The sequence below is a fragment of the Vanellus vanellus genome (assembly GCF_965231255.1).
Source record: "Vanellus vanellus genome assembly, chromosome: 1".
Lineage (NCBI taxonomy): Eukaryota > Metazoa > Chordata > Aves > Charadriiformes > Charadriidae > Vanellus > Vanellus vanellus.
The window spans coordinates 158,968,802-159,257,159 of NC_138905.1; positions in this window are offsets into that span (position 1 = coordinate 158,968,802).

Sequence of the window (288,358 nt, forward strand, 5' to 3'; positions counted from 1 at the left end):
ATGGAAAGAATGCCAGCTTCTTTTGGTATGAGTACAAGAAATGTATGGAGACTCTGAGACTACCAAATCATTTCTCATGGAGAGCAGGTAACAGCTGCTGGTTCCCTTTGGTCACTACTGCTCTGGTCTGGATTTACCTTGGCAGCACAGGCACGACAAACTCATATCCCATTATTAGCAATATGTTCAGACAGCACTTCCCTTACTCTTGTTTTCATTTTCAGATGTAGCTTGTGAAATTTACTCTGTCTGCTTTTCAGATGAGCATCACAGGAGACTCATGCCAATCTGCAGAAGATTTTCCTCCAGCAATCTAAATTTGAGCCCATGGCAGACTCTGCAGGCAGTTTTGCTGGCAGCATCAGAGATACTTCTGTGTTTGCCACTTAATTAACTGTTGGCGGACCATCTGGGCAGCTTAGTCTTTATGCATGTCATTTTCTTTGGTTCACCTTGGAGTCTGTATAAACAAGGCACATTCATTTCTCTGAAGAAATTAATAGTATAAGTATCCTTTGTGACCAATGTATAAGCAGTATTATGAAGGTCATATTGTACCAGAAAGATATTGCTTTAGCCAGTTTGCATGCTTAGACACTAAGAAGGAGGGTGAGATTGGATAAAATTGATTTTACCACTTTTTTGCCCAATGTCCTGTTCAGTACCTACACAATTGTTTATCTTATTTCTCAGGAAGAAATCTGCATTACTGTATTCCATTGATTAATTTTTTATTATAGGATTTAAGAAGACAGGGAAAGCCCAAAAGATAGTTTTAAAAAGGAAGAGAAGAAAAAAGTTTGGATTAATTACGTTTCATGATATAAACACACATGACTCTGCAAAAACTCCATTGTAACAAGCGTATAATAAAAGTTGTCATACCAAATTTTATTTCCTATAGTAACTTTTCCAAAGTAGAATTGAATATTATATTTGAGCTTCTTAAAATATACTGAAGCAGAGACTGTTTATAGCTTTGTTTTCAAAAAGTCTAACCTCTAATTTAGGGTTCCAAGTTTTGAAGGTATTAACAATAAATTTCTGATTTCAGTGGTAAGTAATATCTACAAGTAAATCAAATGAGAAGTGTGGAATTAAACTCCTGTGGAAAAACAAAACAAAACAAAACAACCAACCCAAAACCAAACCACACCAATTCAAACCAAAAACAAAACCAGAAACAAACCCCAAAACCTGAGGGATGAAATGATGACCCTACTGAGGTTAGTAGAAATATTGCCAGTGGAACTGAGATTTCACATCATCAACGTAAAGTCAGGTAGTTATTAAAGGGAGGAGTTCAAAATACGTATCTAAGCTATTGCAGTCACTCCAAAGAAACAAAACTCTGAAACAATTGCAGTTCAGGTTAGTTCTAGCATTTGTCCATTGTTCCACACTCACAAGACAAAATTACCTGTTAAATGTATGTTGAGTGCTACCAAGTTTTAAGATTATGATGCCTCATGAAGTCAGTTTTAAAAGATTATTTATTTTATAAAAATAAGAAATCTGTCTTAGATGGTGACAAATTTGCCACTCACAACTGAGAGACCTATGATATAGAGGATTTTTTTTTTTTCTTTTTAAGTATAATATTCTTGCCGGAGTGGATTTTCTTTATATTTAAGATATAAATCATCTAGGTAGTAAAAAGTACTGTAAAATACTATTTGGAACATATATATAATTCATTTCTCAACAAAAACACTATCTAACCTGTGGACTCACTGTAGAAAGGGACTGGAGCACTTCATATATGAGGAAAGGCTGAGAGACCTGGGACTGTTCAGCTTGGAGAAGAGAAGGATCGGGGGGATCTTATTAATACATATAAATACCAGAAAGGAGGGTGCAGAAAGGATTGAGTCAGTGGTGCTCAAGAGGCAGTGGGCACAAATTGAAGCACAGGAGGTTCCCTGTGAACATCAGGAAACACTTTTTTACTGTAAGAGTGACTGAACACTAGAACAAGTTTCCCAGGGAAGTTGTGGAGTCTCCCTCCTTAGAGAGATTAAAATCCGTCTAGACATGGTCCTAGGTAACTGGCTCTATGTAGTCCTTCTTGAGCAGGGGGACTGGACAAGACGACCTCCACAGGTTCTGTCCAACCTCAACCATTCTGTGATTCTGTGAAAGACTAGAAAAGTCAAGACTTCTCTTTTATGTACTTCTACAAACATTTTTTTTCTCCACAGAGCTGGGGTCAGTTGTAACATTGTGTGGCCTTTGTAATGCATGTTCCTTCAAAAAGGTATACGGGACAATAATTCACCTCTGTCTTTTTATTCTGGATAAATCTATTTTCATATTTTGTCTTTTTGTTTGTTTGTTTGTTTGTTATTAGTTGGTGTTATTTGCTTGTTTGTTTCTGCTTTTTGGGTTGTTTTCTTTTTTGCTAATTGCAGGTCAGAAGTGATTCAAATGTCTCCACATTCGCCAGTGTTCTTTCACATCTGCAAGCAGGTGTTTGGCAGTACCAGCTCTCATTTCAAATCACTTCTTAGACATATTGAAATCTGAATGCCACATATCTCTTAGCAAGTCTAGGAATATTTTTAAAATAATTTCCATTACAGTAAGAACACAGTTCATGACCAGTACTGTAGCATCTGCAGATAGTGGATGGTTTGTGCACATTTCTTCAAAGACATATAAAAATTTATCTTTTTATTGTTAAGTGCTGAGAAAGTAGCTGAGGAGGATGGTAGGATGTATATATTTCAAAATATATGCTTCAAGAGACATAAACAGGAGTTTAGCTCAGGAGAAGAAGCTTGGAAGTAAACTTCATGGATATGAATCTTCCTGTGTACCTTTTGAATAGAAAATTTGTTCTTTAATTCCTTTGCATTGGCATTTTTTCTCTCTTTTTCTGAAGAATGCTCGTTAAAAATAGAAAAACAGATATAAGTATATGGACTGGAATCAAAAGAGAACTAAGGAGTCTAAATTAGAATTTAGGACAAAATTCTTAGTACAAGAAACCATGCTTAAATTTTTAAATTCTTTCTAAAATTACTCAAATTCTTGTGGGTTATTTAAGTGAAGACACTTAAGTTTTCCTAAGTGTCCATACAAAAAATACTAAGCCCATAACAAAACCAATCAAGGAAACAATGGAGAACATAAGCTTTAAGAAAATATAAAATTTTGCAGAATCAGGACAGTTAATTAAAAATATTCTGATGTTCTAAGGTGTTTGTGACATTTGTAATATGTTTTTACATTGTTTGAAATGGATGTTAATTTTTAATAACTTTCCCTTTTATCCATTGACCTCTTTGAAGTTAATTTGAACTATTTTTAGCATTTGTAGCTTTCAGTGAATTCAATGGAACTTGCTATGCTGACCATCCTTAAAGGGATCTAAATCAGAAGGAAAAGAAGCCAGAGATAATCTGACAAGACATCTACACCTTGCTCCAGCACTATGTTCCAGAAGCAACTGGAAGACAAGTCCACTCCTCTGACATATAAAGTTGCTATTTGAATTAACTGTGTTCATCATTTAGTTTAGAATCAATAAATGGTATTTGATTCATGATCAGAGATGATTGATTTAATTTAAGATGGTCAGAGGGCTGGAGCACCTCTCCTATGAAGACAAGCTGAGAGATTTGGGCTTGTTCAGCCTGGAGAAGAGAAGACTCTGGGAACACCTTAGAGTGCTATTCCAGTATCTGAAGGATGCTTACAAGAAGGCTGGAGAGGACTTTTGACAAGGGCATGTAATAATAGGACAAGGGGTAATGGCTTCAAACTGGAAGAAGGTAGATTTAAAATAGGTATTAGGAAAAAAAATTCATAATGAGTGTGGTGAGACACTGGAACAGGTTACTGAGAAAAGTTGTAGAGGCCCCATCCCTGGAGGTGTTCAAGGCCAGGCTAGATGGGGCTTTGAGCAACCTGGTCTAGTGGGAGGTGTCCCTGCCCGTGGCAGGGGGATTGGAACTAGATGACCTTTAAGGTCCCTTCCAACCTAAACCATTCTATGATTCTATGATTCTATGATTCTATGAATTTTGTTTTGTTTTATTAACCTCATACTGGTTGTAGCATTGCTCTGCATTGCAATTGCACTGCAGTAATGAACAAGTGGTTGAACATAGTCTTTTTACTTTTTGTTGTTTTCCATAATCCATTTCAGGTGATGCCATTGTGTTTCATACTTCTATTTTTGCCTTTAAGAGATCCTACAGTAGTTCTGAGCTGTTTTCCAGTGATCACCAATGCACACCTTTTTATCTTCACAATATTACAAAGCCAGACATTAATTTTAAAAGTCTTCAGCTCAACTCATCTTTGCTGCTTTTTCTTATTATTGTTTATTATTTGTATTAATATTGTTCCTGGAAACATGTTAACACAGGTGTAAGATTTTATAGCTCAAGCTTTAACTAATCTACAGGCTGCAACCGAGTTATGAGGAGAAAAAGAGAACTTAGTATTTTGAAAACAGAAGTGATGGATGAGCCATAAAAATGTTGTCATTCAGAAGTGCATTAACAATACAGAGTGCCATCTGATCTTTCTGAATGTTTTAAGGTGTGCAAATTTAATCCTGGATTCTGAAATTGGATCCTCACAAACAAACTCCACCTACAGGACATTTTGGAGCTTCCATTAACAAAGTGCCAGTCTGCAGAACAGGAGGCCTTCCCTTTGCAAAGGTCATATTGCAGAACCAGGACAGTTCATTAGGAGCTTTCAGAGACATGTTCAAGCCATTTCAGATCCTGCTAGAGCAAGAAATACACACATACACACCTCCAGCACCCCTTCCCCCAACTAAAAAAGAAACAACAACAACAAAACACCCACCATGGTTTCTTTTAGTTATTTGAGATTTTGGGGGTATTGGAATACAATAAATACTGGATATGAAGACAGAGTACTTGGATCCAAAAAAGGTGTACAAGTATCTGAAATGTAGTTTCTTGGAGAATCAAGGTCCTTGGTTCTCATATGCAGTTCTGAAAATGTCTTCCAGCCCCTGGACAGCTGGAGCTGAAACCTCTTCCCTCTCCCTTATCCATAGTCATTGAAGAGTTCAGTAAGAGTTCAGCAGAGTTCTGGGAGCTTATTTGTTGGCCTGGGTACTTGTTGCTGTGACAAGAATTTTTGTTTTTCCTTAGTATCCTGGAGGAGGAGAAAGAGGAGAAGACAATTTCCTGAAAACATATTTCATTGGATATTGCTTTCTCTTTACCGTTCTTATAAGGTTATGAATGTTATGAGCAATAAACTGGGATTGGCAAGTAATTACTTCTTCATGGGTACCATTTGCATTTCATGCATGCTGGTGGGTAGGTGGCAATTACCCCAGAAACTTCACTAAATGTGCATTTTTTTTTTCCTTATTTTAGGCAGTTATATGGCATGCCTTGAAGATTTCATGCTCTTTTCATTAAAAAATGAATGGTATATATCTCTGTTTATTGAAGACAACTATTTTTTCCTCATGGACAATGGAAATTCCAGGGGTGACTAGATTCAGAAGTAACTAGACTGAGAACTAACTCAGATATAAGAAGGTTAAGGATACATAGGTAAATTAGGTAAGAGGAATCTGGACCTCTGGAAGCAATCTGTTTAAAAGCAAAAGTGAAATATAAAATATGACTTTTCTGCTGCTGGGTTACTAATTTGTAAGTTAATCTTTTTGTCTCTCTCTCTCTCTCTTTTTTTTTTCTTTTAATAAAAAATACAAATATTGAAAAAAAAAACTATAAAAAAACCCCCAAAGTTTTAACTGTATCTTTATTGTGATTGCTCCCTTCATATAGCACTTGCTATTTTGTATCAGTCAACTTTAAACTATGTGATGAACGTTCATACTTCTAAAGTAGATTCAGTATCAGTTGCACTGTTTAAAATTAGACATGTAGCAAGAAATAATACAGAACCCTGGCTTTTTGTTTTGTTTTGATTGGGATTTTCCGGCATCGAGTTCTCTAAGTATATTTGATCTTGCCCTTACAGAATTGCTGGCTGTTTTTCAGATGTTTTATTTTAATGGAAGGTTAACTCAGTGAAAAATAAAAGGCTCAACTCAGCAGAAAATTCTACTTGAATGAACAAATTCATTTTCTATGCATATCATATTAGCTTACTATAGACTTTATAACCTAAATTCTTTCAAAAATATAAATGAACTAGAGGCTTCAAGTTGAGGCAAGGATTTAAACCTTCGTAACAACTGTAGATGTAAAACCTGCATTTAAATAAGAGCATAATTAAATTCTGATGCACAAAAATTATCACAATAATAATAGAAGTATAAAGTGAGGAGTGTAATATACACTTGTATGATACATTTGCATAGTAAATGAGATGGATTTCAGAGTGATATTGCTAAGGAAGAGTCATGAAAAGCTTTTTACCTAACTCATCAATGCAATACATTTTTGTTTTTAAACAGGGAGACAAACGTAACACTAAAGTGTGATTGTTTTATTTTTTTTAATTTTTTTTTTTTACGTAAGACATAATTTGATGTTACAGAGCTATGTTAAACTGTACATATTGCCTGCTTCACTTGGAGCAAAATCCCATTTTATCTGTGCAGAACCAAATGTGTTCTTAAAAAGGAAAGATCTCTGAAACTTTCTACATAAGTGCCCGCAGGTCAAGCCAAGCCAACAGGACCCAACGACATGGGCTGCTAGCAGTCATGGGAACTAGTTGTTTATCTAATAATTTTTCTCAGTTGTAAGAAGTGTTTTATTTTTGTTTTTCTCTTTGATGCATTAAAGAGAGACAGAAACATAATAATTTCAGTGTAGTATCTCTAGCTGTCCGATTTTTACACTCAGACTTAACTCCATGTTTGCTCACAAAAAACTTTGCTTTACTTATTTCAGTTTCCAGAAAACAATACACCTGCATGCATAAAAGGGCACATGTTAGAACTGAAAGAGCCACACCACTGGAAAACACATTCATTACTGTTTTTCCTAGACAGAAGTGAAATGGCTTTTTCTCCAAAGCCTGGTGTTCCAACAACCTAGGAACTCTCATTTTCCCCTCCCTTCACAATAAATAGTTTAATATAGCACTTTCAGACTTGCTTGAATTCTGTTCAAATGGATTGAACTAATGCTTTTCTGTCTGCAGAGCTATATTCCTGTGTAGGGAAAAGTTACAATTGCAAATATAATAAACAATGACTTGAATAAAAGTTCTTTTGCACCGTGTATGAATTTATTTGCATGCCTCCATTGGGCATTATTTTTTAATGAATAGGATTTAACTTAAACAAAATCCAGAATATTCATTTTGTAGAGCAAATCTATACATTAGATCTACTTAAACATAACATTTATAATAATGATAATAATAAACCTATACTGAATCCTATGGTAGAACTCTTTGCCCACCATTTATTGCAGAAGTTCCCTCCCTCCACAGAGTTTCTTCTGAACCTACTGTGCTTGTATTTGTACAAGCACATTGTATTTGTGCATGGTGTTTGGATTGTAGTGTTTGGTTGTGGCGTAACAAAATATTGGTTATACTGTTTTCCTTTTGTGTTGCTGTTGAAGTGATGGAACACAATGGAAGTGGAATTGAGAAACACATAAAGTCAATCTGACTTTAAATCCTGAAATACTATATTTATTCTGGTAATCCTTAGACAGCAGGTAGTTGCCAACTTACCCACTGTATCATAAATAAATTCTTTGAAATAAATTTCTCTCAGTGGTGTTTCAAATGTCTTTCCTGTCTCAAACAGTAACTCAGTTGTTTGTTTTACAGTTAGTTCCTACTAGACTTCGTTTAGTTTAAGAGTAGTTAGAATACTCTCATTTGGCTTTTGTGTTTGAAGAAAACAAAGAATAGTTGAGGTGATGACTGAATAAATTAATTTCTTGTTCCAATTGATTGAAATTATATTGGATTGGCATATAGCATGAGTCTTTCTTTACACAATGTCTTTGAAAAGGAAAAAAAAAAATCTAGAATTTACTTTTTGGTTTAAGTTAGAATTTTTGTCATTTGTAAGCATGCTTACTTGACTCCACAAAGATAAAATCTGAAAAGCAGGTTTAGGGATGATTGATACACATCTCAGTCCCTGAGAGATATCAATAAAGAACAGATTTAGCACAGCACTAAGTTTGTGAATTGCTATCTCTGTGTAGACATCACCAAAATATATTTTTAATACCCCACTATGGAAATCTTTTCCCAGCACCCACCTAAACCTGGAAATGCTGCAAATTCTGACATTACTCATGTTTTATATCACACTCCACAACTTCCTGTGTTTCTCTGAGACTGTTCAGACCATCCAGTCTCAAAATAGCTGAGTTCTCTAATGGTAAATACATGATCTCACAGAGACCCCCCAAATTAATATTATTCTGCTAATAGTAGTCCAATTCAGTGCCTACTCTAAGTGCACATCTAAGAAGTTGAGGTCTTCAGAGAAGCCAGCTACAGCTAGTTTCTTTTAACTTACATCAGTAGAAAGAGATGGCGCCCAACCTAAATGAGGGTAATAGAGCACTTTGCCTGGGCATTGCAAGCCATTGGTAAATTTGTTTCTGTATTCTGACTTTGTTTAAAGATAGTATTATTTATCAGGCTATAAGTTGATATAATGAGAAGCTTTAGTCATTTCCTTTCTTAAATGTAGATCTTCTGCTGATCTGTAAGTGGGCTGTTGTAAACACCACTTGGGAATTTGCTTGCTTCAGGGGTATGACTGCAAACACAAAGGAAAGAGAACACCTGTATCTCTTACATTTGTTTTCCATTAAAAATTACATTTTCATAACCGTGAAAAGCAGTAAAAAAATTCACATTTAGAAAAAAAAAACAACAGACTTCTTTCCTTTATACTTCCCTCCCTATCTAATGGGCTCCTTAATTATCCTTAAGAGCATTTCCTGTGGCATATTTGCAGTGTTGATACTTTTCATTCTGGGTTATCTCTGGTTTTGTGTTGACCATAGGCTGGGATTATTTAAGAGTTTACTAAAAAATAGAATTAAACTTCATTGCTAAATATCAAAAGCATTACTGGCAGATGATTAATAAAAAAGACTTCATGTTTACTGGCATCTAGAATATTGATAATGTTATATAGGAAGGTATCATAAGTATTATATGAGAAGTAAGCAATCAAATGTTTAAAATTGATTGAATAATTCAGAATATTGAGAATGGATTACAAAGCCTCTCATCACAAGGGTTATTGTTTTAAATATGTCCAGGTCAATAAGAAACAGACATTATTGCCATATAAGAGTTTTTTTTTTTTTCCTTGTTCCTTAGTCACCAGGTCTGGATTTTTGGACTTAGAAGGAAAAATTCCATTGGCATCAAAGTTTCGGGACCTTCTAATTTTCACTGTGCTTTGAGGATAGAAAATGGTTTCCTAAAGTGAATATGTTTACACAAGGGTAGCGGTGGATCTGTTAAAGGTGAAAAACCTCACTCTTGCCACATGTAAAGGTAACAAGAATCTCACTCTGATATATATTTCATTTTATTTGATGATCAGATTTATTTTTTAAAAACAATCTGCTGAGTGGAATAGAAAGTTAAATTATTGCTTCACATTCATTTTTATTTCAGAGAAAATTAAATAATACCTCAACTAAAATAAATTTTTAATGGAGTCCTTTGAGAAACCACCCAAGCAACTCCATCATTTTCCAAGTTTTAAATAGCAGATAACATCTGGGTGTTCTCCTCAATTAAAAATCAGGCAATATTCATAAAGGTGATAAAGGTTCTCTACATTAGTTGCCTCTTCAAAAGCAAAAAAGAATTGTTTTCTGATATTTCATGTCCCAGAAATGTTTACTATAGTAAATTCAAATTTAGCACAAAGTTGTATTATGCATACCAGAACTAACTTTTTACTCTGGCTTTTCCATGTCTTCTCCCTTCATTTCCCTTCTTTCCCTGTCTTCCTTCCACCAGCAAACTCCCCAGACACAAGGCATGAGGTTATTTTGTAGGCAATGAGGCTGCATATTTAATATTTTTTTCTAAAACAATTGTGCAGAAAGTTAACAAAATGCTCATGACAGTCAAAGATTTTGATACTATTTATTAGGGAATATTCAAGTTCACAGAACGTTGCCAGAGTTACAGACAATACTTTCAAACTGACAGATTAAAAGTAGAAGAAGCCCCTCCATTATTTCAACAGCTTTCATTTGAAATATTATTCAGTTGCTCACATACACAGCAGGAAATAAAGAAGGGAAAACAGGCTTTCAAAAACAAATATTAAAACTAAATGTCTGTAGACTTACAGCAGATAACAAACAAACAAAAAATATTAATGACCTTTGATATAATTTACTAAACTATGACACAGCTGGAAACACTGAAGGAAAAACCCATAAGCAAACCTTTCAGTAAATACAAATTCTACTTAGCAGGGAACAAAAAAGGAATGCTCTGAAAACCCATTAAGACTCACAGTATGAAATGGTACAAAAATTAAGAGACAACATAATACAGTAGTCTAAAATCAGCATGTAATATGGGAAATTAATATAGATCACATCAGCTGAATTTCCTTTCTAATGGGAAATTAAATTCCATAAATACTATCTGAAATACTCAATGTACATAAATATTTTGATCTTAAGGTAGAAATCTTACAAAAATATATATCTAAGAACATCAGAGTTGTTTTTTTCTTCTGAAACTGCAGGTTTTGTTGGGGATAATTTTGAGCTCCCATGTAAATTTCAGTTCATTTCAATAGACATTTGACATAATTGGACAGCATGTTCAAATTATGACAATTCCTTAAGAAAATTATAATTTGTTCTGGAAAATATTTACAGGAAGGAACAAGAAGTTGGGCAATTGAATCCAAAGTTGGTTTTGAAATAAGGAAGCTTGTGACACCTACTTTTAATTCTAATAATTCTAACCTTAATTTTGTACTTATGTTCTTAAGTATTTTCCTATGTAATTCTAAATCTTGCAAAGTGTGTGCTCATATATGTCTAGACAGAACTTCAGCGGAAAAGAATACAAGTACAAAAGTAATCTGGTTCTGCGTTTTCTATCTCTCAGTGGATTCATAATGTAACAGAAATCTTTAAACTTTTCTTCAGCTCACCATATGCAAGATACATCTGTGTCGCACCACAGAGACTAGCACAGAGCTAGTCAAGTTAGTTTAGATATCAGAAGCAATGTAGCCATATTAATTCTGGGATTAATGTGCTGCATTTAATTGTGAAACGGGTATCTATAGCCTTCGGTTATTGCTTTTAGGGCCCCATAGATAGGCCAGACCTGGGGTTCAGCCTAGAGAAGGAAGAAAATGCAGCCTGAGAAATACTTTCCAACATTTGAAATTAAGGTAGTTGTTCCGGATTTATTCCCAAGATTTCTTGAGCAGAACTCTGTTTCCATGCAATGTGAGCACAGTAAATTCAGTGCCAGAATACACCAGACCAGCTGCCCAGCATACATTGTAGTCAGTATGTGCATTCGCTGTGGCTATTAGTCCAGGATACTTGGACATTCAGCAGCTTGCTGGTACTGACCTGAAAACACATCCGGAAACCCTGCTGAAATGCCTGAAAGTATTTTTTATCTTTGCAGTGTTAGACAGTACATACACTCACCAGTTGAGCTGGTGACAAGTAATACCTTATACATGAAAATACTGAAATGACAAGATTAAAACAATGAAAGTTGCAAAGGAATTGGCATACAGTAGGCAGGGATTTTATTTCTTTTTTTCTGCCATTGATTTTTACACTGAGCAGAGAGAGAAAGAAGAGCTTTCTTAAAATTGTTCCTAAAGCAAGAAAGAGTAAATAGAAGGATAAATTAAATAAAATTACCCTGAAAGACCTCTGGTGCTAAAAAAAATGATTACTTGCAAAAAAAGCCCCATCACAAACCAGAGTCTTTTCTTGTCAAATGGGAGATTAATTCAAAGACACAACCGGGAGAGGCAGAGGAGGACTGTAAATGCTAGATTAAATAAAGGGTTTAGACACCGAAAGATTACACAGTGCAATATTGAACTTCTGGGCACTCTCATAGGAGTAGAAAAGCACGAGTAATAAGCTTCCTACTCAGGACATAGGAAAAGTCAGAATGCCAGACCTTCAAAAACAAACTTGAATACACTAGTCCCAGTTGGTCATAGGTTTCTGTCAGGACATAAATCCCAACTCACTGTTATTTACTCCAGACTGGTGACTACTTGTGAGTAACCTTCTTCCACATAGTAGCTATACTTTTTATAGAAATGTTGGGACTAGAGCTCATTCTTCAAAAACATCATTGCAGACCAATGAAAGTTTAAAATGAGAAATAAAAGCAAACTTGGACATAGGTTGAAACCCATGGCACACACTTATGTATTCAGACAAAATGCATTCTGAAGAAGAAAAATAAAATGTATTTAGGGAAAAATTATGTTTTATGGTTAATTTCTTATATAACTTCAAATAAAACTTCAAAATAAAAACTCCTCTAAAGTTAAACACAGCAGACGAACAGAAGACTTCTTCGTATCTGTGGACATTTGAGAGGACATTATGAAGATTTGAATACTTTCACTCCAGCAAAACACTGAAAGCAGAAATCTCTGCTTTCTGGATCGCACAGAAGTTGTGCAATGGTCTTACTGTCTCTTCTGCTTCAGCAATACAATAATATCAAAATAAACAGCAAGCTCTCTTCAGTTCTTGTTGAAACAGTTCAAGGCACCAGACCTCCACAGAAAATTCTGGGTATGAGGTCATGGCCAGATGAACTTGCCTACAAGCCTGGACTACGGATGTATTTTTGGCAACATCAAAGTTATACAAACTGCAGGCTACTTCTAAAATGCCCAAGTCCACTTTCCCTATGTTTAGCCTTTTGGTCCCTTTTGCTAGCAGAGGTATGGCTCAACTCCGACTGGTTGATCAATTTAGCTCTCACATAAAACCTTACCATCTTACCACACCACTGTACTTTACATTTCCGATCACATAGTCCATGGTATATTCAGTTCATGCGTTTTCACATTGCCCTTCCGAGTGATTTTCTAATCAAAATTTTATGATACTGCACTGAGTCTGAAGTCACAGCATCACAGCTGATCAATCTGTTTTACCTGCCAAGCAGAGATTTCACAGCATCATGAGCACTGGTTTTTAAGCATAATCTATAATGCAAAAACAATACAGACTTTTGGCGCTTGTTTTCTTTTCTAGTACTCCTTAGGATTCCCAAATAAATCTTTAAGTGTTCCACTTGCTTTGAATGATGCTTTCAAATGCATATACATATATATATGTGTGTGTGTCTATTCATGTATATTTGTATCTCTAAGTCTATATAAATTTATATATGTGAATGTGTGTATATACATATATACACTCACACATTCTTATTCATGGCGTGGATTTTTACTTTCAGCTTTGCCTCTGATAGAGACAGACTATTAGCATAAATTGGCATAGCTGAGCTAAAATCAGAAGAAATAATGGGCTTATGACAGCTGAAGAGCTGGCCTTACATTCAGATTTTGAAGGAGTCATTCATATTAATCCTTTCCGTAAAAGGCAAAATAAACCACTGAAGAAATTTTTATGTTCGCTTGGTGTCATTAAAAACTGTGAGAGTAAGTACATTCGCTCATGACACTACCTGTGTCACTGCAATTGTGGTTAAGGGGTTTTAAGACCCCAGACAAGCCTTGGTCTCCCCCTTTCAGAGGGTCTCAGTGGAAACAGTCGGTCACTCACTGGAACTGTATTGGAATCAGACAGCACAAATCTTTGCGACACATTACTGAAGACTTTCTCTCAAACTTATGTTGTGCTCTAGATTCTGCTCCTGTTTACAATCTTTCAATCAATTTCTGTTCCAAGCAAGTTTGAATTACTGCTGGCTGAATTATGAAAGATAAATTAAGAATACTTCATTCAAATCAGTGAATCATTCTACATGGACAAATTGTTTCCATATTCTGTGTGCAGTGTGGATAGAAAAAAAAAAATTTAATTCCTTTGAAAGACATCAGGATTGAGAAACAATTTAGAGAACATTTGACCAAAATACCTTTTGTAAATATGCTATTATAAAATGTATCTAATTCGGTAATAGAATCCAAATACATTTCATTCTGTGAGGCTCATCTGTTGCTTCTATCAATGTCAAACAATTTCCACTAGTTCTTCATTGCTTATTTTATATCAATTTATGATTCTTCCATCATAATTGATTTTTCCTCTTAATATTAGTTCCATTATGTTATTATAAATACCTTCTTCCTTCCTTTCCCCCGGTCTTTAAAAAAAAATAAAGGAAAGATTTTCTCTTTAGAAGAATTCTCAACTTTTTGATAACTACCTAAAAGATCATTAGTAAAGATTTTTTTTTTTTACCTTTAATAATCAATAGTCTACTCTTTTGATTTTACTGACAGGTATGTTTTACAATGCCTTGTCACTTTTTCTGCCATCAGTTTATAGATATAAGTTCTCAATCAGAAATAAAATGTGTTAATTCTTAGGAGTGCTAAAGGAGGAAGAGGGATAAGTGCCACAAAATATAAACAATGAGATATGGAGACACAGTTGAATTCTGACTTTTTCTAGATTTCTGTTAGATATAACAGCAAACTTCTATTTAGATAGCTTTTAGTCTCTTAATTGCATTTTCAGTACCATCAGGAGTTTAATATCTGGAGGTCAGGTGATAGAAAGGCAGGGGCTGTGATTGTTCTGATTTTCTGTCATCCCGTAGTTTTGCTTTCTGTTACATTCTTAGTATTTATTTCACTCTTTTTTCTCTCCCCCGCTAGAGAAATTGTATCCTGAAAAGTTATCCCACTGTTGAGGCAGAAAGAAATGAGTGAAAAATTACGTACTCAACATTTTTACCCTTTTCATTTTGACTCATTACCTCTTTTAATTCCACTGAAATCGCTGTCCTGAAATATAGTCCTTCTACATCAATTCTTGAGGCCATTCCTCCTATGTGATCCTTCAATAGTTAAAGCTGTTACCTGCTATTTATTGTGAACACTCAGTTCTTTACACATTTAGATAAGTGAAAATGTGTAGATATATGTCTATGTGTCTGATCTTTATTTTTTTCTTTCTTTTTTTTTTTATGGGAAAAGATCACTTTCTTTATGACTAATTTTAAAAACTTTTGTATTTAGTAAGCAAATATTTATGCTAAGGCTTCTATGTATATGTAATGTATTTAATCATTAAAGCCCAATCCACAGAATTTCCACCACCATATGTATAATTTTTATTATAATTGGCTACTCATAAATATTTCTGATAGCTTTTCCTCTTTTCTACCCTCCTCCGCAGGCTTTTAAAATCTGTACCAATTATTGAGCTTATTTTGTTATGTTATTTGGGTTTTCCCAAATTTCCTACAGGACAATCACTTTTCACTGTAGTCTTAAAGACAATCAGAATTTAAGAATTTAATTTTTTATCTTGAAAATAAGGGAAGATATTACACAGAGTTCTTGTTATTTGTTTAGTTTTACAGTTAAGAAAAGTAAGGGAACAATTTGCTATAAATTATTTTGCTATTAATAAGAAAATGAAGGGGAAAAATGTTTAAATAATGATTCAAGTAATATAATAATTCAAATTATGTAGGAAAAGATAAAGGTGGTTCTTTAGTAAAATTCTACAATTTTGTTTATAAGTCTTCCTGACATGAAAACTTAAGTGGAAGAGTAAGAAACTGATGACTATTACAAAAAGAAAATCAACACAATCTTCAATGTAACCTATTAAATCATTGTTGACCCAAAGGACAGATCATACTGATGGCAAAGGAGATGAACCAGTACTTGGCTACATCTCCTAATGTTAATTCCTAAAAGCAATAAACCCACTCAGCTATATTTTGGGGGATAATTATTTTTATTTGTCTGTTTTTTAAAGTTTTTGAACAGATGTATCTGAAATAAAATTATTTCCTAGATGTGCATTTAAGCTCAGCTTGAATCATGCCTTGGTCAAGTGAGGGAAAAGTCTGATTACTTTCTGTGCAATTTATTGCAGTACCTTAGAAGAGTTACGGAGATTGAGTCAAAGCCTTTACAAGCTACTAAGAATTAAGGAAAGGGGAAAAATTAAAAAGGGATCATATTAAGAACCTTGATTCAAGTAGCATGTGTTTTAACTCTGTGGATAACAAAGGAAAAAAAAGGTGGTTTTAGCAGTATTACCAAATGCATATTTCTCTGCTGAATTAGACAGAACTGTACTGACTTGCATCAGCTAATCGGTACATAATTTCTTTTGCCACACTCTATGTACTTTAGGGTAGACCTGTTTGATCTGTGAATTGCTTGCTTTGTAGCTAAGGTAGTTAGCTTTGACACTAAATTTGTAGCGAGTGACTGGAGGCATTACTTGTTCCTTTCAGCTCGTCTATTTGCTGTCAGGTGGATAAAGACACTAGGCCTAGAAATAAAAGACTGGTCAGCAAAGGTTCTCAAAAAGAGAATGACAAAAAGAGGTGTGTCTTGTTTTGTTTCGGTTTTGGGGTAGGGTGTCAGGGTTTGGGCTGTGGGTTTTGTTTCTTTGTTTGTTTCTTTTAATAAGGGCATCCACTGTATGTGTTTGTTTCTGATCTGAGTGCTTGATTTTTACATCTGTTAAAATGAGTGACAAAATTCCCACCGACTCTCTGGAACAGGCAGCCCAGAGAGGTTGTGGAGTCTCCTTTTCTGGAGATATTCAAGACCCGCCTGGATGCATTGCTGTCCAGCCTGCTGTAGGTGACCCTGCTCTGGCAGGGGGGTTGGACTAGATGATCTCCGAAGGTCCCTTCCAACCCCGACCATTCTGTGATTCTGTGATCTAGTCCTAAGAGAAACCAATCGCAGCTCAATGGAATTTATATAGACCACTGTGTATATATGTGTGAGCTTCTTTATAATCCTCTCTTTTACAGGATGTAATTTGCAGTAAATAAATAACATTTTGTTCTAAAGAAGCTTTTCAGTGCATCCCTTTGACTGACTGTTGTCACAAGCCTTTTGAGAAAAAAAGGTGTAGAGTTAAACCACATGGGTCAACCGATTTTAATGTACTTGTGTATGAGTACAGGGAGCTGCAGATGAGTAACAGCTGTATTGGCGTACGATATCTGTTAGGGAGGAAAGAAGATTTGTCAAGAAGAGACATTAAAGGGAGATGAAAAGGGTATTAAAAATTAGGCTTTTGTCTAGAACTGTGGCTTTAAAGGCCATTTTTGAAAGATACAGTTTCAGCATTACGAAAAGCAGCAGCGGCAATGGCATTACATTTTTGCCCGGCAACTGAATTGCAAGTAAAGCTGTATGGGAACAGGTGTACACAAGCGATACTAACCGTGTGTCCACTGGAAAAAGCAGTAACAGCGCAAAAGTTCAGATTGTAATGCAAAAGACCCAAGTTTTATTTCTTCGTCCCCGGTGATAACCTGCTCCAGATGCCGTGCAGCAAGTGTCTGGGAGCGACTGTCATTCACAAGAATTGCCAGAGTTATTTGCTTCAGCTCAGGAGATTAACATCTTCCTCTACTACAAGACTCTTTTGGAAGCCTCTTAATGGAAATAAGAGTGGCAAAGGCTAATCCTAAAACTAGGTTTAATCTCAGCTGTCTTTACCTGCCTGTGGTATATCTCCATGCCATATGGAGGATATTCGGGTTATCTAAACCTCTCTCTGCGGAAGGAGAGAAAGGTAACACTAAAATTGTCCTCTGGAAGTCCCTACAGGCTCCAGGCCCAAATTATGCTGGAAATGGCAGAATGGAGAATACCTGAAGCACTAGAAAAAGCAAAAGTTTATTAAAAAAAAAAAAGAAAAAAAAAAAAGAGGTTTAAAAATATTAACTATCCCACAGTTTCAGTGGGATCTACCAGGAATCAGACAGTATTTGCACAAGTGCAAACAGTTAGAGGTCTGTTGGGCAATATGGGGATAAGAAATACAGAGTGACAGAGGTCACTGAACAGGCATGATCTTTATTAAACAGAGCAATTCAGGCTGGAGATTTTCAGCCAGAGTTCATTGTATGATCTTTTGAGCACAAACTTTCCTGTGCAAGTAAGATTGCTGTTTTCCAGAGATTAAAGTGCTCACTTAAGAGCTGGTTTCATTTGTGTAAAGAGCTGGGAAATTTTGAATGTGTATTTCTTTGCCTGAGTCTGTCTCCTATGCCTTTCTCCTCAGACTCCTCCAACTCACACTGATGTTTCACCTTGCTTTGGAGGACTGAGAAAGGCATTTTCCTGGCACTCTTCTCAGAAAACTGAAAGGATGAAAGACAATGGACAAAGGACAGGGCAAAGGACAAAGAAATTTTCTTTTAGGTATGTGGAAAAAAATCCACAGTGACAGTGGTCAAGCAGTGGAATAAGTTGCAAACAGCTCACTCAGAGAGGCTGTGTCTTTGAAGAAATTAAATATTTGACTGGACAAGGCCCTGAATAATATTATTTAACTCTGAGGTATGCCTTCCTTTCAGTCAGCACTGCTACCAGGTGATGTCCAGAGGTCCCTACCAACCCAAAATATTCTCTAATTCTAAAACTAACAGATCACATCTGTTGAAGAGGATTGTTCAACTTTTCAACAAGTATACTTGATACACAAACATCCTTGAATATTTCTTATTATAAAATTGTAGAAGGAAATAAAAAGGAAGTATTGAGGATGAGAGCATGAAAAACCTAGGGCAAAACAAACTACACTGGTTTAAGTTGGAATTTCTTGTTTTATTTTCTTTTTATTTTCAGTCTCCTTGGATGTTAGTATTCTGTAAAGTAATTATCTTCACCAGTTTATCTGTCCCAGTTGTTTTGCTTCTATTGGACTGTACCTTTTAAACCTTTATAAAAAACTTGCTGTTAAAAAAGTCCTCCTTGGCAGATTAATTCTCATAGTATTCTGTACACATAAGTTGCATGTACTGTCTAATGAACTTCCTAGGTCTTTATAGCTTTTAAAAAATCATCATCGTGTTTAAGATTTAATATTTTCCCCTCGCTACCCAGAATGGTGTTGCTCTGGCAAATGGGGATTACAGTGCAGTAGTATCAGATGTTTTCTGCAGACTCCTGCCTCCATCAGACATGTGTTTTAAATAAAAGTTACCGTAGGTCCCACACCATATCTATTTTCTTTTCCTTAATTCTGTTGTAATAGTTATTCTATCCAAATTTTATCTCCCAGCAATAAATGTAAAACTTAATTTAAGCTATACCAATTAGGTCTGGGTTTGTGATTTTATCTCCTAGTTACACATTTAATAGTTGATTTAAGCTACACAAATTGCTTTAGATCCCGGAGAAAGAGGGGGTGTGATCCTGATAAATCATACCGGGTTTCAGATGAAGTGCAAATGTGCTTGGTTAGGAGTTGCTGTTCCTCAGGTTCCCTATGGTTTTCTTTACACTAGTAATTGAGCAAATTATGGGTCCAGTCCTATAAACCCTCAGCACATGGAACTTCTGTTTCCAATAGAAGCTCCAGTTGCAACGGGCTTGCTCCTAATCCTGGGGCCAGCCAAAACCGAGAGGTCACCAGGGGGGAGGAGAGGCAACACACAGCAGCTCTGTCCCAGGAACAGACTGAAGAGAGTGGCCACTCTTTCACAGCTTATTTTTTACCCTTTTCTCCTTGCCTTGGTGAGGGAGAAGAACGGAGAGTAAATAATTTTGCTCCACCTTACTCTCCTCGTTGTGTTGTCTTGTTCCCCCAGGTAATACCTGGATGGCCTTGACTCGATCTTCTGCTGGCTTCTGTGTCAGAGGATTAGTAGCATTTCCACTCCTGACTGCAATCACAACACGAACAGGGAAATCCCAGGGGTTTGAAGAAAAGTACCTTTTAGCAGGACTGAGTCATGTTTCTGAAACAGCTCTGAAGAAATCCACTTTGGAAATGAAGTCTGGGTGTCTAGTAGGTAGGACAGTACCTCAGATTGTCTGCATGCTTCGCCCTTCATGCCACCTTATTGTCTGCTGACGAACCTATTTGTCACACTGAGGGATCATTTCAGCTCCAGTCTGTGAGATACTTTTCTAGACTAAGCTACAGCTTATCCCTTCATTCACATACATTTTTTTTAGAATCACATTTTTCCACAAATGAGCACAGATAGTACAAAGGATTCCAGCCATTCCCAGTTAACTCAGTTATCCAGCTTGGGATTTTTGTAAATATATAGGGGAGTCCAAATAAGGCCATTTTAACTGGGATGCCAAAATCACACGCCAAAAGTGATCTTAAGGCACCTGTGTACTCTGATACTAAAACTGGATTAAACAGTTGCAAGATGGTCATATTAGGTGGTCATCTCTTAAGTACCTCCATAGTGCAGAACTAGAGGAAGAGTTTGTACTCTGAGAATCCATCAACTCACAGGTTCCGGTCATCTGCTGACAGAGTTGGCATAGGGAAAGAAAAGAATTTTCGCAGGAAGGATTCTAAGATGGAAGTCTACAAACTGCACTCAAAGGAAAATTCTACTGAGAAAGATTTCCCAGAATTGGTTCTGGAAGGTCTGAGGACTTCTTTAAGGAGTTAATTGGAAAAGACCCTGGAGAACTAGCTGACAAACAGTTTCTATTTAAAATGAAATGCTGCTTTGAAAGTAAGTCTCATAAAACCCCAAGATACAGGTACTGAGCCAATTCAGAAAAAGGATTTTTAAAAGTATAAAAATTACCAGACTTTCTCTCTCTCAGTTTTTATCTCAAACTGAAAATCAAATAACTTAAAAAAAAAACAAACAAACAAACAGCAAACTGAAAAATCAGGTCCCAAGGTCCCACAGCCAAATGAAATCAAGAAAACTCCAAGCTGCATTCTTACTCATAAACTTTAACCTGCATGCTCATTTGTGGGTGCATATGGCATTACTTATAATTTTTGTATTTCTCCCTTGAACCTATGCCAGTTAAGGTGGGCTCACTTTATGTAAAACAGCTCATTGGACATAGTCCTTCTGTATGCACACTGATCTTTTTAATGATCAGGTTTAATGATACCGTCTAAGGTAGAGGTGGCCTTTCTCAAATTCTGCAGATGTCTATAAATGTTGGTAATCAGTATTTCACAGTTAAATTATAGCTAAGTGCCTCCTTGTGAAACTTGATGATTTCACTGAATTTTCTTCTATAAAATCTATATTTAATAGTATAGTTTCATTGAATGACATGATAACCAATATCTTCAAAATAACCAGGGCGTTCACAACCTGTTAATAATATATTTTAAGAAATAGTACAGTTGGATGTAAATGATAAACCTTTTCAGCAACTACTATCATTTGCTTTCCCCTTCTTCCTACACTGAATCCATGATGCACTTCTGAGCACTGCATATATATATATTTTTTTTTCTTTTTTTTCTCCCAGGAGGTATGACTTTGCAGTAATGACCCACTCTGCTACTACTCAGAAACCTCTTGGAAGTTCTAGTGCCAAATATGTGAACAGGAATGCCACCGTGATCAGAAATCTGCAGACCGAGCAGCTAATTTTGAGACTATTGGTCCTTTCTCTCTATAGTTTGCATATGGCTGCAGATAGATAGACCAGGATTTACAAGAGTGGCTATGCTAATGTCTTTCTTTTACTTTGAAAACATTTCCCCTCAATATTTCTGGTAAAGTAGAAGAGAGCTGGAGAAGAATCACTTTTGTCTATTTTGAGATGTAAAGTTTAGTCTCATGTCACAAATAAATACTAAAACAGATGGCTATTTTATCACAGGACTATATATATTTCTGTATAGACACACACACACCAAACACACAAGATTGATAAGAGAATATTTCTAATTTTAAATACTTAAACTGTGAATTCTAAAGAAGCTTGGACCTATTGCAGTAACTGAAACCCCTTATTTATCCCTTAGCTCCCTTTAATCTGGGAAAAGCATGGAATGAAAACACAAGAGAGAGATATATTGGACCAAAATGTACAAGGGGGCATTAGCAGTGAGGATTTACAGCTTATATTTGCTTTTGTAAGGAGTGTACCCTATCATTTTTTAAAGAAAGAAAGTTTTCTGTTTCATTAAATTGTACAAAAATGCTGTCTGTTCTTGCATCCTTGAAATCAATAGAATTTTCCATCTCTATTACCAAGAACAAATTCCAGCTAAAGTGAGTATTCACCTGGATATTTACTGATCTGAACCCGGTAGAAACTTATGATGTGCAGAATATCACCTTATCCTTTTTCTGGAACTGTGCCTACATATGGTAATAACCTCACTGAAATAGGTAAAAACTGGGCAGAAAAAATCACTTCAGAAAGAAAATTTTCTGTATTCTGCCTGGACTATTAAAGGCTTAAGAACTCATCACCAAGCAGATTCTTATTTTGACTGCTGTTCTATAAATAGAAACAGAAAATGAAAATTCAGTTCACTAGTTAACTTGGGGATTTTTTATGTATGATGCTGAACAGTCTGATGAATGGACAGGCCCAGCAGGAGATTAGATACATGACCAACAAATCTTGCAGAAGCAGCCAAGAGAACTAAGCAAACAAGGCAGAGACGAGAAAGGCCAAAGAAGCAAAAAGATTATGTTGGGATATCAGAGAGACTTAATGAGAGCATTTAAAATTAAACCAAAATAAATAACTGTAAGACATTATGAGAATGCAAAAGTGTTCTTACATAGCTATTGGGTAAAAAAATGCATGAACAATTTTGAATGCATTCAATTATTTTACTTAAGAAACTATTTAAGAAGTTCAATTATTTCACTTTTAAAAATAGTCCACCACAGCCTAAGCCAAAACATGAAATATAGGCTCACTTATTTTCGAATTACAGAAAAAGCTTACTTGTGGTGACATGATCTATGCCAACTCATGATTTATGAGATAATTTATAAAACCCCATATTTCAGCATAAGACAGCATTCTTTACTAGATGATAATGAACTAAATAAGGAAGTAAATACAGTGTATTTAAGCATTGCGAATTATCAGGGAGGAGGCAAAGGGAAAGGACAAGAAGAAGGCACTCATAAGATTTTATGAAACATTTTTTTTCACTGATTCTTGCAACTTTATATCCAGCACAATTAAAGAACCCCAATGTTTTTCTGTAAAGCAATGATGCAATATGACACTTGGATTGCATTCTGTCCTATTTCATTGAGCTTCCTCTCAAAACTTCTTGCAAAAAGTGAGAGCTTGATATTATAAGAAGCATATATCCTTGTAAGGGAGTGTAGGTAAGAATAAACATACTGTATTGGTTCTAAGGCTGAAGAAGACAGTCATTTCAAATGAATATGGGGGCTGCTGACCTGATACCTAGTTTTATCCCAACATTTAATTTCTTTCTGTTAATTAATTTCCATTAGCAAACTTTACTCAATGAATTTTTGAAAGTGTCTTTATGCAACACACTATTTCAGATAATTGGCACCCCAACAGGCTGCTAACACTTTCTGTAATAAACGCTATATAGGTAAATAAGATGCAAGATTTCATAACTGCCAGAAGCCAGTGATTTTACAAATATTTGCATGTATGATTAGAGGAAAATGATTACTTACTGAACTGTCCATTTTATAAATCTATCAAGCTGATGACAATTCAGCTTTCGAGCCATTATTATTATTACTTTTAAAATATGCTTAAATTCCAAATTTTTAAAAAAATTTGAGCTTAGATTTTTGCCATAATGTTCCTTTTCAGTTCAAAAATCTCCTTTCTTTAGGAGAGAACTTTTATGTTCTTGTATAATGGCATGGGATACAAATGATCTAAAAGCCTCATCTTTGACTGATTTTATTTCACTTTGAATGAGGCAGAACAATCTTAAACAAAGTACCTCCTGAGCTAACTTGTATCTCATACCTGGCCCTCTGTGACTGTGAAGGGATGAAGAGGCCAGATTTAGATGCCTAATTCTTAGCAGATAGATCCCCTAGTTGTCTCTTTTTTCCTCATCTTCTGAATGCAGATGTGTGAAAATTTGTGTTTCTGTTTATAGACATTCTTAGTAACAGTTTTTATACAGTCTGCCTCAGAGCTTGGGAGACAGGCAGACAATCACGGAGAGACCAGTCCTCTGGTTTATTATGCATTCAGGGGGGTGAAAGATGGAATTTATGCCTAAAAATATTCTCATAAGGCAGCAGTATTCAACATTAGCCCCATGATTATTTGTGCAGAAGCTAAAAGAAAATGTATATATCACTCATACTACTTTGTTAGACAAACTGAATTAAAGTAGGTCTCTGACCACCTTTATGGACAATGACCGTTACTGAGTATCTTAGAAACTCAGAGAAATGTGTATGTTTATCAGCTGTGGGAAATGAGTAGGAAGAAAGTATGAATATATTCCAAATTTACAAACTAGTGCAAGGTTCATCCCCTCTTACATTTTTAAAGGCTTCAGTTTGTAAAGAAAACATCTATAACACCCTTTAGCACCTCTCACTTGGTGATCCACGATCAAAATTAGAAATAGCTTTGCAAAGTACAAATCATTCCAGACAAACATGAATACGTTGCTTTGATAAAGTGACAAAACCAGTTGACGAGGGGAATGAAGTAGATGTGATATATCTAGCTTTTATTAAAGCATTTGATATAGTGTCAAATGAAATTTTACTCACAGAATTAATTCAAATTGGCATGGATATGAACACTGTCACACAGAATGAAAACTTGCTGAAGGACTGCAAAGAGTGCACTGATAAATGGCAATATATTCAGCTGAATTTACAGCATGTAAATGAAATTCGGAGATAATACTAAATTCATTTGGGAGGTGTTACGAAAGCCTCCAAGGAAAAAGAAATAGTACAGAAAGAGACTGAGAATTAGTAATATGCACATAAAATATCAAAATGTTTCTCAGTTCCATAAATTTTAAGACCAGCAGGAACTATAATGATCATCTAGTCTGACCTCCTGCATAACACAGACCATAGAATTTTAACAAGTGATTTCTATATAACTTTAGGATGAGCAAGGCCCTCTATTTGAGAAATAAATCTATTCTCAATTTTAAAACTTCACATTTTAGAGAATTTATCATTACCCTAGGTACATTGTTTCAATGGCTAATTATCTTTACCATTACTAAAAAAAAATTGCACCTAGTATGAGATTTGGAACAGAGAAGTTGCAACTGAATACATTTGAGAATATATAACCTATAGCAAGGGTATTAAATAAAAAGGAAATCTTGCAAAACACTAAAATGAAAAAGCCCTTGGGATACTGAATAGCAACTTCAATTGGAATTTGGCCTTTCCAGTGGCCACAGTGAATCGTGACAAGGGCATTTTGAGCTGCAGAGATAATAAGTCATAGACCAAATGTACGATCTCATTTGTGATGTATAGTTTTGTTGCAGTCACTGTTTGAATTCAAATTTAAGTACTTTGGAACCACCTTCCTCTACATTGCTATTGTAGATTGTGCTTTGAAAGCAACATCTCTCTCACCCCCACTTAATTCTCTTTGGTTTGCATACACAACCGGGTTGCTTTCACATAGCTCTGGACAGAAAGGTTGATTCAAAATCAAGGGGTTTAGGTCTGCATATCCAGTGTAATTCTGAAATTGTGCCTTAGAACAAATCCACTGTGAACATCAGGTGCTCGACATCAATGGTTTTGCTGTACAGGTTAATTTCTGTTGTGCTACTCCACCAGCTAATGCAGACATGGTTGCAGAAATACTGACTCTCGGCCAGATTTCCAAGAAAAAATAAGTTTAGGGATTAAGCAGTGATCCATTCACTCGAGCATTATACACATAATTAGCTTTTCAGCTTGTAAAAGGCAGGATATTGCCATGTGAAGCCTTTGGAGGCCACATACACCAACAATAGAGCAAAAAATTACTTCAAGTGTTATCAGAGACATAAGACAGTGAGAATGAAAGTTCAGGAGGCATATTTTGTTTGAACATCTGTATAAACTTTCTGACAATGTGGTGTGATTGTATTGTCAAAATGACCGCTAAAAAGTGTGGAGGCCAAAACGTGTAAGGCACTTAAAACTCATCTGGACAAAGACATTGTAGGAAGCAATAATTCAGTGTCACAGAAACAGAGTGAATTACTAATTAGAAGGGTTTTTTCTCTACTATGGTTCCTTTGAGTACACAGGTTCATAATTAAATATTCATCTGTTTCAACAGTGGGTGATAGGAAACTGATAAAAGAAAAAAGGAATGAAGAGAAATTCAAGTTATAGTAAAAGTAAAGAAGTCTAAAGCATCCGTGATTGCCTTTTAGTTTTGAATATTCCCAAGACCTTCCACTCCCTGCCCTTACCCTGCTTTTCCCCTCCAAAAAGTTCTTAGGCCAGAATTCAGAGCAGTTGTACTAATATACATCAGCTCAAACCTGTGTACTACCATACATCAGCACTGTCCTGTGTACTACTGTTGCTGTCATGCAGGACGTCAAGAGATTTTTTCAGAATAGCAGACAAATGCATCTGAAAATGCGTACAGGTCAGCTGTGCTGACTGATCTGCAGTAGGAGCCTGATGCGTATCATAGGTCAGTTGTGAACCACTTTCCATGATTGCATAACTACCTTACTTAACATCATTAGCTTTTCTGTCCCCAGGGCCTGGAAACATGAGCTACTTGTTTGGTTGGTTATTCCCGTGCCAAATTATATGTCATAGGAGAAAGAAAGTGCTGGTAGTATGAGCAACCAGCTAATAGCATTGCCCAGGTTCTTTACAGACATCTGGAGACTTATAACAATAAACTCCATCTGTTCTGCTCAGATACTACTTTACACAGTGATCAAGGACACTAATTGCAGCTAATAGCTAAATAATCAGTGTGGACACTAAATCTTGGCATAGACTCCAGATACACTGATTATGTCATATTTAGAACTAGATTTTAAAACTAGGTGAAGATCATGGAAACAAGGAAGAACTGATGTATTGCTAGAGTTGCCCAGAGAAGTTATTGAGGCTCCATCCCTGGAGGTGTTTAAGGCCAGGCTGGATGTGGCCTTGGGCATCCTGGTCTAGTGGGAGGTGTCCCTGCCTATGCAGGGGGGTTGGAACTCAATGATCTTCAAGCTCCTTACCGACCTAAACCATTCTATGATTCTATGATATCTAAGAGGAGACAATATTTGTTAGAACTAACACAAAGACAGAGATATCTTTATTAACAGTTAGGTAGCATGAAAGAATAAAAGAATTTGTTCTAAAAAGTGAAACAGTAGTTTATTGCCTCAGAAAATAAAAGACTGATCTGTTGCCCGTGTCTTAATACCTAACTGTTGCCACAAAGAAATCTGTTCTTACTGGATTAAATGCTTTGCAAGGTGAGCAAGAATACCCACCTTCAGCACTTCTCACATGAGGTCAGGTTATATTTGATTTACTTTTTGAGATTAACTTTGACGGCATAAAATATTAAGCTCTACTTAAAAAAACCTCTTAAAACAAAACAAAACAAAACAAAAAAAAAACAAACCAGAGCAATTTAGTGAAATAGTACATTCATCAAGTAAAGGAAATTGTCTATCTTTGGTATAGCTTTTTTCAACATACCTTTTCAACAGCTTTTTCTTACTCAGGCTGTTGCTTTTACAGGTGAGACCAACGAGTCTTCTTCAACTCTCAAAGATCGTTGGTCCTTAAGATTAGCAGTAACAGTGAATGAGTCATGTTCCCTACTGATTGTTGTGCTGTTCCTCAGAGAGAATAAATGTTTCCACCCCTTCATAGTTCTGGGGAGTCAGGTCGAAGAAAACTGGTAGCAAAACTTGTTTTGGTGGATAAGTGAAAGACGTACCTCCATAAACTGCAAAACTGAAGTATAAACAAAAGGGTACTTTTTACAGAAATTAGCTTCCAAACTCAAAAAAGAAAAAAATTAAATAAAAAAAAAAAAAAGACAAGTATGGAACTCAGTCTCTTCCTAAAAATGATCATCCAAGAGGATTGTTATTTTAGAGGAAAGATATTTGAAAGAGAAAATAAAAAAACAACAAAAAGCATTTAGAAAAAACAGTACCATCAATGAGCAAAAGCAGGGTTATGCAGTAGCAAGAGATCAAAGCTTTCTGACACTTAAGTGTTGTGCTGGCTTTGTCTGGGATAGAGTTAACTTTCTTCATAGTAGCTAGGATGGGGCTTGGTTTTGGATTTGTGCTGAAAACAGTGTTGATAATACAGACATATTTTAGTTATTGCTGAGCAGTGCTTGCACAGTGTCGAGGCCTTTTCTGCTTCTCGTGTCACCCCACCAGTGATCAGGCTGAGCGTGCACCAGAAGTTGGGAGGAGACACAGCTGGGGCATCTGATCTCAACTGACCAAAGGAATATTCCATACCATATGTTGTTGTGCTCAGCAATAAAATCTGGGGGAAGAAGAATGAAGGGGGGAATGTCCCGAGTTATAGAGTTTGTCTTCCCAAGTAACTATTATGCATGATGGAGCCCTGCTTCCTGGAGATGGCTGAACACCTGCCTGCCCATGGGAAGTAGTGAATTAATTCCTTGTTTTGCTTTGCTTGCGTGTGCGGCTTTTGCTCTACCTATTAAACTGTCTTTATCTCAAGCCAAAAGTTTTCTCGCTTTTACTCTTCCAATTCTCTCCCCATCCCACTGCTGGGGAGCGAGAGAGTGGCTGTGTGGGGCTTAGTTGCCGGCTGGGATTAAATCACGACAAATGTGCAACCAGAATAAAAAAAAAATTAAGCTTGCAAGTGAAGAATTAAGTCAGAAGCCAATTTTACGCAAAATGGGCAGTACTGGAAAGAAAAGGAGCTCTCTAAATTACAATAGTTTTTCTCGGAACTCTGACCTCTTACGGAATTCCTGGCAACTGGAGGACTTGAAAGGGATTCCTCCACAGAGCTTGAATCAAAGCAAAAATACTAAGCAGAAATATAAAGCAAAAATCAGAGATAATTCAGAATTTGCAATAAGCTCATAACTGTGATAGTTAATCCTGTCAAGAAGATTTTGACTCATCCTTACAGTTTTGGTCAACCTTTGCAAAGAAAATGCAATGAGACACAACTCACTTCCTGATGGTTTTATCCTGTAAATTAGCAGGAGAATACAACGTAAAGCAGGTGCTTTTTTTATAAGTCACTACCCATTGAGTTCCAAGGGTTTATGTTTAGAAGGACACAAGAAAAAGGTACGAAAAAGACCCGAACTCCATCAGGAGAACATGTGAGCTTAGGCACTGGAGTTTTACTACTGAGGATCCCAGCTCAAATTTCTGTCTGAGTTATGGAACACAGGAATAGGTGCAGACCTCACTGCACCTTGTGGTTGCTGTGGATTAACCCTATTTGGGCTCCTAACTACCACACACCCCCTTCTCCCACTCCTCACCAAAGGGATGGGGGAGAGAATCAAAAAGTTAAAAGTGAGAAAACTTGTGAGTTGAGATAAAGGCAGTTTAATAGGTAAAGCAAAAGTTGTGCCTGTAAACAAATAAAAAATAAAGAATTAATTCAGTACTTCCCGTCAGCAGGCAGATGTTTAACCATCTCCAGGAAGGCAGGGCTCCATCACGCGTAACAGCTACCTGGGAAGGCAAACGGCATAACTCAAATGTCCTCCCCTTTGTTTCTTCGTCCCCCAGCTTTTATTGCTGAGCACAACATAACGTGTGAGAAACCCCTCGGTCAGCTGAGGTCAGCTGTCCCGGCTGTGTGCCCTCCCAGCATCTTGTGCATCCACAGGCTTGTTGCTGGTGGGGCAGCGTGAGAAGCAGAAAAGGCCTTGATGCTGTGCAAGCACTGCTCTGCAATAGCTAAACAGTTACCGACACTGTTTTCATCACAAATCTGAAGCATAACCCCATACCAGCTACTATGAAGAAAGTTAACTCTATCCCAGCCGAAACCAGTACAGTGGTTCAATTTATTTAGATTTAGGAGGAACTAAAACACACTTAAACCTCTTTTTTACTTCAGTCTTGTTACTGCTCTTCAGCTGTTACTTAGGCTCAATAAATACCTGGACATGTACTAAACTGGATATCTACTAAATTAATTTGTGTAGGATCAGCCAGAAGTTTTCTAGCACATGTCTACAACTGTTCATTATAGGTTCACCACAAGACAATAGAATATCAAACATGGCAAGTAAATGTGAGCATTTTGAGTCTTCATTGTAATAAATTATTTCCTGCCTAATTCTTCCCCTTCTGCCCTCGGGCTGACTGAAAGTCACCTATTCAAATATCATCAACAAGGGGAATAAACCGAAGTGAAATGCTAAGGAGTTGCTGGTATGCAGTAATACATGCTGTAGTGATAGTAGAAGCAAAAAAGCCCGAACTGAATTAAGTGTTAAAAATTTACCATTCTTTCCAAAATGCTAAAAAAAAAAAAAAAATCATATTTTTCACCAGCTGATGGAACAATTTCAAACAATAGAAAGTCTGGGTGGGACTCACCTCATTTTACCTTATTTTAGACATCTGGCCAACTTAGGCTTCCCTTTCAAACAGCTGAAAGAAGTACACATTTCCAAGGCATATTTTATCTAATGCTAAAGCAGAAGTTCAAAACCTGATGTAAACTGCTCCTTGAAAGTGCCTGTTTATTACACAGCCTGTAAAAGGAAATGAGCTTATTTAGAGAGATTTGCATTTTGTTGAATGAACTTTCACTTTCACAACAACTAGATCAATGCAAAAATGTCACAAACCAGACACCCTTTTTTTTTTTTTTGTGATGTTCAATAAGTAAATAACCAAAATTTTGGGAGAATAAAATTATTTTTTTAATCATTGCTTCTTGTGTTCAAATTCTGCAACAGCTGTGGGAATTTCTATAGCTCTAAGCTAAGAAACCTAGATCAAAGAATAGGAACCCTGGTGAGGCTTTCTTTGGATAATATTATTTATGTTTCCATTTGATCTAATACGTATTTATATTCTTACTGAAACAAGCTATTACCCTTTAAAATGTTGATAATGCATGTAAACAAACAAGAACAATTAAGGAAAAATTACGGAGTATATAATTTTATGTTGTTACCTACAATAGCTCCTGTCATTTTTTATCATAATCAGAGATATTAATGGTAACGTTAAATCTTTTATTATATGTCTGTATTTTCTTTATATTTGAAATACTAATAATTTATAGGATTTTGCAATATCAGTTGATAGAGTCTGTTACATGCTTGTCCTGATCCAAAGGTTCCTTACGGAAAATTCTCATCTAAGAAAATCTTTAACTAAGGTATTAAATGAAAATAAGTTAATGTTTTATACTATGGGGAGTTTTTTGTGAGTGTATATTTTACTTCAGATGTGATACTTTAAAGGTGATGTATGCATGAGATATGTTGCAGGCTTGCAATATTTTTACTTTTTTTCTTTATTTCTGAAACTCACAGTTCAGAAATATTGTAAACTTCCAGGATACATCTTAGCTGACATTAATATGAACAGCTACCACTCTCTAGGTAGAGTGTGCTGAAGATTGTGGACCTCTTCTTAAAATAATAAGCAAAAGTATTTGCTTTTAAGACAGTGTCTGAGTATGTTTTTCTATCACACTCTTTAAGAAAATTAAATATACCTTGGTGATACCATGTTAACTTCCTCTACCTATGTGTTATGTACAAAAGGCTCTTAAAAGGACATCAACTGCAATAATGGAATATCTAAGGTTTGAGTTTTTTTTTTCTTGTTTTACCTAAAAGGAATGTTTTTAAAGGATTTAATCTATTTATTACCTTCACAAATTGAAACGATATAGTTTAGAAAAGGGAATGGAAACTGACATAATTTAAAATAATTTTTAAAATGAAAATAACTCAAGGTATCAGTGTGTATATTAATTGAGAAGCAAGACATAAATATCTTATTTGTACCATTCTAATTTGCAGATATCTATACATGTATTTTCAAAAGTTTTAATGAAGCTGTAGGTGTCTTTGTACTGATCATTAAATTTGTGCCTTGCTACCAAATGAATTAATGACCAGTTCACAGTAATGGTACTGAAATAGAAAGTTACAATAAGGGATTAGAGAAGGGTACGCAGTTTTTTATTAGCGTCTGCACTTTGTTCCTCAGATTTGTCATCTTTCATGTTTGAATTTCAATATGATACATACCGTTCTGTTGGGATTCTCCCACTGGGCTACCCAAATATTCATTAATGCATTAGTATAAGTTTTTTTTCATCCTTGTATAATGATGTCAATCGTTATACTATTAGGTACTAGCCATGTTAAATGTCAACCACTTAATGGCTTTCATATCATGAAGACAAGTATCTTTAACAAGAAATTTAGTAGGACTTTTGGGGACAAATGTGAGTCTGCTAGGTTTGTCTATACATTTGGCTTCTCATAGAACAAATAAGTTGCTCAAGAGTAATGATTTTTTCCTCCTACTTAAAAGCCCTGATAGAAAGTAGCCTCTCCTGCTGCTATATTTTCCTTTCCTGTGGTCTGCATTTGACCTGACTTCATATTCAGAAGACATTGCCTCAAAGGGATGGGTGTCCTAAGGGAAAAATTCAATTTACCATTAACTGACATCTGTCAAAAATTAGATGAGAATTTATAAGAAACATTTTAAACTCCCCAAATTACTTTCTGTACACTTCATATCTTTAAGGCAAACCAAAGCATGCCTTGGGCAATCCCTGCTTCCTTTTCTCCCAGAGTTCCTTTCTCAAGTCTCCTGAAAAGTTGTGCTTAGTTTCTACAAGTGCGATTCAACATAGAGCAGCTGTTTCATTCGAAACAATCAAGGACATAAACTTGTTCAGTGAAGTAAAGAATATTATCTGAAGAGTTATAAAAGTTCACATAACCCTACTCCTCTGCTACTAAGCTACATGCTTTCACATCAGTCAGTTCTCCCTTTTATGCAGCCAAATTTATTAGCACCGTCAGGTTAGGTGGAAAGAAACCCAGTGAGGCTGAAGGGGTAGAATATAGACAGCAGTTATTTAAATGCTGATCTGTAGTTGATGAATTACAAACTGCAGCAACTGTGAAAGGATTCAACATGGCCCAGACCACAGTGAAGATGAATTAATCAAAATTAAAATAGTGATGCAAGCACACAGGATATCACTGAGACTCAGCTGAGATACAGTTACTTGTTAAACTATGGTGACTTGACCATGACTCTGACCTTACACTCTTGTCAGTAAAGTGCCATGATTTTCTTGACAAAAAGAAGTGTTTAGTGTTGGGTGTTTTTTTTTTTTAATATTTTGCAACAATTTTATATCAAAAAGGAAAGATATTTAATTTTAGTCCATTCCTTACCCATGGAACTTAGATCCTCAAAATAAACTAAGTTTCATGTTCAGATTCTTAATGAAGCTCTTTGAGTTGCTTTGTTGCTTTTTGCTTTTTTGCTTGTGAAAATTGATACGTATATAATGGAGTCAAAGAATAATAAGAGAATATTTGAAATCCAATGTTCAAAACAGGATATTTTTTGCATAATAAAAATTATTGATATTTTAAATTCAATATTTATAGTCTCTAAATTTATTCTGTGCTGCAAATAGCTAGAGAAGAGATAATCTGATGGTTTAGACCTTAATATAAGTTATTTCTGTTCTGCCAAAGCCATCTTTTGACAATTTCTCTAATTCACTCAGGCCAAGGAAATAAAAGCCTTTTTGTGCTTAACTAGGTATTCAAAGTCCAAGTTCTGTGTGCAATGCATGGGGAGAGTTTGGCACATACAAATATTGGTCAGAAGAGCAAAAGTAATGTGCATGGGGGATGCATAAGCTTAGCAAAAGCACAAAATATAAAGGCATGTTTGAAATCCTATTTTTTTCCCCTGTGATTAACCGCAAATTGCAATCCTGAGTGACATGGCCCTGGGAGACTTGGATCACAGCTATAAACCAATAATTACCTTGGGTGTAGACTTTTAACTTATTCATTCTATTCATAATGAGTGTTTCCAGCTATATTTAACAAGACATCACTTTGGGCTGGGTGATATCAAGCTGATGTTGCCACATAGATATCAGAAAGGAATAAAGCTGCAGTGACCTAGGGGAAGAACCAGTTGTACCAACATGGAAAAAAAAATGACATTCATGGATCAAGGAGAGGAAGTAATCTGGTATGTGATTCCATAACTGAGTACCATGGACCCCCAGACCTCCAAAGCCTGTGTTGAACTACCACGGAGATCAACACAGCAACTTTGTTGTGAGCAAGAGTTGAAAAGCAAAGCTTCCATCACTCACATGAGCTCCTTCATGATATGGAGTCAAGCTGCTTCGTGCTCGTTACTTTTTGTAACCCCCACGAATCCTGGATTCCTTCTGGTACAGTGGGACATATCTCCAAAAGATGGGAGGATGGATGTTGAATGATGGGGAGATGCTGAACAATGATATCCCTCTTCCATGTCTGTTGACCTCAGGGGGAGCTGAGAATGCTCTGGTACCATCAAGTTGGGGGGACCAAATGATTAGGTTGCAAAAAAGATAGATCGTAGTTGCTCCTTTGCAAGGACACTGTACACTGAAATCTAGTCTTATATGTTGTATGTGCTCTCCCATATGTATAATTAAATTTGCCATCTTCCCTCACAGACCTAAAAGTAATTTTGAAAAACTGCTTGATCCACAGGTTTTGAGTGGTACACCTTTACTAATAATACCGCATTCTGAAAATTATATGGGGGTGCTACATCTAAGTAATTCAAAACAACTAAAGTGAAAAACAGTGCAATTTATTTTTATATCGCCTCCTTTAAATGTTACATTAAAGAATGATTTATAAAAAGACACTAAAAAATAAGGATCGTCATTCTTTGCAGATTTAATTTAGGATTTTTTATTTTAACTTTCTCATTAAATTAATTACATACTAATTAATCATTGTAATGAAAAAAAAAAAGAGAGAGAGAGAAAAGATTTCTATTAGTTGATTTTTTCCTGCATTCTGAAGCTCACATTAATACAACAATCCAAAGAGAACAATTCTAACTAGTTTAATGAATAATCTGAAAGGGAATGATTTATCTACGTGAACCACACACATAGCTAAAACTCCTCCTGTGTCAGATTTTAAACTTACATTGTCTTTGCTTTGTTCTTTAGGCACACACACACACACTCAAATATTTTCACACAATAAAAAGAAAGTTACAAGACAGCTCCTTGGAGAGTTGGTCATTGTATGCTCTAGTGGATTAAGAATACTCAATTCCCAGTTCTTTGGAGAAGTATTTCTCAACCTAGGAGTGTAGCCTCCTGGGGAGTAGTGCAAGCAAACCCCTTAAAAAAAAAAAGATCTTTCTCTTCTTTTCACTTTGTTTTCAGTTGAAACTCAGCAAAGGCTAAATCATAAAGGCTCACCGTGAGAAGAAAATGATGAAGCAAACAAGGAAAAAAAATAAACTAAAGCAAAATGATAGGCAGAGCTGGCTATCTTGTGCCTTGTAATTTGTAATATCAAACTGTGTTTTGAGTTTATTTTGCCACATCACCTTCTATTGAAGCACAGGGACTGATTGCTAATTTCCTCTACTAATTTCCTCTAGTTAACTAAATAAGTTTAAAGTGCCCTATTGTAAAATCAAAAAGGTGTGTATCTTTGGCATTATGTTATTTGTTATCTATTTAAACATAAAGGTGTATTTATTTTTCAAAAATAAATATGACATCAACCAAGCACAGAATTAAGCCCTGCTGATTCCTACTTTAGCTGATAGTTTGTATTCACTTAAAAATTCCATTTGAACAAACTTCTTCCACTTTGTATAGCCTATCAGTAGGTTCATGCCTAAAAGACTGCAATTGAACAGAGCAGAAAATGACACTATGGAGGTCTTCCCGTGTTTAGGTTAAAAGTTTACTGAATGATTCAAAGTCAAGCTTTCAGAACACTGTGATGTGGAGATTCACTACATGATTGTATTATTATTATTTTCCCTCATGGAGCAACACGGCTTTCCACATAAACCACACATTTTTTGATCTTGTTTGTGAAAACATGCATACCACTAGTCCCGGAAGATACATTAAAAACCAGGAAAATATATATTAACTGCAGTAACAAATATTGAACAAACAGACAATACAAAGATACCTTATTATTCATGAATATTCTTTACACTCAATAATACTCACGGTGTAGGGATGGTATATGCTTACACTAGAGAATGAAGAGGCGAACAGCAACCTTAACAAGAAATGTTTTGTGCCAAATGTATAGCCATCTACATGAAAGGGTAAAAAAAAAAAATATATAAACAATTAATATTCAGAGAGGCACCTGACAGTCCATAAAAGTGCAATGTATTTAACTCTTCTCTACTTAACAACATAGTCTGGCTTCCTGGATGAAAACTCTAAATTAAGAGACCCGTTATCACCAATGATTCTTCTCCTATTCTATGTACTACAGTTACATTGTCTGTAATAGACTTCTGGTTTATCACAATAGTTTTGGAAGGACTGGGTTTCAAAGACATTTTGCTAATCACCTTTAAGATATTTTTTATGTGAACGTTCATTGTTTTCATTTTCATCTTTACCACATTTTCATTAAAGCGGGTAAGAACAGCTACAAACGCAGCCCACCTACAGTCCTCTGTGCAGCCCTCTGAAAATCTGGTGGAAATACATTCCAAAATCTGCAAATGTCAGTCAAATAAAAGATATAACTAGCCTTGATTACTGCTTGTGCAGAATTAATTTCTTTTTCTTCCTGAATAGTCCCTGTATTTATATACACTTATTCATGGTTTGTCTAGTGAGAAAACATCTAAAAATAATAAACCCCAGAAATTCTGATGGTTTCCTTATTAGTTTTGTGCATTTATATTCATATACATGCTTGTTCTGAAGTCATGATCTTGGAAACAAAATTTTTATGACCTAAAGGAGACAGAAGTTTATTGTAACACTTTGTCTGACCATATTGCAATAGGTGTAAATGCTACTCTAAATTTTCATTTAAAAAAAATGGTTCTAGTCACATTTGTATCCAAACACTTACACTAGGATATGCTGAACCTTTGATTTCCCTCAGAGTTAGCACACTAAAAATCATATTGAAAATTTTTTTAAAAACTAACTGTAATAATTTATTCACGTTTCCTCTTCCTTTTTTTAAAAAAAAAAAAAAAAAAAGAATAAAGTCTCGCAGGTGGGGGATGTATGGTCAGAAACAGGAAATTGCTTTCTTGGTGACCTGCTCTAGGAAGATATAATGCCTCACAGGTATCCTTAAAATTATAGTCTGACAGATTAATAGGCAAGTTTTTAAGTGGGTAATAGATGGTTTTAGGCAGAGGCTACTGAGTGAACTTAAACGAAAGCTGGTTGTGTGTAGGAAGAGAGGGGGTAGATAACAATTTCTTATAACTTGAGACTGGTAGTACTTTTTGTACAGAAAATATCAGAAGAATATGATGCACTTGGAAGAAATGCAAAGGATATTAAATTTACATGAAAGACTACAAGACTCTCCAGTTGGATACTGGCAGAAATGTCACTGGTAACCCATATGCCATCCACTGGGAACTTTCCCTTGAGGAAAACAAAGACCTTAATGTATTTAATGATATTGGGCTGTGATAGAATGTAGCTATGGAAAACAAAATGGATTCAAAACTGTATTTCCCATACAGCAGGAAAATATTGGTGCTATTAGACAAGATATTCATAATACCTGATCTGGAAGGTTGTGCATAGGTGATCAGGCATCTTAAGACAAGACTTACTCCAGCTTTGACAGAAAGGCAGGTTAGGAGCATGATCAGGAGCGTGGTCACAGCAACTATCATGAAATACTGTCAAGTAATAGGCATTTTATGCAGAACTGTATAAAGACAGGAAATCATTTGCCTAACTGTTTGCTGGATCTTGGAGTATTTAGATGCAACTGATTAAGTATTTGGATCAGTAGTGCAGGTCATAACAAAAATCTATGCTTCTACATGTATAATCAGAAAAAGAAGAAGAAATAAACTTCCATGAATAATTCCATGTACCAATTCCACATGTGTGTTTCAAGAAGGATGAAATTAATGTGCTGTTTAAGCTAAATAAAAAGTTGCCTAAAGTTTGTAATGTTAAATTCCCATTCAGCTGGACCATCTTTGACCATTTATTTTAGGTATCTTTGTATAAATTGTTTTGGCAGACAGGCATGTGTTTTTCCATTCCTTTTACCTAATTTTTTTAAATTATATTTCTTTGGCTTCCAGCCTTATTGAGCTGTTCATTTTTTTTCTCTAGTCTTTGTACTTTTATGAATAGAATCAATATATTTCTCTTTTTTCCATGTCACTGTCCTCAACTTTCAATCTAGACCTCTCTTTCAGACTCTATTTCTTTAAATTTTCTGTATTTTTGCCTGTACTTGATCTGTATTTTATCTTTTTTGTCTGTATTTCCTTGCTCTGCATCTTTGTTAACTTCATTATATTTTTTGCCAGGTCAATAGCTGGTTCAGCTTCTATGGTTGCCCTCCCTGTATTACAGATCTCATAGAAAGCGAACTGTATTTCTGTTCCAAGCATTCTTGTATTTTCCCATGGCTTCCACAGCAGGCTTGTGCCCAAATTTGTGCCTGCAGAGATACATGCACTTAAAAATAAGCAAACAAATGTCTTCCGTTAGATATATGACAGCTCAATTAACAGGCAATTATTCAGATTGTACTTTATTTTTATTCTTAGAAGGAATCAACATCACAATGAAACTGCGTATCACCCTTCAAGTAAACACAGACTGTCTGCCAAATCTGCCTTACATAAAGATAATGCCTAGAACTCCATCTATCATTTTTCAAATTTCAATCGTTTTAGTATTTGCATTAATAAAAGTGGCTGCTTTTGTGAAGGCTTAGTTTCAGTTTTGAGTTCTTTTCATGAAACTCTTCAAGCTTTTAAACAGGCTGGACTCAAAATTCTCTCTGGAAAAACTAAGATGCTTCCTGTGTTCAGGAACAATATTCTGCCGTAGGCAATGCCTCCCAGTGCTTTTTGTTTTATTTTGCTGACTTTCTTTTTGCGGTTGTTTTTATTTACACAGGAGTGAAAATCCTCTTTGACGGGGTGAGTTCTCAATGATTACCATAAAATTCACCGACAAACAAACCTGAGAAATGCAGTCTCTTCCTGCAAGGAGCTTAGGATGCCTAAGAGAAAGATGGGTCTTAAAGGTGATTACCCTTCTGGCCACAGAATCACAAAATATAAACATTCACCTCCCACCATACCGAGGCCCCATAATTGAGCAAAAATGGGAAAATAATATTTAGAGGCTGCTTGTAAATGATAGTGCAAGCAGGAGTGGATTTTTGTGCAAATGATGAAGAAAACAGTTATGTGCCTGTAGCTGCATGCTCTAAACCCATTCCTGGTTTGGAAAAGTCTGATTCTGTTTCTTGTTTGCTGGCATAAATGGGCTCTATTGTATTTCAATCCAGTCTTGAAATATATTTGGTGGAAAGATAATCTTTAAGTAAATTTTGGTCATAAATGCAAGCACTGATCTGCTTCTGATCTGCAGTAACACAACAAGGGAATTATTCAACTAGATACCTTCCTGCTTCTGTGATAGCTTTGCAACTTCCCAACAAAAAATGCATGTTTAAGTCCACAAATTAATGCATCTGGTCTTATTCATAGCCTTTAAATGATTGAGAGAATGGCTTATAACACTATTACTAGCATTTTTCTATTTTATTACTGGGCATTGTAGGATCTTTGTGACTTTCACCTCAGTTGACAGATTACAGGCACTCTCTGAGAATTTTAATGTCTACTTATTTATTTATTTTATTTCTATCACTACAAAAAAAGACTTATTCCAGAGAATAACTTTATTTATTTAGTCCTGCACTTTTCAGACTCGTGTCATTGGAATACTTCTATGTTGTGTGTCCTTGAGTACATGTCAAATTCAGCATGTGGACAATATGGTGTGTAAGAGCTGTAAGTGCACATGACAAAACTCATGATCATAATATTTTTTTTATCTTAAAAAGACTTGATTCTTGGAAGCTGATGGGAGATTCCCTGTACAGTGTCTGGTTTAAAGTTATCAGTCTCCTTAAAATGTCTTGTTCTGTCAGATCGAAAAAAAACTTATATTGAAGTTACTTATTATATTAGTCAGTTGGAAAAGTACAAGAAAATCCCAAATAAAACTTGGCATATGGTGAGGAAATCATCTTCTGAGAAGTTACTGACTTATCTACAGTTCAGAATGACGAACTGGTTTTTGACCCCTCCACTAATGCCAACAGAATTGGTGCAGTAGCCTCTGACTAGCACTGAAATTTCTTAATTACCTCCATGACTTTGAGTTATTATGAGGAAAAGCATGGCTTGCCCCAACATACTGTATTCCTTTCTTGTATGCAGCCTAGTTCTGTGTTGTGCCAGTTTAATGAGATATAGCTCAGAGTCCTGATATTATGTACACAACTATATGATGGTGAACTCAGAACTTTAATCTCAGAAATCCTTCTGCGTACATTTAAAAAGGAATAAGAATATAACAGTAGAATCTTCTGAAAGGTTCATTTAAAAGACAGATCAGTAGCTCTCTCACATAGTGTTTTGTCACTGGAAGACAAGCTGTGGTAGAGGTTAATTTTGCAACCCGAAAAGGTGCAGGCTGCATATTAAAATCTCACAGGAGGACCTGCATTTTGCATAGAATTTCAATATATTTTGCTCTTGCCTTTCCCATGCTATAACCATCAGTCTGATGCCAGTATGCTTCCAATTAGCTGGTATTTCAAATATATACTCATAAACCTAGAGATCTAAATGGTCTTTTAGGTGGTTTCCAGGGAGGTTATAGCCTCCAAGGTGTTAAGAAAATTTACAACTGTGGCCTCAACAAAGACAGAATGGAAGAAATGAAAAGCTGAGGGTAAGGGTGAGGCAGCAATGAGAATAGAAAAAATACAAAAAGAAGAAAAAAACTTACAGGAAAGTAGAAAAGAAGAACCAGGTAGAAATTCTCAAAAAGCAAAAGGCTACTTAGACTATAGGAACAGAAAAACATGCAATAAGCAGATGGTGGGAATGAAGTGAGAACTGGGGCAACAAAAGAAAACTCTAAAAGCGAGAGTGGGAAGGAAAAATTGTGCGAGGCAAAGTGGTGAGCAACAGGAGAGAAATAGGTTAAGGGTAAAGATTTGGTATTCCAGAAGAGGACACTGAGAGAGTAAAAATGAAATTAAAAAAAGTCTTCTGGGAATTGAGCCCAATTTCCAGAGAGGTGTTTAATGAGGACTGTCTGCTTAGATCTTCCTAAGTATTTTTGAAAATCACCTCCATACTATTTCATTCGTGTTTTGGAATAACTAAATCTTTCTCATATTTAATTGGTAAATGGTTTCTAATGCTAACTATGGCATTTTAATTTCCTCTCAAATATATCATATTTTGTCAGCCCTCTAATGGGATACATTTACCACATCAACCCCATACAAGGAAGGCAAAGCTAGTGATGGTAGAAATTTTCCAATGCCTTCCTGTCAAATTAAATCCTGTAATTTGAATAGTAATATTGGGGGGAAAACAGAAGCAAAAGCATACCTCACCACAGACCAAGCCACTTTGCCAGTAATAGAGTAGAGCACTTTAAAGACTTCAAATATACTATATCTAAATGACACAGTCTGTGGGAGCCGTGCCTGTGGACTTTTTAGGAGTAAATTGTGTTCAATTTATGGTTTCCAAAAGAGACGATGAAGACTACTGTTTTGACAAGGCTTTGTGACCCCTTAACAACAGCTGTCCATATAGTGCTCAGACGCCACTGAGTTCCTAACTTAAAAATAAAGTCCTGAGACCACTTTGTGAAGGCTGAGCTCATTAGCTTGCCTCAAAAGGAATCAGTATTGAATTTCTGAAAGCATTTCATCTTAATCCATTTACAGCTCAAGGTAGACTCTCCCTACCATTGGCTGAAAACTATAGAGATAAGTATTATTTGTTAAACATCAGTCTAGTGCATGATTAATCCCCCTGACTTGGGTGGAAGTCATCCCTGAAGTGGGATTCAATTAAAATCATGAAAGTGTCAAGACGCTTTTCTACACTTGTTTGAGTAACTTCCACATCAGTAAGAGAACGATAACTTTAAATCCGTTGCAATCTGGTATTCTTTTTCTTCATACAAAGGAGAACAGTTTCATGTTCAGAGAGAACACAAGCAAGAAAATTCCTGAACCTGTTACTTCTGGGAGCTGAGCACTGAGATAGATGGTGGTAAACTGCCTCAGTCTTTCACTGCATAATGTAAAATGCACGTCATCTAATTATTCTCCAGCCTAGTGATTAAGGAATTATCTAAAGCTGCTGCAGATGTGAGTTTGAATCTCCTCAGGCTCGAGAGAGAACTGAACATTGGCCTCCCACTTTTTTAGTAATTACCATGTCATTCTAAAAGTACACTTCCCACACCACCTACATCCCTCCCTACATTCTCCCCGCCCCTCCAATCTACCGTGTTTCTCATTGACGTCTAGCTTTACAGGACTTCTCCAGCTCAAGAACATGAAGTAGCTCCTAAACAGATCTTCAAATCTTTGAAGAAAGAGTGCTTTAGGATACCCTTGTTACTAGCATTTCCTAAGTGGCCCTCCCCCAGTGCTACATTCCTTGAACCATCCTTTGCCAGCAACTCCTTCTCTAAATGCACCATATTGCTGGATGGAATTAATCTAGATAGCTCTGCATCCCACTTTTAAAGGGGTGCCTGTCTGCATCCATCCTTTACCACTCAGTTTCCCTTCATTCCCACTGTTCTGATTCCAGACTCAGAGGCCTGATTCTTGCCCTCTCCAATGAATAAGAAACTGTCTCAGCAAAGTAAACTTCACTGCCAGAGCCTGACCCTTAACAATTAGGTGGTGCACCTGTATGTGCGAGAACAAAGTTCCTTTTGTAAACCTAGGATTCATGGCTGAAAGGATTCGGGATCAGAAACAATACTTCCTGCAAACACAAACTTTCACACAATTGAAATACTGGTAGTTTTATGCAATTGTCTGTGTAATTCTCCAAAATCCAGGTTTCTCTTATGGTCATAATTATACCCTATGTATTTATTTCAGTAACTTCTAATTGCTTTTTACTTAAATTCTGTCTCCTATGCTCTCCAGCACTGAAAATAATATTTCTCCATTGCCTCTTCAGTCCTGTCCATGTTCACTATCTCTTTCTCTATACATTTATCCTTAGGTTCTTCTTTTCCCTTTTCCCATCCCCCCCGATTTGGTATTGACATTTCAGTCCCTTTCCAGGAATGCATCGCCTTTGGCTACTCTTCTAAGTCTCTGCTCATCTTCCCCTGGAGAAAAGGAGTAGGATAGGGCTTAAGCTAAATAGCTGGCAGGAAAAGGAGTATAGATACTGCATATCTTTCTGTTAGCTGATGACTGGAGAGAAAAAGCCAGAGATATCTGCTGAGAGGTGTATAGGCAGAAAGAACATCTGCTCAACAGCTTGACACTAAGCTTGTGAATAGATTTTCTTTGCAGACTTCTTAGGGTATGCAAGGAAACAAGGGAATCAGTTGAAAGGCAAACTTCTGTCTGTCACACATCATATGGATGGGTATAGGAAATCTACTGCCAGGTATTAGCCCTTTTTCATCATCTCTAGAAAGTTTTTGGAAAAGATGTTGGTTTATGGGATTAGGCTTCAGCTTCACTTCTTAAGGAACATTTAAATCAGAAAACTGTAAGCAAAAATAAAGTCTCCTTTTTCCTAACAAAACATTTAACAGGGTATGTGCACCATGTTTATTGAATCTGTGTTACTGACATGTCATACCACTTCTGTGTCAAAACACAAAAGAATCTCTCTTAACTTAAGCAGAGCTATGTCACCAGTTTTTGTCTGGGCAACGAATATCACTTTTTTCTGGCCTTATATATTCAAACTGACCCAAAGGCATTTCAACAGCAGTTCCAGCTTAGAAAGACTTTAACCTTTCTGGTCAGTAAGTCAACTATTCTGACAGAGTTCACTGATGTTTTGTGTAAGATCTTCCACAACTATTGACTAAAAACCTGATATTTTTTGAGCTTTTATGCAAAACTATCCAGAAAACAAAGCAAAAATCCTACCACAAAGTAACAATGTGATCGTTCTTTCTTTCATTTGATTTTAGGAAGATAAAAATATACAAAACTGTCATCCCGAATAACGACAGGAAAAACTTCAGTTTTTTTATCTTTCCCTTAAGTGTTGTCTGATTCTCTGAGTTTGTTGCAGATATCAACCTTGCTAATGCCTATCTCCTCTGCTACTTGCATAATTTAGCTTGATATACTTTGACTCCTCCCACATAGTTTAAAGACAATCCATTAGACTACTATAGGAGCCTGTAGGTAGCCTAAGAAAGCTACAAAACTCTGTCTGCTTTGGTTTTTTTTTTTTTTCTTTGCCACTGTGCATAACTATAAAAGTATTTTTTCCTCATTTTCTGAATATTAAGTTCAGTGTTCCTCTCCCTTGATATAAACAAAATATTTTTTCCCTTTCACAATTATATGCATCAACTTTAGTCTATCTGCAAGCATAAATGTTTTAAGACGACTACAAAAATTAAGTGAAAATTAAAGATCAGCCTTGTGACAGAAAGACTTGATGATGACAATCACATGCTCAAACCTACATCTGTATGCTCAAAACTATCTCTGTAACGCCCATGATGCTTTTCTGATTCTTTCCTCACCATAACGCATAAAGTGAATGTTTTTTTCCACATTATAAAAATCATTCCCTGTCTATTTAGTCTGAATTCCTGTTCTCAGCTTTCAATGAATATGCCATGTGATTTGTGTTTAAAAACAAATAAACAGAGAAAGCTCTTAAACTTAGGGAAAAACCTGCCTTTGTCCTCTGTAGCCATGAAAGTGAAGGATTTACATACTAAAATGTCTTAATGTGCTCAAACCATGCAAATTCTTAAAAAACATTGCCCAGGAATAGAAGATTTGTAAATTGTTTGTATTGCAATAGGAAAGTATAACATCTGCACCTGAAATCAACCTTTGTCCGAGCATAAGAAATCAGAAATACTTTTCTAAAACCAGAAATAACTCTCTTTCCTTTAAGCAGCTTTTAGACAGCTGAATTTTTCGTCCTTTTCTTGTTTTCCCCCATCTCTTTCTCCTTCCCTTAAAAAGTCAATGTCTAGATTTTGGGCATGTCATTATTTTTTTCCTAAGCTTTTCACCTCACTATACCCATCTTCTGTCACTTATTAATTTAAATTCTTACACCATGATTTATATAAGAAATGTAATAAATAATATTAATGTATAATAATTACCATATATATATAAACATATATACTTTGGATTTTCACAACATCAGAACATGTTAAACGACAACATACATTAGTCTCCATTGCTTGAGAACACAGATTCAAATAACATGCAATGTTAAAAAATGATCTATGAACGCTGAATAGTGATCTGCTATAAAATAATTATATGTGTTGATTCTTTTTGAGTCAAACATTAGCTTAAACTTTCATTCAAAGAAGCTTTTTGCACCTGCTGCTGGAAAGGTGATTATACGCTACTAATGTCCTGCAGGAGAAACATTTCTCAGCTACCCTGGCCACAAGCTCATTGGGTTCATATGACAGCAACAGTCTGAGTTTGCTCAGCCTGCACTGTTCCAGGATTAGACAAGAGGAACTTCAAATTCAAACAGGTTAAAAACACTGAACTCGGAGAGAAATGTGGTGGATGGAAGGTAACTATCCTTACAGCACAAAGGAACCGTGCTTTAAAATGTCAGTGGGTTAGTCTGAGAGTTTGTGCAAGGTGAAGCAATTGAGAAGTGTACGTAGCGATCATGGTATCAGGTATGCTGGTGGACACAGGCAGTTCAGTGAGAAGACACATTGTGAAAAGCAATAGGACAATAATGGAAGCAAATTTTGTATGTTAAAAACTTCATCAACTTGCTTTGAAAGCATACCCTGCCTCATATGGACTTCAAGGAGTTGGACTAAGTCTGATGCATTCTTATTAAAAAAAAAACATAACAGAATAAACCTATGCAAAAATTATGAAACAGGGAAACCTAAAAAAACCCATAATCTGACTAAATATTTCTTTTTTTTTTTTTTTTTCTTGGTTCAGAAAGATGCTCAGTTTGGAGACAGAACAAAACACGTTAAAAAGAACGTGCAAGAAGAAATAGCAATTCTCATTTTTATTCTATACATAAGAGCAGTGGTGTTTTTATGCAAACTATAAACATAATGAGACTGTAAGAATCAGAATTATATTTATAGTCCTGGCTGTGTCTGAGATACACAAGCAATACTTGCTGTATGGCACTTTTAGAAAATGTCGTTTCATTTAATCATGCAAAAAATACTGCTGATGGAAAAGTCACAAAGAAATAAACCAGTCTTTCTCTTTCCTGTTTGGTTGAAAGGAACCATACTTTTGAGTGGCTTTTGAGAAGAATTAGTACATGCTTTTGTTTGCTGTCCTGTACGGGCTTCCTTCAGCCCACCTGACACGGTGATTTCTGCTAGAATTACATGGGTGCTGGACGCGAAGGGCTGAAACTGGCTGCGCCTTTACCCCAGAGAGTTTCCCAGAGCTCTGTCAGCAACCTACATTCAGCCACATCCTAAGAAATTGCGTGCTTTCATTAGGAAAGTGGTGTCAGTGTAGCAGCCAAACACTGTGCCAATTCGTTGCATACACCTTCCCTCCAATAGGCATTTTTTGGACCCCCCCTCAATACAGCTCCAAGAATGGATGAAAACTGTAAATGTTCATTCGGAATGGAATACAGTTATGTGATTATACAACACAGTGATGTGCCTCCTTCCACAATACTAGTTATTTGACCCTGATCACCTCTCCTGAAATGGTATTACAGAACTTCAGGGTGTTCAGAGAAGAGTGAAAAGAATGATGAGGAAATGCGGGAAAAATCACACATCAAGAAAGACAGAAAAGTCTCAGGGTGTTTTTCGAGCTGGAGAATGTGTAAGTCAAATAAAGTAATTCTTATCAATTACAGTGGGATTATAAACTGTTTCAATCAGGGACTGTTTTTTCATTCTAAGCACCTGTCATTGGGTTTCCTGACAATTTGCTCATAATAGCAACAAACAATATACAGAAGGCAGAACTGTATATTCCATTTTCCTGTCTGTAAACACTTTGGAAGCTTAATAAGAAATTAACAAAGAACTATGAATTAAAAAATGTCAAAAGATGGTAGCTCTTATTCTATCTGTAGAACACGTTGTCATATCGTGTTTTTAAAGTCAAATAGTTAACTAGACAACTGGACATTTTTAAGAACAGTAGCAGTTAAGTGTATAACTGTTGTACTGTTAAAAGCTTCCAAACGGGAAACTTGACATCTCCTTTCATGGTTAGTTGTCATTTTAATTAGTAAGAACTCTGGTTGGACCTATAAAGAAGGGAAGGATATTGAGGGGTGTATCCATCTGTTACGGAATTCTTGTACTTTCTCCCATGTTAGTACTGAAGAAGTCAAAGTATGCAATAAAATGAACTATGCATTTGAATGAAATTTCGAGATTTATTCAACCAGCAGAAATATACATGGCAGAAACACTCTTGCTCTTACTATTTCTTAGGAGAAAATAGTCAGTAACACAGGATTTTTCAACCAATTCAGTAGGAAAACACACCTAGACGTTAAGAAGTATGTCTAAATGTTAATTTGTCAATATCTTTAAATATTTTAACATTAAACCCATATAATTTCTCTCACTGGAGGTGTTTTAAGAACAATAATAATTTCTAGGCAATCAGAGTGTTACTGGTGAATGTCTTACTTCTTAATATGTATGCAAATTACTATTCCACCTCTACACACCTACTGTTCAAGGTTGACCTTTACCCTCTTATGAATTCCATTGAGATCTCATAATTTTTTGATTGGTATTTGATTTGTTAAGGAAGTAGCTAATCTTCTGCCCTAGATGTGAGTTTTCTTTTTTTCTTTTTTTTTTCTCCTTTTCAAGTTTGTATCTCTCTTTGCCAGACTTATAATTATCTTGTTTTGTGTCTACTAAAATATTTACTTATCGAACATAAAACCAGAGATTAAACATAAAAATACTGTCATTCTTTTCACATGGATTTTTCAGTATCTTAACCTCTCTGAATTTTTGGGTGGTTTTTCCCATTGAAAAAAAAAAAATAAAGTTGCAACTTAAGTTGACTGTTGGACAGTGTATGCTATAGCCAGAACGTAGAAAAGAACCTTTCTCTGTGGATACCTTAATTTATTTTTCGTAAGATTTAAGTAGGTAGTAATGCAAATGTACTCTTCTTTCTTCCCTTTTTTACTTGAACAGATCACTTTTAATAAGAAAGCAACTTCAGAAAGCAGGAAAACAATTCATTAAGATTTGCAATATCAGTATTTATTTTTTAAGAACAAGAATTAAGAGGTTTTTTTTTAATTTTTAGTTTCCAATTTATATTTAAGATTTCTGTATATGTTAATTATATATTGTTGACATATACTATCTTTAAAATGCATTGGTGTTTGTTAGAATTACAGTGTTGGGCTGTCTTTAATCATCCTTTTACTGTGTAAGACTTTTTTCTTTGACAGCTTCTGGCAACAGAGACAAAAAACCCCAACCCAGTAACAGATATAGAGACATGAAAGGGTTTTTTAGGGATCCATGCAATTAATTTTCATCAAAGATTTGCTCAAACTAGCTTCATAGGTCATGAAAAGAGGAATGACCAAGTAGGAAGTGATTCTCAGACTGGCAGGAAATAACCATATCCTACAATCTGATAGCACACACTAAGCTCTAAAATCCCTAGCTCTGCAATCCATGACAACTGTTAGCAGTGATAACAGTTGTGAGTATTTTTAAGAAATGGAAATTTTATTTTTTTTTTTAGGCATATTTAAAAACAGGTGAATAATGGGAAAAGTCTTTTGGGAAAGGAAGAGTAAGTGACCTCCAACTAAAATTATGGTAAGTTGCCATTTGTTTTGCTTTCCCCTAGGGCAAAGAGGAATTAAAGAGAAAAACAAGCAGGTGGTGTTTCTGTTTGTACTAAAAGATAGGTTAAATGTGATTTTGAATACAGTCATTCTAGTGTGCAATCATAAGGAATACCTGCACATCAATTTATCCTATTGATTACATTAGAATCAAAAATCATCTCACTTTGTGGATGGCCTGGGGCATTCACTTTATCATGCTGTAACGAGGTCTATAGTGCAGATTGAAATGAACCACTAGTTCAGTAATAATCTGTAAAATGAAGCTAAAATGGCACAACAGGCACAGCTGTCTGAGATTAATCAGTAAGTATTCTTTACCTACTCTTAAAACTATGAACTACTTTTGATCAACCATTCTGTAGCAGCATGCATTTAACTCAACTGGCTTAAACCATGCTGTTATGTTCAGTCAGCACAATATTCCCAGTCTAAATTGTCACATCTTCTTTTGTACGTTTTAGAGTCATTCCTTAAGTCACATTTTTAAATTCAAGTCAATAAGCACACCAAATAACCAAATGTGTGTGCCTGTGTGCTAGTGATAATGATTAAACATTAACTTCTTTTACCTGTGTATTACCAAAGGGACAAGAAAATAAGAAGAAAAATATATACTTGTTGCCAGTTTCCTACTCTCTCTTTCAGCAGAGACAGGAACAACTCTGGCAAATTCTGTATCACAACTGCATCTGGATACAAGCAGCACAGGGGAGAATTTTGTTTACTAATCAAAATCTTTGCTGTAAGTATTCTGATGAACACCTGTAGTAACACATTCTGTCTTTTCTGCAGAAAATCAGCAGAATGCTCAGGAAAACAGAGGCCGCAGGGTTTGTTGTTTTTTTTTTGTTAAGAAAAAGAACTCTCCACAGCATCAGAGTTTCATAGACCCGTCTAGTTTGTTGCTCCAAATGAACATGCCAGTTGAGAGTATTCATCTTTTCTTGCCTTCAACTCCTAGAATACCTTTGTATCTTTACAATCACCACCTCAAAACCCCATAGTCTGAGGCATTATATGTTCTCTTTCAATGCCTCATATGAAGATCATATTTACAAAATTTACATGCTCCTAGGGATGCAATAGGCTTTTTCCAATGTGATCTGTATTTGAGACATATCATCTTCCCTATCCAATCCTCGGGAAGTCTGCTTTTTAAAATAAGGGAAGACATGGAGCTTTAGTTTTTAAATTACCTCCAGTAGTTCCTGGAAAAATTATTATTGTATCAGCCTTTAGCCCATCAAAGCACCTAAACATGTGTTCAATGCATATGACATAGCCATTCAAGTCAAGCCTATCCTATGCTCACAGAAAAATGTCAACAGTTGAAAATAATCCCGAAGGTTTTAACTGTGATGTAGCTTTATTGTATTGTGTTATTTCAGCCTTAGTTGCTCAGTGCACAAAAGTTTTCTATCCTTTTAAAGAAATGGCTTCCTTCCTCAAAACCTCAAAAGCTTATTGCTGTTTAATATTCACCAGTTTCTCCATTGAATATTGCTGATAGAGCATGTCAGTGTCTGATGATGAGAAAAAAAAAAACAAACACAAAACCACAGGCTTTTCTTCCATCTTTCCAGCTCTGTCTGTGGTTGACACAGACATAACAGTTATAGACAATTAAGAATTCATAATGGACTGCTTCATGTATGATTAGTATTTGCATTGTGAGATTTGTAATATATGGGCATAGGCTTTAAAGGACAGTAAGAAAACTGTACAATTTAATGCTGAATACGAGCCAGCAGTGTGCCCAGGTGGCCAAAAAGGTCAATGGCATCCTAGCCTGTATCATGAATAGTGTGGCGAGCAGGACTAGGGAAGTGATCATCCCCCTGTACTCGGCACTGGTGAGGCCTCACCTCAAATGCTGTGTTCAGTTTTGGGCCCCTCACGACAAGAAGGACATTGAGGTGTTGGAGCGTGTTCAGAGAAGGGCTACAAAGCTGGTGAGGGGTCTGGAGGACAAATCTTATGAGGAACGACTGAGGAAACTGGGGATGTTCAGCCTGGAGAAGAGGAGGCTGAGGGGAGACCTTATCACTCTCTACAACTACCTGAAAGGAGGTTGTAGAGAGGTGGGGGGGCTGACGTCTTCTCCCTGGTGATAAGTGATAGGAGGAGAGGAAATGGGTTTACGTTATGTCAGGGGAGGTTTAGATTGGATATTAGGAAACATTTTTTCATTGAAAGGGTTATTAAACATTGGAATAGGCTGCCCAGGGAGGGGATGGATTCACCATCCCTGGAGGTGTTTAAAAAAAGGGTAGACGTGGTACTTGGGGACATGGTTTAGAAGTGGTTTCGTCAGAGTAGGTTAAGGTTGGACTTGATGATCTTAAAGGTCCCTTCCAACCTCAGCAATTCTATGATTCTATGATTCTAATTGCAAAGTTAGAAGCTTGGAAGTTAATAAAGTACAGTCATTTAGAAACTTTTGTATTCTGTATTGTGCAGAAGTTATTTTATGAGACCGCTTTCTAAGAAGTGCCATTCCTAATAATAACAACAGAACTTAGTGTTAATGCTTATAGTGGCATTTGCAAGAAAGAACAAAGATGAGTAATCACATAAAGGTAATAGTAATTGATGGCTTTTATGATTGCAAATGAATGTACTTTATTATCTGTAGACAAAGACTTGAAAAAACTGAATTGGCAAAGCAAGAAATGTAAATGTAAAGTACCACTCCATAGGTGTCCTTTGGTATTTTTCAGTTCCTGTCTTAGACTTGAGTCAGTTTGGTGAACATTTTGATTTTTGTTAATTCATAAAGGACAAAAAAATAAAATGCCCTCCATGTAACAACATCACATACATTCAGTCTTTTGTTGCCTTACTCCTCACTCCATTGTCACAATGACAAATAAGTAGATGTTTTAAATGAGAGTAGGACATACACAACTGCCAAAAATCACAGTCATTTTACCTGCGTGCTCTCATATATTAGAATCATGGCTAACTGTGATATGTCTATCACTTGTTTTTCTGGACAAAATATATTTTTCTGGTCAATCTGTCTCCAGAAATATCCTTTTTTAAAAAGGAAGTGAAGAATATCTTCAGTATCTGTATTTCTTGAAATACAGAATTCTTTTGCCAACCTTTATTTTTATGAATTATGTTAACACAGTGAGGGAGTGTCAGTACTACTGTGATAAATAAAAGAGCCAGAGAACAAACACAAGCCTAAAATCCTTGCCTCACACCACTTAGCTGTTGCTTTACTCCCTGGCCAATTTGGGTTGCTCAAAATATGCTTTCCAAGACAATATTTGGGTATGGTTCACTCCAGATCTGTTCACAATGGTATTGTAGCAATTGTGGGTTTGTTCCCTCTTCCAAGTCCTCTAAAACTAATCCCAGCAATCTGTGTTTCTTCAGAAGCCTCCTCATATCCTCACAACAAACCCTTGTTTCATGCATTAAAAAACAATGATTTATAATACAGCTGTCACATTATGTTGCATTCCTTGAACAGAAAAAAAACCACACACAAAATAAAAGTCATGTTTCGGGGATGCTACATGGAGTCAGAGAAGCTTCAGGGCCAAATGGTTTGTAACATGGATGCAGCAAGTCAGATCCGAGAAAGATTATTCTTAAGTACTGTGGACGTGAACCCCTCTGCGGTCTCTGGCCTGAAGGGCATGATTACTTAGAAACTCATGCAAAGCCAGTTTTCTCAAAATCATGCACAGTGCATATTATCCTTAAAATATTTTTTCAGTAAGAAACAAATAAATGACAGGTTTTAAAAAAGGCATTTGTAATGGTTAATGGAAAACAGGGAAAATTAGTGTCCCAGTGTGGCAGGATGGGATGAAGCCTCACTGCTGGCTTCGGTTTCTTTTGGACCCCTTTCTGTGCAGCAAAGCCAGAAAGGCTGTTATAATCTACTCACTGTCACCAAAATTACCAGTCTTTTCTAAAGTAATAATAGTTACTTGATAATAACTCTTATTGTAGAGATACAGGAACGTCATTAGAGGATAGATTACTTTCCAGCATCTGCAACTCTTATTTATCACAATTTTATAAGGGAAGAGTCTTGAACTTCAATTAAAATGATAATATTAAGCAAATAATATATTAGAGTATGTATTTTTGAGCTTTGTTTTCATTACTTATTTTAAATTTTTCTACATGTGTGACAGCTCCATATTTGAAACGGACACATGGACAGTAATCCCACCATTCTTGCTTTGGATATGTTATTGGCTCTTTTCCCACTAAGCTAGAGTTTGGTACTTGAGACATACATCTGGTGTGTTTGCACAGCGCTTAGCAGAAGTAGAACAATACACATGTTTTCTTCAAACACTGTTCATTTAGGAAGCAGGCCCAGAAGACATGATATAGTAGCTTTTGTCCTGCACCGTAAAATCCCACCAAAATATAGTGTTCCATGATTTGGCCAATCATTCTGTGTCAAACTATTATTATTTAGTCATAACGATAGTGACAGCGGCAGTCATCCATTTGTTCCCCCAAGGCCATGGTTATAGTTCTCATATCTATTGGGATTACCCGTTGTCGTGGTTTGGTCTCAGCCAGCAACAGAGAACCACGCAGCCACTCGCACGACTCCCACAGCCGTGGGAAAAATCAGCAGAAAAGGGCAAAACTCGTGGGTTGAAATATTATAATTTAGCAGAACAGACAAAGGGAAAAAGAAAGAAAAGAAAGAAAGAAAAACAATAACACCGGTAAAGGAATACAAGAACGCGATTACAGTACCGCCGCGAAGCGCACCGACCGGACCCGCACCGCCACGACCCACCCCCGAGTGGCGACTGACTCCCCCGCCCCGGCTAGCTCCTTTTATAGCGGGGCATGGGTCACGTGGTATGGAATACGTGCCTCCCCTGCCGGCTCCTTGGAAATTAACCCCATCCTTGCCGGAACCAGGACACCTGTGAATGAAGAACATAGAACATCAGTGGTGCCGTATTCATCCTAACGCACAGACTGAAGGGGGAACTGAGGCACGTTCTACCGTTAACAAAGGGATCCACCATCTACAGATAGTCCTTCCGTTTGATAAAGACTTTATAGTCAATAGAAAAGTTGTTTGAAAGCCTCCCTGTCAGATTGAATTTATTTTCTTCTGGCAGCCTTTAAAAGTCACTTTCCACTGACTATAGAAGAACTTAATATATTTAGTGTGACCAGTGCATTAGGCACATAAAATTTAGATGACAGTTAGATGTCTAGATGCAGTAGACTAGGCCCTAATTCTGTTTTAATCAAGAAGTCCTGGGAAATCCTTCATCTAAATCATGGCTGAATATCTACATATATTTATTAATTCCCATGGGAGTTTTGTTTTTCCATTCGTAAGTTGTTTTTCAGAAGATAGCAGTTCTATATTGCATATCTATATACAAAATTCGCACATCAATATAATTTTAAATGGTAAACTAACATGAATGCAAATTAAATCTTAATACAGTGAGAACATCTTCACAGTAAAAAAGTTAAAAATACAGAAAATGTTTTTAAATTTCTGCTTTGAAATCTGTTAAAAACAAGTTTTATTGCATTTGTTGTCTATCGGGAAATTTGAATATAATCTTGCCAAATGTTCCAGCTATTAAAACATGTTATTCAGTCTATGATTTATTCCTTATTTGTTTTAAAGGAGCAGATTCATATAGTTTGCACAAACGAATCTAATATACATATAAAAAAGGAAATACACAATGACTAGTTCTAAAGCCATATGACTGTTAACGTTTGCTGCTATTCCAAAAGAGTTGACATAAGTGCTATCTGTGCTTTTTATTATGGTAATAACTAACAGTTTGTGAGGCTTACAGCACCTTCCCCAGTACCAGATATCATGTCTCTACAGTCTGATGTTTGCATAAGTACACTTGGTTTTGGCTGTGAAAGAAGCAGTGGGCAAAAGAATTCTCTGCAAAACCCTCAGATGTGTCTATTCATCATGGTGTTTAGGTGTAGTCATCTCTATGGAGCAGTCTGACCAACAGAAAGACTAAGGGTAAGAAAAGGACAAGTGTGTTCTACGAAATAAAATGGAAAGTCAGCATTATAGAATCATAGACTCGTCTAGGTTGGAAAAGAACTTTAAGATCTTAGAATCCAACCGTTAACCAAACACTGCCAAGTCCACCACTAAACCATGTCCCTAAGCAACATGTCTACAGGTCTTTTAAATACTTCCAGGGATGGTGATTCAACCACTTCCCTGGGCGGCCTGTTCTAATCCTTGATAACCCTTTTGGGTTGTCCTATCACTTGTTACTTGGGAGAGGAGACCCACATCTACCTCACTACGACCTCCTTTCAGCTAGTTGCAGAGAGTGAGAAGGCCTCCCCTGGGCATTTTTTTCTCCAGACTAAACAACTCCAGTTCACTCAGCCACTTCTCATATGAATTGTTCTATAGCCCCTTCACCAGCTTCATTGCCCTTCTCTGGACACACTTCAGTACCTCAATGTCTTTCTTGTAGTGAGGGGCCCAAAACTGAACACAGTATTCGAGGTGGGGCCTCACCAGGGCTGAGTACAGGGGGACAATCACTTCCCTAGTCCTGCTGACCACACTGTTTCTGACAATAAACCAGGATGTTGTTGGCCTTATTGGCCATCTGGGCACACTTCTGGCTCATAATCAGCCGGCTGTTGACCAACACCCGCCTTTTCCGCCAGGCAGCTTTCTGCCAGTCTTCCCCAAGCCTGTAGCGCTGCATGGGGTGTTTGTGACCCAAGTGCAGGACCTGGCACTTGGCCTTGTTGAATGTCACACCATTCGCCTCAGCCCATCAATCCAACCTGTCCAGATCCTTCTATAGAGACTTCCTACCCTCAAGCAGATTGACACTCTCACCCAACTTGGTGTCCTCTGCAAACTTACTGAGGATGCACTCGATCCCTCGTCCAGATCATTGATAAAGATATTAAACAGAACAGGCCCCAACACTGAGCCCTGGGGAACACCACTTGTGACCGGCTGCCAACTGGATTTAACTCCATTCACCTGGGGCTCTTTGGTCCCAGCCATCCAGTCAGTTTTTTATCCAGCAAAGCATATGCCCATCCAAGCTGTGATCAGCCTGTTTCTCCTGGAGAATGCTGTGGGAAAATGTGTCAAAGGCTTTACTAAAGTCCAGGCAAAGAGCATCCACAGCTTTTCCCTCATCCACTTAGCAGGTCTCCTTGTCATAGGAGGAGATCAAGTTAGTCAAGCAGGACTGGCTTTTCATAAGCCTATGCTGACTGGGCCTGATCACCTGCTTTTCCTTATGTGCTGCGTGTTGGCATTCAAGATGATCCATAACGTTCCTCAGCACCGAGGTCAGACTGACAGGCCTGTAGATCCTCCTTCCAGCCCTTCTTGTCAACGAATGTCATATTTGCTAACTTTCAGTCAGATGGGACCTCCCTGATTAGCCAGGACTGCTGATAAATCATGGAAAGTGGCTTGGTGAGCACTTCCACCAGCTCCCTCAGTACACTGAATGGATCCCATCCTGCCCCACAGACCTGTGTGTGTCGAAGTGGTGTAGCATGTCACTAACCGCTTCTCCTTGGATTATGGGGGTTTCATTCTGCTCCATATCCCTGTCTTCCAGCTCTGGGGGATGAGTACCCTGAGAACAATTGGTCTTACTGCTAAAGACTGAGGCAAAGAAGGCATTAAGTACCTCAGCCTTTTCCTCATCCTTTGTTACTGTTTCCCCCCATGTCCAATAAAAGAGGGAGATTCTTCTTATTCCTGTTTTTGTTGCTAATGCATTTATAGAAACATTTTTTATTGTCTTTTGCAGCAGTAGCCAGATTAAGTTCTAGTTGGGCTTTGGCCTCCCTGCATAACCTCAAGACATCCTTGCGTTACTCCTGAGTTGCCTGCCCCTTCTTCCAAGGCTCATAAACTCTTTTTTTTTCCTAAGTTCCAGCCAAAAATTTCTGTTCAGCCAGGCCAGTCTTCTTCCCTCCAGCTCGTCTTTTGGCACATGGTGACAGCCTGCTCCTGCGCATTTAAGAATTCCTTCCTGAAGAATGTCCAGCCTTCCTGGACTCCTTTGCCCTTCAGGCCTGCCTCCCAAGGGGCTCTATCAGCCAGGCTCCTAAACAGGCCAAAGTCTGCCCTCTAGAAGTTTAAGGTAGCAGCTCTGCTGACACCCCTTCTTACTTCTCCAAGAATTGAAAAATTTATCATTTTGTGATCACTATACCCAAGACGGCCTCCAATAATCGCATCACCCACAAATCCTTCTCTGTTCACAAACAAGAGGTCCAGTGGGCACCTTTCCTAGGTGTCTCCCTCATCAGCTGTGTCAGGAAGTTCTCTTCCACAGTCCTAGACTGTGTCCTCCCTACTGTATTGTATTTCTAGCAGACATCTGGTAAGTTGAAGTCCCTGTCAAGAGCAAAGGCTAGCTATTTTGAGACTTGTCCCAGCTGCTTGTAGAATACTTCCTCTGCCTCTTCATCCTGGTTGGGTGGTCTATAACAGACTCCCACTGTATCTGCCTTGCTGGCCTTCCCCTTGATTCTTACCCATACATTCTCAATCCTATAGTCACCATCATCAAGCTCTAAATAGTCAAAACGCTCCCTAACATACAGGGCCACACCACTGCCTCTCTTCTCTTAGCTGTCCCTTCTGAAGAGTTTGTAGCCATCCATCGCAACACTCCAGTTGTGCGAGTCATCCCACCTTGTTTCCATGATGGCAACTATATCATAGTTTTCCTGCTGCACAGTGGCTTCCAGCTCCTCCTGTTTGTTGCCCATGTTGTGCACATTAGTGTAGATGCACTTCAGTTGGGCTATTTATCCTGCCATATTTTTGGAGGAGAAGCTCTATTTCCTATGTGATCATTCTCAAGCGTTTCTGTGGTTCCTAAAACATCAATAACCCTTGCGTCTTTGCTGTCACATGGCTCTCCATCCCCTACCTCCACTGAGGAGGACCAACGGACCTCACTAGCACACCATCCCTCAAACATTGGTGTGCCACCCCCAGACTTATCTCTAGCGAGCCTGGTTTTACCCCTTTTCCATTTCAAATTGAGTTTAAAGCTCTTTCAATAAGCCCTGCTAACTCCTGTGCAAAGAGCCTTGTTAGGTAGCATATCAACTGTTACTTTGTGTTTATTTACTATTTAAAGTATATTACCACTTGTTATGTTTTTTTTTTTTTTTTTTTTTAGGTGGAATGGCTTAGCAGGCAAGGGGAAGCTTGAACATTTCCCTTTCCCTGGCTGTTACATTCATGTTTGTGGAAACTTTCTGAATGGAGGGATGGATGGCATATTCTCTATCAGAGACCATGGATATGATCCTTTGAGGAAGCATCAGGGCATGTGGTGGGGCAGCAAACCTTGGGACATATAGCAAGCAGTCAACCTGTAGCTAGACTAGAAAACAGCAAGGAGCAAGTAGAGAGCAAGGCCTCTTAGGTGAGAGAAATAAAGAAGCTTTCCTAGGGATGGAGATAGAAATGTGCAGATTTTTTTAGAACTCTGGAAGCCATAAAAATTTCCAAGAGTGATACTTTTTCAGACCTTGGTTTGAATCTTTCTCACATGGCTTATCTGAACACTTTTCTACTAAAGTGTGAATAAAAGTGTGTCTAATAATCTATGAAAGGGTCGGGGTTGGGTTTGGTTTTGGGGTGTGTTTTTTTTTTTTTTATATGTAAATTAGAAGCAGTTTAATCTTTAGCAAAATGGGTTAACAGAGTTACAAAAATGAGGAAATGTAACAAAACATGTTATCAAGACAATGCTTGCCTTTCAAAACGTTCCTTACTGCTACATAGAAATTTCTTCTGTATGGTAGTTTTTGCTTGTTTATGTAGGGGAAATGACTCCATTTTACTCCATGCCACCCTACATACTCTTCCTCAGAACAGACTTCCTTGGACACCGTCTCCCACTTTCAACCTGAAATAATTACATAATCCTGGCATGCAAATGAAACCTTGAAATAGTTTCTTCTAAATAAGTGACTTTTCTCTTTAACCTAAAATGGGAGATAATTCAGACACAGGTATCCTGAAGTGTGAAGGACTCCTTGTATTCCATGTTCTCTACTACTGCATTATAATACTTCTGGACCAAGTTATTGTATTTTGGAAATGCTATAAGGTGGGGTTTTTTTCCACCAATTATCACAGTATTTTGGCCTGAAATTCAGACTTGTGTTACAATTTTTTTTCAGTCTTTCTTGCTAATGCATTAACTTTCTAGTTTATAACAGTTGTTTCGAAATCATGTATCAAAGGAAACATTAACTCTACAAACATCTTAATATCTCCATATTTGACAGTTTACCACAACTTTTCACTGGGCTAAATATGGTACATTAAATCAATAGATGAAATGCATTGAGGAATGAGGTGGTTGGACAGAGTAACAACATACCACATGGTATTAGGTCTAGGAACTCAACCACACCTCTCAGTAAGTGTTTTACTGAGCACAGCAAAAATGCATAATGCAAAAATGACTCTGCCCTAAGAATAAAACTTAAATATTGTGAGCATGTAGGGTGTTGAAGACAGACGTCTTGGATATGAGAAGACAAAGTTTGTTTAGGGCAGGAATCTGTCTGGACTCTAATTAAGCTCTCTCGGAGGTCATAGGTGGGTGGAGGAGGAGCAGGAGAGAGAGACTGAGAGGGAGAGATGCGTTCAGAATTTGAGTCTGCACCGGTGTCTTAAATACCTACTTTGAGAGGCTCCTCCTATTGCCTTCATTGATGGGAGGCAGAGCCCAGACAGACAGCTGAGTCTTGAAGCCTAAAGTTTCAACAGTTGAATTTAGGCAAGTAGCTAAAGAAATACAGCCACTTCTACCACAGTGGGAGTGGGTAACACATAAGCAGTTTCACTCTGCAGAGTAAATAAATATTTGTAAATGTCCACAAATGTGATGCCAACAGTGAAACTATTTTAAAACCACAGGAATGTTGAAGACATCTTTATCCTCCCTCCTTCTAGAGCACTGAGAAACCTCATTACAGGTTATGTGATCTCTTCTTCAAAGCTTTGGGCCTCACCCCTTTGCTTCAAAATTGAAACAAAACACTTATTAAATATTTAAGACAGCTGAAAAATCTAAGTCTGTGTGTGCTGCAATTTTTTTTTGGCTACGTTAACAATGTATAGTGTTGTCATATGATGCAGGGAAAAGCCCGAGCAAAGAAAATGAACTAAAAAAAAATAAATGAGGTCTTAAATCAAAGACATTTTAGTCTTCTTTAGTTATTTAGTAATTTCAGCCATACCAAAGAAAAAAAAATGTGGTGCTTTGGAAAGGATCTTGGAAAATATACAATTACTCTATGTCATGCACCATTTACTTAGGTATAGATCATTAACATTTCTCTGCTTTGTTCTGCTTACATTCAAAGGATTTTCTATTCTAACTACTCAGGCAATTAAGGTCCATAATTGTAATGTGTCTATTTTTTCTTTACTTAACTTTTTTATTATAAAAATGTCTACTGGGAGTTATATTTCACGTAAGTTACATATTTAGAGACCATCTGTTGTGAAAACATTTCCTGCGGGGAGAATTTATCAACGTCTGACTTCAGCTGCATTTATCTTCTGTTATTTAGTAAAATGATATAATACAGAATTTTAACTGCATCAACTTATATTGATCAAATTGTGTGTTCTGATAAAGATGAACTCTCTTAATACTGATTTCAAGATTGTTATATAGAGTGGCAATTCCTGTCCTTTCCAGAGTAAGAGAAATTCATACCATGAGCAAAACTTGAGGTGTTCTACTGTTTTCCACTGAAGTATGTTCCCCTGTATAATTAAAAATCCCAACAAAACCCCAACAAACAGTCTTAATTATATTTGGAATGTACATTTACAAAGTAGCAAAGTACTGTTTCATTTAAATAACTTCCAACATTTCAGAGATGAAAATGGACACGAGGCACTGATATTAATTCTTATGTAAAGCTTACCCGGATCCCCTTACTTTTCCAAATCCAGTAACACTGGAAAAAATTTGGCTGTATAATCATTACAATAGATCTGTAATTCATAATGCAGGAATATAATATTCTAATGAAATTTTTTCTTTACTAATGTTTATCGGAGGAAAGAACTTTCACTTCATATAACGTATTTTCTCTATGAATACTTTTTTGTAAATAACAATAGCCATAGCAATAATAATAACAACCTTGTGTAAAAGTATAGTAAAATATCTATCAACAAACAAAAGTTCTTCTCTCAAAAGTCTAGTAAATCTGAAAGAATCACAGATACAGAAAGGTACAAATAATGTGTGAAAGAAAGATTTGGTTTAGAAACAAGTGATTTTTTTTTTTTTTTTTTCACTTGAATAATGTGTTTTCATGTACTGTTTGGATGTTTACTGAACTTTACATCCTATAAGTGTTTGCCTCCCTTATCTAGTGAATAGAGAGAAGGAGGTAATGTTGCAGAACTTGAGAGGAAGATGTTATCTACCAGAATTTAGAAATCTAACACTGGACTGAATTCCTAATTCACCTGTCTCTGACTGACTTGTCACTTACATTGTTAGGACTGGTTCAATAAACAGTGAAACACTGTATTAATTTTAAATAACCTTACCTTGAGAGAATTTGCTCTCTTTAGATCAAATAAAAGATAAGATAGCCTCACATTATAAATATAGCTGACAATGTTTTTTTTGAGATGAAAAAGTGTTATTAATTTTATATGTAAATAATGAATAGAGAAAGTAATTGATGTACACATAAATTCACAAGGAAACAGACACTCCTAAGTTGTTTTCAGGGCTTTGGCCCAGATGATGTTTTCTATGAATTTAATTAGGTGGTTCTACACGCACTAGTGTTCTCTGAAATTTATTTTGGTCTTTTGTCTGTTTGTTTGTTTATTTTAGGATTATCAGGGATTTTTCTTCTTCCAACATGTTTATTTCATTAATAATCTATTTTAATGTCAATTGAAAAAAATATATTTTAGGTTAGGCATGGAAAAGACATGAAAATGAAAAAAGGCCCCAAATCAAGAGGAAAGAAAGATCATCACAGAAGTTGAACTTAAAACTTGTATGTATGGGGCAGGTATCAGGGAATAAAATGTATGCCTTGTTGCTTTGCAGTATCAATTTCTAATAAAATGCTTTTAGCCCCACCCCCAACCCGTATGGTTTTTTTCACTGTTACTACTTTTTTTCTTTTTTATTTTTTTATTGAAGTGTTTGGTCTTTTATTCTTGTAACTAAAGGGGAAAACAAGAACATATAATTGCTTTTAAACTATTTGTTATTTTATACTTCTCAGTCATGTCATCTGGTATTCATCTCTCCTTTAAACTTAGTGGCCAAGTTTTCAGCTGCTGTAAATTGCACAATACTAATAAAATCAAAGACACTACACCAGTTTTAATCAGCTGTTCATCTGGTTTCAGAGTTCTGTTATTTTTTAATGTCTCCTTACAGTAATACAGTAAAATAACTGAAGTTTTTTACTGTCTTTCTCTTAATATTGTACTTGTTTTTCTTATGTTAAGGAGAAGCTATCCTTCTGGCTTACGTAATTACATGATATTTTCAGTATTTTAATTTATTTATTTCAGAATAATCTACCACTTGCTTTCTTTTATTGACAGCCAGTGGGCATTGAACAGATGTTTCCCCTGAGCTTTTTAAAATTACACTTATTTGCTATTTCACTTTTTCTAGGATGGCTACACTTTATTTAGAATCCACCAGTTTGTGCAAGTTCAAATTGTCCCTTATGTTGTACATTAGCTTGCATTTCTCCACAGTAATTTTAATTTGATTTCACTGCCCAGTTACCATGTATTATGTCAACTTCTGAAGCACCTCATAATCTTCTGAAGACTGAAAACAGTGTTGGCATCCAAATATTTAGCTCACCTCATGCTCTGGATTTCCGCTCAAAAAATGTGTATTATGTTAATACCAACCTTAGTACCAAAAATAACTTGGAACTTTTGTAGGTCTACTTCCAACCTAAATCTACATTAATTGTTGTGCATTTGTTTTGTGGTTTTGTGTTTTTGTTTTTGGGTTGTTTTTTTTTTTTTCCTTTTCACTGCTTTTTTACTTCATTTAAATTTTTTCAACTCAGTGACAGGACTTATCCTTCACTAGTTCTGCTTTTTCCTCTTATCATCCATGGATCAATAACTCACAGGTTTTTATTGCAAGTACACATCAGATATCTTGCAATTATTTTGTTGATCACTTCTGCTTTTAGCACTTTAAAGTGCATTATATTATATGCCTTGCATACTTTAATTCAGAAGTGATGGCTTGTGAGTCACAGTCTCATTTATTTGCGTAAATTAGATTCTTGACTGAATAACGACTTTTGTGAAAGTCTAACATGAATAGGCTAATATAACAGTTAAAAGTCAAAAGTTAGTGCTTAACATGGATTCATCTAAAACTAGGCATTTAGTGGCCGTGAATTCCATTTTTGGAGTAAGGTGCCTAGAAACACGGTGTGATTCTGAATCATGTCACAGCCCTTTTGTAGGCTTGAACCCTGAATTTTCTGCCTGTACATTCCTCATCTGTAAAATGTAAAGTTGCAAATATATGAACATTACAGCCTGTGAAGTGTCCAGTTCCATGTTGATATGATCCTGTAGAAGCAGGCCAGAGGACAGCTAGTAGGATAATCAGGTGTAGAAAGAACAGTAAATGAAGAAAGAATGAAGAAAGTTTGAATATCCTAAGGGGGGTGGGGGTGGGGGAATAATATATATATATTCAATACCTAAGAATTAGCAGTACAGAAGAGGGAAGTAACTAATTATCCATGTCTGTGATGGTGTGAATTTAAATTTCAGCGTGAAAAGAAAGTTTCATAGATGGGAGAACGGTAGCACCTTTTAGGAGGTAGATTGCTTGGTATGGTACTAAAATTTCCAGTAGTGGATGTCTTTAAGAATAGGTTGCATAAATAGCTCTCAAAAGTGATCCTGAAAATAGTGGGCTTGCAGTTAACCATGTATTTTTCAATATTCAGAATCTGACTTATGCTTCTTCATTTTCATAGAATCGTAGAATCATAAAATTGCCTGGGTTGGAAGGGACCTTTAAAATTATTGAGTACAACCATCAACGTAACACTGCCAAAACCACCACTAAACCATGTCCCTAAGCACCACACCTACATGTCTTTTAAATGCCTCCAGGGATGGTGACTCCACCACTTCCCTGGGCAGCCTGTTCCAATGTTTAACAACCCTTTCTGTGAAGGGCTTTTTCCTAATATCCAATCTAAACCTACCATGGCATAACTTGAGGTCGTTTCCTCTCATCCTATCACTTGTTACTAGCGAGAAGAGGTCTCCTACAGGTAGTTGTAGAGAGCGATAAGGTCTCCCCTGAGACCTTATTTTCCTTGCTCGAGGGAGAACGAAGTTCAGACCAATTCCACAATACAAATCCTTGCAAATTCTGGATTTTCCATTTCCAAAAAGCCTTCCTTGTCTCTTATAGCTGAGGTAATAATCACAAGAATATGAAAGGGAGATATAATTATATTACCCTCTCCTCTCCTCTCCTCTCCTCGCCTCGCCTCGCCTCGCCTCTCCTTCTTTTTCCTCTTTTTTTTTTTTTTCTTTTTTTAATATGCTATTACTTCTTTTCTTCTTTTCCCTGCAGTTTGCATGCATTTCTGTTGTGGTTTCCCCCATTTCTCTCAGCTTATTATTTTTATTATATTTTAGTTGAGTTTAGTTTAGTTTGGTTCATTTTTTCCCCGAAGTGTCAACTTTGCTGAGAGGTGAAGAAAATCTGTGTAGGGATACCTCCATGCCCCTGTGATGATCTGTATTGACTAGGCAGATCTATGTTGGTTTGAGAACTAAACATCCAGGCTGCAGAACGCAATTGTCCTTGCTATATTATTATGGAATTGTCAACCATTTGCAAGTAAGTAAGTGTTCTTATTTGTGTGCTGCATGTGCATGGAAAACAAGTGGAACTAGTACTTTTTATTTTTAACTGACCAGAATTTAGGATAGTGCCTTCACTTATTAGAGGAGAATTCAGGAACAAATAGTTCCAATCAGCTCAGATGAGTTATATGTGAGCTACTTGAAGGTATTTTGAGGAGTGTCCCACCTGGTCTAGTGGAAGGTGTCCCTGCCCATGGCAGGGCAGTTGGAAATAGATGATTTTTAAGGTCCCTTCCAACTTAAAACATTCTATAATTCTATAATTTTATGATTCTATGATCTTCCCAAATGTTTGTTTAGCTAGCTGAGCCGTTAGTCTTCGTTGCACTCTGTAGTTACAAGCCTAGTAAGAAGAAGTAAAGGAATATATTTTTGATTAAAAGTATTCTTGTACATTAGAAGAAAAATATTCGGAAAATAGACATATGAAGAACACAAAGGCAAAACAAACAAACAAGCAAGCAAGAAACACTCCATTATCTGCTTTTTGCTTATATACTGTTTTTGTTTCCCAATTTAAGGCCTATTGTATTTAAGGTGTCAAGATTACTTCCAATAAAAGACTTTGACATCTGAATAAGAGTCACTCCGATACTTATCTTCTAGGCATCTGGCCCTGTATTTTATCCCATATTATATGCTAAATTCAGATGTCTGATTTAGAAGCCAAATCAACTTAGTGTGCCTTCATAATCGTTACAAAGATATATAATTTTAATTGGTTATTTAAATTTTGAGAAGACTGAATGATCTTCTTGTCCCTTTCCTTTGATTATTAGGAACTCATCTGAGTCACCTTGGAGAAAATAGTTCAAAACTGCACCAGGGGAGGTTTAGATTGGACATTTCTTTACCAAGAGGGTGGTTAAACACTGAACAGGCTTCCTAGATGGTTGATGCCCTAAGACTGTCAGTGTTTAAGAGACATTTGGACAATGCCCTTAACAACATGCTTTAACTTTTGGTCAGCCCTGAAGTGGTCAGGCAGTTGAACTGGATGATCATTGTAGGTCCCTTCTAACTGAAATATTCTATTCTATTCTACTCTACTCCACTCCACTCTAGTCTATTCTAGTCTAGTCTAATCTAATCTTTCTATAAATACTTTTATAAGCTTAAGAAACCAAATTTGGTTCTGTTAAAACACTGTGAGATCACTTATCAAACACTATAAGACCAGCCAAAATTGTGTACCATGGAAAATTACCGTTGATTTGGAAAATTTCAGTCATTTGATTCCTAATTTGTTTTGATATTAGAGGGAGAATCTGGTTCATTGCCTGTATCCAGAGTTCCATTTAGCATTGATTTGTAATACAGTGCAACAGACAAAGCAAAAATATCCCATGAAACAAACTGGCTATCCTTTCTCCCTTCATCTGCTGTAGGAATAACCCAGCCTCACTGTTATACTGGCTTTCTTTATCAACGGGGAGGCTGCAGCCGGGCAAGATTCTGGCAAATAGAGCTACTTTTTCCCTCTTTCAACTTGAGCGTGTTACCTCTATGAAAAAAAGGAGAAGAAGAGAGACAACAATCAAACAAAGTTGCCTTGTACAGGGAGAAGGTATTATATTCAGCCTGACCTTGACCTACAACTCTTGACATCAGCTCTGGAAAATGCGTCCGTTTTCTTCCCTGGTTTGTTCAAGTGGTGAAGCCTTACTACTACTGTAAAGGCATACTTTACATACGCACACAAACACAAGTGCACTTATTTCTATGAAGTCAGAGACAACAAAGCTGTCTTTGTATCTAGCAAATATAATTCTTTCCTCCTTGCATAATTGCTTAGATGTTTTTGTTTGAAATTCTATTCACATTGACACTTCATGTATGTGTGAAACTGGTTTGAATGATGTCTACATTCATTAGTTTTTCCACAGTAACTATTTCCCTTACAAGGTACATGATCCCAGAGCAAAGAAAAGTTAACAATTTAAAACTCTGAGGGTGTCTTTGTTGGGACCAGTATAATTTTTTAATTCACATTCCTTTCACTTACTTGGTTCCTATAATCCCTGAAGAGAACAGAGTCAAACTTTGTGTTTTAATTAGGATTTTCAGTATTTATGGCCTGGAGCAATGAAAGAAAAAAGAAATTCTAAGGTTGTTGTGGGAAAAAGGAGTGGGCCAGGTTTGTATTCTTGTGACTGTAATTTACATTTTCTAAGAACAGATGTCAAAATCGAAAATGGTTCTATGATTCACAGACCAATATGACTAAAAGTAACCAAGAGGATTTTGCATGAAATATCGGTAAGAAACACCTATCAAAGATAGTGAATTTAGGCAAGGAAGGCCATTCTGTGAAAACGAGAATAGATTGGAACTATAGCAATGATGATAATAACTAAAGTTCAAGAATAAAAATTCAACGAATTAGTATGGTGCTTTTATAAACACAGTTGTTACGGAGGCATTGCATTGGTACCAAGGGCTGTAGAATTTAATAGGGTCAGTTGAGAAGCTGATCTTGTGCCAGGCTTACAAGAAGCTTACAAGAATTTAAAACCTGGTATCACTACAAATGTGCACAGATTCACTACAGTACTAAAATATCGAAAAAGTACATCTTTGCCCTTGATTGCTTCACAATAGAGTTTTATTAATCTGTCAGCTGTAAAGCATTCAGAAACGCCAGATGAATGAAGCATAATTATTCAAGTTTTGCTTAATTATGCAGCTTCCTGCTCCGTCCTTGTGGACACCTGATTTGTTTGACTGTTTCTTGATGAATGCTTGACAGTCACTGTAGGCCAAACTGCATAAGCGGATCAGGATAATCACTATTAGTTATTTCTCAGTGAACAACATGCAAATCTGGTATAGCTCTATGGTAGTTTAAAGCAAGTAACCCATTTCCAGCAAAAAAAAACCAAACATCACAACTCTTTCTCTTTTTAGTGAAACTTTGTGCACTAAAACTGTTCACAAACAAACCAAAAAAACCCCACAATTTAATAAAAATGAAGCTGCAAAGAGTAAGTATTTAAAGAAGAGGAGGAAAAAAACAGCTTAAAAAATCCCAGTAAAACTGTATCAAAGATCTAAAGGAAAAAAATTATTAAAAAAAATCTCACCATCAATTCCCCCAGAATGAAGTCTTGTTCTTTTCTGAGAGAAGGAGAGAAAAGAGAGAGGTCTGGTTTAGTGGAGAAGTTATGACAACCGACAACCCTTTTTGCTGTTTTTAATAAATTTACTTTAACAAATAAAGAGGTAAAACTATCTGACATTACCCAGTAAAAAAAAAAAAAAAAGGAAAAAAAAGGAAGAAAAATAAGAAAAAAAAGAGGATAAACATTGTGCAAATGGATTTTTGTTTAGTAGCTCTGTTGCAGGCTCTATTTGCTAGCTGCTCTAGATGCTCTGTAAGAATGTGGGACGATTAATGCAGAAAATATGTATGAGGGGAGAATCAAAATTTAAAGGTACCAGTGAGAAGTAGCAATCAAACACCTACCCACCTTGGGTTTTGGTGCTAATTGGATATTTAACTACTAACCATATCTTTGAAAACTCACAGTTTATTAAAAGACACTGTAAAACAAGCAAATATAATTAATGGTTGGAAAGGGAAAAAAAGAATAAGAAAAAAATAATGAGAAAAGCATCTCGCCCTGGATCAGCTATATGCGTAGATTAATAGTTCAATATTTTATGAAGAGTTTATTCTTCCTTAGTAGAAAAGCAGGTGTCAAGGTAGTAATGATTAGGTGGTTGGCTGTTTATGTAATTTAAGGGGAGATGGAATTTAACAAAAGACATGAAGAAGGACTGTCTTTTGAAGCTGCTTTTTGATGATGCGATGTTTTAAAACTAATGAATAGTTTAAGCTGAGATAAGTGTGAATGAAACCCAATGTGCGGTCCACTAGAAAAAAAGATTAGAGAAATAAAAATCATTTAGCCATACTGTAATTGATGGACACTAACAATTTATTTAAAATAAGCATTTATTCCAACCCCTCTTCATTTCCTGAAGTACAGACAAATTTTTCATTTTCCATATTCAATTCAGAAAAATGTCAATTTAGCAAAAATGAACTCCAGTTTGGAGGAAGTGTAACAGGGAAAAGTATCCATAGAGATACTAACAGATGCAAAACTGATTCAAAGCTGAAATTTAATGACTGTGCCTCACTTTTCATACATGTATCTGTATTTGTAGGCTTCTCAATGCCCTGTAGCTCAGTCTCAGAAATCTTTAAGTGTTCGATATTGCGCATATGTGGAAAAAAACCCAAAATGAAACCCAACAACAATAACCAACTAACCAAACAAAAAAGTCTCTATCTTCTACTGAATAAGTCTGACATTGAATACTATTCCAGAACGGCAGTTTCTGAAAGCTTTATTAGCACATAAAGGAACTTTGAGAGTGTCAATATAAAGTTTGCCTTATTTATGTCTTTTGACTCCAATTTGTCTACAGTAACGGCCAGCAAAACATGAGAGTATAAAATTAATTTTGTCCTTCCACCATTCATCATTAATTGTACCCAAACGAGATTTGGCAATTGTTCTTCAAATTTTTCTTAAAATTTGTGGACGAAATTTTTGGAAGATATCCTGAGAACTGACTTGAATCAGTAAGAGTGTAATAAGGAAAAGCATTGGTTTTCTAATTCATTCTTGCTTCTGGGACAAGATAAGCACAAAGCAAAGGAAGGCAACAGTTTCAGTATCCAGCATATAAGTGAGGGAGAATTGCTGACTGCCACAGAGAACAAGATCCCCATAAAACTGCTGGAATACAATAGGACAAAGTGTAAACCTTTCTCAATGTTTTCACCGTGTGTACGCATTTACGGCTTTCCACAGATGCTTGTGTGCACACTCACAAGCGTGCACACACACAAATGTCCACACATTTACGTGTTCCTCGTTTGCTAAAAAAACACAGTCATAAAATGTAGCGTGGCTGGTTTTACCATTCAAGTACATGGACACATTTTTCACAATAAAAAGGCAAAATCTAACTTCCTGCTAATAATCATTCTTATTTATGGAAATAGGGATAAAAAGGAGACATATTAAAAAAAAAATGTGGAAAACTTACTCTGTCAAAAAGTAATGAAGACAATTAGTCATCTTTCCTGCTCTTAGGTTGCTTCATCTTCTCTCATCTTTTGGTCAGATGAGCTATATTTAAGAGAAGAATATTTTTTTTTACTGTGAAAATCAATATCAACCGTCTTCACACTGATTGCTGGAAAAATAGTCACAAAATTTCTCTATGTTTTATTAATAATTTTGGTTCAAGGCACAGTATGTCACTATAACGTTTGGCAAAAAACATGATACCTAGATGTGGTTTAGTTTCACCAACTAAAAGGAAGAAACTTTAGTTGGATTTACTTAAGTTTATATATTTGTCTAAGAGGAAGTGAATATAAAAAGTCCTTCTACTAATATCTACTTTAGAATCATAGAATCACTGACTGGTTTGGGTTGGAAGTGATCTCTAAAGTCATCTAGTCCAGCCCCTCATCCATGCACAGGGACATCTTTCACTAGACCAGGTTTCTCAAAGCCACATCCAACCTGGCCTTGAACACTTCCAGGGATGGGGCATCCACAGCTTCTCTGGGCAACCTGTTCTGGTGACTCATCATGTGCATCATAACAAAATTTCTTCCTCATATCCAATCTAACCCTACTCTCTTTCAGTTTAAAACTGTTTCCCCTTGTCCTGTCACTACAGGCCTTGGTAAAAAGTCTCTTTCTGTCTTTCTTATAAGCCCTCTTTAAGTATTGAAAGGCTGCAATAAAGTCTCCGTGCAGCCTTCTCTTCTCCAGGCCGAACAACCCCAACTCTCTCAGTCTTTCTTCATAGGAGAGGTGCTTCAGCCCTCTGAGCATTTTCGTGGCCCTCCTCTGGGAGGCCACTCCAACAGGTTCATGTCTTTTTTGTACTGGGGGCTCCAGACCTGGACACAATATTTCCGGTGAGATCTCACGAGAATGGATTAGAGAACAGTACATGGTAGAAATTTCAAACTCACTCACATAATATAATTCACCACCCGTCATGCATCTCCATGTCTTCTGCCTAATGATAACCTGCTAGTAGTCAGACTACTTTTGTTGTCTGCTAAATCCGTGTGGAAATGTTTGCCTACTTTTGACGCCTTGATTGGAAGGAAATCATAAACACATGCTAAACTACCTTGCTGAACAAAGTCAGAGGAACTACATGCTGGGAAAGTTTTTATAGATCAGATTTTCATTTATCTCTTTACTTTTGACATTAAGTCCTACTTTTGAAATAGCTGCTATATGAAATTTCATTTATTTTACAAATGCAGTAAAGGTAGTTGTGATGATAGAAAATGTAAATTCTCTCCTTTTATGCATGATGTGCACAATATTTTCCTGAGTTTATATCAGGGAAAGCACACATTTAAAATGGTATATGGCAGGATGAAAATTACCAGTCTTTAAGAGCACCAGTTGCATGATAAATAGACAGTTTGTGTTATTTTTATAGTAAATAACATGAAATAACATATAAATAGCTTTTGTTGTTGTCGTTGCTCATAAACAGGTCATCTATAAAGCAAAATAAGAAAAAAAAAAGAAAATATGATAGCACTATGCTTTCTTGAGACCAAATAAATCTGATAAAAGTTCACCTTGTATTTTCATACTCTACCACTTTACAGAATCCATTAAAGAAAAGGCACCATATAGTCCAATTCCTTACCTTGCTTTGAAGTTTTTCCTTTGGTAACCTCACCAACAGTTAGGTATTTTTGGTGTTCAAACCTCACAAAGAAAAGATTCCTGGCCCTTTTAGGCAGTTGTTCTTATGCATTTTCTGAGGGTGCCTTTGATAGTCAAAAATTGTATTGATTGATTATATTTTTACCTTTCAATACTGTTAATTCAATTACTTTCTCATCACTCTGGTTTTCAATTAGTTGTCATAAAATACCATACTTTGCAGAAATGGACTACAAGTACAGCTTAATATTAAGTGTAGTGTTCAACATGGAAATTTATTGTTAACTATATGAAATTAAGAAAAAATCTCACTATGCTTCAGTTGTGTTTCTTTAATCTGGAGGTGAAAATATGCTTTTAAAAATTCTTATATATCCCACTGATAGAAATTCCCATTTAAACACACTGTAGGCATACACTGTAGTTATCTGTAGTAATGGGTTTTTTTTTAATATGCCTACATGCAAGAATTTAGAAATCCATATAATGAATGTGAGGAATTTCACAACTCAGGCTAATACAGGTATCAAGATACTTGTAAAAAAATGTTCAATTGTTAATAACAGCATTATTTATGAATTTGCATGTACTGTTGAATTTTGTCTTAGATACTATAGAAAAAATAGGAAAAAATATATGTTTAAGAAATATTTTACATCACAGACTGAAAAATAAAATAAATTATACAAAATCCTACTGTCAGAGGCATGAGTTTATTTAGGCACGAGAAATAATTGTTAGGAGAAGGACAGTAAATTCAGATAACTGAATGAAGAAAGATTTCTAATTATACTGGTTGATTGCTTCGCAAAGATCAGGACATAAAAGGATTCATTAACAAATCTCAGAATCACAGCTGTCCCATTTCTAGGCCTAGTAGGAAATGTAGCCAAACTGTAGAACTCAGCAGCAAAAGGATGTAAAATAAGAAGACATCAAGATCAAGACAAAAATTTTCAGTGTGTGCTAGGTCCCAGTATACAAGGTTTATAGGGAATTATGAATTTCCGTAGTAGATGTGAGGTACAGGTGAACTAAGTTTTCAGGAGCTAACTAAGGTTTATCGGTTTCCCTTAGGTAGACCAGGAGGCATCCAGTCTACTAAGGGATACATTAACAATACATAAATCTTGGTCTTCTTTATTGACTATTGGGAAGCTCTGCAAATAGAAAAGTTTTCGCCCACCATATAGCTTTTTATTTTTCTGTAGACAGTTAGCTAAAACAGTAGGAAAGGAAAGTTAACACCTCCTTGAACTTTTCCTTCATGTTTATTAAGCTATTACACTTATGAGACACTTAAGAATGAACTCTCTAGAGGGAGACAGGGACTGTTTTCTGTCTGGAAAAGTCAATGCCTACATATGTTTAGATAGTGACTGCTGATCTACAAGAAAAGGAAATGTGAATTAAGATTATATATTAAGATACATCTTGGCATCATATGTGTTGTTCAACTTTTTAAAGTTTCAGCCACAGTTTGATGAATTTAACTGTGTGTTTCCAACGCAGCACAAACTTGAGTTAGCTCTATATTTAGCCATACTGTGCTTGATGGAATTTTTCCCTCCACTTTATGCAACATTTCACAATAATTTCATGCTCTGTGGGGAAGCGAAGGAAACAGGAGAAAAGAACGCATCTCGCATTTTTGCATGGCTTTAAAAGCAGGATGTAGATTACTGCACGTGACTTACAGTTTGAAATAAAATCATCCTGCAAAGGTTTTACAAGTGTCAGACTTACCAATGCTTGGGTTTTTTTAGTATTAAGTATCTTTGCGATTTTGTAAGATGGGAAAGGGGAATTACTGAGCTACATTATGTCAAAAGAAGGGAGGAAAGCAAACAGGCAGAAGTAAGGAAGGAAAGGGAGGAAGAGGGAAGGCAGGATGGAAAAGAAAATGGAAGGGAAGAAGGAAATAGGCCAATTGTTGCATATATTGAAGCACATAACATTTAGATTTTAAAAACGTGAAAACTTTCCAGCTAAATCTCTTCCTGTAAGCAATCTGGCCTTCTTGGCTAAAAATAAAGATCCTGCTGCCATAATAACATATTGCTCTTGATTAAAAATGCTCATTAAATAGAATTAAAATTCTTACTAGTGGCTAAAATTATTCCCTAAAAAGAAATTATGGGCCAGAACTAATAGAAAAATTATACAGCCTAAAAATGGTTTAGGATAAAGGTTTATTCAGATAAACTATTTACTTATTTTAGTCCATAAATACTTCTAATATGGTAAAACCAGTGTCAATGTGAATTCCAGATGTTCAAAAGGGTATTTTCTAATCTGCCTGTTTAAGAACTATGTCATAGCTGAACATTTTGAATAACCTTATTCCATCCTTTCCACTTTCTTTCTGTCATGTTTATTCATCATTGCGTTATTCATCACTGGGGAAATTAAGTTTGAAGAGTGGAGCGAAAGAGCAGGACAGAAGAATTGCAACTGTTTCCTTGTGAGAACACCTGAATTCTTCTAGCACAGATTTCATTTATTACACAGTTATCACTAACTTATCAAGATTCATCCTTTTAAAGAAAAATCCAAAAGAAGGTCAGCCTCACGGAATGACCTGCTGGGGCTGTGCAGAGGTACTTTATCCTCCTACGCTTCTGGAAATCTGCAAGATATAAGGTTAAGTCTCTTTTCTCTTCCACAGATTGAGATAAGTTCTTTCAGCTCATTCTCTGTGACTAAACAGGAGGACCTTGTTTAAAAGTGCTCCTATATTTTCTTATTCCTTCAATAATCGTTGAAATAATTATTTTCCTTTAGTGATCAGTGAAAATTGTCTCCCTCTGTTATACTGTTTCTGCACAATTACATGCCATCACTTATCTTTGTCCCAAGCAGGGCAAATAGAAAATTAATTATCTATAAACACATTATAAATGTGTGCTGTAAAGAGCATTTGTAGGCAAACTGTCACTTAGCTCTGTCTCCTATTGATTCTAAACATCACTAATGGACTGATTCCTTTTGGACAAGGGTAGCTCTGGGACTGGGATTAATATAGTGGCTGTAGAGTGAGTTGCAGAAAATTTGCCATTAATGATATGAACATCTACAAAACCAGACAAAAATGTCATCTCTCTCTCACAGTATACCAGTCCGTAATGATATTTTACCTCTAAAATATAACACTTTTACATCCATAATGTAAGACTGGATAGATTAATAAAGCAATAATTTAATCCAGGTAATCTTCCAATATTTATAATACATTTATGATTCAGGATTTTCCAGGCAGCTGATTAAAGGATTATTAACAAAAATATTAAAGTTTATTAACAGCACCTTAGTACTGATAAATAGTTTCCAGACTAAAGATCTATAAGAAATCAATATACTTAAACTTTAATATGTGGTAAGCATCACCTCTGTAAAATGTGTTGATTCTTTTTCTCATATGGCAAGCAGAATAAAGAAATTAAAGCTAAAAAGAAAAATGTGTGCGCCAGACTAGGATAATACCAAAATATGCCTATGCTGAGAAGGATGGGAGGAAATACAACACAGATGGCACTGATTTAACAAATACAGGACCTCATTCAGTGCCTATTAAGTTAGCAGAAAAAAAAAAATCAATTATCCGCACAAGCTCCAAACTGTTTCCACAGACAGGTATAGATCCATCTGAGCTCCTCTCATATAGCAATCAGGTGTCTGGCATGGCGTAGGGGTTGTTCTCGTGGCGCTGGATTCCTGTGCCTGGCTGAGAGGTCCAGCCTCCCAGAAAGGAGACCAGAGAGGCTCTTGTTCATGAGTTTCAGCCTTGTGTATTTCAGTTTAGAACTTACAGCACTGCTGCTCCTTAAGTTCCTAATGACTGTGCAGGTACCGCCAGAAATAATTCCCTAGTTAATGCAATTTAAAATACTGAATTAGTGAGGCAAAGCACTGGAGGGGTAAAGGTACAGTACATGAGACTAGCACATTTCAAAGAGCAAATATAAATCCTGTTAACACCTATAACTCTGTGGGCACTGTTATAACACGTATAACTGTTAAAATTGTGAATAAAAGTACTACTTGCTAGAAAAGCGGCTTGGTATTATTGGAAATCTATTAACTAGTAATATAACATATAAAATATCTATTTGTTACCCAAACAAAATGTCTGCAGAAGAAAACAATACTGCAGCATATTGGCCTCCAGCTGCTACATAAAAGATTGGGATGGATTCAACAGAAAACAGATATGGAAGCAGATATCATTATTTTTCTACAGTAACTACTTCTTAAAGCTATTATTTTTACTGAATTATTCCTATGGGTCCATTTTTGGACTTTGGTTCTTGTGTATATAAACCTGTGAAGACTATAGACTGGCATCACTTTGACTAGTACTAACCAGAAAATATAAATCTGTTTATCTCCTGAATCGTGCATACTCAGGAGGTCCAATGGATCTGAGATTTAGAGACAGATACCCTGCACTAATGCATTAGCATGTGCCTCAGAGTCCAAAAACACAAGATTCCTTTTGCATGGAAATTGATCTTCATTTGGGCTAGCCTGTGGTGCCCAAGAACTATGTTTGTAAATCCAAACTATTCACTCTACCCTTTCTTTAGGATATCAGAAGTACAAGAACCTAGGAAGGGGATTCATCAGGCCCGAGAAGTCCATTTTGGGTTGAATTGCCTTTTAGAAGTATTTCTTATTAAGCCTAGAGTGCTTAGGTAATCTAACTCTTAAACACCTTAAGACACAGCAAATAAACTTCCAAGCAGAGTAGTTCTTGGTAGTAGCACGCAGTGGTTAGACATATGCATATAGCTAAATATTGTTGCGTTACCTATAGGTCAGAGGTGTAACATCAGCCAGAATATCAACCTATGTGCAAATTAAATTAAAACTCTGTGCCTTAAAGTTGTGCCTAGGCCATGATGTTTGTGTCTGATATGTTGGCGTCTAAACCTTAACATTCAATTTGAACATGTTGAATGTTGAAATTTGACAGAAAAAGCCAGCTACAAATACAGTTAATTTTTGAAAAAAGAGGACATGTATGCATAAAAATAGTGGGGTTTGGTTTAAGTTGTTTTCTAAAATTTTTATTTTTTCACTTGAGGAGTAGATCCATACTGAGGGAGTATATCCATTTTGGAAGCAGTAAGATAAACGCTAAGTGCCTTAGAGACAAAAGTTAGAGCTGGTTTTCTTTTCATCAGGTCAGAACATGGATCTGAGTTTTCTTACTTCACTCAGCCTGCATCTCCCTTGGCCACTGCATGAGTAACACATAAAAGTGGAAGTATAAGAAGGGCCTATCAACAGTTTCTATGGTCATTTAAGGACATATTTGGAAGAGAAAATCCTTTAGCTTTAACCCTTTTTGCTGATTTCTTTTGTATAATATTATTTTGCTTTCAATCAATTATCTTTTGGCTTCAGAGTTCCTAATTTGTACTGTCATGGCCCTGGTGTCTTCTACTCCAGTGTTCAGACACGTTTTCTGTTTTCTCAGTCGTTTCAGTTGCTACACTTGGAGAAAACTATAAAAATATGAAATATTTTTTTTTTTTTTGGAAGTACCAGTTCAAATCCTCGAACTGACTCATCATAAGAACAGGCAATTCATAGACTTACCACAAGAAACATGCGGCAGGCATCGACGAGATTGTAACAACACTGATTTAGACTTGTGCTGTCATGGAATTGCAGCCTCAGTTATATTTTTCCTCAAAACATCCTGTAAATATTTTTTTGCTTGCAAAACATAAAACATAATGAACATCTAGTATACCAGTTAGGCAAGATATATTTGGATGTAATTCTCCATGGACTAAGCGTGTTGTCATGTTTGTTTCAATTTTCTTTTAAACTTGAAACTGGTGGTATTCTCCTCGATTCTACAGAGGATGGGGAAAGGCTCTGGTAGGAATCTTGGGATCCTGCAAGTTAACAATTTACTGTAAGGCTGGTGCCACATCCATGTTTTATCTTTCATGTCCATGATTCCCTCACTGACAAATGACCCAATAGGAGACAGATGTTGGTAAAATTCAGCGAGTCCTGGGCCACTATGATGGTCAGAGCTGGAGAAGTTGCCCCGTGAGTAGAGGCTGGGGGAGCAAGGCTTTCTCAGCCTGGGTCAGAGAGAGCTTCAGGGGCAGCTCACAGCCACCTTCCCATACCTATAAGGAGGTTACTGAGAAAAGAGAGCCAATATTTTTAATACATTTCACAACAGCGGAGTGAGGAATAGTGATCATCAATTGAAAGAACAGAGTGAGCTTCTGACTGGATTCAAGTGGTGCGAGGAATCCCTGTGAAAATAATGAAACTAATTTTGTTACATTAGTTTCTCACATTTTGTGGTTTGCTGGTCTTCTTGTGTGCAAAGAACAGCATATTTTCATGTTCCTTAAAATGCAATAATCAATTGTATGCAATATAGAGAATACCTCTTACAGTACTAGATCTCTAACAGCATCATAGACTTTTGAGGAAACTGAGAAACATTGATCTGAAAAGTTGTTTCTTCCCCTCTTCATACACTCTTACATAAATATTTACAATAAGGAAATCACAGATTATTTGTTTGTTTGTTTGTTTTTTTAGAATCATAGAATCATCAAGGTTGGATGGGACTTTGAAGGTCATTGGTCCAACCATCAACTTAACACTGCCAAAACCACCACTGAACCATGTCCCTAAGCACCACATCTACACATCTTTTAAATACCTTCAGGTATGACGATTCAACCACTTCCCTGGGCAGCCTCTTCGAATTCTTGACAGCCCTTTCTGTGAAGAATTTTTTCCTAATATCCAAACTAAACCTCCTCTGGTGCAACTTGAGGCCATTTTCTCTTGCCCTGTTACTTAGGAGAAGAGACTGACCCCCACCTCTCTATAGGTACTTGTAGAGAGTGACAAGGTCTCCCCTGAGCCTCCTTTTCTCCAGACTAAACAACTTCAGTTCACTCAGCTTCTCCTCATAAGACTTGCTCTCCAGATCCCTCACCAGCTTCGTTGCTCTTTGTGGTAAATGGTGTCCAAGACTTTACTAAGGTCCAGGTAAACGACATCCACAGCCTTTCCCTCATCCACTTATCAGGTCTCTTTGTCATAGAAGGAGATCAGGTTAGTCAAGCAGGACCTGCCTTTCATGAGCCCATGTTCATTGGGCCTGATCACCTGGTTTTCCTGCATGTGCCCCGTAATAGCACTCAGGATGATCTGTTCCATATGTTTTAAATCATATTTTAATCTAATATGAATTTAAATATATTCCCCTTATCATAACAGAAAAAAAAATAGTCAGGAGAAAAATACATTTTATTTTTAATAATGCCTATAAGTCTGAAAATATTATACAATGCATGAATATCAGCCTGCTATAAAACTTAAGAAAAGCTGTTGAGCAGAAATTAGCCTTTAACTAAAATTTAAAGGCCTATAGAAAACACTCTGTTATAGGCCTATAGAAAACATCTTGAACAGAAAAAGTAGCTTTTGTTCCATAATTGGAACTCATAAAGTTTTTCCTGCTAGATCTTATTAACCTATACATGCAATACACAACAATGCACAGTATGTTTTAGACACTTTAGTCTTTGTAAGATCTTGCAATTATAATCTTCAAAACATGTGAAGGTATTTTTTAATGTTAATTAAGGGTCATAGAGTATTGTTGCCTACATAGTGTTACAAAGCTGGTGGACTGTAACATTTTGCTGGAGCTTTAGTTTGCACTCTATTAACTATACCTCAATGGCTTGCTTATCTCCTTTGTTTAGCAGGTCATTTGACACCCAATAAATTTATGTTATGAAATAAAATACATAAAACTATGTGCATTTACAATACAGCAGTCTTTTTTCTGAGTCTCTTTGTCTCTTTGTCTCACCATATGTGCATGAAGGAGGAGAAAAACAGTGTATTAATGTAGACCACAAGGTACTACTAATAATGAACATTTCTCAGATAGCTGAGATGGACTAAATTCCCCCTGAAATACAGCTTCTGTTATCAATATTATTTACAGTAGTATCTCCACAGGTTTGTGTGGCCCTCTGGAATACAAAAGGCTTTAAACCTTATAATAGAGGTTGTGTATTCTTTCCTTTTTTTTTCTTTTTTTTTTTTGTTGTTTTTTTGTTTGTTTGTTTTGCAAAACCTTTCAAGAAAAGAACTAAATAAAGTAGGCAGAAATTAAGTTCAGATTTATCATTTTTCTTCATTCTGTGCCATCATTTCCACATAGGTAAAACAGGTATGAAGTGGCAGCACATCGGAGTGGTGTTTGGCTGGGACAACAGCTAACACAGTCCTGGATTTCCAGTTTCCTACTTCTCCCCCTGAAGTTCACAAAAGTCATCTGAATGTCAGATTATGAGTCACTATTTAGCTGAAGTAAGTGTTTGTAAGGTTCCCAGCAGCAGCAAGAAGTGTCAGACCTTTTCATAAATATTGAATAACAATTCAAAATTGCAATAAGATAAGTTTTAAATCAGCCCCTACTTATTTCGAGGAGATTTATTAAGCAAGTAAGCATCAGATGCAAACCCATGATGCCCTTCTATAAGACATCCTTGCAGAACCTCGCAAGGTAGTTTTCCTAGAATTGGATAGAAAAGGAATCACATGGCAGTTGCCATCCTGGGTATGACCAGTGTATTTAAAATGCTATTACCCCTGTGTGTGGTCAGAAGCTAGAATGAACTGCCAAAACTTTAACAAAAGTTACAAACCGCTTGCCTTTAATGTACTCAAACTGTGGGCTCACATTCCTTAGATCTAACTGTAGTTATTTATCTGATATTCTTAAATCAGAAGTCTCTCTAACAGGCAGTACTTCAGTTTACAAGTTATCTATCACTTTCCAGTGGCTGTAGAGGAAATTTAGGGGGACTGAGCTCCTAATTTGGAGGCCTATGTTAAGGCGTAGCCCAGGATATACAGGGTCTCATGTTTCCATATGGCACCTCAGAATGACTAATGCAAATGTTTCCAAGTCAACATTTATAAAGGTAGAGTGCCGGGAGCACCTACAACTGGGACACCGTAGTCCCCTATACCTCTTGTTAGGAAGTTCCACATTTAGATGTGATTTCTTTGCTTCAGTGTTGTTACTAGAAATGACCACAGAAAATATTTTTTTTTTCCTGTTGGCCACAGTAAAATACTGACTGCAATTTGTTTCTTTATCTGATCACATATAATTGTTACAGCAATTTGCTGTATTTTTCTCTGTACAGTTAAGCTTGAAGCACAGAAGCTGACTTAAATTTGGATTTCAGGGCACATGGCATGTCAGAAGCATGGGCTGGAGACGTACACAGTGCAATGTCCCCAGTACTCACCCATTAGATCAAAAAATGTGATTATATGGTCTCTTAAACTAATAGTTAATCTGTTGTAGTTCTAAAATAAAAAAAAATATTGGCATTAGTAAACAACACAAAATAGCAAATCAATAACAAATGTATCTTATTTGCTAGCATAAGATATTTTACATGCTTGGTTTTACATTTTTCATTGCCCTATCCCATAGAAGACCATTTATACTCTTCAACACTTGACAAATGTCATTCTGTAATGCACAGTTATTCCACAGACTCTAAGATTGGTAAGGAATGTGACTCCTGAGACACTTTTCTGCTATGTCATTTTGTCATTTATAATAATCCTTCAAAAATTATTCAGGATTTTTTGTTGTTGTTGGAAAGAAGAGGTGATATTTAGTAATTCTTTTATCTACAAACTTCAGAATGTCTTATTGCTTTGGATTCTAAACCTGACAACCTGACTTATGGCCTGGTTTCATTCCAGTTTATGGTCAGCTTTAAGCATTTAGCTGAAGTTACCAATGGATGATCTAGCTGCTAAAAAAATTCTGTGAGGTTACTCAAAATGTCCCATAAGAGAAACTTAGATCTTGGCTGCTCTCAATTGCTTTTAGAGACATTTCTAGGAATATAAGGCTTCCTAATTCAGTGTGCCAGTGTAGAGCCACAAGTGAGTGAGTATGAATCCAGGCCATTGCTCTCTCTGTACTTATGTGTTGTCTCTATAAATAAAATATGAAAAATTTGGGGGTGAATAATAAAAAAAAAGGTTTATCATTGCTTATTCTATACTTGACCACAAAAAAAAAAAAAAATGAGAAAAAAGAATTTCTGTAGATAATGGGATGACAACTGAATATCCACTGGAGATGGTTATTTTCAGCATCATTATCTGCATTTACACTGCAATCAAAAACATCCGGTGTTTGGAATGATAACAAACACAAAAGAGAAAAACTTATCCTGTGTATCCAAAATAAATAGCAATCAATTTTTTTCCGCCAAAGGTTGCAATTTATTCTTAAAACATCAAGAGCTCTCAGACTCAGTGATGTCAGGTTTTCCTTCCTAGAACTGAGCACCAGCCCAGCCCTGAGCTTTTCCTAATAATTTCTGAACACACTCATGTTTTGATAACATGGGGCAGATGGCACAAAGGGAATTGGGTTTAGATGTCTTGTCATGTCTTTATTCCTTTTTAATCCAGACATGTATATGATGCTTGCCATGATCATTGTTATATGTCTTATTCGTTTGGAATATCTAGGCATGTTTACACTTGCAGTTTCAAAGTAGTATTTACATCTCTACAGACTCTATAGTATCGTTTCGCACCTGTATGAGGAAATAAATCACATAAGTCAAAATCTCTTGGAGAAAATTCATCAGATAAGAGAAACTGATTTTCTTACAGAAGATTTCTTTATTAAAAGCAATCCACCTGAATGCTTTTCACATATATGAGACAGTTATCTGTCCCTAAATGGTATGATTGCTTATTTGCTAGGTAATTCTGTTCTGAGACTTTGTTCTGTAAGCAAAGACATATTAAAAGGTCTTCACATCTCCAAAGTAGTTTCAAGTACTTTTGGAGCTCTTGTAAATCAAATTGATAAAATCCAAACAATAAAGAAGAAAATGAATAAAAGTTTTAAATGTTTGGCTTAAAGCCAAAATTACCATTAAAGTTGTAGATATCACCACTACATAGATAGCAATAAAAAAAAAAATTGTGTAAATCGATAGAAATGTCTATATAATCTTATTTAAGAAAATTATTTTCAGCAACTTGCAGCACTATGAACCCAGTTGTACTGTGCTTTCCCTTTTGAAAAACATTGGTACAAGGGAATTAAAGTTTTAAAGAAACAGGCATACATAAAGTTAAATGCGGCTCTTATAACTATTTTTGTTCAGTGGATTTCATACACGTTAGAAAAATGGCTTCCATCTATTATATCTGTTACTCAGGGGAAATTATCCCTCATTCTTCATTGAATAAAAGCTTCTCCTTCTAACCACATCATTTTAATGATATTAGTGTAGTTTTTCAGAAATAAAATACATGGCATGTAATCAGACTTCATTTTCTTCACTTGAATAACCCTTGTGTTGTCAAGGAAATATTATAGCACCACACTGTCATTCCTACCATGATACAATTTGAGCCCACATAACAAATATTTTTCAAATATATGCATTTAACTTAGTATTAAAGAGTCATGTCATACATGCATACCACTTAGAAGCAATTTCAATTACAGCTACTTTATCAACTAGGCAAAGTTTTTATGAAAGGTAGTTTCATAGGAGTTCTTGCTTTTTTCATACATTAAATGTCTTGAGATTTCAAAATAAATAAAAAGTCTTCAAAATTAATCTATGAATGTTTTTTAAATGAGCTACTGGTTCTTGTGTTTTTTTATTCTTGGTTATGTAACACGTGAGGGGTGTGGAGTGGTGAAAGGGGGAATGGATAAGATGTAGCTAATCCCCCTGACTATTGGCTGCTACAATTACTATAACACACAAAAATCCCCATCTGCAAGACCAGAAAAGGTGTACTATGGAGGAGGCAGTTTTTGTCATTCTGATATAATATTTTATTTGGGATTCACCCGCGAGTGCTGAGAGAGCTGGCAGATGTTATTGCTAGACCACTCTCCATTGTCTTTGAAAGGTCATGGAGAACATGAGAGGTGCCTGAGGACTGGAGGAAGGCTGACATCACTCCGATCTTCAAAAAAGGCAAGAAGGAAGACCCAAGGAACTACAGACCGGTTAGTCTCACCTCTGTCCCTGGGAAGGTGATGGAGCAACTCATTCTGGATGTCATCTCCAAACACATTGAGGAACAGGAAGTTATTGGAAGTGGTCAACATGGATTTACCAAGGGTAAATCATGCTTGACCAATCTGATAGCTTTCTATGATGTTATAACTGGTTGGCTGGATGAGAGGAGAGTCGTAGATGTCATCTACCTTGACTTTAGCAAGGCTTTTGACACTGTCTCCCATAACATCCTCATTAGGAAGCTGAGGAAGTATGGGCTAGATGAGGTGACAGCGAGATGGATTGAGAGTTGGCTGCATGACAGAACTCAGAGGGCTGTGATCAGCGGCACAGAGTCTAGTTGGAGGCCTGTAACCAGTGGTGTCCCCCAGGGGTCAATACTTGGTCCAATTTTGTTCAATATATTCATTAATGACCTGGATGAGGGGACAGAGGGTATCCTCAGCAAGTTTGCTGATGATACCAAACTGGGTGGGGTGGCTGACACCCCAGAGGGCCGTGCTGCCATCCAGCGTGACCTGGACAGGCTGGAGAGCTGGGCAGAGAAGAACCTAATGAGGTTCAATAAAAGCAGGTGCAAGGTCCTGCACCTGGGGAGGAAGAATGATAGGCACCAGTATAGGTTAGGGATGGACCTGCTGGGAAGTAGTTCTGAGGAGAAAGATCTGGGGGTCGTGGTAGACAGTAAATTATCCATGGCCCAGCAATGTGCCTTTGTTGCCAAAAAGGCCAATGGAATCCTGGGCTGCATAGGGAAGAGTGTGGCCAGTAGGTCGAGGGAGGTCATTCTTCCCCTCTACTCTGCACTGGTGAGACCACAACTGGAATACTGTGTCCAGTTCTGGGCTCCCCAGTTCAAGAGGGACAGGGAACTGCTGGAGCGAGTCCAGCGAATGGCAACTAAGATGATTAAGGGCTTGGAGCATCTGCCTTATGAGGAAAGGCTGAGAGAGATGGGACTCTTTAGCCTGGAGAAGAGAAGGCTGAGGGGAGACCTTATTAATAGTTACAAGTATCTCAAGGGTGGGCTGAAGGAGGATGGAGCCAGGCTCTTTTCAGTGCTTCCCAGTGACAGGGAGAGGGGCAATGGGCATAAGTTAGAACACAGGAAGTTCCGTTCAAATACACAGAAAAACTTCTTTACGGTGAGGGTGACAGAGCACTGGCACAGGCTGCCCAGCGAGGTTGTGGAGTCCCCTTCTCTGGAGATTTCCAAGACCCGCCTGGATGCAGTCCTGAGTAATGTGCTCTAGGCAATCCTGCTCTGGCAGGGGAGTTGGACCAGATGATCTCTAGAGGTCCCTTCCAACTCTGAAACTCCGTGTTTCCACTATTCCATGAAACTGGGATTGGTTAATTTGTTCAGATGCTATTGTTTCTGTTCCTATTCCTCAAAGGGTGAAAGAAATAAAAGGTTGAGGTCTACTTGGTAATTCTCTTGGATTTTGTTCCTTGCCGTGATTTTTTACTCTCCTTTTTCTTGTGAAGAAAGCACATGGAAAATGCTGGGTATGTGGGAACCAACTAAAAATAAATACCATTTTTTAAAGAGAAGTCCCCATAGTGAATATTATTAAGAAGATTCCCAATATAATAAAATAATTCACATACTAATAAACACACTTTTTGTACAGCATATATGTGTTGAAAAAAAAGAGCTGGCATATTTTGATAAAAGTGGCTTGTATGAAAGTAGCACTTTGTGCTGTGGTTGTGTCCAAAAAGACAGGCTAAATTTTAACATTTTTTTTCCTACTTTGTATTTGGCAGTGTTCATTTTTATTATGCTGCATCTATGTTTTTCACTTAAACATGACATACACTGCAAATTAAAATTACCCAACGAGGAAGATGCATTTTTTTCCATGTGTGATGTACAGCAAAGAGAAGCATCATTTAGAAATGTATCAATTCCTCTCATGTGTTACAGCCACTGCTGAAAAACTGCATAGAACTGTTTGTTTCATAATTTGATTAGGAAAATAGGAAAGGCAAAAAAGGTGCATAAGAAAGGAGCAGATTACAGTTCTGCATCATCCACAAGAGAAGAATGTAGAGAGGAACAGCCCATCCCACATAAAGCAGGACTCATCTCTCACTGGGTTCCGGTTTCTTGTAGGGGAGAAAAAAATATGGTGAATCTGTAACACAAATTGTTGTAGAAGGACAAACAAAAACATGATCCAAGGAAGAAAGAAAAAGTGAGATTTTCTTAGAATCAGAAGATAGATTTATACTCAGATATATTTTTTTTAAAAAATGCTTGAAAGCATAGTAATATTCCCTTCAAAGAAATGAGCTTTTTAGCAGATGGAAGATGGAAGTTCCCAGGGTTGTATTTAGCCATGAGAAGCCACTACTATTAAATATGTCTGTTTTGAAACAGAAATAAACCATGAAAAAAAATTATTGAAGCTTAAACAGATACAGCGTAAGTTTGCTACTAGCTAAAAATTAGATCTGATAATATAATGCAAAAAAAAATCATTTAAATACAGAATTGAACATATTTTTGATGTTTTGTTTCATCTATCAAAATGGCCAAATTTCAAAATGTCACATCATTTTTAGATAGAATTATGAAATACAGAAAAAATTGAAATTAAATACTTTAATATTTTATAATTCTACCATGACACTTATAAAAGCAAAAGAAAACATAAACACTGCTGCTTTCTAAATATACAAGCAATTTTTATTGACCACATTTTTTCTTAAAAGTTAATAAAATGTTACTATTTTCTCAAGAGTCATCAATTACTTTGCTATGGCTTATAGAATCACTTTATTGGAAGATAGATTTGTTTTCCAGAGAAAGTTATTTTCTAATTATTCATTCAGAAATGATAAAATTAGGATTTTATATCCTAATCATAGAAATCTATCCTATCAAAAATCACAGAGAGTAGTTGCATACAAATTTTCAGGAACCAAGGCATATTGCTCAAAATTATGTGCACAATATTTACTATTATTTGCTGTCACATCTTAGAATCCCTTTCATAAATTCATTAATATTAATTTTCATGTATTATATGTACTTTTATATATTAGATGTTCTTTCCTTGTAAGAAACATAGCTTTCAAAATTTTTCAACAGAATATATATTATATTTCAACAGATTTGTTCACTTTTGGTATCTACTAAGTTGTGTTTTGCCAGAATGCATAAAATACTGGAAAAAACTCATAAATGTGTCAAGATGATACTTTCTTTTTTTTTTTTTTTTATGTAAACAATGGTAACAAAAGGATCCTTCCATTCTGGGCATTTTAAATACAAATTATTTTTTTCCAACTAAGTACAATCTTAATTTCCATTCCATAATGCACTGTTAAAGATTTTGCCTTTTCATAAACAACATGCACATTTCAGGAATCTGTTGGGTTTTTTTAAGAAATAATTTCACAAGTTCAAGCAAAGTATTAGTAGCAATGCATGTAAAGTGAGTCCCACAGTCAAAGCAATGTCTGCTTGGAAAGAATAGATAACCATGTCTAAATTGTCACAGGATATCTACATTGACAGTAAGACATATGCTTGTGCCCATATCTAAGCTTACATTTCCTATATATTTTTAAACATTGCCTATCCATCGCTAAAGGCAGAGCAAAAGCCAGCCAAAGGCCAGCTCTGGACCTCTGTTTAATTTTTACTGTCTTTGAAACTGCCCAATTTGTAGTCCTCTCCTACAGACTGCATTTCCATGAAGTAGCTTTTATTGTACTCGACTTGTGATCCGTTCCATTTCTTCTTGTTTGTGGCTTTCATTTGTTTTTCAGACTGCTGTGAAGTGCTTGCGACATCATTCTTGCCCTGAACTGCAGTCAGTTTATCCAAGATCTTCAGAGGAGCATGGTCAGAAAAAACATGGTCCCAATTTGTTAAATACTGGGAAGAACCACAATTTTATCACACAAAGTCACCACTGAACCTTGATTTTGATCAGATTACAGTCCCAGAAGGACAGCTAGGATAAGGAAATTTCTTTAGAAGAGGAAATTCTCTGTTTTAGTGGTATGCTTTTTTTCACAAGGAGCATGAAGTGAAATATGCCATTGGTCTGAGTGCCTTACTTTCATACAACTCTCTTGTAGGACACAGATTTTACATACCGGGAAAAAGAGATGAGAGAAAGATGAGAGAGCTACTTTTGTATCACCTCAGGCTGTGACTATTGTTAAAATACCTGAAACTACAGTGGTCCTGCAGGCATCCAAGCCAGGGCGCCCCTTCTTCATCATGTAGCCTAGGAGGACTCCTTACTAAAGAGTTTCTGGCACTGAGGCCGAGTGATCTTGCATGGTCAGGTATTTATCTTCTAAAACAGGGAAACCACATTTAGCCTGCCTGTTGGGATGAGCCCCTGAATTGAGGTAAATCTCAAACTCTGACTAGGAATTGTCTGGCAGAAGACCAGGCAGCCTCATGTCAAAAGCTGATTTAACATGCAAGTGGTCCAGATGAGAGCTGTAGACCCTGACCCCATCCATGATCAGGATGGCACAGTAGAAGCCTTGCGGCATCTCTTCAGCAGAAAATTCCTGGATCTTCTCTTGTACAGTCTGTTGCACAACACCTTTGTTATGCGTTCTGTGTAAAAAAAGGAGGGTAGCTGATACATAGTCAGTGGGGAGTGAAGCTAAGGAGGATTTTGCTTTCTTTGGATTTGATCAGTGGTAATTTAATGTGGGAATTATGTAGGGATAATGTGATAATACTCAGTGATTACTCCTCATCATTGCTTGTAAATATAACGCTGAAGCAGAGGGAAAAAATAAGTGAAACCAAGAAGCATATGGTTAAAAAAAAAGTGCCACACTAAGCAACATATAGTAGGACTGTCTCAAAGATTGCAGTACCTTGCATTTTCATGCAGGCATTATTTCAAAATTATTTTTATATATACATTCATATATGCCAGTGACAAATAAAAGTGTAGACAAGAATTTCAAAGGCCAATAAGGTGTTTTAACTCTTGACTCATTGAAAATGTGAGCAGCCCTTGCTAATTCATCTTGGCAGGAGAGAGATCATTTCCTTTTTTGGCTGGATTTTTAGGGACAAAATATATTAAGATTATGAGAGGTAAGTCCAAATGATCTATCCTTCTTCTCATACTCTGAATCTGTGAATGCTGTAACAGGAAAACCTGCTGACAATGCTGCAGCAAAGAAAAGCCAACTTCCAAACACGGTTGCTGTAAGAGGCAGAACATGGGAGGAGCAGACAGTGACATGCCGGAGAAAGCTGGTCCTTGTAAACTTTTATTGTGCTTATTTTTTACACTGCTGATGAGGTTAAGATGCCTGTGGAATCACCTGAACAGGTTCTTATCTTGTTTTAGGTGTCAGTTCAGGTGCAGTCCCCAAATGTACCACTCCAAACAACTTCAGTGCCGTTCTGTGGAGGCAGCTCTGGCCGGGTGGAAGAATGAACAAACTCATCTCACTTTTACTTGGTACTGTACCAAGCAGAGACATAGAGTCGAAAAAGGAAAATCATCAGAAGTGAAAGAAGAAAAGCAGACAACAAATACCACAAATATGACTTCCCTTCCCCCCACCGAATTTAGGCCTTCTATTGTGTATATACTTTTCTCTCCACTCCCGTTAGATTAATTTTCATTTATTTGACTATGATGGACCATTCCTACCAAGCCTATCATGTCTCTTCGTTTAACAAAGTTCTCTGTTGAAGCTATTACTCTTACTGGTCAAATTGCAAAAGAAGAAGAAGCCTTTCCAGAAAGATTTCATTGAACTTCAATAACAGATGAAAAAGTTTATATAGACCACTAAATCGACACTACATTATTCCCAAACAGAAAGTACAGGAAGGCATATTTAAATCCATATGTTGTTCGACAGACAAATCAGTGTTTTTTGTCTTCACGTACCTAATCCATATTTCAGAAAGGCAAACTGCCACAGGAGTACTTCATACAGGCAGCTCAGAAAATGATTTCAACAAGAAATTTAAACTCTGATGTTTTGCACAACAGTACGTTGTCAGATGATTATTAGACACAACACTTTTACTCTGAGGAGCTCTGGGACAACTATGTTCTTTCAGTGGGTGCTTTTCATTATTTTTTCAAATAACTAAAAATAATTTGAACAAGAATAATGTATTCAGATAACGTAGCTATGCATATATGCAAATACATCAGAATTCCTGGGAAATTTACCTACACAGACACATGCACACACACAGAGGCATCCTGAGATGAACTATTTTCATCCAGTCAGATAAGTTTCTATCTACAATGTTCCATCCCTGTTAATACTGAAACACATGTTCCATATGCTCCTGTCTTATCTATATCTGGCTTCATAAATCAGTGCTTATGAGGGTCAGCAACGCTCTGGCCACAACATCAAAAGGAAATAAGATCCTATCTGAGAAAACACCAAAGTGCTGACGTCATACATCTTCCCAGTTTTCCCCATCTTCATCTTCCTGCAGCTTCCCTTGACCCAATAAGAATCTAGTACTATTTTTAGTTAATTTATTGTGTACCTTTTCTACCATATAAACTATAGGCAGAGAGTTTCCTTAGCATCTCTAGCATAGTCTGAAAGCTCCATTTGAAAATAAGGTCTGATTTCAGTTGTGTCTGTAATTTCAGTGATTCCTAAGCGAAGAATTCCTCTAATATCTAAAACCAGTAGCAGCCCAAGCGTTGAAAGACTATTATTACCTCCAAAACAATTTGTTCTGGAAATGCAATGAATGCTCTCCATTGTGCTAGGCATCAAATGTTTCAGGAACCTACTGGCACTGATCCTCATCCTTTTGCAAAACTTTGGAAGACATGATTGATCCATTCACAGTTGCAGAATAACCAAATTTCACTACTGTATGCCAATTCTCCTCTAAGACTACCACTGTACACAGGACACCAGTCTGGCACTGGTGCTTTGCCAGAAAGAATATTGGCTACCTCTGCTACTGCACTTTCAGATCTGGTCTGTCTGATGGTTCACTGCTGCCCATGCCCTTTGGATTTAGAAATTTCCCGCAAAACCTTGCAGTGCCTCTTTATGTACCTGTCTGTGGAATGATTCCTAAAAATGATCAATAATACAGCATTGGTCACGCATTAAGGAAAGGTATAAAACCAAAAGATTTCTAAGGTAGAATACAGCTGCAGCTGGTATGCGAATAATCCACTACATCTGCGATTCCCTGTACAATATTGCTTGAAAAGCAACATGGGGAGTGGAGTGGGGTGGAGGCTCCAAGGCCAAACCCTGTCATAATCCAGCAAACATGGGAATGAGATGGCACCACAAAAGAAAAACAGCGCAAAGGATGGAGCGGAGTGGAGATACCACAGCTAAAACTCTGTGATAAACTGGGAACTTGAGGACCAAACGGAGTCCTCGAAGGTCTTGTAGAACTGATAAACTGCCTACTTGTTACCCTGAGCCAACGATCTGTCTTTTTTTTTGATGAAATGCTGTCCTTTGGTGAACTTTGCTCATTATAAAGTCATTATAATACCAAAACACACCTCCATCCCAAAAGCTACCCACCTCCAAGGTGTGACCACTCATCCTTGAGTCTGCGCCCTGAATTTTTTGTAAACTATACCTTTAAATGTGAGGCGACAAAATTTTACACCAATCATAATGAAAGTATTTATGACTAGAGTCACTCAAACTCCACCTTGAAAATAAAAAAATAGTATAAAAATAGCCCAAAAAAGGAGGATGTTAGGGAAGACACCATCGTGGACTTCTGGGACCAGTCGACGGGCTAAGCTTCTCTTCCCCTCCATGAGGAAGCTTGCGGGTAAGATTCTAACACTTGATTATACCAAGTGCTTTCCCAGGAAACTTAGAAATCTCTATAAAGAGTGGTTTTATAACTTAGTGCATTTGTAACCGAGCTATATTGCTAGCATCTTTAGTATTTGCACATGCTTTGCAGACGGTCACTGTCACTGGCAATCCAAAAGAACTTGTGTATCTGTTTAAATAAACTGCATGATGTAGGCAGCTAGTCGTTTGGGTTTTCTCATTGAACGTGACCGAAGTGAGGCTGTGTTAGTTCATAAGCATGACTGGGCTCAGGGTGCAGTCTGCTATTCGTGTATCCAGAACCGTAACAGTTTAATATATTAAACGCACCTGGACGGATAGTGGTGAATTGGGCATCACTCAGAATTTAAACCTAGTTGCACCTAGCCTCCCACCTTGGTGAGGAGTGTTAGAATGCAAGGGGGTTTATTTTCTGCCAAAATTACTTTGCCCCTTAATGCAACAGTGTTCCATGGCATAATCATTTGGGTTGCTGTTTTGAGGACATTCTGTCCCCAGTTCATGTTTGTTTGTTACCAATTCAAGTAGTCTTATCATTGAATCAATCTGTCATTCGAGGCTGCAAGCACTGAGGACAACAATGACTTCTGCCATTTAAGAAATACAAGTTGTCAACACAGAAGTTGCAGAAGGTCTCCAAGTTGCTGTCATAATGAACCTCCTACATACAACAACGCCTGTCATAACCACACTGAGGTTCACTTGGGTATGTTTCAGTAAAATAATTGGGAAAGGTGGGTTACAGAGCAAGAGTCTGCACTATGTTCTGTGTCACAAGTTGTGACCTGTCATTATGGACATCACTGTCACTTTGATATCTCAACACAACATGGTGAAATGTAAGCTACTTCGAGTGCTCAGTCTCTTGTCACCTATCTGCTTCACAGTGCTTCCCTGTTTTCTCAGGGACTCCTGGTCATCAAAGCACATAGGTAAGGCCACAGTCTACTTATCGATAATTTTGACACTAGGGAAAAGAAATGTGAAGTAATACTTTCCTTTTAAGAGTAATTGGATAACAATTATTGACAAGTGGATATACATTCATTGTGTGATTCCTATATCCAAAAGTAAAAATAAACAACCAACCATATAGATAAATATTTGTAGAAAGAAAAGGATGAAGAGATTATATGATACAAAACCTAAAGAATAAAGATAATAAGGCAGATCGGATTTCCCATTATGCTTTACAAGATTCTCCACTGCAGTGATAATCCCTACTGCTTCTGCTAACCCTCTTTTATTAAATCTGACTCTTCGGCAAAGCTAGCAGGAAGACCTTTATGACAGTAGAGATTAGCATCAACATAGTGGTAAGAGATATTCAGGAGCACTAGTGGATCAGATACACAGTAACGGATACTACATTTTTATTTAAAGCTTGCTAAAACTAAAGTTACATTATGAATAGGAACATCTCTCCTTTCTTCAAATAACTTATCTCATTCCAAGCATTCATAACAGCATGATATCTTCATTTTGACCATTGGCTTATGTGGCTATCGGGACTGAAGCTCTGATTAAGTTGGCATTATAAAGAAATTCTCTCCCGTTTTCTTTCATGTGCCCAACAAGCCTGGATCACTTATTTTGGCTGTTCTCACTGTCTCGTGTTTTCAGACACATTCATTTATCACAAAGCAAGTCACTTCCCTGTTTGTATTTCCACTTTACTCTAAAGGGCACACAGAGAAACATTACAGGAATGCAGGGTTGCAGCAAATAAATTGTCTGCACTTAGTCTGCAATATGTCTTTACAGCCATTCAGCCTTGTATGATTTCTTGTTGCAGAGATAGAGTTAAAAGGCTTCTTATAAACAGTCATTTAATACAGCATTTTCTGATGATGTGACTCTTTGATCTGATTTTCTGCTGAGAACTGTAATATATACTATGGAAACTTTATGTTGTTTGTAATGAAATGTCTTAAAGTCTCATTTAATAATACAGCTGTCTGTACATCTCAGAGATGTATGATGTATAGTAATTTAACTGGAATCAGATTGCCAAGCAACTCCCACAAATCTGAAAGTTTCATACCAAAGTAATTAAAAAATCAACAGTTTCCAGCAGGATTAAAGGCGGCATCACAACTTGAGGCATTGATGAGCTATGCTAGACAAAGCGACAGTCACTGCTGCATTTGCTACGCTTGTTACTGGAACAAAACTCGCAACAAGATAGAGTCTTCTCAGTAGCATTCCTATTTCAAGGGTAACCACACATGTTGTACATGGTCTTCTCTTACAAAAAAAAAAAACCCAAAAAACTACATACTGTTCAAAACACAAAAGTTTTGTACTGTACTGTAGCTGAATTGTTCTTTTAATTACTATGTGAAGTGAAGTAGTAGAAAGCAAATAAACCGAATTCCTTACTAAAAACCTTATCTTTCATTCTTACCACTGTAACCTGCAATAATGCTTTCTAAATTAAATAAATGATTTGTGATTTACATTGAATGAACAATCAGCTTCAATCTGACATATATAGACATTTCCTCATGGTTTTTACTTCTGTTGTTATTATTATTATTTTACCATATTATAGCAAAGTTTTTCTGTTTATATGAAATTTAGCTTTGAAAATACACAATTCCACTAAGTTATAAATATTGAGAAAATAATTGTTAAAGAGTCCATCAGAAAACAGCAGATTAACTGGTCTAATATAACTGAAACATGGTTCTTGAAGTCTTTTCAAAAATTATTATTTTTCATCTTAAAGTCTTTTTGGTTGATATTGTTTGCTTTTGGGGTTTTGTTTTAGACTACATATATTTAAAAAACAAAGCAAAACCAAAATCCATGTGTTTGGTATTTTTCTTTTTTTTTTTTTTTTCCACAATGGGTCTATGGTAGCCTAAAATTAAAGATAAGCAATGCAGAAAAATTTCAGGTGTCTTTAAACTGCAGAGTGTCAACAAATTGCAATGCTGTTTTGCCTTTTTCTCCTTTAATTCTTCTGCTGAGGAGGCAAGAATTCACTCTAATTTTCTATTTTTATGCGCATGGTCTCATTCACAAGACACCAAAGTTACTGCTTTTCAGGTTGGTTTTGAGTTGTTTGTATAATGTTCACAACTAAAAAAAGCAATGGTTTGAAATTGAAAACATCTAACTTGAAGTAAACTTTTAAGCTAAGCCAATGCTTTTGTATTGCAATACTATTTAAATTGAATGTATTTTTATATATTGAATATATTTTTATACATTTTAGCAGTTTGTCTTGAGAAAGTATCATATCTAATGAGAAAACATCTGAAGGCATTGGCAGGGGAAGTCATCCCATCAAGTTGCAAATGGATTTTAAACTTTTGTGTCTTCCTTTTCATCTTGGAATATCCAAGGCAAGATTCAGACCACCTAAGTTAGGAAAAAACATACCTAAGTATTGAGGTTCCACAACCATCAGTGCAAATACACCGTATTAAGTCAATGGCTTTCCTATGCAGTTAATGATAGAGGTAGAAACTGCTGAATATGGTTTATAAATTCTCTACACTATCAAGAGAGCTGGTAGATAGAGGTGGTAGATATCAAGAGAGTTAATGATAAAGGTAGAAACTGCTGAATATAGTTTATAAATTCTCTACACTATCAAGAGAGCTGTCTAGAGTTCCCTTTAGGGGAACTCTAGATACAAGGTAAAATTCTGAGCTTCTCTACAGGTCAAACACTGATTTGGGCTGTACATCTAACATTAGTCTTCCAAAACTCATATGGAAATCCATGCATGACTGAACGGGACTCCTGAGATGACAATGTCCAATTTAGGAACTCTGAGACAGGCTGTCTGCTGTGGAAGTGAGAAATGTGGCTTGCCCTAGCCCAAGGGAACATAATGCACCAACTCCCACATCCCAAGGAGAAGACCTCAGTCACATCTGATACGGTACATGATACTTTCTATCTGTGCAAAAAAAAAAGATGTGCTTGCTAGCATCAAAGGTATAAAGAGGCTAAAAGGAAAGTAGGCAGAAAGATTAAGGCACTTAGTGTCAGGGAGAAGGATTTTGGACGAATTATTGTTCTGATTGCTGAAAATAAAGAGTTGTCCCTGAGCCTATGTTTACTGTAATGTAGATAATCATCTTCAATTGTCTTGCCCTCAGTAAAAATAAAACCTGCTCATTCCTTGCAGAGTAATGTTTTAGTTGTCTAACTACAAATGAATTAAAGGTTCCACTCCATAGACATCTCCAGTGTTTTACAGGATGAGGTCTAATGTAAAACCTCTTTCAATGTAAAACAACGAATGCTACTAAACCTTCATTTTCCTTTTTCATTCTAGTTGTTCTGATACTCAAAAATCAATTAACATTGAAGAATATTGACATCAGGTTTTTGAGAGTTAATCATTTAAGTACATGTATTTTGCTTGCCCTTTTTGAGAAGGAAGGGTCAAGACAAAGTTAGACTCAAATGAGTTCAAAACCTTGATTTTGTGCCATCAGAAACTGTATATGGGCAGGGAGGGAAATAGAAAGGGAAAAAAAAACAACAAAAACCAACTCATAACCCAAAAAAAAACCACCAAACCCCCAAATCCCCAAGGATGTTGAGTGATTGCTGTTGAGAAGGGTAACCAGAGGTTCTGCTTCCAGTGGTTTGCATAGAAGGGTAACTCCACAATCAGATGCATGGCATTTTCTGGTGAAGACTGAACAGAATGCTATTGTCAACTCTTCATCACTGTATTCCCCAGGGTATTTTATCCTTCTGTAGTTAAAAGCTGAGTCAAAATATTGCCAAATTCTGAGACCGTGTGAAATTCGTCTCTTTCTCAACAATTAATTGAGCTGTGGAGTTGGAATGGCACCTCTTTAGCAGATTTTTCTTAGGAATAGAAGAAAGGAAAGCAATTCAAAATCATACAGAAGTAGGAATAGGATGAATATAAGTGAAACAAAAAAGCTGAATAGTAAGCTGATTCCTGACATTTATAAAATTATACTTTTAAAAGTCAGTAGAATGGACTGAAAAATCCTATTTAAGATTTGAACTATTTGTTTATCTAGAGTCAACATCACCATCACTGTGTCACACAGAGAAGTCTTCTCCAACACCATTTTCCCAGTGATGAAAATATGAAAAACAAAATACAAAGTTTCAGAAACATGGCATACCAGAGTAGTTTCAGCAGAATTTCCATTCATATTCCTGTTCATGCTTTCAGAAGGATATATGTTGTTCTTTCTGTCAGCTATGATATGAAAGGTTTGCTAGATTTACAGAAATTTCCTTGGAGGCCCAGAAATTCTTTCAATAAGCAATGTAAAAACCAGTTCCATTGGTTCTGAGGAAAGGGAAAGAGCTCAGTAATATACTCTATACATAAAGAGTGTATATTAAATTTTTAACACAAACCAAAATCAAAGTAAATAACTCCTTCAGTTTCCTCTTGTCCAGCCAAGAGGATAAGAAGTCATTTGATCCTTAAAACTTCTATATTTGTATCATAAATCTGTAGCATCCTTCGATGCCTTTCTACAATGGTCTGATTTTTTGTGTTGTTTTACATCTAACTATATATTGCTTGCTTACATGATATTAGTCACCTTTTGAGCAAGATATCTAGCATGTTCCAGGTTAATCAGGGTATGGGGATCCAGTTTTAAGTAGAATGATACGAACACAAGAATTTTTGCTGAGAAAATAATACACCTACTGAGTTGGGAGTTAAGAACTGCAATGGTCAGCTCCCAGAGATGAATAGGATTAAAACACCCGGGAAATTACAGGTGCTGTTCTCTGCCATTAGGAAGAAGTAAGACTATAAGACTTAGCATGATGATTTTGCCCCTTTGAATTTTCTCTCAGGCAATCTTTCTGAGGGAAAATTTAATGTATAGGCTGAGTTCTAAAGATTATGTGGAAAAGACCCAACATGGATTTATTGGTTACATGGAAAGAAGCCTTTAGACCTGTTAAGGAAACCAATGTTGCCTGTGGTATTGTGGGGGAATGAAAGCAGCTGGTTAACCTTAGTAAGCTTTAGGTCTACCATTTCAATCTGTGTGAATGAAGCTTGAAGAATGTCACTTGCATGTCATTGCTCATGAATAGGCACAAAAGTATTAAATTTTTCTTCTTCCTTAATAATCAGATTGCTAATATTACTTTTTTTTTTGCGCTGTAATTTGTTAGCTAAAAAGTAGAAAATACAACAAATAGTTTATCTGTATATTTGTGTGTGTGCTTTTTTAAATATTCAATGGTTGGAGAAAAAAATGAAACACTGTTAAACCATGACTTTGGTGCAATATGGCCTATTTCCTGAGAATAATTGATAGAAATATAGTAAAGTGTTAGTGGTAAATTTGAAGTGGCATGCACAGTATGTGTTTAGAATGTTTATACAGTCTCCGATTGATTCTCAGGGAGCTCAGACTAATTGGAAATAAGGTTTATGTGCAGCGAAGCAGTGAAGCAGTGATACAGTGATACTGCAGAAGTGATTCCTGCCTCTGGCAATATTTTTACGTATATCTGCAGAGCTCGGGCATACTTTATAATTCTGAGTTACTTAAATAATAGAAATAAATAATTTTGTAAATGTATCTGGGTTTACAGTATTGCCAATACCCAGGTCTCCTATCAGAGAGAGAAGGAAGGATTAACACTCTGCCCTTTCTCCTCTTCAGTGTTGTTAGAAGGAACTGTAAAACTGGCTTGCCCAAGATGTGATAATGGTAGGTGGGATCTGGATGCAGGGATTTTGAATTCTGGTCATCCATCCCCCTCTTCGCTGGGGACAGGAAGTGATCAACAGACAACAGCTCATTGTGCAGGGGTAAATATGTTCAGAAGTGTTCAACCTAATAATAACCTCAAGTTGTTGTTCAATAGCTTCTGACCAGTAAAACTGTCCTGGCTTAGTGGAAACCACTGCAGCTGTGATGGCCAGGACTAGGGGTACTAAGACCTTTGTTACGGATGTTAGGACCAGGGATGTTAGTGCTGGTACAAAACTTATACCTCCATAACAGTATTTACTTCAAGGTTGAAATATTAAGAGTAGGGTTATGAAAGGCACCTGGAAGAATTTTTACAATGAAAGAAGGCTTCTAAAAGCTACACTTCTTCTTGTTAGTTTTCATTTTTAGCACTCCAGTTCTCTGCTCTTCGCTTCATTTTTCTGTGGATATATACACCTTTTCTCATGCTGTTCACTCATTTTTCATTCCTGACTGCTCATTCTAATGCATGTACCTGCATTACAGCTTCACTTATAGAAGTCTGATAGGAATAGATCTCAACTCAATCTGTTTTTTCAAACTCTAATATTTAGCATTGCTTCCCGTCTCTTATTCAGAAAGAAATTTCTCTTCCTGTGTTCCTGAAATAAAGGCTGTTTATTTCTTCACATATATGTGTGTGGGTACATAGACAGTTAGATAGCTAGGTCTATCTTGCTTTCTAACTAGTCCTTTCCAATTCACATCCATGGAAGATTATCTGGTGTTTCCAAGACAATTCTTCTCAATTATAGACAAAAGAACAGTAGAGCAGTGAAAAAGGAAGCAAATATATTTCTGCCTTCAGAAGTTCATTTCCATGAATCTGGGAAAGTTTCCTCCTCTCCCTTTCCTTTCTCTTTCTTTCTTGCAAAAATACAAACAAGCAGCCAGATTCTCTTGACTTTAGGTGGGGAATACTAGAAGAAATATTGTAATGAGGCAACTAGTCCCATGAGTTTTATTTTGCTAAGCATCCTTTGGCTGCACAGGAAAGGGAACAACACAAGGAAATGAGAAGAGGAAATGAACCAAAAAAGAGAGCAATCCAGTCTATACTATTTCTGAAATAAACATATAAAATCTATTCATTTTTTTCTCCAGAAAAGAAATACAGACATTCCAACATTAAGTTCTCCAGTGTTTTAAATAAATAGAGAAACTGAGTAGCCTTTCTTCAAGTGTTTTGTGTTTTGGTGTTACTTGTTTCTTAAATGAGAAAATAGCAGGAATATGTTGCTTTTAAGCAGCATTGCAAATGCAGTTACTATTTTTAACACAAAACCATCTTTGCATTTTTGACAGTCTCTGAGTGGGTATATACCAGACAATGTATACCTAATTCTAATTTTAGAGGCTTTTTTTCTATAGCATCTCCTACCTCTGTATTTAAACTATCTTGAGGGTATGAGTACTAAAATAATACTATCATTCCCAGATACGATATCCTATCCAATTTATATGCATTATAATTCTAATAACTATTACAATTATGTCAGCAAAACCCCCAAATCCATGAGTTTTGATCTGCCATTGTAAAAATTCTAAGCCATGTTCTAAGTAGCTGTGGCCTTCAAAGTAATGCAGACCACAAAATCCTACTAACGCTGGCTTTATTGCAGTTCACATGAGCCCTGCCTTTCCTTGATGGATGCTTAAAAATGAATAAACAACAATCACTAGGGTTCAAAATTCCACACAAGCATAAAGACTGTGAAAGCAGCATCCCCCTCACCCCTACCCAGGTTTACCTTAAAATTAAAGCAGTTTTACTACAGTGGGTTTTGCATGAGTATTTTAAGTTTCAGTTAATATGAGATGGAATCCTTGGAGTTTTACTTCAAGACTTAAGATGGAACAAACCATGAAACTCTAAGCCAAATCACCAAGTTTTGCCTGATTACAGATCAGCCCCTGTGAAACCACAGTCTTTCCATTCAAAACCATTTATTAGCTGGGATCGTTTAAAATTCAGCCCAGGTTTGTTGAAAGGTTTGTGAACCTTGAAAAAAAAAAAAAATCTTTTTGTACATCTGTGTTTAATCAAAAGATTTTTGTGACAAAATTCCAAATAAGAAAAGTCTCACCTATGGATGAGTTTAACAAAAAAGTTGTTGAGCTCTACAGATGCTCTCAAATTTAATTTTCTCTTCTCTTCCTGTTCCAGGGTTCTAGGCTTGGTAGTTGTAAGAAAATATTGGCAAACACAGTCCATATGAGCCAAGCTATTCATATAATGAATATCATCATGATTATAGGAACAGACCTGACAATGATGATGTGAACAGAAAATGGACCTATGAGATGCAACCCTTTCCAGAGACAGTATCACAGCTCATTCAGGCTAAAAATAGCCTTGGAAGAGTGTTGCTACAAACAAATGGACAAATTTACAGCTCAGTTCGGACCTAGAAAGTTCTCTTTGTTCCTTTGAGATAAGACAACTGGAAAAATATTTACTTGAACAAATTGTGCATGTCTTTTAGTCCATGCTAGAACTTCATTAAGAAGAATTTGAAGCACTTTAAAGAACAGTTTCACAAATTTGAACACCAGTTAGAGACACCAGAACTGAGCTAGAGAAGCCCAAAACTGAAATATTGCTCTCTTGCTTTGCTGGTGATGATAAACAGTGTTTGTGAGTGTTAGGAAGTACCATTCCTTTGCTACAAAGCACATGTGGGGCATTGTAACAATCTGCTAAAAGTCTCAGCTAAGAAAAAATATTACACTTATTTCTAACAGCTATTTTTATTTACTTACTTATGGGTTAATCTGTGCCTGCTGGAAGAACTTATTGTTATTTTTCAGATCATTTGCTGAAGATGAAAAGGAGCACCAAGGCATTGGTTGTACTGTATCTAGGAAACTTAACATTGAACTGCTTCTGTCACTGTAATAAAGATAATTTTACTAAAATGCTTTACATGTCAAAGCAGAAGAATACTACATTTCTGATTGGTTGGTTTCACAACTCCTTTGCAGACTTTATTAAAGCAGAAGGGTGATTCCTTCCATGCTCTTAAGTCTAGGATTCCCAAAAAAGAAAAAAAAAAAACCCACAAAATGAAAAACAAAGCAAAACAAAACAAAAGCAAAAGCTGGAATCTGATTTTCAGACTTATACATACATACTGTTTGATGCTTTCATTATTTAAATAAAGCATTTGATGTCCAATACAGAGATAAAACAAAATCAAACCCCATCACACTGATCCTTTCCTCTCAAGTTTTTCTGATTCTAATAAAAGGTTAAGCTATCTCAGCCATGCTCTGCATTTAGTATTTTGATACAAATTAAGCTCTTGGTCCCTGTTCTTGGTTTATGATTCAGATCTGAATGCAAACTGTGAAATCCATTGCTGAGTTGAGGGTCTTAGGGGAAGGGCTCCAATAATATGCATCCTCTAGGGAAAAAAAATAATTGACAAAAACCTTGAAAAGGCTTTGACGGTGCTGATCTATTATTTGTGTTTTCAAATACATCTTTGCAGAGGTAAGGCATAGAAACTTTTTTTTTTTTTTTTTTTTTTAATGGCGGAAACAGAGACTCTGCCTTTCCCTTGATGTATGTAGAGGCCTTTCAGTAAATAGTCATCTAGTTTTGTATCTAACTAACTGCTGCAATTCAAAATGAATGATTTTTTTTTTTTTCCTCAAACAGATCATTGATTTGATGAGAAATACAAGCTTGAATCAGTCAAAGTATTAGTCAGCTTTTGCTCAATGTGGGGTATTGCTCTAAGGAGGAAATGCTCACTTTATAATTCAAAATGTGCTGAATAAAATGAAACAAGTATTTCTGTCATTCAAAAACAATGTTGTGTAGGAGGAGAAGCACCCTTGTACTGAAAAACAGTTAGTCTGACAATACTAATTGTAACATGATGCTTAAACTACCACCGCCAAAAATACAGAGTAAGTTGCTCTCTGAAGGTACCTATTTTTCTTTATGCTCTATAGATAGAATCCAGGTGACTTAGGGAAGACATCTAACTCTTAGGTGGCTCAAAGTGACAAGATAAATACCTACTTGGCTGTCTAGGCTGTTGCTGGGAACGTATTGAATCTGTTTCTTTAAATATTCATTAATTCTCGAAATGGTTCCCTGTCGGAGATACGAATTTACTTCTTTCTGGACATATACAATTAAGTTGGAAAAGAGTCCAGTGAAAGATTTTTTCCAGAGCTGAGGTCTGACCAAAACCAGCAAAGTAAATTTCTTTATCTACAAACCTGGATATAAAAGGGGAAGGAAGGCAGATTGTGTGCAGGCTACCCAAAAATCCAAATTTTCACCTGACTCTCCAGCCACTGCCTACAGGCCTCTTACACAACAAGTCTTGCTGTTTAATTGATGTTGCTCAGGTTTCCAAAGAAAGTTATCACTTGCCATGGACCACAGCAAGGAACTTTTAAGCCCAGCAGTAAATCTTGAAAAGCTAGAGCAAGTTAAAAACAGCCTTGCAAAAAGTAAATGCTTAGATAACCTAAACTAGGTATGCCACTAGCTCTTCAACTGACGTATGTATGTGGATATAGTGGATGAACTCAGAGAGAGAGAGACAGAGAGATCGATTTCTTTATCTACCATGCAAATATAATAAATTGATAAACCTTCTCTCAAAAGTCCTAGAGGATGATGTGATCTGAGAGAGTTCATTAGGGCTTCACTAAGAAAGCTAATCATTAAGAATGGTTCTGGCAAAGTCAGGAAGATTGGAAACAGATTTCTGAGGGATCTGAAATAGTTGTTGAAATGATTTTTTCAGTTGTGAAATGCAAAAGAAAATAAGATAAAAGATCCGCACACAGTCTATTTCCATAATGGTATTGATAGAATGATTTATTCTAGATTTATTTCTAGACCCATGCTTTCTAGATTATAGCTGCACAATGTAAATATCTGAAGTAATTCTAGAATTACAAGTAGCGTGTTATGTTATACTGATGCTTTATAAATTGTCTCATGTGCTTAGTACTCAGAAAGCTCATTACCTGTTTGATATCATTTTCGGTAGTGATTCTGATATCAAATCCATAGTGAATGATAAAAAAGTGTAATATTAATGATTGTGCTTTTTTACACAACTTGTGTATTTTTCCCCTTCCTGATGTTCTAAGATGGGAAAAGGACTGGATTCTGCAACAATCCAGAGGTAATTTTGTCACATAATTGAGTGCTGACTTCTCTATTAACCTCATAAAAATGTTGCCATGCTGAAATGCAGTTCAAAGAAACCTTTGCAGATTTGATTTTTCTATGAGACACCCACATTTTCTACTTGTTCTACTATATCCAACTACTTGTTAAAAGTATAATAAACTTAACCCTGCGTAACAGTCAGGTGGCACAGGTTTAAATAAAGCTAATCACAGTATCACAGTATCACAGTATGCTAGGGATTGGAAGGGACCTCAAAAGATCATCTAGTCCAATCCCCCTGTCGGAGCAGGAACACCTAGACGAGGTTGCACAGGAAGGTGTCCAGGCGAGTTTTGAATGTCTCCAGAGAAGGAGACTCCACAACCTCCCTGGGCAGCCTGTTCTCAAAGCTGTTAGCTAGAGGAAGGGAAGACCTGACTTCAAACCCTAATTAATTCCAAAATTAGGATAATTACAGGATGAATTAGAATAAATACAGCATTCCAAGTCTTTCCTCCACTGCTAGGTTATGGGTTCATGCTACTTTGTGGTTTGGGGTTTCTTTTTGTCCTCTTTTCTCTTTTAGGAGACTTAAAACATGTTCTTGACTGCATATCAGTACAGCTTCAGGTGAAAGATGAGAGCAGAAGATATTTATTTAGAGACCTTTCATTTAAGTGTAGTTTTCAAAGTAACTGAATAAATACTCACGTATAATCCAGGTGGGACTTCCTCCATGTTCTTCAATAGCCATGATTTGATTCAGCTTCTCGGAAGAGATTTCAAGAATTGAAATTTCAGGAACAGGATCCTAAGTGGACAAAGGCATCCTGTCTCAACCTTTGAGGTTCTGTTTCAAATGCCTAAACTCCAGAGATTAAAGATGTTAATTCTAGAATTAATTCAATGACATTGTCCTCATGGTGCATATGAGTGTGTGTGGGGGTATTTTTGCTTTTCTGGAGACACTTAAAATATTCCTTAACCATACAGAGACAGTAACTACAGGACTGGCACGCTCTTGACAATAGAAATAGCTGAAAGGGAGATCTCAGCTTAGTTCTGCAAATAGTAGAATGCTTTGTGCTTGGGTTATAAAGTCTTGTCTATTAAAAGTGTCAGCAAGCTCATTTATGTATCATACAATACAACTCACACCCTATTGCTGTATGTTTAGGCGAAGGTGGATCAAGCACCTTTTTGTGCCACAAGTGGCTGAAGTGTCCCCTCCTGCCACAAATCTTCTCATGCTCTGAATAAAGATCTTGGGAATCTAATGCATGCACCAGAGCCTAGTCTCAGATTCAGCAGTACATCAGTTAGTCATATTATAACCTAATTCATAAGCAACCAAGTCAGAAATTGACCTTTGTTTGTTTACAAATGGATGGCTATTTCTAAAAAGAAAAGCAGAATCCTCATAATGAAAAGTGTCTGGTTGTTTTGGATGATAAAAAATGTGATAAAATGTACTGCAAGCCTAGCATTTTTTTCTTATGAAACTTTTAAATAACCGTGAGCTCTTCACAATGCTGAAAAGCTATGTTTTTAAATACAGGTAACAATTTAAATTTTTAAATTGTATTTCTAAATAATTTTAACATTGCTTAGTGTATATGTATATTTTACTGCCTGGAGTAACTACTGTTACATTTAACTAACATTTGCAAAACAAAACTGGATACTGCACAGTCTTGCAGCAGCTCAACACAATGTGGAAGTACATAGAGTGCCACAGTGCAAATGGAGGACTGCCATTTTCTTACAATTTCTGACAAATTAGAGCATTTAGGAAAAAAAACATGAGAAAGCACAAGAAAAAATTCTATGGAAAGTACTCTAAGGATTTTTTTTTTAAGATAAAAGAACACCTTTTCTTGTCTGTCCTCCCATCTTTCCACCACCTTCCGCTCTCTCTTTACAGGTAACCATTTAAAAACTTTACTGGCAACTGGGTTGTTTCTTTGCAATCTTTTCAATGTAATTTCATGACAAGTGGCTACTGAACTATGACTTTTGTTTTTATGGAAATTATATCAATATTGAAATTACTATTTCTACTGAAAGACAAGAATTCTCCTAAGTTGAATTTTGCTTTTCCCCCAGGCATGAATTATTCATTTATTTCACTTGTATTTGAATAAAACGTACCTTTAGTTGCCTAATACTTTGTCACTGAAGTGAAAGGTTGAAGCAAGAAGCAGTTTTCCACATACTGGTGTATACATTTTTTTACAAGTACATGATCAATAACAAAGGCAAATTCAGGCATCTTTATGGTATAAAGAGAAACTTAATTTTTCTGTTTCTTGATATTTTCCTTGGTTAGTTGAGGCAGCTCCCTCAAAGAGCGCTGTTTTCCCCAAACCTCATTGTTAGCTGCATCATTCTACCTTGATAAAAATTCCACTTGATGGCAAAATATCTAAAAATTGGGTACTGCAATGATGAACTGGCAGAGTATATTGCAATGCATTCTATGGTGATATTCTTATGGATAAGGTGGTTCTGTGTATACCAGTATACTTTGAATTGAAGAGACAATATGAATACTGTTTAAAAATTCAGGATTATTTTCAAGATATTTCTGAAGGTCTCAAGGCTGAAGCATGGATTCAGTCAAGGACTTAAGCATTTGGTAATTTGAATTTTTAGATGCTAGGTTTATAGAGTGAGATCTAGGACTCCCTATTAAGCACCTAGGTTTCCAATGAGCTCTGAAACAGAACTCTAAAGGTGCTTCATGATAACACCTAGAGTAACCAAAAGTCACCTAAAGCCCTGGTGGGAGGCTCAATCTTAATGGGAAAGAAACTGAAATAAGAAAAAAACCCACATGTGAAGATACAAAGGCATCTAAAATCTCACCCTGTTGTGTAGAATTATACTCCTCCAGCTGACTAGTGGTTTCAGCATAGCTTTTAGTAGCATGTTGATTGCCATGTTATGGAAAGTTAGAGAGATTAATGTTCACATATCCCACAGGCCAGAGTCTTGACTTACTTTTTGCTCTGCACTTATAGATACAATATGGAAGAGAGGTGACTGAATCACTGCTTGCAAGGGTGGAAAAATTAACCTCTGATTCTTGATAACCATCTATGTTACGCCTGTTTTTAGGTTAGTATGTTTGAGTGTTTTTAGGCAGACACTAAGTGACTCTGCAAGTAGGATACACACAACAAAAAGTTTAAATAATTATTCACTGGCTAGCCCCCACAGCAGGTAGCTAGGAATTACCAAATATCAGGCTAAATTTTTGTGTGCTTACCACCCCAATGGATGAGGTATCCAAAGTGCTGTCAGCCCTGTGGCTCCCCCAGAGGATCTACAGTGCCAGAAAGCCACCTTGGACCTCCAGCTGCAGCTCCATTGACGACATCAACATCTCCTGTCCGGGATCTCATCAACCTGACCTCTCCTGGCTTTGCCTATTAGGTCTCATACCTTTCCATTCTGAGGTTTTCCCTTCCGAACACTTGAGCTACTGATGATCCCGCCTAATCAATCCCATCTCTAATTCTGGCCTTTATTATCTCTGTACAGTCTTTCTTGTAGCCCTTTCTTAGCACTGTGAGCACCGTTTACATGGCTGGGCCGGACCAGAGCTGGTCTTGGTGCCTTGGTACATGGGTAGCTAAATCCCTAGGAGAGAGGGGGAGCTTACAGAACTAGTTATGGCTGATAGCTATGATGAGGTGGTTGGTAAAATGGAAAAGTTGTCCTCATCCATTCTTTAACTTACTTTTCATAGGTAAACAGTAATTGTGGATGTCTGTTCTCAAGAGATGATCCCTGGTCTTAGATTTGGATCTGAAAGAAATGCGTGGCTGTAGTCCTGGTTCGGGTTCCTCAGCTTCGACAGAATTTTGCTTCCTTCTGGTCTTGTGCTTGATATTTCCTCTTGGCAGGATCTGTGCTTGAAGAAGAGCTTTTCAATTGCTCTTCAGAAGTGCATGGCTTTGGATTACTGAGGAAGTTTAGATGTTTAATTCTAGATGGGGTTTTCAGAGGCTCAGGAACTACGGTATGATGCCATACAACAGTGGTCATCTAAATCTATTATTGGACCTATTTCTGTTTCCTTCAGAGAGTATTGTAAGCCTCAGGCCTCCCTTGTGAGTTGACAGAGAGGGTCAGAGCAAAAAGTCACACAGATTTCCTACGGACAGTATTGTGGTACTTACAAGAGGGCAGAAGCATTTCAGCAAAGTTGCACTAATATGGCCTGTCCCTCAATTATTAATTTTTTTTTTGTTTTTCTTTCCAGTGAGTACCTTCAGAATACTCAGACACTAGAGCTGTAGTTTCAACAGGGGAAGGTGAGGGGTGCCACTCATTCTGGCTGAGAAGCTTGATCTAGCCAGAACAGAGGTTCAAGCAGTTTAAGCAAACTTTGTATTTTTTGGGAAAAAAAAATATATATCAGCACACACCCCCCCCTACACCCATCCCTAATGAAAACTTCAAAACTAAATTGGGATTTTGTAGCTCCTTTCCAATTCAGCAAACTGTATAAAGTGTGAGTGGAAAGTCAACATTTCTAATAACTGAATGCAATTCCTTTAACTGTTGCTGCAACCCTTGTGACACAAATTCTTGTTAGCTTGTTCTTGTCAGAACATTATTGAATCAGGTTGCAATGTGAAATAGCCAGGGCTGAAAACGAGCCCCAGGCACACACCTAACAGGCTGGCTGCTGAAGACCAGGTGCAATTTATTTTGAAGGTCACAGTCACTGTCTGTCAGTGGGGAAAAAGAGCATGCAGTAACTCATTTGCTAGAACTTCTTCACCTCCCAACACTAAATAAGGCACTTAAAATTAAGTTTTTACTAGTACAGAAGAAAAAGGAATCCCCAAGATTTCTTTTTGTTTTGTTAGAGAAAAATATTTTTTTTTTTTACTAATAACTTGCATTTTTTTGATAAATAAAGATTGGAAATAAATTAAAAAAGGTATCATGATTGGATATTGACATAAAAATAACATAGTAATGCACTTAAGTAATTTATATTTTAATTTCTATAGATAGTTACAAAATTAATTGTTTTAAAATATTTTTCATCATATAGATTTTTACATATTTTCCTTGTGAGATTTCACAGTGAAGGTTTAATGCTTTGCATGAAGAGTTTTTTTCATAGTTCATTATTAGTAAATTTCTACTGTGTATTATTTTCACTTTTTCATTACAGTGGACAAAGAAAGACCAACTGATGTCATCTACTTGGACTTGTGCAAAGCATTTGACACTGTCCCACATGATATCCTGGTCTCTAAATTGAAGAGACATGGATTCGATAAATGGACCACTTGGTGGATAAAGAACTGGCTTGACGGTCGCACTCAAAGAGTTGCAGTCAACGGCTCGATGTCCAAGTGGAGAGCAGTGACCAGTGGCGTTCCTCAAGGGTTGGTACTGGGACCTGTACTGTTCAACATCTTTGTCGGCGACATAGACAGTGGGGTTGAGTGCATCCTCAGCAAGTTTGCCGATGATACCAAGCTGTTTGGTGAGGTAGACATGTTGGAGGGGAGGGATGCCATCCAAAGGGACCTGGACAGGCTGCAGAGGTGGGCCCAAGCCAACCTCATGCAGTTCAACAAGGCCAAGTGCAAGGTCCTACATCTGTGTCGGGGCAATCCCATGCACAAATACAGGCTTAGAGGGGAATGGCTGGAGAGCAGCCCTGAGGAGAAGGACCTGGGGGTGCTGATTGACGAGAAGCTCAACATGAGCTAGCAGTGTGCGATCGCAGCCCAGAAGGCCAACTGTATCCTGGGCTGCATGAAAAGAAGTGTGGCCAGCAGGTCAAAGGAGGTGATTCTGCCCCTCTACACTCTTGTGAGACCCCACCTGGAGTCCTGCATCCAGCTCTGGAGTCCCCAACAGAAGAAGGACATGGACCTGCTGGAGCTTGTCCAGAGGAGAGCCACGAGGATGATGTGAGGGCTGGAGCACCTCTCCTATGAGGAGAGGCTGAAAGAGTTGGGGCTGTTCAGCCTGGAGAAGAGAAGGCTGCGGGGAGATCTTATTGAAGCCTTCCAGTACCTAAAGGGGGCCTACAGGAGAGCTGGGGAAGGACTTTTTACTAGGGCATGTAGCGATAGGACAAGGGGGAATGGCTTTAAACTGAAAGAGGGCAGGTTCAGATTGAACATTAGGAAGAAATTTTTCCCTTTGAGGGTGGTAAGGCACTGGAAGAGGTTGCCCAGAGAGGTTGTTGAGGCCCCATCCCTGGAGGTGTTCAAGGCCAGGCTGGACGTGGCCTTGGTCAACCTGGTCTAGTGGGAGGTGTCCCTGCCTACGGCAGGGGGGCTGGAACTTGATGATCTTCAAGGTCCTTTCTAACCTAAACCATTCTATGATTCTATGATTCTAAGATTACAATTTTATTATGATTAGTCAATTGTGAACTGTAAACTTTATTTATGCCTGAAAATTTGCAGATAATGAAGCAGTTATTTTATTAATAGTGTCCATATGTTTGATGAAATACGATAAAATATGTAATTAGAAGAATTATACTTTAAATTTTTCAAGCTTTGTGCAAAACAAAATCATACTTCTTTTTCAAACAGGTTCATCGGAAATAAACAAACTTACAAGATGTTAGACAGTTCATGTGCATTGTTTTACACTGTATTTTTTGAAAATGTCTCATGTTATTCTTAGAAGTAGCCTTTTCAGTAATTAGTTACCTTTAACGTCTTCATTTTCATTTAAATGCTCAACAATCAGAATAATTAGAATTAATTTGGCATTGTCATATTATATTAATGACAATTCTGCCACTTAAAACTCGTATCCTGCAGGCACAATTTTATCAGAGAAATATGACTTATCCAATTTATCTCTTTAACCAAAGGCTTTAAATGGCTATAAAACAGTAGGAACTGGCATATTCCCAATACAAATTCATGCAATTTCTGATGAAGAATTGTCTCTGAAGTACTGATATTTTTTATGTTTCATTTCAGTTTTTGAGTTCCTTCGCAATACATGTAAAGGCTGATTTTGGCCAATTCATTTTGTTCATATAAATTTTTGGACCACATCTATGCCTTAATTCTATTTATGTAACTGCACCTAATTCAGTTCAAGCACTATTTACCTGAAAGCTTAAGGTCACTGCTATTTCCTGTATTTTTAAGTGCTAATGGTAAAAGAAGTTGAAGCGTATTTTTATGAGGGGAGTATCTTGGTCAACTAAAGGAAAATGGCGTTGTCTCTTTAGATCTTCAGCCCAACTATCTATCATTGCATGTAACTCACGCTTGGGAATCAGCATGTACTCATTGCCTTAAGGCAGGTGCAAGATCTGCTCTTCAGAAACATGTATTGCTTCTCTGGAGGTCAGAAATCTCAGCAAAACAAAATCCCTTTCATCCATTTACATTGACTGTCCTTATTAGCAGCATAGTGGTACCTTAGACACTAAAGAGATTTTACTCCGAGCTTAGCTTTTAGTCAGAGGCAATTCCATAACTCACAGTGAGCTGTCTCTGATGCTTGTCCCTGCAGTTTGCATTCATCAGGGTTATCTTGATCTTATCTCTTCAACTCTTGTGCTTTCTACCTTTAGCTTTTTTCACAGCCATCCATACTTAAGCTAAGATTGGCTTTTTCCAGGAAGCACGAGAAAAATCCACAAGTGATTCAAAACTATTTCTGTTTTGGAAATCCTGGATAGAAACTCATGTGCCTGTCACAGAGTGTGCCATAAATACGACGTGTTTGGAGCACGCTAGGCTTGCTCTGTGTGTACAGACCAACTGTATTGCATATGCAGAGTGTACTGATGTTTCCCAGAAGCAGCAGACTCACTATGCCTTAGCTGCAAAGTTAATCTGTACGTGCGCAGTGAATATGTCTGGAAATTTTGGACGTCCCAGCTTGGGGGCACAAACTTCTCCAGTTCCCAGACAGAGAAAATTTCTCGGCAGAAAAGGGAGGACAAGTCTGAGGAAATCCAGATGTATTCTGGCTCTAGTTAAGATTGAAATGAAAACTAAAATACCCCAAACCTACCAGGGTCAGTGTTTAGCACTTTTTCCTTCTTTGGGAGGAGAGAGAAAGCTCACTGTATCTAAAATATGTTACAGTAAATTCTCTTCATCAGACTGTTTCCCTTTTTCTGACAAAAATTTTCTGAGTGCTCTTACACCTTTCTGGTTTTGCTGTTTGCCAGTGACACTGTTGTCTCATCCTATGCCTTTATAGAGTCTTTGTCAAGTGCCCTTGTCATAGTATTTTTGAAATTATTTCAGTTTAGTTTTATTCACCTATTATTTAAATTAGTTGTTCAAAGAATTCCATTTTACATCCCTTTGCTTAAAAAATTTGCTCATTTCCTTTTCTCTTTCTTTCAGGCAAGTGCAAGGGAGGATTTTACATGATTTCAGAATAAATTGTTAATCTAGCCTGTCTTTAAGGATATTGCAACTGTTTACCTGTCATAGTTTGAACTCACTGATACATTTGAAGAAACTCTCATTAACTTCAGAGGATTTAATTTGGTGTTTCTAACTCATGCCACTACATCATGTGTCATACTCGTCTATTCTCCTCTACCCTCTACCCAGATATCTCTGGTATAGTTTAACAACAAAATCTCAGATTCCATATTCCTTTAAGAGAATTAAAGGAGCAAATACGGATTTTTTTTTTTTTTTCTTATGGAAGAGTAACAAGTAAGAATAATGAGACTAAGTGTTGTTTGACAGTTATACAAGCATTCATAACCTTATGACACGCTTGAGAATTGCTCGGCAATTATAAGGTTATGCCATTTCTCACCTTGACCATTAAGTTTGCTGCTTTGCAGTTTGCTGAGTCTATTCAAAACCAGAAATACTTCCTGCTTCTGATGTTTATTGTCTATCTAACAGTCTACTGTTTTTCATTAGAGTTGTATGAACTTAGTCCGAGTTCATTTTTTAGAAGTAGTGGGGTTATTTGTAAAAAGGATGAGGTCATATTGATTTTGCACTTGATCCAAAACTCAGTAATTTTTGAAGGCTGAGGTTTTTTCCTCCAAAATTTTTACAAGATGGGGTTTTAAAATCTGTTCCAATGTCTTGTGTTTCTCTCCATGCACAGATAATTTTCAGTCATAAACAGATGGAAAACATTGTTAGCCAATTAGACCGTATCTGTCAATAGGCAAATCTTTATTGAGATCATACTGTATTTAAATCAGCACGTTTCACTTTCAAATAAATTATTCACTCTTTTCTCTCTGCTGCTGCAGAGCTCCTGAAAGAATAGCATAAGAATGGGATAAACTCTCTTTTTCTGGTGCTCATTCTTTTAGCTTTGTTGCTACTCTGTGTATTGGCTTCTGGAGATCACTTTGCCCTGTTCTGTTTAGTGAAGGAACCTAGCATTACTGCTTCTGATTTCTTCACAGTTACGTTTCTGTCAGATTTGACAGAGTGAAGCATCATCATGACAGGCTGGAGAAGCTGGAAAACATCTTCTACATATTAAAAATCTAAAACCTACAAGGACACAAAGGAAAAAGCAGAGCTCTCTTTTTGCATATATCCAGAAAATGAGACATATTTCTCCACACCTGACAGAGGTGGTAAAAAGTATATTCTATGTTCTTCTACCTTGTCCTCATGCTAAAGCAGACTCAATAATCTTTTCCATCCACTCTTTTAATTAGTTAAGTGACTAATTCAGATTATCTAGTTACTCTATGGAGGATGATGTTTACTACTCTTTAATGTATTTTGTATGTATGAAAAAGTATCATATTTTTGAATGCAACCAGAATCAGACAACAGATATATATATGTATTTTAAGTATTTTCTTAGTAAATTTGCGTTTTTCCTATAGCTATAATAGCTCTTGCCATCACAAAATATTTTAATATTCCCAACTTGGAACATATTGATTCCAAGAAGAAGAGTTTTCCATTGTTTAAATATGCATTTTTTTTTTCCCCACCCTTCTGACTTTACATCTGCAATACTCTAAGTTCTCAAACTACTTATACAGATTTTTCTGTATGGTGATATAAAAATGCTTGTGTTAGAAAATATAAGACATATTAACTGAAGTCTCTCTTGCATAAATCTCTTAACTGAGTCTATATCTTTCTATTCATATATAATATCTCTAAAGTCTACAGGGACATCTTAGTACATATTATGCAGATGACACTGTTATTTATGGAATGGGATCACTTATTCCCCAGGAGGTTGTAAAACTGCAATCTCACTTTGACAAGATACAAATTGGTTTAGAGAAAACAAATTATTCTGAAGTCTTTAGAAACCAAAGTGATGTTATTGGAGCATAGTAACATGGTAACTAAATCTACAAGATGATGATTTAATCATTCAAGACCAGAAAAACTTGTTTTTAATAATGTTTGATGGCTTCAAGTCACCACCTTTTTGATTTTGTCCATGAACAGATTTAACCTCTGGACAGGAAAATTCACTAGCCACCAGAAGAGGAATTGGTAAGTTTCATTTGTTCTCATTTAAACTTTGTGTTAAGAATGATAATCCTGCAGCAATTAATGACCTTCTGTAATAAAGAAATAAGGACTAGCATGGATGAAGGGAAAGAAAGAGCCAACAATGTATTGCAGAGAATAAACACAAACCTTAAAAGAATTATTTGATGTGCACATATGAAACGATAAACTGGTATGATGCCTGTTAAGCAACAGTAATTAATCCATATAGTAAGACTGATTTATTTTTTCCCCTTACTGCTTGAAAACTATGTAACAACTGTCACTGCCCAGAGCTATGAAACTTTGGTGAATATATGTCAAAGTTTTAAAAGAAGTCTTGACTGACATTGCTATTCTCATGAGAGACAGTGAGTAAAGAAGGACTTTAAGAAAGTATCCCATGAAATATGTACTTTCTTCTCCAAAAAATGACAGACTGACAACTGAGCCAGTTGGGTTAGTGATTTGAGGACAATCTACACCATACATTTCCCTTAATATGTATATTGGTTTAGTTTTTCTTATTGTAAGGTGTCTTTCACCGATAAACTGCTTGTAATATTCTCCATTGCACCAAGGAATTTTGAAGTTTGGGATTTGCTTTTCTTTTACACATTTCAAGATATCTGCTCCATGCTGTCTTCCATCCCAAAAGATTCTACTTTCTTTCCCTTATTTCTCCTTCAGCTACCTAGCATGCCCTGTATTCCAAATTACCAACATTTGACAACTCAAAATACAGGCTTTTTTGAAGTGGTTTTTTAAATATTAAATCCAGTAATAAGACCATAATAGAGCTCATTCTTTTATGTCTTGATTTTCTCCCAATCCTCTTGTTTTGCAGCTCAAAAATTCACCGTTTTGCCCCTTCCAAAACATCCATAAAGGTTTCAGCCATAGAGGAATAAGAGAAAAATGTCTCAATTTAGTGTTCCTTTAAAGGCAACATTTGTATACGTAAATTTGGCAGATTTTTAAAATGTTTTTGAATTCTGTAGCTACAGAGAGTATTCATATGTGGGATCATACAGAGTTCATTCATCCAAACATGAAAATTGAATATCAATTGGGAGATTTTTTTTCAATTTAGTAAGTTAAATTCTTCGTTACAATCTTGTAAGTAAAGAGATTGCATCCACTGAGCTTTGCATACCACTAGACCACCCAACAGTTTTCTATAATATCTCCTACAGAAATGGTCCAATATGATAAAAGTCAGTTTTCAGTGCTTAGTCAGAGTGCAGAGTGTGTCAGGCAACATTGTGAAATTAAGACCATTGTAACATTAAGAACAAATATTATCCCTTTATCTACTAAAGTCATTTAGGTATTGACGGATCCCAGTTGTTGTATTTCCCATCACATTAAGCTAAGATACATAGAGTTGAAAATTTATGGATAGAATTTAAGTAATATTTTTGGAACAGCTAAATAACCACTATCATTTTTTTGGCTTCATTTCAATGACAATGATGTATAAAAACAGAGTTGAAACTTGTGTTTTGTTAGCAGATCAGTCAGGCTAGTTAATTTAAAAAAAAAAAAAAAAACAAAAACCAACAACGTTTTGCAAGCTTCCCAAGCTATCATTAAAAAAAAAAAATCAAAGAAGAGCTTACAACCTTTTAAATTTTCTTTTGCTTTATATCTATCTGTCCTATAATGTTCAAGAAAAGCAAGCCTTTGTCATATTACCTCAGGGAGAAGAAAGCTCAGGAGAAGAAAATGGGCATTCTTGTAGTATGTTTTACTTCGTCTACTTAAAAAGAGATACACTGACCATAACCCCCTTCCAAAAAGAGGATGCAGTAGGAAGGAAATGTGATTTATTTGAACCATCTGTGTCTTGTACACAGTAAGACTGGGATAATTAGAAAGAAAGTCCAAAGTTATTCAGAAGACAACCATGTCTGAATAGTCTGTTCAGCGGTTTCCTTGAAGCTATCTAAAAGGCATCACTGTGGTCCAGCAGGGATGAACATCTGTACAGTTGCAGACTGTGAGTTGAGCCAACTGAAACTCAAGGTCAGATAATATTATAAATATATGCTGGAATTATTGTTGGCTGTATGGAAGCAGCTGATTATGATAGGGATAGAACATTTTGAGAATCTATAGCACAGTGTGGGTTCTTGCTATAATTTCTTATCTGAGCATGAGCTAAGGAAATAAGTCATCTGGAAACTGAAAGAGTGAATGAAGTTAGCTGGAAGCAGCCACTCTCTGATAAGAGACAAGCATTTGGATTTTTACTAAAAAATATGCAGTTTTCCTTGCACACTTTAAAGAAATTCAGGAGAGACGTGGTACATTTTAGGCCATGTAACCAGTTAAACAAGTTTTGAAAGATCAAAGGATAAAATGTGGTCTTAGATATGAGTACTAAAATAAAGAACTATGAACACTGAGCCAAACTATATTACAAAGACTAAATTACTGTCCAAAATTTAATTTCTCCAAATTAGGTGGTAATAATAGTGCATTCCTGAATTTCTGGTTAGAGAGGAAGGAGAAGAGGAAAAAAAAAAGAAAAAAGAATTATTTTTTTTAAGTATTAATCAGGTTTTGCATTTGTTTTAAGTTATTTCAAGAGGCAGTATAAATACTCCACATTATTATTATTAATAAACTTTATTTTTACTAAACATATCTGTGTTGTTTATGTAGTCCTGTTCAGAATGTATTGCTCATATCCCTGTTTTGGTCATACATACTGAAGCCTGTAGCAACCATCTCTTAAAAGTCCTTTGAATTTTCTTCTTTTTTTAACTGACTTTAAATGACTGAAAAGTAAAATAGCTTAAAAATTAGAATATCATCCCATGGTTAACAGCAACCCTACGAGCCTGTTCACAGAAAAAAAAATCTGTTAATGGACATATAAGCACATTCACAATAAAACTTGTTCCAATACTAGAATTTGAATTATGACTAATGCCAGGACTTGACCTTGGGTCTCCTGAGTCTGGGGTCTGTTCTCAAGAAAGGACCACATCTTTGTAAAAGAAAATATTGTCTAGACCACGAGCGGTGGAAAATTCTTCAGTTTTCCAGTTAACTATGTGTAGAACAAATAATCCCCGACAACTGCTTAAGGTTCTTGGCACTGGTAGCCAAAGCAATTTATATTTTATTAAAGTCTTCCATGTCTCTTAGTGAAATAAAGTTTGCCAATAATTTATTTAGTTGAAATATTCTTTTGGGATATAGACTTTCCCTGTTTGCTTGTGTCACATGTCATGTCTGAGAAATCAGCAAACAGTATATTGTGATGCCTGTTGTTTCATGGTTGAAAATAGCTTTATACACACACATACACACAAAAAAACCTCCAAATCTCAAAAAAACAGCAAAAAGATCATGTGACCAAGAAGAGAAATCAGAAAAAAGTCAATCAAGTGGACAAAATGGTGCCAAGGTTCACAGAAATTCAGAGAAATGCTGTTCTTATATAAGACTAAGATAAGCAATATATCAGAAATGCTTGACTGAAGAAATAAGTCAGTGTATTTAATTGGGATTTTTTTTGTTAAGTGCTCAATACTTTCAACTCCTCACACAACATTCTTTATCTGAAGTGAGTTTCTTTTTTTAAAGATATTTTTAAATTTTTTTTTTTTTCATATTTAGAGATAATAGTCAAGAAAACATGACTTCAAATTATGACTTTATAGTAAAATCAGAGACAGACAGACAGACATGGAGAACTGAAATTCCTGTTTGTCCTTAATGATCAGTGTGATCAAGAAATGTTTTATATCTGAAAATTATTGAAATTAATGCTACATGAAATATAGTGTTTAGAGGCATATAAGGAGCACACTGTGAAAACTTATATGGGGTTGGTGTTTTTATCAAGATTAACAAATGTACCTTCATTCTTTCTACACTACTTGGAAAAGTACGCAGATTTTTTAATCCACAGAAAAAGATGAAATTCCTGACCACAGAATAAAGCTTCTAAAACCTTTTATGTTATTTGTATTTGTACTTATGGATCACTACTTAGTAATCTACCTGTTGATTTGTATTTTCTTATCTAGTGGATCGAGCACCTTGATCCCTTGGGGGCAGAAAACTTAAAACTACTATTTAACAAACAACCCAAAACTTGGCTCTGAGGATAGGCATGAATGAATACAATACTCACAATATGAATTTCTCATGCTGCAGAGGAAGTGGTCAAAATGTCTGCAGCTTGCTAAATTTCATGTGTAAGAGAGCACACAATAGCCATCTCAATTGGCATTGATTTGGCAAATACAATTTGAAGTCAAACGTACACTAAAAATAAATTAAAAAAAAAAAACAACTTAGAAAAGCTGGTAGAAGAAGACAGAGAATAAGATAAGGAAGTCACTGTGTTACAGTCTGCCTAAGAAAGTAGACTGCAGGGGATATTGTTTTCTTATAATGAAGAGTAAAAAGAAGGGATGACAATGGGTAGAGAATTCTGTTGCGATGAAAAAGTCACAAATTTGTTTTAGGTCATTCAAAGATTTATTTCTTTGCTTATGAACAAAATTAATTCTGATAAATCTGCCTTTGTTATTCAGAATGAAGACTTTGAATAACATTCAAAGGTCAAGCTAGGAGTTTATATTAGTTCCTCTATTCTTTTCAAACTTTTAATTGAAATATCTTGAGAAATGCTGAGGCCTTTGAAGTAAATGGCATTAAAATGCATCTGTGGAGAGATGATGTTGATTGGGTCATTAGATATATTTATAAAAGATATTTGCTGATTGTTGGTCTTTTAACTGTTACCTCCGCTGGAAAGCTGGTATCACCACCCTCTCAACAAAGACATATCCTGTCTTTTGTGATTTTGGAAGAGCATGTGATCTGCAATTAACTTAGCTGATTTTGAAAAATCAAGTCATTCAATGGTGAAACTTTCTACCATGACCTAAGGCTGAAAGATTACCCACTGTGAGAGAATTACATATGCTGACAATACAGAACAGTTGGAATTGCTTAGTTGGTTCCATAGTCATATATATTTTGAATGCTCTCCTTCCTTGTTACGTCTTTAAGACACTGTAAATTTCAGAGAAATTAAAATAAACTGTCACACTTTAAGCAGAAAGGGAAATCCAGCTTTCATTTGTATTGTCAGAATTAGCATTTGCTGTTTCCTGACTTACTCTGATTTTTTTTCATCAAAATACTACTAAGTTATATTATAACAATTCAGGATAGTTCAAAGTATACTACTTTGTGAAGTCTTAGCCGCCCTTTTCCCTCTTATTGCTCAGCCACACAAAGAGAAAGATGCTTTCACCCCTCTCTGCTTCGCAACTTTATAACAAGCATAAAACTGGTGGCTCAGGAAAAGGGAGAGAGAGAAGCAGAAAAAGCCGACAAGAACATGGCTTAGACACTTGATGCAAACAACCCTCTCCTGACAGCTGGCAGCTGTGCATTTTGAATTCTCTGGGCTTTATAGGATTTTAAACACTAGACTGCTCTTTTAAAATAAATTCCTCCTTTTCTTTTATTTTAAAAGAAAATCATTGTTATGTATTATCTGAGAATCCTAGTCGAGTCCTTGTGAATTAAATTTGCTATAACATTTTTCATTGGGTCAAGCTTCCCTTCTCATCCCTCTTTAAGAAAGCCAGGAAGAACACTTAGGAAGAGATTAAGATGCTTGAACTGTCACACCTGGTGTCAGCTTAGGTGGCCTGGTCTGGCAGGGCTCCCATGTGACACAATACTCGTGCTCTTCTGGAGCAGCAATTAGAGTGCCAGCAGGATACTGCACAGAGTCAGAAAAATCATCAGATGCCTAAAATCAGACATATGAATCCTACACTTGGGCTTAACCAGGTGTAATAAACTGGAGAAGGATGCTTAGCCAAGTTTAAGACTGCACGATTAGAAATGTTTGATGAGATAGTGGTTTGACTTGGCTAAGTAGAAAGATGCAATATGTTAAACGTCGTTAAAACCTAAGTTTTGGAGCCCTAGTCATAAAATTCTATCCGGCAGTACATCCTCAGAACTGCCTATTTCTGAACATATCAGAGCCAATTTGGTGTCAGATGCATCTCCATCATGGACTAATGCTGCACAAAGACCACAACTTAATTTTGCATGTGTTCTTTGCAGTTCTAGGAGTGCACATCCACGTTGTGTTTTCACAGGCAATGAGGTCAATGACAGTTGCGGGTTCTAGGCATAAATTGCACATGCATAGAGTGCTAACAGATGGGGGACCATGCATTTAATTTACAAGGAGGGATCTACAGGAGTGCCTGTTGGACATCTTCAAATGTTTTTCCACCAGTAGTGAAACTGCTTTGGGAAAACCAGCAGCATGCTCAAGCGTTTATTTTAAGATTTCAAGTGCAAACTGAATTTGCACTGAAAAGAAACCCTGAAGCACACTAAGAAACTAATGCATCCTTTGTGCGAGTCCACAAATGAGTAAGTAAATGTGCCCTCTTAGTCTCTGTACTTTGTATATACCAGTGCTTAGACACTCGTTTTGGAACATGGTCTCTGCTCTTGCTCTTTGTTCAGGTAGCTCTTGAATACAGATGCATACTAGCATACTTGAACTTCTTGTTCCTAAATATGTGAGGCAGTTATTAGTTCAGGTAATCTTGATTGTTCTTGTGTGCTCTTTCTTGCGCTTTATGTTTTTTAAGTTTTAGGTTATTTTGGATTCCATTTCAACAGGTGGAATAGAGATTGCCCTCTTCTTCCATAGACAAATATTATTTATTGTTGAAAGATGCACATGCTGCCACACCTGAAAGGAAAAATCAAGCCTTTTGCAGTCCTCAAAAAAAAGTATTAATTCCTTATTCCTTCAGGCATGGGTTTGTTCTAAGTCCTCTATGGATATAATAAAATGCCCTGCAGGCCTCCATGCCTCAGCTCTGTAAAAATGTTGCATTTCATATACACCGTGAAGACAATATTTCTTGCTGGCTCTCTATTTCCAGCTTCTTGTCCATCCTCAAGTTTTCTTGCTTTAGTTTGCACTGTAGTTTGGATACATTTAAGTATCTTTATTCATTTAGGAAGAATAATCTCTAACAGTTAGGAAAATGTGAAAAATAACCATTTCCTTTATAGGTTATGGCTCTTCTTCATGCTCATTTTGAATCTATAGAGCTAGATGGTTCCCTGTGTTACTTAAAATCCCGTGACCTTTAGATCTCATGACAACATAATTCAAAAGAGTAAAAGAAGAAAGATCTATATTTAAGAAGGATCTTATTCTTAGTAGTCAGTTTGTTATCTTAGAAAATAATTGTTTTCTAGCTTGTCAGAGGTGTTAATTACAAACTGTATATTTAAATTGTTATTGGCACACATTAGTGTGGTACATCTGGTAGAAAAAAGATGATATCATTCTTAGCCATTTCTGTAGCACAATTTTTTCCATAATTACTCTGTCATTAATCTGAATAGCTAAAGAGATGGCGTTCATACCAATAAAAAGGAATCTTGGTTGCTACCCTGGGGAAGTTGTTTCTTCCTTTACATGATCCTTTTTACTTAGTATCAACACTAGCATCAAATTTAGTTGCATACCACTTAAATATGTGTAACCAGCTGTGAATGTATTTTTTTAGTATGGTGCATGAAAAAGTTTTTCCTTTTCTTGAGCTATAGGTGTTAATTGGTATCTTTGTATCTTGCTAATTAAGTTCCAGCAACACCTTTTCCTTCTTCCTTGCTCTGAATTTAATGAGCTCCCTTGTTGTATTAATTTATTAGATAACTAGATAAAACACATCAAAAAAAGTTTTTAGAGGAGCTTTGAACAAGTATGTTTAATACATTTTAGAGAGACAACGTACAGTACACAAATAATCAATGTCATATGCTGTTCATGAAGAAATTTATTATGTTAACATACAAACGTTTCTATTTGTGCAAGTGACTATTTCACTGTCAGATGATGTCAGACTGATGTGTTAAGCTATCCATTGGTTCTATGAAATAGAGCAGCAGCATATTACTAAAATTGCCTTAAATAGAATAGTAGGTCTTTTAGACTCATAGGAATATAGGGTTGGAAGGGCTTGATATGTTGTGTAGTCCATTCCCTGACCTAGGGTAGGATCAACTATACCGTGTCTTCCAAGAAAGATTTTTCCAAGTCACTTTCAAAGAGCTCCAATTATGGAGGTCTCAAGGGCAAGACTTATGAAGAGGTTTGTTCAGCTCAGAGAAGAGAAGGCTGAGGGGTGACCCCATTGCAGTCTACAGCTTCCTCAAGGTGGGCAACAGAGGGGGGTGCTGATTTCCTCTCTCTGGTGACCAGTGATAGGACAAGGAAATGGAATGAAGCTACATTAGGGAAAGCTCAGACTGGACATTAGAAAAAGGTTTTTCTCTGAGAGCGTGGTCAGTCACGGGAACAAGCTCCACAGTGGTCACAGTACCAAGCCTGTCAGAGTTTAAGGAGCATCTAGATGATGGTCTTAGTCATATGATTTAGTTTTAGGTAGTCCTGTGAAGAACAGGGAGTTGGACTTGACCCTTATAGGTCCCTTCCAACTCTGATATTCTGGCAAGATATTCTATGATTCTAACCTCCATAGGCAATTTACTTTAGTGTTTCACTATACCTAAAGTTAGTTTTTTCTGGAGTCAAACCTGATGTCTTAGCTAATTGAAGTTAATTACCACTTGCTCTGCCCAATATGAAATAGAGAATTCATTATTTCCTTTCTTTTTGCAACAGTGTTTTACATACCTAAACTGTGCTTCATACCTTTCTCTATTTTTTTTAATGTTAAACCATACATTTACTTCAGCCTTCTGATAGATCATGTTTTCTAAACTTATGATCATTTTCCTCTAGTTTGTCCAAAATTCATCTCTCTTGATGTATATATAAACTATTACAGAAAATTTATTTATTCTTAGTACATGGCTTCCCATGCTCTTCTAACAACACTATTATTCCCTTGTTCTTGCTCAAACTATTGGTCATTTGCTTCTTTTCTACAAAACCACTTCCTACTCTTCCCCATAGTGTGTTTAAAATTATAATGTTCTCACACAGGCATGCTTGTCTATCCTGAGCTTCACTTTTTTTTTTCTTTTTTTTTTTTTTTTTTTTGTTAAATCTAACTCATTCTTTCAGTTTACCAAGATCATTCTGAGGTCAAATACAGCCTTGAAATACATTTGCAGTCCCTCTTAGGTCTGTACCCTCTGCAGGTTTAATAAAACTATTCACTGATGCATCACTTAGGAGAAACTACTTGTAGATCCCCTCTTTGCATCATTCTTCCACTTTGGTAGCAAACTGTATTGAGTAGTTAAAAATAATGACCACACAGTTTTTTTATCCACGTCAAAGGAGTTCCATCAATATTATGTTACTTTTCCCTCCCAACCTTACCATGCAAATATCAAGTAAGATGTTATCAAAGATATGATATTATTTTTTTATTCATTGAGAAGGCCTGCTATATACTGTAGAAGAAAACTATGCTGGTTTAATATGATTTTTTCTTTTAGGAATTCTTGTTTGCCACACTGCCCATTATTTTCTAGAGGTTCACAAAAAAATGAGCTACTGATTACTGTAATATTGAATTGAAGATGACTGATTTATAATTCTTTGCCTTCATGTCTTTCATTTTGAAGATAGTAATTGTGTTTACCCTTTTCCAAGATGTTTTAACCATTTTTCACAAATTAAAAATTGTTTCAAACATTTTTAAGAGTGACACCAATCAAACTTAGGAGTACCAGCCAATTGTAAAACTTCCATTTCATTTCAGCTTGTACATTCATAACCTCATAGTGATACGAATTGTTTTAACCATCTGCAACACGTTAAGCTCTTCTAATGAAGACTGATGGAAAATGGAAATTAAACACTCTTTGTCTTTCGTCTACCAGAAATAAAATGTATCAGCAATTCATCTTTCAATTAATAGTGATATATTTAGAAAAATCTACTTATTATCTCTTAAATGGTTGTTGCACTGTTTCATGTCTTGAACTTTCTGTTGTTTTTCTTCCCCTGCTCATCTGCACTGTTTTTTTTAGAACCTTTAGTAATCTGAATTTGTTTCTGCCCTATGTATATTTTCTTCTTCTTTTTCTGATCAATGAATAGTTCGTTATTTAATCAGCAGGTATACGCATATTATTTCTTTTTGGGGAATATATATGCTTTTGCTGCTACTAATTTATTTTTGAGGTCTCTTAAGGTCTGTTTCCCTGCAATTCTCTGAAGTTCTGTAAAACTTTCTTCTCAGATTATTTTTTTAATTCTGATGTTCAAATTTCTTAATTTTTTGAGGATCATGTAATGTATTCTTATTCCTTTTTCTTAATTATGTATTGACCAAGAGATAGAATTTCTCCTTTCTATTTGCTTTTAATGTTTGGTATAGATAAAAAAAATAATAAAAAAAAAATTAGAAACATACCCTATTACTAAATCAGTCATTGAAAGAATTTACCAGATCAAGAATTGTCTGTGTTTGTTATATTCAGAGATCTCTCAGGAATGTGTAGTTACAGTCTCTTGCAAGTTTTATGCTTTTGGTGATTTTGTTAGTTATTTACAATGTTGGTAACTGCTTTTATGGCGGGGTTGCCTATATTCTTTCCACATTAATCGTTACCCATGAACCTCCAAGAGGACTGTCTTCCCTTGTATTCAGAACACCTATGCGGAAGTATATTGCAGTTTCATAGGTCTTCTTCTGCTATGTCTCTCTGTTCTTTCTGAAAATGTTATATTTTTATTGCAATCCTCTTATTTATCCTATCAATATATTTTAATTTCAGAAAAAAAAAATTGTTTGTGCCTTCAGATTTTAACTCCAGACTTAGCTCCACAGCCTTTTCTCTTGGTTTTCACTCATCTGAATCATTAATTGGTCTGTGGATATAAACAGACATCCTTATGAATGCATTGATTTGAATGGGAATTTTCAACAGAAATTTAAGATTGGACAAATCTGTCGAAGCATGTTATTAGTGCAGATGTATGAGATGCAAGATGAAATAGAATCTACTATAGAGTTCAGTCCTTTGAAAATGATGCCTAGTAGATTTTCTGAGCATATCTGTGAGTCTTAGGTGAGTACCTCAGACATGGGGTTTATGAGCTTATAGTTACCATACACATGTTTTGGCTCATCTCACTTTAAAATAAAGTTTATGACTACATTCACTAGCTTTTGGCTGATTCAGATGGCTTCTCTTTAGAACCGAGTGTCAGATATTCTTCAAGACATACTATTCTGACGTAAAGTTATCTACTGTTCAGCCCCAGTGACAAGTTCCTAGACACTGCTTTTCCATTTCTCCCCATACTCTCTAAGCGTAAACATGCGTTGTTAAAGTCTTGATTCAAAAAACAGCTTGTCATATTCAGCCTCAAGACAGGAGGGTAGCTATGAACCAAAACTGAGTTTTTTTTTTTCTTATAAAGTGTATAGTTCATATGTCTTCTGCCCACTCAAGATGTTCCTTCTCTGCATACCTTGTCCAAATGGATAAATTTTATAAACAATGATCTACCATAATATTGGCTGGCCATACTCAGCATTGCTGTGGGTAAAAAGATTCTTTTTTTCTTTTCCACTTGTTGGCCTAACTTTTGAGTTGGTTCAAAACAAAAAAAAATCAAACCCACCACCAACAAAAAAGAAAAATAATTATTTTTTTTTTCCGTTTCAGTGAGAATTCTTTCAGATTCCACAGGGGAAAAAAAACCCTGCATGAAACAGACTAACAAAAAAATCATGTCTGAATATTAAACAAATAAACATAGTATTATAGTTCACTCTCTATCACATACAATTGATATATAATGTGTCTACAAGACATAAAGAGTTTTAGAAAATGTTTGAAATAATATGTCCAACTTCTAAAGATTCAAAGAATTTAAACAATGAATACATATAACAGCATATTTAACATTAGTTATTTTCTTATACCATTAAATATGTTTTCTCACCATGCCTTATTTGTGATTGCACAATTAAAAAAAAAAGAAGAAAAAAGAAAATTAAAAACTTGTCAAGCTTCTATTAGTTAAAACCCAAAAATTGTAATAAGGCCTCTTGGGGAAAAAAAACTCTGCATAACATTGTTGTTTTCCTAGTCATTAAAAGAAAAAAAATAATTTACAACTGGCTATCTCAAAAAATCTGGTTTCTGATGGCTTTGCGACCATTTCTCAGTACTCCGTACTATCATAGACTATCTTATTCTTCGTCACCAGTCTCTGAAGAAAAGCAGCATGCAAGACACTGAAGTCTACTGCAGAGTTCAAATTTGCAAATGTGCTGAGTGGCCAATTGCATGAAACTGAAGGTTATAAGGGCTAGGTTCTGCTTGAGTTGCCTTCGATGAGCCACTCATTTAGGTTTCTCCTTCTATAATCAAAAATTGCGTAGAAATTGAATTAGTTCTGAGGCCTCATCAAATGTGTTCAAAATGGGTAAGTGAACCAAAAAGCTACTGAGCAGAGTCTATAGATAACATGATGACATAGTTTGCCTTTCCTTAGGAAACCAGGCAAAAAGAATAAATGTTGCTTTCTTCTTCCACTCCTTAAAAATCATTTTCAAAATTTATGCAGTGACAAGGAACTGTGGAATAGTCTTTAAGGCATTAAATTTATTACTTTCTTCTATCTGCTACCACTCATTAGTTTTGCTTTTATTTGTCGATTTATTTATTTATTTATTTATTTATCTACAAACATGCTTTTAGAGAGTAATCTCTGTCTCAAGACATCTCTGGTTGGTGTCTGGGCTTGTATGTTAACATAGAATTAAATGATCCAACACAGTACGTGTCCAGAGTAACATTTGGAGTCCTTTGCTATCCTTTAGGTTGTACTATTTCCTAACATTTTGCTAAGGCTTACTTGATTTAGGCTCTCCTTTTATAAACATTTGCAATGCCTCTAAATACTGTCTCTTAACTGACTGATGCACATATGTTCCACATTATGAGGTACACACTGGCAAAAGATTGTCCACTTTTCTTCTTTTATGGGCTTTTGCATCTCAGACTTTCTCAATTTTTCACATTTCTTTGAATGTTACTTTTTTAGTGTCTTTATAGTCTCTGTGGACAGTAGTAGTACAATTTGATCTACTCCAGATTATTTCTTCAACGTAGGAACTATTCTCTAGCTATTGGTTTACGTTGTAACTGACATATCAGTAAGTTAAGTATAAAATTTCCTCACATGTTTAGTTGCGATTTCCTCCTCCAACCTTCATGACTGATATGGGTTTGGTTTTAGTTTCAAGGCTTTTAATGCAAATTTCTTTAACAGGAAATGGTAGAAAAAAATTGGTTTACTGCTTAGGCTAGAAGTGCTGCTACTTTCTTACTTATGACTTCCTCAGTATTAACACATTCTGAATTACAATTTAAATGCAAAAAAACCCCAAAAGTTGAAGGTTAAGATTCCAATTCTTTTTATTCAATTTTACTAAATTAACTTTACTAAGTTAACTACCTCAAGAGTTAAACCAATCTACTCTACCCCAGCTCACTGGAGATAGATAGATACATAGTCATTTGTGGATGGGTTGAAGTAATACTTAGAAATGTCTTTCAGTCCTGTTTTCTCTGTCATGTACTTATTTGTTTGCTTTTTTATGGATTCATCTTTGTGAAAAGGTTTTTATATTTTCTCTGGATCTGACAACTGCACCTACAGCCATTCCCTCCCATGTATTTGCCTTCTACAGACAGAGAATCATGATGCAGAGCTCTGACACTCCTGTTTGCAGAGTTCCCACAACTTTCTTCCCCTTCCTACTCTCTTTCCCTTCCTACACTTTGACACATATGATACGTTAAAACAAACAGGTTTGATTTACTGTTCTGCTTCACCTGCTGTAATCATACACAGAGCTACCTTACAGATATTTACCTCCAGACAGTTTTGATTACATTATTTGCTTACTTTGTTTTACTTCTTCCTGTTTATAGACACCCCTTTCATTGCCCTTACATCTGCCCCAATCAAACATAAACATCCTGCCCCTTATTACTTTTCCTTTTTTGAACAGCATGAAGTTCAACAAGGCCAAGTGGAAAGTCCTGCACCCAGGTCAGGGCAATCCCCAGTACCAATAGAGACTGGGGATTGAAAGTAACCCTGCAGAAAAATATTTGGGAATACTGGTGAATGAAAAATTGGATACGAGCTGGCAATATGCATTTGCAGCCCAGAAAGCCAACTGCATCCTATGTTGCATAAAAAGAGGCATGGCCAGCAGCTTGAGGGAGCTGATTCTTTCCCTCTACTCCACTCTCACGAGCCTCCACCTGGAGTACTGTGTTCAGCTCTGGAGTCCCCAGTGCAAGAAAGACATGGACCTGTTGGAGCAGGTCCCAAGGAGAGACACAAAAATGATCAGAGAGCTGGAACACTTCTCCAGAGAAGAAAGGTTGAGAGAGTTGGGGTTGTTTAGTCTGGAGAAAAGAAGGCACTGGGGAGACTTTATTACAGCCTTTCAGTATATAAGGTGGACTTATAAAAAAGATGGAGACATTTTTCCAGGACTTGTTGTGATAGAACAAGGAATAATGGTTTTAAACAAAAAGAAGGTCGTATTAGATTAGGTATAAGGGAGAATTTTTTTACAATGAGGGTGGTGAGACTGCCACAGATTAGCCAGAAAAGTTGTGGATGTCCCGTCACTGGAAGCGTTGAAGGTCAGGTTAGATGGAGCTTTGAGCAACCTGGTCTAGTGAACAATGACCCCACCCATAGCAGGGGAGGTGGAACCAGATGATCTTTGAAGGTCCCTTCCCACCCAAACTGTTCTATGATGATTCTTTGTTTCTATGTTGGTCTTGGTTTTGCACATCTGTAGTAGAATTAGGTACTTTTGATATTACTACATTGGCAATCTTGGCCTTGCATATTACTGATATGGTTGCCTATATACTGCTGACCTTAAAAGATTTTGCTCTCCAAAAGGTTTCCCAGTGCTTTCCCCCTCAACTAGGTACAAAAGTCAGCTATTTCTCAAGTAACTTCCCTCTACCCACCCATGATATCCAGCTTTTCCTCATAATGTTATCAGTTGCCTCTGGCAGCTTTTTACATGGTTCTCTGACATGTCCACCAGTTCATGGTCAGCAGTTCTTCACATCCTACTCCACAGGGTAACTTAAGGCCAGGGGTACGACAGCAGCCTAGTCATTTGCCTGCAGCCCGAACATCCTTGTGGTTTACATTTGTTATGGCAGAAGCCGGAAAAAACAACCTCACGACCACTACTCCTTCTGAGGTATCTCTTCCCACAGACATTGTCATCTTTACTTTTCCCATTCCTTTAATAGTAGAAAGTTTAACCCCCACTCACCATAATTCAGGCCCTAGTTGTGTGTCATTTCTACTGTGCTGGTTTTGGCTGGGATAGAGTTAATTTTCTTCAAAGTAGCTGGTAAGGGGCTAACTTTTGGATTTGTGCTGTAAACATTGTTGATAACACAGGGATGTTTTAGTTATTGCTGAGCAGTGCTTACACAGAGTCAAACCCTTTTCTGTTCCTCACACCACCCCACCAACGGGCAGGCTGGGGGTGCACAAGAAGTTGGGAGGGGACACAGCCGGGACAGCTGACCCCAACAGACCAAAGGGATATTCCATACCATGTGATGTCATGCTCATCAATAAAACTAGGGCGGACGTTGGTAGGGGGCCACTGCTTGGGGATTGGCTGAGCATCCGTCACTTGGTGGTGAGCAATTGTTTTAATTTGCATAACTTGTCTTACTTGGGTTTTATTTCTCTCATTTTGTTATTTTTTATTTCTTATTATTTTCCTTTTCATTACAAATTATTATTATTATCCAATTATTAAACTGATTTTATCTCAAGCTATGCATTTTCTCACTTTTACCCTTCCAAGGTTAAACCACGACACAAACTCTGCCTGCACGTAAAGTCACAGTGAGATTATGCAGAATATGCTTGTCGCATCTGTGTCTGGTTTTTGGTCTAGCCACAGATCTGAACCTTCTTGCCCATTTGTTTTAGTTTTTGATTTTTGACCTGCAGCGTGAATCCTCATTCAAAAATCCCACTTTCTTTTGTTCTTGAAAACTGATAATGTTTATCAAAGCCCTGAAGCATCATGAGCTTTACATGGTGGGTGCCATATTCCAGGCTTACGCAAATGCTGCATAAATCTATACTGCTTTATTTGTTTGATTCAGAAAGCCAGCCTTTGACTCATCAAACACAAAGACTGAGCTTATTCTCCATGTTTACTAAAGCATTGTCACGTTCTTTAGATTTATGGTACTTTCTATCAACTTCTAGCTGCTCAAATATGGCCATACTATTTGATTTTAGAGTTATATATCTCCCAAAGTGGCTGTCCATATGAAGTATTATGTTTATAGAAAGATACCTGAATGCATGAGATCCCTTTGGAATCAGTCATTTATTAATAAAATCCTGATAACGTACCTAAACCTTTTGTGGCAGATAAACTATAATTTGAAAATAGAAAAATTAATCTCTAAAAAATACCAAAAACCCACCCCACCATCTCCCCCCAACAAGAAAAAAACCCAACCAAAACCCAACAAAGCTCCACAAAGCCACAGTTTCAGTCTACTCTCCAGAATAGCCTATTGAAATAAAAAGTAAGTTAGAACCTTACCAATAGGGGCTTAAAGTCCTATAATTCATCTTTTTAATGTTTTTTTTTTTTTATTCTTATTGCCGTCTTTGTCATAGGACTGCAGAAATTTTGTACCATTTTCAGATTTCATTAAAGTACAGATTGCCTTGAGAATAGTTTAATTTTGCACAATTTCTCTCATTTAAGTCTTTTTTTCATGAAAATGGATTTATTCTGGGACACTTTTTGAAGATACTTTTCCACTATTTTGTAGGGAATTAGAACATGATAGATTCTGCTTCAGAAATGCAAAATCTTTTTCTAACGACAAAGATTGTGACAAGAACAAATACTGATAGCTGAATGAACTCACTAGCAGCACAATTGTACGTGAATCGTGAGAATAGAAAGGTGCATCATACTTATGTGGTAGATACCAATTATACTGGGAAATGTCCTAAAATTATTTTTTTCTTATTATATCTTAGGATAGTTTGAATGTGTTCTTAGATTTCTACAGGTTTTGTTTTGTGTCTTTTTTTTACAATATAAGAATAAGTCCTGATTCTGCAATCATGTACAAGTGGTCTTGTAAACCTCCACAGGGTTAGCCATGTGAATACGTTTGGTTTGGTCTGGATCCGTATAAAATAATAATGTAAGGAAAGGTTCCAGTGAGATTTTCATCTAGGTGATAAGTTCATAGAAGCAGCTGTGTCACATTCTGTGACACCTAAATTCACAGAATTTAAGTGTCTTTACATATGCTTTATATGTATGCTTCTTATGACAGTGGGAATCATGAGAGGAGTGCTATTTTGGAGCAGAAAACTCATTCTCTTTATAGTTGCACAACTGTATAAATAACTGCAGTTGTTATTTAGAATTCATAATTTTTATGCTTCGTACTTCAAATAATTAGTACTACATAACACAATGAGAGTTTTGCTTCTACTTATATTTATTTGCATTATTACCTACTGTGATAGTTTAAGACCCCGCCCATGCACCTTACACATTTTGTTGGATACTGAAAACTTTGCATATTCACCTGTGCTAGATTGCAAACTTCATTTTAAATCCTCGGTTTAGTTCATTTTTACCTGGATATTGGACTAAAGTGACTAAATGTATAAATAAATGAAAGAGAGAAATCTTACAGTAGAAGAGGAAGCAATGAATAAAGAAGGAATTATGGACTCCATCCTAAGGATTTTGCTTGACTGAAACAAAAAAAGAAATTCAGGCAGAAGCATAATCCCAAGGCTGTGTTATTGCACTGCTTCAAGTTCAAGCGTAAACATACAAACAAAATTGCATGATTAAAATTGTAGAAATGAAAATTTATTATTTAGTGTGGGAATTTGTTTTTTTCCCCGGTGTCTTATTGGGGAGTGATGGGAGGTTGTGATGTTTATGAGATTGCACGGTCATTGATACGATGGCTGGGTACCCAGTGCTTCACAGCCGTCTTACCGAGCATCACTTACTCTTTAGATTTGTTACTGCTTCATTACTTCAGTTTCTCTCACAGGCTCCTGTCCCATCAGTTGTTTATTTTTCCTCCTGACAAGATGTTTCCCTTCATTCTGTTTCTTGCTCATCATATTTCTTTCTGCTTTCTTAATTTCTCTTGTTCATAATAACGTCATTCTGCCCCTAAATTCTCATATCCTCTAGACCTCTTTCTCCCAAGCTCTTCAGAAGATCTTTAAAGTCCATCTTTCTCTTTATATCAGCTCCAGCCATGGCGAAAAATTACAAAGTAGTAGTAACTTTTACTCTATTCCTTTTCTGTTTAGAGTGGCTAAAGAACATTTTGCAAGATGAAGACTAATTTCAGTCCTAGGTCCAGGGCTAATAGATTATAGCAGTAATTTTGATTAAGAATAAGAGCCAGTGAACTTTGAGAGGGGAAGGCTTTAGTAAGAGACCTGCAAAAATCTGTAGGCATCAAGAATGAATAAATAATGCCTCGACAATTGTTAGTGCTTTGTTATTTTTTTATTTCCTTTCTCAAGAGAACACTGATGCTTTACCAAGCAAATCTATTGAGGTGTGATATAAGAAGATTTGCATGGTTTTGTGACCAATTAAGACTCAACAAAATAATATTATTAATGATTATGATGATGATAATAATTCGATATTCATAATAATAATTCAATATTAATCCAAATAATATTTTTCCACATTAGAAATATTTTATGGAAGTATTTATTTTTCTTAAATATTTGATGGTTTTTGAAAAGTCAAAAATAAAATGGGGTTTGGTCTAAAATTTTTCTTTTTAAAAGACTACAGGTTCCACTTAGGTTATATACAGTCTGAAGCATCTTGTTTTGTTCATTCATTTTGATTTTTAATTCTGCATTGATATGCACATTTTAAAAAAGCTTAACAAAAATGTTATGTAGTCCTTAATTATCACGAATGTTTCTATTTCTACCACTTCATTTGTCTCCCTATATAGGGATTGATTCTTAGCTGAAATGTTGCCATATACTGTTTATTCCCTCTCTCCCCTCAGTTCAATAGTCAATGAATTGCAAGGGAATAATGACATCTTTGTATTTAAACCATTAATAACCAGGATGCATTTTCTGAATTTTTCAGAGAGTTACTCTTCTACATCTGTGTATTGGATATTGTATGTTTTAAGTTTTACGTATCCTTTGCACTACATATTATGATTACACATTTTAACGATCACTTATTATATTGGGCAGGTAGTCATGTCTTTTCAGAACTTTTCATCTTCTAGTGTAAACAATGTTACAGCAAAAAAGTAGATGATACTGTAATTTTAGATCAAACATCTGATGTTTATTTCAGAAAACACTTTCAGCCTAAACAGACATGAAAAATATTTGACGATGAGTTATTATTTGTGGGTGTGAAAAAAAAAAAAAAGAAATATGGCGTCTTATTAGTAAATTATTTTTTAATAATTCAGTCTCTTTTGTTCTTTTTTAAATAATAATAAAAAAATTGTATTATCTCTCTGTATGTTGCCTCTGCAGAGTGCTACTGATTACACTGTGTATAGTCTCTAGGGACAGCCAGCCAGCAGGCAATTATGTCTTAACTTTTTTTAATGTGTGGAAATACACCTCTCAGTTTCTCTTAGGATAATGTGGAAATCTTACTTATTGCATAGCAAAATGCATAGCAAAAAGACCAGCACTGGATTTTCCCGGGAGGAGAACCTTTCCTCCCACAGGCATGAATTATCCTGGTTTGGTACAGTGAACCCTTGTCTCATGACTGGAAAGCAGCAGCGCTGGTATAAGCCTGCAACATTACCAACAACCTGCTTAGTACAGCCTCCTTCAGTCCCATCCCTGAATCTAAATGAGCATCCAGACTATCCGCGACTGTCATGACGAGATGCTTTTGAAGATGTTACTTTGAGATGGATAGCCTTTATGCTATTGAAATGTTCATGATATACTTTTACATTATTACAGTAGTTCTTGAATAGTCACTGATAGAAATGAATTCGGAAATAGTGTCCTTTTCACCGGTAATGTATTTTGATTCCCTGTTGATTTGTACTGGGATGTTCTATGAACTGTGGTACACAAAGCAAGCTATTGAAATTCTGGTTACTAAATCCTTCTTTTCCTCTTCACATTGTGCACCAGGATTGCATACCTTAGAAAAGAAAATATTACTGAAAGTTTATTGGGTTAGATGAAAGGAATTTGACCTGAACTGAACAGTCCTACAGACTTTGGGGAATCATATCTCTTCTCGTGTATATATGAAGGTCTGGAAGTTTTAGAGCAAACACCAAATGAAAGTTTCTCGTTTGTTTGATTTCTTCTTTTCTTTTCTTCTGCTTTTTTTTTTTTTTCTTTCCCCTTTATCTAAGTGAAGGCTCTGACAAAATAATGTTCTTTATTCCCCTTTCCCCCAACTTCTTGGGGTTTGGAAACTATTCTATCCTTTTCTAAATGGCTTCAAGGGCAACTGTAGAAATTCTTTCCATTTTACTTGCATGGTGTCTTACAAAAACATTCAGGTATGATGGGTTTGCCTTCAACATAAAGCACATTAAAACATGACTAATAATTATTATCCTACTTAATCAGCAATCCCCACAGTTAAATATTCCAGTGCCTCCTTAGGTGATCTGGAATCATGAAAATCCTCTAGTGGTTTGTGGGTTTTTTTGTTTGTTTGTTTTTTTCTTGAAAAGTTCAGAAAAATCTGTCTCTGAAAATAAGATGTGAAGAAGTATAAGCTTATTGCTTTAGCTGGATGCACACTGTATTAAATAACTTATTAACCACTCATCTCATGAACCATGTGACTTTATCTGAATATCTGCCAAATAGATGTCAGGCAATGAGCTGCAGCCATTTAAGTGTAGAACTCAATAAAGAAAAGAAATAGAAAATATTTTCCCTAGTTACCCCCAACATCCCATTTCACTTTTGGGTAATTTTACCTTTCTTTTTTTTTAAATGTCAGAGTGGCTGAATAGACAACATTTGTGCCAATTAAACTAAGATTTAGTCCTACACATCCAGTACTTCATCATCTAGCATCTCAAGCACTATCTTGGGAGGGGTGAGATAAGGTTGGGAGGGGTGAGAGATGATCCTGGATCTAGCACCTGCCAGTTAGAGAAATTTAATTCCTAATTTACTGCAGGGAATAGAGAAGGCACAAATATTTCCGAATAAACAGGAAATAAAAGCAATAGCAGTATCAGGAAAAAAAGTCAAAATCAAAACCATACCAAAGACCAGCTTTATTTTTAGTTGTTGGTCTATGGTTTGTTTGAAAGAGTGCAGGTATTTACCTTCAGCATAAAAAATTGTTGTATAGTAGCTGAAGGGAACTTATTTATTGCTGACTAAATTTCTCTCCTCTAGTTTTATGACACAATTTGTCTTCGGTATTTCTTTTTACTGGTGAACTCTCCTCTGTAAAAGTATTGTAGCTTTGAATCTCATATATCCATATATAAATTATTTCATGTCCTGTACAGGAAATTTCTCTAAAAACATGTAAAACAAAGAAATTTTAATTCATACTTTGCTTGATACCTGCAAACAGAGGAAGAAAATGGATTTGGGGAAAGGCTTGGCATTTTACCCGAAGGGATCTCAGGGACAGGAGAGTTAGAGCACGGTCAGGTTAGCAGAACCTCAGCAGATGGAAGGTCTCCAGCAGGTGGACTTGCTGCGTATAGTCATCGTGGAGGCAGGTATTCCTGGGAGTCCCAGAGGGCCCAAGGATGATGAAAGAATGTGGATCATAGTATTGGGGATATTGCTATAGAATTGCTTGTTAAAAGTGATGAGATTTCTTGTTAGGGAAGCAGACACAAACCAAGATAAGTTCCCTAAAAACACTGTAACCACTGGATCACCTCAGAAGCGGGGATCCCTGGTAAGAAGCAAGACTTTCCCCTGCAATGCACTAACACTTTTCCCTTGCTCTCACAGGGAACAAGAGCAGAAATAGCAATAAAAACCTTCTACTGGCATACGCTTTCAGAGTTTTATTGCTACTGCTGCTCATGCTCTGTGAGTGAAGAGAATGAAATAAGGAGCTACACTCCGAAACAGCATGGGATAAGCAGGCTATACTGCTGAGCAAGTTTACCCTCACCTTCAGACATGGCAAATTACAGTACTGGCTTTAAAAGTATTTGCACCACATGATCCCTACATAATAATGATAAGCTAAAGCTCTGTTATTTAATGTTATGTATAACCTTATCCTTTCCAATGCATTCATTAGTGTATAAACACAGTGATTATATCCCAAACATTTGCTGTGATGTTTGATGCTTTAATTTTAAATTGGGCACTATTCTTACGTGAATTAATCCCCAGGTTGTTCTGCTCTTTATAAACATTTTAATAATTTCAGAAGACTAATAGTATACAGAAATTGTCCCCCATTAGGGTATAATTAATTATGAATGTTATCAAAAAATATGTTGATTCTGCAGGGGTAAGTTGTTATTAGTTATTAGAGGCAAATTTCCAATGAACGCAGATATGTTGGTTTTCTAGCTGACACTAACACTTTGTGCAATGAAGGCTTCCCACTAGGTTACTGGGGTTGTTTTTTTGTTAACAGCCAGGGTTTTTCCACATTTTTCTATTATGTACTTTGCATTTTGGGACTTGCTTTTATTTTCTGCTCATTCACAACCTAAAGCTTGCATGAAAACCTAGTTGATAATTCTTATTTTTCAATTTTACTGAGAAAGTTCCCTGGGCTTCTCATTATACTTAGGTCAAACAAATGGAAGGATGTTCTAAGTATGTATTTAAAAGATCTGAATTACACTTCTGAAAGCTATTGGATTTTCTTTTAAAAAAATATATTTTACTTGTAAATTTTGAACTTAATGCAAATTATCGTCTTTCATGTTTATCTAGAAGAAATGTTTATCTGGAAACAGGAAGAAGTAATTTTTTCATAGGTCTGTGTTGGAGGTAATAAATTCAGAGTTGCTTCTTCAGGTTGAAATGTTATGAAAAGTAAATGAGAAAAAAAAAAACCAAAACTGGCACAGGATAACTGTTTAAGATGCCTTCACATTTACTTGAAATGGCTCAAAATAATGAAGGTTTTTATGATTATGGAACATGGTTTAGTATCCACAGATTTATGGGACTGATTGTGTTTAGCATGGGATTTTCCAATGAAGAGAGGAAAGTATTCTTTCTAAAAGACCGGAAAAGAAGGATGAGGAATAAGTACTTACAATGGGGACATAATTTTTCCTGCTTTAACTTTCCCACAACTCCTTGAGTTTATTTATAGTACTTTTATTTAGATATCAGTTAAAATTTGTATATCTAGATAAAGTAGACTTTTAAAGGTTGACAATCATTAATAGAGCTGTTTGAATGTGTTCTCAGCAGCAGCCCTGTGTGGGGTTTGATTGTTTTCCTTGCTTTCAAAACATATTGGCAAAGAAGTTTGAACTGGCAATCTTGTGTATTCTATTTTTGTGGAACCTGGCAGAAATATGAATTTTGGTGTTCTTCTGAGTGGTATGAATAACTCTGCACATCTCTGGAAGGTAATTTAGCATGAATGAATTCTTTGCCTTGATATTTATGAGTGCAGCTGTAGGCCATAACCTAAAGTCTGGAATAAATTTGCTGTGAAAGTGAAATACAACAAGAGTTTTATGAGTCCCAGATCATATAAAGTGTTTGCAAAATTAGAATGATTAAAGGATGATAAAGCACCAGGCTCAGATAAATTGTTCTGTGGCATGTCTGGGGAAATAGAAAAGTCAGTGGCAGATATTTTTGATAACTCACTGAGGCTAATGAAGTAACAGAGGTGGCTAAATGTGTTTCTCTCTAAAAGTTTAAGAAAGGATCTATGAAAGATTCAAAACTACTGACCTGAAAAGCATAAAATAGATAGAATTGTTTGAATGAAGCACATGAGACAGGATTATGAGCCATTTAAAAGAATGGCATATAACTCATAAGGGACATGACTAATTTGCTTTATTTCTTTTAATAATATATATTTACTAAATCTATGAACAAAGAAGTAGTTGTGGAAATAATTAATGTGGATTTCAGAAACTATTTTATATGTCATTATATAGAAGTCCATTTCTATGCTGGCACTCTCAGTGTTTTGGCATGAGAACTACAGGAAAAGGATTTTATGCAATAGCTAAAAACTGGGCCAGGGTTACTAATCAACTCTCCTTTTTATATGGAAACATAGGAACTTGGCATCTGAAGTGGGATGAAAGGTGGCTCCCCAAATATTTCTGAGCTTGCATGTTCATTTGAAAAGTTCCAGTCACAATTTCTCAGCTTTGCTATACAATATGACATAAATTTAGAGAAAGTATTTAGTTAAGCTTTATTTTATTCTGCAATAGGGGATTCTGTATGAGTGTCCTGATTGGAGTCTTTTGCTACATCTATATTAATAAAATAAAAAGATTAAGAGCTCATTGTCTTGCCTTGATTGCAAGTGATGCAGCACATCTCTCCATTTACATAAACTGTCTCCTTCCGCCAGGCAAAAGGCCACCATAAATCTACCTCGGAATAGATTCCAGAATTTCCATGGAATTTCAATCTATGGATTAATAAATTATGGATGCCCATTAGATGAGGATATGTATGTGAATGGAAGACAGGGAAGAAGGAAAAACTGGATGAGCCTTACTGTTTATTATATCAGAATGTTCGAAAAAGAGACATTAGCAATATCTGCAAGGTTATGTTCTCAGAAACCAAGATTACTAGTACAGAATCCTTCACAACTAGGTATGTCAGTCGTACTGTGGTTAGATTTGTAGAAATATCCGATTCATACTAGAAATTCTAAAAAGCTTATTAAAAGCATAAATAGAGCTTTAAAATAAGATATGATATAATTGAACTAATACTGTTCCTCTACAAACAGTATGTGGTACTCGTTAAGTTGTATGAGTGCATTCTATTGACTGTAGCATGATAGAGACAAAAATGTTTTTATATGTGTCAGTTCTTGTTTCTGTGACAGTTAAAATACTGCAGAATGTAATAATAAAAGAGTATATCAGGTAGCATTCCAGTGACTGGAGAGCATGTATTGTCTAATGTTTAGAAAGATCCAGTCTAACTGTGATGACTGGGGAAGAAGTAGGAGGATTGGGAATTCAATGAGGTATGTCAAATCCTATTAGTCTACATAATTTCCCCTTGCTGAATTCTGACAAGGCAGGACTGTTATTGGAACTGAACAAATATTCATAGTAAATAATTCATTCAATTCATTTTTTTTATGATTAAATCATCAAACAAATATTTTCTTTCACAAATTTATTTTATTTTCCTTAAAATCTAAAGCTTATTACTCAACATTCAAGTGTTGTTGCTTAGCAATGATTGATCTAATAAAAGATAATGTGTCAGTCTTGTTAATTCATTGGGTAAGTGTAATTCAAGTCTATGACAAGAAAAAAAAAAGTAATTTAATTTTCTGTTGACTTCTTACAAATAACATGCCAATGAATCATAAGAAACACCTATCAGAGACAATAAACACAGCTTTACTCTAATATTCAAAATTATATCACTAAAATCTGTATCTTAAAATAATTTTCTTCTTTGTTTAAACATAGTCATTCAGATAGTTTTTAACTGCAGTTTAATTTAGTCCTTATCATAAAAATTAAGATTTTAACACATTCTGTTCTTTTTTCAAAACATTTCCCCCCAGTTTTATCATACTTCCCATCAAGTTTGAAAGGAGAAGAGAATTTCTGACTGTTTCTGTGTAGTGAGATATTAGGGTTAAAATTCCATTTCTTGCTTATGCTGTATTCCTATAGCACGCAGGTATGCTGTGGTGGTAGGTTTGATTTGACACCTCTTACTTTTAGCTGAAATTTGTCTCTTGAAATTTAAGAACTCTGTCATTTGACCCCACAGTGATCTGTTATTCATATATTAGCTGACAATCCGTGAATAAACGTTATCTGTTCTTAAATCATCTCTAAAGAGGTGGGGGGATTGTCATGACATTTTTGTTACCTGCTACAGTTTCATTTCATTTAAGTTTGGTATTTTCTTCCCTTCACGGGGTACTGAAAGATGTTTGCCAGTGAGGGCACGGTAAGAGATCAAGAGCCCAGATGACTGATCCTGAATAAAGCGGAAACAAATTGATACCAGCAAGCAGCACAGATAGTAACTAGCTGCAAAACAAGAGGTCATGGTCTGAGGTTAAAGAGGGTAGTAGCTGACAGGCAACTCAAACAGATAGTCTTTATACAAAGAAAAATTCAAATACAGAGCAAAGCGGTGAGAAACTGTAGAAAAGCAACTACGGCCATGAATTGGGGAAAAAAAAAAAAAAAAAAAAGATGTATTTCCCAAATGGCACCATAATTATGGTCAAGAGGAAAGCCAATGGCTAATCAAACCTCCTGACTTTTTGTTCAGATCAGAGTTAAGGCTCAGAATCATAGTGGGGAGAAAAACCAAAATTAGCTATTGAAAAATTATTCTACCCCACTGTTTAGTGTGTAATCTGGAATTTGTGTTCTTTAATTTAATCTTAATATTTTTGTTTGATTTGTTTTTTTAAGACAGGAATTTGTCCTACTAAGTGTAGATTAATTTTTAGACTACACTGCATTGCGATTAAACTTTAACTTCTGCCTGTTTATATGTGTTCTAAGTTTTATTTTAGGACCAGTCTTTCATCTGCACTATCTGTATCGACGATAGTTTCTCAGTTTTACTGTAAGGTTCTGTGCTCTAGCTGGAAATCTCATGCCTCATTAGATAGTTTGTGGACAGGCTCAGGAAACAAGAAACACTGGGAATGTTAGGTGCAGGAGGTGGGATATTAGCTTTTAATGTTTTCTGTTGATTTCCTTTATGTCAATGGAAGCATACTTCTACACAAACTGAAAGTAGCTACGACTTTTCATTGATTTCGTATGGAATTTAGGAACCGTTCTAGACAGACTGAAATCTTCTCTGACTTCCCAGCACTTGTTGACTAAGAATATTTCTCTGAAATAAAGCCTAGATTGTGGACTGAGGTTAGATGGAATTTGACCCCTGTGTCCCCAGAAAAGTTTTTACACATTGCACATAAATTACTGACCATGTGACTTTTCTCAAGCGTTTTGTAAAAATTTACTAAAATCAGTATGATGAAGAGACTAGATGGGTTAAATCATGTGTGAACCATAGCTGCAGATGAAGGAAGTATGAAAAAATGTGCACGCTGAAACATGTAACACAACAACAAAATTATTATCATTACAACAGTTATGATATGAGAATAGAAGTAGGAGAGATAAATCAGATAAGTTTATATTTATTTTTTTTATTTCAATTTTGTGCCACACTGGCCAAAAATCAGCAAGCAAATTATCACTGCAACTTTTGTTGTATTCGTAACACATACTGAATAATGTTATTCCTGCTGGTCTTTTAGCTACTACTGTTAACATAATGCTACTGGAGTTCTTGTGTAAGAAGAGTAAGTTTTAAAGCTAATATAGTGACATGTTAACAGATCCATATGGTAGACTACAAATTCACTCATCTTATGTCTCTTGTTCTGGAGGATTACAGGATATTGAGTACTGAATCAGAGTGCAATACAGGTTTGGTGTTTTTTTTTCCCTTCCATCTGAACTATCTTCCTCTCAGGAATTCAATAATAAAAAATAGAATAGGCATTTCTTGTTATTTGAGATGTATTTAAGTAAAAGTGGAGATAAAATGTTTGAAAATCCTTGGTCAGCCATTTGCAGTGAATGCAAATATAGTCTTTATTTTATTTTAATACCAATCTGTTCTCATCAGACCTTGAGGGTCCAAGTAAGAAGAAAAAGGAGAATCTTTCTCCTAAGTGACTAGAATTCTTCATTTGAACAAAGACTAGAAAAAAGGGGTTGAAGAAAAGACAACAAATTGGTGTGAGAAGAAAGAGGGAGCACTAAAATAATTTCCTTGTTTTCACTTAGAATAATTACCTTCAAGTAATTACGTACATGTAATGTAGCTATGGTTAAAAGCTGAGAGAGTGTCATTTTGATATAAGGCAAAAGTATTTCCATGTCAAACCATAAACAGTTTATGTTTCTCTATATTTACCTTAGAGTCATTAGATGGAAATGGTAAAGAAATCTCTATATGAGGAAAAAGTCAAGCCAATTTTTAGAAATCTTCGTTATAATTTTCATTAGTAATATCAAGGTATTTGATTTACTCTGATGATTTATTGGTTTTTCCTATTTCTCTGTACATAAAATCTCATGATGCTTGTCTTTAAAATGCATGTCCTGACTCACAGTAGAAGTGTTTTAGTCAGGAAGAACTTCAAAATTCATTTTCCCATTTGAAAAGTTTTAGTTATCTAATCATAGACAAAATTAATATTGTATAATTCAGAAGACCAATCAAATGCAGGGAATGGTGAATCAATAATAATCTGTGAAAAGAGTGTATACTTCAATATCAACACGAAAATTAAACCAGTTTGCATAACATGTTCAGTGATTTTATTTTTTTTTTAAATGAATAAAAACATTGGTATGATTGAGGGTGCTTTACAAAGAATAAAGAACTAAATTTACAGCAAACATTAGTCAGTATATCATTCTACTTCTAATTTTTAAGTTTGAGTTGATGGAATTATCATATGTCTCATTTCTGATGTTTTGCTTCAGGAGAGTGTGACTGACTACATGAACATGACTGTGGAATGACAGTATCACGGCAGTTATTACTCAGGCAGAATGAATTTGCATTGAAGTAAAGACACGAAGTTTGTAAGAGACTTTCCATAAGTATCCCAGCTCTGAGTTCCTGTTAAATATGCACTCCTACTTTCACTGGGATTTTTTCTTTGTTTTTCTGTGAATTAATTTTATTCCTCTGAAGTGTCTATATTCATCCATCTCTTCCTTGTTTTTGATGGCCACTCAGTCCTTCTCTTAAGAAAAGACCTCTGGAAAAGAGTATTTGTGAAAGGAAAAAAAATCATTTTGGTAATTTTATTACTCATGCCACATCATACCCTCATGGTATAATTAGACTTCTGGTATTTGGAAGTCTCATAAAGACACAATGACCAAATATTATATGTCTTAAGTTTTTAAGCGAGACCTTAATATGGACTTGATACGGAGTGAATGTTTTGGTTTTGGATTATGCTAACAATAACTAACGTAATACCCCTGTTGCTTTCTGTCAAGTAGTTATATAGTCTACGAGTTGTCTAAGTGTGGGTAATTATATGCATAATTATTAGTACATGTAAAGGAAGGTGTAGGTACTTCTAAGAGTGAAACAGGTTATAAGAAATACATTTTTCATTTAAGTTTTGACTTTAATCTCTTCAATGATTAAAAATAAATATCCGCATATTCCTGCAGATTAGGATATTAAGCTAAATAAATGAACTATAAAGCGTGTTAGCAAAAAACTTTGTTCATTAATTTGAAAGGGTAAAATAAATCTATTGTGCATTAAAAAATGATGGCTTTATGGCTCATTTTCTAATGTCTGAATTAGAAAGTGAAGCAACCATGAATTTCCTGCCCCTCTGGTGAACAAGATCCACAGAACTTGTACAACAAATGCCTACAAGGCTTACCCTTCATCATGACCCAGAATGTGTCCTGAAGTCCCAGGATGAAAGCTGAGATGGGTCTGCCCTTGACCCCTAGCTCCCAACACTTCATTTTCAAAAAGCTGAGTATCATTCAACAGAGTTGGTGGGAAACATAAGCTTTCCGTGTGAGGCAGCTGACAGTGCTGCTGAACCGAACGTAACGTTCAGCATGAGATCAATAACTCATGGTCTCCTTCTGAATGGGATTGCTTTTCTTTTGTGCATGTAAGGGGAGCCTGGGGCTGAGCTAGTTACTGCGTGTGAGTGATTGAATGCAGAGGAATGAATGAGCAGTAAAACAGAGCTTGCCTGCTCTCCCCCTTCCCCATTCCCCCTTCTCTTTTCCTTTCTTTTCTTTGCTTTTTCTTTTGTTTCAGGCCCAGTGTCAGGAGACGGGGAGAGGGACAGGTTCAGCTTGGACTGCCGATGTGCCCTGGAGTGACGCAGTGAACGTTGTTAAGCAGGGTCGTTGTTCCCCGGCCGCTCGCCCCACCGCACGTTTCCCCACCACCACGCTGATCCGCTGCCCCTGGGGAGGTCAGCACTCTAACCCAGAGGCAGCCTGAGGAGACAAGTTAGAGTGAGTAACCTTTCTTCAGGGCACTTGCTCAGTGTACGACAGTGACCTAAACTCCTCCTCAACCTAGAAATTAGTATCTTTTACTAGGGAAGCAAAATGGTGGCCAGTGTATAACTTAACATTTCCTACAGCAACTTCTATACAGTCTTTTGATGTCTGAGTAGGTGTAACTTGTATGACAAAGGAGATACAATAGAATTAAGTACAGGAGGACAGGGTTAATGTATACTTCCTAATACTGCCTCCTACTTTCTCATTTGTTAATACATGTCCTCTTTAATTTACATTGATAAGCATGCAATGGGTGCAAGTAGCCAGAATTACCTATGCTTCTCCTTCATCTTCAAGGTGCCAAAGCAAATAAAGATATTTTTTGCACTTCACACAGCGTATCACTGATGTAAGGAGTAATCTTTTGGAGGGACCACAGTAGTTCTGTAATGAGGATGCCAGTGTGTTTCTGTTTGATCATATGTGTTGAATGCAGAACTTCGATAACTTTCAAGTGGGATTTTGCATTTTTCTCAGTTTTCTATGATTTTCATCCGACTAAACTATTGATTAAAAAGAAAAATATATTTGAGTATAGCGTAAGATTATAAGCATTGCTGACCTTTTATTTTATCACCATTTGCAGTGTTTACGGTTGGCATTTTTTAAAAAAATTCCATTCTAACATTATCACCTAATTCCACTATAAACAGATTGAATGCTGCTGTAGCGGAAAGGGTTTGGTTTTCTTCTTCCTTTGCCATTGATTTTACTAATTCTGACTCTGCCTAACAGAAGTGGCAAAGGAAGAGAGCTCTTTGACATCACACCTCTGTGCCCAGCAGGCTTTCTTAAGGATACCCAACTACTTAATTAAAAACATTTGACATTGGTCACAGAGTAATGGTCACCTAAATGTATTGCTTGGTTACTAGTTTATAGACTTGAAGTTTAAAGTACCAGGGTTCTTAAGACAGAAAACAACCTCTTGGTATTGCTATCTGCAACTCTCAAAGGTTGATTATTTTCTGTTCATGGCCTTGTTTGTTTTGTTTTGTTTTGTTTTGTTTTGTTTTAAAAAAAACCAACTGTATTATACTCTGATCTGTAGTGAAAGTTCTTGCATTCTGTTTTTAGAGCAAATTTGGAACAGCATCAATTTTGATATAGTTTTATTAATTTGGAGGTAAAAATCCTCCAAATATATCTTTTCAGAAGCAAAAAAAGAGAAATAAAATACAATTATGAGATATAAAGACCAATCCTTAAATAAATAAATAAATAAATAAAATGGTGTTTGAAAAGAGTTGAATGTTGCTTGCCTTCTTTTTATTCTTTATGTACAGTGAAGGAAGGTAACATTGAAAATCACCAGAATTAGCCACGTTACTTCTTTTTATGTCAAAAATATATAAAGTTACACATGGAAGAAGGTCATAAATCAGTATAGTGATTGTTCAGGAACTAGAGAAAGGGCTTTTACAGAATCCCAACCTCAAATTCACTCTTTTGGGGGAGAAGGAGAAATAGCATAGTATGAAAAGATTTGAGAAGAATTAAAATTTTTTACATACATTATGTTCATAAAATTATCTTTGCATGATTAATTACTCCTGTCTCTTCCCTCTGCCTACCCAAACCTTTACCATAAGAAACCACACCCAAAAAGCAAACCAAGCAAGCAAAAGACAAACCCAACCCACAATGCATTTCACTCTTGCAGTGACCAAAATTTAAGAAATGGCAAAAAGATCTTGGTAGACTGCCTGCAGAACAGATAGAGGATATGTATCTTATTGTAACTGAGGGAAGTTCCCATTTCTTCAGGAAGAGACAGGGGAAAATCTCATTAATGAAAAATTTATATTCCAAAACAATTTATGAGACATTCATAAATTTATTTAATATGTCTATCTAGATTCTCCCACAAAACACACCTGAGGACTGGCAGTATTTTATTTATTTACTTTACTCATTCTCTTTGCAGAGCTTCCAAGGATGAACAAATCGTTAGCAGTAGCCAGTCACCAGAGACTACATCTTCTATTCTTCACCTGAACAGAATAGCACGGCTGGTACGTGGCAGGGAGAGCAGAGGGGGAGAGACTGCTGAGATGGCCAGGTCACTTCATCTGCTGCACATTCACACTGAGGGCAGCAGAAACTACAAATGCACAATCCATGATATGATTAATAGTAGGAAGTCTAGAAAGGAGATGATGAGAGGGCAGAACTCCTTCAGCTTAATTTCAGAAAGGATGTCTTACCCTTTCGGGTGGTGCTAATCATGTTTAGCAATGGAGCTGAGGTCTGGACTTCAGCACTTCCTTTCTGAACTGTGATGACAGCCTCATAGTCCTTATTTTAAAGAGGATATTTTTTTCATATCCTCTTTATCAAAACAGTTTTTCTGGGTGTTGTTGGTTTTTGTTTTGTTTGTTTAATAGAGGGGAAAAAATAGAGACTTATTGCTGTTAAATGAAAAAAACAAGTTAGGTTTTCATTGCACTTAATCAATCTCCTACCAACAAACCCAGACTAAGCAGCTTTATGGAATGGATTTAGCATAAATGACATGAAGCAAACAAACAAAAAATCCCCAAAATATCAGTAGGTAGAACTGTTCCTGGGAAACACAAGAGATTTGATTTTTTTGACCAAGTTGCATGGGTTTTTTGCTTCTGGTATCTCATTCCAAGAATTCTGGGAAGGAAAAGGTTATTAAAAAGGTATCATTTTGGAAAATCCACCTAAGCATGTTAAAATCAATGTTTCCCTTACAGAACAAACCCTGGGGAGAGAATTAACAGGAATTACTGTATGGGTTGGTCTGCTACTTGTTTTGTATGCTTGACTGCTTGTCAGTTGGCAGAAATCAATGGTTCCCTTTTCACACTGATGAGAGAAGGAAATGGGGGTCAAAACTTCTCCTTACGGGTAGTTGGAGTATAGATTAATTATTGTACCTCCTTGTCTCCAGTGTATCCCCAAAAAATACCGCTTGCCATAGCATTTCAAAAATATCCTGTTTGCATTTATACATGCATTCACAGTTGATTAATTTATGTAATATTTCTTTTCCTGCATTTGTTGTAAAAGTTATTGTAGCTTATACTAAATACCTATTAGGTCTAAAAGAAAGTAATTTATGCCTTATATTTAATTTTCTCCTCTTCTTTATTACTTAATACTCTTTTTTTCTAGCATCATATTGACAGTACCAAAACCCAAGACAACCTGGCTTCCTTTTTCTAGAGTGCCTTTCTTTTGACCTCAGTAAGGATACTGCAGATATGAAGAAATACTATCTGTCCAATAGGTAAAAGAAAAGTCCCAAAGGAGAATCCATGTAGAGTAGTCATTGTGTCATATGGAAGTAACACCTTGTCTTCATTGAAAATATTAATTTAGTAAAGACAATGTTTGAAAGTCACTGTGTATCTCAAACAAAGGATCCACATGGGGGACTGCTTGAATTGCTAGAATGACAAATTAAATGTTTTCTGAAGACCTATTAATTTTTGGCACTAGGTTCTGTATGTTTTTTAACATTATTTTCCTGTGAATTTTGCATTAAATAATCAGGTGACTGCATTGTCAGCTATTTTAAGTATTCCTCCTCTTTCATTCATGAATTCCTGGATTTTAAATAAGTGCTTACCTTGACATCAAAGCTGCAAAATCAGTTTTGGTTGGACATATATGTGTCTGTCAGGTATTGTGATGTGGACAGGTGCATCTCTCACTATGGTGTAGTCATTGCAATACGATCATAGCATCTGAATTACGTTGTAGACTCACAGGCATTCTTCTGTACGGTATATATTTTGAAGATAATGATCTGTGTTTAACTACTGTTTAAAATACACCATTCTCTATCCATTACATTATATCAAATGTCAGGGGAACTATTTTTACAGAATGAACACTTGTACAATTGGCAAGGATGGCTGCATTACAGAGATTTCAGCAGAGCCTGTTGAAATTTGTGCTTGAGGCTTAAGTTATGGCTTTCACAATGCCATGAGAGGACGTATTCTGTTGCTGAAGACAATTGCTCCAAAGTGTCTTACTCCGCAAGAGAAAAGAGTGCTTTTGCTGTAGACTCAGAGAATAGGATCATGACAAATACTTGGTTCTGTTTTAGTGCTAAAGTGAAAGATGTGGGTGGCAAGTGGAGAAAACGAACTTCAAGCCATATTAAGTTTTATGCTTCTGAAACTTCAATCAGTTCAGCGATGTATTAATGTTAAAACCATAATTTACCCTCAAGTGATGAAAGTTTTCTTTCTTATATTCTAATCTGTAGTTTTATTCACACAGATGTTTGAAATGCAATTGCCACTATCACATTTAAAATTTTCTTTCTACTTGTATTTTGCTCTATAACACTTCCTTAACATTACTTTCATTATTAAGGTTTTTTTCTAGGCAGTTAGCAAGTTTTTGGAAAACTATGCAAACTCTTTTCACAATAGTCCTCACTAATTATAATTAGGAAGAGTTTGGGGATCATGGAGCATAGCCTATTACTTAAAAAACATAATAAATTATAATTACCTGCTAGATACAAATTCTTGATCTGTTCTACTGAAATCAATGGCAGAAATAAACTGCTTAAGTTGTATTTCTGGTTTACACGGGTGCAGCAGAAGCAGTTTTAGGTGCTTTTAACGCATACGTGCTTACACACATATTTATTTATACATGTACATATATAAGTAGTCTCTCTAAATTCCAGATGAAACTAATTCTGAATATAAATTAAAGAAATACACTAAGACCAATAAGAATAAAAAGTAAATTGTGATAAATAAATGACAAACAGAAATCAAATTTGCTTTGAGTAAGATTTTTTTTCTATCCTCTGCTAGTCACCGAAGCAAAGTGTTTATTTCACTCCTTTTCCTGAAAAGTTTCCTGAAAAGCAAATGGTACATATTGGGCTCCCATTTGAAAATCGATTATTAGTATTAGATAAAACATCTCTTTCTTAAAGAATTATTATTTTCCAGAATGTAAGTGTATATATACATGATGATTTTAAAATCCAAAAGATAACTGTATTTTCTGAGATATATTCATGCTAGTGGATGCTATACTAAATATAAACACCAGTAAGAGTGTCTTAATGTTTATACTGCGAGGTACTTTGTTGTTCATTGAATCAAGTAGCAAAAGGAATTAAGTAGAATTTTTTATGAAGACTTGCCAAGTCAACAATGATGGTTCATTTTGTCACAATCAGGTGGACTTCTACCTATATTTATTTTTCTCTACTTTTGAAGTTACAAAGGACCCAGGCCTAAGGACTTTAACAAAGCTTGTAAAGAGCTCAGAAGGGAGACAATTGCAGAGGAAGTTAAATGCAGCCATGCTGGAAGATCAGTTGAATATCTTTGACAAAATGAGAGGGCATCAATCTAAATAGTTTAAGGATTATAGAGAATTTTCCAAAACTGTTACATATTTTCAGTGTCCTTTGTGGATATTATTTTATGCCTTGAGTTTGAAAGAGCAGCATTGTATTTTAGTCACATAATATTTATACAGTATTATATATCCATGTAGCACTGCAGGTTATTCTGCTAAAATACATGAAGGTTTTCTCCAATGTACCACAGATGTAAGAAAGAATGATAAAAAAAGCAAACCAAAATGACTAAGCAGTGTTTGAACCTGAGCACTTCTTTGAACAAGAAGTGTCCATTCATCCTTTGGAAATTTTCTAACTACGTATGGACATATTTACGATGAATACGTTCAGTTTTTTTTAAGTTTCATATTTTTGTTATCGCTTTTAATTTTTGAAAATATAACATTCTTCTTTTTCTGTTTACTATTATCAAAAATTTAAATCCATTTTAATTTAACACCAAGAGCTGCAAAAAATACTCATGAGTTCTCACATGTAAATAAATCGAAATTCAGAAATTTGAAATTCATAAAAGGTAACTTATTTTCTGTTTCCAAGACACTGTTCAAACTTTCTCAGATTTAGTGGACTTCATATGCAGACTAATGGCTTTTCTGTCAACATATAGCATCTTTACTTTCTTTTTTAAAATAGAAATTTGGTATATTTATCCATTCAATGTCTATATAACCAAATCAAATGCATTATACTTATATTTATTCTTTATTTGATCCTTTATCAAATGTAAAAAACCCTATGATAAACTTTCACTTGTGCAGGATATAAGTCTTATCAATAAAACATTTTTCTTCTGTCTGGCTTTATTTTCATGGCTGCTACTTGCCTTTGAACAGGTTAAAGAAACACTGTTGTTAATATTCATAGGATATTTTCCCCCTATCATGTGATCCAGACCAGCACAGAAAATTGTGTCCACCCAACTCTTACAGCTGGAATTACTCCAGGATCTTGAAACCTGAAATGATTTACCAAGCAAGAATGACTGTCTCCAGAATTTTGTCAGGTAAATCATTCCCCAGGCTCTTTGATTCTTCACTGTAAGCTAATCCTGTTTAGAAATAGTTGAAGTCTTAGTCTGATTTATGTAACATTATTGGTGGTGCGTGCCAGTTCCTCTTCGCATTTTACAGAACCATCGTCGGTGAAATTGAGTGTTTGCAAAAACGTATTTGACAAAATCAGTTATGGTAAACATCATGATCTGACAAAGAGCTAGCCTACTTTGAAAGGTTTAGAGCCTCCAGATAGATACAAATAAGATAAGAAAAAGCAGACACATGTTAAATCATCCAACAGCAAAGGGGATACTTTATGGAAATGAACTCGCAAGATAATAATTTGAATTTGACAAGGTGATAATTAAAGTCCCTAGATAGACTCCTTCCACATCTGTATGCCTTTCAGTGAAGTTGGTTAGCATATTAACTACTGTTGGAGAATACTAAAAAATATTCATAGGATGTTAAACTGCATATTGTTATTCATTTCAATTTGTATAATAAATGTAACAAAATGCAATGCATACAGTATTACACAGGAGGTACTAATCTCTATTATAGACTTATTTTAAAGCACAGTGATACCATACTAGGCTCTCAGATGCCAGTTTTATCCAGAGAAATTCAAAAGATTTAATATTAATTAGTCTTTCTGGCAAGAACAGCACGGTGATAAATTTCTTTTGAATGTGAAATACTGCGGCCAAGACATTTTCAGTGCAGTAGCTGGAACTATTTTATGTTGTAGTTACGGAATAATGACTATCAATAGGTACTTTTACTGGAAATACTTTAATAGCAACTGGCTTCGTGGAAAAGCTCTGAAGCTTACGTCTGTAATAAAAGGTTTGTTGTTAAATGGTGATAGCTTTTTGGACCAACTTTAAACAAATAGCCCCCCAAAATTACTGCTGGATTGTTGAAAAAACAGTACTCTCTCCCATGGAATTACTGTGTCAGTGAGAAGGCGTTCATATAATTCTATAAAGAGTACAATTTTTTTCAGAAAAAAAGTAGCAGTTTTCAATGCAAACACTGTACATCTACAGTCCCTAGCAGATTTGGGTGTCGTTTACATTTTAGCTTGTCTTAAGAGTACATTTTTTAAGTAACTCTTCTGCTTGTCCACACTTACATGGAGTCACGTCATGGACTGGGCTCAGGGTGCTGAAACTGGATTCACTGCAGCTGAAACAGTAGAGGAATACATGTTGGGGACCTCACCTACTACACTCCAGCTGCAGATGGACATTTGGACTCCTGGGGCCAGATAAGAGCTGTGCTGAAGTAAAAAACACTCCACGTTGCCCATGTGGTGGTCATCAGTTCCTCAGCACCAACTGCTCTGCTCTGCAAATCCATTTCTAATGGTCCACGTCAATTGTTTCTGTAGACGTAGTCTCAGCGTGATAGATAAGAGGAGAGTGCATGCACATTAAAAAACAACTACCAGAATCACTGTGGGAGCCTTCAAGTCTGGGGAATGACTGGCAGCACCACCTGGAGAGAGACGGAAACTTTGCCACTTAATGTAGAGATTTAGTGCAAAGAGCTCAAAACACTGGGAGAGCAAAGGATTATCGAGTCTGCCGTAGGAATGATTGTTGTCTTTGAGTCAAAGGAGTGAAAGACATAAAAAACACACTGTGATATGAAAATGCTGCAAATGCCTATATGACCAAGAGGGATGTTTAATTTTCCTTTTTTTTTTTTTTTTTTGTGTGATATTCTCTGTCCCTAAATGAAGGAAAGCTTTGCTTTGACATAGCGTTTCTCTTAAGTTGACATTAGTCTGTCATCTTTTTCCAGTAGAAACATAATTCTCATATAGCCAAGAGTTTATGAATCGTTTTGCAATGCTACATGTTTTTGTTAGCATTTAATGCTGTGACTTAGCACATGGTATTCATATTCTGTGTAGTGATTTCCATGCATCATGATTCTTTCATTTAACTGTGCCAAAACTTATTTACAACTTGGAATATTTCTTCTTGACATTTTTATACTTCTTTTCCAGTCTTCATATCGTCACATCACTATCTGTAGAGAACGTGGATGTCACAATTAGAAAAAAGGCCAATTTTTTTGCAACTTGATAAATTTCCCCCAATCTTTCTTTTCCTTTTTGCTCCAAATCCTTCATTTAAAATAAAACAATACAAAACATCAAGTTCTGTAGCATGTTAAGTCAGTAGCTGTTGAAGTACTGAATGTCGTTTAGGCTTGAGTTTATTATAGTTTCCAAAAACATACAACTTGTGCAGTACTTCTTGATCTTGACAGATTTAATTCCAGGCAGTTTAAGAGAACATTTAAAATCTCCATGACTGAGAAAACACCAATCTGATAATAGCTTTTTTTTTTCCTGGATAAAATATGATAGGTTAGTTGCTATACAACTATCTACACAGGAGGGTACGAGATGCAGGTTATAACAGGTTAAATTCACAGGAAATAAATATTTTATATTAGATTAGCATCACAAAATATGCATTCATACATGTATTCATACATTGATATTTTTAATAATTTAATAATTTTCGTATGTACACCAAGTCTACTTAGCATCAGTAAAAGAACTTTAGTATTGTATGTTATCCAACTCAGTATTAAGTTAATATATCTACCACTTTTCCATTGAATTTCCTTGGTTTCAGTTACAAAAATGTGAAAAGGGGAAAAAGCTTTCCTGCTTTATCTCAATTAAGAAATCACCACTCTATTTCCTAACTCCTAAATTATATTATACATTGCATTTCCAGCTGCTTTTGACCTAGCTGTGAATAGCTGAATTAAATCTCTAATGCAGAGTCCCACCTGATTAGAACATGCTATTGCTTTTTTAGATGTACAATGCTTCTTAAAAATATTTGGGGGGGATGCCATATCCTGGTTTTAAATCATGTTACTGTCATACTATACTTGTATACAAAGGCAAAATCATGAGGGAAAAAATATCTTTATTAATTATAACAAATGCATTTGTTAAAATTCAGAACAATATAACTGGTTCTCAGAGCATTGTGCTTTCTGAGTTTTACTTTAAAACTAAATAAGAGAGAAAAACACTGTTTGCAAAAACCCCAAAATAGGGAATTTAATTTCCTGATGCTGAATATGACTAAAATAGGATCATTGGAACAGTGACCTGCGTGGTATGTCACGGAGGGGAAAAATGTTGTCTTTTAAAACATGTAAATATGCACACTGCTATATTTTAGTGGTAGATGCTATGCAGAATATCATCTGGTGTAGTGTGACAAATTTGTCATTTCTAGTTTTGTTGTTGTTGCTACTGTTTTAATGAGAGAGCTCCATTAAAATTGCAAAACTTCACACTTTCATTTACCTTATTCCAAAACTTTTTCAACACTGACAGGCAAGAGATTCATTCAAATTCAAAATAATTTGCAAAATACTAACCTTTTCAAGAAAAGAGAAAATAACTCAATAGGACTCAACTCCGGTACCTGTGGAAAAAAATAGAGTAAAACAGAAAGAAATATGTTAAAGAAGGAGAGAGGCATCTCGAAAATATCCCTTCTAGAAAGTGCCCTTAAGCCATACCCTTTCAACCAGACTCAGTTTAAGACCTTATTTATTCATCTAGCATTTTGAACGATTCTCAATATATATTCTTCAGTTTGTATTTTTGTTTGGGAACGGCAGATGGTTAAATGTGGCCTTCAAATTAGAGGGGTAAAAATAGTTCACAACCTCTTAACGCTGTGTCTTGCAACCAGGAAGTCTTGTTTGATAGTTTTGGGAAACCTTAAACGCGTGTAAAGTTCACCTAATGGCGGGAAAGATGATAAGACCCAGGCCTAAAAGCAAAGTCTAGTCTGAGTTGTCTTGGTGGCCATTAATTACTGTATACTTCAATTAGATCTCACAAATAAGTGAAAGTGACTAATATTTTCCTTAATTGGAACCTCAGCTTGTAATGTTTGCAGCGCTGCCTGTCAGACACATTTAGATTAATGGGTTCAATAGTGAAGGTCAGCAATAAGCCTGAGGGTACGCTGAAAATCATGACAGTAACGTTTGCCAGGTGTGACTTCTGGAGATGGCCTGCTATCGCTTACTGACCAGTAGCCCATAGATAACAGGAACAGTAAGCCTTTCACCACAAACCCCAGCTTATACGATAAGAAAATTGACATTCCAGCCCTGCTGGACAGCACGATGTTCTCAGCGATTTACCTTGAAAATGTATGGGACTGCTCTTATTTCTACAGAGATCTCTGTGTGTGTGCAAATGTATGTGTGACTGTCTGTCTCCCCATCTTTTCTCCCCAGCACGAGGTCTCCCTCGTCTCAGTGGGACTATTGTTGTTCTAAAGCATCCATTCAGCAGGAGTGAAACAGCTTGCATCTGTGCTTTGGGAGTTTGACTTAAAACAAGGGGTGGTGGCGATGGGGTGTTATTCTGAGGAAGTCCAGTGGTATTCTGGAGAAGAGAAAAATAGGTGTTTATGAAATCGTGTTGAAAAAAGCAAAAACTTGGGATTTTTTGGAGAGTGAAAGTGGGAAGGGAATAAGCTGATAAAGCTTCAGGAAACATTTCCATTAAGAGAACAGAAACAATTCTATATTGTTTATCTACTTTTTTTTTTTTTTCCCTCCCTGAGAAAACAAACTCAGATTTTTCTCCATTTATTTTTTCTCTTCTGACTTATTTTCCCCATTTTTCCTCTGTAACACAGCTTAATTAAAGCACTGTTTTTGAGTGGAGGGTGGTAGCACCTCAGGTTGCCCCGAGAGGGAAAAAAAAAGAAAGCAGCAGAGTATACTAATAGCATGCAGAGCAATTCTGGCTGCTCTGAACATATCTAGGACTTTAAGATGTAGAATTCAGAAGCAGGGAACCATTGGTGAGAAAAGCAGTTGGATGTAACCAACTTGAGCTTCAAAGATAAATCATTCAAGAGCAAGGTCATTACAGCCATGCTGTGAATCTGGGGCCTCCCGACCCCTCCCTCGCCACCCCCCAGGAAGACTTTAAGAGAGATTAGAAGTTTACGGCAGGATGAGAAGACAAAAAGCCACCTTATTCAGGGCAGCTCCGTGCAAGCCGGGCGCAGACGCATTGTCTTTTTCGCAGTTGCGAGATTGCAACCCTGATGTCTGCCTTCCCCTCCTCTGGCTCCCCGGCAGTGACTGATCACTTTCAGCTGGCAGCATCCAGGAATTCACTCGTTTCTAGTGATGAAAAGGGTCGCTTTCTTCAGTAATCACCTAGGCAGGCTCAGCTGCCTGCGTCTGCCTGCGCGTGAATATTAACTTGCCTGGGAAGCCTTTCTCTGGAGTTGGTTGTGTCGTAATTAAGGAGTGTGTTAAGAGCGCGTCAGTGTTGCATCCCCAATGCTGAAGGTAGCCATTAGGAATATGTACATAGAAAAAGAAAACGGATGAGTTAATAAGATTAAAGCTGCATTCAGCGAGTAGCAAACGATCCGCTTCACAGCACTACCTAAGTTACGGTAGCCATAGGCAAAAACGTAGTGGCAGAGGGCTGTAAATCAGGACCCTGTTTTGTAAAACTCACTCCAGCGAGGAAACTGAGGGTTTATGGAGACAGAACGTAGCCCAGGGAGTGCAGTCAGGCAAATAATTCTATATTGGTTTCTGAAAATAGGATAAATCAAGCCTTTTTTAGCTGAGGTAAATAATAATGTTGTAAAGACCAATAAATGCAATGTACTGTCAGACACTTAACAATTAAATAATTCGCATGCGTAATCCTGACCGCTTAAGTTTAAAACCTTGCACTGAATTTACCAATGTCAAGTGACTTTAAAGCAAAAAGAAATTACAAGCCTCTGGGCACTTATTTTTCCCTCAGAAATTTCTAGAAAGTGCTTCCTGTAGATGACAATCAAGCCCTACAAAAACAGATAAAGGATCTCTCCAACTAAGTTTTCTAGCACACAGAGATGATAAATCATTGAATATTAGGGAGTCTGAGACTTTTTTCATCATATATTTGTCACTGACAATGCTGATTTGCCAAAACTATTTTTCATTATTTCTGTCAATTCCAAACATTAGGGAAATAAGCTTTGAAAATTATCAGAATGCCTTATTTTGACATTTTTATTGAAAATGTCAAGTTTTATAGTTCAAAACTATTTTGTTTGGAAATTAAGCTAATTGTAGCTGTAAAAGCTTGACATTTATTGAATCTTACTTTTTAGGCTTGTTGGTTTAAAGCTTTTTTTGCCCCCCTGAATCTTAAAATGTTTTGTCTGAAGTCTGGTTTGAGAAAGTTTTCACTATCTTAAGCATAGTCAGGGAGGCTAAAAATAATCTATCTCGTTCTCCAAGCCATTGTAACTTTAACCTTTTATATTTGTATGTGACTCCTGACTAAGATCAGGTGCCATGCGAAAAAATAAACAGCTCAGATAACAACTATTACAGTAGTAGATCGCAGTTCCCTTTTTACTTCATTCACGCAAATCCTGTGGAAAGAGCAGTCAAAGTATTGCTTAAGCAAAGCAATATGGTATCAGATTCCTTAAGATGTAAAATATGCAAGCCTTTAAACGCATTCACGAACCTTCACCTAGCTGAACAACAATAGGCTGGCTGTGCAAAAAACTGAGGAAATATAACTGGATTCTTTGGTTAAGAACCTAAGGTTTCATTCAATTTTGTTCAGTTGTTATTGAAACAACCTCCTATTGAATGAAAAAACATTTTATCACAGTTAAAAACTAAACTGGGACCTCTGAATTTGACCTGCCTGTGGTACTGTATCTGATACATTTCATGCAGTGCATGATGAATTTTATGTAATAATCAATGCTGACAAGAGTACTATGAGACCAAAATAGTCTGACCAAAAACTTATCATAGTCATCAGTGTCTGAAAAAATACGTATTGCCTTTTTTTCTCTTTGCCAAAGTACTTCTATTTACTTCCCAAAATACAGTTGTTTTCTGTGATTGATAAGTTCACTAGCTTTTAAGCTTATTCACATCCATTAGTTCTGCCTTTTTCCCCTCCCTGATGAAAATCAGGAGCTGTCAGACTGAAATGTTCTTGCCAGACACAAATAGTGTCCCCAGGGGTGGCAGAAACCATTCTGAATCAGTAAGAAATAGATTTTAAAGTGTTGCTTGTTGACACTGGTCACTGCACTTGCTTTACAGAAACTGTTGACATAGAGGACAGACAATTATACAAATACTGTTTTCGATGTATCTTCCTAAAAATGGTTCATTTATTTTAGACAAAGCAATAATAAATTTGAGATGTTTCAAATAAAATTAGAGTTGCAGCAATGAAATCGATATGTTGATCCTTTACAGAACCAGAAATATTTCAGATGGTGTATGCTGTCAGGCATGATCCAAGGCTCATTAAGGCCAGCAACACTAATCTTCTTTACTTTAATGAGCTTTGGTTCATATCCGGTATGTGAGCAACAGCCATCTATATGCACTTTAAACTTACAGAACCATAGAATCATAGAATGGTTTATGTTGGAAGGGCCCTTGAAGAATGCACGATCCCACGTTACAGAACCAAGCTCAGTTCTGTCTCTGAAGAAGCTGGCGGGAGTTGTGAAGTCTTCTGGACTGAGCCTTACAACTTTGTCTCCAGGAAATAAGAACAGGGGCTTTAAGCAAGCAGAGTTTAGGAGGAAAGGAAGTTACAATAGAATTACTGTTTATTTGAGTGCCTTATGCGTGGCTAGATCCACAGTATTTTTCTATTTCCGTCTTCTACATAAAATGAATGAGTATTCACATGTAGGACTGTGCGTAGTTCATTTAGAAACCTCTTGTATCTCTTTTATTAGACATAGATTGAAAAGAGACCATTAAAAAATTATTTCCTTAAGCTTTTCAGTATTTTTTTTAAATGTTATTGTGTGTGTTATTGGTGAGAATATTGCAATGGGAGAAATTAAAATACAAAGTGTGAAAATGCTTATCTTATAAGGGATTTTTGCAATGAAGAACTGCTTTCTGGTTTTTTCTTAGCACATGGAAATTGACTGGCCGCAATGAAGAAGCTCTGAGATGCAAGTAGTTCGAAGTAGTAAAAGTGACAAGCGTGCCCACTGCCTTACGTATTCCAACAATCTATTTTATTCCTGCCCTCATTCCCTGCCCACCCAGCTGTCTGGGCTGCACTCTGAAAGGTTAGCTGCTTGCTTCACACGTTTCCCAGGCTCAGCTGCTTTGTCTCAGCGGTGGCTTTGGGGGAAACAGTGACTGCGGAGGTGTCGGCTGCTGGCCAAAAGGGATTTCCAGATACTGTTGTGCCGTCAGTGATCTCCAATGCTAATCGGGCTGCTGCTTCCTGATGCCATACGTGGTGGTTACCTACACCACAGGAGACAGCAGACCTGACTGGAATGAAACTGTGAAAGATTAGGGGACAGTAAATGCTGAAGGAATTGTTGTTTATTGTTAACTGGCTGATGAATCATAGTGTGTTGGAAACAATCGCTCCAGTACCTTACAGATATACAGAAGATAAAAATGTGTGCTGAGAGCTGACTTCTGTACACAGAAAATTAATGTTGAAGTCTCTACTCTAAATGAAGAAGGGCTAGTCTGACTTCTCCTATGTATTTTTGTACACTGAATTTTAAAACCACATAACTGTGATCAGTTAGTACTTAACATACACTAACTACCATCATCTTCATTAATACTGTTGTTACTGTCTTTGTTGCTGTCATCAATATCGTTATTTTATAAAATGGAATTGCTGTTTTCTGGCAATTGATTTGGCAGCCTAGATCCCAGAGGCTGCATGTGATCACATTTTTGTTCTTCAATGTGTGTGTTGTGGGGGAGAAAGGGAAGCAAAAGACAGGATAAAAAAAAAATTATTTGTATTATTGGATATGTTGGTTTTTAAAGTGTCTTTTCTCCATTTGACACCATTCGGAGGGAAGGCTTCAGAACAGATAGGTTCTTGGGTCAGTTGCAGGATGAGAATTTCTGTAGTATGATTCTATGTGACAAATTATTATGAAAAACACACTGAGGTTTAAGCAGTATCTGAAAAAATATAAAGATCAATCGTATAATGTTTAAACATCCAATAAATATGTTTTCAATAATCATGTGGTATTTCAAATAACAGTGATTATCTAAAATCTTAATATGTTTGGGAACTTTCATAGAAAGCGTTACTTAACAGCTCTTACGCTAATTTTTACTTTTATTTCCTTACATTTGTTACATGAAGTGGCACCTTATTGTAAGAGCATAGTGACCTTACCTAACACTGTTGGCACTGGAGATTTTCTCACCAACGTCTGCTTTTATTGGTTTATTGTTATTGCTAAACTAGAAGGCTAGCAAAGTGCCAGGAAATTAGAAATACTTCTTGACATATTTATTAGGTATTAAACATCTTTAGGGAGTGATTAAATAACACTGAACATTGCATTTCTTATAAAATCCTTACGCATAGACTAAATTCTAGGAGTACACTTGGATTAAAGAGATAGCGGGTTAGGCCTCACATGACAGCTATTCACTCTACTTCAATAAACTGCAATATGTGATATATTGTTACAGATAAAATCAGTGTAGATCTACCTTTATTTGAAATCTCTCTCCTATTTCTCATCCTCGTTTCAGAATATTGTATCCCTTATATGTTAATTGCTGTTTGAGATAGTTAAATGTCTTCTGAGAGTTATAACTACCCATCTGGATGAGATCATATCCCTTCACTTATTTTTAACAACGTGTTTTCAATCTTTTTTCCTTCCTTCTCCCATTTATTTAACTTTTTCTTACTCTTTTTCTGCAAAGCCAATGGTTTTGTTTGATAAATGTTATGTAGGCTTATTTAATATAAGAATTTTCCTTTGCATTTGAACTGATAAGTTTGATAAAGAATCTGATTGCATAAGACTTACTATTTGTCTGAGGGTGCGTCATAATTAAAATTGTTTTGTGCTCCTAGCTGTGGAATAGTTAAAGCTCACATTCCATACCTAATTTCTATAGTTCTTAAGTACTGAAATAGTCTATACATTTTAATAACTACTTTCATTAAGCTTTTCTTTTTAAACTTAAGGACAGAATAAAAACTTACCCCAGAAACAGTTTTGGTGATTTGTGTTGTTCATAACAATTAAAAAAGACAGAATCTGGATGTAAAATCTAAAAATATAATATTCTCTGGAAAAATTACATATATTTATATTACTTGTCAGGAGTGATCTGTTAAAAATGTAAACAACAGTAAAAACTACACCAGGAAAAAAAGGATAATTTAAAAACCTATATAGAAAGTATTCTCAGAATAAATTGTGTGGATATCATCCATTCCATGTGATGCAGAATCCCATATACATCTCAAATTAAATATCACATATTAATAATGTGAATGGTCATATAAGATGAAGTGTTTCAGGTCTAGAAGCTGCACACAATCCTGCATATACTATTCTGTGCCTTATCTAAGATGTCCTTACAATGTGTAGGAAATATTGCCAACCATTGGAGCAGCTATACGCTTATGAGACAGAATTGCCCTGAAAAATAGCCAAAGTAGCACATGAGCAGAGGAATAGCTGAAAAGTTCATCATATCTGTAAGAAAACAAACTTCTGCTTGATTTTCTAGCTAGTGCTGCACTATTATAATCTCTGAGTAGATACAGGAAAACAGAACTCCTTGTATCAGACATTCAACTGATGCCTAGTAAATACTTGTTGAAATCTCTGCCAATATATTTATTTTTTTTTATTTTTATGCATATGCATATTACATATATAATTATTCCATTTTGCTCAAGTTGAAAAATATATTCTCTGTCTGGATTATCTGGATTTAAGCCTTTCTGCCTTATCTAGTATGGCAAAACAGTCATCTAAATCATGAGTGAAAGACTCTTCTGGTAACCTTCTGATAACCGGTTTTGTTTGCTTTTTTTTTTTCTTGTACTTATACATTAATTTAGAAACTTTAATATTTGTTACTTTGCTACATCTTCATTGTTTTGACCTGTAAGAAGTTTTGGTTTGTTGGTTGGTTTTCCTTCTAAGATTATTTTACTGCTGAGGCAACCTGTCAATGACAGAGCTACTGGTCTGATCTACCAGAGACTAGACTTCCACACTGCCCTAGGCTAACCTATTGGGGGGTGGACTTCCCACATCCCGCTGCAAAGCTCCTGGAGCAAACTCTTAGTGTGTATCGAGCAACACTTTTTGTGTACTTACCTGCATGTCCTATAGGATGCCATGCGTATGCACCTCATTGAGAAATGCTCAATAAAGGATTCATCTTGTCAATAAGTAGTCCCTCCATAAGACGTACTGTTGACCCACTTAGTGAAATAACAGGTTTCCCACCACTGCTATCAGTTTGTAGTTGCCTGAGTTTGATACAGTTTTACAGACATCTCAGGAGTGTCAGGGACCATCATCTGTCAGAGACGCTTATCAGAACTTATTTAAATCAAAGTTTTGTCCGGGGTGTAAATGACTGCTTCAGACCATTGCCATTTCCCTTGCCTACGCTCCATGCTGGTCACCTTCTGTTGGAAAGATTTTAGCACCCAGAAATCAGTTCCCACAGTTTGAAACCAGTTGTGCAGTTCCCACAGTTTGAAACCAGTTGTGTTGTGCACCTGTGAAGATCTTGTGAATGCTCAACTTTTGCAGAAGGTGAACAATTCACACTTCTATTTTCCCAAGATACCCAATCTTCAGCAGTATCATCAGTCTCCTCCTTCTCTCACTCCATTTCTCATCAACTGATTCTTACTTTAGACTTCTGCAAGGTCTGCCATGTCCCCAGCACTCGCAGGGAAAAAGGAGGGAAGGAACAAGGTGGGCAATAGGACTATAAATTTTTACTCTTATAATCATTTCACACATCATGTTTACTTCCAAAATATATTTGTTTCACATTTTCAAAAGTCTTACCAGCAGCAAAGAAATAATAATTAAGGAAAAAAAAACAAATCATGAGCCTATTTTGAGGGATGCTGTGTTGTTGGAGTAGACTTTTTTTCAGCCCACTTGTTCATTTTTTGACATGTCCCTCTGGAAAGTGGCAGAGGCCCGGAGAGAAGAGACAAAGTGTATGACTGACCAGACATTACCAGATCTGTTGTGACTATGGCAGGACATCCACACAACTCTCAGTGTACTTGATGCCATCAGAATTATGTTATACCTTCTGTGTTTAACGTAAAAACTAAAAAAATTGAATAATTTATTTTTGCTCTTACAGAAAGCTTGGATTAACCTAATGTGGATAAAAGAAGTTGCAGAACATGATTCTGAGGTACCTGGCTAGAAATTAAAAAAAAAAGTTGGGAATATTCTTATGCATAACGTCCGCGTTCCTACTTCCCCCTCTTCATTAGTTTTCCTGCTCCTGCATATTTGTTCATGCTTACCACTGACCAATACCTTGTTTCCATAGTGAAAGAGTTAGGAAAGTTATCACAGGGAGAAATACGCTATGTGACAAGCAAGCCAAAAGTAGAGATACAAAGCATGACTAAGACCAGGGAATGGTGAATAGGCAAGCAGAGTGGATTGTAAAATTGTCATCACTGTGTTTTGATTCAGCCAAAAAGCCAAAGGGAGAGAAAGTGTTGATGAAGAAATATCTGCACAGAAATATCCACGTGCTAGTGAAATGTATTCACTACACGCTTTAGCGTAATGAATTTTTCTTTTTCCTGCAAACACATAGAGCACTGGGCAAAATATTGTTCTGATTTATATCCTGTGTCACCCCATTGACATATAAGGAAGGGCAGAAATAGATCTGCCATATGGTTAATAAACACGTTAATATCCCAAGTACCAGAAGTGAATTTATAGCTCACATATGATCACCAGATTATCTCTGGAGATTTTTGCTCTAGTTTCCCTTTGTGTAACAGGATGGATGACAGTATATAGGTATTATAGACTCTTATGATGACAGAAACCAGAATTCTAGAGCGTGTTGATTGGTAAAAGCAATCGTTTTTCACATTAATGAATTACAGGTTTACATCACCATTTCTATTTAAATCACAGGAATAAGACTGCAATGGTCACCAATATAAAAATCAAGCATTTGCAATTAAGCTAATAGCATTAGCTATTTTGAAAAGGTAAATAATCCTGAGTATTCACTAGCTCCCTATTCAATCAAGAACATGAATTACTACCAGTAACTGTCATTACTCCTTTTATTATCTAGGGGAGCTTTTTTTAAGAGGAACTGAGGTTTTTTGGATGTTCTTATTTTTGAAGACTTTCAAATGACAAAATATTTATTTAGAAGACTCAATTTGGTAACTTATTAAACTATGTATTTAAGTGATATGCATCATAATTCAGATGAGAATTATGAGAATATGGACTCTTCTGCGTTGGATGAGACCTCTCCTTTCTCCTTATAGCAGAAGGTTTGGGTCTGTTTAACAGAGCTGCATTTTTGAACACTTGAAGGCTTCTATATAATAGATAGATTATTTTTTTTCTAGACCTAAATCTTTCGATTGACTTCCCTTTCCTTCTTATTATTGTGGTTTTAGACTTTTACCTAATTTTTATTTTGGTAGAGCATAAGGAGATTTCATGCTGTTAGTTGTTTCCACTTTTAAATAAGAATAAATCATAAAGATTTAACAAATACAAGAGTGTCAAATTGCCTTCTTGAGCAGAATTATCACATGGAAGTATTGTCTGAGGCACATTTTCCTCTTGTTCAGGAAACAGGCACACTAACCCTCTTGTTACAATTTGTTCTTCAGAAAGGGTACTGATTTGTAGAACACAGAAAAGCACAAGGGACTCTTCTGTCAAATAGATAAAAGAAAGATACATTGTACCATGCTGTGATTGTATTCCATCAGAATAACAATTTTGCATGATACATAACAGAGACAGTACAATTTCAAGACCAGCATTTATAAGTCTTCTACTAAAATAACTTCTCTTTATGGACCTATATCACAAGCAAAGCTATAATGACATCTACCACTTCTACTGGACAAATCCAATCTAATTCTTCTTTACGTAGAAATTAATTTAATATTTATTTTTTTAAGGGTTCTAAGAGTGAGCAAGCTGCCTCTGAGGACAGATTTGGTACATTCAGAAGTAATGCTCTGTCCCACTAAGAAGAGGTAGAGTTTCTAGCATGGTCAGGCAGTTACTGAGAAAAAGAAAGGGGGATAGATATAGGGGTCTCGTGGCATTAGTGGTTCTTGGTAACTAATTTACTGGCTAGGTTTGGCTTTAAGGCATATCTGAGTTGGTGTAATGTGTTGGAGGACTCAAGGGGTGAGATAGCGCATGTAATCTGATGTGCAGGCTGCACCGGTATGCATCTAAGAAATCCACTTCACTGGACTGACTACTGCTTAACACTTGGTTCTTTGTAACTTGTTTATCCAAACGTGAGATATATTCTTGCACAGCATGAGGTTTTTTGAGGAATAAGTTATGATAGTCCAAGCCTATAATTTGATTTCAGTAACAGGCCTTCTGGGACCGGAATATTTGCTCTAACTTGACTTTGCCTCTCCCTTGCTGAAGTGCTTCACTCAGAATATGCACGCCCACTAGCCTCCATGTTTAACAAAGTGTGCTCATTGTCCTGTATTGTAATCGGAAAGGTCAGGGCATTGAACCATTAAATATTCAATTTATTCATGTAGGAACATTACATGTGTTTCAGTGTTTTCTTAAATGATTTGACATTGGCAAAAGAACATTGAGGCAAAAGAACACTGAGGCAAAAGGAACTGTGTAGAAGAGATAGGCCTTAGGCAATACAAAACAACAAATCATAACAGATATTAAAAACAGATTTAATATACATATTGCTGAAAAAAAACCTACCTTCATTATAGGAGTATTAGCTAGAGGGTGACTACTCATGCAATTTGCTGTATGTTAACTTACAAATTCTATTAAACTTCCTGATAAAAACTCTTACAAATGAACTCACTGATGTCAAACCAACATTCATGTATATATTCAGTCTAGGAATATATTAATCTTCCATGTGTGATGCTGTAGCGCTCAGTCTGAGATCTCTAGCTAGAATTTTGGCTGACTTGTTTTTCTTCTTTTTTTTTTTTTTTTTAAGTATACTTTGCTTCAGCTATTTATTCACTTACTGTGTCTGCTTTTCATAAACATTGAAAAGTCAAAATTTATTGGCCCAAACATTCACTGTCCATCAGTTTCTAAGTCACAGATATGTGTATTAGGTCAATTGCACATTTATAGCTGTGAGCACTCATGACAGAAATTTGTGATTTCCCCTCAAGGGATAAAAAGTCACTGCAAAATCAAGACTATTTTTTGAAAATATCAGTATATATTGTATTACACCAGAATACTAAAACAAATTTGAAGAAATTATTAGTTATAAATTACTTGTGCAGGTCTCATTAAAAACATACAGATCATGAAAAAGATCTCTTCCTTTTCATTTTCAGGATTCTGCTGGCATGAAGGCTTCAGAGAGATAAACTAACATTTTTCATATTAGTGGACACCTTCCAGAAGAATATGATTTTGCAATTACATGCTCTAATTTACTGCTCACGGTATTTGCTGATTTGAGAAATTAGCAAAGCAAAATTTTACAAATGACTACTTCAAAGAGTTGGCAAGGGGTGGTACTGACCGACAGAGATTGAATGTAAGGGAGATGATAATTTAGAGGCAAATTCTGCCAACCTACTTGAATTGACCAGTTTTTTACTCTGAAGTTTTCCTAGTGAGATCAATAGGATTACTGGAACAGTAATGTGCTAGTTATTGTGAGAAAACCTGGCAGAATCTGGCCTTCAATGTGTCTTACTGGCCAAAACAATTATTTTTTTTTTTATTTCTTTTTTTTTCTGTCTATAGATATTAAATAGCTTTACTATAGCTTCAAGTTTGGAACTTGAAAGCTTATACACTTAATTCAAAGAGAAAACATGGAGTTTGTTAATTTGTTTCAAAAAAATTGTTCTGTCATTCTGCAGTTAGATTTATGACAAGCGTTTTAGAAATTATACAATACCTGCACATTCTTTTCTGTATTTTTTCCCCATAAATATATTGGTTTTGCAGCTCACTGTACCGTTCTCCTCTTGGAAAGATAAAACCTTTGTGAAACAAGAAAAATATCATCTATGTTTGCTCTTCCTCACTCTTGAACCACTGAAAGCAATACAAAATTTGGCATTGATTCCAATTGCAGTAAGAGTAGAGGCTTGACCCTGACATGCTGAGCCCTCTTATGGATGGTGTAGCCCTTTAGTGGCGCTTGACATATGCCAGGATCATTCTCCAAGTATATAACATTTGCAAAAGGTGAGTCACTTCAGTATTTTTTCTCTTGAAACTATAGTGGTGACTTTTTGCAATTATTTGAGAGGGAAGAGAGACAAGGGTGGGAATAATTATGAAATTATTTGCTAGAGAAGAAATTCTTTTGTGAGGCTTATATCTTTTTTCCTTTTGTGTTAGTTGCTGCTGCTGCTGCCATACACTTATCTTTGTTGCAACTTTTTTTTTTTCCTTCTTCCATGTGCCTGAACATGATTGGTTGGCTCCATGTTCTCATGCTATTGTTCAAGATGTTTCTATGGTGAGTGATTTAATTTCACTAGATTTGTGGCTTTCTCCTGCTGTGCCTGTATAATGGCATTGATGCAGATTGTTGAAAGGGAGAGTCTCAAGCCAGGTGGAGTTAATTAAGACGAGGTAGGTACCCCCAGTCCTTCTCACATGCAAAAGAGTATAAAGCAAACCTGGCAGCTGATGATATATCAAACATAAATATATTTTTGATGACAGATTATGTCATTTAAAAAAAATAGTGAAAGCAACTGAAAACTGAGGCAATGTACTGTCTGCTTAAATTGCGATTCCCACTAAGGAAGAAGTCATTTATTTTCTGTGAATAACTGAACAGTCATACGGTTTGAGAAAAACTCGCTTGAGTGTTATAATGAAAGGAACTGATACACATGCAAGAAAGACACAGGACCCCCCTCTGCCCCTCCCTGCAAGGGTCCATGTTATGCTCACACATGGTTGATATATTGAATTTGGAAATTCCTCTGACTTTTGACATGCTAATAAAGTTACTGAAACTGATTAGGGACAAAAGAAAGCAGATGAAGCCCTATATTATTTGTGACTTGTTGTGTTGGGGAAAGACATGAGGAGTTCAAGATTTTCCTGAGGACTGCCAAAATTTACAAGCTGTAGAAACGTAGACATGTTTAAACCATATTTACAGTGAAGAACTGGCATGAAACAACACAGAGGAAAAGGTAAATATAATGAAATCTCATACTAGTTTAAGTAGGACAGATGGGAGAAATTGTTTTTACTTTTGCTTAAATTACTGTATTTTATAAAATTAGTCTGATTACAACAAGATACATTGGGTAGAGTCGTAGATGAGAACAAGCAGAAACTTTTAGATCATCTGTGATAAAGAATGGAGCTAAACAAGGCAAAGAAACACTGTGGATCTGGAGCTTGATGGATTGAGACGGAATGAAAGGACAAAACTGGGAAACAGCTAATGGCCACAGTATGCTTTTCTTCTTGATGAACTAATTTCCCTGTGGAATGTGGTTTGCTGCAGGAATATGTTTGGTATGAAAATGAAATGGAAACATAAGCAGTCTATCTAAGGTATTTTATCTAATCTCTGCGTTTATTTTAAATCCATCAGAACAGAATCTCGGCACTAACAGTCTTTCATAAAACAAAGCAGTCAGAGGGCTGAAATTATCCACTCCTCTGCTTACACCATCTGAACATATCAGGTTTTTCTCTCATCGAACTCTCTAAGGGAATACTGTTGGGTCACTCAGAGGCGATTGCATGAATACAAATGAAAAGAGAAGGGTCTTCACTTTCACTCGTAGGTGCTATGGTCCAGAACTTATTCTCATTTTTGATGAAAAGAAATTCCCTGTCTGGAAAGCAAACAAAGGCAGTTGCCAGGATCCTAACTCTGGTCTCCATCTGTCACAATTCCTAAAAGACTACAGCTGCCACCCTGGGCCAGACTAAGCAGCAGGTATGAAGGAGTCGTGGCCCAGTCCTTTCAAGACTGCAGAACAGGGCCAACATTTGGCCTTGGGGTAGATTTGATACCACCCAGGTAGAGACAGTAACAGGGATCATCAGAATGACGTGTTCTTTCTGTGTTGCTGAACTTCGGACGTGTGCTGAATAAGATGATTGCAGCCAAATGTTTCTCATATCTCTGAATTCTGCTTAAGAAGGAGGATAAGAGGGGAAACATAACATTATGTTTCCTGAATATTTGATTAGATAAAGGACTTCAGAGGGATGTGGCAATGGTACATAGCAAGGTATTAAATACGTAAATGTGATTGAAGTTTGAGTTGTAGCTCTGGGCTTTCAACTTTCCAGGAGTTCTTGTAGTAAGTATGGGAAAAGGAATCCTGGAGATACTGAGCCTTCTGTATCTTTCGTAACCCTAGCACATTCTTTCAGTTCCTTCTGTACAATCTATAGATAATGAACATGTCAAAGTTAATGGAAGAAAATTGATATGGATCAAACAGGCTCATGAACTAGTTTACCTAATATCTGGGAATAAGGCCAGATGTTACCTACTATGTAGCAGGGGAATGCTAAGGAGCACCATAAAAATAAAATAAGAATAATTTCAGCACAAACCTGGAGGTGAAAAGGAAAATAAAAGATGTCTTCTTTCACCTTCTAATGGTAATTTTTCAAAGTTGAATTGCTACTTTAATTTTAAAAGATAATGTCTAGCATCCATAATAAGTCTGGTTTGACCAAATATAGTTGAATTTTATCTTTTCAATCAAGACCTTCACCCCCCAAATCTATTTTGAAATTTGAAATCACTTTTAAAGTTCAAAATGAAAAAAGTAAACCTGTCAGTTATTCTTGTTTTATAGAATTCCTGGATTTCTTCTGAATGTCTTGAAAGAGTAGGATTGCACAAAGTACATTAACACACTATTCAGTATTTCAGACATCTTCACTCCTAACTCAGAAAGAACTCATTGTGAGTGAGGAAGAATTTTTTTGTGTACCTTCATCAGGACTGCAACTCAGAGGCTTAATTTTGTAGGACCTGCAATAGCTTTTGGAAGTTCTCTGTGTGCATTTTCAGATTCCCAAATAACTTCGACAAGTGCCAGGTGTAAACTGCCTATGTATCAAACTGCCCTCTCATGCAAGAGTTCTCACTCAGAAACAAGATCATTCTCTATACATGGCTTACACAATTTCTACTTTGCACTTCAGAGATGGGTTCAAAATTAAGAGAACTTCTTCATCTTCCACCTTCAAGAAAACAGTTTTTTAAAAGACACGTTGTCCTTTTAATCACACTATCATACTATCTATCAAAGTAGCCAGATTGTAAAGCTACAGGTTGTTCTGCCACAGGATGAAAATTTATTCTGCTGAAGTCAGTGACAAACACCTACAGGGATAGTATTTCACTCATGATATTTCACCATAATATATCATGACTCTAAATGAAGTTGTGGTTGTTCATAATTGGATTGTGATTACAGATGAGTAGCAATGAGAAGAGACAATGAAAATGCTATTTATATTTAGAATAAGGTTACAAAAAGAGATTAAAATTTAAAAAAATAAAAGAAAATAAGTAAAAACTGGAAAGTTATTTCAATTTTCAGAGACTAAGATGGCATATTTTTTAAGGATCGCATATTTGATCTTTGCCTTTTTTTATTTCTCCTTTTTTCCTCTACAGAATATAATAAAATAAATATTATTCTAATGTGTCTCTGGTACTTTTTTCAGTTATAATTTTAAAAACTTCTTTTAAATTTTAGGAAAAGAAAAAAATGTAGAAAAAAAGACAGGGAGGGACTAAGCAGACAATAATAGCAAAGATACTACTCTGAAGTAAAATTGTACTTAAATATCACAATGTTAAAATCAAACTCTAATTTTGAACATCCATAGAGAAAAAACCAGCAAAGTGTATAAATTAGTTTTTGGTAAATCACAAGCTACAAGAAAATCTTCACTGTACCACAGTCACTGATTTTTTTTTCAGTAAGTCCTTTGAGGAAGGACACCTTAAAATGTGTGTGTATATCAGACTTAAAGGAATGAGGCCTGCACTCTGATTGGCTGCTAAATTTGATGTAAAGGTTTTAATAACAATTCTAATAAAAGGATGGGAAAAAATAATATGAAAGCGTCTCAGCACTTTGTATTTCCTGAAAAGTTTTATGATAAAGGAAATTATCATGACGAATCTTCCATCGAGAATGTTTAAGCATGAATTTGAAAGCTAGTACAAAGAATAAAAGGAAGAGGGGGGAAAATATGGTTGGAACACAGTATACCATGAAACGCTGAAAAGTAGATTGCATTAGAAAAGATTTAAAAGAAAGAAAGAAAAAATGTGCATCTCTTGAAGAGGCTTGAAAAACTGTCAGTTCTTAGCAGTACCCAATATTTCCATTTCTGGGCTCAAGAGACTGTTAAATAACAAGCAATTATTTCAGAGAGAAGTAGATGTAAATCACGGCATTCAAAAACCTGTGAAAATATACTGTTAAAACTGATTTTGTACCTTTTAGACTATTGTGGCTGTGCAGTTCTGCATATCACCAGGAATATTTATCCCCTGGAGAAAGATCAAGTAGTAAGGGAATATTCATCAAAAAGCCAGAAAGATGGTATATCTTGATGGAGCCAACCAAAATGTATTGCAGAATGACACGATCAATAGTAAATGAAATATTAGTCCCCTCTAATGAGCTTAAGATGGAACTGACAAATAAATCAGAATCAGAACTTATTTCCTGCTTAAAATCAAGTGTGAGATGAACATTTTAATTCTATTTTTAAAGGCTTGTTTTTAAAGTTCAGTCGCTAATTCAGAGCGTGGGGGTGAAACAAGGTGAGAATCCTAGTACAGAAACTCCTTACTTGTACAAAAAATGAAAAAGTGAAATTCACTACTGAGGTTTTGCAGTTTATACCAGAAAATGTAAAATCAGAAATGAGAGGGAGGTCTTAGATATTGAAAACTTCTTTTAATAATATATTTTTGGTCACACAATAAAAAGATGGAAGTCAGTTTTGGAGGTTAAAAAAATACATACAGTCACGGGGTCTAGATAATCAGTGGTCTGCTGTTCTGTTGACAGATTCAATAAAGATTCATATAGGTAGAACTAATCCTGAAAGTCTTGCCAATGTTTATATATATCATTTCTTATTCGTTATTTTTCCTTGCTTCCTGTACTTTAAAAATAATAATAGTGTTCTTTCAGTTGGGAATAGAAAAAGGATAAATTAGTTGACCAGCTACATAATGTAAGGAACTAATGTCTGGAAGTGAATAAAAAATGAATGATCGAATAAAATTAATTATTTTATTTATATGATGAATGTTGGAAAGCAGGAAATACTTTTACAGAAAGAAGGATTGGCTCACAAATGAAATGATGTGGTAAACTTGAAAAAAAATATAGCAGTAGGATCAAATACCTTTGCAAATAATGGCACTAAACATAGGTAAATGGAAGCAGTAAATAGCTGCACAATGAGTAGCCACCTATATCCCAAATATACACAACAGAACTACCTTCCCAGCTGTATCGGGTGTGAATAAAGTATACATTTGCAAGCCGGGTTGAGGCATGAACAAATGTAGCTTAAAGGTTGCCAGTGTTTAAATTAACTCTTTGGGACAAGGAATATATTTCCTTTGAGAGTGTACAACGCCTAGGTAAATGGCACCCTAATCCCTAATGAGGGCTTATCTACACCGCCAGAACACAAAATGAGAAAGAAGGAATAAAAAGCCCCCGACCCACAGCGTAAAACTTCTTTGCTCTGTATTGTCTGTGTTCACAGCTGCAAACCTTGCAGTGAGTAGGAGCAGCTCTCCAGATCCCGTACTTTACAGCAGTGCCAAGCGAGGAGTGTTGTAACAGAAATCTATTCTCCTCATCAAGTATGTCCTTGCCCACATCCTTTTCCTTATTGCACAAACAACACAGAGGGTGACAGTCTGTGCTCATAGAACAAATACGACTTCAAGAATTGTGCCTATTTGAACTTTATGCTTTCATTCCCCTGTTGATTTGCAATCCTTAGTCCCTGAGTATAGAAGTCCTCTGAGAACGTATAAATAAATCTGTTAATTATTATGTGTTAAAACGAATTTGAATGTTTTTCAAAGAAATTTAACACTTAGCATTAGACACTGACATTTCTGTCCCAAGTGGTCTTATCAACACACTACTGCTGCAACTTCCTATTTACTTAAAACTGAATGAATTGTTATGCAAGTTACCACTTCAGATTTTTTAAGGATGGTAGGAAGTTTCTTATTTTGTGGAAACTGGAGAAAAAAAAAAAACAACAAAACCAATAACAACAAAAAACCAACACTTGTGAAAATGTCATTGAGTAGCAGTATTTCACAATGAACGTGTTCTCTAGATGCTCTAAATAGGATTGAAGCCTTACAGTGTCACCAGCAAAGATTATTTTTTTTTTTGCATCTCACTCCATTTTTCTTTATCTTTTAGCAACATGAGGTTTCTGCCATTTTCATTTAGAATAACAGAGAGAATGGATTGCTATTTTTCCTGATTCTCTCAGTAAAAGGCAGTAAAGCTAACCCCTAAATAGAGATTGGGAGTCTCTCAACATTAGATGCCTAAGTTAAAAGCCTAGTTTCTTCCTTGTTGTTTAAATTATACATCTCTATTTTCTTTATGCAATATATAAATTTTTTTTTTTTTTTTTCCAGAAATTTCCTGAATCGTCTCGGTAACTATATCTAGTTTATCCACTTCCAGGTATGTCAAACAATTTCTCAGAGTTTTCTTTGGGAGAGTTCAGCTAATTTTTGTTTATCCTTGCATTTTGGTATATGCTCCCCCAGACTGTGATTCAATGCACATGATAGAGTGCTATAGACTGTCCTAAGGAAGGAAGGAAGGAAGGAAGGAAGGAAGGAAGGAAGAAACAAACAAAAGGCACTTACCAAATATTTTTCTTTAAAATGTACTGAGAGGCCAAGTACAGAAACCTAGGAAAAGGAAAAACAGGCAATGAGCAAAGAACTGTAACACATACACCAGTTAGCTGCAAAATATACCCACCTGAATGTGGATACTTTACTGCCTCAACATGACAGATAATGGGGCATGTGCCACAAATTTTTTATTTATAAAGAACAAAAGGATGGAAGAAGGTGGGGAAGGAGAGAAACAGAGAGCATAATAAAATAAAAGTATAATAAGATAACATTATCTCTGGGATTTTGGATTAGTTTGACATTGTGAAATTGTAATAGACTATAAATGAAGGAACATAGTCAGTAAAAAAAATGAGTTTGGAGGATTAATGTAGTAATTTTGAACTTAATATATTGCTGAGGTAAACGTAAATAATTTACTCTGGGACCAGATCTTAAAATTTATCGCCTTATGCCCGTGACATCCATCTTCTGTTTGCTTGGTGATTTATGATGATACAATCATAATCCATAATAATAGTGTCTTGGGCAGGAAGTTTTGTGGAGTCTTACTATGTGGTCTTACATGTTTTAACACATAATAATAGTATGTATATGTTCAGGTGGTTTATTGAAAATATCTGAATCAGAGACAACATCCCTAGACATTTCAGATCATTGTCACAACAAAAATTATATATCTTAGGCACTGTTATTTTTAAAATTATCTAAGGGTAGCATTGCTTAGTAAGTTAAATTAAATTAAATATTTTGCATTTTACTGAAAGGAAAATAAGGTCTTCATGATCTTCACACTTTTATAATTAATGCAAGCAGTCAGTACTAAAACCTTTTACCAGAATTTTCAAATTTGATTGCTTACACTTGTGAGTGCTAAAAAATGAAATGAAAAGGGGTTTGCTGCATAATGATGCAAGATAAGTTTCCTCTTTTTTCTTTTTTTTTTTTTTTTTTTTTTTTTTTGTAATTTGATCCTCCTTTCATTTGTATTAGCCAGTCAGCACTGGAGAAGCATGAGTCTTGTTAACAAGTGAATCAATACCAAGCATCTGGACAATAGGAGAGAGGGGTCATATGCTCTGTCCATTTAGACCATCAAATAACATATTGTACTGGCAGTCAGTACTGAAAAATCTGCTGAGAGTATATAAGCTGTTTTGATAAGCTATGATATCTGTCCTTTTTCTTAGTCTGAAATACAGGTTGGAAAATAAGTTATGTGCAGCGTATGAGGAAAAATATAGAAAACTGGCAATAACGATTCATTTGTAAACAAAAATACTGAAGGAAAATGAAGGAGCAATGAAGTTTCCCAGTTACAAAGGTAAAAAATGAAAACAGTAAAATTGCTATTTCTGGAAGTATGGAAGAGTTCAAGTTATATTAATGAGTAAAGGAGCTGAAGATTATGTTCAGAGGCTGAAACACAATATTTTTATGTAAATAATTATGACGTGTCAGAAAAGTGAAATCTACAATCTTGATACAAGAAATTCAAAGGATTAGAATATACATCTGAGTGCCTGAGCATAGTGTACTATATACCCAAATGGGATTTCACAGATTAAAGTTATGCCCAGGACATAGAATGAATTTGATGTTGCAAATAATCTTTTTTTTTTAGCTAATTCCAGTATTCATTATTTGAGAAACGCTTAGAAATTATTCAAGGAATCAGATGCTTTCCTGAGCTAAAAAGCTGCTTGATCAATATTACAGATACCTATCCCGGAGGAAACCATTGACCATCACCTAGTGTTTATGTCCACAAACAACAAAATACTTTTTACATTTTGTGAAAAGCTTCAGCACAAAAGTAGAAAACTCTAATTTCAAATCTAAAGGTACTAAAATATATTTGGACTCTTGTTGATTGGAAAGATATTTACTTGATGAGCACTGAGCAGAAGCTTTCTGAGGAAGGAAAATGTTGGCCTATTCTGTTATATGCCTTGAAGACAAATGCAAAGACAAACCTCTTTCTTTGTAAAACCAAACCAAACCAAACCAAACCCCAACAACCCACATGTTTTAGAAAGTGCATTTCTGACAACTTTATATAATTGTTACCTAACTAGGTCTCAATATATGTCTAAATTAAAAATAAAAAAACAAGATTATCAAAGTGTTACCATAATAGGCAAAATATATTAACACATACCAGAAGTTCTAGCAAAGGTCTACGATGGTAAAGAATGCAACTTTATATGGAATTGCTTTCAGATGTGCATGTGACATGGAAATACATAGTGAATAGTCTGCCAAAACTATTGATTTTTGAACTCAATTCCAAAGGATTATTACTTTATAGTGATGTGCAGAAACAAACAGACTACCTATAAATGGCTGGAAGTACCAGAGACCATGGGTCATACTCCACAAGATAATTAACAATGAAGCGTATATTTCATATCCAGTAAAAGGTAGAATGATGAAAATAAAAAATGTATAAGCATGTATACATTTGTGTGTATGTATAAATTAAATAATATAAACATATACTGTAATTGTAACTGTTCTTATGGGACTTCACAGGCAGCAGCATGACCAAATTTAAGGGGTTCCTTAAATGAAAAAAGAAAATGTTGGCCAGAAGTGTCAAACTTCATACTCATCTTTCTGCTGTTCAGTGAGGTAATTTACACTGTTCATAAATATGAATCAATGGCTAAAAAATTACATTTGTATTAAAGACAGAAAAGAAAATTCTAGGGTGTTAGATCAACGAGGGAACAGTAACTAATTTTTAAAATAGAATCAGAATATATGGTCTTTTTCTCTGCAGAGGGAATTATTAGACAAAGTGGTTTGCACCTTGGAACAACATAGGTTCTCTCTTCTGCAGTAACTCAAAAAGAGGTTCCACTGTGTAATGTAGCCCAGTTTAGGTTGGTCTGATCCATTGATTTACCATATTTCATTAGCCAATTCTGCTAATGGTCACGCATTGGTCCCCTGAGGTGCTCCTGTAGGCAATGGCTGACCCTGCTAGCAGCTCATGCGAGTCGTACCATGTCCCAGTAGCTTCTTGCACATACCATGCCTCATGACCCAGCCATTCCCGAGTGCCGGACTTTGTGTCAAGAGCTACTCCTTATTAGTTAATCTTGTTCCTGTTAGCTAGATCTTACTCTGCACCTCACACTGTCCCTCATTTCTTCTGGTCACTACCCTTAGCCACATTGCATACATCCTTCTTACAGGGAAAGGCTGAGGCACTTGGGTCTTTTTAGTCTAGAGAAAAGAAGACTGAGGGGGGATCTCATCAATACTTAAAGGGAGGGTGCCAGGGGGACGGGCAGTCTTTTTTCAGCGGTGCCCAGTGATACGATAATAGGTAACGGGCAAAAACTGGAACATAGGAAGTTCCATCTTAACATGAGGAGGGACTTCTTTACTTTGAGGGTGGCAGAGCACTGGAACAGGCTGCCCAGAGAGGTGGTGGAGTCTCCCACACTGGAGACATTCAAAACCCACCTGGACGTCATCCTGTGCAACCTACTGTAGGTGACCCTGCTCCAACAGGGGGGTTGGACTAGATGATCTCCAGAGGTCCCTTCCAACCCTGACCATTCTGTGATTCTGTGATTCTGTCATTCTGCAAGCTGCACATCATGTCTGCCTTTGCTCCCGCTAGCTGTGCAGTCATGCAATTGCAGCTCGTGCTGCTCCTCATTCCCCTGTGCTCTAGTAAATGGCAGCAGATTGGCTATCCCTGCTAATTATTGTGTTGAAGGATTAGAACTAAATGCAGAAAAACCTTAGAAAACACTAAAGCAACTCTTACTGTCTCATACCTCGTTAGGAAAACCATAAGCACATTCATAAGTTTTCTTTTTACAAATCCCACCCTTCATATCCCCATGCTGGAAGTTATTGCCAAAGTTTAATGTTCCTAAACACCCTGAGAACCTGTAGAAAGTTGGCTGAGATTTTGTTCAATTACAAACTTCTCCCTTTTAAGCAGAAATAGCCATCAAACCTAACAAGAAACACAAGAAAACCTTTTTTTTTTTTTTTTTTTAATCTATGCCCATTTTTTCTCCATTTATCTCCCTCTAGTTCCATCAGCAAATAAAAAAGCACAATCCAGAAAAGTCTGGATTGCCTTATCCTCTGAATTTCTAAAAGGTAATAGGGAAATGACAGGGTTTTGCTTCCACTTTGGATCTTAGCCATCAGGCATACATACATGCTTACATCAACTCTCTCCTCCACACACACTCATAGACGTATATGCATATATAGAGACTTAAATATATTATTTACGTATTAGCTAAAATTATTAGGCAAAGAAACATTAAACCTATCACGGAAGTTTGAATTATTGTCCTGGAATAAAGATGTAGAGTTCCCTGACTTTGGTCATTTGCAAGAAATGAAATCTTCAATTAGGGACAAAATAATCATTTTTTGTCATCTAAAACATCTTTTTGACATCTAAAACTATTGTATATCAGTTTTCTTGCTGCAGGAATAATTACACACTAGTGAGAGCCAAGTGTCCAGTATTTGACTGTGTACATCCTCTTATTTTACAGAACATTTATGCTACAAAACCAGTCTCCCTCATGAGGCTCAAAGTATCAAAAATCAGTTGTAGAGATGGCTGGAAGAAATAAGTAGTTTGGTTAATGGTTTTGAATATAAAAGACAGAAGTTTTTCAAAGTATCAAGGAATTCCTCTGCAACCCTTTCCCAAAAGAGAATTAAAAATCCAGATGGTCATCTTGTCACTTTACTGTGTCATTTGTTAAAGTTTCAAATGTTTGTTCATTCAAAACCACAAAAGATTATAGAAAACAAGAAAAAAGTAGGAGAAAAATGGTTTGACAACTGAAAGTTAATCAAGATCTCTAAAAAAAACCCAACTATTCCTGAGACAAATTAAAGATAAAAAGAATAAATGAGAATTGTTGTAAGAGTAGCCAAGCACTCCAACACACACATATTTTGACTAATTCAGTTCACAAAGGTGTAAGTGAAAGAATCAAACGCAGCCGCAAGACTTTGAATCTTAAACCTATTTGAGGCATAATTTATGGAATGGAAGCCTGGATTTTGAAATAGATGTACTGTTTGTGAATGCAAAGTGTTTTAATATTTTGTCTTATATAAAAATGTAAATGTAAATTACATTAATAGGCAGTATGAAAGTCTTCTCAGTTTTTAGTTATTAAATAAATCTTATAATAAATAAATTAATGTCAGGATATAGGTTTAAGATTGATCTTTTTTAAAACCTCTCAAGTAACAACTTCTGCTGTTCATAGGCATGCCAAATAGCTCTGTACTCTATGCTTATATTCAGTGAATGCGAAATGAATAAGATAATACTTAGCGTATATAAGGATGATAGAAAATAAGTTACTTAGCTTGTGGTTTAACAGCTGTTATTTTGCCACTCGCGGTTGTTTATTTCTCAAAGAGCTTTTTTCTTTCTTTCCTTTTTCCTCCAACCTTTTTTTTTTCTAATTTCTATTAGATCAAAAAAAAAGGGAAAAAAAAAACCAAACATCTGCATATATAAAATTACGAAATAACATATATATACATATATAAACCTATAAGAAAGCAGTGGTTTTGCATAGCCTTTGTCCTGTAGAAATCACATTGGTATCAGTTTTATATGACAAATGAGTGAAGTAGCCAATACTCCAAGAACCTGCCCAGAAGACAAATCTCATAATCAGAAAACTATGAAGAGTGTTTGAAGTGTATACAGCATTTAAGACTTATTCATGGGGCTAATCTCATTGAAACCTCATTTAGACCTGTGACCATGGATTTCTTGGGTTTGGTTTCCCGTAACCTACAGTTCTTACTGGCTGCCAGAGCTCTTGGTGAGCAAAGTCTTTGAACTGCAAGCACTGCTGTTTTGCTTTGATGAACTAGAAGCCCTACTTAAAAAGGCCAAACTTTCAAAAGCATATAAACGCCAATCATATGTATTAATATTTCATGGCAAACGACCAGTCTGAAAATGCCTTACTTCCATTGTATAGCACAAAATCATGACTTGTTTCATTGAAACAAGTGAGAATTTCCCACAAGGGCAAGGGAAGAAGCAAGGTGTTCAAACAGTCATCCAGAAGGTTTTTCTGCCAATTAAATTGCGCATGATATCTCATTCAAGGTAACTGAAGGAAAATGGAGATGGATTTCTTTGATCTAGCTGTTGGACCAATTCTCAAAGGCTGCGACTAACAGTCAAGAGGGAAAATCACTTTTGTGTGGCCTCTGTTGCATTATGAGTTGATGACTTCTAGTTTTTATGTCCTTATTATCTCCTTGACATATTATTTAATAGGACTACAAAGCTTTTCACTTTCCATTTAGAATGTGATAGGATTCACAGCAAAAGGCAAACAAATCTAGTTTCATCTAAAGTGATATGGTTAAAGGTTTATTATTTTGACCACAGGTGACTCAGTCTGGCTTTACAATAGAGTAATCAGCACACAGGGCTGGGTTCCATGGCTTAACATAAAGTTGTATGGCATGTCTCCTGAAGCCAAATTCTTATTCCTTAATATTTTTAAGTAGCTTTCAGTCTCAATGCTTCCTTGTGTTTCTTTGTGAGCTGCCATTTCCAACAGTGTTTAAAAGTAGACATTTTCTTTTGTAACTATAATGGAGTTTCAGAGCCTGAAGAATCAATTCTCCATCAAAGAATCAATGTTATGATAAACATATGAAACATTTTTCTCTTTTCTAACAAAACTTAATAGAAAGATTTGCAATATATTGAAACATTCATTCATTAGAAAATTTTTGGTCTGAACTCTCAAAGAATTAGATTCAAATCACACAAAATAATTTTTTTTTGTATTTGCTATTCATAAAGGGATGAGCCAGGCCAAAACCACCCTGTGGCCATCAGCTGGTAGCACTTTATTTGACTCACAACAGACTAAGACACTGCTGAGCTTTACCATAGTAGTGAGTATACAATAATGGAGATTCACCTTAATTCTAAGTTTTTCTCTGTGAGTGTCAAGGTAATCATCCTTATAAACTCTTGTCTCAGGTACATAAATGATTCACCTTGATTTGACAAATTACATTTCACCTGTGCAATTGTGTACTTTGTGAGCACAGGCAAAGCAGTTTAACATAGAAAAGCTTTTGTTGCAATCTACCTGTTCAATTCTAATCTATACTTTAGGTCCCATATAACCTTGCACATATGTGCGTGGCATTTATACTCCTGAAGACAAATTTTCATCAAAGGCATTTTCACCAGTATATAACAAATAAGAACAAACACTCATGTATTCTGGTGAACCAGTTACACATATAGCACAGGTCATATGAATAAAAACAACAGGATTTGTTCTTTTCACAATGTCTTTATTTATTAGAAGCATGCATATCACCTATTTGGGGAAAAATCCCAAATCAATGAAAAGATAGTATTTCTTAATTCCTGATGATACGTTTCAAAATCTGCCTCTGCAGACAGTCAAAAAAACTCTTGTCACAGACTGTGTAGATCACTGGGTATGAAAGAACACAATCATTTCTCTTCCAACTCATGTGTTTTTTATGCACTTTATTATTAGACTCTAGACCTGAAGTACTGAGGGAAATAAAAAAAAAAAAAACAAAACGTTTCGCATATATTGTTTCAGACAGTGCACATGTTCTGGAAAACATACAGACTAGTATATTAACTGGGTTTTGCAATGTAATTCTTAAAGTCTTACTACTAGAAAATAATTTCTTAAAAGAAGAGTGTTGTGTGTTTAGGCCCCCCCTCCTGGGAAATAAACCGAGTTTTGAAAGAAAAATTCCTGCTGTTTATTCTCTCCTAAACTGGCCCAGTTTGACTTCTACATCTGCTCCTGTACTGCTGTGAAATATGTCTGTTCTATCAGTGGCTGATGCTGATTTCAAAATTTAATGTATTAGGTAAAACAGTTCTTCCATGAGGAAAACTTAAACAAATTTTTGTAATCCATATCTATTTTCAGGATGCCACTAGACGAACGTTGCTACCTGGTGAGAGAGCTCTCAGTCAAGTCAGTAGTTGCTCTAATCTTTATAGCCAAAAATACATAGAATGAAGATGTTATGGAGTATCTGATCAGTGAGAGAACACAAGAAAAGATGCTATCCACAGATAAAATCACAAAAATGTATCATGATGTCGCATTGTTGCCATTTATCTCTATTCACAAAAAGTGGTTTAGGGTACATGAAAGAGAGTGAGTGGTATAGTAACTTTCAAAAAGTTTACTGCTATCCTCTACCACCAAAACTGAAGAAACAGCCCTTCCTCTTTCCTTAGCCTGTTGAAATCAGAAAATAATTGCTGTTATGACTATGAATCACTACCAAGTTACTGTCCTAAAAATGTAGCTTATTTAATCCCCTTTTTCATATCCTTGCCCCCAGCTGCAAGGATATATTAGTAATGCCTTACATCATGGATACTGAAAATAGCTCTTTCCTGTTATGATTTAGATCAGAATCTAAAATTTGTTATTTCTGATTTTTTTTTTAATTCTGGAAAAAAAGAATTAAAAATAAAAAAGTGTTGAAAAATGGGGTTGAAATCTGTGATTTAAAAGGCCGATGACTAAAACCTCTTATTTTCTCATATGAAATAAATTACAATAACGATATTTATGATAAAATTCATAATAAATTACCTCTGTAGTTATTATGCACATGCATATATAAGCATACATGTGGGCACATGTATATAAGTGTTACTTATATGCAGTATAAAGTATATACTGTATAACATAAAGATACAGTGTTCTGCTTATTTTAGTATTATAAGTTCAAAAGTTATACTGAACTTGATGGAACGCTTTTTTGTCTCCTTGAATGGATCTCCTCAGCACCAGAAAAAGATAAAATTGTTTATTAATGATAGCCAAAATGAGTAAGGGCACAGAAGTACAATTGAAATGTTCCTTATATCACCTAGATTTCACGTACTCTAGAAACAGAAGCCAGTTTTTATTGCTGAAGTTTTTGTATAAGCAAAGTCTTGTGTCTTTGCTTTTCCCCACTGACCTCACTGTGTCTCCCCTACAAACACAGATCCATCTGCTTTAAGTTCAGTAAAGGACTGAGTATTATATTTTTAATTGTGAAGTTACAACAAATGCTCACTGGACTTAATAAAATCCAGCTGGTGTGTAGAACAAAGTACTAGTCACCGCATGTCATATCAGGATGACATAACCTAGCTGTATATGCAGCAGTCAGTACAGAAGGTACCTGGAGCAGCTGAAAGTTTTAAAAACACCCCATCCCCGCCCCCCCCCCCCCCCAAAGAAAAAAAAAACAACAGCTCAGAATAAACAGAGTAAACAGATATTTGATACATAAATATATAGAGGATATACAGATGATATTCGTATTATATATAAACATTTATATATAAGTAAACAGAGATTTAATAAGTTAAGTTAAGGCTCTATTTTGTAACAAAAACACTTGGTTAATCTTCTTTAACCACTGCTGAGCACTCCGTCACCACAAAAATCTACCATTTTGATGGTAGTCTCTAGATGCATGTTAAGGTTAAATAGTGATAGAAGGGTGCTAAATGAAGGCTTATCAGGTTACTGTACATCAGAACTGTGATAAAACTCCCTCAGGAAAGTATCAAGCAGAACAAGGGTCTATTCAGAAATGTTTGACAGAAGACACACCATTACAGTGGGACCTGTCTAAATGACAGCACGGCTTAAGTGTGGAATTTCTGTTACGCGGAACCTGGTGACTGCCTTGACTCCTGCGGTCTGTGGTGAGTACAGGCTATTTCAGGGTCAGTTTTGTGAGCTAACCAAACCTAGGGATCTGTACAAGCAGGCGGAAAATCTTGCAATAACAAGCTTCCTTATCTTTTTTCAGCCATCAGTCTCCATCAGAAAAAAATGTGATGTTCATAAACGATGAAGTGTAATGCATCTCTGAACCTCAGTAATGTTTTGGTTTGAAAATTATTTACACTAGAAGATTTACTATCACTCTTCCTAATTTTGAAGCAGGTCCTCAGCTCTCTCAGAAGTTCTCAGGATCACCTCATCTTCAGAGTGATTCACGGAAGGACAAGACCCAGCCAGCTGGACACAGGCAGAAGCCATCTATTTGAATGAGCTTTGATTTTGGTGCTTTCTGTTTAGCATCCCACTTCTGATTCTATATGCACTTACAGACCTCTGTTGTTATTGACAAGAATTTTGGGTTTGTCAGAAATTGACAGCGAGGTGAATGGAACAATTTTTTAAAACAAATTGTATCATTCATTGTTGCTTAAAAGACTTGAATAAAAGAAGGGTCATTAATATGGAGAATGTCTTATTTCTGCTCTGACAAGTCCCTCTGAAAATTCCTATGTAAGGGTAGGCAGAGTATTACAATGGGCTCGGAAGAGATACCACAGTACTAGTTCCCTTCCAAGGACATGGGGACTGTATTATTTACAGAGAGGACACATTCCCATAAGCCATCCTGTAATAATCGTTGTATAAGAAAATAACTATTTGAGAATTGCACAGAGCAGAAAAAAAACGGGTGGAAAGAAATAAATGCAGGACTAAAAGCTAAGGTTTTGAGGTGTTTACCTACAAAAATAATGCTCGACCACTGGTTAATTCTCTGACTTGGTTTTGGAAATCCTGACTTCCCACATGACCTTGTGGCCTTCCTTGAAAGATAAATATCAGAGGTTTTAGGCATCTAAATATGCGAAGAGTTTGAATAGAATGAGAATACAATATTGCTTCTTTTCCTTCCAAGCATGTATTTACTATTTGCAGTAAAAAATTATACAGAAAGTGTTCAGTAGAACCTATAAGATCCTAGTGGCCCCCTTGAAAACACATATGAACAGCAAAATCTACTGCATTTAATCAGGTAGTTAACATTAAATCAAGACATTATTGGCCTCCGAGCGTGCAAAATTGCAGTTGAGGAAGATTAGCTGAGAGAATACACAAGTCACAAAAACCAGTAGGCCTTTTCACATGAGGGGAAAAAATTGGAGACTTTGGCAAAACTTATGCAATGATGTTAACTCAAGAGGCAAGTAAGACTTAGTACGAAGAAAAAAAGTGTTTCTTAAGAATAATAAACATATATCTTTGGTACTGGAGTGAGTGAACTGAGTAGTTGTAATGTGGTGCATTCTGGAATGGTGTCCTTCTGCACATATCCAGCTACCCAGTAAATTACACATTGCCAAACAGCTGTAAGAGGAAAGCTGATATGAGGATTTCTGAACCGAGCTAGAAAGCCTCTTAAAAACTTAATTTGTGAAAAAGACTGGAAAAATGAGAAGTACACATGTACTATTGCACAAGTATAGCTGTATAGATAATTTGGCCCAGTATTTGAGCTTGGAATCTTCTTTCCACTGCATTATCTGAGATGTGATAAAAACCAGATACGGCTACGTAATCAACCTGGTTAGGAACATTTTTACCACAGAAGGGAAAAAAAGGTTTCAAGCACCAACCATTTTGTAGGTTTTCATGAGTGTTTTCTGTGCTATAAACTCCTTAAAGTCATAACAGCTTTCACAGACTACCTCTCTTACATTAAAGACTACTTTTTTGCTTTACAGAGACTCTTACACATCATTAGTATTCCTTAGATGTACCTTGACTCAGAATACCACTGAGAAATTTGTTGTTTTGTATTACATGTTCTGTGTTTGTTCAAATAGGCTTTAATGTTGCTATTAGTACTTTAATTGCATAAAGAAATAAGAAGTATACATATACAGTTCATTAGTTACCATAGTTAACTCCAGTTTCTTTTTTTATCTAGTTTGATAAAGGGATAAAACAGGAAAACAGGATAGCATTTCATTTTCCAGTTTTGTTTTGGTTTGTTTTTTTTTTTTTTTTACTTGAGAAGAGGAGTAAATTGTTTGCATCTGTTCTTAGCTAAGTATTGGGAATGGTTTGACCTGATTAAAAACTCTGAGTGAGTCTATCTAAGTTTTCAACTTGAGACAGGTTCTATTGTTTTTCTGTGACCATGAAAAATGTAATATATGTATGTAACAATAGAGCAGCAACTTAAAAAAAAAAAAAAAAACAGCTTAAAATTTATGTCCAGGTTTTGCTCCAGACAGTCTTCATAACTCTCTTACCTGCATAGTCAGTCAAAGTGAAACAGACTGGAAAGGTAAAGTTCTAAATTGTTGCACAGTGTTATATATGCATGTTAATATGTAACTCTCTTCTTTTGTGTAATTGATTTTAGTTTCTTTCTTGAAATACTAAATTATCTAGTGGTTTCTGCTGGTAGAAGAAGAAGAGAGTACGAACCTGCCAAAAAAAAAAAAAAAAAAAAAAAGTTTTGTATTAAGCAGCAAGATTTGAAGAAATTATATGCTAACATTGGAGTTTACAGCCAGATCATAGAATCATAGAATGGTTTAGGTTGGAAAGGACCTTGAAGATCATCGAGTTCCAACCCCCCTGCCATAGGCAGGGACACCTCCCACTAGACCAGGTTGCCTGAGGCCATGTCCAGCCTGGCCTTGAACACCTCCAGGGATGGAGCCTCAACAACTGCTCTGGGCAACCTCTTCCAGTGCCTTACCACCCTCACAGTGAAAAATGTCTTCCTAATGTTTAATCTAAACCTGCCCTCTTCCAGATATTTCTGATTTTTTTTTTTTTAATGTTAAGACCCAAGTATTTTTAAGCACACTAAAATTTTCCTGACCATCATCTTAAATTGGCTCAACTGATAGCAATATCTGTCATGTACAAAGAATAATAGACAGGAAGACCATTTAGGATTATTCTGCTAAAGTTTCACTCTGAATTTGAGCACTGGGGATATTTTCTGAAAAAAAATACAGCTATGTATATTAATGATTTACGATATCCACATATTGAGACAGGTTTCACATAAGAAACAAAAAGATTCTCTTTTCTCTGGTATATTAGGCATCAACACCATTAAAGTAGGAATATCTCCATCAGCAGAGCCCTAGGAAAAAAAAAAAAAAAAGATTATTGACACTATTCATTAGAGCCAATTTGATTAACATGAGATATTTCAAAAATCTTAGATGAAAATATAATTACAGGAAACTTTAGCAGTTTTGTGATAAACATTATTTTTGAAAGTTATTATGTTAGGATAACACTGTTGTTAATAAAAGTAAAGCTTTGCCATTCTCATTTTATTTTGCCCTACTACCCAAGAAATCTTTGTAACTTTAAGAGAATTCAACAAAATTATTGACTCATTCTGCCCTCAGAGGATTATCTGTTCCCCACTGATGTCAGCTTTTGACATGTGTATGTTCTGGAGCCAGAATTTGGTACTTATTAGTTTAATATCTCAACAGCAATAGGAGTGGCGGATATCTGGGGATCATTTCATCGACTGCCAAAGTGCACCCACCTCTTGGGGAAAAGCTATTCCAATGTAAACAGTTTTGATGTTGTCAACTTGCACAATATTTGATATTTTCTCAGTGGCCCAGCTGTTCTCTAAGCTTCATATATACAGATACAGTTTTATTTGGAGAAGAAAAGTTTTTACTACTCAGGGGTGTGGGGGGTAGGATTAAGTTTGAAGGACTGAAGGTTTTAGCCACAAAAAGCACAACTACTCATAAAACAAAATATAAGCCTTCTTTATTTTTTTTATCATTTAGATTTATAATCTGAAGGGAAGAACTTGTATAGGCAACTTAGAAGAGCTGTACTATGTCTTTTAAGTCCTTAGTGCTGAGAATACTACACTTTAGGAAAAATAAGCAAACATGGCATGCACCCATACTCCAGAGAAGCCGCTGCAATCCTAGTTGCATAAAGACATTCAGCTTTCTTTTCTACTAATTCTGAGAGCAAAGCTATCTTTCTCTCATAAATAATCAGTGAAAATCTTCATTCCAAATGTCTCCATGTTAGATATTTTCTATACTGTAATGATCTTTACCTAAAAATTAGCATATAGAGAAGGAATCCCCGAAGTTTTGTTCATGCTGGAACTCTGTACAGATAAGACATCAGACTCCAAACAGTGTTAAAAAATTTACATGAACTGTTACTTTTTTGTCTAACAATTATAAGGCGATTATTACATATACCAAGTTATTTTAAAAAAAAAAATCAACATATTTTCTTAATTTACTCAAAGGTGGCATCTTCACAGCTAAATTTCCTTGCTAATAATTTGAGACAACATGGGTTTAAAATGAGTTATCGCAATATAAATGGTTTAATGAAAGTTTCCAATGATCGGCTCTGAATTCAACTTGGATTATAGCTGAGAAGGTTTTCTCACAACTGTGTGCTTCCAAGGAGAGAGGTTAATCCTTAGGAATGCTAGAGAATCACTGGATAAACTGATAATAGTACATTTTTATGATTCTGTCAAGTATAGCCACAATTAAAAAGTCCCTTTGTGGGCTGAATACAAAGGCTTTGCAAGCCGCAAGTGGTCTATGGGCCCTGATACAGAGACTCTTAAGCTGGTGGATATTGACGTAGCCCTATTAAAGTCAATGGCATTAACACCTCTTTTATACCAGCTAACAATCTGGCCTGTGATCTGCCCCCTACCCTCTCCATTATACACTGTGTTAACAGATTGTCAGACATCCCCTTGAGAGACAATGCATGCCCTGATAGACAAACCAGTTTTACATCTACACATGATTTCCAAACAAAAAGTCTGATCTGAAGTCCGGTAAAATAAAGAACAACTTCTGGAAAAAAGTATTTACTTTCTAACTTTTTCTCTTTTTCTTTTTCCTGTTTAAAGGAATAAGCTAAGAACAGTACAGCAAGGAAGGGAAAGGCAGCCTCAATAGAGCTATTATTTCCCCTCCTGCACAGGTGGTAGGCTCAGCTTTTCCCCTCCCAGTGTTACAGCCAGTGCAGCTGTATCAGAGCATGTATAATTAATTAATTATAAATGCCCTACTATATAATTAAGTATAGGGGTGGTGTAGGGGGGATACATCAATGATTTTATAGAAGAAGAGAAATAGGAGGCATATTGTAACTCTGATTCACAGTTTGTAGGTTTCTCCACCCCCTGGGGCAATGCAACTGCCCTCTGTAATTGAACCCTCAGCTTGTACTTTCTTTTTTTTTTTTTTAAACAGCAGAATAATAACGTCAACGAATAAAGAGGCTGTGATCTAGAGTTCTACTTCAGCCAAATTGCAAGAACAGGAGACTAAGTTCTTAAACGTAACAAAACTGAAGGCAGTGACTGCTGAATCAGCGCTAAGTGCAGAACAAGACAGTGCTGGTGCAATTAAAAGCGTGGCAGTGAAGCTAAGGATAGGCGTAGAGGTCTAGTTGCAACACTGGATCATAGGTACATGGTATTTTTCATCCAAATGCTTGATAACTGAACTTACCTTTACTAGAATTTTAAAGCCTGCGAAAAGAACAACCATCCTGGGAGGGATACTCATGTCCTTTTTGTGTGTGGTTATGTTGATGTCTGATATGATTGCAAACATTCATTTAGATGATAAATTGTGATTCGCATGCTTTGGTTTTGATAGTGTGTATTTGAGAATGTAGTGGTAACATCAGTCTCTACCTCCTGCCCCCTATGGACATCTTGAATACCTCCTCACTGTCATTCTCCTGCAAAAAAAAAACAGTGAATGGAAAGATTTTTCTTCTGTCTGTTGTTGGAAAGCTAATGAGTATCTTTAGCCTTTTGCATTTTTATTTATATTGTTTTGGAAAAAATATGTTAGTAAAAACTCAGGTAAAGGCTTCCTCTGTCATGCAAAAGAGAAGAAAGAAATATAAATATGGTGGGAGCCCAATCTTCATGTACAAACAGGTGAATAATGAGAATTAAGCTAAGAGTTTTAGTCAAATGACTCTGCCAGTTTTGCTGGGCTGGATAGTACTCGGCCTTGTTTTTAATATCAGCTGTTAGCCCTCCAGCTTTATATTTATCTTTGCCTTTCCATCATTGAAAGTGTAAAGACACTTTTTGGTTATTGCTCAGATGAGAAAATATGTGTGTAAGGTTTGTTGTAATTCAGGTGTGGAAGTCTTCTGTGTATCAACAGGACTGTGCTGAAAAATCATGAGACCATCGTTTTTTCAATAAATTACTGGGCTACAAAGGGATTTTGTTAAGATTTCAGGGGGATGTGGGTTGGGGTTTTTTTGTATTGGAAATGGCGTGAATGCGGATGAGTCCATCCTCTCCAGTCTATGATTTCAATTAGGTTATTTATGATTTATGCATTTTTCAAAATGGATGTATTTTAGGAAGACAGGGAATACCAACAGCCCAAATGCTACTTCCTACGCTGTTTCAGTAACCGTGTGATTTAGAACCACCTACACACATGCACACCATTTTACCTCCAAGCTCATTAAAATATGGTAGGATTTCTGAAATTTTCATGAGGAAAATATATGACTATGCAGGGTCAGATGACTAGTTTCTATCAGAAAGCTGTTACGAAATAATTTGCCAACAAATAGGTGTTGTGGTGGGTTTGTTTTCCCTCCTTAGACCACACTCTATCTAATGGAAGCTACTTTTATATTTTCTATATATTATTTTTTTCCCTTTCAGATTATTTTTTAATATCAGCAGAAACGATTAGCAGTTTAAGCTATCTAAACATCACAGTAAAACATTGCTGGCTGCAGCGAGCCTGTTAGCTTGCTGTGCATTAGCAGTGCAGATGCTTCTTCTGCCTCTGCTGTTTGAAGAGCAGCCAAGCAGTGTAGGAGATGCACCGCTGCCCAGGGCCTCCAGGCAGAGTTTGCACCAATACGGTTCTTGAGCATTCCCCAGTGTCATTAACCTTGGTGTTGCTCAAAAAATAGTGAAACTGGTCTCTGGTGCATCTTTCTAGACTTTGTGTTGTCATCCCACAGTAAGCAATGTGAGCCTAGTATGATGATCTTATGTTGAGGGATTCTTTAATATTCTCAGTTTGTTGGCTTACTGGTGTTGCTCATTTTGTATGAGGAGCCTGGGAGAATGGCATCTAACCTGTACGGCTGAGTTAAAACTGTAGGGCCTTATCACCTATACTCAAGATTAAAATACTTGTCTAACAGAATTTGGGATTTTTTTACCAAAACAAATAGAAATTGAAAACAGTTTTATTACTTCCCTTTCAACATGGAAAACTGCTAGACACATTCTTTTCCCTCTTTTTTTCCTCTCCACCTACACCTGTTGTGCTTTTTTCACATTAAAGGCAGTACTATTCACATCAGTAATTAGTTTTTCTTGAGAATCTGTGAATCTACCCCTGAACGGAGGACTGACCATTCATCATAAAAGATAATGATGACAAAAATCGATACTTTTTTTAGGATGGTCTTCTAGCTCCTATAGTGTTTCATACTTTAGAACAAAACTCAAAATCCAAAGTTGATGACTAAGAGCATGTGGATTTTAGAATAGTCTTCTCTTTCAATTTACTTCTCTGCACCTGTTAGTCTGCAAAAGATTTTCTGCAATGCTGAACACTCTTCTCCTCCATTAATTTTACATTGTGGCATACACTCATCCAGATATTATGACTTGTTCACAAGTTCTGGAAAGAATTACCACTATAGCAGTGACTTTTAAGAAGTTCTTAAGAGAACCATATATTTTGGGAGAGAACCAGCTAATTTGAATTGCTGCAATTCTGTTAAAATACTTTGGGTTATGACAATTCATATCAGCAAAGGATTGTCTGTTTACATTGTGCCTAAGGGATGAATATGTGTTTGATAGCATTCCCCTACAGTCTTGTGCTAAGCTCTATTGCATTTGCCTGGAAGCAATGTCAATTTTTTTTCTTCACCCGTACAGCTAGTGACAGCAGTAGTCCATCTCTTCTCCATTTTCTGCTGGTTCAGCAGCTCTTTTGTTTCATAGCTTGATCTCAGCAGCTGATGCCACTCATCCATTCATGCATTCATAAACAAGCTCAGAAGGTAACAATGAGTAATAATAAAAATATTTCTTCTTCTTCCTCCTACCATAGATCTTGAAGTATTTTTTCTGGAATGCATTCCAAGTTTACAGCAGCACAAGAAATACCAACAAACATGGGTATCCTAAGAGGGATGAAACAGAAATGGATTCTTTTCTTGGTTTGTAGGGGGAAAAAAAAAAACAAAAACTAAACCACCCAAAAAATCAACCAAAAAACCCCACCCACAAGACTGGAGGGAAACTTGAGGGCTAGACCCAAGGAGAAGAGAGACTGACGCTGTGATTATGAAAAGTAAATTTCATGTCTTAAATTTTGGTCTCTACAAGCATGGTCTCACAGACACTGCAAACAATTCACCTTTCCTAAACTGTATATGCATCCCAGATTTGTTCCAGCAACTTAAATATTTTTAATTTGTCTTACATGTATTTAGTAATACTCAAACAAAAAGATGAAAAAGATTGAAGTATGCTTTTTATTTATTTATTTATTATTTTCTTAGGTCATCTGATGCACTTTTATGTAGTCTTTGTGATCTTTAGCCAGAGGAAGGCTGGATGAGAGCTAAAAGGTTCTGTGACAATATGACAACAGCCTGAGAAAGCGTATGCCTCATATAAGAAGGCAGATAATAAAAGAGAAAATAGAGAAAATGCACTTTAGGATATGCAGATTGCTGTCTTAAATGTCCCTCTGATGTGGATCTTCACCACTAGCATGGTACATTTTATTAGAACATGTAGCCTTTGTGAAATGTCATCTTAAAAAATTCATTTTCATTACTATCAATCCAAGAATTCTGTAACTATATATGATGCAGGGGGCTGTAAATATGAGGTAAAAGGCTGTATCATTCCTAGAATTGTTAAGTTTCTTACATATTCAGTGGTAACAAACCAAACTAATTTGACTTTGTTCCATGGAGAGTTAGGATTAGGATAAAAAAAATAAAATAAAGGTCTTATTACTTTGGCTCCCTCCATCCCTTTGGCTCTCCATGTACGTATAAGTGTTTGGTTTGGTTTAGAATCTCAAGTAAGTCTACTTGTAGAGAGGAAAATGTAATACACTATTCCCTCATAGCAGTGGTTCTGAAAAAAAAATGCAAGATATTGTATATCTCTGGGGATTTTTCTTTACTTCTTTTATTTGCTTGTTTAATTAGAATAAAGGTTGAAAAGTATATCAAGTGCATGATAAGACAGAACTCATTCATTATGTCAAACTACAGTGTCTCTGATTACTCAAGGCTCAAATCTTCTTCCTGATATGCCCATATAAGTCATATTGACTTCACTGACATTATACAGGGACATAACTGAGACCACAATTTGGCCTGCTGTGTATAGAGGTTACCACAGAAGGCAATTAACTACAATCTGTACTGGTACACATTGTCCCACAATGTGTTTTTCATTGGTATTTTAATCAATGGGGGTTTTATGACAGATTTCTCTATAGTATTTTTCAACAATGCAGGGAGTAAATTATTAGTAATTGCCATTGATTATTCGTATTTACAGAGGCTACACTTAACAGCTTCAGGGGAAGAGGGTGGTTGTCAAGATTTTTGGTTTTTAAAGAGTTGCAGTTATTGACTGTGTTGATTAACTCCATGCTTGCTATTTTTTTTCCAAAGACAAGACAAAACTGCTTAGCAGAATCATGACAAAAATAATCTCTGTATTCTTTTGTCACACACTCATAGAGTAATCTAAATTTACAAATTATGGTTTAACAAATAACTGCCATGCAGAAAAATACTTGAGGTGCCAAGAGTGCTGGGCTGTCCATAGCAGGGTTACTTCAAAATTGTCTTTTCTACATCTTTATCTGGATTTTATGATTCTCAGCTGTTTATTATGAAATTTTCTGTTTAATTCTTGTTGAAAATGTTGGAAGTGATACTACTAGAGCAATTTTAGCATCACTAGATTCAAAAGAGTATTTAATAAGCAAATGTGGATAGCTGGAATTTTTGATTGTTTTTTGGACAGTTCTTTTTGATTACTTAATCACTGTATGCTTCATGCATTTTGAGTTCTGAGCATTTCTTCCTCTAAAATTCATGTTTTCTGAGAATGTGATGTATGCAAGTGAAACAAGGACAACTGTTGTATTACAAAAGCTTTCCATTGCTATTCCTCTCTTTATTCATCAAAGATCTCAATAAAGGACATAACTATAAAATAAGGTTTCTCTGCAGTTTGAAGTTCTCCAACTGATTTACGCATAATATTTGAACCAAAAGTGTGATGTTAGTTTCATTGCACCTGTAGAATTTTGGTTGTCTTACAGGGTTCTTCTCAAGGAATTAAACACACAAAAAAATACAGTGTTAATTGGTGATTAATTCAGTATCTTGAGTGACTTACAACAGGAATAATCTGTCCTTTTCAGCTCTTGTTGAGCACATGCAATCAGATTTCTGATTTTAAAATAATATTTCAACAGAAACTGAATACTGTTTTAGAAACTGAATCAAAAGCTCAAGAAGTCTGGAAAATCCTGTTTGGTTTTGGTGGTTTGTTTTGTTGGTTTTTTTTTTTGGGTGGTGGTGGTGGTTTTGCTTTTTTTTTTTTTTTTTTTTTGACTACTTCAGTATAATCAAGTAAGCCACTGGTACTTCTTTTTTTTTTTTTTTTTTTTAATTCCTTAGTTGCATTCATGTTTTGGACTGAGTGCTTGTTGGGGCAGAACCTATGTCTCCTTGGAAAGTGGACATTCGTTGTTTTGGGGATTGTTGCAGTTTAAACAAATAGTACTTGCTTGGACCCTCCTTAGTGACAATCATTTAATTGTGGAGTGATAACTGTGTTGTATGAGTTTTATATCCATCTATCAGATGGGATATTTTAAACCATTCAAAAAGCAGAGCTTTTCGGGCTTAAGGATGTGATTTTTTTCTCTGAGCTGTGTAAGGAAACCCTCTTAAAGACAAAAAAAAACCCTAAACTCTGTGCACTTGTAAACACTGTTTTGTAAAGAGTGTATTTACTTGTGCAGATTTGTGGTAATTTTAGCATCCATTTATGTATCCATCCGTCTGTGTATAAATTACTTAATTTTTGTGATTTTGAAAATTATGTGTCTGACACTTAGGCCTTATTTGATTCTTCATTTGCGCATTGTAATGAATCACAGTGGGCCAAAAAATGAACAAACAGAATTTTAATACATCTATTTATGCTTATTGCAGTATATAGTATGTTTGACTAATCATGTTTAGAGTACAGAATATGTATGTAGGTTCACTTCATGTACACATTAAAACTCCATATGACATCTTCATACTAGATAGAAGCAGCTAAAAATGTCATTGTTTCCTGCAGTATTTGCTGTGGCATATGTTAGCTATTTCGTCCAAACTACCCAAGGAAAATGAGCTGGGAAAAGAGTGGGTAAAAACCTATAGTTTTGTTGTATATTAATGTACAAAATCAGCAACACCTGAAATAAGCAGATACTCCTTTGGGTGAAAATGTTCTGACCTTTCTTTACAGAGCAGTTCTATTTTACAAGATATTGAAAACTACTGATTACTTTCACAGCTTTCCTCATAGAACAAACTGGTGAAATTAAGGATAATTATAGCGAAAAAGATTATAGAACAGAGCATCCAGTGTGTTTATTGCTCAGTGATTGTTTTTATAACACTTGACCTGAGAAAAGCTTGTAAAATGGTTTTAGTTATGAGTTCACATCACCAGCGGTGCAGTAGACAACAGAATCATTTATATCTCAGTTAAGTTACCCTTTTCATAGCAGTTATACCTTCAATATCTTCTCTTGGGGAGAATGAAAATAAAGTACTGAAAACCATTTTCATTGTCAAATGAAAACTTCTTCTAAATTGTTTTAAATAACTGTATATTGATAAAGCTATAAATACATACAGGTACCAAAGAAAATGGAAGATCCAGTAGCACCACCATCCTGGTTTCAGCTAGGATAGAGTTACTTTTCTTCCTAGTAGCTGCTGTGTTTTGGATTTAGTATGAGAATAACGTTGATAACACATACTGTTTTAGTTGTTGCTAAGTGACATTTACATTTGTCAAGGACTTTTTCGGCTTCCCATAGAAACTAATAAGGAACACAGGACAAGCTGGCCAAAGGAATAATCCGTACCATAGACATCATGCTCAGTACATAAATGGGTGTTGGCTGGGAGGCAGGAACTTGCAATCACTGCTTGGGACAGGCTGGGCAACTGATCATTGGGTGGCAAGTGACCTGTGTTGTATCACTTTATTTTATCTATTCTTTTACCATTATAATTATTATTACTATTTTCCTCTCCCATTACTGTTCTCTTAAACTGTCTTCGTTTCAACCCATGAGGGTTTTTTTTCCATTTCCTTTTCCCCCTCTTCTCCCTGCCCTACTGCTGTGGGTGTGTGTGGGCGGTAGTGAACAAGTGGCAGCATCGTCCTAGTTGCCAGCTGGGGTTAAACCACAACAACCACATATAGTTAAATCTATGTGGTGTATGTGGTCTCATTTGCTTCCACAGGTTTTTTTCTATTTAGGATGCATTATTTTATACTGGTTGTGTATGCCCTTACATGCTAACCTCTTTTTACAGCAGCATCACCAAAAAAAATTTTCAACTCATTTTATTACCAAAATAGGTGTACCATACTGTCTGCACATTTGCAGATGATAATCTGGAGAAAAATGTCTGATAATACGCAGCAGGACCTCCACAGGTTGGAGAAATGAACTGAAAGGAGCATCTGGAAGTTCAACAAAGGAAAAAGTAAAGTCTGCACCTGGGGTTGAGTAACACCATGCAAAATCTCAAACGGAAAGTGGATTGACTGCTTGGAAAGCAGTTTGGAAAAAAAAAAGTATGCGTGTGTGGGAACAACAACAAAACAAACAAACAAACAAACAAACAAAAAAAAACAAAACAAACCCAGAGATCTTGGAGGACAAGTTGCACATGAGTCAAGAGTGTAGAGTGTGCCCCTGAAGTGAAAAAGGCCGGTTATGTTCTCTGTGTACTAGCAAGGGTGCAATTAGTTCAGCGAGTCCAGTGGAGGGCCACCGAAGCAATTAATGGTGGCTGGAGCATATGATGTACAAAGAGAAGCCGGATAAACTTGTTTGGTCTTAAGAAGGGAAGCTAAGGGGACACCTTACTGCTGTCCTCAACGGCCTAATAGGACAGTATGGAGAAAATGGAGCCAGACTCCCTTTGGTGGTCCTCAGTGACAGGAAGGGAGGCAACGAGCACAAGATTCAAAGTGGGAAGAGATCTTTTTCTTTCATCACATTCTGTGCATTATTTCTATCTAAGTGGAAAAATGTGAGTACATGCCAAAACGAATGCCCCCCCAAAACCCTCAGAAACATTGCTATAATAAATGATGATAACTATAGATCCTTTTACCATCCTTCCCACTTGAACAAGGGACTTGGTCTTTATGACTGTAATTGTCCTGGTTCCAGCAAGGATGGGGTTAATTTCCCCAGGGATGCGGCAGGAGAGGCAGGTATTCCATCGCATGTGACCCATGCCCAGCTATAAGAGGCGCTAGCCGGGGAGGAGGGGGCAGTCGCCACTTGGGGATGGGCTGTGGTGGTGCGGGTTCGGTCGGTGCACTGTGCGGTGGTACTGTAATCGCGTCCTTATACTCCTTTATAGGTGTTATTGTTTTTCTTCCTTCCCTTTGTGTGTTCTGTTAAATTACACTATTTCAACCCACGAGTTTTGCCTTTTTCTGTTGATTTTTCCCACGGCTGTGGGAGTCGAGCGAGCGGCTGCATGGTTCTTAGTTGCTGGCTGAGGCCAAAACCGTGACAGTAATAAACACGTTGTCAACACTCTGTATGTTTAGAACATATAATTTGTGTATGCAATTTATTGCTACAGGATGTTCAGATTGTCGTCCAAAGTCTACTGAAAGTATTTCCATCAGAGCATTCAGCAAAGAAGGGACACTTGGAAAAACCCAAATTAGCAAATTCAACACAGGCTGACTCAAACACCGGTGCTAATTTAAGTCTCCTAACATAACCTGGGAGGCGCACTGCAGCTGCATTGCTTCTGATAGACAAGAAAGCTCCATGAGAGCCAGTTCGGGTATCATTACAAAATGAGGGCTGTGGAGACACAATTTTAGGCTCTGTGAAAGAATACTGTGTCAGTACAGATTATTTGGACTAGTGGAAATCTGGTTAGTTTCAGCAAATGCACGAATGTAGTGTGCTTCGCCTACATAGCACAATCAGAGCATATTTATTTTGTTAATGTTGTGTTACCATAAAATAATAAGGGAAATTAAATCACAATTTAATTGTTCATCATGTTGCAGAACACATTGTATCTCAAGCTGTCATGGAAACTTGTTATCATTTCTTTGATCCTTAAATCATACACACAAAAATCATTGAGGAAAGATAGAGGGATCACAATATTTGTGTGAGAAAGATTAATGAGCTGTCTAAGCTGATTGCTTTTGCAGTAGCTCATATTTCATGATATTGTATAAGTGCAAAAATGAGATTTTTTTTAAAAAAAGTTTAAATAAAAAATCCTTTTCTCTTTATCGTTATAGATCTAATATTATGCATACCAAGTCATGAGTTTTACTTTCTATTTATAGCAATTTTGCTTGGTGGTAAAATATGCAATGTATCCTAACTATTTCAAAAGTGTAGCTGTTGATGATTTGATTCCATAGCATTTTTTTCTAGACACTTGTCATATGATTACATTTTACAGTATAATATGAATGTATTCATGGAGAATTCATTTCGTTCTATTCATAGTACACCCTACACAAAATAAAGGATTACCCACTCTCTCTCTCTTTCTAGTTACTGCAAAAAAATATTTCAGCTATACAATATTTCAGTATCTTTATTGATCATTCAGGTCAATCATTGGAGATCTCTCAGTGTTTGTGTAATAATGTCAGTCCATGATTTAACCACACAAAAATCTTTCCTTATATGTATACATCCAGTTAGAATTTAAAAAATATTTTTGCTTGTTCTTGAGTACGGTGGTGAAAAAGAAAGAAAAACCAGAATTTCAAAGCATATGTTTTTATTTTTTTGCTACTCAAATATATTATAAACTAAGAAAATCAACCATACAAAATATTCTGTTTATGTGATCATTTTTATAAAGATAATTATAAAGGCTTATTTTCTAATTCTTATTCATGTATGGACAAATAAAAACATAATTGTAAATATTCACTTAAAACTGGACTGTGAAACTCCTGCTTTTCTCCTCACCTTCTCTGTGTAAACAAATCATGGAACACTTAAATTATTTCTTTATCAGATTCATAAGCAATCCTGGTAAATATTACAGCTCATACTGTTAGTTATGAGTAGGGCTCATGAATGCATCAGAAAAGCAAAGTAAAACAGTTTTTTGAAATATGTAAGCATAGTGATATAAACGCTATATTATTTTTTTAATGTGATCTTTTGTGGTTTGTGGTTTTTTTTTTTTTTTTCTCTGAGGTGGCCCAAAGGAAATGATGACACTTTTTGGTCATTTAGGCTTTTACCACCTACTTTTCAAAGATGTTAATTAGTAAGCGTTAAGACTAACACGGATATGATATTCTGCTTGTGATGTTAAACTGGTTGATTGAACTAAGCACTTCACCAAAGCCTATGCAACTTTTGTTTCTTCTGACATGGCAAAAAAGGGAGACTGAAGATTTGAGAACATAATTATGCTTTAATATATTTTATTTTTGTCTAAAACTTAAAATTCAGTTTAGTCTCCTTTGCCTTGGGCATTAAGATAGCGTAGAAAACACAGGTACTAGTGCAGGCACTGTACAGGAATTGGAACCTCTATCCACTTTTAGTACTTTCCTTTTACTGTCCCATATTCCCAGCCCAGCATTCAGATTTTATCTCTACATACTCTCTTTAACCACAAGTGTACACACTCATGACAGCTAATTTTGTTGTGGTTTTCAGCTTCCTGAATACCTTCTCCTTGCACGTTGATGCCAGCTCTTTTGTGATATAACTGAATATGAACTTAAATACTTTTCCTGCAATAGACTGACGTTTCTGGGGAGGTAAAAGGCTGTGTTGTCAGGAAACTGTCTGCTGCCAGTTTGGACCTTAAGTTGGAGAATCAAAGAATCATAGAACAGTTTGGATTACAAGTGACCTTTAAAGGTCATCTAGTCCAAACCCTCTGCAACGAGCAGGGACATCTTCAACTAGATAGGTTGCTCAGAGCCCTGTCCAAACTGACTGTGAAAGTTTCCAGGGATGGTGGAGCTCCCAAGAAATTGCTGTTTATACTGAGATTCTACACAGCTGTGGTTTAAGAGGTATTCTATCCATCTTACTCATATCTAGATTAAGGTTAGGAAAACCCATATGTTGTGAATGAAACCTTTGCTGCTTCTATAGTTCAGTTTAAGAAGAAAAGTCTATAGTGTCCAGAAGCTGGAACTGATATTTCACATATCAGAAGTGTTTCTCCTGTCCCCTTCCTATCTTCTAGGGAAAGTTAGTCAACAGTTTTTGCCTTAAAATCCTAAGAAAGTAGAAAATTATTGTCACCTTATTCAATTGAGTAATATTATCTGCTCTTCAGATTGAAGGCAGGCATTCACAAGTGAAACTAATAAAAGCATAATTATAGATTCTTACGCAAAGATTACAGAAAACCATAAGTGATGAAAAGATTTCATGTATTCCTATCACATTCTGGTGATACCTTTGCTGCTGTAAATAAATGAAATTGAATTGCTGGTTTGTCTATAAATTAATAAAGTAAGTGTGTTGATATTTAAATAATAACACTTTGGTGCCTGTTAACCTAATTTGCTATTGTGGAAGGGTAATTAATAAGAGGAAATGAAGAAATAACTTCTCACACAGAGATCTGTAATAGCACACACTTTGCTTGAAACATAGCAAACTATATTTTTGCAAGTTTCTCTGAAGCCACATCTGCAGTCTCTCCTGCTTTACCTTCATGCATGCCAACTTCTGCTGCTATATTCCTGAGATATTTGAGAAAAGTCAATCTAGCTTGGCTTCTAACTATCTACTAGATGTTCTTTTCTTTCTCACCAATGCCTTCTGCCCTGTTTCCATAAGTCAGAAGAGCAACAGATATAGCGTCTTCTGTTTCTTCGTTGCCTCATCATGAATGCTGGTCAAAAGACCTTTAGGTACTTGGGTTAAATGAATTTATAGACAGTTTTTTTCCAGTGTAATCAACTGACTGGATACTGCCTAGTCTCTCGTTCTACGCTGATTAGCCCACCCTACAACAATAATACCTGAAAACTAAGAAACCAGGATATATGTATGTGGTTTTTTTTGTTTTGTTTTTTGTTGGGTTTTGTTTGTTTGTTTGTTTGTTTTGTTTTGTTTTGGGGGGGTGGGGGATTTTTTTGTGTGTTTGGGTTTTTTTCAAGTTTATTGGAAAACTTCATGTTTTCTGTAATTTTGCCTCATAGGAGGAGGGGTACTGAGGGAAAGAAGTGAAAATACAAAGCATGTACTATCACTCAAGAAAATTAATTCAAAATGTGGCTAATTAAAAAAATAGGAAATTAAATATTCAGCAGGGATGTAATCCCACTGCTTTCTGAAGCACTGGGCTGATCAAAACACCCCCATATTTTTGGAAGTCAAAAGTCAAGTAATGCCATAAATGAACACAGCTTCATTTTTCTATGAGTACTTCTACCCGGCCAAGTCAGTTTGCCTCTCTTGTGTGCCACTCAAATGGGGCAACAGGTCTTTAGATGCTTCAGTGCCTACTTGTGTGGGAGTTGTTAAGCCTTACCTCTGAGAGACTGAAGTGGATTTGAATCAGTATTTGCTTGAATCCTGCTGTGCTGGAACACAATTGCCTTGAATTTGCCCCTGCATTACTGTGCAGATATGTTCTACGTTATTTTAAGCCACGCTTTCAATTCAGCAAAGTGCAACGGCACTTTTTACCCTTTTAAGGTAAAACTTAAAATCTTACACTCTACAGAAAATTTAAAGAAATTAAGGACTGGGCAGAACTTCTCACTCAGATGTGAAAGCAAAAATAAAATAAAAAAAAAACAATTGAAAATACACTGTGTGAATAAGCAATTTCTCGCTTTATAAAACAGTAATTTATAGTCAGAATTTTCTGTTCATATTTTAGATGAATATGAATATACTATCATATATTCATTGATTAATATAATATTGAGATAATGGTTACAAATATCAACTCTTCTGATGAAGTTCAGTGTTTGTTTAAGCTACACTACACACTTGTTAAAGTCCTATCTATTGTTGACACGTCAGTGAATGTAATTTAATATGTCAGGATTCTACTTCAGAAAGTGACGTTCCAACCACAATGAATTGGGAGGTCTTAAAGCATACTATCCGTACATGAAAAAGTGAAATAAAATAGGTAATACAGCAAAAGTTCATGAAGAAATTAGATATATCACTAAAAAGCTATAATCACTACCACAGAAAAGCAAATTTAATAAGGAGAACCATTTGAAAACAGAATATCACGCTTATTACCGTGTTTAAATTCTCTGTTAACTCTGACAATGGGTTTTCCATGCCATAAAAATCTTGTCTTCGCTAAGAAACGCATCAGATCTAACGCTATTGCCTTTTGCTTTATTCAATGGTGACAAAGCAGCTCGAAATGTGATCGTGTTTAAAAAATCATAGTACCAACCTGTAGAATATCAAGCGGGCACATGCAGCAGCATCCATACTTCCCCAATCCATCCTTCGCATACCACATGCATCCCTAGTTAGCATAGAAACCCATCCACTTGTTTGTATATACCAGTAGCTCAAACTGCCAAACTGGTAGTATGGTAAAACTGGGCCCTTATGTCCTCCAATGCTTTGTTGTTGCCGATGTTTCCTTCCAAGGCTTAACTGTCTGTGTCTTGAACCACTTCATCTACTTTTATAGTTAAAGTAAAATTAAGAAAATTCTCATCATTTGTTTTTGACATTTCTTTATATCGGTCTCCATGAAGTTTTCTACTGTGGTCCTCACAGTTATACCTGAGAGCCTTTAGGTGCAGTCAGTGCAGAACATGAATTACAACACATTAGCTGAATGTTACGAAAAAAGACAAACATTTGGAACAGTTTTTAGCATATTTTTCTAAGAAAACAAAGAGATATGCAACTACTCTGTAATCTTTCTTTTCTCCCCTAGCTGTTCCTCTTAATAGGTGGACTCTGGCTGATTTCTACCAAATTTGACAGAGGGTCTGAAGTCTCAAAAGTATGAAGTTCCTACACTTTTTTGTGAAAAGCAATGTCTAACTAAATGAAAATAAATCCTATCACTTCCCTCGATAAGCAGAGAAAACGAGGCTGTTACTACTCTCCATTTTGCTTGACATTGTGCAGCTAACGAGTCGGTAGGTAGATAGCCTTGGATTATCCACAAAACTCTTGCGTGTCTAGAAGCCATATGGGTTATATGGCTAGAATATGGAGGGGAATTAGAAGTAGGATGGACAGCACAAAGTGTATGGGACAAAACTCAGATAATTCCACAAGGCCTAAAGAGGCCAAGAAACTAATTGTTGTGATAGAGCAACTGGGGAATAAGAGGTTTAGGATAACATAGCGAGGCAACAAAATAGTGTATTATACTTTTTCATAGCTCACATACAGCATGATTTTTTTTAATGTGAATTAATCTGTGTGTATGATGAGATTATACTATTACTGTTCTCAGCAAGAGCTGCTGGATGGCTGGTCATTTCTTGGTAATGATTCACTTAAAAGCTAATTGGTAGTGGCTAGGTAAAAAGAATATCTGAATAAGAGCGAGGGTTCTGCAGAGATCTGGCCAGGTACCTGCATGTAGCAGGGAAATCAGACTCTGTCTGTCTCTTTAAAATGGTGAAGATGTGAAATAAGTGGAATCAGCCTTCTTGCACTGAAACTGAAGGTACATTGCTGCTAGCAAAAAAATGAAATAAAGTCATTTTCTGGATTCTTCAAAATTGAGATTGAACAATTCTCCTAGTTGAGAATGCTAGGATAAATATCAAACCACCCACTGGTACTACTTGATAATGGGTCACTCTGAGAAAAAAAAAAAAAAAAAAAGGTGCATTTCCCTTTGTCTCACATGGTGAAGGCAGAGAAGAGGCTGTAAATGGTTCAGGAGGAGTGAATTGCTCTGCTCTTCTTGAAGCAGTCCATCTAGATGTCTGCTAGGAAGTGGCTGGGAAGATGCTGATGACATCAAGCCTGCAATAGGCATTGACACAGTGATATGAGGACCCCTGTCCTGGGGACCCTCCCGCTAGCCAGGGAAAGCAACCCCCTTCCTCTTACTTGTTCTCCTGATTGTAGGAACAGGTTCAACACGTGTCATGGTCAGAATAATAAATTTGATTTATTTTTCCGTTTCAGCTACTGTGTTCAAAAACAGGGCTGTGCGGCAGGTATCTCCAGACAGTCCCAATTATGTTATCTCCATACTTTATTATCCCCTGTCCTATTTCCTCATGCTCCTTTTCAATGCCCTTATACCTCATTTTCTCTGACCAAACTGTCTCCCACATAAATAATCTGCCCCTAATCACATTTTCCCACATTTGCTACATCCATACCAGAATATATTTATCTAGGCAATGTTGGCTTTATATGTTCATACTGACAATAACTGTTAATACTGATAATAACTCGCTACTGCCAGTTATTATAGTTCTGCTTCCCTCTATGCCTCCACAGCTATCTGTAAAGCCATTTCTCAAGTAACTCCCCCTTACTCACCTCTGACATCCAGCTTTTCATCATGACACGATTACTAACCTCTGTCAGCATGGTTGTGTGCCATGACCACTGCCAGTTTCTCATGGCATGTCTCCAGCAGCTCCTCACATTCTGCTCCACAGCATGACCTCTAGCCAGGGGTAAGTCAGCAAGCTAATCATCTCCCTGTAGACCTAACAATGTCATTTAAGACCTTAAACTTCTTTTGGGAGGCCTTTTGTGCCCTTCACAATTTTTCTTTGTCTTTGTACAGTCAATGATAGCAAACTGCAAGAGGCTGAAATCCATGAAGTTTTAGACCCACGAATATCCAGTGTTCTTCTATTCTACACTAAAAAAAGACAGGGTATTTTTTTGAAATACAACATACAGAGATTAACTCCAGAAAGTCAAATATTTCAGGACATTCACTTGAAATGCGCTGATACAGTTTCCAACTCTTGCTTAATTAACTGACTAGCTAGTGATGAATACGTCCAACAGGAAGACTCATTTATGAACAACATGAGGTTTAAATCCTGAGTCCAAACCAGTCTAAAAATTACCTGAAAATGGGGTCTATTATTTGCTGCATGGCAAACAGCACTTCTTCCCCCCCTCCCCCCATTTTGACCAGAAATACTACTAGAGATGTCAGAATTGGTTTTACTTCTAAGGTCCATGAAGAATTTCTGGTTTTATAACTACATAAAAAATTCCACTATAAAAAAGGGCAATTTTTGCAACTTGCCGGCTATCTTTGCTCACCCATGACCATACATGAAAGCATCTATTTGTATTTAGTTTGTATTTACTTTGAGGAATATAGCAGCAAAATCATGGAAGCAAAAATAATTGAAATAAAAATATTACTTTTTGGTAGCCTTCGCAATTATGTAGTTTTTAATGAGGAATTGTAATCAAATGTTTTTAATATAGAATCTTGAATGTAAATCCACAAGACAATAATGTTAACTGTGATTAGTACCTGGGCAGAAATCATAGGTCTATATTCTCACTTTAGACTTACTTAAGTTCTTCTAATTTGTTACACTGTCTGTCACAGACATGGATACAGAATGGCATGAATTAGAACTCATTTATGCTGATATGGATTTCAACAAGTAAAGTTGTAAAGTGTCTGAGGTGTGCATGCTTGTGTGGTGCGTGCACACAAAGCAGTCTTCTAACATTCTTTAACTTGTAGGTGAATTTTCGCTGTAATAAGTTTGTACCCCTAAAACTGCAGCGAATGCAGTAGCAAAATGCTACTGTCATTGTAGACATTTTTAGAACAGGAAGGCTAAATATAAACAAGGCAGAAGTACCACATATCAAATGAATTCCAAGTACATCTTTCTCGGCATAAAATCTTCTAAAACACTACAGATATTCAGCTAAAATCTGTTGTTGTTGTCCTAAATATATTCCTTTGTTAAAATTATACTTCTAACCCTTTTGGGTATTGACAGCCTATTATTTTTCATATGTGCCATCTTTATCCAAGAAACTGAAGGAACAACTAATTATATCCTTTGCAAATGAGTGTAGCAGAATAGCTTTTGTTCACCAAAATTCTTAAGTCTATTCATCATGAATGCAGAATTCACTAAGATTTTTTGTTGTTGTTTTTAATGTACAGCCACTTTTGTGGCATGTGAAGTTTGGCATTTGAAGCTAATTGTATACTCTGCTTTGGAGGCTGTAAATTCAGCCAGTCTCCCTAGCTGTGTTGCATTTGTACTTAGGCCTTAATTGATCATTTTGCAGAAGGTTTTTGTGCATTGCTTTTGGGTGATTGACATTGGCGCTATTATTTTTAAAGGTTGCCCATGCAGTTTTAGTAAAGGCTATGGCAGTAAGCAATTAAAATGAAGGTCAGTAAAATAAATCTATTAACAAAAACATAATGTTTGGGGAGCAATGTGCTACACCTAAAAATTCACAATGATTTTACAAAATTAACTGCATATAAAAGCTTCTCTAACTCATTTGTCTGTGTTATTGAGAAATCAAAAGTAAATTACTTCAGCAGAAAAGCAGACATCTGAACAGAAAGTGGAACATAGGCATGAGTGGTACGAAATATTAATGGAAAAACATAGCTGAAATAGTCCCGAAGCATATAGTGTCATGTATCTTCAACAGAAATAATCATTAAAAATATTGGACTGGAGAGTCTGTTTATCAGTCTATGTATTTTAAATTGGCAGGTGTCAGTAAAGTTCTTTTGAAAAATTTAAGTTTCAATATTTTTATTAATGATCTGGATGATGGAGCATAGTGTACTATCAGCAATTTTATTAATGCTACAAAACTGAGAGGAATGGCAAGTATGCCAGAAGGTCATGCTGCTCTTCAGAGGGACCTCAATAGTCTGGAGAAAAGGGCTGAGAGGACCTTCATGAAGTTCAACAAGGGGAAGTGCAAAGTCCTACACATGTACCCAAGCACCCCATGGTGCATGAATAACTCCATGAACCAGTACATACGGGGGCTACTGGCTGGTTCCTGATAGAAAACATGTTGTGGAGTCTCCATCCTTAGAGAAATTTAAAAAGATCATCTAGACACAGTCCTGGGCAACTGGCTCTAGGTGGCCCTGTTTGAGCAGGACAAGATGGCCTCCAGAGGTCCCTTCCAGCCTCAGTGATTTTCAGATAATGATATTATGTAGTCTATCTGCTGTTCCTTGTATGCTCATCTAAGAGCTTCAGATGTCTTCATTCTACTTAAAGCATTCGGCAGAAATTAGTATAATTTTCTGGTCATCTTTTACACCATCAAAGTGAATCTAAAATTAGTTTTTGTTTCAATGAGCAACTTCAGGTGGTTCTTCTCTTTTTGTCAGCAGAAAATTGCCCCTGTTGAAAGTTTATCTGTGCACCTAGTTGGGACACTGTCAAAAAGGATGGTCTTGTGGAGTATGATTTGTGAACAAATACATGCTTAGGAGGTACAGGTTCTCCACCTTACTTAAGCCAGAGAAAGAGATATCTTACAATTTGTAATATTGTTCTACAACTGTAAAAGTTAATGTATAATTACTGTTTCTTTTGTAATTTTGAATGTGGTGGGTTTTTTTTCTGTTTAAAAAGTGATTTTCATTGGCTTTCATATCATTAATTTGCACTAAGCTTTGAACTGAGAAAATTGCAAATTTATGACTTTATTATGGGTCTTGGAAGATACTGTACGCTGACATTTTGACAGGTTGCTTGCATACAAATGAATGAAATATTACTAGCATTCTTTGTGGGTTTATGTGCTCCCCACTTTATTTATTTTCTTCCAGTAGTACCGATGTACTGATGTTCAATACGTACTGAACGGCTTGATTTGAAAACCTGTGAAAAGGGGGTACGTGAAGTTGTTTGTCCTGTGCTGTTATTTTAAGCTCTGTAAATCAAGTTCTTTATCATCCCTAAAGGCATCAGGTCAAAACATGTCAAAATCTGTGCTGAAACTGAGGTCAACAGTGCTGCAATTGAGCCTTTAAGTAAAAGATAAAGAAAACTCTCTTTTCTGAAAAGAAGCTTTCCTTTAAATATTACCAATGAAAGGAAAACTACCTTGTGATAGGCATACTTTGGGTAAATCTACTGCAGAGATTTGTATGCCCCTCTGTAAAAAATTTGAAAGGTCTACTAATCTTAGTTATCAGGGCCAAGATACCAGAATAGACAGACAATAGGTCCCAGCTTGTTGGCAAAATCCAATGTTTTTAAGGTGTGTTAGCTGCACTGTGCTACTCCAGTTAGTGAAAAAAAGAACGCATGGTACCACACCTACCAAGTGGAAGATCTGTTTGTTTGCTCAGCTGGCTGGTTTAATGAAAGAAAAGACAAGTTACAGGTAAAACCAAAGCAACTTCCAAGAAAGTCCTTTTCTTTTATTATCTTTTCCACGCACTTACTTCAGAAAACATATTTTTGCCTTTGCACATCTCTTAGAGGCCTTAATTCACCTGACCTATTTTAGATGAACCACATCGAAATACGTTTTGCCTTTCCATGGAGTCAACCAGAAGAATAGAATAACTCACCTACAGAGATTTAAACTGTGGCTTTACTGCTTCACTAGATGTATTTTACACTGATGTGTCAATACCTATACAGATTCACATGTTCTAATGCACAAGTGAAGTCAGTCTAGCAAGTAAATAAATTCTTGCTAAGGTTCAGTTACTGTAAGTTGCAGAAAATATACACAGAGGATACACAGGGGCATCGAATTATTTTTTTTTAATATTGGAGGATGTAGCCTTTTAATAGGAGGATTTAAATTTTTAAAGACCATACAGAGTATGAGTTTGAATAATAAAAAAAACCCAAAACAACAGCACCCCCTGCCCCCCAAAACATACAAACAAAAATTTATCTATAAAGAAAAAGGATACGGAATTCAATATAATTCACATTCTTGCTCCAAAAATATGTTGCTATATTTCAAATAGAAATACAGTTTAAAAGAATAACACCCTTGCGTCTTTGGAACTAGATATCACTATTGATAATACACACTAATGAAGTCTGAAGGACAGAGTGGCAATTAAACCAGGTCTTTTTATCAAAAGTATATTTATCTAATCAATTTACCTGAAAGAGTAGCTCAGCTGAGGTTTGCCTACAACAAAATTACATGAGTTTTTTCAAAAATACGTGGTAGTGTGAAATTCATCATGTTGCAACGTTGGAAGTAACTCAGCTTAAGGGGCTGTGCACAGGAAGCAAATAAAATTTAAGATATAATGAAATTGTGCTAGATTTACACATTTATTTTGTGCTGCTATCCCACTAAATTTTCACTGAAGGCAGATAGGGAAAATATTTCTGATGTGCTACATGAGTGAAAGAGGAGGGAATTTATTAAACAAAGGAGGCAGAATATAAAGAAGACAGCAAAGATATGGTTAAGGAAGCAAAACCAGATTTTCCAAGTGTCTTCCAGGTGTGTGTTATGACATATGAGTTTCTGGTAGAACTTTTATGATCATCTGAAGAATCTGGAAGGCATTAACAAGTTGACACTATCCTTTTGCCAAATGTTCCACATAACATTTGCTCTTCTCTGACCTCTTTTCCCCAACTTGTATACATCACAAAAGAATTTGAACAAAGTAGTTGACAAACATAGATGTAAAATTGTAGCTTAAGGAATAGGTAAAATTACTTCTGCATGCAGTTAACACTTACAGATGATAAAAAGCAAATCATAATCTTTTAATTATTTAATTTTAAAAGTCTTGTATATTTTAAAATTAGTTTTAGTATCAAACAGACATATTAATTTGGTCTCTTTTTTTTTTCCCCTATGAAAGTAGATGTGGTTTTCAATTTATGTCTTTAGAAAACTAATACATTTTGGTAGAAAAGAAATTTTAAGAAAAATTATTGGTTTCAGTTTTCACTTTAATGTTATAAAAACAATAATATTAGTAACAACAATAATAACAATTATAATAATAATAACACTATTATTAATAATTTATTTTATCTCAAATGGCCAATTTATATTCCACTACTTTAACAGTCTCTATGCCAAGTGCTCTTTAATTGAACAATGGACAAATGGCTTCTCTTTTTATTGAGCAGAAACTCTTCGGAAAAGATTGAGATTATCAACCAAGGCAGGATCATGGTGACTACACTTTCCAACTCCAATTTTGTACAGGATGTGGATCTGCCTTCTGTGAATCCTCTGAATAACATAAGAAATGTATCACAGAAGAGAGAGTCAAACATCAATACGTGCATGTTTTCACAACACCGGAATATCGGTCCTCTCCATTACTCCAAATCAGGACACAAAAGAAGAGAAAGCCCCAGTATGCCCAATATTATGAATTGTTAATACAGCTGTGGCTTTAAATTAGAGTTTCAAACATACAAGGAATCACTGTAAAGGGGCGAAATTAGAAGGTAAATCTAAACAGATCATTAAAATAATCAGTTTTCTTCTATTTCAAAATTTTTCTCCTGTATATAAATGGGAGCTACATTTGTCTATAAATAAGCACAAATCACCACTATTAAGCATCCGGAGCTTTGTCTGCCTAGAGATTGAAGGATCACTAGTAAATCAGCTGCAATACCTACGTAAATATCTAGACAATGACTATGGAAACATGAATCATGTTTAATTTCATGTTAGCACGCCCTTAGAAAACAGAGTAGACTGTTTGGACAACACATGTCCAAACCAGAAATATTAATGAACACCTGACAAGCCTGCTATCAATGTACACAGGACTGGAAACACGCTGTACTACTGGACACTCCTAAGGGTGTCCTGTAAGAGGTAAGCACACATGGCCTGTTTTGGTAAAGACAGTTTCATTTTGACATTTTGTTGTACTGCTGCATTTATTTCCGCAAAGAAAAAATGGAAAAGAAGCAATAGTACCAAAACTATGGAGGATATCTTCAGGTAGAAGTATGTATACATATCAGTATTTTGAGTGAAATGAAGTCCAAACATGCAAACAAAACAGTATCTATAAAGAAAAAGGATAGGGCATTCAATTTAATTCACATTCTTGCTCCAAAAATAGACAAAGAAACTGATAGAACTTGGTTTTTGGTATGTGTCTGAATGAAACAAATATCTACTTTTCCCAAAAACACTCTTTAAGTCTCTTTGTACATTTGTTATGCATGGTAATGAGTGCATGCTTGTACTCTCCATTTCCTTCTTTTCTGCTTCCATACTGTCTCTCTCTCCCTCCTTCCCTTTATCTTCATACATGTTCCTGCTTGTAAGAAAAAAAAATACATATCTGGAAACAGACAGTACTTTGGGCTCTTTTAAGACTGTACTGCTTCCCATCTAAGAAATGTACAGTTCTATTTAAACTAAAAAAAAAAAACCACTTCTTTTTTTTTTATTTATTGTGGTTGAAGTAGGTTTCAAAACCAGTAACAGCAGTCATTTATTTATGATTTATTTATGTCCCCCGATGATTATTATGAAAAAACATGTTAGGAATTGAATTGTTAATCAAACATAATCTCAGTTTTAGGTTGTTTGGTTTTTTCTTTTTTTCAATTAATGTTTTTACCTTTGAAACACATTTAATTCCTGTTGAATGAAGAAAGATTTTTTTTTTTTTAATTCTTATAAGTCTGATGGAAAAGAACTTATTTATAAGTGATCAGAAACTCTGTCAGGTGGTTAGTCTGCTGAAAGATAAAGGGTGACGAACAGTGCATTGGAGAGTACAATTTGCAATGTTGGTATGGGCAGCAATAAGTATTAGCTGTTAAGAAAGGACAAAAGCATGGATAGGGAATAAAAAATAGAATGAGTTCCTGATTCTTTCCCTCAAGAGGAAGAGAATTGATGTCCTTTACAAGAGAACACTAGGACTCCTCTACCTTTTTTCCTTTTCCTACTCCTTGCAGTGTCAACTCTTTTAGTGTTCCAAGGAGCTGCACTGTTTTCATTTCACCCTGTTCCAACAGGTCCATGTCCTTCTTATGTTGGGACCTCCAAAGCTGGATGCAGTACTCCAAGTGGTGTCTCACAAGAGCAGAGTAAAGGGGTAGAATCACTTCCCTTGACCTGCTGGCCATGCTTCCTTTGGTACAGCCCAGGATGCAGTTGGCACATTTCTGGCTCATGTTGAGCTTCTCATCCACCAACACCCCCAAGCCCTTCTCAGCAAGGCTGCTTTCAACCCATTCTCTGCTCAGACAGTGTTTGTGCTTGGCATTGCCCCGACCCAGGTGCAGGACCTTGCATTTGAACTTGTTGAACCTCATGAGGTTTGCACGAGTCCACCTCTCAAGTCTGTCCAGGTCCCTCTGGATAGCATCCTTTCCCTCTAGTGTGTCAATCGCACCACACAGCTCGGTGTTATTGGCAAACTTGCTGAGGGTGCACTCAATCCCACTTTCCATGTCGCCAACAAAGATGTTAAACGGGACCGGTCCCAGTACTGACCCGTGAGGAACACTACTTGGCACCGGTTTCCACTTGGACATTGAGCCGATGACCATGACTCTTTAAGTGTGACCATCCAGCCAGTTCCTTATCCAAATATATATACTCTTCACTGGGTAAAAAAACATACATATGCTTCACTGAGTAAAAAACTGGCTGGAAGGCCGGGCACAAAAAGTCCTGGCAAATCGAGTTAAATCCAATTGGCAGCCGGTCACAAGTGGTGTTCCACAGGACTCAGTATTAGGGCCAGTTCTGTTCAATATCTTTATCAATGACCTGGACGAGGGGATTGAGTGCACCCTCAGTGAGTTTGCAGATGACACCAAGTTGGGTGGGACTGATGATCTGCTTGAGGGTAGGAAGGCTCTACAGAGGGATCTGGATAGGCTGGATAGATGGGCCAAGGCCAATACCATGAGGTTCAACAAGGCCAAGAGCTGGGTCCTGCACTTGGGCCACAACAAGCCCATGCAGAGCTAAAGGCTTGGGGAAGAGTGGCTGGAAAGTTCCATGGTGGAAAAATACCTGGGGTTTTTGGTGGACAGCCATCTGAATATCAGTCAGCAGTGTGCCCAGGTGGCCAAGAAGGCCAACAGCATCCTAGCTTGTGTCAGGAATGTCCTGTGCCAGCAGGACTAGGGAAGTGATTGTCCCCCTGTACTTGTCACCCCAAATACTGTGTTCAGTTTTGGGCCACTCACTACTCAATGTCTTGAGGTGTTGGAGCATGTGCAGAGAAGGGCAAGGAGGCTGGTGAAGAGAACAATTCTTCTGAAGAGCAACTGAGGGAACTGGGATTGTTCAGTCTGGAAAAAAGGACTATAACTACCTGAAAGGACTATAACTACCTGAAAGGAGGTTGTAGAGGTGGGAGTTGATCTCTTCTCCCAAGTACCAAACAATCAGACAAGAGGAAATGGCCTCAAGTTGCACCAGGGGAGGTTTAGTTTGGATATTAGGAAAAATTTCTTCACTGAAAGGGTTATCAAGCATTGGAACAGGCTGCCCAGGGAAGTGGTGGAGTCACCATCCCTGGATATATTTAAAAGACGTGTACATGTGGTGCTTAGGGATATGGTTCAGTGGTGGTTTTGGCAGTGTCAGGTTAATATTTTGACTCGATGATCTTAAAGTTCTTTTCCAACCTAAATGATTGTATGATTCTATGGCTCTCTGTCACACATTCAGACCTTAGCCTAACTTCTTTGGATAATACCTATCAATGAAAAAAGCAGAGTTGTAAGAGTAGACTCACACATATGAATGATTCAGAGATGAAGTGAGACACAGGTGAATGAATTACGATATAAACAGGGGAGAGATTTCTGTAGCAGCAGAAATGTGTTTCTTAGTAACTTCACTGTCATTTCCATTGTTATCACAAAGTAGACTTCTCATTGAGGAGTATGAAACATACATTGATAAAATGGAGACATTTTTTGAATGCATATCTGTTTTGGATTGGATATGGAATTTCTGTGCTTGGCCCTCTGTAATGGAAAAAGTCAAGTGAGAAGCGAGAAGTCTAGTATGGAGTGAGGCTGTACGTTCTGTGGCAGATAGAGCGATGCACTTGTAAGAGAAAAGCAGCAATATGTTTATTGATATGAAACAATGATTTAACAAAGTTGATAGTAGACGCACTGCTTTAACAAGATTTGATGGCAAGGTACACTTGGTTATTTACTGCATAGAGGACAGGGTCAGACAGAACTGCTGGGGAGAGTCTCCCATTGAGTCAAGGTTTCAGAAAGGACCCCCTTGCTTTCTGAACTCCATCTCAGATAGCAGTCTAGGTGTGGCTGGATCCAGTCCTAGTCCCAGATTTGGTCAACAGTTTATGCCTAAAGGATTGTATGTGCATGATCAAGCCTTTATATCACTTCTCTAACATTTCAAAGTTTAGCATGCTATAAACCACTTACTGAGGATCTGTTGCTGCAAGAAATCTCTAAACCTTGAGGATTAATCTTGAGCAGCATCCCTACTCAAGGGGAGATCCTGGCATGCAGCCACTGCCATGCAGGAGAGCTCCAAAGGCTCTTGGGCTGTTCAGTGTTTATGGAGATAAGATGATTAACGTATAGTCATATTTGCATATTGACCATAGTACCAGTATTGTGGTGAGGTGGTCACGTTGCTCAACTTACCCCCTGGTGTTGTTATCTGTCTCCCTGAGACCACCTTTGAACCCTGGATGCCGCCATCATGACTACATGCATCCATTATGACCACCACAGGGCAGGGTTATGAGAGTTGGCACCCAGAGGATGGGGGGAAGCACACTGTCACGTGCTCCCACACCCTCCACAGAATGAAAAGGATAAAACACTGCAGGGTATCACAATACCCAGGGCCCTGCACCAGACCTTCTTGTGTGTAGGCAAGCACCAAACCCCAGAAAATCAAACTCTGTGCCAGCTATAGGTCAACTTTGATTTCCTCAGCCCCTTTTGAACAGGGCTGCAGAATGACAGTGATTCCACCTCAGAGTGGGCTCTCTGCCCATGCGGAGACTGCAGTTGAATTTTCCCTCAAGTGCACATAATATTCTTGAACCTGATCCTAATTTTTTGAATAGTAGATCAATTCCTGTAGAAAGCATGTTCATACATGTTAGCATTTCCTATGGGGCTTTATTCATTTTGTCACTATTAATGTGAGACAGAAGTTTTATGTAGGTAAGATAAACTGATACTTTTCTTTCTAAAGCCACCTGTGAAACAATAGGTGTAAGAATATATAAAATTTTAAGAGAAGTGTTGGAAAAATATTTAGGAACCAGTCATCTAGTATGATCCAAAATTTCAGTTGACACTGAACTTAATGTTCCACAGAAATAGGGTAATGATTTTCAAAGGTAGGTTTCTGTTATGAAAGTACATTACTGTACTGTAATGAATTACTGAGAAATATGCTAGGCTTAAAAGATTGCCTATGTATGTACAACTTCTTAAAGACTAATGTGAAGGAATTCGTATATATATATATATATATAATCTTTCACAACACTTTTAATTATGCTTTTAACATGTTGTATGTGTAATATGGCTGGAATTATCCATATTCCTTAATATTTCACAAGTCTCAAAAAATTTCCTCAAGAAAAATAAAGAACTTTAATTTTGTGTGGATCCTACCATTTAAAATCATAACCAAATTGGGTTTTAAACTTCATATCATAATCAGTAATTTTTTTTTTCATGGAAGAATGGACACATTTTTCAAACAATTCTACCTGATGACAAAATAATGGATATAATGAACAGCGGGGAATGAAACAGAGGCTTGTGATTTAAAGCAATGTAATTATGCAAATTATCAACTGAGATACACCATTTCCCACAGCATTCTCCTGGAGAAACTGCCTATTCATGGCTTGGATAGACGTATCCTTCACTGGATAAAAAAACTGGCTGGAAGGCCGGGCCCAAAAAGTTCTGGTGAATCGAGTTAAATCCAATTGGCAGCCGGTCACAAGCGGTGTTCCACAGGACTCAGTATTGGGGCCAGTTCTGTTCAATATCTTTATCAACGACCTGGATGAGGGGGTTGAGTGCACCCTCAGTGAGTTTGCAGATGACACCAAGTTGGGTGGGACTGATGATCTGCTTGAGGGTAGGAAAGCTCTACAGAGGGATCTGGATAGGCTGGATGGATGGGCCAAGGCCAATGGCATGAGGTTCAATAAGGCTGAGTGCCGGGTCCTGCACATGGGTCACAACCACCCCAATCCAGCGCTACAGGCTTGGGGAAGAGTGGCTGGAAAGTTGCGTGGTGGAAAAATACCTGGGGTTTTTGGTGGACAGCCATCTGAATATCAGTCAGCAGTGTGCCCAGGTGGCCAAGAAGGCCAACAGCATCCTAGCTTGTGTCAGGAATAGTGTGGCCAGCAGGACTAGGGAAGTGATTGTCCCCCTGTACTCGGCACTGGTGAGGTGTCACCCCGAATACTGTTCAGTTTTGGGCCACTCACTACAAGACAGACATTGAGGTGTTGGAGCATGTGCAGAGAAGGGCAAGGAGGCTGGTGAAAGGTCTAGAGAAATTTCTTTTGAGGAGCATCTGGGGGAACTGGGATTGTTCAGTCTGGAGAAAAGGAGGCTGAGGGGAGACCTTATTGCTCTCTACAACTACCTGAAAGGAGGTTGTAGTGAGGTAAGTGTTGGTCCTTCTCCCAAGTACCAAGCAATCAGGCAAGAGGAAATGGCCTCAAGTTGCACCAGGGGAGGTTTAAATTGGATATGAGGAAAAATTTCTTCACTGAAAGGGTTATCTAGCATTGGAACAGGCTGCCCAGGGAAGTGATGGAGTCACCATCCCTGGAGGTATGTAAAAGACATGTAGACATGGTGTTCATGGACATGGTTTAGTGGTGGTTTTCATAGAATCATAGAATAGTTTAGGTTGGCAGGGACCTTAAAGATCATCTGGTTCCAACCCCCTTGGCTAGACCACGTTCCTCAAAGCCCCATCCAATATGGCCTTAAATACCTCCAGGGATGAGGCATCTACAACTTCTCTGGGCAACATGTTCCAATGCCTCACCACTCTCATAGTGAAAAATTTCTTCGTGATATCTAATCTAAATCTACCCTCTTCCAGTTTGATGCCATTCCCACTCGTCTTATCACTACATGCCCCTGTAGAAAGTCCCTCTCCATCTTCCTTGTAGGTCCCCTTCTGATACTGAAGGGCTGCTATAAGGTCTCCCTGGGGTCTTGTCTTCTCCAGGCTGAACAACCCCAACTCTCTTAGCCTGTCTTCATAGGAGAGGTGCGTCAGCCCTCTGATCATCTTCGTTGCACTCCTCTGCACCTGCTCCAACAAGTCTATGTCCTCCTTGTGCTTCCTGGTCTCATACTTGATCTTCATGTACAGTGGGTGGTTCTTCATTCTCATGGCTGCTGTCTTTGCTGGCTGTGACTGGGGTGGTGTGGTTAAAGCCCTTGCCGATGAAGACTGAGACAAAAAAGGCATTGAGTGACTCAACCTTTTCCATATACTGGGTGACCAGGTGTCCTGTTTCCTTCTGGAGAGGGCCCACATCTTCCCTAGTCTTCCTTTTGTCATTGACATACTTATAGATGCTTTTCTTATTGCCTCTGATGTCCCTGGCCAGATTTTATTCTATCAATGTTTAGCTGTCCTAACCTGTTCTTTGGCTGCTCAGACAGTTTCTATTCCTCCCAGGCTGTGTGTCCTTGATTCCACCCTCTGTAGGCCTCCATTTTGCCCTTGAGTGTGTCCAGGAGCTTCTTGTTCATCCATGCAGGCCTCTTGGCTTTTTTTCTTGCCTTCCGCTTTGTAGGGATGCATCGCTCCTGAACATGGAGAAAGTGATCCTTGAATACTAACCAGCTTTCTTGGGCCCCTCTCCCCTCTAGGGCTTTATCCCATGGAACGCTAGCAAGCAGATCTCTCAAGAGGCCAAAGTCTGCACTCCCAAAATCCAGGGTGGTCAGTTTGATGCACACCCTCCTTGCTGACCTAAGCATCCTGAACTCTACCATTTCATGATCACTGCAGCCAAGGCTGTCCTTGAGCTTGACATTCCTTACTAGCCCCTCCTTGTTGGTAAGGACAAGGTCCAGCATAGCTCTACCACTTGGAGAAGGAAGTTGTCATCAATGCATTCCAAGAACTTCCTGGATTGCTCATGCCCTCCTGTGTTGTCCCTCCAAGAGATATTGGGGTGGTTGAAGTCCCCCATGAGGACCAGGGCCTGAGAACATGATGCTGCTCCTGTCTGTCTGTAGAGGACCTCATCTACTCCATCATCCTGGTCAGATGGCCTGTAGCATACCCTGCATTCCCTTTAATCCTGACCCATAAGCTCTCTGGTGGCTCTTCATCCATCCCCAGGTGAAGCTCCATGCACTCCAGCTGTTCATTGACATAGAGGGCAACACCCCCTCCTCTTCTCCCCTGCCTTGTACTTTCCTAAAGAGCCTGTATCCCTCAATTCCAGCACTCCCTTCATTGTAGCCATCCATCACATGTCCATGATGCCAATGAGATCATAGCCTTGGAGGCGTGCACACGTCTCTAACTCCTCTTGTTTGTTCCCCATGCTATGTGCATTTGCATAGAGGTACTTGAACTGGGTCCCTGTTGAAGCTGACTTACTGGCTGGAGGGGTTGCAAATCCTTCGTGCTGCTCTCCAGGTGTCGTTCCTTTGAGGTTTTTTATCTGTTTTTCCCTGTTGGCTCCTATTGCCTCAGGAACCCCTGGCTATTCTCCATAAGACTTCGAGTGTGCTGCAGTGTACCCAGCACACCTCACAGCAACAGGTAGAGGGCCATCACTCTCGACTCACCTCTCATATCTTAGAGTGTCATCACTTGGCTTATCACGAGCAAACCTAATAATACACTCCTCCCTCGTTGAGTCCAGTTTAAAGCTCAGTCTGTAAGGCCCTCTAGCTCATGAGCAAAGACCCTCCTCCCCCTTTGAGAAAGGTGAACTCCATCTGATGCCAGCAAGCCTGGTGTTGTGTAGGCTTTCCCATTGTCAAAAAACCCCAAAACTGTGGTGGTGACACTAGCCACAGAGCCATGTATTCTTAACAGACTGAGCACATTTGTTTCTTCCAATGTCACTGCCTATAACTGGAAGAAGAGAAGATAACCTGCACCCGACTGCTTGGCAGTGTTAGGTTAATGGTTGGACACGATGATCTTAAAGGTCCCTTCCAACCTAGATGATTCTACGATTCTATGTTTCTATATACATACATCCTACTCTTTCATTTTAGTTTGTTTCCTTTTTTCTTGTATGCATAAAATAAGAAATTAGTTTATGAATTCTAATTGCAAGAAGCTCCTTGGAAATCAATTGGGAGAAACCTGTTGTATTAATTTAATGACATATGGATCTGTCCCTTCTCACAGCCAATCGAGAAGAAGCTGAGTTGTCCTGCAGCCTGAGGAATTTAAACAAGAAGAAGCCATTAGCTTGCTGACAAGACTTTAGAGTATGTCATGAAGAAAAAAACACTGAAAGGAAAGACCTGGAGGCACCACTGAGATAAATGGCATTAATGGTTGACATGAGTGATAAAAGAGAAGGAACGGGGAACATGACAATGTATTTTAAGAAACATACCTAGGATGGCTTTATTTTCCACTGTTTTTTTTTTTTTGTTTCTTCCATTCTGACATAGAGAGGTTTTTTTTACTCAGCAGTGTAAATTACAGCAACTCCAGACTGAGATATATTTTGGGGACAGTCTTGGGAGTATGCAAAAACACATAGGAGTAGAAGAGCACTTTGTAGAGAGTACCATATGAAATGATTGTCACCTGAGATCTGAGAGGAATCTGAGAGGAGAAGTAAAAGTTGCCAACATGAGAGGAAAGGCCATAGTATGGACAAGCAACCTGTGTGCTGAGCAGCATTGCTGCAGGTCTGACCGAGTCAACTGTCTGAGGACTGACTTTGTCTAAGTTCCTAGGTCATACCTAGGATTCTGTAGTATAACATTTACACAAAAGATCTGCTTATCTGCAAGTTTCAGCACTTCTTGTTATGAGGTCAGTTTCTACTTTTGAGAGATGAAAAAAACAATTGGATTTCAGATAATGGAGTTACAATGTGCACAGTTGGGCTACATTCTGTGACGCGTTAAGTTTGCAATTCAGACAGAATTCATTTTCCCGCTTTAGCTTTCCAAAATTTTGTCATCTAACTTCTTTATGGTATTTCCCAAATCTTCTAGGAAAATAAAGCTTTCATTATTCTCAGGTTATAGCTCAATCATGTTATGAACACGTCATTTACAAACAGCCATATCCACTCAACCTAAATAATAAAAATAAAAAAATCACTTATTTACTTTCCTGTAATTAACAGCCAGTACTATATATTTCCAGAAGAAAATTCAGACAATCCTAGAATAACTGGGATAATTTACTTTCAGGCAGGGAAGGAACTTAGAAGATTTTAGATTGTTAGATGTAACGAATCTTAAGATTTTGGGGTGAATCTCCAAAACATTCAAGACTTGTAATATTTATACGGAAAATATCATATAACTAATGTCTGTATGTACTGTTCTTTAGCTATAAAATAAGGGTATGAAAGCTCATGATTCTAGACAAGAGGTCATGATATTAGTTTCTCTTACTGTATTTTCACCTGGCAAAACTAATCTGTTTTGTCTAATCTTAATTCAAACAGCAATTCAGAGGAAAGTGCATTGTAGGAATAAACAATGCTTTTGTTGGAATGGAAAAATGCAGTGAGGTACAGAGACATATATTGCATAATTTTGTAGTTGCATTGACTTTTCTGCCTAAAGCTTTGAACCCTCCAATTTTCATGATGCTTGCTGTGATACTGTTTTGCAATTGGTGAGGAACACACAAAAAGAAAGAAAGAAAAGCAAGATAATATTTTATGCTAAAACTCTAAAAGTCCAAATTCAGAAAAGAAATCCAGTCTTGCAAAGAAATTGAGTTAGTTTTCAGTAAAATCCTAGGCCATTTTGAGGGTTGTAGCTGAAACCCACATGAGGTATAAAACTTGGCAGTCTTTTGAAAAGTGACGTGTAAATATATTTGATTTATTTATTTATTTCATATATTGGATTTATTCAAAGAGGCCATGCAAGTGAAAACACAAAACCTTCCAGTAAACATCAAAGAAAAGATGCTAAGTGGCTGTTTAGAAATACTATTCGGAGTCACAAAGTCACAACATTTTGGTTTACTTGTTTTACACTATTTCCAATGTTACCTAGAACTCTATAGTATTAATTTTGATGCCCATAACATTTGCTTTCCATCTGAATAATGCCTTTGCCATTGCTTTCATGGTGCAAGAATTTTGGCTACCCTAAATGAAGATGGAGTAAGATGTGGCCCACACAGCATCAGCTATCTCTGTAGGGATTGTTGATAACCTGCTGACCAGACTTTGGAATCCTCTGCCTGAGTATGTATAGCAACTAAACATGAATATTGGAAAAAAATAAAAAAAAAAAAAGTCTTATGTAAAACTGAAAAGAATTTCTAGCACAGATTTACTGGAAGACAGAAACAGTATATCTTAGCAGAGCCTGCTGTAGTATACTATGTCATGTGATGAGTTAAAAAGTTGTACCAAAACACAGATACTTTTTCTCTATTAGCATTTTGGCTGGATCTACCCTTGCTTCCTGCATCACTTCAATAAAATTAAACACAGCTTGGTAAGATTTTTTTTTTTTTTAATTACAGGAAGTAAAAAATAAACAACCCTATGTCTCTTGTCCTTTCCAGCAGCTCTATCAGACAGTCTGAACCTTTCAAATGTTAACTGTGCTCCGTTAAAAACATCCAGCCTTATGGTAAAGTTTAGATGCTGTAGACTTTTCCATATGGCATAGTAACTGTGTAGATACTTAATGTATTTGGACACCCACACATGAATAAAAAATGTAAATAAATATAAAACTGCTCTTAGTAAAGAAAACAGTAACATTGTAATTTATATTTTGAGAATTGTATTTTTTTCAAAATATATTAGAAAAATGTTGTTCATTTACTTGAAATAGATAAAATATATGACCCATTTCTTCAGCTCCCTCATTTCAAACAAAGCTCTGTGGGACATTTGATGCAAAAAATCCCATAATCGATATGTCTTTTATAAAGCAATAACTTGAATAATTGTTTTGGTAATTTTTGAACTAGAGGATGAGATTAAATGTCCTGCTATTGTACTTAATGCAAGTACTTCAGTTATGTTCAGCATTGTTAGTTTACTGGGGCAGGGACAAGATGAAAAACACCGACTTTGTTAATGTCAGTAGAAACGTGTAAGCAGTCTGATGCCATTTGTTTTCTTCTGATGTCTGTACTCCACTACAGACGTTAGTGTCAAGCTCACTGAAATTATTGTAGAATTTCTTCAACAGCAGACAGACACAGAGATAGTAAAAAGACCTTTTAAATGCAGAATATTGTTTTACTCTCACAATTATTTCAGTACTAGAAATACTTCATAAGCTAGAAGTAATAAATATTCATGGGCACTAAATATATTCATTTAGTAGAATTATTCATAGTGATGGAAATTATGTAGTCAGTTTCTTTTGGAATCAGTGGTAGTTTTAAGTGAACAAAGATTGTATGACTTAGCCTGCGTATTTAGCAAGATAAATAGCTTGCGTTCAGCACAATGTCACTTTTTGGTGCTTCAGTGATTCCACTTTTCTCCTCCGCTCCCCCCCCCCCCCCCCCCCCGATGAATTTGTTTCTTCCACGGAGGTCAGCTTACTCCTGTGCTTTTCTTACCAAGAAATAAAAACATGATTTTAAGGGTCTACACCTGTCTCACAACTGCTTGAGCAGGAGTGAGTTTGGGCCAAAAATCGGTGACCTCTTCTGAGAGTCTAATTGAGTTACGAAGGAGTTAGAAATTGCCGATTGCTTGCAAATCTGTAAAAGACAAAAGAGTCAAGATCAGTTTCAGCAACAGTTGACTACGGCAGTTAGGCTTAACTAGGTGTACATGAAGAAAATGTGTGGAAGCACAGAACAGGAAACGTCTTACAGATGCATGCAGTCCCTGATTGCTTTTCCCTGAAACCATATTCACAGAGTCAGACTAATGGCTGCAGGCCTCCAGATACTAAATTGCAAAAGGGTTTAATTCTTGGCTTCCTTTTTGTGATCCAAAATTGCTTTTATGTTGAAAAAAATTCTAATGTAGAATTCTTTCTTTGTGTAATAAGCATGTTGCAGGCATTGCCGAGTCATCAAACACAGCATTTGTCAGGCTTTTAGCATTAGAGATTTAAAGAACTGTAGCACACATTGAGTTCTGAGCCAAGAAAAATTAGTTTTCAAATTCCCAAACATGTACCATTGTGAGAGACAGGTAGCAGAAATACACTCTACATGGTCTATATATTTGCCCACTGCTGCACATTAGTGCTGTGGAACATGCATTGCTTTGGAGGCACAGCCATCTAAAGTCAGTAGGAAATTTAAATTAGCTGTTATATATTCAGGGAAAAATTGGCAGATCGTAACTATTAAAAACATAATTAATGTTCCCAAAAGAGTTTTAAATGAGATGTTTTCACTCTTTAGTAATCTGGGCAGTCCATTGAAAATAATATGTGATAAATTTAATGCTGTCTGCTTGCAGATACATGTTTAATATTTGCAGAAAGCTGTGTCCTGCATTTTCGATGACATCTGACTATTTTGTAAGAAACCAGTGGCTCTACTGGAACTGTGCAACACCCATGATAAAAAAATCATGATTCTATTTTTAAAGACTGCTACAACACCTAATATTTGAGATTTCTTTTCATATTCACAATTACAAAAGTTTCATTTCAAACAAAAAGAATCAGCATGTAATTAGGGATTATATTTTTTTTAGCTTCTGTGTCCTCTGTTTAGTATATCTTCTAAAGAATAACAATACGACATTTCTTAAAAACACACACTGAGATATTATTTTTTTTTAATGACCCTTGACATTCTTCCTTTGAATGCTTGTGAGATTTCCTAGTGTTAAGAGCGAGGAACGGGCCAGGGAGAACTCCACAATGGCAAGCATCAGCAGCAGAATGAAAGAGTGCCAGAGGGCCTGTCTTGGGGTCCAATCTGTTCAGAGAAGAGACAGCAAACTGCTGTTGCCAATTTACATACCTTTGCTTTGCTGTGAGGCACAGGGGCAGAACTGTGTCTGGTGAGAGCTGTATCATATGCATATTTATCTCAATGTAGTAAGTATAGGGACTTAAACAAAACAAAACAGAACACCAAAAAAAAAAAAAATCCACCCTAGCGACAACAGCAAGATCAGAAATACAAAAGACCTTTCCATAGGACAATTGATGAAAGACTTGTAGCGTAACCTGACCTTTTGATGGAGAAGCCAAGACTAAAGTCAGTCTGGATTCTAAGGCACAGATAGAAAGCTCACATGCTTTGTGCATGCTTTTGTTATTGTTGTTATTTTGTTGAAGCAACTGTGGAAGTGCCTTGTATAAAAGATGATAGAACAAAGACAGGAAACTATCTGCCAACCATATCAAGGGGCAAGATGATCCCATGTGTATTTTTAAAATAGAAAGTAATTGAACAATAATGTTTTAAAAGGCCTGGCATCTCAAGCTTATCCTCTGTACAAAGGGAGGAGACTTTCTCCCTCTTACAATTCTGTTGTTGCTGCTTTAAATCAGGAAAATGGAGGAATCAAGGAAATCCTATTCAGAATAAATTTTTATCTGTGCCTGCTGGTCACTGATAATACTGCTCCACCTGAAAGAAGAAATTATGCATGATTTTGATGATGTTGTAAGATGAAATCTGAGAATTCAGAAATCTTTTAGCATAGAAGTGTGACAATTCCAAAAGACTCTGTTGTGTGAACTCCAAGGTAGCTTTTTGATTGGTTAAATAAAGAAGCCACAGTATTAAATCAAGTTATACTTTTTGCATTTTGCCTTCTAATTTCCCATTGGTTTCAGATGATTGCTCTTAATACAACTTGACAAGCTTAAATGACTGGTTGAATATGAATCTTAGGCTGCTATATTTGAAGTAGTCTAATTAAAAAAAAAAAAAGACGTGTAATATTATCTGGCATAGAGAGTGTATTTTTAAAAAAACAGAACACTTGGCAAGACCTTGTGTTATAGCAAAGCATCAAACTGAAAAGCATGATCTAACCCACTATGATGTGTTTGGCAGCTGGATCCAGTACACTCCTTGGGAACTTGTGTGAGTACACAGGAGGGATTTTTTCTGTGTTGAAGAATTCTCTAATGCTTACAACACGTCGTCTTTGGTATAGCTTGTTTCCTATTTTTTTTCCTGGAATGAAATGCTCATTGGTATTTTTCCCTTGAAATGTGTGCATTGAAAAGAGCAAAAAGCATCATGAGACAACACTTTTTTAAGACCTTCTTTATCCAGAATACAGATAGAGATCATATAATGATAGTAAAAGGTCTGAAGAAAATTGAATGTTTTGTTTCTTTATCTAATCACTGGATAAATCATAGGAACCCTGAGTTTTTTGTTATTTCCTGTGGAAGATGACAAATTCACTGTTACCTTTGGATGGTATAGTTATGAAAATTAGTTTTACAGTGTTACTGTAGTTCAAAATCCTTGGGTTTAGGAAAGAATACTATTTTATCCCCCCCCCCCCCCCCCCCCCCCCCACACACACACATAGAGTTCATAAGCAGTCTATTGTAAGTTTTAACTCTATTTATGAAGCTTTTGAGAAATAGCTTATGGAATTAATAAGAACACAGTACAATATGTTTCTGTTTTATGCCTCTTAATTCCACTCTGTCAAGCCCAGTGGACACTGTGAGGAGAGTAAACTGTTCGTATCATATTGTCAAAATACCATGTAGTCACTGACCATGTTACAGACACTATGAGTTATACATTCACAAAGTGCAGTTGATATCTATCACCTTTTAAGAGTGATGTCTGCAGTAGACCCAAGCTCCGGAGTCAAGAGTGACTGGAGTACACTATAACCTTTGAATAAGCGAATGCTTTGAGTCTTTGCAGAGGGTTTTGCACTTGCCACTACGATCTTTCATCTTCACAAGAGTGGATGAACTCCTCAGGGTAACTGATATGCTGAGACTTGTGTTCAGCTGACAGAACATGGTGACACCAACCAGCTTTAAATCATTGCACGGGAGGCCACTGGGTCCTATTAAGCTTATTAAACTAGCCGAGCTTAATATAAAATATATTAATTTTTATGAATTTGTTCCTTTCTCCTGTGCATCCTCATAAACACCCACAGGAATCAGTACTGTGTAAAAAAGATTAATTTTAAGTGGAAATAACACCAAGCCCATCTTCAGAGTGCTTCTTGGCCAATATTTCTTTACCTCTTGCATTTGTCTTGTTTTTCCTTATTGATTTTATTCTTCAGTGGTGGCTTGGGTTGTTTTACTGTCTTTAGTTGTTTGTGCTCTTTTCCTAAAAACAATGTGTAGACTCTGCCAGATATTCTAGAGAAACTGTGTTAACTGTAGTCACATGAAAGCAGGAAAAAAGTCATCTGTAGAGAATCATGAAAAATTGTCTTTCAATGCAGAGAAAAGAGCACTGGACAAATGAAATAAATATAGAAAGCCAAAGAACATAGATTTTTTTTTTCCTTGGGATTCTGATTTTTATTTATTATAAATAAACAATTATTTTCTAATATAAAAATTGCATATCCAGACAGTATCAAGAGATTGTGCAGTAAAGTTACTTGGTGATACTGTTACTCAATTTAATTATATTAATCTTCTTACAAAACAAAAAACTCAATAAGAATTTACATAGTTGACAGCGATTCACTTTTTTTTACCTCACCTCAGAACTAGCAAATTTTCACTTGTATGTTTCTTTAACTGAAATGACAGAAACCTCTTTAAAGAGTTTGATCAGATAGGAGCAACTCAGCGTGGCTCTAATTTTTCAGGAATCAGAGCGTGTCAGACATCCAACAACCAAATTCGCTTTTGAGTACTTATTGTATAAATTACTCAATGAGGGTGGAAAGACGAGTTATTCTCTATCGTTTTTAGAACCCGTTCCAGCAGCTTGTCTCTGGAGTTAAATAGAGCTGTCTTGATCATTTTTACATATAGACTTCCTTGAACGCAAAAAAGAATTATAATCACCTGATTACAAATTCACTGTTAATACAGCCTTAGAGCTGAGAACATTTCACTCCAGTAGTTAATTTAGTCTGTGGTAAATTCTCACTGTTATTTAATGTCATTTATCACCTGCTGTTTTGTCTTACTGTGAACATCCTGCCTGCCCTGTACTGTCTACAGTACATGGACCTTCTGTGACTTTAATGTACTCAGAACAAAGGCTCCAAAGTGCTTCTATCGGGAGGACTTGGCAACTTGCCGTAGATATATTCAAGCCATTTTGCTGCCTGTCACTCAGTGCTTTACAAATTGAACTCTGAGGAGAGGTAAAAAGGGTCTATGAGGCATTTTTTTTCTGGGAAGAATATGCTAATAAAGCGCCATCAGCAGGAAGCAGGTTGTGTCTGAAAGAGTTTTGTCAACTCTGAATTAATTTTGTGTGTTAAGAAACACGGGGGTGCTTCTAGAGCCGGTCTGTGGTAATTAATCCTTCCTGTTTCTGGAAGAGCAGAACTGTAATAAATGCAGCCCAGATTTAACAGATGTGTGCACACAATGTCTGCTTTATGAGGAGTAAAACAAAATGATGGGTATAGAACAAAAAATGTTGATTTTAAAAAATTAAAACAGTATGGAAAGTACTAAGATTGGAATTCCCAGAGTTTATGCAAATACTGTATTCCTTTAAATGTTAGCAGACAGTATGGTTTTGGAAACATCTGTCAGAGTGGTTGGATGCTGTGAAGAGACTGAAAAGGACAGATGTTACCCGTGCTTGTAAAATAACCCTACCAAAAAATAGAAATGCATAAGATCTGAGCCAGAATCTTCTTAATCTAGGTGGTTATGGAAACTGGCTTAACAAAACAAGTGATAACAACAAGTGGTAATGAACTATTCTGAGAATCTTTGTAATCACTTCACAACATACTTTAAAAAAATATTTAAAATTGTTATTGGAATACAACAGTATGATTTGAGTACCTTTACCCTGTGTGGGATCAAGATCAGGGCAGGGCAAAAGGAAAAATATGTTTGATGTTGTGTAAAGAGTTTTAGAAAACGTATGTAATATCTTACTAAAATATCTTAGTCATACTTTCCCATAAAATGTGAATTTAGTGAAGTGTGTGATTATTCATAACAAGGTTCATATTTCACTGAAGTCCATTACAAACCTCTCATTTATTTCAGTGGGGGAACACTGCCCATTACATCCTATGAACAATATCACCTGTGAAGAACATTACAATCACACAGATAACTCCTGAATTTCATGTCCAGAACATATGCAAGATCTTTTCCTTCAGACCAAATTCTAGATTTAATTTTGGTTGAAGGACTGTTCTTTTTGTGCTGTTAACAAAAAATATAATAAACAGGCAACAAATAGCCAAACAAACAAAAAAAAAAAACACATAATTTTTTCCCCATGATCCTTTGTCGTATTCATAGCACAGGTTCTTCATTTAGTTGTGTCTCCATGATGAGTCATTTTAACTGCTATGCAGTTGAATACATTGCTTAATTAAATAATTTTAGCAGGAAATATGACTTTGAGGCTTATTACCAATTTCAGTTCTCACTCAAGAAGCAGAATACCTAAGCACACTTCATTTAAAGTTTAACACAATTACCACTTACCAGAGAGCTTGAAGGTTGTTTTAATTTTCTACCTCAGCTATTACCGTAACTCATAAGCAAATATACATCTCTGACACTTTTCAATACTGTGTCTTTATACATCAAAACTTCTGTTGAATTGGAGTAAATACAGCACTAACAGTATACTATTAATACCTTACAGTTAGTTACTTCTATAAAAATCTCTGCAAAGACGCTGCTCGTCACTGGTCTCCACTTGGACATCAAGCCATTGATCACAACTCTTTGAGTGTGACTGTCCAGCTGGTCCTTTATCCACCAAGTGGTCCATTTGTCGAATCCATGTTTCTCCAATTTAGAGACCAGGATATTGTGTGGGAAGGTGTTGAACGCTTTGCACAAGTCCAGGTAGATGACATTGGCTGTTCTTCCCTTGTCCACTGCCACTGTAACCCCTTCATAGAAGGCCACCAAGTTTGTCAGACATGACTTGCCCTTGGTGAAACCATGCTGACTGTCACCAATCACCCCATTGGTTTCTACATGCCTTAGCAGAGTTTCCAGGAGGATCTGCTCCATGAACTTGCCAGGCACAGATGTGAGACTGACTGGCCTGGTGTTCCCCGGGTCTTCCTTATTTCCCTTTTTAAAATAGGGGTTATGTTTCCCCTTTTCCAGTTGGCAGGAACCTCGCCAGACAGCCACGACTTCTCAAATGTAATGGATAGTGGCTTAGCAACTTCATCCACCAGTTCCCTCAGGACCCGCGGATGTATCTCATCAGGTCCCATGGACTTGTGCACCTTCAGGTTCTTCAGGTGGTCTCACACTTGATCTTCACCTACAGTGGGCGGTTCTTCATTTTCCCAATCCTTGCCTCTGCGTTCTGCATCATGGGCAGTGTGGCTGCAGTCCTTGCCAGTGAAGACTGGGGCAAAAAAGTCATTGAGTACCTCAGCTCTGTCTCTCTCCCAGGTAACCAGTTCTTGCGTTTCCTTCTGAAGAGGGCCCACATCTTCCCTAGTCTTTCTTTTCTTGCTGACATACTTAAAGAAGGCTTTTTTGTTTGTCTTAATGTCCCTGGCCAGATGTAGTTCTATCTGTGCTTTAGCTTGTCTAACCTGTTCCCTGGCGGCTCAAACAATTCCTCTGTTTTCCTCCCAGGCTACCCGCCCCTGTTTCCACTCCTTATAGGCCTCCTTTTTCCGTTTGAACATGTCCAGGAGCTCGTTGTTCATCCATGCAGGTCTCCTGGCTTTTCTGCCTGCCTTCCTCTTTGTAGGGATGCATCGCTCCTGAGCTTGGAGGAGGTAATCCTTGAATATTAACCAACTTTCTTGGACCCCCCTTCCCTCCAGTGCTTCATCCCGTGGCACCATACCAAGCAGATTCTTCAAGAGGCCAAAGTCAGCTCTCCCAAAGTCCAGGATGGTCAGTTTGCTGCCCACTTTCCTCGCTGCCCCGAGGACCTCAAACTCGACCATTTCATGGTCAGAGCAGCCCAGGCTACCCTTGAGTTTGACACCATCTACCAGCCCCTTCTTGTTGGTAAGAACAAGGTCCAGCATAGCTCCTCTTCTTGTTGTCCCTTCCAACTGAATATATTCTGCCCTATTCTATTCTATTCTATTCTATTCTATTCTATTCTATTCTATTCTATTCTATTCATAGCTTACAGTAGTTGCCTATTATCTTTGGTTGGATGTTTGCTGGCATAGATTAATCTTGTTTGAAAGATTTCTTGGAGTTCTGTGCCACAGAGTGATTTTGTGGAGGTGATTGAATTTCCCTGGGTTTCAAGACAAATTAATCATGGACATAGTAATAGGGGTTGATGTTTCGAGACTGTTAAAGAACAATTCAGAATTACAAAAATTGGTGGGACTAGAGTATACAACATATTTGGGATATAGGTAAAATAGGTATTGTTTTGATTTGTATAGTGTTGGATGAGTATTTGAGGGGAGTATGCTGCTGTTTTGAATTCATACAGACTTTTGCACTGCAGTTATATTAGCAAGCAAACCTGAAGCACAGAATAGGTGTTACTATATTTGTATGTCTTTAAATCTAAGTAAATAAATGTGACAATCAAATTGACTTTGCACACTGCATGTACTAAAAGTTGACATTCCCTTTGAAACAGCTTGCACCAAGCAATTTCTGAAACATTACAAACTTCCTCCATCTACAAGTAATGTTAATAAACAGTGCCATATGAGCTACCTCTGAATGTTTAGAGGAGACAAGGTGACCACTTCAAATTGTTATCGACAAAAGCAAAAACAATATTGCTATTAAAAGCACACAGTGCATCAGATAATAAATCTCAAATGTTTAGTAGAACTGTCAAACATGCATTATTCTGGACTTCGAAATGTTTTCAGATCCTAGCTTCACACTGCTGTGCGTAATGTCCCTGGGGCTATTTCATAGGGCAACATTGGTAATGAAGTATGCAGAACTGTGCTTTTCTCTTTCCACCAACCACAGTGTAGCCGAGATGACATTTTACAAAAGAGAGACTCTTCGGGAGAAAAGGAAAAAACAATAGGTTTATACTCTCTTTGCTGAAGAAAAAAAAAAAAAAAAAAAACCAAAAAAACAACAAACCAGACAAAATCTTAATATCACTCCATTGGGAAAAGCATTCACTTTCTTTCCCCTTCCGCGACTCAACTTCAGTGTGAGGTAATTTGTCAGAGCAATTGAGCACCTATGAAGTGTTATATTAGCAATAATTAAGGATTATAACTGCAGCTGGTTTGGGTGTGCGTGTGTGTGTTATGTTCTTGTTTGGTTTGGTTTCTTTTTTAGTCTTGGCTTTTAACCTTATGTGAGTTGTGAAGTCTACCCTTAAAACATCTGGGCTTCTTACTGAAACAATGGCATAGTTTCTGCAGTAATCTTGTATAATTTCTGATGAATGGTAGGGTACATTTAAGCAGTTCTAATGGGGTGAGCAATATTATTTTAAAGGGCTTTGATCATTACTTATCTTCCAACTGATTATAGGAATCTTGTTGGAAGCTTTCAAAGGATTTTTAATTTTGAATCTCTTTATGTCTTCAGCTTAGTGATGACATTAATTTCCCCTATTGCTTGTGAAAGGAAGCATAGTTTTGTTTCAGACGTTTTTTGTTCCGTGTGTCATGTCTTTTGTGCATGCAGATGGGACTGATTAATTCTGTGGCCTTACTTTTACAAAAAAATAAAATAAAAATAAATATCAGGGAGTGGTACGCATAGCTACTCCTGCTAAAATCTGTCAATAATGAAAGAAATGTGTTTTTTACCTCAGAAACAAAACAGTTAACATGGCTCTCTAGATAAGCTCCGAGTATTTTTCTCTCAGTTCACAGAGTACTCAAGCACTTTTGCAACAGCTGAGCTTTTCCTAAAGGGAAATTCGTTTCTATGCAGAGATAGAGCACAGGCCACTTCATCTCCTGAATCCTACTTAAACCTTGATAAACAAGGCATTAGCCTCCACCTTAGGATGAATTTCAACCTTTACGAATTAGCAGTTTTCTATCCATTTGACAATGACTGAAGAACATCTAAGGTTAAAAATTAAAGGTAAAAGAAGGATAATGCATAAATGGTGTCATTAGGAATTATTATTGACGTTACTCTATATTTAAATGGAGAAAGGCTAACATCTAATTTATATTAGTTTAATTTGTTAGGACTTCTGAATTAAGCATAGTACTGAATACATGCATTTTAATTCTTTAGTAATTTCTTGCATGCAACAACATAAAATTAATCTTGTACAGTTGATCTACATATTTTTGGTTGTGGGTCTTTTTTTTTAATAAATATTAATGAATGGTTTACTAAAACCTGTCAACAAATACAATTAGGACAGTCCGTTTTTCATTCTGTCTTTGTTGAGATAGACCCTTGAATATTAATTTCATTCCTTGTAATGTACTGCAAAGTGTCCCAGTGCTGATAAAAAAATCACTTTCTGCACAGAGTAAGATTAGAGGGCAAATTTTGATTTTTTCTGAATGCTGTATTAAAGTTCTTTTCTTAATGAAAAGAGTAAACAAACACACAAAACCACCCTCTAATTCAGAATTTAAGTCATTTGGGCACTGTGTACCTTCAGTTTTCTCAAATCACTTTGGCTAGAGAGTGTAAAGGTTAAAATAACCACAAAAATAAACTGAGAAATCCCCAAAACAGAGCAAAACTACCCAACCACAAAACAAATACTTATTTTAGTACATGTGCAGGAATAGCAAACTCATTTATCATTAAAAAATAAAATTTAAAAAAATAAATTAAAACCTCTGAGCTTGTAAGCTGAGAAAGAAGAAAAGAGTTCCTTCACTATATAATGTATTCATAACAATTTAACTAACTCAAGCTTTCAGTACTTTTTTTATGCATGGATGAAGCACTTCAACTTTCACTTTGTATTAAATAAGGCAAATAACAAGCATTTTCATGCCTTCATATTGTTGTTTGTTTTTTTTTTTACTCATTAAAAGAAAGGAAGTTAAAAGCTGCCTGTCCACAGGGCAAAAAGTACAAGAAAAAATGGCTGAACAAATGCTTTCTATGTTCAAAGACAAGAAAAAGCTTCCTGTCTGGTCGAGACTGTTAAATTTCATAATTTTTATTGATAATAAAGGTAGGGTGGGGTTGTTTCATGCCTTCAAATTTATTTCCTGATTAAAAATAAGTTAAACGTTGTCCAGCTACATTAGAAAGAAGGACTGGGGAGAAAAACACAATAGCAGCAGAGGAAAAAGCGTAGATGAAATTTCATGAAAAATGCACTTTATTATCTTTGTTATCTTTCCATGGGTTTGGATATTGCACTCAGAGTAACGAAGTAATCTTTTGTGTTCATTGGGAGGCTTTCAGTCTGTGTAAGGTAGTAAGTAAAATGATAATTTCAAAATGGCGTGCTTATAGAAGTAATTTATTTTTTTTTTAATGAATGTAGAATCTAACTTTGCATACAATTTTCAATAACAAATTTTCAGGCTATATAACCTGACTGCTGGAATAAATGAAGCACAAACTACTTAAATAATTATAAAATACTTCTAATTCATGGCATTAATTGTGTGTCAGCCTGTTTTGTAAGTATCTGAAAAGGAAGATTTAGGATGGACTGAACTCATCAGCTCAGCTCTGACTATCCATATTTTAAATAATCTGTTTCTAAAGTTCAGACACATTAAATCTACACAATAGATAAAGGTAAAAAATATATTGAAACTGCAGGGTACTGAATGCAAAAAAGTAATGGAAACAGACTATTGTGGAAACATTTGGACAGAGCACTGAAGAGTTATAAAAGTAATTTTGGTGGAGTCCGTGTATTTGTCTTCAGATGTTGGAAGTCAGTCACCACCTATTCACTAAACTGAGCACTACAACATTTACTGTATTTTACCATGTTTGCTGTCCTCTGTAAAGAAAATCGTGTTATATATATTATCTTCTGTTTTAGAGGCTCCTGTAGCTGCAGATTGGGATGTGTCATGGATTCTCGTTGCTGTACAACCCACGAGGCTTCGTCTTTCTCCCAAATACATTTTGTGTAACTCATTTTGCTACTTCCACAAACTAACACTACTTCTCATTAGACCAAAGCCTTTTACGGTTACAAACTGGTGATTTATATCTCTGTCATACATTGGTTGTCTGCTTTTATCAGCTTTTAAATAGCTTCTTTACTTCATCAATTCTGAGAGGTTTCTCAGTGCCTTTGTGCTTCGCATGTTCTCTGACAATGACTATGAATAAAAATATGCCCTTGGACAGACTCTTAGCTATTCTTAAAGCTAAGCAATAGTGAAAGAAGGAAAGGAATATCATAGTATCAGCAAATCTAGTACCAAAATACTTTTTGCATAAGCTAAACTCAATTGAATGTCAACCTTGTAAAAATGTATGAGTTCGCCCAAGTTGACCTACTGTCAATATAATTCAAAAAAGACGAATAGACTTCTGGACTATATATGTTTCCCTTGAAGGTCCTCAGCATTTTCATGTTACCTGTCTATTTTCCTTGTCCTTTTTGTGCTTTAGTTATCAAACCTTGAAAGTAATAGTAGATCATTTCTTTCACCTGCATTCCTCAATGTACCACATTTGAGGAGAAATCACTGTAAATACTTTACATCTCTACATAAATTAGAATACAACTGTTAAAAATACAGTAGGATAAATATTTTAGTCATCACATCTCTCAAATAATATATATCCATCCATTGTATAGCGGCAGCAATTGCAAAGCACAGCAGAAACTGGGAATACTAGATAGCATGTGTATAAGTGATCTCATCCCAAAGGGATCGTAAGTAAAATACGCAAGACAACAGATAGTCGAATGTTATTAAACTACTAATGCTCTTATCCGAAAATCCGAAAAACTACTACTAAACTACTAATGCTCTTATCCGAAAATCCAACTATAAAGCTCTTTTTTACCTTAAAACACTACAGGTTTGAGCAGAGATTGTGTTATAGGATTTATATTAAAATTATGTATGTATTAGTTGTATAATGTTATAAATGAAATGCATTAACATGAACTAAGTGTGATACCAAAAGTCACAAAACTGAATCAATGTTTTCCACTGTCCCTGAGTCTCTCTGGTAAATAAAAAAGGGCAGTGACAATTCTGTGACCGCAAAGGCCAGTTGTGGCGGTACAAACTCTGCGTAAGCAGCTAAATTCTCTTACACCCAGACACAGGTAGTGGTATTCAAACTATTTGTTTGGTATTGTTCAATCTTGAACCATACCTGGATACTGTTTCTGAGCACGCTGCTTGGCTTGATCAGACCAGGTCAGGAACTGTGCCAACGGTTTAACAGTGCAGAGTGTTGCATCCCAGTGCTTGCAAAGGTAATCGATCTCTGTCCGCTGAACATAAAAGAAATTTAAAGATATAACATATGAACTTCAGCATTTCAGTTAAACCATCTAAAATTAGGAAAGTCCAACTCCAAGTAATTAGTTGCACATAATATATATTGCCATTATATTTTTTTTCTTCTATCCAAGTAATTAGTTGCACATAATATATATTGCCATTATTTTTTTTTTCTTCTAGATTTGTGCATGTGCATGCAGACAGGTGCCTTTGCCAAATATCATTGTACAATGCAGTAACTGAATTGATTCACATGATGGTAAAATTGTTATTTCATCTGAGCATGGTCTTTGACTTATACGATTACAGTGCATTCAAAATATAACACTCTACAATATGAATAAATCCATGATCTTTATTCCTCATTAAGTGTTAAAATGTGAGATTTTATTTTTGCTTACAAGCAGCTACTAGAAACTATTTAGCTACACATTTGTAAAAAGTGCTTACATTGCACCTTTTTACAGTAAATATCTCTTTGTGAAACTATCCAAAGAAAAATGTCAAGGTCATAAAAGCTTTAGCAGTTTTGATGTTCTAAATTCTGCTTGATTGATCATTCTGTTCTTGATTATAATACTTGTCATTCTTTTTATCTTATTGAGCTTTGTGATTGATTTTCCCTTCCTTTGTCTGTCTTTAATGCTACTAGCCTTCTATTGTGTGAAATTTTACAGCAAATGATGATCTCCTATAGCTACTTGGAAATAAGAACCAAATAAACCTTCATCATAAGTTCAGTAAAAATTTAGATATGTGCTCATGAGATACTCTAATAGAATTACAAGTTTTGAATCAAAGCCACTATTAATGCCCCCACATGTTCCATAACTGCATGATAACCTTAGATATTGAAGTATTCTGTAGGAAAAAAAAAGAAATAAAGAAACATGCCTCCCAACGGATTTGTTATATTTTCTTTATACGCTCTACCAAAACAACTTCTGCTCCTGTTGTAATAACTTATGTATCTACAATGTTTGTATTAAAGTTGTTTTAATTTCATCTTAATTAAGAATAATTATGCATTTTTACACTGTGTTTGGAAGAAAAGTTTTATTCTGCCAAATTTTGAGTATCATTATTTTCTTTGAATGGACCAATAAAAAAAAATTAGTTATGTCCAATGCTGTGTTCAGAGCACATATATGCATAGAAGAGGAAGAACTCACTAAGTCATATTACTTCAAGCAATTTTGTCATATCATTGTTTCCCATGCCAGGTTGTCATATGAACTGGATTTAAATTAAGAGCAACTGGATTTAAATTAATAGCTATAACTGTATCTGAAAGGTAGTCATGATTGCATGAGTCAACAAATAATTTTAATTTGGTAGCCATAGCCATTTTTAATATTTTTTCCACTTTTCAAGTTTTAATTAACAATGACAATGAGGATTATTTTTTACAGTTATTCCACCTCTGTTTTGAGAGCACTCACTTTGAACTATCTCAAAGCAGTCAGATATAGTGTTCAACCTATGTTAAGAAAACTAGCACGGACAAATTAATGGGAAATTAATCCAGTGAAAATTTCTTATGAATACTTTTCTTATCTTGGGGAAAAATGCTCATTTATTTATTTATGTACATTTAAAACTGCAGTTGAAACTGTATTAGTTCTCTATATATTAAATCTACATTATTCTGAAGCCTCTTGGTTCCAAGCCAGATTATATAGCGCTTCAGGGAAACCTATATTTCACTGTGGGGCTACTTTCCTGTTTGAATATTAGTAAGACTTATTTGAATGGTCTGTGACTATCACATGCTACATTTTATCTCCCTTACAGACAAAGAAACAGGCTAACGCATGGGTCCAATTTTAACAGGAAAAAAAAAAAAGTAGTAATTACCATGATACTTGAAGTTTCTCCTCAACCCATGTGGTTTTTTTTTTTGTTGTTGTTTTGTTTTTTTTTTTTTTTATGTATACCCCCGAACTTCAAATAAAGAGGTATGCATATTATAAAACACTGGTAATAAATTGTAAAATGCTGTCCTGTCTGGTCATAGAAGAACAGCAAAACCACTTAAATGATCAGCATGTATACTGTGAGACATTAAAAAGAAAAGGCTGCCACAGAGATCAAGAGGAAGTCTGCAACTGTTCAGTGCAGTTCACTTTTTTATCTGCTATTTTTTGTGGTTGGATATCAAATTAATGCTAGGATTATGCTTCTCTGAGTAATGTATATGAAATGCACCTACTGACATTCTCAAACACAACAGTAACTGTTCTGGCTATAGTAACACTTGTTGAATTTTTCTATTTTCTGAAACAGTAACAACACTACCAAGTTTATTCTGAACAAATGAGATAAATTAACATTGTAAGAAGGGATGAAAAAAGTTTTTTATATCTGTGTAGTATCTGCCACAATTCTATATGATAACTTGAGAATCACGGAATCTTCAGAGTTGGAAGGGACCTCTGGAGATCATCTAGTCCATGGTGTGGACTAGTTCTGGGTCATATGGAGCAGAATGACATAGCAAAAGGGCTAGGAGCAAGGTCTCAGTGCTAGGGAGCACACTGGTTCCATCAGTGCAGAAACCAAAGGTCACTCACTATATGAAAGATCATGGGGGTAGGAGGGCACTAAATGGCATTCTGTCTCCTTCCGCCCATTCTTGCTTGAAGAAACAATGAAAAGACTGTGTTCATTGTACAAAGCTGGGGGATTCGTCTCACTTAAATCTGTTCGAAATTCAGATTGTTTGTCTTGCCTTTACCCAAATCAGTGAGGTCTCACTGGGATGGGCTGTAGCATGTCCCAAAGTCTCAGCATCTCTATTGCCTGCACTGGTACCCTGGTGAAGCACGCTGTGGGTCTAAATTTACCCATACACGAGGTTCCTTTGCAATGAAAACTGCTGTATATTTGTTGAGGAGAAGCAACAGGGAAGACCTATATTCCCTTGGGAGTTAAGTGAGAGCACAACCAAGCACACACCCATCCCTGTGAATGTGGAAATTTTTAGAGGTGTGGCTTCCCATACTAGTTTTAGGTTTATTTTAGGATCAGCACTGGATAAGTAACCTTAAACAGAAGCCAGCTTTTTTTTTTTTTTTTTTTTTTTTAACAAAGTACAATTCAGCATGACAGAAATAAACTGATACTGCAACAGGAATTTCTGGAGTTTATAATGAGTAAAAGAAGGACCAGTCCACAAAACTGTCTACTTCTTCCCCAAATAATACATAAGTTCATGTGTCATATAATGATGTCAGGATCATGAAAGTCACATGGTTTAGAGTCCCTTTCATCTTGTTGTTCCTTTATTTTTTCGAAGTGTGAGCTTTGGACAGTCCTAAATTGCAATATGCATTTCAAAGAAGCAAAACTATCATTTTTTATGTAGTTTAGGCTCCATTTGCAGCTCAGAATTCCCCAGTAATGGAAAAAAGAGAGAGGCTATCTTTGATCCCTTAATTTGTAATTAGCAGTTGCAAATTTGCAATAAGTTTCAGTTCAGATAATCACAGGACTAGTTTCATTGATCTTTCTGGTTAACTAAAGAGTGAACTTCAACTATGCTTTCTTTGAAAAGTTTCACTTAAAAATGGGTATATATATATATAATTTTCATTTTAAGAGTTAAGGATAAGTATGAGCTATTTTATGCTGCTTTTTTTTTTTAAGCTCTCCCCTCTAGGTTGATTTTATCAATTAAACTTGTTAACTTATTAACACTTAAGACAGATTTTTCCGAAACCATTATAAAAGTATTCTTGCTAAAGCTCACAGATGTTCTGTTAAAAGTAACACACTTGCTCACTGTTAATGGAGTTCTATACAGTTATTACTTTCATGTCATTTGAATGAGATGTTACAGTAACACCAATTTTATCTCATTATTAATGTTTACCTAACTACTTTTAACACAACCTGTGATTTAGTTTGGTATCCAGGGCATACATTTATTTTTTTCAGTGTCAAAAAAGATATTTTTTCAACTTCTGCATCAGCTCATTGATGTAATGTAATGCATGACACACTCCAGATGGAAGAATTTGTATAAATATATGTTATTTAATTACTTTTAAAATATTTTTTTTTATTTTATTTTTTTGTGAGCTTTCAATTACATCATTATTTAGTTACCAGATAGCTCATGGAGACAGACTGTTGTCTCATCATACAGGACAGAAAGGCAATGTTTTGTAAAAATCATTATGTTGAGTTCATTTACTAGAAAAGAAGCTGTATTCATGCTAAATAATGAAATGATAATTAATTTTTCAGTCCACCATCTGATACTCGGCACTTGTGGAAAAGCATGTTTGTTATTCAAGTGGAAGTGTCAGATTCCCCATAGCTTGTCATGTTTCAGCCTCAGTCATAGAGAAAACTGTACAAGTTCATGGCCGTTTTCTTTCCACTGCTTTGCATGGTGTAAAAGGAAAGCATGTCTGATGCAACAGAAGAAAATGGATAGCCTAGAACTTGAAGGAAATATGTGCCTTCTCTCATCTTCCCACTCTGTACGTGCTCAGCTGAATCTCAGAGCCCATCAGAAGACTCTCTCTACAATATTCTAGGCTGCTGGAGTGCCCTGAAAGCTAGGACATTTAAGAAGCTATGAGCTTATGTTATACACTAACTAAAGTTATATCCCTCAGCCTGCTCAATACTCTGGAATATCAGAGAACATCAATATGGGGCTGATAATCTTGCGCAGGTGAGGCAGGCAATTTTTAGAAATTGAGACCTTTATAAAGACATATGTCTATGTCTGTCAACATTAGTTGTATAGTAATATAGTACATGCAGGTGAGATGAAGGTAGAATGAATTCCAGACCTGAGTGAGGCTAATTGCACATTTTTCACCACCTAATAATAGGGAAATTAATGCAGTTGTGAAACACCATATTCTGCAATTTTATTGCATGTATCTGGAAAGAAAATATCTTGACATTCAGGTGGTTGTTCTTATACATTAACTGGAAGCCTGAAGAGCAGGCTATACCTATAGTCATATATAGGTATATATGAATACCTATATTCATATATAAACTATGTATTTTGTATTAGGAAAAACAATAAGACCCCCAACCATCTTATCATACAAAAAAAATCATTTGATTATTTTATTTTATTTTATTTGAGAAGCAAATCCTATGAAAAAGTCCTATAAATCAACATATTAACCTAACCAATTAACACTGGACAATGACACCTTCTGTGTGGAAGGTAACCAATCAACTTGCAGATAACATCCTCACCTGTATACCTGAATCTTAGAACTGATGGGAAAAGATAGAACTGATGGGAAAAGACTAGCGATCTACTTTGCCTTTGTCAATTTGTATGTGAAGACAAAAACTATTTTATGTCCCAGCTACCAGAAAGGGCAACTGGAAAAATACCCAGAACTTATAAAAATCTACAGTCCTTCAGTAAACCTAAAGGCTATTAATCTGAGCATGAACACTAGTCTGGAAGGGCATTTTACTCAGTTTCGCTGCAGGGGCACTCCGAGCTACCAGTCATCAGAGGGCAATGGAGAGTAGCTAGAGCTAGTGGGAGCATCTGACTGTACACCTACATTAAAAGGAAGGCTGACTGTGATCGAGTAGTTAGTAGTAGTTAGTAGTAGTTGTTAATGATCTAGTAGTTATTGCAGGTCAAGGGAGGTCATCCTCCCCCTCTGCTCTGCACTGATGAGGCCGCATCTGGAGTATTGTGTCCAGTTATGGGCTCCCCAGTTCAAGAAGGACAGAGAACTGCTGGAGAGGGTCCAGCAAAGGGCTACGAAGATGATTAGGGGATCGAAGCATCTTTCATATGAGGAAAGGCTGAGGGACTTGGGTCTTTTCAGTCTAGAAAAAGGAAGACTGAGGGGGGATCTTGTCAATGCTTGTAAATACTTAAAGGGAGGGTGCCAAGGGGATGGGAACAGTCTTTTTTCAGTGGTGCCCAGTGATAGGACAAGAGGTAACAGGCACAAACTTGAACATAGGAAGTTCCATCTAAACATGAAGAGGAATTTCTTCACTTTGAGGGTGGCAGAGCACTGGCACAGGCTGCCCAGAGAGGTAGTGGAGTCTCCCACTCTGGAGACATTCAAAACCTGCCTGGACGCCATCCTGTGCAACCTGTTGTAGGTGACCCTGCTCCGGCAGGGGGGTTGGACTAGATGATCTCCAGAAGTCCCTTCCAACCCTGACCATTCTGTGATTCTGTGATTATGCCTTGGATCAATCTCAGAGGGCTAAAGTATGGGGTTTATGCCAGACTTAGTTAAATGGAAAATATGTGAAGATAAAATAAGCATGCCTAAATCCCTATGTCAAGTTTTTGGTTATGCATTAATTGTAACTAAAAGGCAAATGTAATTCATATCCTGTTCTTTCATGGGTCTCATGGTCATGATGAACAATATTGATTTCTTTGCATGAAAAAATCTAAGTTGGTGGGACATGACCTTTCCTGATTTTAGTCACTTAGTGGAAATGCACCAGTTTCCACATCTGAGTACAGGGCCCAATGTTTATGGAAAAGTAGATATTATGACACACAATTTCCTCTACTGATACCTTGTACATTTCATCAAACTACTTTGTTCCAAAGCCTTCAGCAGCATGAGTAAGTATTGATGGATTAAAGTATTACACCAATGGAATATATTAAGGGATATCAGTTGAAGATCTGCCCCCTTTATTTCTTATGACAAAGATAATTGTGTTGCTCTTCCTTTACCATGTCTTTCCTGCCCCCTCCCCCCTCCTTTACGTTGGACTGCAGCCACACAGAGTGAATAATGACACATAAGCACATTGTTTATTTAAATAGATTTGTGTAGTTAAGTACATGACCTGTGATCTAGAGCTGAGAAAAGAAGAATTAAACACTGATTTCTAAGTGCTCTGTGAGATAAATCAGCCATCACTCCAGGACTCAGCCAACACAGATACTTTTATTTGTACTTATCACTTCAGTTTGTTTGAATATTGTGTTAATAGTTTATACTAGTTTTTGATGTCTGTGTACTGCTAGCGTTTTCACAAAATGAGAAATGATGAAGTTATGCACTCTTTGTTACATGGTTACAGTTTTCACTTAAAGCAATGGAGTGCTACTTACCATAAGAGATATGCAGTAAGGATCCGATTCTCCTGTCACAACAGGTTTCACACCAAGGTAAATTCCCTCCCTTGAGAAGGTTTCTTAATAGTTTATGTTACTATTGCAATTCAGTCCTCCTGGTGCTTCTGAACACAAGTATGTTTACACAAAACACGTTCTCGCAGATCTCATCAGGGCTACCTTTTTGAGTAAAGATACTCAAGAGCAAAAGTCCTTTGCCAAATCACTCTTTGAGAAGAAAATAACTTTTTTTTTCTTTTTTTTTTAATTTTAAATGTCTTTATGAAGCCGGAAATATGCTATATACTTGATTATAACACACAGATTTTGCTTTTCCTGTAGACATTTTTAACTAACAACTGCTTAGAGTCCCTCATAATTTTCAATCTTTTACTGTTAACTTTATAGTTATTCAACCAACTATTTGTCTTTTAGAGTATTTTTATATGGAAAAGCAGACAGAAAAGGTAAGCTAAGGTAAAGTAGGAAACTGTTTTAATATTTACATTGCATATAGCACATATTGCCTTCCATGATTTTAATAAGTAAACTGTTGTGATAAAAATAATCTAAGAAGACTTACTAGCATGCTGACATACTGAATTGAGTTTTAATAAACTGCAATAACTTTTAAATAGACATAATTAGAAAAATATTTCAGAAATAACCGAGAAGCTTTATTTTTGTTGGAAAGCTTGCAAGTTAAGATGTAGAAGTGGACACTGCTTTTTAAAATAGAGTGGTTTGTAGCACTTTATAACTGTCTTACTAATTCAAGAATATGGTTGTAACTTTATTTTTATTATTATTAATTTAACAGTTTGGTGTTTGGTTTTTATTTTCTGTTTCCTTTGCTATCTGTATTTAAGTCTGTAAAAGTACCAGCTCTAAGAGTGAAAGGAAAACTTCATTTTCATGTTATATAAGTTCTGGCAATTTCCATTGTAAGTATAGAAGTGTCTCTTCATTGCACAATGGTGAGCTACTCCTCCCACCAGGAACTAAGGTAAAACTGACCACGTAATCTTGTTGTTGATTTTAGAAAACTCTTGTTCTAATTTTTTAATCTAGATTTGTGCATTTATCTGAGCAGTACCTATATACTATATAGAGGTGTGTCTAGCAGTGGTGCTTATGTATTGCTGCCTGGTAGCTTGGCTGTGATTAAACTCTGACTGAATGCTTGGAGTTGGTGACCTCTTAAAGTCCTTTCCCACCTAAGTATGCCGATTCTGCAATGCACTCTCCTGCTCTTGGCCTTGAGAGCTAGTGGAACAGCGCACATGGTTTAACTCTCTCCTGTCTTCCCTAAAACAGGTCTGACCCACACAGCCTAACGAATCTCTGACTCATACTATAGCCCATACTGTACCTGAGCATTATGTGGAAGACAGTTGTTTTCCAGAAGCTAAAACCTTGCCTAACCATAGGCAAATCACAGAATCACGGAGTTTTCAGAGTTGGAAGGGACCTCTAGAGATCATCTAGTCCAACTCCCCTGCTAAAGCAGGATTGCCTAGAGCACATTACTCAGGACTGCATTCAGGCGGGTCTTGAAAATCTCCAGAGAAGGGGACTCCACAACCTCCCTGGGCAGCCTGTGCCAGTGCTCGGTCACCCTCACCGTAAAGAAGTTTTTCCGTGTATTTGAACGGAACTTCCTGTGTTCTAACTTGTGCCCATTACCCCTCATCCTGTCACTGGGAACCATTGAAAAGAGCCTGGCTCCATCCTCCTTCAACCCACCCTTGAGATACTTGTACGCCATAATAAGGTCTCCCCTCAGCCTTGTCTTCTCCAGACTAAAGATTCCCAGCTCTCTCAGCCTTTCCTCATAAGGGAGATGCTCCAATCCTTCAAACATCTGTGTTGCCCTATGTAAACAGTATGGACAATTGCATGTTCAGGCCAGTGCTGGAGACTTTGTCTTACTCCTTCTGATTTATTTGATACAGATGTAACCTCTGCTGCCACAGCCATACAACCACAGACAGAAAAATGTGAGGAATGGGGGACAAGACTGCTTGGACAGTAAAAATATAACAGGCATCTGAAGTATCAAATATGTATATGAAGAATAATACACAAATCCAGGAACACAGGAGTAACAATGGCAATGTGAACTTGATAAAGAAATTAATGTATATAAAAGCGTCTAAAAAAAATTACAGGCAGCTGAGGAGGAGCAAGTGGACTCAGTCAGTGGATACATAGTGGACTGTAAACTATTAAGGTCCTGGACGGGAGAATTGAGTGGCATAGTTACCTATTCTATCTTGATAGACATAAATGGAACAGCTGTTCATTCATCCTTGGAGACAAACAAGCAAAAAAAGGTATGTTAAGATTAAGATTCTCTATGGCATTTAAACTGGAATTTCAAGTGTAGATTATTGACATTGAAAACAGTCATCTCACCCTGATAAGAACCACTAACACTGAAAACAAAAAGGGAAGTAGAAAATCTTGCATATTGAACTTCTTTCTTTAAAAAAAAACTTTTGCCCTTTAATTTTTAAATGTAAATATTAAGTGTCTCTCATACGTGTGTGTTGAAGACCATCAATACAGAAGATTAAAACTTAAAAATACAAGAGTAATGCCAATATTAAAATGTTAAAAGCAATTTTTTTCTTCTTTTATTAAATCCTAAAAATAATACCTTAGTTACCTTGGTTCCAGTAACCGGAAAGGGGCTTGTACCACCAAATACTTTGAAAGTTTTACTTTGACATATCAAATTAACTGAATTTTTTAAATCCCTAACTGACTATCCACTACAAAATTAAAATAAATGTTCCTGAAAGGGAAAGTGGCAGAAAGAAATGGAGGACATCTGAATATCTGCAGTTTCCATTACTTAAATAATTCTTATTGGGTTTCTGTGAGTGCTTGAATGAAATCTGAGTAATTAGTCATGCATTTTCCTTCTTTTGTACTTTTTTGTGTTTACAATTGTTGTATAGATGAATGGGTCCCTTCAAGCAATAAAACTGGAAAACCTTAAAAACACCAAGAAATAACTTTATTTTACAGTTACAAACATACATGCAGTTACATACATATATTTGTTTAATTTCTGTTTCTTGACAGTAGAGATGAAAGCCGTTTAGCAGTAGCACAATAACTGGGGAGAAAAACAAGCTTGACCTTTAAAGAGCAATGCATGACTTCTTTGGTAATTACAATTAAACACAGGCAAGCCCATGTTAATGTGAACTGTCTCGCTAGGAGCACCTCTTAGCTGTGATCTGCAGGACCCTTGCTGCTATCCTGAGGGCTGGCTGCATCCATGTGGTCTTGGCCAGCTTCTGTAACATACTGCTAAATCATACCAACACAATCTATGCATCAATTAAGAACTTGCCAAATGCTTGTCCCCTTGCAGGTAGTTGCTCTAGTTGCTCTGGAGGTGTTATGTGCTTCTAACCAAGATAGGGCAGAGTATTTCGTTCTTAGAATTTGGGCAGAAATAATTGTGCCAACAATTTCAGTACACATTAGGATAAAGCTTTCTCACGTCATCTGTAGTAGCATGTATGTACGCAAAATATCAGACATTGACAAAACTGATAAAAGAAAAGTACTGATTTGCTTTAGAAATTATTTTTACCTTCCTGGTCATTTGCATTTTCCAATCCATCAACAGTTATGCAAATTGCTGCATCTGTATGCATGCCCATTTGATACTGTTTCAGCATTTAGAAGGTGATTTTGTGAGGGTACCTGGCTTCTAAGCTGTTATAAACACACTTATGAGGTGCGCCTTTGGAAAGCCTGTGGACTGGCAGTTTTTTGACAGCTTTTTCACTGGACAGGCTGATTAGCCCATGCCGGTTTGTGTGCTGTAGGTTCGGTTTGTCTGCAAGGAAACCTTGTTCATTGGCTAAATATGCTCTTGGGCAAATGAAATCTTTACCACTTAGCAACCACCTAGAACTTACTATCACTGAAAAATTAATACTTTGGAATCCAAAAGAGTATAACTTCAGCCGCAGGAGTCTTCAGCCATGAAGCTTTTATTTGCAGATATTGTGTAGCCCCTGTGGCCAAGTTTCTGGCTGATTCTGTAGAAATTAGAAAATATTCTATGTTAGCATAATTCCATGTTATTCTCAAGAATTTGGCCCTGAGATAGGGTCAGATAGAAAGAGCATGCTCTGTTGGAATAAAAGTTGGTGGATCACTAATAGGCAGAATCAGTGGTGGGTTTTGGGCGTATTTTTTGTTTGCTTGTTTTTTTAATTTTGACATTTATTGGTTGGTTTGCTTGTTTTTCTCTCAAGAGATTCAAGTTCTTATGCATTTAAAAATATTATTATATACTATTTACAACAGAAATTTTCTTCATATTTGTAAAAACAAATAAAAAAAAAAGGTATATAAGATTTATGTGTTCTTGTTTTACAACTCTCCATTTCCTTACTAACATGAATCCTATTGAAATAGTCCGACATTTGGCAGAATTGTAGTGAGCCCAGAAATAAAGATTGAGATCATAGGAAGGTAAAGCTGAGTTCCAAACTGAACTTTATTCCTGAAAATAACTTTATAATAACTCTATAATTATGTTTATACTTACGGACAGAATTCCAGGCCAGAAGTTTGCATCTTCAGCTAAGACGTTTTCCAGTAGCACTCCCTTGATTAAATAAAAAAAAAAAAAGATCATTTTCTCTTAAGACTAAGAGGTTGTTTACAGGGTGAGAAAGAAAGAGCTTGATGACTAAGTTGAGCAGCACCTTCTGATGATAAGAATGCTAGAGTAATGTCATGACATGGATCCTTTCTTAGTGATATTCAAAAGTTAGTGTGGCAAAGAGATGAGTGGTCAGAGCAGGTGTGTGTGAGTCAGTGCACAAAAAAGCATCAGAAAAATGGATATAGAACACTTGATCCCAATGAACACTGAAGACACTTGTCCATATTTCCAGATGTGTGGTTTTCATTGTCTATGCTATGACAAAGCCTAGGATCCCATGCCATGGTCCACTATGTTAGTCTCTAAAATACGCTTGTAAAGTTTACGGCCAATGTGATTTAAAATGGCTGTTAAGCTATAGAAGGTGCAGAAAATTGGACTCTTAATGGAACCATACAGAAATTCGCTGCTATTTGGAAATGCCAGACATGGTTATATGTAATGAAGTGCAGGTGATGTTAAAATAATGGATTATTTAAGGCAACAGAAACTTCTCAAAAGCATAGACAAATACTAATGGGACTTTAGGCTTCTCCTTAGTTACTTTATATTATTAGATCCATTCTGAATGAAAAATATCATTCATATAACCTGAGGTCTGTGATTTCACAGTGAAGACCAAAAGGATATCACTTTCACGTTTTCCGTCCATACCTCATGGTTAGTTTGTGGCAGCTAATTCTATTATTTCCCTAGTGTATGTTTCCGCTGGAATTCTTGAGATACTTCTCTGCATTCATGAAAATGTTATCACTTTGCTACCAATAAACACAAAAAAATATACAATTCCTTCTTAAATACATGAAGTCTTTTACACAGAACTTCTTTCCAAACATAATTAAAATATCACATATCTAAAGGTTTCTTCCTCATTGTCATGTAACCATCTTCTGTTAATACTGGACCAAGGCTAAGTTGCAAGAAATGAGAAGTAGGGCTTTCCTTGTGTTTCTGATCCTGTTTTTCCTGATAATATTTTCTATTTTAATTAATTCCACAAACATATTATTAGTGTTCAACTTTCCTTTAACTTTAGATTTAATGAACTGTTAATTTGATGAAAGATTTTTCTTGTAGAGGAAATTGTTCCACAGAAATTCTAAATGAAGTAGACAGTTTTAAGCTTTCTTGGATGTAATCTTGACACACATTTATTTAAGCAATTCTATATTTTATGGTAGAAGGAAGGGAAGGGAAGGGAAGGGAAGGGAAGGGAAGGGAAGGGAAGGGAAGGGAAGGGAAGGGAAGGGAAGGGAAGGGAAGGGAAGGGAAGGGAAGGGAAGGGAAGGGAAGGGAAGGGAAGGGAAGGGAAGGGAAGGGAAGGGAAGGGAAGGGAAGGGAAGGGAAGGGAAGGGAAGGGAAGGGAAGGGAAGGGAAGGGAAGGTCACATGCATGATATCTACCAAAAAGATAGTGGTGCTTTCTGAAATGGTTATTTTCATAAACATTAATGTGTGGTTTTGTGTTGTTGAAGATAATATGAAAAAACAGATATTCAGACTTAGGCAAGAGACTCATTTGCCTTAGTGTCTGGGTTTGATATGTCCACTGTTAAATATTTAAAGAATCTAAGCAGAGGACAAGTAGACAGGGAACATTCCTAAGCAGAATTTTGCCCCTTCCAGAAATCCTAAGTGAAGGTTTCCTGAGAGTGAGGATTGTATTCACAATGAACTACTTAGGTATTTGTACTTCTCTGTTGTCACCCGCAGTCTGTAAGCTCCACAACTACACATGGCATGAAAAAAGATATTACTATGCGTGTAGTAAACACAGTGTTTGAATATTTTATTTGGTTTTCCTTTTAGTCCTTTGTTGTCAGAGATTGTGAGCAAATATTCCTTATTCACCTTTTTGAATCTTTAATGATTTTATGTTCATCTTTCATATCCCATCTTTGATCATCCTTATCATGATTCTTTCTACCTTTTTTCTAGTTCTAAAATATCCTTTTACAGAGGAGACGATCAGAACTACAAATGATATTCAAGACAGAAGCAAATTATACCATTGGTAGCAGCAGCTTGCTGATATTTTTGTTTTATTTCCAGTTTCTTTCCTAACCATTTCTAACATCTTTTTCCATTTTTGACTGCTTTAAGTGTGGAGTTGACATATTTAGAGACTCCACAGTAGTTCCAGTATCTTTTTTCTGTGCAGTGATAAGTTATTTAGAGCTCCCTAGCTCTTCTTCTGATTTAGTTCTGATTACAAATACTAAATTTAGGGTTTCTTTTCTTACGTTTTCTCTAGCCTAAGACGAAGAATGCACTGACACTTAAATTTATGCAGTGTCACAGAGGGTCACATCTCTTTGTTGGCTCAATCCAATTTGTAAATATCTCCTGTTAACTTTTAATAACCTTTTAATTGAATTTGTTTAACTTTTTACAGGTCTTAAATCACTGTATGTTTTGTTTGGATAATAAACTATAATATTATAAATATTTCTATCTTTTTTGCTCCTTGTTTGCCTAAAATGATCTTCACATACTGAGCCAAATTTTAAGGGTAGAGCAGCTGTGAGATATGCTAAATGCATACTAAGGCAAGGTCAGAACTCTTACTGTAGAATATTAGAATTTTAAAGTGACAAATTTATATACATTTGTGTGCATACATATATGTATGTATATTTACACATATCCAGTAACTATTCTAAGTGAAATGAATTGCGGTTTTATTTACATAGTTTGCAGTTAAGTCTATATTCATTTCTGAGGAAAAAGCTATCTGTAAGCAAGAGAAAGATGCAGAGGAGAAACGTCAGGCTAACTAAACAGATAATTAACAGGGCAGAATTTTCTTCAGCTCAGACACCAACATTTCATCCATATCAGGATATAACAAAATTTACTGCTTTTTATCAAACAAATGGCCTGAAGGTCAGATTGAGAGCTTTTAGTACAAAAGCTTATTTTGCTATGTCTGATACATACAATAGTGTCCACGGGTGCCTTGAAATGACCACTCTGAGAGATATGATTTGGCACTTATTTGTGCACAGGTACAGCAAATGGATCATACATTTGTTACTGACCAGTTCTGTTTATTTTCTCAGTATAATTTACAATGGACTAAATTCTAAATGAGTGTAAACTATACAAAGCAATACATAAGAACAGGATATGAGGTGCACACAGAGGATATGAGGCATGCACAGTCTTTTATTTGTGTTTCAGGTCAATAAAATATTGCATTAAAAATTAGAAATTAAAGCAATACATAAGGCCAAGATGTTTTCTGACTGCATATGTGTCTACATCACTGTACCTTTAAAATATGAAGATACAACACAGTTTTAGTTAGTTACATGGTCAAGTATTTGTCCTGGATATTAAGTCTTATTCACAATCTAAAGACTGTGTTAACTAGGATGGCTTTTTTAACAGATAGGGAAAACCAAATTTTGTGTTCAAGGCCTTTGTAAAACTTATAATGACAAGTGATTGGATAGGGTTCTCTAGAAAAACTTGTGTTAAAATATATAATTACAATGAAATGTTTAGCAAAATCAGGTTTAAATTATTGTAGGAAAATGACATAAAATAAGGAATACTTCCACTAAATAATATGAGATTAAAGTAATTACTCATTTGCACTTTGAATTTCTTCGTAATATTTTCTCTACTGAAGTACACTGTTTAAAGTCAAAAGCAAATGTGATATTTTAACATTTTAAAATTATAAAGCTCAGTACATCTTAATAAAATTCATGTGAGAATTCTCTTCATTGAAATTAAAATTTATTCTTAAACTCTTTTTGGGGGGCTAAACTTTTGAAAAAAATATTCTTTACAAATAAGAAAGTTCATACATCATAGCTTTTATTTAAAAAAAAATGGTCGTCTATGGAAAAGACGTAATATATACAGAGGGAAATAAAATACATCATGACTATTCTTTATTTGTCCCAGAGGGTAAATGGCATAGCATAGATTGCATTCATATGGCCAAAATGTCTTCAGAAGATGCTGCCTTGGCTGCCCTGGGCCATGCTTGGGTATTTTCTAAGAGTATTACTGCGTTGTAGTCTAAAACTGTGAGGAATCACATTGATGTTGCAAATGGCATGGATGTTATGCTATTGATTAGTTCAATTCACTGGTGAAGGTATAGCTGTAACGGCCTCATGGGGCATCAGTAGATCAGTGTTAGATATGAAAATATCCAGCTGCCAAGAAAAGAAGAAAATCATCTCATTGAAAATCCTGGAGGTTTGTCCAGAATTTGCCTTAATCAGAGATTAATATATACTAAGGTTACATATATTTTATGTATATATATGTATATACTGTATTTATATATAGATACACTGTATTTTCCCCCAGGTACCTCATCTAGGGGAAACAGATCAGGAAGAGGATTTATAACCTCATATCAAAGTAAAGATGTGGACATTCTCAACTTTCCCTTTTGGGGGAGCATGATGGTCTGGTCAGTTTACAAAATATAACTATTTTGCAAACATCTGATCACAAGAGGAGGGAAATTACAAAGCCCCACAAGAGAGGAGACAGCCAGAACAGCACCTTACACTTTGCTTCCACAAAACGTCCCTCTCAGTACATAAATAAATGTAACTATGAAAGTATTAAACATCTAGGCATCTTCTTTAGTGAGATTACCTTCTTATTTTGACTCAGAAAATAAGAAAAGAGCATTTCCTTATACTTAAGCAGGTGTTTAACCTAAGTGCATACCAAATGTTTATTAACACTGACGAATCCATGATTCTGGTTTGTCATGCTCCTGGGCAAAAGAAATTATTTAGAAATATTCTTCAGCACCTTTCAATTTAAAAAATACTTGATAAAAGGGAAGTGGAGTAACTTGAGTTGAGACTTTGATGTTATACTGAGTTTGAATTGCAGGCGGAAAGTCATGAATTAGTTGAAAATTCCCCTTACCTGTCACCCTTGATTGTAGGTATGAAGGGCTTGGTTTAACCTGAGATCGCCTTGCAACTCTTACATAGGATGCATTGTGTCGCTCCACAGCCAGACGACGCCAAAGCAATGCACCCTGACACGCTGATAACAGCCTTTCAAATAGCCACACACACAAAGAGAGCTTAAAATCTTCTCCCCCTCTTTGCTCTGACACAGAATAATTTTCCAAAAAGAGTCCTTGAGCGGCAGTCGCTTTGGTCAATGACTTTAACATGAAGAAGTAAGAACACAAAAAAAATTTGTTGACAGAAGTATGACTTCCCCCTATGCAACGGTACAGGATTAACTAGATATTACACCTCCAACCAAGGTATTTATTTCAGTTGGTCTCCCTCTTAAAAAAACACATATTTTAATCGGTTTTGATTTTTTTTCCTCTTTTCATTAATAAATCCTGATAGATACTAAAGTGGAAGCTGGATTATTTTAAGATTACTTGCTTTGCTTAAACCTTCCCATTATTGCAATGTTGTGACTCCAGGTTTTCTGATGGCTTGATAACAATTGACTGCTGCCTGAAGGGCCTGATGTATTTTGGTTGTAACACAAAGGCGGGTATAATGTTGCCAGAATCACTGGGACACATCACTGAGAAAGAACGCAGGAGCTAATTTCTCACAACAATAAAGCCCAAAGGAAGAAGACTGCGATAAAAGACAGGGAGGTATCTTGGTGCCATGCACCACTGAAAACCTGTGATTTGTTTCCGTGTTACCTGTGGGGACAAAACACAGAACCACAGAAAAAATCAGAAGCCAACTTTTGCAACTATTTCCACAGTGCCTATCTAGTAGTATATATATATAGCCACAGAATTGAACAAATTCCTCAGCTACACAGAGGATCACACAGCACCACCCAGCACAGAATTAGCCAGAAACGCTGCTTGCCAGTGGGAGGTAACGTAGGAAGGGAAGCCTTCAGCGTCGAACCCGCTGCTGCCACTTCTGGTTTGTTTTATGCCAGATGAGCTCTGCCGAGCCCTTACGCAAGAATCATTTATTGATGGTCCAATATTGAGCCAAATCCCCAGCTCAGGATTGGATTACTTGCCTGTGGCAACTTGCAGCTGTTGGTACCAACCCGTCCACAGCAGTCTTTAAAAGCAAAAAGTCTTTACTGTTTGCCTTTTCAGGTTACCTTGACAGCTGTTCTATAAACCTTTTGAGACAAATTAGGCATAGTCATCTTACGGGTTGGGTCCAGACTGCATGCTGCCAGTTGGACTTGCTGAAATTCCTGCTTGCATAAAGTAAAAGAAATATTAAATGAGTAACTGCTCCCACTTTGAATGTTTTCCATGTGCCATTGAAATCTGCATAGAATAGTATGAAAAAATGTACTATTTGGTTTGGGGTGAGAAGAATAAAATCTCATTTTTCAATCTTAAAGTTAACCTACCTGTGTACACTTGGAACTTAAGGGACCGCATACAGAAAATGTCTAGACTACGTAGTTCAGTTACAATATTAGTAGTAATACAAACATTTATAAGGGATAGTATTACTGTAATAATATTTAGTTGTTGTGTAGATACAAAATAAGTGAAATAATTGGAGATAAATGTATAATATACACATGTATGTGATATAAATATAAATGATTTATTACAAAAAGTTGTTATACTTCTGTATGATTTTCTTTCATTGCCTGTTCCGTGGTGAGACCAAGTTCCAGAAAACATGTAAATGCTGTGTGAAAAAAAGTAAATTCTCATGGTGTTTCAGAAGGGAAAAAAAATGTTTAATTAGAAGTGATATATAAGATCATAAGTGCTCCTTTGTCTCAGCCATCTGGAGTGCTGTTCACTCTCATGGTAGCGGTAGGATTTACTATATTACCTGAAATTTTGTGTTTTCTGGTTTAAATTATTATATTGAGCTATATCACAGAACTGGAGTCTAAAATGATAAGCATGACTTTGGTACATGCTTTTTCACATTTTATTTCTTAGGTTTTTGCCCTCATCATTTCTTTCTCCTCTCAACTCAACTACAATCTGCTAACATGAGTTTTTGTTTCTACTAAAAATGTTTCTTTAATTAGTGACTTGTTATTTCATTTCAGAGTTGGCATTATCTAAGCAGTGGAGTATGGGAAATGAGAATTTGATTCTTGTTGTGTACGCCTGCACTGAACTGTGTAGTTTTGTGGAGATACCTGAGCTACTGTGACACCACCTGAGCAATGTAACAATGTCAACGTGTTGCTGTGCCAAGGCTAATTAGCTTCACTACTTGTAAGGATCAGGTACAACAGCTGTGTAGTATATGCAATTTCCTTTAATACATGGAAATTGATACCACCTTTTTTTAAGGCTAGCACTTCATTCAAAATGTCATATTCCATGGAGATTTTTCAAGAATGAACATTTCTGTCTCACTAAATGTAGTGTTTATTTGTGTGGCTCTTCTCTTACAATATTAAGGAACAAGGGACAAATTTAGCCAAGTGATACTCAGACTAATATCGCCACACAACCCTGAATTATTCATTACACCTGTATCCAGCAACCCAGGATGAGCCTGGGTATCACTAACACAGAATGAGGTTTCACAGTATAAACACACCCTGAAAAACTCTCTGTTAACACCCAAGAGGAGAAAATGGATGCGCCTTCCCAGGGTAGAGTAGCAAGTTCGTGTTAGAGCCGGGAGGGAGCCTGGCTTCTGAACAGACACTCCGATTCTGTGTCTCAGATGAAATGCGCTACACATTTGCAAAACATTTAGAACCAAAATAAACAGCTGTGGAAAATTACTGATTATACGTTTTTTAACCAGATGGTTAAAGTATCCCCCTCTCCCTTCTGCTCTAAGTGGCACTCAGATTAACAACCATATTTATTAAGAAACAAATTTTCATTCCTGGAAAATCATTACAGAAGATGTATAACAGCATTTTGAATTAATTCTGCATCACCAAGGCTGGTATCATTTTCCATGTACTAGAAGTGTTAGTTTTACTCTTTTTCCTTTAAATATATTCATTTACTTAACGTTCTGTTACCTTTCTTTTCTTTGTGTTTCTTTGCTAGCTGAGAATAGAGAACTTGTCTTGTTTTCCTCAATGATGCTCGAGTTTAGAATTCAAAATAATTTATAGTGTTTGACACCATTTTTTACAGGAATGTCAGAATGAATCATCATCAATTAACGCGAAAAGTGACTTTGGAACAGAAATTTGATTTTAGAAGCATAAAGTATTCATATTTACTTCTCATTATCGAGTTGGGTAAAAAGAGAGCTTTAGATTGAAATGACCGTTAAATACCCCCAGAAAAAGTCCAGTAATACTCCATTCTAAAAATACCTTTATAGGGCATTGATTTTGTGGCCCTTGCACATATTTAGGAGTTTTCTTACTCAGCCAGTATTCCTTCATAAATTGAATACATTTACACCCTTTAAAAGACATGAATTCCACATTTGTTTTGCCTCACAATCAAAGACTTAACTGAACAGTACACCTGAATGTTATAGGTTGGTTGCCCTTGATCTGTGACCGTGGATAGGACGGAATGGCATTTTTCTTTTCTTCAACCACGTAGTTTCACCCCATAACAGTTGGGAAGTGGGGTAAATATAGGGAAGATAGAGAAAGATAAAAAATGAAGAAAGGAGAAACAAAAGTAAATCTTTGTTTAAGATAACGATGTATTGTGGTCAACAAATCAGCAATCAGTTTTGATGCCTGACATATGTGGGATGTGGGTAAGCCCTATTTTGTCTGCTTTAGAAGCGGATGAAATCTGGTTAGTGCATTTACCCACTCTCTCCATGCACTTACTCCTGCTCATGCATGAGCGTATGAACAGGATCAGCAGCCTTTTTGTGACTATATTTTCCCTCAGCACCTTCATTAGCTACAGAGAGAAATGAAGTACTTTTGCTCTCCTTTCTCTCTGGACAGCAGAAAAAAATGCAAATGAGTCCGGATAGAAGCACTGAGTCCTAGGATTATATCAGTTTCCTATTTCTTCACCAAACACCATGATTTCTCTACTGTGAGACAAGACTGGTTTATGTCAGCTCCTCATTGCACTCAGAAATTATTTTTTTTACCACTTACATTATGTAAAAAGACTATACTATGAATTCGTGCAGATGCTATATGAGTGTGATACCAAAAATACACCCTAACAAGTATCTGTAGGAATCTTTGTGTGACTGAGTCATGCTTTTTTTTTCATCCCACTATTTTCTTTAAAGAAAATGCCACAAAAATTTCATTGTATGTGTTATAGCTAATGACAATTTATTATCAGCAACAAGTTAAAGATGAAGAAACCCATAACTAAGATTCCATCATTCATCCATGTCTGGGTGTACACCCAGATATTACTTACACAAATACAAAATGTAAATATATAATATAAAGTTAGAAAATACTGGATCACCTCATTTAAAATCATCCATAGAAGCACCACATAGACTCACATTAATATATCATCCATAGAAGATATACTGTATCAGTTCATACCTACTTTTCTAGTAGGTTTTTCAAGATAATTCAGCAATCTAATTGAGGTTCTTTTTTTTTTTTCTTTTTAATGGGAAAGTCTGTCTTAGATTATGCTAAATAAATCCTATAAAAGACTATTCAAACTATTCTCTACTGTCATTACTCTGTGCTTGTAGGCGTATTGACTTTGCTGTTAGCAGGACAAGTGGAACTTGACCTAGCATATTTAGGATTCGTGGCATTACAAGCTTTTCCCTAATACACATCCTTTGATTTTTTGTCTCCTATTACAGAGACTGTTCGATTATTCTATTCATTGAATTCTTATGAGTGAGTTTTGAAAAGAAAAATTCCTGATTAATATACTGTACATAATATAGGAGAATTTACTCTTAAAGCAAGGGATAATCAAATAGCTAGATACAGATCTGTTACTTCATTCATTTAAAATGAGGAAGTTAAGGCACACATTTCTTGTTTTCAGGACTTGGAGCTTAAAATATTTTAACATAGGACTTTTTTCTGTTCTTATGGAAACCACTTGGAGAGGTTGAGGAGAGCTGGAAAGCACCCCAAATTGTTTAGGAAAATTAAATGGCTTGGGAGCTACAAGCAAATGTTATGCCAACTCCTTCACTGCATGTTATCAGATCTAGAGACATGCGTAGAGAGTGCATCAAACATGAAAAAGACTCTGGCACCTTTTAACAGTGTCATGTCTGAAAACAATCTAGGGTAGAAATGAGATTCGGTAACTGCTCAAAGACAATTAAGGCGATCCACATTTTTCTCCTCTCTGGAAGCAAACAGGTAGCCTGTGAAGATAAACATAATGGTACAGTAGGGTTAACCTGGTCTACAGTTGTTTTGAGGGCCTTAAGCACAGACAATAAGGATATTTGTCTATATGTTCCCCAATTTTACTGAGAGGGAAAGGAAAAGAGTAGAAGCATAGACTCCTCCAGATCTTAATGTGAAATAATGTCCAATACTGTCATTGTTGGGATGGACACGACACTGAACATCAAGTTGCAGCAATCCAATTTCTTTATTTTACAAGCAGTGCTTTTTTATATTTTTTTACCCAGGTGCTTATCTGTGCAGATATTCTAGCATTCTACTTTTGCCCGATACGCCCTCACATCACACGCTGTTCATGCTCTGGTCAAAGCCAGGATGTTTGCCAACCCTTATCTTTTTACTTAGCTCTTCTCAGGACTCCCCAGTCTCTTCAAGGGTACACGGATATCTGCTCAAGGTCAATGTTAAACTCGCATTCTGATCCCTTGGACCAGCCGAGGTTTCCCACACAATACTAAAGCCTGGTGGACTGCAAACCTTAAATGTAAATTTGGTAAAGAAGAAGCCATCATAAAGTATTTTGTTACTGCTAGTATTTTGTTAATGCTAGCAACTTCAGAGAAAATACAGATTGTACCCACAGTATTTGGGCCACAAGACTAGGAAAAGCAGGAATTGCTGTGTCTTCAGAAGGAAGACATAATTTGTTTTGAAGGAAGGAAAGACCAAGCCCATATAAAAACACAAAAGAAAAACTGTAAAGTAACCATAATACAAAACAAACAAATAAACAAATAAGAAAGAAGATTTGGAATGAGAATGGGTATATGAAAGAGATTATTTTCTCTAAATACATTCTGCAGGCAGCTTATCAAAGTGTTTTAGATGCGATAAATGTCTACATCAATAAAACAGGACAGACTGGCCCTCTGGCCCTGGAGACAGGTGCCATAGCACAGCCCATATCCATATGGCTATACCCTTTTGATTCTGGAAAAAGAAGAGATTATTCATACTTATGTTAAGAACAGCTCTTGGCCTATGCGTGCCCCCCATCAAACTCTACCTGAGTTTGCCTGAGAGGGAGACCTTGCTATAGTAAAATGTATGTGTTAAGAGGCATTCAGGCAACTAAGCAGTCTAACATTGCGTGTGAACTGGTCTTCAGAGCTGCTTAGTTATTAATACAAATGTAGTCAAAAAGATCATTGCCATCTTTCCACGGACTATAAAAAACTGTATTTTAACACTTTATCGTTTTTTCCCAGAGATGTATAGCCTCTGTATTGAGGCTTCCATAGCAGAAAGAAATCTAGACATTGTATTAGATGTCAAGTAGAAGTACAGTATATCAATGTATCAAACTTTTTGCTGGTATAAGAGATACATAAAAGCCCGCATAAATCCATTACTGTTCAAACATTTTTTGAAATTGTACTTGTCTGAAATAGATGTAATTAGTGTGAGTTGAAGAAAATCTTTTTGAAGCCAGAATTTTTCCTCTGGTGAAAGAAAAAAAATTAAAAAAAGAAAAAAAAAAAGAAAAAAAAAAAAAGGGATGAAAGAACAGACAAGTGGATTGTGATCAAAAGTACCAATTAAAACCCTCTGTGAGTAACATATTTAAACTAGATTTTCCCCCTTCCCTAAGTGGCTTTAGATAGTCTTCTACATGCTGATATCAGGTAGAAATTCATAACCTAAAAGCCGTAGATGACATACCTGAAGGACTACTCTGACTAGCTTAGTGTTTGGGAAGAGCAGCTCAATGACACTTGAGCAAGACAATGTCAAAGAAAATGTAACTGAAGTATTCACCTCTTTACAATACCATTTCAGACATTAGAGTCTAACCTGATATTTTCCAGGGAATATGGTAACAAAAGAAAGCAAAGCAAATAAAAAAAATAAAAATCCCCCTTCCCTTCAAAGCTGTATGTGAAAGAAAGGGAAGCTTCTGTGGGTGTATGCTAAACAATTTTAAGCGTTCCAGTGTGTTCATATTTTTGAGTATTTAACATCACCTTGCTGAGAATAATTCTTGTATTTATGTGTTTATTTAATTTACCTTTATTTTTGGCAATAACTCTGTGGAATAATACTGGAATTCAGCTATAGCAGAAATAAATACCCAAGAGGACAATAAACTTTTTCATAGTACAGAATAGTATAAGTGTCTTCTACCATAATTAATTTTATTTTTAAATAAATCCTCTTCATATAATGCTTAGGATTCTGAATATGCTATTTCATGGTGTTAACATCTGTGGACTCGAAAGACAAGCTGTGTTTTTCCTGAACTTACACAGAAGGGCATTGTAAAGATGGGAAATGAATTTTGATTAAGTGGTTTTCAATACTGTCCTAGCTACACAGGTCAGAGGACATTCGTAGTCTTTTTCAAAGACAACTGAAAGAACTATGTCTTGTGGAGTTTGTCATCAAAGTGCTAAACCGTGACTGTTCTGGATAGCCAAGATCAAGGAATGGTGTTAACACATTTTCCCATAAGAGACATACAATATCATGCCTCCCCAATGCTGAGGGAAATTTTCAGGTATGCAAAATTCTATCTCTGCAGTGTGAATCCAATATTTCATCTGAAGGAAACAAAAGCACCATCTTCTGCAGGTTCCAGGTGGACACTCTGCCTCTGGAAGATAGGAAGATAGAATTTCTTGTCAGAGCCCAGAAATTATAACCTGTTTCACCTTTGCACATATATGCATTCGTGTAGTATCAACATAAGATGCATGAGAATTTCTCCTGGAGCAAAATAACATACCTTAAAAGAAAAATAATTTTTCACTGAATAAGTTAACAGTGTAGTTACCAAAGAACACAAGCCGGTTATATTTATTTATTTATTTATTTATTTATTTTAAGGTAGGTCATTATAAAATATAAATCACAAAATTATGACCTAAAGTATTTAAAATGGGGAAAACTCTGGGTTGGACTACCCCTCTCCCATAGCCAACTTAATCCTCAAAACATAACTAAAAATCTCTTTATTTGAAGTCGAGGCATAGTGGCTCTCTTTCCATGCTACATAAATGAAATCACCCTATTCAATCCAACTTCATTTATATCATCTCTTGTAATAGTTCAAGGTGGTTAATACTGAGTTAAGATTAATCCTTTATAAAAATAAATACTTCCCCCTCTACCCCCCCCCCCCCCAATAATTCTTCTGAATGTAAGATTGACTTTTAAATAGGAAATGTTTTCATGGTTTGTGTTTCTAGGATGTCTCCTAGAAATCTGAGTCAGAAGACATCTGCAGTCTGAAAGAAACACCTGCTGGAACATCTGCAGAGATACCTCTTCTTGCAGGTGTTCACCTGATGTTTTCGTTCGCTTACTACTGAAAAACAGCTTGCTCTTGCGAATAAATTGTGAACAAAAGTTGGTTTTGAAGAAGCATTTGAACTGACTGAAAGCGTGCTCTAAGTTACCTTTATTAAAAAACAACAAATAAAATAACATTATTTCTAAAGGTGACATATTGTCCTTACTAGTAACAGTTCTGACATTATTTCTTATTTAAACACCTACTAAAATTTACCATTTTAATAACGTAACATTCCCATTCATTGAAAGCTTGAAATCTCACTAAACATTTATGAATTGCAACAATTTTTTCTTTTAACCTTTGTGGAAAAAAAAAATCCTCAGGAATAGCTCCTCTAATTATAAAAAAAAAAAAAAAAGTCTTGTAAGGAATTTTATAAATGAAAGATTATATACAGTTTGTTTTTGAAAGCATGCTGTTTGTGAATATTTGGAGAGTCAGTGAGTATATTGAAACCGCCTTGAATCCTAAAAATATCCTGTTATTTGAGTGAATTCTCATGCACATGTAACGCAGTATTTCTGATTTGTCATTTCTTGGGCATTGATCATACTTTTTCTGCTTAAAATCATTGTCATTATTTAAGAAATCAGTGATACTTATTTGAACAAAAATAATTTTAAGTATAAGGAATATGTAAGCATGTGGAACGATTTAAAAGTATATCATAGACAAGAATTATTTTTTGTCAATGATTTGATTTGATTTACAATTTACAAAATTTTAATACATTCATTGAAATCAGAATCAGCCTGAGAACACAATTCACACAAAAGACAGTGATGAATATTTCAATATGCTGTAGAAAGAGAAAATTCCATTTATCTAGACCATGAGGTAAGCTCTTAATCAAAGAAACACTTCTCAATCTAGTTATCTGAGACATCTACTAGAGTACACTGTCCAATTAACGCAAGATTACTCTTTGCTTTACTTTTTCCAATTTTAATAAGTTACAAATATTGGTGTTCCTATTATCCTTGGGACAATATTGCTTTTAATCCTGATATCTCCTGATAGTAACCTGCACTTCATTTCTCATTGTGCATTAAATAATTTCTTTTTCTTTCTGGTATTTAAACTTTTTGTAAATGAGAAAAAAAAAAGGTTTAATCTTCCTCTTTTAATCAATGTTTAGTCATATGAACTGCAAAAAAAAGGCTGTTCAAAGGCTCTATAGGGCACTAAGACAAGCTGTAGACCACAGCTTAGAATGAATGCAATTTATCTCCTTGGACTGTTTCCTCATTTTGGAGCAGTAAAGACAAAAGGATAACCCAGGAAGCTAAAATCTTAGCAGTAATTGGAAACTACAGTAAAAAAATATGAATGTTCCATAAGCACATACATAAACAGACATGTACGTATTTAAGTCCTGATGATTCTGGCCCGGGGTAGAATAATAAATAATAATAAAATAAATAATATCATGAAGTAATGTCTTTTGATTACTTATAAACATGTAGGAAGCCAGTTAAATTTGTGGGTTAGAAAGGAGAAGTGTAAAAAATTTAAAACAGCATTATCAGAAAGCATCTTTTTTTTTTATAGTACACTTCATGTTGCCTTTAAAACACACATTTTGTATCAACAAAAGGGAAAAAAAGACTTTGGAATCCTATTTTGCTACTTTCCAAGCCTGGAACTACAGTTATTAAATAAACGTTGACTGGAACTTTTTGATATTATCACGATCAACAAAATCAAATTGCTCTAGTTAATAATAATCAAGTTGATTTAAATAGTAAGTTATGGAATGTAAATTTAATTTTATTGTCTAAGCATGAAGATAAACAATGTTTTATGCCACCACAATAAAAGAATGCAGTGCTCAGGCAGCTATATGGGTGTATTTTGGCTTATAATTTGAACAATGCGATGTCCTATGTCTATTCCCTTAGCACATGGTAAATATGAAGTTATACAGTATTTATTTTGAGACAAGTTAAGGATAATTTTAATTTGATATGGACTAAGAGTATGCACACAGCTACTGAATTCCTCGGAAATATAAAGTAGTAATTCGATTTATTTTTTAATGCAGAGACTAACTCTAGATTATAAAAATGTTCTTTAATAATGGTAGCTTCACTACAGCTGTTCCTTATCTATTGCAATAATTCTTTCTTCATCCATCTCTAGATATACATAAAGGTAATGACTTCATCGAGGATCCTTTAATTAATTTATTTTACTTGGTGGTCACCACTAGGATAAGAATATTTAACAGTTACGAATTAGCAAATCTTAAGTGCTAGCAGAAAGAGCGCAAAATCTGCCAGCTATATACAGCTGAAACCTGCTAGTTTTTCAGTGGTTGACCACTGAAAATGGAAAATATGGCTAAATAAAATTCTTTAGCATGTTCATGAAATGTCTCCATGAATTTTACTCTTGAGTCTGTTGTTGGTTTCTGTGTGATATTCTTGTACTTGGTTTATGCTTCATGTCTGCATTCTTAAACAGTATTCATATACAGCTGCCATTACGTTACAGTTCAGAAATGGCACCTGACAAGCATTCTTCTATTTTAAGAGATATTTGAATATTAAATTCATAGTGATGAGACAGAAAAAAAATCCAGCTGTGTTGCAGTTGCTCTCCTCTACAGAGGAAGATCTCTTTGTGCCTTCTGACAGATCTGCTTCTGGCCTTGGCTTAACTGTGGACAATGTAGAGGTGGATTCCAGCTTTTGGGTGAAGCTCAGCTGGTCTCCTACACTAGTCGTCAAGCTCATCCACAGATTCCAAAATTTATCATCTATCATACAAAAAATTTCTTGTTTCTACCTTAGCAGTTAGCATTATGGGTGTACTGGGTCCTGAGAGCATCAAACACTTCACCCCCAAAGATTCTTCTGAAAAAAAAAGCATTGAAAATTTCAATTTAATCTTTGTATATGCCAGAACTCTGTCCTTTTAAAACTTAAATTATGTAGATGATTTAAAAATGCAAGTGCATTTTTGATTGCATGCTGATTGCATGTTGGGGAAGATTGTGTTCCCATTGTTATAGGTGTTACTCTCTGAAGACAAAACTGGTATTGTCCAGAGGAAAGGCTTACTAAATAGGCAAGATATAATGCTAGAAGAAATGAATATGTGAGCCTGAATGAAAACAGAAACAATGATGACATCTGTATCTATTTTATGAAATCATAATAACAACATTTGATGACTCATGATTTTTCAAATTTCCTTGTTATTTTTTCTTGTGAAATTCTTGTCAATTATTTCAAGGCACATCTATACTCCTGGGAATTAAAACAGCTCTGTATGGAAGTACAGTCAAATATAAAGGTGAAATGATGCCTGCAGAACATAACGTAGGAGGAATTGGCTCTACTTTATTGTCACCTTCCAATAGGAGTCTACATGCCAATGTATTGACATTTGGGTATCTGAAATTTTACAAAAATAAATCTTAATTATGATGAATTGTTAATATGTAAACCTCAAATGAATTATAGACCTGCCCCATAGCATGTATTTCCATGTCAAGTCTAACAGTTTCTTTTCTGTGGAACCACTGTAATTCTTCTGGCTAGAACAAAGACTTTTTTTTTGGTTTTTTTTTTTTTTCTGTTCATAATGTAAACTTTATATTTCAGATGTTATTTGCATAACAATGAATCCTCACCTCTTCCACTCACCACAAATCAACTTTTTGTTTATGATTTTCTCTTCAGTTGGAAGAGGTATCGATTCATTATTTGTGAAATGGTAAAGGCTCATTTAAAAAAAAAAAAAAAAAGAAACCAAACTATGTTGTGTCTTTAATTTAAAAACTGCTTGAGGGCCCTATGGGGTATATTAAATCTGTCTCATTGCCATATATCTTAGTGTACATTTTGCTTGAAACCAGGTGTTTTGTATATTGAACTTTTTAACACTGCAGGGAGGTAAGTATTCACAGCTGGAGTTTTATGCTTCACACATTTTCATGTTTCAGAACAAGGAGCAACCCCTAGGAAAAACTCCTCCAGCATGAAAAGAGGCAGAACAAAGCGCTTCTGTATCTGGTGGCAGGACATGGATATGATGAAGTCACAGATCTAGGACTTGCATATAAAATAGATGCTGGTGTAACAGACAAAAAGTTGCAAGCCATGGAAGTGTACAGATCTGCAGATCAGTCGTAATCTATGTGGTTGTCGCTGCCGGAAAAGGGTGTAAAACAAATTCAAAGGATGGACAGTTTTTGTAACATAGACAACAGTTAAGAACACTTGTACTTCTAAATAATGTTTGAAGGCTGTCATACTTACTATGAGTCACCAGTTTAACTTTTACAAGTTTGTATAGTGTATGTTATTACTCCACATAACATTAATGTGTACAGAAAAATTCTAAAAGAATCTATATTCTTACAATGAGAATAATATTTTAAAAACATTTTTGACACATAAAATATTTTGAAATAAATAAATTAATTTTCTAAAGTAAGAGTTTGAGAGAGCAATATGTTTTTTCTCTCATCCAAATAACCAAATTAATTTTATCAGTTCTGCAAGTTATGTTTATTAAAAAGAAAGGAAATCTCAAACTTAGGTTTTTTGGTTATTTCTGTGAAATCGGTTTAGCAAAAGAAAAATAGGCTCCCAGAACAAAATAAGTTCTGTTTGCCACGAACATGTTTTTAGTGGGATGGAGAATAATTTCAAAAGACCTGGAAACTAACTTGTTAATATAAGGAACAGGCAGGTTTTGGGGGTTAGACAGAGCATGTGTCTTCTATCCCATAAATTAAGACATTTCCACACCTGTATTTTTTTCACTTAACAAGTTTATAATCCTTTACCCCATCAGCAAAGACAGTGATTAATTTTCTGCAAAGATTAAGAAGGTAAATATTTTTGTCTGTGTCATTTGTAATAACAAAAACTTCTGGTAACATAAAAATCAACCGTGAGCCATAGGCTGGCATTGCACTGGTTCATGAAATGTTTATCATCCCTGGAATGATAAGGCGACCCACAGAAATGCCATTGTGTGAATATGTAGAATAGCTGAACACCACACACTAAGCTGTATTAATAGTAAATACAACCCAATCTGGAAAAAAATGAAATTAAAGGACTCCTTAAAAATTCAAATGACAAAATAGTAAGTACATATTGATTATTAAAATTATTGAAATAATCATAGAATCATGGAATCGTTATGGATGGAAAAAACCTTTAAGATCAACAAGTCCAACTGTTCTCTAACTCTGCCAGGCCCGCTTCTAAACCATGTCCCAGAGCACCATATCTAGATGGCTTTTAAATACATCCAAGGACAGCAATTCAACCACTTCCCTGGGCAGCCTGTTCCAGTCTTTGACAATCTTTTCAGTGTAGAAGTTTTTCCTAATGTAGAAGTTTTTTTCCTAAAACTCCCCTGGTGCAACTTGGCACCATTTCTTCTGGTTCTATTGGTTGTAACTTGTGAGAAGAGATCAACGCCCACCTCTCTACAACCTCCTTTCAGGTAGTTGTAGAGAGAATAAGGTCTTCCCTCAGCCTCCTTCAGAATAAACAATCCCAAGTCCCTCAGCTGCTCCTTATAAGACATTCTCAAGACCCTTCACCAGCTTCATTGCCTTTTTCTGGACCCTCTCCAGCACCTCAGTGTCCTTCTTATACTGTGGCACCCAAAACTGAACACAGTACTCAAGGTGCAACCTCACCAGTGCCTAGTTCAGTGGGACAATCACTTCTCTTGTCCTGCTGGCTACACTAGTCCTGATGCAGGCCAGGATGCTGTTGGCCTTCTTGGTCACCTAGGCACACTACTGGCTCATGTTCAGCTGGCTGTCAATCAACACCCCCAGGTCCTCTTCTGCCAGGCAGCTTTCCAGACACTTTATCCAAGCCTGTAGCATTGCTTGGGGTTGCTGTGGCCCAAGTGCAGGACTGAGCACTTGGCCTCATTGAAGCTCATGCTATGGGCCTCGGCCCATCGATCCAGCCTGTCCAGATCCCTCTGTAGAGCCTTCCTACCTTCAAGCAGATCAACACTCTCGCCTAACTTGATGTCGTCTGCAAACTTACTGAGGGTGCTTTCAATCTCCTCATCAATATCATTGATAAAGATATTAAACAGGAGTGGCCCCAACACTGAGTTCTGTGGAACACCACTTGTTCCCAGCCGCCAACTGGATTTAATTCCATTCATGCCCACTCTCTGGGCCCAGCCATCCAACTGGTGTTTGATCCAGCAGAGTGTATGGCTGTCCAAGCCTTCGGTAGCCAGTTTTTCATGAGAATGCTGTGGGGAACAGTATCGAAGGCTTTACTGAAGTCCAGGTAAATAGCATCCACAGCCTTTTGCTCATCCATCAAGTGGGTCACCTTGTCACAGAAGTAGATCAGGCCGTTAAACAGGACCTGCCCTTCATGAACCCATGTTGACTGGGTCTGATTGTCTGGTTGTCCTGTAAATAGTATGTAATGGCACTCAAGATGGTCTGCTCCATAACCTTCCTTGGCACCGAGGTCAGACTGACAGATCTGTAGTTCCCAGGATCCTCCGTCAGGCCCTTCTTGTAGGTGGGTGTCACATCTGCTAATTTCCAGTCCATTGGGTCCTCCCCAATTAGCCAGGACTGCTGATAAATTATGAAGAGTGGTTTGGTGAGCACATCTACCAACTCCTTCAGCATTCTTGGGCATAACCCATCCGGCCCCATAGAGTTGTGTATTTTGTTGTTAATGTATTTATAGAAGCATTTTTTATTGTCTTTTACAGCAATAGCCAGATTGATTTCTAGTTGGGCTTTGGCCCTTCTTATTTCATCCCTGCATAGCTTCACTGTGTCTTTGTAGTCCTCCTGAGTGGTCTGCCCCCTTTTCCAAAGGCCATAAACTCTCCTTTTGTTCCTGAGCTCCATCCAAAGCTCTTTGTTCAGCCAGGCTTGCCTTCTACCTCGCCAGCCTGTCTTTTGGGACGTGGGGATAGCCTGTTCCTACGCCTTTAAGACTTCCTTCTTGAGCAGTGCCCAACCTTCCTGGACTCCTTTGCCTTTCAGGCTGTCCTCCTAAGGGACTCTGCCAATCAATCTCCTGAACAGGCCAAAGTCTGCCCTACAGAAGTCCAAGATGGCAGTTCTGCTAACCCCTCTCCTTACTTCACTGAGAATTGAAAACTATTATTTCATGTTCGCTACGCCCAAGAGGGCCTCCAACCATTACAACTCCTACAGTCCTCCTATGTTAACAAGCAGCAGGTCCAGGAGAGCACCCTCTCTAGTTGGCTCCTTCACCATCTGTGTCAGCAAGTTATCTTCCACACACTCCAAGAACCCTCAGGACTCTTCCCTCTCTTGTATTCCCAACACACATCTGGGAAGTTGAAGTACCCCACGAGAACAAGAGGTAGCGATCACGAAACCTCTCCCATCTGCTTATAGAGTACTTCATTGGCCTCATCTTCCTGATTGTGCTTGTCTGTAACAAACTTCCACCATGATATCTGCCTTGTTGTTCCTCCTTTTTAATCTTACCCATAGGCACTCAACCTTACCATCACCATCATTAAGTATTAGACGTTCATATCTCTCCCTGCCAGAGAGGGCCACTCCGCCATTTCCCTTTCCTTGCCTGTCCCTTCTGAAAAGTCAATTGCAGCACTCCAGTCATGCAAGTTGTCCCACCAAGTTTCTGTAATGGCAACTATATCGTAGTTTTCTCGCTGTGCAATGGCCTCCAGTTCCTCCTGCTTGTTGCCCATGCTGTGTGCTTTGGTATATTTGCACTTCAGCTGGGCTAATGATCCTGATGCCTGCTTGGAGGGAGAAGCCCTAATTCCCTCCAGACCAGCCTCAGATGCTTCCATAGTTACCAGCCTATCAACATTTGTGTCTTTGCTGCCACATGCATCACCATCCCCCACCTCCACTGAGATGGCTGACTGTAAGACCTTACTACCACACTGTCCAACACACGTACCGGCAAGCCGCTCCCAGGCTCCTTGCTAGCAAGCCCAGTTTTATCCCTATCCCCTTCAAGTCTAGTTTAAAGGCCTTTCAATGAGCCCCACTAGCTTTTGCCACAGGATCCTTCTACCTCTTTGAGATAGGTGTTCCCCATTGGTGTTCCCCATCTGTTGCCAGCAGGCCTGGTATCTTGTAAAGCAGCTCGTGGTCAAAGAACCCAAAGTCCTGACGATGACACCAGTCTTGGAGCCAGGCGTTGATCTGCTGGCTTGCAGACAATGGTGTGATTGATCATTTGTCTTCTTGCTGAGGCCAGGAACATTCACGTTTTTGTGCAAAACTACATTTTAGAGCATTTGTTTTGGTAATTCTGTGCTTTCACCTTTCCTTCAGGCCTAAACCAAAGACTACTGAAGTCCATACGAGTTACACCAGGTCTTGTCTCTCAAGACAAACTAGTATTTTTGTCTGTGTCAGTTCTACTGTGGAGATCCCTCTGGCGACAGTGATGCACGCTTTTCTGCTCTCCTTGGATGCCGCAGGCACAATGGGAAGTGTATGGAGGGCAGGAAGAAAGCAAGCACAATGATAAACACAATGATAAATAGTTATGTGTGGTCAATATTATTATTATTTCTGCCATCAGTGATTTATTACACATAATATTTTATACAAATGGCACTTTTTAAAATAGAAGGGGAGAGTGGAAAATAAACAAAATTATGGTCTTATGCAACAATAGAAAGGCAAACAAGGTTTAAAATAATCTTGACTCATTGGTGTTATACTGGAGATAAATTTTGGTCCAGACAGAAAAGAGTTTCATTGCTTTTAAAGTACCTTGCTGTATGCTTAGAGTTAATAAAAAAGAGTAAAGTGATGAATCAGATGACATCTTTGAATAATACTTTAAAAATAATAAAGATAAATGAAACTACTTCTTCAGTGTTTTCATTGTTTGAAGTTTTTTTATGATGCATGTTTATATAAGCTTTTCTTCCATTTTTTCCTATGAGAGAATTTTATACTAGGATTACAGCAAGTGTAAAACATTAATAAAATTCACTCAACTGCTAGATTTTTAAGTGTCTCTATCTTACCGGGGGTCCTAAAGCCTTGGCCGCAAACATGGGGTTGTGGGCATTATTGTAACTCAGGGGCATAAATCTCTCCACTGATTCTTTGCCTACCTGTGGCTTAGGAAATGGCTATTTTGCTATCCAGCCTCAGTAGTGCTCCTTGAACAAAGCCTGTGTCCTCAGATTTTTTTATGGGAGCACATGTGTGAATATGTGTATATGTTTGCCTGTGTCTGTGCATGTACTTTGGGGAGCGTCAGAGGGAATGAATTTCAGCTAGAATTAAGTTATTTGTGTTACAATCATCTAGTGTTATGATCATCTATAATTCTTCCCCCAAGCACAGACTTCTAAGTATTTACCTGAATATATGTTTGTCTGAACAAAGAGTGCAGGAGCAAACCCTGGTTAATTTATGGAGAAGAATGAACCATTGTGTGATTTCAGATATCTGGATTTAAACCCAGAATAATTGCACTGTCTTCAGAAGACATATTCTTGAGTGACACTACTGTAAGTGAGGGCAGCATCTAGCCTGAAAACTTTTGACAGCAATTTATTATTCCAAAGTGACATATCTTGCAGTGATTGTCCTTTTAAAATACTCGCAGTCTGATTCACCACCCTTTAAAAACTATTCTTAGGATCTAAATTCCCAATACAGATTTCAGTAAGCTGTGAGTAAGTATTAATAATGACCTCAAATATACCTGACAATGCAGTGGATTATATTTGAGTGATTCATGTGAACTAGCCTCTTGGAGCAAAAAACCCACACTCTTGAATACTTAACAAAATTCATAGCAGTAAATAAAACTGCTTCTTTTTGACATAGGTTCAGCTCATTAAATGTCCAGTGGTCACGTTTCTGTGGCAGAAGTGATATTCTATGTAACAATTACCAATTACTTTGGTAAATATAGTAGGTCTGTACAAAAAGAAAGCCTCATCTACATAAAACAACAAAACGTTTCCCCAGCATCTGACCCAGAGTGCTCTGCATGTGGTTTTCCGAACAAATAAATGGCTGAACTGCGTGAGGAACACCATTTATTAGACATTGCACATTCTCTGTTAAAATCTTCAAACATAAGAGCTGCTGTCAATCACCTTCCACTGAGTAAGATCTTACCCAGATAAAATGTCTAGAGTGTTAAAATCTTTTTAAACTATTTTCGCACATGTAAAGATGACTCCAGATCTGTCTGTATGAATTTTGGATGGTTGCCATACTTATGTAGCTACTTTAACTGCCAACATTTAATTTTCCTTTAGCTTTATACTGAAAGAGAAAGAAGGGTGGGGGTCTATGGAGATCTGAATACTTTTAAAAGATAAATATATTTAAAAATTCAAAGATGGTGCTAATTATAAAGAATTATAATTATAATCCATTTTGGGAGTAGCATGCTTGTTCCTCTAACCATTTTTGTCACCTCAGTTGGAGATAATTTAAATTTTAGCTGCAGTTTCTTTGTTTAACTGGATTTTTTATGCCTACTTCAGTTTCTGGGAAATAAGTGACATGCATAGTTTGGAGAGAGAGAGCCTGACCCCTTTGTAGCATTGTGTTCCTGGAATTTAGGATTTCCATTTCTGAATAAGGCATATTTCACCCCTGGTGAAATCACTATAGCTGAATGGCATTGCCTGATAAAGGCCAGAAAGACAGAATTTTAATAAGCACTGAACTGCAGCTCTAAAATAACTTAGTGTGAAGTTTTACATATGTTTATAATGTGCATTACCCTACAAACAAATTTCAAAACAAGACAGACTGTTTACAATGTATGTAATCAGCTTGGTGTCTTGTAGCTGGAGTACTCCAAGGAATGAAACAATGAAAGCACCCAACAGAAGGGCTCTTCAACTTAATCTGTTAACTATGGTTTGTACCAGACCTTGGAAGGAATGGGAGGCCCCTGGGTAATCTTTTGACTTGGCTAAGTGGTTCTAGGCACAGAGTTCACAATAAAATAATCAAAGCTCAAGGGGCCCTTCAAAACAGCATATATTCAGTATTGAATCTCCTTATTAAAGAGTGGAGGTCAACACTACGTTTTAATGTTACCCTGTTTGCATACAATGACTTCTTTTCATAAATTGGTCAGTGAGGCAATGAAGATGATTATTTCACTGTTTTTAATAATAGCATTTATTAGATATGTACTGATCCTGTATCTGTAAATATTGTAGTGAAATTTTATGGTGAAAAAGACTTCAGATTAGATGTATTTTTGGGACTCCATATATACAAAGAGGTATTAATAGATGAAGATTTCTTTGCTTTTTCTTCATAATCCTGATGTTGATTATATTTTTTAATGTTGTTTTATATCATAATGGTTCAAAATATAAAATTCCAATTTTAAATTTGTGATAGTCCACTGAGTTTTATCACAGATACTCCATTTGTTGCAAAATATTAAAAAAGAATGTTAAAAATGTCATTTACTTCAAATGAGCTCTTTAGCCTGTGGCAGACTTATTAACAAAGACAGACTGATAAACCCCAGAGGAGCACTACATATGAAACCTTTCACTATGGTTGGGTAATGTTATGCATATGCATATGTACGCATATGTAGCAGTCACACAGATATTACTGCCGCAGCATTTGATAAAATTATTTATTCAATAATTTGGATTACCCTAGCTTTATGTTGGAGAGCATAGAACCTTTTCCTTAATTTCTGAGGACAAAATTTGAAGTTATGTTTTCAGATATGGTAATATGACAGCATATGCTAATTCAAAAAATAAGGTATTTTGTTACAGTCTGTACTCAGATGACTGAAATGACTATGTGTGCCTTTCCAGCCTGGAAAAAAAAAAAAAAAAGATGAAAAAAATAAAGGTTTTATTTTAAAGTAATGTTGAAAATGCTTTTCATATACCCCTCCTTTATTATAATTAAAAAATTATAAGCCAAAACCTCTGCTTGTGAAAATCAGCTTATATATACTGGTGTCAATGGGATTCTATTGATTTATGCTGGCTGGTGATCTGTGCCAGTGTCTGTTATAACCATAGTTACAATATGCTTCGCTGTAATCATAACAGACAGTATTTGTTCAATTAAGCCAACATCTGGTGCAATGCAATGACTAGGAGTGGTAATTAAGTCTTCTTTAAAAAAAAATAAAAAAAAAAATCTGTGTTAAACTGTTTGTGTCTTAAAAATACAGTGACAGGGATGATTATGCTATAAATGTAACATACTTGCTTTTCACAGATTCTGACAGAAAGTGCAACTGTTCTCCATATTTGCTTGCTTTGCAGTGCAAAATGCATTATAATGCACCATTGCCTTCAGCTGCCTTTGACAGGGAACCTTGATGTTTCTCTTGTGAGACTTCATGGAAGCAAGGTCTACAATACCATTAAGGCCATTCTACTCAATAGGTATAGGGTGAGTGAGCCCTGACCAGAAAGTAACTGGAACACTCCTGAGAGGGAATTTTTACCCAGAGATAGGATCTATCTCCTTCTCCTCATGTAGCTGAGCTGCCAAGCAATAGTCTTTCCTAAGAGGAATGTCATTCTAGTTACTAAATCCTGATGCCTTGAAAGTGAGGGAGAGGGGGAGTGTGTAGTTTTACTCTGGTCCTGTGAAAGTGCATCAAGACCAGGAACATAAATAAATAAATAAATAAATAATTCACCAACAAAATTACACAAATCACAGTGTTTCTGAAATAAGAATATTATTTAGTTGCATGGATTTTATCTGTTTGCATATATATTCTTTGGTTTTCTGATAGCTAGAAATAGCTATAAGTAGCTCATTCTGGCATGAAACGGCTGGATTGTGCAGACCATAGATTTAAGAAACATGAAAGGAACAGTAATGAGAAACAATTTATTACTGGAAAAATTAACTTTAATTTTAAAAAGCATTCCATGTGAAATACAGATTAATATGTACATTATGTTGTACACACTTTATTATTAGACTTTCTAGAAAGTAAAAAAATAAAAAATAAAAATGTTTGAACTGAATGAAAATAAGGGATTAAAAGGCATGATTTAGAGGCTGTCAATTTCTTTCACTTACTCTGTTGTTATACCTGAAGCATAGTCAACTTAAGGAATGGTGATCTTCAAGAGTAAAGGAATTGGAGTAGGGAGTAATAATTCATTTTCCTTCCAAACCCTCAGCTACCAAAGTCTGTCAATATCACAAGCGATTAGTCAAAGTGTATGTGGCTCATGGTCATGCTTTAGTGACTTATTTCCATGTAAAACATAGCTAAGGAAAACCAAGGCTTGTCTTTCTGTGAGCCTACAATCTTTATATATATGGAACAGAGGTGTCCACTTATTTTTCAGCAGGCTATACTGTACTTTATCAGCTGTTGCAGTAAAAGTGAGAAAGTTTCCCTTTATTGCTTGATTACAAGTTCTGATTTATGAATTTCTGTTTAGGTGCAGAGGTTTTAGAAGCTGAGAAATGATCATTCTCACAGAGGCACTAACACTGTTAATTGCGATATGCGTGAAATCATCTTTGTTGGTGTGACTACTTTATCCAGGTAGCATTCCAGAGAACCATTGTCTCATTAGGGCATTTTCTTGTCATTGAAGGACCTCAGTACAAAATAAACCCAAAATGCTTACATGGTTCCATATGCATGTCAAAATTACACTCTCAGATTTTCACTGAAGTGAGTAGAGTGCTGGCCTTACCAATAGCATTGACATAGGCTGTAAAATGCATGGAAAGAAAGATAGTGGAATTTGAACAATCCAAGAGAAAAGTAGACAAGGTGGGTGATTCCAAGAGGACTTGCGCAAAAAATATACAGCGTAGGATTGTATTATCTCTTTTTCAGCCCTCCTACACTTGCAGTTGTTGCACCAAAGAGCTGGTGTCAGTAAGACTTTAATTACCTTTCAAATACCCTGTATCATGTTTTACAGAATGGAAATTACTTTCCACTTCATTAAGGTATAGTTTATACTACCTTAATGAATAAATAACTCAACTATAAACTATAGCTGCACATGCTCTTCCTTTCAGAACAGAGCAGGGAGAAGAAACAGTACTAAATAAGACATACTGTGGTCTAAAATTTAAAGCATTTAGTCATACTTAAATGCTTTTAAAAGGACATTTTTATTAGTAATCTTGAATCACTACATAAAATTTAAAGATAATTTTGATTAGCCCTTCTGAACTTGTTAATGCCAAGAGAAAGAGAACTGCTAATTCCAAATACAGCTTTTTCTAGATTAGACTATTATTTTGTCTTACTTGGCATTTCTTCCATTTCATTTTGCCATCCTATCTTTCTTAATGTTTTTCCTCTATTATTTTTTTCTTCTCTTCTAGAGGTATTCCATGGTATTCCCTTCATATTTCCCTTTCAAATTCACAGGAACTTGTGGCTCACTTGCTGAAATTTTAGCAGACACAAGTCCCTCTGAAGTCCTTTGATCCTTGAGAGATTATTGTTTTCCTCTCATATTCCTCCTAATTAACATCTGAATAACCTTGTTGGCTCCTCTTTCCAACTTCAGTGGCGATGCCGTTTCTATAACTTGAGGACAATTAGCAGAAGAAAGATAATTTTATATTTTCGGCATTCAGTGCAAAAAAAACTTTGGCAAACAAGTCATCTGTACACCATCCAGTGCTGGTTGTATCATTGTTCAAGAAATCAGCATATAAGTAAAGTACCTTTTTTTTAAGTGACCTTTATGCTTAAAGAAGACAATTTTTATTTACAGATAATATCTATGCTATCTAATCTTTCAGTATTGTTTTTCCTGTAACAAGAACTATGTACAACTTTTAAAATCTGCACAACATACACCACCACAGAACAACTGTAGTATACTCTAAAACAGGGTAGAATATAAAATTTGTATCCCCAGACCATGTAAAGCTATTCAAAAAGTATTATGGTTAAAGATTCACCAGGGAAGAGATATAGACTATCCCCATCTATAAAAGAAATCTTTGTCTCTCATGCAGTTTCATTTCCCAAAAGATGCCACTTTATATGCAGTAAATTAACCAGAAAAATTTAACTGGTATGTTTTAAAGGTTTTATGCTGTTGCACCACTACAAAACAAGGAATCCTTTAGCAAAGTTTGTCATGTTTTGCACTCAGGTAAAAACAAAGAAAAGCAAATGAATCCAATATAATATAAGGAGCATGGATATTTGTTATGTATTGATAACTCTGTGAAAGAATTCGTAAGAGAGCTGACTATATGTCATGACCTAATGGGTTACCCAGCCTACAGGTTTGTAGAGATGTGACAATGAGTTCATAGGATGTCATAATACACATGGACACAGAGGCTTTTTATCCTCTAAATTTTTTTACTTTATTACAGATTACCACAAATGTTACAAAAATCACCACTAGCAAGTATATCTATGATTAATAAAATGAAAACAAATTATTATATACCAAGCTATTACGAATTATTATCAGCAACCAGTAGTATAGTAACAATAAATATTATGAATCAATCAATAATAACATCAATTGGTATTGTAGTACAACTAATAACAGCAACAACCAAGTAGTTATATACAACCAAGAAGTTATATGCTGTTAAAGATTAATACAATTTATCATTAGTGAAGCAAACTTATCAACAATATAACAGGAGATATACTAAATACAGATACTTGGATGAGTATGAATAAAATTAAAAAAAAAAAGTGAATGAGGTATCAGAAGGAGCCAAACCATTCCAAAAGGGAGGGACAAACCAATCCTGGAGCAGGGGGACCCAACCAGCCCCAAAAGAAGTGAGGACAGACCAAACCAATAAGATAATAGTCTCACTTCAAAAATTATCCACATCACAGAGCCTGGAGTGAGCCAGGCATCCCAGCCAGGAAGTTCTTAGAAAGACAAGATCCATTTTGGAAAAAAAAAATAAGTCTTTTGTCTGACAGTGACATAAGATGGTGTAGGACATCTTACTTTGAACAGACGATAGATGCTGTTAATTTCTCTTTTCGCTTCTAACAGACAATAAATTATGATGTTTTCTGTTCTTTCTGAGAAATTTTATTTTTCCCATCTATTTTCCAGCTTCTCAGATGCTAAGTTGCCATTACAGTCTGTTGGTTTTGCTCTTATTGGTGGTATCTCAGGGTGTCTTTTGTTTCTGGGTACCGGAAGTGCCAGCGGCACTTTTCAAGGACATTTCTGGTTTACAGGTCTAGTTCCCAGGGTCATAGTTGCAGGCTGGCATGCCTTTCTCTGTCACTATTTTTCAGCAGACAATTTCTTCTGTTCAGTAATTTTCCCCTTCAAACCAGGCCACCTTTATGGCTGCTCACATCACCATAACTGGCTTTTATTTCCTGATGGAGTACATTTCAGAGGCAGTCAAAGCTCCAATAGTCCATTTCATCCTGGAAATATTATTCCACTGAATTTGTTTCAACATTAGTTTTGCTGCAATGCAAAACAAAGACCGACCTGAAAGTCTCATTTAAACAGAAGAATGTTTACAGTGTTGACTGCAATTAAAAACACATAGAAGCATTTTTACCTGATTAACTATTTTATCTAGTGCTATCCAAACTTTTGCTGTATCTATAAACTTTCCCATACCATACAGTTCAGACAACATTAGTAACATCTCCTTGAAACACACCTTTGCTTTCATTGAAAGAAACACAGGAGAAAGAAAGATGAGGATGACGGAATGGCCTGAAGTCCTTTTGTCCGTCATAGCATCTCACAAGCCACTTGCAGAAAATACAGCATCAATTAGTGAATGAGAATAGCTGAGAAACCTAGTTTCAAACCAGAAGGAAAAAAAAAAAAAAAAAAAAAAAAAACCCAAAAATAAATCATTAAGCAGTTTTCTTGTGTGGGATGCAGGTTCCAAACAAGTTTCAGTCACTCCCCATATAAAATAATTTCAACAAAAATCAGATATTCTGTTGATATGTCTTTTGGAAGGGTTCTTATTTCATGTGGCTCTTGAACCTTTCAAGACCTCAAAAGGGGAGGAGATAAAATCTCTTGAATGCTTCGCTTTCTACAGAGAAATGTACATTAAGGAAAGAAAGTTGTAACATTTTCTCACATTTGTCACCTCTTTTTCCCAAGAAAGGATTCTACTTTGTGGAGGTAGTAGGTTACATCTCTCAGATACTAGAAAAAACAGTGTTTTATCTCCACAAACATGAATACCTGGGGAAAGGAGGTGGGAAAATGATCATTCAGGAGATTGAGTCCTACAAAAAGTAGGGTGCCAACCTTGGGAACGGCAGATTCTTAGGCAAAAAGGCCTTTTGATCAAAATATTCATGCTTTCATGACTTAATTCCTAAACATTCATCAAAATTAAAGCTATTTGTTCTTTAGATAGGTCAATCATCTATAAATCCCAATTAACTTGCTGGTTCACTGTTCTTGACAACCAGACTAAATAACATATAGTTTTTAATCCGGACTGAATAGATGGCAGGTTGTAAACTGTGGCTTAGGTTCATCCTTTTTGCAGGTTAGACAGGATCTAAATTTGGTTAGCTTCTTGGACACCTTCTGACATATCAGAGCTGTCAAAGTCCAGGTTCAGTGCCCATCCTTCCTTCATTATCTGTGTATGTAAAAAAGAAGTAACTTTAAAATGAAAGCTGTTCTCTTTTCAGTGCAGACTAATAGTTTTGGTAGCCAGCTTTATTGGCAAGATAGTAGAGAAAAGTAGGCATATAAAGTATTCCACAAAAAGTAAATTATAGCATATAGTGTTACCTGTAACAGAAATTTTTAATTTTTTAATTAACATCGTTTGTAAGGAATATCATAAGGAGTCTCTACACAGAAGTAAAACACAAAAGCTTCCATGGGTAACTCCTGGTAAGAGTTCTTGATGCAAATGCTGTGTAAAAATGGTTGTGTGAGATTGATGTTGATACTGATGATCCAGAGAAAGCAGTACAATTCTTCAGACAGTCTCCAGTTCTATTGAAATTCAGTTGTCTTTTAGTGATAATGTTTTTCCTTTGGATGCATTCCACAGATAGCTGTTTCAGTGCTGTTTCTGCTGTTTCGCTTACTCTACAAGAGAAATGGAAGGAGAGGAGACACTTTCCAAAGGCTTACTAAAGTATTGTGGACTACATAGAGTGCTTCAGATTTTCATTTGGACTTGCTTGGCAGAAGAAACTACTGAAGGAAATAAATTATATATTTAGTGCTATATAGTATCATTTAGTCTCTAACTGATTATTGGTCACTTACATAACTAAAATTATCAGTGACATGATTATGTTTATTCAAATATTATCGCTGGTAATTATACTGTATCTCTTCAGAACTGTCATCTCCTTTCTGAACTAAGACGAAAATGCCATCAGCTCACCAGATAATAGGTCATATAGGCATGTTTCAGCATAGTCATATCTTTATTTTCTACTGTCCTGTTCTCATCGGATGATTATTTTATAAGGTGGGCCAAATATACTCTAGTTCTTTTAGTTGGTAGATAGACTTTTCTGAACAAAAATATCTGTCAAAAAATTCATTGCTTCCAATTTTACAACCCTGTAATCACTTAAACAAAAATGCAAGTTGTTTTGCAAGTGTATTTCCTTTAGATACTGAAACTGGTTATTCACTAGTATCTTAAAAAAGGTAATTGACTATCAAGTTCCAATGTTCAACTTTATTGATCAGTTCAAGTTCTTTAAAGCAAGCTGACATTTTTTAAGAGCCATACTGTCAAAATATATGTGTGACATCAATTTATCTTAATCCTGATTTTAAAATTAAAGTAGATAAAACCAGAACATTCTTTTTCAAATAATATTATCTTAGAATTACTTAATGGAATTTGGGTAACAGTAATAAAAAGTTTACAATGCAGATCACAAAGCAAAGAGCTGAACGGACAACCAAAAACTAGTTCTAGACAGCAGGTTGCTGTATTTATAATAGTGAGTTACTTTTCCCATTAGATTTTTTTTTCATTAGTTTTTGTATTTAGAAACAACATTGATTGTTTACTTTTTATTTGTCCTCTGCCAAAAGTACATGTTTATTTGACCTTGTTCATTATTCCTTGTGGTGAGGGAAGGATGATACATCCAGAAAGATATAACCCAGCTGTTCCAGCCTGAATGAAAATTTTAAAGCAGAATTTTTGTTAGCTGTACAACAATTCAGAAAATAAACTTGATTATTTTCTAAATGGAAGTATGTCTATAAAGAAATAAGTCATACTACTCAGCTTTTTGAGGAAAACCCACAATATCTTTGGAATACAGAATGATAAGAACGTAAGAATTTATTAATACTAACATCAACTAAAATTGGTTTCAAAAATATCTGTTTCTGTACTAAACTTTCATATCAAATTTTGAACAAAGTACATCTATTTGAAAAATTTATTAAACAGTGTTGTAAGGATGGGGTTTAAAGTGATAAAGAGATTGTTACAAACAGAAATCTGTGTATTTAAAAATAACAGAGTATGCACATGCATATTTTTACTTCTGAATTTAAAAACATATTCAAGTGGCAACACTGCTGAAGGAATTTTCGCCCCTTATGTACCTATTAATTTCAATGAAATTATTGGTAGGAAAAAGTATGCAGGGTGCCTTGAGGTCATGGATGTAAAAAAGCAAAAAAAAAAATCCCTTTAGAAATGCAAAATGTTTGAAATAAATTTTTAAAACAATAAAATCAGGTACATTAAAATATTAATTTATTCACAAATGAGTCAAGTGAGCTACTCCTCAGGGCATAATTTGTGATGTCATTTTAATTCCAAAACGCATGGCAGGGAAAAGCTCAAGAAATTATGCACAGTATAATAGAAAACAAAGAATTCATTCAAAGAGCACTTAATGTTATGGAATGAAATTCATTCCAGAAGAAAGGGTTAGGACCCTGATTGAGCAAGCAATGCTCTCAATACACGCCAATGTTCTGTACACAAAAATAAGCAGCTTCCTGTTAAAGTTCTTGGGAAATACAGCTAAAAAATGAAAAGTAAGTGCATGTAAAGAGGCAGACATAAAACTTATAAGTATTCAAACCCTTTTCTTCCGTCTTACTTTTTAAATTTTGTTTTCAGTCTGAACATTTTAAGTTCTTTTCTTCTGCAGCTATTGTTGCTCCCAGTTTCACTATTTCTGCTGTTAGAGGGCTCTTGTACAATAACATTCTATGCCATCCTCACCCTTTCTTTCTCCCATGGTTAATCTCACTTCTTGCTATAAGTATTTGCCTAAAAGTGCTACTTCTAATAATAATGATTTAACGTGAAAAGGTTAATTAGATTAGCGATGGATATAATGATCATTAATCCTCTATACTCCTTACAGTTCTTGACTTTGGCAGCCTTTTCTGATCACAGTCTTTCTTCAATCATACCATCTCCTACATAGGTAATTTCCTGGATTTCACATGTAAGTGCCTTATGTTTTATTTGCCCTCAGATTATTATGCAGCCTCACTGTTTTCTTAAAAAAGCAAACAAACAAACAAACAAACAAAAAAAGCACAAAAAAACCCAAATATTAAAAAATTAATCTGGTATGTCTTTTCTTCCTTTAAAGTCCTCCAGGTGGTGACTTAAAGACCTGTCTTGTCTACTGCTTCCCCTCATTAAAACTAAAATTACTTCCTGATTACAAATGCCCTCCTGTGGTTCCTTTTCCTTATGTATTCCTACACAGCCAAATTTCCAGCTTGTTTCAAACTTATTTGAAGAACCCTTTCTTCACTGGAAATATTTTTTCTCCCCACAGTATGTATTCCTCCAAATTTTTGTTCCACTTCTATATATAGATCTTCTTAATTCGCTTTTTTTTTTTTTCTTTCTAAATGTAAGAGGAATAATCATTAAAATTTGTACTCAAGATAAAATTTTGCACCACATTGTTCATAAGTTGCTGAGTGGCTCTGGGTCTTTCTGACTGTAACAGGACACGTGATTTCTCAAACAAGTCTGAAAGGATTGTTAATATACTGAAAGAAATAAGACTGCAACAGCTATTTGCAACTGTCACATACATTGAATTGCCCTACCACTAAGAAGTAGGGGTCCTTAAACACTCCCCAGTGAAAATGTCTTGCTTAGAGAATGTATTTATTGCTTCATTCTTATATTCTTTTTCAGTTAGAGTCGTACATGTATGCATGCTGTAGCATGGCAGGCTTTTGTTCCTGAAGTTCATATCAATCTTTATTGACATAAAGTACTTAATTCCCATATACATTGTTTTAAGAATTATTATAAGCCAGTAATAATACAAGAAATTTTGGAGTAATTTTTCAGCCCACCTATGTGATATATATGAATAATAAACCTCAAAATGAATTAAAAATATTTTTTATAATTTGGGGTTGTTAAAAATAATCTTTACTGATTTTTAAGATACTGTCTTCACTGGAATGGTTGTCAAGCATTGGAACAGGCTAACCAGAGAAGCGCTTGAGTCACCACCCCTGGAGGTATTTAAAAGGTGTGTAGATGTTGCTTAGGGACATGGTTTAGTGGGGAAGTTGGCAGTGTTAGGTTTACGGTTGGAGTTGAAGATCTTAAAGGTCTTTTCCAACCTAAATGATTATGTGATTCTATGAATCTGTGATCATGCAGAGGCTACTAAAAGGATTTAATGTTTATTTTATTCAATTAAATTACAACACGTTTGTACTTTGGGAAGCCTGATTTTCGCAAGTGTGACATCTTTGACTAACAAGTTGTGTATTTGCACATTTCAGTTTGCTATTTAGAAATTGCTTAACACTTTATAGTATTTTCCGCATTGCAATATATTTTGAAATCTATAGTAGCTGTTAGCTAGTGTAACTGTGACAGAATATTTAAGGGAAACTTTTAATTATATACAGTAAAAGCATTCTAAGAATAAGCTTTAACTGTAAGAAGTTCAAGTCCCATTTTCAAAGAAGGCTTACCCAATTGGAAAGACTGTTTCTATGAAAGTGAAAATAACATTTGGTGTGTAAAAACTAGAAATTCATTATTTAACTCACCAGACTTTCCATGCAGTGGATACTTCATAGTAAGCGCTTAATGAGAGCATCCAAAGGAAACACCAAGTGAGTAGTTTACCTGGGTTGCTTGGATGGGAATTAAGTCCTCTGCACCTTGTACAGGGTTTTTTCCGTGCATTGAAAGTACAGAGTAAAGAACTGTAAGTGTTTCTAACGCCTTGTTTTTTAAAAAAATCATATCTTTTTCCTTTTTGTAAATCACAATCCTTTATTCATCACTTAAGGCACTGGGGGTCCATGCCTTCTTCTGAATCACATACAAGGTATAACATGTGAATCACCAATATAAAGAAGCTTGAAGGAAACAGAATTTACTGTAGATTAATAAATAGCCAACATATGGATGGTATGTATATATTTCTTAATCATACTACTTCTTCTGACAAAGATGTTGTTATCCACAGGACATTTCATTATGCAGGTGATGTGAGCAGCCAGAAAAGCAACCTGGTTAGAAGGAAAAACTATTGAATATAAAGAAATGTCTGCTGAAATACTGACAGAGAAAATGCCTGACAGCTTGGGAAACGTTAGCCCGGGAACTAGTCCTGTGAACCAGAAGCATCCTTGAGTAGTGCAGTTGGTATCTTTGAAGTACACCTGGGTACCTAGAAACTCGAGACATCCTGAAATACCATTAATAAACACAAAATCAAGGTGAAAAGTAGTCTGGGAAAAAGGGGAAAGCATCTGGAGAAAGTAAGAATTGGTAACTGCTGTTGGCTCTTCTGATTCACGAGAAAATAAAAACTGGTTTGAAAAAAGAGAAAGCATCACCATTTATTGGCTGTTACAGGTGAAAAATAGAAATTAAGAACATCTGTTGTCTGCTTGAAGTGGTGGTGTCCTATGCCCTCTTACGCTTCTATAAAATTATTTAATTTTTATCCAAAATGGAGCTTCTGTTGCTGCAAAATTCCCGTGCTGCATACTTTCCCCTTTCCTAAACAGGTCTGCATGAACTTGCTACAAGACCTGAACCCTCACCAGGGACACCTGTCTGACTCCAAACTCCATAGTGTGGATCATCTTCAAAGTAAAACTTTCTGTTATTCTATTGATCCCCTTCTTGACCCACTTCCGGGACCAGTTCGGTTTGTCCTCCCACTTCTGGGATGGTTGGGTCCCCTTCTGGGTTCAATTTGTCCTTCCCTCTGGGACGGTCTGGTCTCCTTCTGTGTTCTGTCTAATGTGCTTGGTGCAATACATATGTGTAAATCTATCACAAGTATATCTGCTGCTATATTACTAATAAGTTTGTTTCACTCGTGATAAGTTTATAGGAACATGTAATGTATATGTACTTGATTGATGCTGTTGGGTGCTGCTATAATTGATTATTGCTGATAATAATTTGTAATAACTTGAGATGCATATATATGTATATGCACTTTTTAAATCATAAGTATACTCGCCAGTGGTGATTTCTGCAGTATTGGTGGTAATCTGTAACAAAGTAATGAAATTTAGAGGATAAAGTCTCTGTGTCCTGGTGTATTACGGAATCCTATGAATCCACACTTATGGTATCTACACCCTCATGGACTGAGTAACCATTTTGGTCATTACACAAGGCAACACAAATTAAATTTAAGCTTAAGAGGGTTAAAACTGCCCATAGAAGAAGTGATGTGCACACACGTGATTGTGTGAATGAACTGAAATGAACAAACATGCACGCACGTAGGACTGAAACGGACTTCTTAGGATATCAAGCTCAGTCCCTGCTATTTCAGGCAGTTATTTTACACCATCTCACTCAAAACTTGATAAAATTCTACCTTGAAAATAGTTGCAATATTGGAGAAAGAAGTGTTTCACCTATACTACTTTAATGAATGGTGATTCTGCATATTTTTGATGGATAAATACCTTGCACTTGCAATCAAATTAGTCTCATTGTCACTTTACAACGTTTATTACCAAGCCAGTGTTGTTTCTTAGTTAAAATTGTTTTGGTCCTCTTTTGCTATTTGTACTGTTGAAGTGTTTATACAGAAAATAATTTTTCTATTTAACTTTCATTTTCCTAGACTAAATAAATAATTTAGAGTATGCTTAAAGAGACAAGTGCAAGTAAGTGGAAGAATGTCTCCTTACTATTGCCCAGAGTCACACAATTGGCATAAATAGCTTCCAGATTATAGCTGAATCATTTCTCATCAGTTTGGAGTAAATGTAAACCAAACATCTGTGCTCTCCTAGGTAAGCGTACCTTTAGTCTCCCAGGATCCAAGTAGGGTTTCTTTGTTTTTTCCATCTCATATAGCCATTCTGGAACACCAGTGACTGACCAGTCCATAAAGTTCCAGGTGAAGTCCAACCAGTGGGATTGAGTAAGCAATTTTTACCTATCTCTCTGAGGAAAAAAAATTGCCTTTCATATGACTGCATCATACTGTGGGGCTCCATCACCTCACCATCTTACTCTCTTTTCAAGTCGCATTGTCTGTAAAGGATCTTAAGGACGCATCTAGTCCCTCTGCTGACTCTAACAAAGAGCAGCTATGTCATTAGGTATTTCCCTCATCTCTTCTTCAAAATTCCATAACCTCGATAGGCAATCTATTCTAGCACATCACTTCTTAAACCACTAGAAAATATTTTACAGTTCAAGCCTGAATTTTCTGTTTTTTAGGGTAGGTTCATCACCAAGTCTTATCTTTTGTGGGCTCAAAGAAACAACATTTCCTTTTACCTTTGAGAAATCTTTTATTTGTTTGAAGTCTGTGTGTCTTCTAGTTTTTAGGTTAGCCAACTTTAGTTTGCTCTCTGCATCATTTGTTTTGCTTTCCTATAGACCATCTCCACTTTAACAGTTGTAATACAGCACCCCAGCCCTTAATGTAATACAGCACCCAAAACTCCAACTCCAGGCTTAACTATGCTAAGCTATGACTTGCCTTTTGCAATCATATGCAGGTCCCAGGGTTTTTTTGCCTCACCTTGATTTCATTTTTTCAACTCACCTGCTCTACACACTTCTCTTAGGATAAGATGATTAATCATCCAAAAATCCTTTATTTCTTCTTTGATTATCATGGAACATAGACAGATTACCTCAGATTTGAATGTCTCAATTTCAGACATGTAAATAGACTGTGTGCATTCTATTTCATATGACAAAAATTGCATTTTTGCCCCAGGTTATCTGCAATCAAACAGAGAAATCCAGGCAAAGGCAGCACAAGACTGAAGCAAACTTTCACCTGGTCTCTGCCAACAGCCAGAGAAATGTTCTCAAAATTGCTTCATTTTCTTTTGAGCTCACAACACTTTAATTAAAAAAACAGATATAGTTAAAACAGACAAGCTCTTAGGTACATAAATATTTCTTCAAACTTCGAAAGAAAAAGTAAAAACTTTCAATCTAAATACAACCTAAGAACATGTTACATTTAACTTAGATTATTCTTTTTTAAGTGCTTGAGTGGACATTTGACAATGAGTGATGTGGCAGGTGGGTACTGATAAGGTTGAAAACTAGGTCCTTGGAAGGGTGACAGAGAAAATTCTTAACAAAAGAACGATGTTAAGAACCTAGAAGTTAAGTACTTGAAATAAATTACTGGTAGGATAATATATTCAAGTAACTTTACAAACCTTACTTAACAGGTCAATAGATTTCAGGAAGCAGATGGACTCTGCCATGTAAATATGTGCAAAGCCACCCAGTTCTTCCAGTCTCTGCCCTATGATTTTTAAAAAAATCTTCTTTCTTGTATGTGTTGCCATTCTCTTGATAAATCTAGGAAGTTATTTGGGGTTGGTTCATAAAGTCATAGAGTCATAGACTCATAGAATGGTTTAGGTTGGAAGAGACCTTAAAGATCACCTAGTTCCAACCCCCCTGCCACAGGCAAGGACACCTCCCACTAGACCAGGTTGCTCAGAGCCCCATCCAACCTGGCCTTGAAATGAAGGCCAGGTTGAATGAATGAATCAGGTTCCACGTGGTTCTATGCTGTGGTACTAGTCACAATTTTCATCATTCTTGGGAAGAATGGAATGAGAATTATGCTCATCAAGATTATTGATAATAATGCTTTTACTATGAGCAAACTGTAATCAACAAACTCTTACACATTTCCTTTTGCTAGGAAAATATTTATGACCAGATAGTAGAGATGGTAGTCTAACATCAGGTACTTTGGTAAATTCTTATTGCAACATACTCTATTTTCCATTTACTTTCCTGTCTTTATGAAGTACTTCAACAATTTCCCTATAAGCTTGCACATATGTCACATCAGGTTAATGATCTTGCAGTTTCCTCAATCACATCCTCATTAAGTAAATATTGATATTACATTTGGTATTACTTTATGATAAAGACAGGTTCATTAAAAAATCTTGTTTCTGGATCTATAATTTCATATGCCAGTTTTTCAGTTTTTTCTGCAGTGAATATCATGACAACTTTGACTTTGAGATCTTTAAACTTTGCTTTTACCTAAGAGGTAACTATATTTCTGTTTTCACATACTTGTTTCATGAATTAACCTGACTTTTTCCTCATGTGTCATATCTTTATTCTTACTGAAAAGTGAGCCAGATATTATTTTAAGTTTTAGATAGTACACAGATTATTTTTGATCTCTAGTATGTCCTGGCTGACTAGGAGCCTCAGTTCTCTTCTATACTTGTTCTCTTTTTATTTCTACAACAAAGAACTGCTATTATTTCTATTAATTTCCTCTTCAGGGCTGAAGTGACTTGGCTTTTTAGTAATACTCATTTTATGCCTATACCTCCTGATATCTAGGACTGTAATTTTAGATTCTATCCAGTGTTGGTTTCTATTCCACCTAGGCTTTCTACTTGCTTTTAATATCCTATTTGAGCATGTGGTGGGTTGACCCTGGCTGGACACCAGGTGCCCACCAAAGCTACTCTATTACTCCCCCTCCTCAGATGGACAGGGGAGAGAAAACATAACAAAAAGTTTGTGGGTAAAGATAAGGGAGAGATGGCTTGATTCTCCTGCAACACTAGCTTTAAACTATTTTAATTCTACTTACTTAATCTCTTGTTTTCGATTATCATAGAATCAGAGAATGGTTTAAGGTCAAAGAAACCATAAAGATCATCTAGTTCCAATGCCCCTGCCATGGGCGGGGACACCTCCCATTAGGCCAGGTTGCTCAAAGCCCCATCCTGCCTGGCTTTGAACACCTCCAGGGATGGGGCATCCACAACTTCTCTGGGCAACCTGTTCCAGTGCCTCACCACCCTCAAAGTAAAGAATTTCTTCCTAATATCTAATCTAAATCTACCATCTTCCAGTTTAAAACCGTTACCCCTCATCCTATCACTACACACCCTGATAAAGAGTCCCTCTCCACCTTTTCTCTAGGCCCCCTTTAAGTAGTGGAAGGCTGCTATCAAGTCTCCCCAGAGCCTTCTCTTCTC